This window comes from Eptesicus fuscus, chromosome 2 (genome assembly GCF_027574615.1).
Source record: "Eptesicus fuscus isolate TK198812 chromosome 2, DD_ASM_mEF_20220401, whole genome shotgun sequence".
Classification (NCBI taxonomy): domain Eukaryota; kingdom Metazoa; phylum Chordata; class Mammalia; order Chiroptera; family Vespertilionidae; genus Eptesicus; species Eptesicus fuscus.
The window spans coordinates 88579628-88867985 of NC_072474.1; the positions used below are offsets into that span (position 1 = coordinate 88579628).

General features: G+C 38.0%; 2 protein-coding genes across 6 annotated transcripts; both read left to right on the top strand.

The window, feature by feature from the left end:
* Positions 1-446: 446 nt before the first annotated feature.
* Positions 447-67753, top strand: GABRA4 (gamma-aminobutyric acid type A receptor subunit alpha4). 3 transcript variants are annotated; one of them, XM_054723790.1, is made up of 9 exons: positions 447-475; positions 949-1067; positions 15493-15560; positions 17110-17330; positions 17496-17578; positions 20078-20221; positions 21700-21852; positions 29422-29681; positions 67223-67753. In XM_054723790.1, exons 1-9 carry the CDS (start codon positions 447-449, stop codon positions 67751-67753), a joined length of 1608 nt encoding a protein of 535 aa, XP_054579765.1. The 3 variants fall into 3 exon arrangements, with proteins under 3 accessions (XP_054579765.1, XP_054579770.1, XP_008138497.1); XM_008140275.3 differs by having other exon boundaries at positions 458-543; XM_054723795.1 differs by lacking the exon at positions 21700-21852.
* A 20736-nt stretch (positions 67754-88489) lies between these two features.
* LOC103284939 (cytochrome c oxidase subunit 7B2, mitochondrial) lies at positions 88490-180865 on the top strand. Of its 3 annotated transcripts, XM_028143753.2 has the most exons (4): positions 88490-88608; positions 124764-124819; positions 136352-136435; positions 180449-180865. In XM_028143753.2, the coding sequence occupies exon 4, from the start codon at positions 180506-180508 to the stop codon at positions 180749-180751; it is 246 nt and encodes an 81-aa protein (XP_027999554.1). In that variant the 5' UTR covers positions 88490-88608; positions 124764-124819; positions 136352-136435; positions 180449-180505; the 3' UTR covers positions 180752-180865. The 3 variants fall into 3 exon arrangements, with proteins under 3 accessions (XP_027999554.1, XP_008138496.1, XP_027999553.1); XM_008140274.3 differs by lacking the exon at positions 136352-136435 and having other exon boundaries at positions 88491-88608; XM_028143752.2 differs by lacking the exons at positions 88490-88608; positions 136352-136435 and adding an exon at positions 98150-98168.
* Positions 180866-288358: the final 107493 nt, after the last annotated feature.

Below are 288358 nucleotides of genomic sequence, written 5' to 3' on the forward strand. Positions count from 1 at the left end.
GTCCCCAACAACCTTAGGAGGGAGGAGCTTCCTCGGTTGGATCCAAATCCCAGCGGCAGAGAGGGGGACCGGGAGGGAGAAGTGCAAGCTAAGCAGTCCAGTGGGCAGGGATGCGCTTGGGGTGGGGGCGCGTCCGCCCCTCCTCGAGGCGGGAGACCCTGGCCCTGCGCCCCAGAGTTAAAGGTCGGGAAGAACTTGCTCAGCTTTCCGGCCCGAGCGAAGCACGACCAACCCGGGAGCTTCGGGGGTGCGGGCACGAAAGGGTGCGGAGCGGTATACATCGCTCTCGGTCCACAGTGGGAGCTCCGCGAGGGAAGGAGGGGGCCGAGCGCGGGCCAGTGTGAGCGCGAGGAGTGTGCGCACGCCGAGCAGAGCTCTGCCCTCGCCTCGCACCCTGCCCTGGGCACCCGGAGAGCCTGGAACCGTGATCAGGCTTAAAGTATGGCATGTTGCAAAGATGGTTTCTGCCAAGAAGGTACCCGCGATCGCGACGTCCTTCGGAGTCAGTTTCGCCCTCCTGCACATCCTGTGCCTGGAGGCTTGGTGAGTTCCCGGGGGTCCTGGGGGGCGAGGTGGAAGGTGGCGATGTGGCCTGCTCCCGGACCTCTCCGGCCGGCTGCCCCTCGCAGGGCAAACCGGACCCTCCTCCTGCCTCCGCTGCAAAGTCTGGAGCCAGAGCCAGGCTTTTCTGTGACTGCGTAGACGCGGAGAGCCGGAGGGCCACCGGGTGCAAAGGAAGAGTGGGGGTGCTGAGGTTCCTGTGCGCGCGGTGCGTCTTCCTGACCCTCTCTCTCCATGATCCGTCAGCGTTGCCTGCTTTAGCTTGGGGCGAGCGACTCTTTCCATGGGAGATAAACCTGTTACCCACCTGTTCTGTGGTTCTTAAAATAACCCCCTCCGCCCCCGTTTTTTATTTTTATTATTTTATTTTTATGTTTGCATCCGCAGTGTAAACGAATCCCCAGAACAGAACCCAAAGGAGGAGAAATTGTGCCCGGAAAATTTTACCCGCATCCTGGACAGTTTACTGGATGGTTACGACAACAGGCTGCGTCCTGGATTTGGGGGTATGAACGATTTCAAACGCTCAAGTGTGCCCTGTCTGTCCCTCTCTCGGTCTGCCTGTCTGTCTGTCTGTCTGTGGGGACTATCATTAGGTATGCCTCGCGTGTAACATGGCAACATCAATCTATTTCTCTTCCTCTCCATCCCACCCTGCCCCCTTACACCTCTCCCTCCCTCTCCTCTCTTGAGAAGACCTCTGACGGGGAGGCCGCCCCCAAACACACGGAAGCTTTCCCACGCCCCTGCCCCCTCGGAAGCTTTGCTTCTCCCCCACACTAATTACCTCACGGTACATGACTGCTGGGAGGGGGAGGTTGGAGGGGAAAAGTAAAAAATGGGAACTTGGGGCTCAGCTGCCCCGCTGCCTTGTGCCCTGAGCGTGGGGTTCCCCTGGACCTGGCCATTTGTCTCAGAGCAGGTTGCATTCCAAACAGCTGATCCCATGCCCCTTGTATTCCCACGTGGTGTCAGTCCCCCTGCCAAAACCTCGGCCTTGTTCTACCTAGGACAGGAATCTGGGGCAGGAGGCTGCCTGCTCTGCTGGAGAACCTGGTCCTTTTCTCTTCTACAGTGGGATGCATTTTTTATTCCTTTGGGGAGGGGCCATTTGCTTCTCTCCTAAGACTTTGCAGTCAGAGGTGTTTCCGTTTTATTTCTTCAATAAATATTTATAAAAGGTCGAATAGAGGTGCATCCATAACAATACTGTTGCTCTCCTTCATATTTACAATTCCCTTCGCTTACGTAATAAGGATCTATGTGGCAGGCACTGTGCTAGGTACAAGGTTCACAGAAATCTCAAGGTAACAATTCTTAACTTCAAACTCCCTCTCAGACCAGTTCTGAGAAGACTTCGGACTTCATCAGAAGTGTAGGCCCAGGTCTTCTGACCAACAAGTCCCTGTTTTTTTTCCATCACACTGCGCTTGATACTTCTCAGGAAATGAGTTGAAGATACAGACTTTTCCTTAAGGGAGCTTACATTCTAGTAGTAGCAGTAATAACAATAATGACAACTAATATTGTAGGTATTTATTTAAACTTTCACATATATTTCATAGGCATTACTGTTCAACCCTCACAACAACTGTGAGCGAAAGCTATTACTATTCCCATTTTACAGATGAAGAAATTGAGGCTTGGGAGTTCAGTAGGTGGTCCAAGTTTACATTTAGCAAGTGGCAAATGTGAACCCAGTTCAGGTTGTGTATTTAAAAGACAAACCCATGCAGCTTGGGAGGATATCACATGCTGTGTAACGAGGATCACATAATATGTATTAGCAGCTTGGAGGAATTTCAGCTTCCTGTGGAGGATGTGTAGGAGATAAGATGATGGGGAAATGGAGAGAGTAACAGGGAGCAGAACATTCCTGTGAAAGAGTACAGAATTAGATGTGGTATAGAAGGAGTGTGGTCCCAGGTTACAAAGACCTGTTGGAGAGAAAAAAAAATAGAATTGGATAAAGTAGAACTGGATGAATCTTTGGAGTCCTATTGTTCTTCTTGCTTGACAAAGACATTTATACAGGAACGCAGCATATTAATAATGATAGAGTGGAGTAGGGTCAGGTCTTCTGATCCAAACCACTCTTTTCTGGATTTCATGAGAAGGTTATGGGGAGCCATTGAGGCTATTCATTCAACCTTTATGTGTTGACAGTGGTAAATATGAATGAGGAGGATGAAAGATTCTCCTGGTCCTTTTCACATTGCTTCTCCAGGGGTAGGCTGCTCAGCACTGCGATGGCCTTTAAGCAAATCTGAAAAGAGGCTTTCTTACCAAAGCGAATCATTTGTCAGTGCACAGTCTTTCATAAGTGACTGGGGAATTAACACTTTAGATCCAAAATAATTTTGTGGGGAATGTTTCAGGTAATGTGATAGCATTTAAATCTATATGATACCAATAAAAGAGGACTTGTCTGCTCATAAAGGTTTTAAATTTGACGTTTCAAGTAAAGGGGAGAAAAAGCAGGAGTATTAAATCACATGTTGCTTAAATATTCATTAAAGAATAGATGTACCTGAACATAAATTAACATGAAAATTTGTAATTGAAACTACGGTTTTATTATTAGATGTTGAGAGCTAAAATAATATTTGCCCAGTTGGTTATGATACAAGTTCTAATTGAAAAGGAAGAAGGGATCCACTGTAGATAGGTCCTTTTTACCAACTACCCTCTCCCATAATATTATACGGACAATAACATGAGTGAAAATCAGTCTACGTAGGCCATTGCTGGGTTTTGGTTAGCTGCAGTGCTGCTGAAATATCTCAGAGGCATTATTAGTCATCTTACTTGTCACTGCCAAGTCATCTGCTTTACCCACCTGGAAGTACTTTTTATAGTTTTATGGGAAGGGGTGGAATTCACCTTACTTCAAGTGTTAGCAGTTGATTAATCAGTAAAAATTTACTCTAGCACAATTTTTTTGGCTCTGCTTATAAATATTTGTGGTAAATGTGATTCATTTTTTAGAAGTGGGTCATTCTCTGTAAATGCGTAGTATGCCAAATGTGACAAAGGAATAGTAATTCTCACCTGCAGAAAATGTGTAACCTGTTTACAGGATGTTGTAAATGAAATAGAATTCACTGAAAATAATAGACTTCTTGGAAGCCACAAGTGTGATCCCTTCTTTGACATTTTATACTTTGTGGAAAGTTTGGCATTTTAAAAATAAAATGAAAACAATTCAGGCTTTGGCCGGTATGCTATAAATGTGGATCCACATCCTGGTTCCTTTAATCCTACCTTTGCTCTTTGTGGAGCATTGACTTTATATCTGTTTATACAACTTAGCTGTGTTCCATTTCAAGTAAAGCTAAAAGCAAAGATCTGAATTGAAATCGGATGGTTTGTGATTGCTCAGTAGGCCAGGCAAGGGTTGAAATAGATTTAGAAACTAAATTACATATTTTTAACTCAGCAGCACAGCTTGCAATGGGGGAACTAAAAGGAACTGAAATAGTTCTCTTCTTTTCATCCCTCCAGGATCTCCTCTCCCTGGTTTCCCACATTCTCCAATTGGAGAAGAAAAGGGGGAAAGGTGAGAAGAGAAGGAAGGAGGCATGGTGTGAAAAGCTAGATTAGGACTTCTGATGGGGTGAAGTTTTTTCAATCTCTGACAAATCAGTCTGCTAGCATCCCGAAGTAGCTTCTACCTGCTTAGAAGTGGCATCCAAGCAAACCCTTCCACAGAGGAGCTAGATAAGCATCCCCCTGTGCCATTATCCACTTTCAACACTGTTGTAAGTCTTCTGACAGATGCATAGCTAGGGTCCTGACCATCAGGAGATAGTTCAGGAAGCCAGCCCTTAGCCATTTCCCACTTATGGAAGGCTTACACAAATTTTTCTTCATCTCAGCCTTTTGGTGTACATGATTTGAAATAATAAATGCTTATCCTATATAATAAAAGGCTAATATGCAAATAGACAGAAAGGTGGAACGACCAGTAGCTATGACGCGCACTGACCACAAGGGGGCAGATGCTCAACGCAGAAGCTGCCGCCTGGTGGTCAGTGCGCTCCCACAGGGGGATCGTCGCTCAGCCAGAAGCAGGGCTCACAACTGGGCCTAAGCCAGCAGGCGGACATCCCCTGAGGGGTCCCAGTGCTGCTGCAGAGGCAGGAGAGGCTCCCGCAACATCTGCCATGCTCAGCAGGAGAGGCTCCCGCGACATCCGCTAAGCCAGAAGGCAGACATCCCCTGAGGGGTCCCGGATGGCGAGAGGGTGCAGGCCGGGCTGAGGGACTCCCCCCCCCCCCAGTGCACAATTTTCATGCACCGGGCCTGATATAGTATAATTGCCTTAGAACATCTTTCTCAACCTCTCTGAAATAAGAGGGGAGCATTAGGGTCAGTTTTGCAAGGGTGCTCACTAGCATAATAGGATTTCACATTCATGGAGTCCTCTACAGTTTTGAAAACATTTTCATATAATAATATTAAATAAGATTATCACAATAACACAACAAAATAAACAGGACAGGCATCATTTCTGTTACAAAGGGGGCTGGAGAAAAGTTTCAATGAATTGCCCAAGAGCCCTTGAACTAGTAGAGGACAAGACCACAACCCACACCCCAGTCTTTAAAACCTTAATCAGGCTGCTGCTGTATTGCTTCTTCCATTTCTAAGTCTTTCTTAAATCCTTCTGTTTACCAAGAGTCAGATTTTCATTAACACTTCTTTTTGTTACTATCTAAGTAGGTCATTAAAATAAGCAAAACTACATTTCCCCCAAAGGAATGAAATGAAAACTTTCATTTTAAAGCTTTAATAACATTTTAAAATGAAAAAGCCAACATGGCAAAGTGTATATATACACTTAGGTATATTTTGAATAATTTTCCACATAAATGAAAATGGCCTTACAATGTTTTCAAAGAATCTATATCCCAACTTAAAAATTAAATATATTTTTGTTTATATTCAATTAGCTAGCTTTATTAATTTTCTGTCAACAGAAAAATATTTTTAAAAAATATATAGATGAAAAGAACTCTTCATATCCACAAAGCAGCAGAAAAGTACAGCTTCATTCTCTTCTGATTTGCCATATTCATTCATTCATTCATCCATCCATTCATTCATTCATTCAACCAGTAGATATTTAGAGACTACTATGTTTCAGGAGTAATGTTAGGATGTGAAGATATAATTTTGAATCAGACACAAGCCCTGGTGAAATTAATAGCTAAGTGGTGTAGAGGGATGAAAATAACAGAGAAAAAAACAACAACAAAAATAATGATGATGCTATAGGACAATTCAATAGCAAGCTAAGAATAGAGGATAAATAGGGTGAGGGACCTATTTTGGATACGGTGGTCAGGGAAGTCTTTTAAGCTGAGACCCAAGGGTGCCAGACTTGGAAAGGGTGAGCAAAGGTTGTTTTCATGCAGAAAAGCAACCAAACAAAAAAACAACAACAGAAAATGCGAAAGATCCCAAGGATTCTATGAAATTAGTGTGATTTAGATAGTGAAAGGAATTCAGTGTGCTTTAGCCAGAAAGCAGGAGGAAGAATCTCACAGGACTAGCTTGGAGTGGTATGCTACAGCCATATCAGGCAAGACCTTAAGTATCCTCTTGAAGGAGCTTAGATTATTCTTTTAGTGAACTTGGAAGCCATTGGAGTTTTTGGTTAATATTGAAGGTAATAACATCCCATGACTTAGATTGTAATGTGACATCTCTGGCTACAGAATAAAGGCTTAGATGAAGAAATGGGACAACATTGGAAGCAGGGTGACAAATGAAGCTCTTTTTTTAGTTCTCTCCATTAAGTTAATGGTGGCTTAGAATAAGATAGTAGGTGTAGTAAAAAAGGGTATAAGTGGATAAAAGTGAGGTATATTTTGGAAGTATAATTCAACAAAGAATGGATCTGGATTGCAAATGAGTGTTTAAAAAAAAAAAGAGAGAGAGAAATCAAAATAACTCCTAGAATTTTATTTTGAGAAATTGGGCAAAGAATGGTGTTATTTAAACTGGGAAGGACTGGGGGAGAAACAATAAGTGTGGGGGTAAAATCAAGAGTTGATATTTGTACATGTTAAATTTAGGTTACATATGTAACATCCTGGTGGTTGTACTTGTCTGGATATCAGAGAAGGGTTTTGTCTGGAAATACATGCGAGTCATCAGCGTATAATGCTGTAAGAATAGATATCTCGGTGAGAACATAGAAAACAGCAGAAAAAGAGCCCAGGACCAAGCCTTGAGGAACATTAACAATTGAGGAAATGTAGAAAATGTATGTAGAGTTACCAAAGGAGATCAAAAAAGAGTAGAAGATGATAAAGGCACTAGAAGTGTATGAAGTTATATAATTCAAGGGAATCGAATATATTAAGAAGGAGGGATGATACACCTCTCAAATTTCTCTAAGATATTAAGTAAACGTAGGCCTGGATACATGGAGACATTTTATTTTATTAACTTTTCATCAAATATTCATTAGTCTTATAATATGTGCCAGGCACTGTTCTAGGATGGCACTGGTGTGATACATTAGAGAGCGAAGGGGGTGCAATTTTCTGCCCTCATGAGCTGGAATTCTAGAAACTAAGCAACATAAATAAAATATAGAATATGTCAGGTTGGCAACTGCTTTAAGGTAATATAAAGCAAGTGAGGAGGTTGCAGGTTTAACTATAGTCGTTAGGGAATACTTAAATGAGAAGGTGACATTTGAACAATGATACGAAGTAGGTAAGGGCATAAAGCCACATTTGGGTGGAGTTTTTTGGTTAGAAGAAACTCTAGGTGCAAACACCGAAGGCGTGGAAGTCATTGTGGCTGCAGGAGTGAGAAGGGGCCAGTGTGACATAGGATGATGTTACATAAAGACTTGCAGGCTGGTAAGAACTTTTCTTTGAGTCTTGTCAGTGATTGGAGGGATTCCGGCAGGGGGAAAGACTCCAGGCTAATTTTATTTTACTATTATTTTTATTGATTGGTTTGAGAGAGAGAGGAAGGAAGAGAGAGAAAGAGAGAAACATCAATGTCATGTTCCACTTCTTTATGCATTCGTTGGTTGATTCTTGTATGTGCCCTGAGCGGGGATTAAACCCACCACCTTGGCATATAGAGATGATGCTCTACCTAAATGAGCTACCCAGCCAGGGCCCCCAGGAGAATTTTCTAAGGCTCACCTTGGTTGCTGGATTGAGAACAATCAGGGGTCAGGATCCAAGGCAAATGAAGAGAGGTTTTCACAATAAATTAGGCAAGAGATGATGGGCATTTTGACCAAGTTGGTGGCAGAGAAGTTTGTAAGGTTGTAAGGAATGGCTGGTTTCTGGTTGTATTTTAAAGTCTTAGTCTACTAATGTCAACTAGAATGTAGGATGTGAGAAAAAGGGAGGTATCAACTCTGACTCCAAAGTTTTTGAACTGAACATTTAGAAAAATGGAGTTGCCAAGACTGTGGCAGAAGCAAACTGAGGATGCAGATGAATAATTTGCATGTGGATATGTTAAGTTTGGGATTCCTATTAGATATTAAGTGGAGATGAGCCTGGAATGCAGGGATGATGGGTATGACAATATATATGGAATTTAAAGCCATAACACTAACGGGATTATAAAGGAGTTAAAGGGTGATAGAAAGGAGGTCCACATATTTGATCTCTGAAATCTACAATGTTAGGAGGTGGGAAAAGAGAAGGAATTTATGTCCCAGGAAGACCAAGAAGGAGTGGTCTTTGAGGTAGAAGGAAAACCGTGCAAAGAGAGTGTATATACTGGATGTAAGTTAAAATTCTTTTTTCAAAGAGGAGGCAGAATTGATCGATTATATCTAATCCTCTTGATAGATTAAGAAAGACAACATAGAATTGACCACTAGATTTAGCAATATTTATAACTTTAGTAATTTGGACAAGCTCAGCTTTGGTGATGTGATGGGTATGCAATTCTGGATGGGTTCAAGAGAATGGGAGGTTTTTCTTTGGGCATTTGTACAGGGGAGCAGAAAAACTGGATTGTAAATGGAAGGAGAAATAGAATCAAAAGAGCCTTTTTAAAAATGGGAGAAATAAGATTATTTGTTTAAGTTTGTGGGAATAGTTACTATCAATAGGGAAAAATGAATAATACTGACAAAAAGAATTTTAATGGATCCTGAGCATGAAAACCAAATTACAATTGATGATGGCGTGAATAGAAAGGGAAGAATTAGAGGCAATGAATATAGTTTTTTATTTGGGGTTTGTTATTCCCAGGAGCTTACAAGTGAAAGCGAAGAGGGCAAGTTGCCTTTTTATTAAGATTAGAAATATTGTATTATGTTTGTGTACTACTGGAATAATCTGTTCAAGGATAATTTAATATTAGATTGGATGGAAGGGATAACTGAAAGAATGATGCCCTTGAGAAGACAAGAGACTATAGAACCCAGAACATAATTTACATTCTTATGATCTCAGTATAACAAAAGAAGATATATGGTGCTATTATATATTTGCTTTTTTTTTTTAAGGGAAAGGATATGCAAACTGCTTTTGTTTCCTGAAATAGGCATTGTAAAATCTAAATATAGGTTATTAGTAACTTGGTGGGTGTTTAGATAATACTTCACTTGGTTGTTAGTTTTCTTTTAGATGAAAAGAAAATACATAATTTTACATTTGTTTATCATTCTCTAGGCCTTTTTAATGTATTTATTTTAAAAAGACTTTAGTGCACAGAATTGGATTTTGATGACTAATCATCAGTTCATGACAGATTCTCATTATTGGTCACACATAGCCTTTTTTTTTATTCACCCATCCATCTATTCATTCATTTACCATTATATAATAAACATACCAGTTAAATCATCAAACTGCACAACCTTGGAATCAACTTTTATTCTGGTATGTGGTTTCCCTCATCCTATCTTCCTGTCTTCTCCACCCAAAGTAATCACCATCCTGAGTCCTTTCAAAAATTATTCATAGCTTTTCTTTGAATATTGTTTTAGCTCAACTTTAGTTTTTAATAAATTAAATTTCAAAAATGTAATTGTTTTGAACATGATATATAATCCTTTGATGCTTTTTTCAGTTATACTGCCATAGATCAATCGATCATTTTGACTGCTGTGTGATATTCCCATTGCAAAGGACCTAGTTTATTCATCTGCTCTGTTGGCAAGAGGCATTTTGCTTGTTTCCAAGATTGTATTGCTGTGAATGTTCTGGCCTAAATTTCCTGCTTTAAATGTACAAAAATTTGGGGTTTTTTTTTTTTTGCATATATATTCAGGAATGGATTTTTGTGGATCTTAGTATAAGTGGGAGTTCAACTTGATGAGATAATGCCAAACTGTTTTCTGTGATAGTTTTACAAATGTAAACTCCCATTTACAGTGAATATGAGATTCAGGATCCACAAATCCTTCAGCTCTCCACATATATAAATTTATGTAAAATCTCCATAGAATCCTTGAAATGGTATTTTGTTTTGAAATGATTTCAACTTTTTTTATTTTTAATGTGGTTGAACAGCTTTTCAAATCTTTTTTGCCTACAATAGTTCTCCATCTGTGAATTGCATTTCATCTTTGCCCATATCTTACTGTTCTTTAAAAATGTTTTTCATATTTATTTAATTTCTTTATTTAAAAAGTTGACCTGTACTGTTAGAAGGATCACAGGGATATAGGCAACACTAACCTTTAATGTTACCTCAGTAAAATTCTATAGTTTTCTGCTTTTTCTATGATATCAACTGATATCTTTTGCTTGTTTAATATGCAGGAAGGCTAGTATTTCTGTTTTCTAAATGATGAGCAAAATTAGAGATTGTAAAGAAATATTTCACTCAAGATTCCTTATTGTTGTTGCTGTACTTCTTAAATACTTTTAAGTTTCTTGTTTTTTGGAGATGCATCAATAGTGTTTAGTAAGAGAAACCTTGATGCATAGGTGTGGATGGCTGAAAAACCAGAAATGTCTCCTCCAGTGCATACATGGGGAGGCCATGTGGAGAACAAATATTGACTAGTTTCAACAGCACCAAAAGGCTAGGTCTTTCTCCTGGCGTGACAGCAAATTGGACACTGTTATTGGAAGAGAAACTAAATAGTGATATCCTTTGGCCAGGTCTACATAGCTAACATAATTAACACTGGAAAATCATCTGATAACATTGTTAATTGCCTTCCTACCTTCCAAGCAAGTTAGATCCATTAATAATACCAGAGTATTTCCCTGAATTTGATATTGTAGCTTTGGCTCTTTCAAAGACTGCTCAAAGTCACTTTATTTGCCTTACAGACTACTCACCATATTTTGGGATTAAAAAACATTTCCTAAAGAAGTAGAATTTTTAAAATAGAACATATCTTTGATGTTATACAAATGCATATAAAATTACGAGAAGTCCTACCAAGCCAAAATTATCTGGTTTTTATGTCATTATGCTCTTAGTAAGGTTGATTTGAGCATCCTAAACAGTACTGTTAGCGGAAGCGTCTCTAAGAATCATTCTTAATTGCATAGCTACCATTATTCCCTGAGAACTGATTTATTGGAAACCTATTACATCTAAGGCCTGGGATTAGTTCTGGGAGTGGAAACAAATATAAATAAGATGCAGTTCCTGTTTTTATCGGGAAATATTTTTAGCTTAACTGATGTAACAAATGAATCTCAGTAATTTTTCCTTTGGGGAAGTTTTTACGTCACTACTGGGATGGTATTAGGAACACAATCAAACACATAGTCACTCAGCATCTAGTATGTGCAAAGCACTAGGACAGTTGGGGACTTCAAGGAGGCTTAAGATTTTGTCTTTGCTGTTAATGGGAGAAAGAGAGACTCAAGCTGAGCAAAGGCATAGAAAGAGCTGCAGGAACACAGTTCAGAAGCTACTCAGAAATAAAACTGGAAATGTAGGCATGGCAGTTACATACTAGATATAAAATTATATAACATAATTAATTACTGATTAATTATTTAATGATGTAATTAGTGTAGTGAAGCTAAAACATACTATGGAGATCAATACAAGGGAGTTATAATTCTGACTCTGGCATAGAATATTTAATCTCCCTTAGCTCAGTTTCCATATCCATAAAATTCTCATGATAATATCATCTTTGGGGGTTGGCGAGAAGATTAAATGAAATAGCATATGGGAAGAGCCTTGTCTCTTGCCTTATACATAGTAAGCCTTCAATTCATAGAATTATTATATATCTTTTATTGTCCTTTGGAGAAAACCCATTCACTGTGAGCAGTTCCACACATAACATGCCCCACTCCCCATCCTCTTGGTTATATCTCTAGTCCAGGGCACGATCATTCCTCAGCAGAACTAGGATGACAGCCTCTTATAAGGCTCTCATACTCTTGCCTCCCTAAACTTTGTTGTCCATATAACTGCCTGAGTGATTTTGTAAAAGATACAATTGAGATCATAAAATTTCCTTACTTTGAATCCTTGATGATAAAAGGATACAAATCAAGCTTCTTATCACAACCTGTACCCAGAGACAGAGCTGGGCTACCTATGAGAGGGAGAACACTTGGGGAAAAACATGGGGAAAATGATGAACCTCTGTACTTATTTGCTCAGTCTGCCATAACAAAGTACCACAAACTGAGTAGCTTAAACAATAGCAAGTATTTTTTCACAGTTCTGGAGGCTCGATGTCCAAGATCAAGGTGTTAGCAGGGTTGGTTTCTTTTGAGTCCTCCACCTTTTGCTTATAGATAGCTATCTTGCCTCTGTGTCTTCACATGGTCTTTCTTTTGTGTGTTCCTGTGTTCTAGTCTCCTCGTTTTATAAGGATGCAAGTCACATTAGATTAGGGCCCATCCTACTGACCTTATTTTAATTGAATTCCCTAACTCCAAATATGGTCACATTCTGAGGTACTGGGGGTTAGGACTTTAATATAAATTTGGGAGGACCATAGTTTAGCCCACAACAACCTCTTTATGTGTCTCCCATCAGTCACTGCAATTTCTACAAGTATTTTCCGTGTAGTTTTAAGAACTGTTACTATAACATATATTATAAATATGTTGTTTAAAAGATGCCACTTTCAGAATATGGGCTCAGGGGTAGGTCTCTGTCCACTCACCCTGGTATTTGCTCTGTCTCTGTGGCTTTTATTTCTTCTCATTCTCTTCTTCACTTGCTTTGCTCCAGTTCCATTGGCCTTTTCCTAGTCCCTAAACACACTAAGGTATTTTCTGCCTCTGAGCTTTTCCCCTAGAGTTCTGTGTGCTTGGAATGCAATCATTTCAGCTCTTTCAATGGTTTATGCTGGAAGAGTGGCTAAGAAATCAAGAGTGGCCCTCCCAGTCTCTCACACAATTACCAGCCTCATTTGTTCCCCTTTTGAATGACAGTATTCTTCCACTGAATTTATTTCTTTATTTTACTCTGACTCCTCCAATAACATGTTCACTCCATGAGGCAGGGAACTCATTAGTCTCATGTAGCACAGTCAGCACCAGGGCCCAGCATGGGACCTGGCACACAGCAAATGCTCACTCAAAAAAAATGTTTATTGAATAAGCGTCTCAATGACACCTCCTTTACCCATCATATGTTTTTAGGACCTCACTCAATCTCAAAGATTTTGAATGCCAGATAAAGCAAATGCTGAGTTAATGTCAGAAATACCAAGGTTGAAATTCTGAATGCAAAACCATTTCAAGAATCAGTAAAAAGTGATATATTATGTAATCTTTGAAACTATCCATTAATATCATAGAATCATTATGCTTCAAGTAGAATTAGCATAAACCCACACACCTTGAAATAAATTTATAAGGAAAAATGTCATTGGCTTAATTCCTCCCTCTCCTATACTTCCCCCACTCCCATAGAATACCTACCCTGTACATATTTTCCAGGACCCATACTATCTAAAACAACAGATGCACACTGCCTGTAAACTGGAGTAAAATGAACATCATCACCTAGGAACCTGTTAGAATTGCAAATAGGCCCCGCCTTAGTCCCATTGAATCAGCAATCTGTGTTTTCACAAGGCTTCCAGGGGATTCTGATCCAGTAAAAGTTTGGGAACCACTGCCCTAAGTTGATCTTCAAAGTAACTTTTGATTTTTTTCAAGAATCTTGTCAAACAGTCTAGTTGTCCCAACATACTCAACTTGAATTGTTCTAAGTAACTTATCTCTCCTTGTGCAGACTTACAGTGCAAAACGGTGCTTTTAATACTTTAGTAATTGTCCTTAAGGAACTCCCACCCTTGAACCACTTTGAGTGAAATCTCCATCTTCTAAGGTTCAACACATGTTACCCGCTTCCTGGATACCTATCTCTTCCTGGAACAGTTTGGCTTTAATGAGTTATTACCACTATCTTTTTGTAGTTTCAAATTGCTCATTCAAATAACAATTCAACTAACTTCTCATACTTTCTCTGTTTTCCAAAGGTGTTATTTTAAAAAAATGAAAACTCATGACAGATCAGCTTGATCTATGCCTTTTCTCTGACTGTACTTCCAAAGGATGTATTTTTTTTAGGATACTTATTCAGGAAAGAATTTTCTCATTTTCCTTCAAACTATTTTTCTTTCTATGGCTCAGTCTTCATCCTAAACAGGAAGAAATATTCTGATTCATTTTTATGAGGATAACTTTAGACCTAGGGCATTAAGCTATACCAACTTCTCTTTGTCATTTTTGGAATAAATTTATTCACCCAACCAGTATCCAAGGGGAATAGTCTATTTTGATAACAGATGTTGTTTTTTCAGTATGGAGTACATAGCCCCAGGTCATAGAGTATTATAAATCATCTTTTAAGGAAATGACGTTCAAGAAGACAATTTTTATCTTTGTTAGTAATAAAAAGCTATATTATATATACTAATAACTACTATTGTTATTGAACACATTATGTTCTAGAGACAGGAACAAGTGATTTACATATGTTATTTCAGTTATTAAAACCTTTACCTCCGAGGATACATGGCTTGGGCAAAATCAAACAATTTAAAAGTGTTAGACTCAAATTTGAATTCCAGAATTCTTGGTTTTACACATCATGCTAAATCCAGATTGTGGCAATTTTCCTTTGTCTACAGTCTGTGTCAGCCCATTGTCAAGATGCCAAACACACCCATATACTAGTATTTGTTCCTGCACCAGTCTTCTTTAGGCCTAGGAAAGAATCTCAGGGTGGCCATTATCAGAAGCGAAGAGAAGCTACTACTTAATAAATACTTCTGTGAAAGACTCTCTGTGTTCATAGTCTCATATGAGCAGTTTCATTTGATCCCTATCAACAATCTTGCCTTATATGTATGGTTGCTGCTATGGAGGGGATAAGGAACTTGCCCAAGATCACACAGCTTTTAGGTAGCAGAGCATGAATAGGTCTGACTTACAGGAGAGCTTGTCTTTGATCCCAATTGCCAGTGGATGGTCTGCCTATCGTTACAGGTGACATGAATTATTTTTGTGCCTGTCATTTACCAGTATTCTTAACTCTCTGAAGGTACATTTCTTGCAACGTTTATGCTTTTTCTCCTCCTTTCCTTGTGGCTAAGTTCCCTCTTTTTAAAAGCTCACTTCTTTACTAAAAGGCCAATCAGATGATGGACTATAAAAAAAATTACAAAGACTAAAGCTTTTGTTCTCTGCACTGCCTGTCTTAACGGTGCCTGGGGGTGATATATCTTTGAAGAAACAAGTTTCTGGTAAGTAATTGGTATTTTTTGGTTTTGATTTGTTTTATTTGCCTGTAAGTAAACACTGCTTTCTGGTTTTGTTCTTCTTTTGTCTACATTTTTTTGTAGAGATGCATTATCTCACTGAAAACTTAAGATGTTTGTAAAAACAGGAGATATATCTATATTTACTCTTTGATTATCAAAGCCTACCTTGCCTGTAAAATTGGTAATTATTTCTTCACACTTATTTACTTCATACCCACTAGGTCCTGTTACAGAAGTAAAAACTGACATATATGTCACCAGCTTTGGACCTGTTTCTGATGTTGAAATGGTAGGTAGTTAGAAAATTTAATGTGCTTTTTGAGATTTGAAGAAAAGAAACAGGAAAGAGGGCAATTAATATGTATTTTGCTGTCAATCACACAAAGTTAGAGCTAGAAAGTCAAAGAACAGCCTAATTAGGCTCAGAAGTTTATAAGAAGTAAAACATTGAATTTGCATTTTAGCTCTAACATTGGAGTTTTTGGCTTGGAGTCATTCTCAACAAAGAAAATAACTTTCCTGTTACTGGTCTCCATGACACAACCTTGTATGTAGTATTTTTTTCCCTTAGAAAATTATTGAAGAGGAGAAAATTAGTGATTGCAATTAGTTTTGGTATGAAACTTTATATTGTAGTCCTAATTGCATTTAGTGTTCCATGTTGGCTCAATTGCTCATTCCCCATCCCTACTCACCCCTTCTCTCCCTTGCTTTCTCTCATGTTTAAAGAACTTAGAACACCAAGCACTGGTCAAGATGAATTCATCCATTCAATTGTGCTAATATTAAATATGTTTTGTTTCAAGGTCAAAAACTTTGACCACTTAACTTTTTTTTTTTGACTCTGGGCTCCTGGACTAATTTTAGCCAGTTAACTGCCACATGTCCAAAATGGAAACCATCTCCACATCCCACGATATTTTGAATTTAATTTAAAAAATCAATTTGCAATGAATAGTATAAAAATAAATATATTACTCACAATTTGGATGTTCTTGAACATTTTCAGTTGAAAATTCTCACGAAAAAAATGATTTTAAAGCATCTATAGATGCTTATGGCATACAAAGGGTTAATAAATTTTATGAGCATAAAATTTATTCATATATTTTAATTTGTCTTAAAGACAACCTGACAATTTTATGGTTCATTGTGCAATGATATTTGTTACACAGTCACTAATTTTGCTACCCGGTCTAAAGTAAAGTACAACTATAATTACCTGGTGCTGGCAGTTTTATTATATTTACTAGAGGCCCAATGCATGAAATTCATGCAAGGGGCTCGGCCCTCACAGCCCCAGCTTCATCCAGAAGGATGTTCGGAAAGTTGTTTGGCTGTCTGGTCTAATTAGCATATTATACTTTTATTATTACAGATTATTATTTTTAAAAAAATATTTTTATTGATTTTTTTAGAGAAAGAGAAGGGAGAAGGAGAGAGAGACTCATTGATGGAAGAGTGGAACATTGATAGGTTGCCTCCTTCACACCTCCTACTGGGGATGGAGCCCACAACCTGGGTATGTGCCCTGACTGGGAATTAACCCCCAACCCTTCAGGATAATGCCCAACCAAGTGAGCCACACCAGCCAGAGCTATAGTTATTATTTGTGAATGATTAATATGTATGGTAATTTATCTAATAAATGTATGGATACTAGTATAACATGCTTTAATTGTTGAGAATCTTTTTGTTCCATTGATTTAAGGAAATTTCTGCTGCTATTAATTTAGTTTTTATTTGGATAGTCTTTTATATGAGTGGGAAAGAGGCTAGAATTTAATTCATTTTTTGTATATTTATTTGTAATCATCTGTGATTTGAATATGTCACAGGAATACACAATGGATGTGTTCTTCAGACAGACATGGATTGACAAAAGACTAAAATATGATGGTCCCATTGAAATTTTGAGATTGAACAACATGATGGTAACAAAAGTATGGACTCCTGATACTTTCTTCAGGAATGGAAAGAAATCTGTCTCACATAATATGACAGCCCCAAATAAGCTTTTTAGAATTATGAGAAATGGCACTATTTTATACACAATGAGGTAATCATTTTTTTTCCTTATTCCCTTTTCATCTTTATTCTCCCTCATTCTTTCCCTTCCTGCCTGTCTGCCTCCCTTTCTTCCTTCTTTCTTTCTGTTCTTTTAGGATTCTATAATTTTATTTTTAGAGAAAAAATTGATTCTAATTATATTTTCCCATCATAGACTCACCATAAGTGCGGAGTGTCCCATGAGATTGGTGGATTTCCCCATGGATGGTCATGCATGCCCTTTGAAATTTGGGAGTTGTAAGTTATAATAAAAATGTTGTTAGAGTTAATCGTTATCTCATGTAAGCTGATAGCTATATATTTGCATAGTTTTACATAATCCTATATTTACATTTTTGTCCATGACAACAACTGTACAAAATTTGACTTTTAGGAGACTTGTTTGTTATCTAATATATTTAGGTAAAGAAGTCAAAACAATCATCTTTCCCCGAAAAACCAAAACCTTATTTCTGCAGATATCCTAGGTAGACTGACTGTGTCATATATAATAGATTAATGGTCAGTGTGAAATTTAGGGCCTCTGAACTCCTTATGTTGGTGGTGTAACATAACAAGTTATAAATGATTTTGTTTGTTTTGTTTTGTTCTGTTACAAGCAGAGTCCTTTATGGCAGACTTGAAAGAAAAAGGCCAAAAATGGGTCAGGGCTTTTTGACATGACATAGGTTAGAATAATATAAGCAGCATTGTTAGTTTCAAAGTGGCTGAAGCATGACAAAAAGCATAGCAGGAGGTCAGTAATATAGTGCCTTTGGAGGGTTTAACAAAGGGATGTGGCATTCTTTGACTAACATTTCACAATTTCACTTTAGCTTTTCTATGGAGAATGGATTGTAGAGAGGCCAGAGAGTAAAAGCAGAGAAGATTTGGAGGCTGTTGTTTTAGTATAATCAAAGATTGAGATGGCTTAGAATCAGATGGTACTAGAGGAAAAGGTGTGAGATAGATGGATTTGGGATATATTGTGGAAGTGAAAGCAAGAGGAAGAATAGGAAAGAATATAGGATTCTTTCCCCCTAAGTTCCTGTCTCTGAAATGGTAGCAAAATTTGATTGCCTCTTCTAACGTCTGCCTCGAATATTTGATTTAATCAGAATTTGCCAAAAATAGATGCTGGTTTTTACTATTGCTTCAGATTCTCAGTCGCACTGATTGTGAAACTTGCCTGCTGTATCATTGCTCATTGCTTAACTTAATGAGAATCAGCAGTCACCATTCTTTTTATAACCTCTGGTAAGCACAATAGTCAGTGGGTGAACTTGAAGCTAAAGAGACTCGCTTGCTCCCTGCCCAGTGACTCAATGAGAGAAGATAAAAACAGAAAAATACTTAGACAGATGAGGTGATCTAACTGGGGCCAGAATTAAAATTCATTTGAGCTGTGATAATTTATATTTCACCCAGATAGTTCTTATCTAGGGTTTTATCTTTCCCACCCAATTCCACCACCCTACTCCCCCATCCCCCTCCTGTTCTCATAGAGAGTACTCTACAGAGTGACTTGAACCTAGTTGGTAATCAATAAAGGCATGCGCAAAATAAAGAAATTACTCCTTGGAAGTTGATTTTTTCAGATTTGGAATTAAAAAGAGAGATACAGCTTTTGATTACCTTCACCCATTTCATGCAAACCCCCCCCCCCACACACACACACCTTCAACCTGGCCTCAAATATTAAATCATTAAGAAAAAGATTAGTCTAGCAAGATAGGCTAGCCCAGAGAAGGCTACCTGATTTAAAATATCAGGGGCAGGAACATAGTATTTGGATACACTCCAGGAGATCAATGTTGAGACATGACTATATACCGCTAAATGACAGCACAAGCCTCATAGTTTGTTTTGCAAAGTCAATTTTAAAGATAGTTTCCCTAGGTATCAACTCCTTTTGTAGAATTAAACAATCCCACCGAGGACCTACTGTGCTCTAGCCATTTTAGGAAGGTTTGTGGAGGGAAGTACACAATTTATCTTGGTTCTTTTGAACTTACTTGTGTGTGTGTGCCAGGCTATCTGTTCTGGGCAGACTGGTAAGCAAGCAGCTGGTCTCCATTTACATTGAACATCGAATAATAGAAAATGGGCTTAAATTGCTGCTGGGAGGGATTTGTTGAAGATGGAAGGGAAAATGTCCTGATTGTAAGAGTTTAAAGGTAGTGGAACTGGTTGTGTAATTATATTCCCTGAAGAGCTTTACAAACCGCATAGCCAGACAGCATGGGTATTGCCCAAAGGCAGAGTCTGGAATAGGTGCCTCCTGGAGAGCTCTCCCAACAGTAGGGTTTATTTTGTCTTTGTTGTATTATTACAGGCAGCCTTTCATACGTATCTAATTGGCAGAGTTGGATTAGGACAGAGGAGTTAATATTGGTCAAGCACTGGAAGTGAATTGGAATGGAAAGAAGTAGCAATTTGACTGCTTTTTGGGGGGTTTATTATTTCTGCTTTTCAACTGCTTATTAGTAGGGAAACATATCCAAGTGCACTGATGCAGATATAGCATTATAGTTGCTTTAGTTTTAGTCTCTCCTCCTTCAGTTTCTTTGGCATAAAATAAATATGCAAAAGCTGTTTATTTAATATCTACAGTGTTCTAAATCTTAAACATGTTTAAGTAAGCCATAATGACTATTGTTTTCATTTATTCCATCTTTCTTGAACAAGTGTTTACCATCAATCAGTGCTGAGGAGAAAGGAGTACGGACTCTAATCACATTCTGTGCTCTTATTCAGATGCTTACCCGAAGAGTGAGATGATTTATACCTGGACAAAAGGTCCCGAGAAATCAGTAGAAGTCCCAAAGGAATCTTCCAGCTTAGTTCAATATGACTTGATTGGGCAAACCGTATCAAGTGAAACCATCAAATCCATTACGGGTGAGATGTTTAATGATTTAAGTTAATAGCAATTGAGTTTTGTCCTAGCTTTTTAATGGAAATATCTAGTGTTTTGTTTGTTGTTTTTTTTTGGGGGGGACAACAAAAATATTCTAGGAATAGAGTTGATGCATAAATCATAGTTCAGAGTTTTTAAATTTATATTTATAATTTTAGTTTAAAATAAATTCTGAGTTATTGAGATGTGAGTTGGTTTTCTTATTCAGAAACAAAATTCAGTAATCAATTATATTAACATTATTTTCAACAGAATTTTGAGATAGGAAACCTGACCACTGATTTTTGGACACTGGTTTTTCCTGTTTTATTGATGCTTTCCCAAAATCTTTTTTATCATGCCCAATTTTGTGGTGCTGCTTTCCTTCTCTTTACCAATGTAAAAGCAAAATATAAAGCGTAGTTACAAAATACATTGAGGGTATATGTTAAAGCTGTCACATGGATAGATGGATGATTATTATTGGTGATTCTTGGTCTGTATTTGCTTTTAAAATGTGAATGGAAAGAATCATAGGATTTAGTCTTTATATTTAATGGGAAAAACTGCCTGATTATTGCTTGTTCTAAAACTAGTGCCAGGAAAAGGTATTTTTGAAAACATTTATTTTATAGCCTGCAAGTGGAATTGAAAACAAGTGAGATTTGAGGATTATGAATCATCGGTTTCACAGTTTGAGAATGAGGCTACTGACTCCTAAATCTCTCTTAATATGTTCCTTTTAGATGTAACATTAAAAATTTATCAACTCAAGAAATCTTATGGTTTGTTTTCCTTATTAGCTTTTTAGAGTTTTGTCTAAATGTCAATAAAATATTCCTGGACTTGGGAATGTTATGTATGGCTCTATGTTATCTATGTCTCTTTTTACATATATGTATACATATGTATAACATTGAGAATATAGCTCTTGGGAATGTTATATATGGCTCTGTGTTATCTATGTCTCTTTTTACATGTATAACATTGAGAAATACAGCTCTTTCCGAAAACTAGGGCAATAAGACAGCATACTAGTATGTATATATAAAATGTTTATCTGTGTATTTTAATTATTTTTAAATTTAAGGTTTAGGTGCATGTATTTTCATTTTCCAGTGATTTAAAGTTAGGTCTAAATTTTCTCTCAAAAGGTGATGGAAATGAAATCTAATTGCTTTCATAGTACTAGACCTTTAAAATAGAAAGCACTATAAGAATTTTTTTTAAAGTTATAGCTTACTTTCTTAAATTGCTTAATCACTGTGTAGAACAAAACTGCTTTTCTACGTAATGATATACAATGTCATTTTCCCCCCAGTTAGGAACTGCATATTTCTCCACGTTTGTTTGCTGTGCACAGCAGATCTTTTCTTTTCTTTTTTTGCCTAGAATGCTTTTTGTTAGTCTGAAATATGGTTTGGAAGCCATTGAATAGCTGCAGGACCAATAATACTTTTTTGTTATGTTTTATTTGTAGGTGAATATGTTGTTATGACGGTATACTTCCATCTCAGACGGAAGATGGGTTATTTTATGATTCAGACGTACATTCCATGTATTATGACAGTGATTCTTTCACAAGTTTCATTCTGGATAAATAAGGAATCCGTTCCAGCGAGGACTGTATTTGGTAATTGAAATTCATTTCTTGTGTATTTTTATTCATATTATATTTGCTTATGATTTCATGGGAATAGCTTTTAGATATAATTTCTAAGAAAATATTAAACAGTAATATATCAGACTGTGCTGAGTAAAGAATCATATAAGCTTTCATTTCTTATCTAGCCAATACAAAGTAATAAAGCTTGAGGGGATATAGGCAGTTCATCCCTTTCTTTGGGGTCCATCAGTTTTTCCTTATTGAGAGCAGGCAAGTGAAGAGTGTGAATCTGGATATAGTTTCACTTTTGGTGGTATTCTTGGGCTCCTAGCCTAATGCTATGTAATTGAATTAAAATTATATATAGGTGTTAAAATGAAATGCACTGGGAGCTTAAAATAAAACAAAAGGCATGCCTGAATGAATATGAAAGTCTAGAATCATTTGCCTTTTAATGAAGAGGAACAAAATGCAAATGGTTTAAATGCATTGAGTTGGAAGGTATTATATGCTTAGCTTATTAGCTCATTGTTATCGATCTACATTTTTTTAAAACACAACATATTTGTTTTTAAGGTAGCTTTTATATATTATATTCTAAACTATATGAAGTCCAGAACATCGCAGTTTTAAATTTTATAGCTGTTAAATAAATCTTTTATATATCAGCCATGCTTTTAAATAAAATTAGTTATGATATTTACCTGATTGAATATATTTCTTCATTATTTTTCTGTTGGTTGTGAGTAGTGGAAGCTTCATTCAGTAGTGATATTAGAAGGAAAAAAAATCAGAATTTCTCTGGAATGGAGGAACAGTTCTCACAAGAGATACCAATCTCCCCCTGCCTTTTCTACTTGGTAGAGTCAAAGCCCTAGTGTAATAGCCTTTATCACTGAGAGCTGAAGGGATGCTGGTGAGATGGAGCTAGGGAGGTGTCTGGGAGCTTTTCACCCCACTTCCCCATCCTTGTAGAAAACAAATGATGAGGTGTCATAGTTTCTTCAGTGGACTTGACTGTGGGGGTTTTCCATAGGCACCCCCCACCCACCCACACACCTTTAATCTTAGAAAAGGCATTGAAATCTTACTGGGGAAACTCCCAGAAGGGTTGTTAGGGGCCAGGGCATAACCTTAGGAAGGCAGTGAGCATGTATAATAGCACAAAATACATAGAGTTGTGAGAATCCTACCAAATAATAGACAAATATGCAAATTGACTGTACCTTCACTATGCCCGCAATTGGCTAGGAGGCGCGGGGGGGCGGGACTCGGGGTGGCTAGGGTGGCTGATTGGACCGGTGGGACGCTGAGCTTGCGTCGCCAGCGGTGGCTCAAACTCAGCGTCTGCGCCACGGCTATGCTGCGGCATAGAAGGGGGAGCTCACGTCCCACCGCAGACCATCAAAAGCGGGGGAGTTGGGTGACTGTCCGCTCAGGCACCAGGCCTTTCAGAAGCCTCTGCCGCTTCTGAAAGGCCTGGTGCACCAGCGATCAAAAGCAAAAGCGTGGGAGGTGGGTGCCTGTCCGCTGAGCGGACAGGCACCCAGCTCCCCCCCTAAATGTGCATGATTCAATCATGCACTGGGCCTCTAGTTAAAGAATAACCACACATTGCAAGCGTTGAATACATTTTAACTATTAAAAATAGGTGTGGAGCATTATGCTAAGCGAAATAAGGCAGTCAGAGAAAGATAAATATCACATGATCTCACTCATTTATGGAATATAATGAACAACATAAACTGATGAACAAAAACAGATCCAGAGACAGAGAAGCATCGATCAGACAGTCAAACCTCAGAGGGAGGGAAGGAGAGGGTGGGGGTCAGGGGGAGAGATCAACCAAAGGACTTGTATGCATGCATATAAGCATAACCAATGGACACAGACACCATGGAGGTGAGGGCATGAGTGGTGTCTGTTTCCATTGGTTATGCTTATAACCAATGGACAATAGGAGGATAAGGACACATATGTAAGACCTTAATCTATACAGAAAAATAAGAAAAAAAAGTAAAAAAAATAGGTGTGGAAGAAAGAAAGCAACAAATCTAAGTTTTGGACTACAATAGTAGTCCAAACTGTAATCTGCCACTTATTTTCTCCACCCATAAAATTGTGACAATATATCTCTTCTTCACAGACTAATGAGAATTTAGATTTACATGCAATGCTCATTACATACAGGGTGTATGGAGCCCTTAGAACATCTTAGTTACTCTCTCCCATACTTCTCTTATGTAGGGGAGGTTAATTTTGTTCTGACTTGATTTCCTTGACTTTTAATTGTTTTTAAAGAAAACATCGTTCTATTGTGAATTTACAGGCACTCTGCTAAGTTATCTCATTTATTTCATTTAGTGCTCACACTAACCAGAGAGGCAGCTTGACCTGGTAGGAAGTATGTGAAGCTGATCACCGTATCAGTCCCTTAACTTATCCTAGTATAAATAATATTAATATTTCAGGAACTATCATCATTGAAAATAAAATCACTTGTGCACATATTATTTTCATTTTTTATTGTCCTAAAGAACTTCTAGAACAGAAAAGACGGACCCATTGTTGGTGCTTCTGATGAAGAGGTCATGGTGTCATAGGGCAGACTCTCTGGATCCAGAAGCCTAGGTTCTAACCCACGGTCTACCATGTATTAGCTGTGAACCTTCCATGAGTTACTTCTGCCTGTTTCCTCATGTGTCAAAACAGGATGAAATCCTGAGGGCTGCCATGTGGATTAAATGAGTTAATTTAGATAAAGCACTTGGAACAATGCCTACCTGACAGTAAATATTATTTGAGTATAATTTATTATTATGGCAACCATGCTGCCACCTACCTCATTTGAGAATCACTCCTTGATACTACAATGTGAATGTCCTCTGTATTTCATTGTTATTGTTTGATAGGTTTTGAACGCTTTCTTGGTTGGCTACAAACTGGTAGCCACTATTCTGTCCAGTATATCCCCAAGTAATAAAAACATTCAGTGCGGTGGGGAGTGATAGCATTGTTCACAGCTGCACCCACCCAACACTTCCTCTCCAGAGAAGATCCTGTAAGGAAATTAATTAACATACAGTAAAGATAATGGTAATTCTATTAATAATGATTATAAGATTTGCCATATACTGATGGGGACATCTTATTTCATCTTTATAATAACTCAGTGAGTAGGCTTTATTAATATTTATGAATAATAAAAATGACTCAGAGCAATGAAGAAACTTGTATGAAGTCACCTACTTAAAAGTGATGGACCCAAGACAATATCTCTCTAATTTTGGAAACTCTGCCATTTCTACTCTGACATTCTGCCTTTACAGTGGGTATGTGAAGCTGAGCACCAGATCAGTTGCTTAACTTCTCCTAGTAAAAATAATATTAATATTTCAGGAACTATCATGGGGACTTGTGGAAAATTCCAGAGCTGCTGAGTGGAGATTGTATGGATATGAGCTGAAAATACTTTGTGGGTAGCCTTTTCAATTTAATATGTGACATTTGCCTCTGTCTTGTGCTCATGTGCCAAGATATTTTTTGGTTTTGATTGACCAGCTAAATTATGCCCAACAAGTATGTCTTCAAAAACCTAAGATATGTCAAAATGGTAATAATTAGACTATTCAGGGAGGCTCTGGGATGGTATTTTTCTAAGAAAGTTAAGTTTTAAGTATTTGGGGGGCATTAGCAATCTATTTCATTTGAGAGTTAGGAAAAAAATTCTGGGCTTGTATTTATCTTCCCTTATTTTCCTTTTTGCTCAAGAAGAAAATTTGCTGGGTCAGGTATTCATTAGAGATATTCAAAAACAATAACAACAACAACAAAACAACAACAACACGCAAATAAAACCAATCCGTGTAAATATGAGAAGTAGAGTGAGCTAAATCTCTTCAAAGGCCTTCTATCTCCAAAGTTGTATGCCTTTAAGTTTTCTAATTATTCCAGTATAGTAAAACATTAAGCCTGGATAAATGCCAACTGGCATATCTAAGTCATTACCAGTTCATTTTTCTAGGAGTGAGCTGCCAGAATTTTGCTCTTGTGTATAGCCTTAGCCTACTCGTACACGTCTTCTCCCAGCTCCTGGACCAGCCAATGCAGTGCATATTCAGCATTCTAAAAACAGGGACTGGCATCCATACTTGAATGTGTCAAAAATATTCTATCATTTATTGAAATGTTTTCAAGGGTAAATGCCAGCTAAGCCATTGAAACAGATGCGCTGTCTTTCTAGATACAGCAAAAGCATGGCTTCTGATCTGAAGGGTTGGCTTCTGTTTCATATTCTGTTGGTGTTTATTTAACCAAATGCTTCACCTAAAGCAGGTGGGAGAAGCACATCCCTGCCATGCCAGGAGTTCTTTAAATTTGAACTTCTGGCAGAGAGCACTTTTTAAAATCTAAAGAGATGGACACTTCAAATATTCAATTGTTTATGCCAACTACTATCCTAATTTTACCACCAGTCATATAATATGAACCATTATTTGGAGGGCTCCTCCACAAACTTTAAAATCAAGTTGACTTGAAATAATGAAATAGAATTAGAAAGTGGCCACATATCCAACATTTTTTTTTTTTTGTACTGATGGCCATAGTATCATCTACATCATGAACTTGATGATTTACCCCTTAACAATCAGAAAGTAATTTTTGGATTCATGGCTCAATAATTGCATTAGTATTTGGCTTGCTCAACATTAATAAGGTAATTTCTTCCTACGGCAGCAGGAGAAGAGGAAGAGCACTACTTTGGGTCCTCAGGATAAATTGTTTTATCCCCCCGCCCCCCCCCCCAAAAAAAAATGTTCAAAGCAACATGAGGAATTCTAAGTTGCTTATATTTGATTTTATTGTTTAGGGTATTTTGTTGTTGTTGTTACATTATGATCTCTGTAGAATTTTATGAGTTCTGGGTAGTATTCTTATTAAGCTGTACTCTTCATATTTTTTTTTAAATTTCTTTATTGATTAAGGTGTCACATATTTGTCCTCATCTTCCCATTCCCATCCCACACCCCTCCCCACGGATGCCCCAACCCCCTGTTGAACTTAACCGTTGGATAGGCTCATATGCATGCACACAAGTCCTTTGGTTGATCTCTCCCCCCTCCCCCCAACCTCCCCTATCCTCCCTCTGAGGCCCGATAGTCCGATCGATGCCTCCTTGTTTCTGGTTCTGTTCTTGTTCATCAGTCTATGTTGTTCATCATTTCCCCTAGATGAGCGAGATCATGTGTCACTAGAGATATACTTATAAGAACTGAATGTGAGACGAGCAATAATAGTTATGCTGACAGGCAAATGAATCAGTCTGTAGTGAGTTTCTTTCTGGACCAACAGTTCTTTAGAGACCCAATTTCAATGTCCACCAGTTCCTTATGTGTACATGTCAGCACTGACCCCTCAGCTCTGGATGGTGGACAAATGGTGGTAACGGAGGTCCGACTCCCTCTGGTTTGGTCTCGGCCGGACCCAGGGGCACGGCTTCACCCGGACTCAGGGGCACGTGGCCTCACCCAGACCCAGGGGCGCGTGGCCTCTCCAAGACCCAGGGGAGCGTGGCCTCACCCGGACCTAGGTGTGCGAGGCCTCACCCGGATCCAGGGGCGCGTGGCCTCACTCGGACCCAGGACCCAGCCTCACCCGGATCCAGGGACACATGGCCTCACCTGGACCCGGGGGCGCGTGGCCTCTCCTGTACTCTTCATATTTTATTTCCTACTGCTTTCAGCGTAATTTCTATGATGTTAGAGGAAATATACCTAAGAAAGTTGTTGAATTTTCTAGAACATTTAATGAGCCATTAAACTTAAAGTATTATGAATAAGAAGAAAAACTAATTTTTCTTCAAACTTTGTAGCTAAAATTTTTCAAAGCTAATTTAGGATTTATTCAATGCATCTCCCAGCCAGCATGGAAATGATGCCAATTTTCTGAGATTTAAAAAGGAGGCCTTAACTTCGTAAGGTCTTTTTCTGAAACAAAGTCCAGTAAATTCATAATACTGCATTTTCATAGAGATTTATGTTTGACCAAAAAACACATTTTAAAATCTATTTTATACTAATAAAGTGCTAAAAATATCACAAAATGTTTTTAAAAAGGGAATACAACCAAATTCTCCAATTCCATTCACTGTATAGTTTATGGATTGTTTTAAGATCTATAGTTCATATACTGCACAGTGCTCTAATTTTTCATGTTCTTAAACATTGACAATTCAGAAGGGACTGGAGAGAAAATGGATTGGTGAGGAGCTGAAAAAAAATGAGTTTTTATTTACTGTGCATTTATCATGTGCTTGGCACTATGTAATATGATAAATCCTGGAGCAATATTAGACACGTTCGCTCTCACAGAGGCTACATCCAATAAAGTTGGAACAACTAAGAAACAATACAAGGCAGATATAATTAAATGCTGATCTGAGAAGACAAGATAATTTCTCCCCAAATAAAAATACTATTATTCCCTTATTGTTGTATGAGGCTCATAATCTCTTCAATTTAACATATATAGTTTGGCTCTCTGCAAGGATAGGAATGGATTGGAATATATAGTTTAGATGCCTCTGTCATCATCATCGTTGTCATCATTATCATCATCCCAAAACAACTAGGCATGTCAATTAAGGAGCAATTGTACACAATAAATAGAATGGGTTTAGTAAGTCCCCAGAGAAATTTCCAAGCTTAACTAGATAATATAGGTTAGGTATAAAGATAGACAATGATAAAGAAAGGGACAACTGTACAAATATTCACATCCTTAAATAATTCATTTCTCTGTAGTTCCAGTGGCAAGTGGAATTTTTCCATTGAGAATAGGGACTAACCTTTTTCCATACTGAGGAAAAGGCTCTCCTGGGGGTGATTTGCTTTAGGAGCCTACTGATGGAAGGGAAGTACCTCTATTCTTGTTGCAAATATTTTCCTCCCACCAATAAATTGGTGGGTAGTAGATGTCTAATATTTTTAATACCAAAATGTTCTATAAGTCTATTTTGTCAGGAATATACATCTATTGTTTTATATAAATTGTCTTTCACAACTAGTAAATTTATTATTTTAATTCAATAGGTAATATTCAGTTTTAAATATTATAAGGATCTACAATTTGTGTTTTTCTGGTAGTGAGTCTCAATAGCAGTGGACCATGCCTACCCCAGAAAATGCCTCAATATTCCATGCTACCAATTTGCTACTCCTGGTTGAGAATCAGTGCTTCAATGAGTAGCACTTCCTCGTAGGTGTGTGTGTGGAGTTTCTCAGGCATGTTGGCTCAGATACAATATTACACTGGGTGCCTTATATACTTTTAATCAATATGGCAAACCCAATAGGTAAGTATCAAGTGACTTTTCATAACTTAATCAAAGTCACACTGAGCCAACAATGGAAAAGCCCATTCTAATTCCATTGAACCACTAGGATTAGTCACTTCCATCAAAGATGATCTGATTGAATTATAAAGTTTGTTACCCACCATCCACCCCACCCACCAGATCACTAGGTTTTTGTTTTGTTTGTTTTTGCATAGAAGTAATGGTGAAGTATTTTGTCTCTTTGCTCTTTTGCTTTCAAGGAATAACCACAGTCCTCACCATGACCACACTGAGCATCAGTGCACGGCATTCTTTGCCCAAAGTGTCCTATGCTACTGCCATGGATTGGTTCATAGCTGTCTGCTTTGCTTTTGTATTTTCCGCCCTTATCGAGTTTGCTGCTGTCAATTATTTTACCAATATTCAAATAGAAAAAGCCAAAAAGAAGACATCGAGAGCTCTCCAGGAAATGACAACTGCTCCTTTGCTGAGAGCAATGCACCCTGAAGCACCCCTGCAGGTATTTGACTCAATTTCCTTCAACTTGAGATTTGAGTTTCTTGGTTAAATTTACATTGCTGGATGGGAGGGATGGAGGGGAGGTGGAGGGATGGGTGGGGATGAAAACTTGAAATAACAATGGCAATTGGTAAGACATTTAAAAATCCAGGAAAATATCAAGGGATAATTATAAATTTAAATGTTATAATTGTGATTAATGACTTAAAAATTAAATAGCTTCGGAAGAGCCAGGTGGCGCTGGTTGTTTGAAAGTTCTTTTCAACATTAAAGGTTTTTCAGAGAAAGGGGCGACATCTTGTGTATATTACTCAGAGGAACCTGTGCTTATCTTTGAGTGGGTTGGAAATGTGTTTTGAACAGAGTTCATTGAACAGAGTCAAGCCGCGGTTCCGAACATGTTAGAACTATCCCATAGGGCTGGGAAGGGCCTGTGCCCTTGTATTACCTAAGAAAATAAAACCTAGAGTTGTAGTTGATGTACGTTGAAGATTGAGAAATCTTATTGTAAAGGCACAGAGCCAAAAGGATGTGGAAACCAAACAAGAGCTACTGTAATTCACACTGGACACTCAAGTGATTCTGTGATTAAAAACAAAAAAAACTTAAAGTGACATTTTCCTTATGGACTCCAGTTGTACAAATAGCAGGATCCTCATGAAAATAAAAGCAAACAGAAAGCCCTTCCCCCCCCCTCCCCCCCCCCCCGCCTCTCCTTCCCTTCCCTCTTCACCCTCACCCCCCCTCCTCCCGGGATGTTCCGCTCTCTCTCTTTCACTCTCACTCATTCAGCTTCTTTCTTGAATCAGCAAAGTATCTGTGGTCATTGATACACAGCTTTATTGTAGTTGCCACAAATGATAGTCTAAAACTCCTTTTGTTTGTACGTGCCCAAATCCAAATGTATATAAGTCATCAACTTTATTCTTTGTAGGTAATAACTCATTCTCTTACTTATTCATTCTTTCCCCCCCCCCCCCCCATTCATTTAAAAAATATACATTTAATGCCAATGATGTGCCAGACCCTGTTTATGGTCTGAGGATCAAAAAATATACACTCCCCACCCCCAATAGAATATCCTACACAGAGTTTACATTTAAGTATGTAAGACAAAGAAAAGGAGACATGATATTTTAAAATGATAAACAATAAAGCACTTAGAGTGTTAGATGATAGTAGTGCTGAGACGGTCTGAAAGGAGTTCCGGGGTAGTATGAGGAGGAGGGGATTTCCTTCAGCATACAGGTGATCAGGAAGTAAGTCCTCCAAGGGAAGACGGCAGTTTAACAAATTAGGTTTGGTGTTCACCCTGGCAGGGATTAACTGTTGGGTCCTACAGTTTATAACTCGGCTCCTAGAAGGCCCTGGGTGCAGGTTCTTCTAGAATGGCATGTGACCTGGTAGGAAAATTACTACCATCCCATTGAGACAGTTTGGATAGGTTATTTACAGTTTCCTCTAAAGAAATTCATTTCATCAAGATTTTCAAAATTATTAGAATAGATTTTGGATACTATTTTTAGTTAAAAACCCTGATTATTCTCTTTCCCATTCCCCATAGGTAGCCCTCTCTGCCTTTTACTCTTACTTGCTTTCCTTTGTTGTGTTGAAACCTCGGTAGAATAATTCTATTTACTGTTCCTTATTTATTTATTTATTTATTTATTTATTTATTTATTTATTTATTGTCTAAAGTTCTACATATGTCTCCTTCCCGCTCCCCCTCCCCCCGCCGTCATTCCCACCCTGGGAAAACCCCCACTGCCCCAGTGTCTATGTCCATTGGTTATGCTAATATGCTTGCATGCAAGTCCTCTTATTACTCACTCTCTCACGCCCACCCCCCCCCCCCTGCCATTTGTCTCTGGATCTATTCTTGTTCATCAAATTATGTTGATCAGTATATCCCTCATATGAGTGAGACCACCCTTTTTAAAACATATCAATTCTTGGATATATTTATTTGTTTAATTTACTGTTTCTGTTTTTTAATGAATGATTTATTTTAATTCCACTTTTCTTCAGGTTAATTCTGTTAACTCTTTTTTCCTAGCTTCTTGAGTTTAATTCTTACTTATTTCCATGGCTTTTTATTTAATAATAAAGTTTTCCTTATTACAATGAGATTTCCTTTGCATATAGTTTTGACTGTACTCATAACTTTCTATATTATCATAATTATTTGAGAAATATTCTTCAATTATGTTACTGGTTTTCTCTATAAGCTAAGAATTATTGGGAAGAAAATATTTAAGTTTCCAAAAGTGATTATGTTTGTTTATTTAGCTCCACTGTTTATTTTTAGCTCAAAGATGTTACCTGTATAGATTTGAATGTTATTGATATTTTTGTTACACCCTGAGTTATGCTGAAAGTTTATAAATGTTTAATGGCAATTTGAAAGGAGTTAATTTTAGTTATTAAATCAGTTTTACTTAAAACATCATTATATCACCCTCTTAATTAGCACCTCTTCTTAATCATTCAAATACCAAAAATGATATAAAAAATCCTCTTACTAATATTATGATTATTTACATTTGTTTTGTATTTTAACTATTTTTGTTTTATACACTTTGATACATGACACTCAACATGTAAAGATTTATAACTGCTCCATTTCTATATTAGTCTATGCATTTAATCATAAAATAACTTTTCCCCCTATATAATGCCTTTAGCTTCTAATTATATTTGGTCTGGTTATAATATTTTAAAACATTATTTCTTGATATTAAGTTCTGTAATGTATTTTTATTGCTAAAATTTTCATATTCTTTTGTTTCTCATGTACTTTGGAAGCTATATGTCATAGTTTTATATCACTAGTGGTTAATTTTAAATTTTAGATCAACATATTTCTACTTAAGATTTCTAGTAATGTTGAAATTATAAAGTATACTGACTCTCCCATACAGCTATTAACTCCCTCTTGACCAGTAGTTGCTCATTTCCAAAGATTCTGAATGTACAAACATTTTACATACATAATCTTTTTCTGTTTATAGTGAATTGCTATAGTTCTTTTTTTATTTTTGCAAAGTGATGAGACTCCTTGTATTAGTATTAGAGTAGAATATTATAAATACTTAAAAGTGCCACTTAATCAGAATAAATCTATTCTTCAGAATTTCCAAAAGTGGGAACAAAACCAATAATATTTTATTTGCTGCTTGAAATGTATGTCTTGACTATAGTAATGTCACTGCTGGTAAATTCTTGGCTGAGCACATCCAATTGGCCAGGTCTACTCTGATTTCAGCAACTCCTGTTGACAGCATTGGGTCACGTGCTATGTGCAAATGGCATACTCAAGATCAAGAAGATGAAATTTGTGAAGGGCATAGAGTCTTAGCATTTAAAAGTTGAGAAGACATTTTACAATAAATGTAGTTAAAATATACATCGTATGCTTTATGTCCTCTACAAGTGTACTGTATACGTGTCATGACTTAGATCTCCACAGCAGTTTACTTGGAGAATGTCTGTGTTCTAAAGACAGTGATTAATGGGTTGGCCTACCCAGCCTCCTGACTCCAGATTGCTGCCAGAGCTCAGCTGGCTTTGGAGTGTCAGTTGCCATTGAATGGCTTCAGTATCAAGTTCAACTTTTAAGGTTGAGGATATATTAAAATTGAGGGAGAGAGAAGAAAATAAGAAGATAAATAAGGAGAAGGAAATTAAGAAGGGGGAAGTGTAAAGAGCAAAATTTTAAAACATGTTAGTGTCAATACATTTTCTAGAATCTTATAAGATTTGGAGTTTCAGTAGAGATTCTAATCCGATAGGTGAAATTTGCTTCTTCAAAGATGTGTTTCAACTTGTATGGCTATTTGCTTATTTGAATGATGTGTTTGTTTAAAATGTGCTTAAATTCCTCCTCTGTTATCACCTTCAGAGTCTACATCAGTAGTGGTTTGACCTATTGTTACTATACGGGATCTATAAACTGTTAATGGCTTGGCAGAGGTTTCTAGTGACCATTTCTATTCTTTGGGAATTGAAAAGCTTATGGTTTATTGAATATTCATGAAGCAAGGAAAAAAGGCCGATTGGCAGGATCTAATAGCAGCTCTGGGCAGCTTGAATATGTCTTTGAGCATCTCAAGAGGCAAAAGCAGCTGTTCTGTTTTGACTCAGCATTACTTTGATTCTGCCTTTGACTCTGTCCTTTCAATATTTGAGTTGAGGTCCATTCTTGTGGTTCTGTTCTTCCATACCCTTGCTACTGTCTCACTGATGCAGATGACTTGGACTAAGAGGGTGTTTTGAAAAATAAGTAGCTATAAAATAAAAAGGAAGATTTCTTAATCAAATTATATATTTTTAAAAAATCACTTGAAAATAGTGTGTGGTCCTCATTCAGTTGGAAAGTATGCATTAGCGTACCTACATATTGAATCCTGTGGAAAAAAATTCCTATATAATAAAGTGGTAATATGCAAATTGACCATCACTCCAACACACAAGATGGCCACCCTCATGTGGCCACAAGATGGCTGCCACAAGATGGCCAGCAGGGGAGGGCAGTTGTGGGTGATCAGGCCAGCAGGGGAGGGCAGTTAGCAGTGACCGGGCCTGCAGGGGAGGGCAGTTGGGGGTGACCAGACTGGCAGAGGAGGGCAGTTAGGGGCGACCAGGCTGGCAATAGAGGGCAGTTAGGTGTCGATCAGGCTGGCAGTGTAGTGGTTAGCGGGTGATCTGGCTGGCAGGCAGAAGTGGTTAGGGGCAATCAGGCAGGCAGACAGGCAAGTGGTTGGGAGCCAGCAGTCCTGAATAGTGAGAGGGATGTTCCAGATTGGAGGAGGTGCAGGCTGGGCTGAGGGACAACCCCCACCCCCCCCCCCACCCCCGTGCATGAATTTTGTGGATCGAGCCTCAAGTGATATAATAACTAACATTACTTGAGCTCTTAATTTGTCTTAGGTACTATGTGATATGCTTCAGTATATTACATAATTTCAAGCTCACAGTAACTATTTTACAGATGAAGAAACTGAGGCTTGCAGTTAGATGTTAAGTGATATATTCAGAGATAGTAAACCTTGTGCCACAGCAGCACAGCCAAGGGTTAAGTGAGCCTGAGGAGGGGTGGTGAAGGATTAAAGAAAATAGACAAAGAGACTATAGCTGAGGCTCGGTGGATCTTCCGTGCCTGGATGAGGACACAGAAAAGGATCCAGCTGGCAAGCTGAGGCTTTATTTTATAGTCAGAGAAAAACAAGGTGGTGGTCAACATAGTTACAATGTTCTTGTGAGTTTCACTTGTTTTGGCAGCACTTGCTGCACCTCCCACAGCCCATTAGCTACCTAGGAAGGATCTAGGGAGTGGCCATAAGGTCAAGCTTAATTATGCTAAGGGGGCTCTGCCCTCTAAGCTGGGACTTCTTTGTGGCTCTGCCACAGGTCAATCGGAGGCTTAACCTTTTGCACTTGGGTGTCGAGTGTGACTCGACACGGTTAGCATTAGAATAAAGGAATCGAGAAAAAAGCAAGTGAGTGCAAAGGGTTAACCCTTTAGCCGCTCCCTACAAAACCCAATATTAAATTAAGCTGTGTGTGAGTGCAGAGCTTGGTCTCTGATACTGCATTTTATAGTATTTATGTCTATAAAGAAGATAATAATCTATACTAATAAGAGAGAAATATAGTAATTGACCATCACTCTGCAACGCCCATAGCCAATCAGGAGGGAATATGCAAATGAGCGGGACAAAGATGGCGGCGACCACAGAGCCAGCCAGAGCGGGCGGGACGCTTGGGTCGCCCTTGGCGACGGAGGAAGTCAAGCTTCCTGCCCGCCTGGGCCGGCCGCCAAAGAAGGAGCCTGTGGGCGGTGGCCATGGAGCAGGCTGGAGTGAGCGGGAGGCTTGGGTCACCCCCGGCAATGGAAGAAGCCAAGCTTCCCGCCCGCCCTGGCCAGCCGCTGAAGGAAGGACCTGTGCGGGGCAGCCACAGAGCTGGCCTGAGCGCGTGGGAGGCTTGGGTCGCCTGGGTCGGCCACCGAGGGAAGGGCCTGCAAACAGCCCTCAGCCCCTCACCGAGGCTGGCCATGCCCCCATGGGGTGAGGGTCCCAGCTGGGGGGCATGGCCAGCCTGCAAACAGCCATCTGCCCCTCACCAAGGCTGGCCAGGCACCCCAGCGGGGACCCCCACCCAAAAGGGGGTGTGGCCAGCCTGAAAACAGCCCTCAGCCCCTTACCCAGGCTGGCCAGGCACCCCAGAGGGACCCTCACCCCATGGGGGTGTGGCTGGCCTTCAAACTGCCCCTGCTCCTCACCCAGGCTGGCACCATCCCCAGTGGGGACCCCCCACCCCAGTGGGGCATGGCCAGCCTGCAAATCACCACAGGCTCCTCACCCAGCCCACCCTGCCCCCTAAGAGAACCCCTACCCTGATCCAGGACACCCTTCAGGGCAAACCAGCTGGCCCCCACCCATGCACCAGGCCTCTATCTATACTAATAAAAGGGTAATATGCTAATTAGACTGGGAGACCTTTCAGGAGACCCTCCAGACGTTCTTCTGGACAAAGCCATGGTGGTGGGGCTGAGGTAGAGGTGGTTAGGGTCCAAGAGCGAAAGGCAGTTGTGGGTGAGCAGGTCAGGATTGGACAGCAGTTGTGGGTGATCAGGCTGGTGGGGGGACCATTGGGGGTGATCAGGCCAGCGAAGGGGAGCAGTTGGGGGTGAGCAGGCTGGCAGGGGGGACCAGTTGGGGGCAATCAGGCCATCAGTGGGGGTCAGTTGGGGGTGATCAGGCCAGCAGGAGGGAAGTTGGGGGTGAGCAGGCCAGCAGGGGGGCAGTTGGGGGCAAACAGGCTGGCAGGGGGGCAGTTGGGGTTGATCAGGCTGGCGGGGGAGGGCAGTTGGGGGCGAGCAGGCCTGCGGGGGAGGTAGTTGGGAGCAAGCAGGCTGGCATGCAGAGTGGTTAGGGGCAACCAGGCAGGCAGGCACGTGAGTGGTTAGGAGCCAGCAGTACCGGATTACGAGAGGGATGTCCGACTGCTGGTTTAGGCCTGATTCCACAGGCAGTCGGACATCCCCGAGGGGTCCCAGATTGGAGAGGGTGCAGGCCGGGCTGCGGGACACCCCCCTCCTCCCTCCCCCCCCCCCCGCCTGCACACAAATTTCATGCACTGGGACACTAGTATTCATATAAAATGATCAGCTTAACACAGTCTTTTGTTCATATTTCTATGAATAAATAATAATAGTAAAATACTTTGAATGCTTTATATGTTTCAATAATAAGATCTTTTACAGTATATATATATATATATATATATATATATATATAATTCTTAAAATGTATCACATATGTTCTATTTTTATCCATGTTTAAGCCAGTGAGGATGTTAATAAGTAGGGATGAAGTAGTCTGCCCAAGGTCATCTCTCTGGTAAGTGCCAGGGTTGAGGCAGCAAACTCTATACTTTTAAGCCTCAAGCCTTAATGACTGATTAGAAATGTGGGGTGAGGGAAATGGAGGATGAGATGGATGGTGGTAACATCATTCACTAGGACAAGAAGGGAAGGAGGCACAGTTAATGAAGGAGCTAATTAGTTCAAGTTTAGATAGGTGGAAAGTTCCACAGTAGGACATTTTCTCCTATCCCAGGATAATAATGACTACTTTTTTAAATTACGATTGCATACTTTTCCACTGTTTCCCTTTCCTTCCCCATCTACCTAATGGCTTTGTCTATTTCTTTTTTACTGTAATGATTCTTCATTTTAAAGTGTTCATAGATACTTACAAGAATATTTCTAAAATTAAAGAGCTATTTGCTTTTTAAGAAAAAGACAATATAAAAATCAGGGTTTTTAAGAAAATGACAATGTAAAAATATATGAATAATTCAAGGTACACCTTGGATTCCTTCATTCAAGAGCACTGAGGAGAAGCTCCCTCTTCACTACCCATCCTCCGAAGTAAAACTCTAGCCTTATTTTTCATATTTGCCTCATTCAAGCTGATCTCAAGGATCTCCGGGATAGGGTCTCAAGGATTCACATCTACAAACAGGTTAATAATAAAACCTACCAGAAAAGCTTATAGTGTGAATTAGACTACATTATTCATATAAAGTACAGGGAGCAATGCTTGGTACCCAGTAAGTAATGGCTATGATTATTATTATTATCCTTTATTTCTTTCAGCATCTTCAACATATACAGGTATGTGTTACAAAATTTATCATTTATAATATCCTGAAGTATTTTGCTTGAACTGTTTCATATGATTGCTATATTTGCCTAGCTAGGAGGTGAGCTCTTTAATAAAATTGTTCATGTCTTCATATAGCACAAAACATAGTATGTAATAGATACAGTTGTTTTTATTGATGGATTATAATGAGCCAATTATAGAAATCAGATGATAGGAAGTCTGGTGACTCCAAAACGAATATATTTATCACCAATTTCCAAAAACATTGGTCTTTTAAATAAAAGTAGAGGCCTAGTGCACCGTGCCAGTGGGGTCCCTCGGCGTGGCCTGTGGGGATCGGGCCGAAACCATCATTCCAACATCCCCCGAGGGATGTAGTAGTGCGGGAAGTGGCAGGTGGCTGGGGAGGAGCCCAAGCCTAGGCCGGGCGCTGCTCTGCTCCTGCTTATCCCAGCCCTGCTGTGCCTGCCGCCACTGCTGCTGCTCTGGGTAGGCTTGCTGCCGCTCTGCTGCAGTCTCTGTGTACCCGTCCTAGAGCCATAGCACCCGTCCTAGGGCAATACTGGCGTGCCCATGACCGAGAAGTGGCCATGGGCTCGCACCCAGTCAGTCCCAATGCTGGTCCAGATCCCAGTCCGGTCTGGCTGAGGGTGGAGTGTGCAGGGGGAGTATCCATGGGAGAGGCTTGTGCCGCCACAGCTGCATTTGCCAGCCATGAGCCTGGCGTCTGTCGCCCATTAGTCACCTGAGCTGCGCTCTGCTGGGGGAGTGCACTGACCACCTGGGGGCAGCTCCTGCATTGAGCGTCTTCCCCTGGTGGTCAGTGCGCATCATAGTGACTGGTAGAACAGTTGAATGGTCAAACGGTGGATTAGGCTTTTATATATATAGATTCTTCCTTGCTGGAGTAAATGTAAATATCAGGCAAATGGAAGTAGTGAACTTGAGCTGGGTCACTGTGAGCGTCTAGAACAGCAGATGATCGTTCTTAACCATTCGGAGACACCCATGTCAGCAGGTGGACTTCGCTAGTGGGCAGCAAGAGATAACTGAGGAGGATGTTTTAAAACAAAAGAAAGCAAAACAAAAGGCTGAAGTAAGCCTACAAGTGCAGCTGTGCATTATGAGGAACGTATGGTTGGCTGTCTTTTGGTCATTTTAGTCATATCATTTGCACAGCTATCAGTGACTGCGAATGACATTGATGTTAAATACAATGATTTCCCAGTGGTTGGTAATGTACAAGCTTCATTCCATTCCAAGGGGGGTGTACAAACTAGGTCAGTTTCAGATTTTCATTTCGGTTATTCTCAAAGCTCCTCTTAGAAATGCTGTTTTTAAAATAGTTTAAACAAGTATGCAAAAAACTTTCAGTTTTCCATTTGTCCTTATTTTGTTCATATCTTGACTTAGTTTCAAACCTCTTTCCTTGGCAGTTTGAACAAGGACCTGAAGCAGTACTGTCAATTCACTTGACATTTAGATGTGCTTCTGACAGTAGTTTAATGACATTCTTTAAATCTTATATAAACTGTACCTCCCCAAACCCATACCTTTTTCAGTACAGAGTGTTCTGTAGGTAGTAATGCTCTTTAGGCAATGAGTAATTGTTTAATTGCACAATTATTAAACTGTATGATTTAAGTGACAAGAATATCCGGATTAGGTTTTATCTCCAGCTGTGTTTTTTATCTGTTAGTTTTGTTATGTGTCATGTGCTGATTCATGAGAAAATGTCATGTTGCTAATGTATGAGGATGAATCTCAGCTAGTCATTTACCAAGAGTTTACCAAGCAACTACTGTGCACCAGTCACCATACAAGGCACTGTGGATTCAAAGACAAAAACCTAGGAACTTAGTCTCATGAAGGAGACAGGCCATTAATCGTGTGGGTGACTCTATTTAGTTTACAGATATATGGTCTGAGTTTTGATTCTAGCATGCTTTTAATAGTTTAAACCTATGCTCAAATCTTCACTGCTTCCTTAAACCTCTCTGTTTCAGTACTAATCTATATATCCAACTACACACTGAGAACCCATTATATTTATAGAATACCTATTAAGTGTCAGTACACTTGGAGTACTATGCTCACTTCCTTTGTATATCTGAGAGTAATAGGAAGGTAGATATTTAATAATTAATTTCAAATAATTAAATAATGATAAATATGCAAAATACTGTGAAGAAGCGGTAGAGAGAGTAATAACAAATTATATCAGAAAGAGTTAAGCTGAGTCCTAGCCAGTTTGGCTCAGTAGATAGAGCGTTGGCCTGCGGACTGAAGAGTCCTGGGTTCGATTCTGGTCAGGGGCACATGCCTGGGTTGCGGGCTCCATCCCCAGTAGGGGGTGTGCAGGAGGCAGACGATCCATGATCCTCTCTCATCATTGATGTTTCTCTCTCTCCCTCTCCTTCCTCTCCAAAATCAATAAAAATATATATATTTTTAAAAAAGAGTCAAGCTGAGACTTCAACTTAGTCTTTGAATTGCAAATAAATAAATAAATAAATAAATAAATAAAGGATATCATTCAAAGTGACAAAAGGAGGAGAGGCAATCAATTTTAGTAGCTTATTGAAACAATATTGTGCACATTTTGATAATCATTGATAATAACATCACCTGGGAAGTAAAATGCCAACATTTGCATGATAATCAAAAATTTAGGCTATTTCCTCCTCCAGAAGGGAAGTGCTATGATTTTAATGCTACATTAAGAAAGCTAGATATATTAGCTAGTGTTCAGGGAAGAAGTAAGGCATCTTGTGAACTTATTATAATTTAGTGTAGAGTGTGTGTGTGGTATAGATACAGATTATTAGTAAATTTGTTCATTTATTTTCATGTATTATCGTTTTACAAATATCATGGCAAAAGAATAAACTATGAAGTGTATTTATATAGTACATAGAATTTGGAGAGATAGCATGTTGTCATCATCATTATTATCATCATTAACACCATCATTACTGTCTACTATGTGCCCTTTGTATATAATATGTGTGTGTGTGTGTGTGTGTGTGTGTGTGTGTGTGTGTATAGTACTAGTTACTTTACACATATATACATATGAGTTGTTGCATATACATATATTTATATACACATATAATCCAGGGTTGTATTGTTATCTACATAATTTTATGGTTGATGAAAATGAGCCTTGGTGAAGTATTTTGGACACTTTCAGATCTGTGATGTTGCGTCTCACCTAGAGAAAACAGGTGGGCATAAAGGTATTTCATCTCTGTCCTCAGTTCCCCAGTGTAGCTTTGATCATATAACCCAATATTTGGGGTTTTTTTTTTTCTCTATCTGTTAGAAGATGAATTTAAGCAAGATTATATGTAAATTTTCTTCTAAATTAAAAATCTATATTATTACAAACTCATACACTCTCTATAACTAATGCAAGATTGCTTATACTCTACCATGTGCTTAATTTAATAAAAACTTATTAGAGAGAGGATGGTTCTTTTTTGGGTTCACTGAGTTAGATCAAATTAAATATTCAGCTTATTTTATGTTCACCTATTCAGCAAAAGTCCATACTGTTCCAACAGCCACAAAAGCATTAACTATAATGTACTACCACATTGCAGATAGTATTTTAAACATTTTACATGCATTAACTCATATAATTGTCTAGCAATCCTGTACTATTTTTTTCAGACACAAAGAGACCGAAGTGATTTATCCAAAATCATTCAGCTGCTAAGCAACTGAGCCAAGATTTAAATCCACTAGAGATTACTGTCCCTCAGTTATAACCTATGACCACAACTGCCTACCTTCCACGATGACTATCACCATATACTTACTAACTAACACAGTCCTAGTTTTTCTGAAAATGTGTTGTTTCTCCATTGCAGAAAATGTAAGCTATGCTTTGAAACTTTATCCCATTTATAAATAAGCCCAATCCCTTAGCTACTAGTTCCCTTTACATAGAAGCCCAAGTCAGACAATTAGTTAACACTCTCCTTACCTCTAAATTTGCATAAAATATATATGAATTTTGTCAAGGCTAAAAAAAAAACCATTTGATTTTTAGCACAGCCATTTCAACAAACTTAAGACCAACCCGTAATTTTCCAAATTATATATTTTTTCACATTTTAAGCATTAAAAGAACATTCAAAGCATTATTCTTTTATTTTGGTTTGAAAAACCTATCTTACATGCATTAATATATTAAATTTATACTATTTATTTATAACATATATTCAGTAGAATGTTTTACAGATTGTGGGGAAATTTTTAAAGAAGTTCACGAGAGAGTTTTTGCCCTCAACAAATATATACAATGTGACAGAGTATAGTGATGCAAATGATCAAGAGGAGCAAATATTCTGGAGGAACCAAGGGATTTGTAAAGAAAAATGCTAAACTCTGGGAGGGTTTTTGGGAGAACTCAGCCTGTTCATAGGGCATCTTTTATTGATGGTCAACAAATTGAAGGAGAGTAACAAGGAAATGAGCCAGCTCGTTACTGTTAGTATCATTAGTTGCTTTGTGATATTTATGGACTAGCTTAACGATTATTCTAAAATTGCTATATAATTAACCTTTTGTACTCACATGTCGAGTGTGACTCGACACGGTTAGCATTAGAATAAAGGAATCAAGAAAAAAGCAAGCGAGTGCAAAGGGTTAATAAGCTATTATCATATTGTTGGAATTTTTATTACTTTTCCATTTACTCTGTTACCTCTCCAGCACATCTGGCACAAATTTACTAAGAGCCTAGCATATGCTCAAAGAACCACCTACTGATTGATTTCATTCCTCATACAACTGAAATAGAGGCACAATTGTCTAGGACAGCAATGCGTGGAAGAACCATACATTTTCCCTGGGGAAATTTTATTATCAAAATATTTGTATGGTGTTTCACATTTTTATTAATTTGGTGGTATGTTTTCCATCTATGTTGCCAGAGGTCTTGTCCAGCATCTAGAAGGGTTCAGAAATCTGCAGAAGGGGCTGCGTGTAAATTAATCAAGAGTATAGAGATGAAATATAATTTTGGAAGGCATTTTGGGGAGCCAGAGGAGCTTGACTATAGGAACCAAGTTCTCTTGTCTCTCTGGACCCCTTGCTTTTTATTAACACAAATTGTCCTAAAGCAAGGTAGATATACATAGCAAAGGCAAGGTTTAGTATACAGAATCCATTGTCAGATTGGGGGAACTGCCTACAGCTGTTCAGGTGTTTGGCCAGTAGGAGGCAATAACATGTAGATTAAAATGCCCTCAACTGTCTGGCAGCAAGCAATCATCTATGCAAATATTTAGGTGTGGGGAAATGCCCTTAGCCATTTCCAGCAGGCACTCCTCAAGGTTCCATCAACCTTTTGATGAAACTTCTTGCATTTATGACATGCTAGAATTAGCTTCTGGCACTATGTTAGCAATGTGAATGGTCCACTACTTCTTTTTGGAGTGAAAAAATTTTTTTCAGTTATCTTAAAAAATATACAGCCACCCTGAAACAAATTCTCTTAACGTTTAGCTACATTTCCAGCAAGTTCTTTCCCTTAAGCTACTGAGTAAGATTATTCATTTCTTCTGGTTTGTTTCTCTAAATTTCCAACATTGCTTTTGCTATTTTGAGAGGCTAGTTTTTTTAATATACATCACTTAATCTCCAGCTTTTCCCTTGGCCTCAGATGATGTAAAAGTTTCAAGAAACATCAGTTTGGGTATTATTATTTTACTTAAATGAATTAGAGAACATTATGTATAAAGTGTCTTTGGTAGAAGGAAATTATTATACATTTTGGTCATTTTAGAAAGAGGACACTTTGCACTCAGATTATATGGCATAGTATGTTTTTCTCAATATTTTCTGGTGTTGGATATTCCACAAGCTTCTTACCCTGCCTAGCATCTTTGCTTGAATAATAAATCCTATTCTTTCCCAAGCTCTCTTGTACTGTTGCCTTTATTAGTGAGCCTAAATTTTCACATTTCTGTTATGTAGGATTCTCTTCTGCCTCCCTCAATTTCTCTTTCTTGAACTTGGACTTCAGTTCTTATAATTCTATTATCTTTATATAGGTGACTAGAAGGAGGATTTCTTTATTTTCTCAAGTTTCATGTAGTCCAACAATGTAGTCCAGTGAATTTTTCTTTTCTCTCAAATTCCTTCTCTCTTTTGGAGGTAAGTTGGCTAAAACAAGTTACTTTTACTTACTTTTGGTTTGGCTAATTGGAAACAATTGTGGGTTCCACAGTCAGAGAAGAGGCTGTCACTAGGGGATTCAGAGAAGGGAATAGGAGTGTGAGGATGAAGGTGGCCTGTAGTTTCTCTGTGAGCACTTTCTCTTTTTGCCTCCCTAAAATGTTTTCCAAAGCCCAACCACCTTAATGTGACTATTGTAAAATATTATGTGATGAAAATATTAGATAAAGGGATGAGGTAAAAGGGAAGAAAGACTCCACCAGTTAGCACACCTTTACTTTCTCTTGGCCAGGTCTTTGGCACTTGAGAATTGACATTTTCAAAGAGAACTTGGCAAAAGGTGGTGAGGAGTCTCTATCCAAAGAGCAGAAAGTCAACTCTTCTTGTACAGTATGAGTATACTGTTGTGGCTAGCATGACCAATTATGGGCACTTCTGGACAACTGGGGTTAGAATATTGGAAACTTTAAGACCAATGCTGAACACAGAGCCTGTGGAAAAACTTTCATAAACTTTCATTTCAGCATTGCTGTTTTACTTTTTGAGGCACACACATAGCTTTGGGGTTACTAAAGGAAATCTGTAAAGCTCTTATTCTTGACCCAAAGCCACCAGGCTTCTTTGGAATTTCATATGAAGCCACTACTTATCCCAGTTCTTTCATTGGCTGTGTCTTAGACTCTTAGTTTTGTTGTTTGGGTATCTCTTTCTCCTAATGCAGGTGGGCTACTCCACGAGAGGTGAGAGTCATGCTCAATTTGCTGTCCAGGTTATACCTGGAAATGTCCCCTGGTTTCGTATGGGGACAAACGGATCTAATCGCTACCCTTCTGAGAGCTGGTTTGAATGGAGAAGCCCTGACAAGGGCATCCTGCTTGCAAGAAGAGAAAAGGAGGCCTTCTTATAGCTGGAAAGGTGTTTCCTGGAAAAATTAGCAAGAGCTGTACAGCCATTTAGTAACTGACTAGTTATATTCTTAGAGCAGATCCTAAACCTTAAAAATGTGGAAGCAGTAGTAAGCGGGCAGCATGGGCCGGGCACTTGACCTTCACTGGCTGCTCCTTCCATGAAGAAATAGGCCTGTGTTTGTTTTGAGAAAAGCTCAGTTTTATTAGGTTAAACAGTACTGAAAACACAATTTTTTGCTGGTCAAAACTGGTTAAAAAAACACACACCAGGGCAAAATGGTCTTTTGAACTAAAGATGAGGCCTAGATTTGACTTCAAATTGCCTTTATCAGCTGCTTTCTTTCTTTCTTTCTTTCTTTCTTTCTTTCTTTCTTTCTTTCTTTCTTTCTTTCTTTCTTTCTTTCTTTCTTTTTACAACAAAACAGGTAATTAGTAAAAAATTGTCCCGGTGTTATAGTGATGACTAGCATTCTAAAATTCATTAGTTAGTTTACTTGTTTTCAAGGTAAAGATTTAGGTTGGAGCTGAGAATGTCTCAGCGTTGGAGCTATATTCGGTGTGCCTGCGGCTGATGGGGCATGTCCTCTGTGGGCATCTTCATGCTCTCAGTAGGATTGTTTTGCTAGTTTATTTTATTTTGACTTGAAGCAGTTGAGGCTTGTACAGATGCAGAGCTTAATAGGCCCTCTCCCCTATGCCTAGCTCACTACTGCTTCTTCTGCAAGCAAGAAAGCCACTTTGCTAAAGCCTTAGCCGATCCTGAAAAATGTTAACACGCTTTCTGCTTAATGTTTGCCAACGGGCTGATCTAAAAATGGCACCAAGGAGGTTACCTATTATCCATGAACAAGACTTAAATAGATTATGTTCAATGGGGACTTGATCTGCTGACAGAAAGTTATATTAGTATCCCTGAGCAATTCATAAAAATAGAATGAGATTTGATATGGTGAATCCTATTTGGTTTTTTTTTTGTTAATTAAAAACACACACAAATCTCTCCTTTAGGAGCATTTGATATTTAAGTTTTTTCTCTTATACTTATTTTTCCATGGTGTTTTTTTATGAATTGCATTTTATTTTTCAAAACTCCATAAATCATTTATTTTGCACATTTGCAATGGATAATACCTCCTTGTACAAGGCCACATTTATTTTATCAAATTCATTATATACTTTAAAGCAATGTATTTTGAAGCATCATTGAGATAACATATGGAAAGATTTAAAAATCATCTTGAAGCATGCACAAATTTCCTGTCATCTTCAAATGCCTAACAAATTGTAAATTAGTATTTTTTTTCAATTAGTGTATAATGGATAGGTTGATCTTTTCCTTGTTTTACTGTAACTGCTGAGTTTATGCCTGCTCTCCTTGTACCTATGCAGTTTAGCATTTGTTCTGGACAAAAGTATCTTGTCTTGACCTAATGATGAAGCAAATATAAAATAAGCAGTCTTCTAGCATTGAAAATTTGCTAAAGTATTTAAGTTAAATGTTTCCAATAGTAATCTAGATATATATGACTGTAATAGGTAGGCTATAATAGAGTTAAAGGTTAAAATGACAACCAGTAGGGGATTTCAGAATCTCATAAGACAATTTGAGATAATTATTGGCTAAAATTAACTTCCTGGTTACTCTGCAGTCATTTTGTAGCCATTAAGAGAGACTTGCTACTCAGTATTAAAAATCGTAGCATTGTAAAGGTCCCAAGACATATAATACTGAAGAAAATTGAGAAGTAAAAAGGATCCCAACTCTTCATTGTGCTGCAATGTTTATTACACGGCCCAATTGTTGTGCAATGTAAGACAAATAGATAGGCTTGCTTTGCTCTCAGGAATTTTGTTATCAGATTCTCATGGGGCGGGGAGGCGGGGGGTGGAATCAAGATACAGAAAGATGTAAAATTTGGAGCTGAAACACGTAGGGTGAAATCAGAAATATGAAAGTGAGAAGTATTAAATAAGATGTCCTTCCTGCCATGTCACTTTCTGGGATCTGCTTTGTGTGTTTCCTGAGCACTTCAATTTTTAGGGTATTTTTTGTGAAGCACTAAAGTTTCATCATATATGTTGGCCTGAATGAGAATAGATGCTGGACACGTATGGGAAGAAAGAGATACAACTCCAATTGTCACATTCTGGATAGACCACTGCAGTTGTTTGGAATTGTTGCTAGTATTCTGCTTGATAGACCCGATTTAGCACCGCATAGCACAACCTGATTCATTACAGAGCCGTTCATCTCAAAAATAGCTATATCAAACATGAACATTATATATGTTTATTCCAGGCCAATCTGCCAGCACAGTAGAGTGAGCACAATCATACCCTCTCAGCAATGCAAGCAATGAGATGAAATTTGCTGTTGCTTCTCCCCTAGCTCACCATAATATTCTTCCCTAGTTTGAAAGCTTCCCACCATCTGATTATGGTATTTTCTTGATGGTGTTTTTCCATTGTGTCTTTAATATACTATTTTCTGGCTCAGGTATTCTTATTTGTGATAGTAGTTTGATAGATTTCCAAAGGATAAACAAAGGTGAGTATTTTAATGGTGAAAGTACAAATGTTCAGTGGAGGTTTTAAGGCTGTTTCAGATCAGCTGGATGGGTGCATGGTCTTGGCCAGCTAGGTTCAGTATCAGAACATCATTAAAGAGTGCTGGTAAGATAAAGACATTAGCCAGAACCCTCCTGATATATTGACCATAGGTGATAGATTAAGATGACAAGAGCATAGCTCCAAGTGAGCTATGCTACTCCTTATAACAGCAATTCATTTGGTGCTATGGTTTCCACATACGCATTCCCCATGCTGAGCAGGTATACCTGTAATTAATATAGGAAACTCCCATTTATCCAGGTACTCAAAGAATCAAAAAGCTAAATTAGATAAAAGCAATTTTAGGGTAATGTTATATAGTGTAACTTATCTTAATATGCTACAATACAGTTGTAGTGCTAAGTTGGTTTTTATGATGTCCAAATGCTTTGAAAATTGACAGTGCACACAAAATTTAATCTGAAACTCATTACAAAGTTTAATTTTGGTGTTCTGTTTTTCACAATTCATCAAGTTGACAATAAGAGTTGTTTCATTTCTCTTTTTAGACTGGTCATTTTAACTGTTTCCTTCACAATTGCCCCACCAAGCAGACAAAGAGCCTGTGAAACCTGAATCTCGGGCCTTTGGGGGCATTACTGGATATTGCCAAAAATATGTTGTACCAGAAAACAATTATGAAGCTGGCTGGAGTAAGACACCCCTCCCAGCTCCCCACTTCTCCCACTCCCCACCCTCCGCTCCCCCCACACACAATGGCCATCTACATGCATTTCTTACAATGTGAGGTAGTGTCTATGTTCTCTAACCCTTGATTTGGGCTGTGTTTGTGACCACAGTAGAAGTGGTGCTTTATGACTTCGAGGCTGGCCCACTTGAGACCCCATTCTTGAACCCCAGGCCACATGCAGAGACCTCAGGTAAGGTATTCTACTGGCAGCCCCAGCATCAATGGCCAGGCATGTTAATGAAGATATCTTCAAGGTGACTCCAGCCCCAGCCTCTCTGCCTGAAACTACGTGAGAGACCCTGAATGAGAGCCTCTTGGCTGAGTCCAGTTAACCTCCAATCCCATGAAAGAAATGTTAAAATGATGGCCATTGCTTAAAGCCACTGTCATCCAGGGGGGTTTGTTATGCAGCACTAAATACCTGGAAAACATGTACTTTTAAATGAGGCATACTCAAGTTCAGATACGTACTCAAACTCTTGACACTTGGATGATGTTAGCCAAGATCTTAAATTTTTAAAATTCTCTTTGTTTGTCTTACAGATGTTTAATCTAGAATACTGCAGGTGCTCAATAAACATGTTTCCCTACTTTCCTCCTTGTCTTCGTTCCTCTCCTTCCCTTCCCCTTCTCCTTTCCTTCTTTCCTTCCTTCCTTCCTTCCTTCCTTCCTTCCTTCCTTCCTTCCTTCCTTCCTTCCTTCCTTCTTTTCTTCCTTCCCTCCCTCCCTCCCTCCCTCCCTCCCTCCCTTCCTCCCTCCCTCCCTCCTTCCCTCCCTCCCTCCATCCCTACTTCCCTCCCTCCCTTCCTTTCATCTATCTTTTCATTTCTGGCTTGCTTACTCCTTTCCTTCCTATGTAAATTCAACTGAATGCAGCTGCATTTGTGGTGGACCATTTTAAACTGGAATATGTTAGTGCCAGGTGTAGATATAATTGGACCTTTACTTAGAACGCAAGCAGACAGAAATCAGGATGCATTTTTTTTCTCTCCAGTAAAAACTGCTGAATCATTGGTTCCAAAATCGGCATAAAATATGCTCAGACCTTCCACAGACGGCATGTGTGATGCGATCAAGTGCTTTGGGAATTGGGGTAAACACATTTTTAAAAAAGCAATGTTTCCATCAGTTCACAGTGAACATTATCTGAATTCAGTTGGAGCGAAAAAAAAAAATAAACCCTTAAAAAGCTAGATAAAGAAAATGAAGGCATGAACAACGTGTTATTTGTAGGAATGACATACATTATCTCCTTGGCAACTACAGCGTGGCATTCAATTCGGCAATCTATGTTGTGACATCTTGGATGCCTGAAAGTCACTGTTTCCTATGGAAACAAAGGAAAGAACAACATGAGAAAGAGTTCTAATTTTAGTATGCTGGGAAAGTATTTTAAAACCCAGGGACCAGCAGGCTTCCACAGCTCAACAAGAGCTCAAAATGGCATTACATTTTCATTTATTAGTTATGCAATGCTGTAGCATATGGATTAGATCCTAATTTTCTTTGGCCCTGCTGAGCTTTTTATTCATTCTTTGTGGTCAGATGACTCAAGACCATTATGTGGAACTGTCAATGCACAGGTATTTGGTAACTTTTTCATAAACACCAGGATCTAAAATTATGCAAATTCACTTATTTATTCAGGTGACACATATTGGTCGAGTGCCAAGTTTTTGAGGCCGTGTAAGATCCAATGCCTTACATCTTACAATAATCCTGTCATATCGATGGGATATCATGGCATTTCTTTACTTGAAATGAATTAATAATTTAGCAAGCGTTCATTTAGCCCCGGGCTGGAACGTCCATTCTATTGGGAGCTAAGAAATAGTAGAAATGAACCACATGGCTACATAATACTTGATGGGGCACAGAACAATTCTCATCATGGCTCTTCATTGGTCAATGATTTCAGTGAACATTCTTAAGTATAGTCAACTTGTTTTCATCAACAGCATCCAAGTGAATGGCTCTGAAATATCCTACCTAATAATAGACAAATATGCAAATTGACCACACCTTCGCTACACCCAAGCCACGCCCACCAACCAATCAGGACGAGTATGCAAATTACCCCAACAAAGATGGCGGCTAATTTGCATATCAAGACAGCGTAGAAAGAAGCCAAGAGCTGCAGAAGGGAGCAAAGCTGTGGAGAAGCAAGCAAGCTGGGGGGTGGGGGGGAGGAGAAGAGAGGAGCGGAGGCGGGGCTGGGGGAGAAGGGAAAAGCAGGCGGGCTGGCGGAGAAGGCAGGCCGGGGAGAAGGGAGGAGTGGAGGTGGGGCCAGGGGAGAAGGAAGAAGAGCAGGCGGGCTGGCGGAGAAGGCGGGGCAGGGGACAAGGGAGGAGAGCAGGCAGGGCGGGGTAGAGTGCAGCAGGAAACCCTATTGCAGGATTTTTCCTGCAACGGGAATGCTAGTTTATAATAGTGACTTATGCTCAGTATAATTTCATTTGGTAGGTAATTTGATGAAATCGAATGTCTTAAATGAAGGAAACTCAGATTGCAGTGTGACTGACTGGCGTCTAAAAGTTTTCACCAGAGACACCTGAACAGTTGCAGTGGAACTGCTTATCACAGCAGGAGAATGATATGGCTGGTTTTGTGAGATGTGGCATCAGTGTTGCCAGGATCACCAATAGGGTTACTGGGAATTCTCCCACAATAGTACTGGAGATAGGACTTGAGATTTACTGTGGAGCAGAAACTTGGGTTAAAAAGTTGGGTCTTTCCAAGGCTGATCTGTGCCTCCCATTGATCTCTGTCTCCAAAGCATTGTCTTTAATGTTTATTCTACACCCACTTCCAACCTCATCACAGCAGAAGGTGCAGCATTTATCCATATTTCGGAGGTCTGTTAAAGAATGTCTCCAAGGCAGACTATGAATGTGAATGTCTGCCAGAGTCTCACGGAAGAGCCTTCTAGGCTGACCTTCCAAAGAGTGATTTCTGGTGTTCTTCTAGCGGGGAGGGAGGGGGAGGGAGGGGTGAGGAGGGAGAATAGAAGCCACATGCCTGATGTTATAATTTCAGTATTAAAATTAATGGCCAGGTTTCAATTCCCGAGTTTTCCCCCTATCAGGTCTTATTTTGCTATGTCCTTTCTAAGAGCAGTATTTCAGCTTAAAATTTTCTTGGGTTTGTGGATATATTCATGGGAGATTTAAATAGCATTGCAGCTGTACAGAAAAGCTGTTCTAGTGTGTGCTTTGAAAATCAGCTTTTCAATAACTGATAGCTTTAGAACTATGATTGAGAGGAAAAATCCAGTCCTTGCTAAAGAAGCTCTTTCAGCCACCGGCTATGCGTTTCAAGGAATTTGAAGAAGGAGAATCTCATGTTCCTCATCGCTTTGTTCCTGGGGAGGCAGGTTGGTGCCTTTGCGGCTCATGCCTTTCCCGTGTAGCAGGCAGGGGAAAGAGGAAAGTGAGGTTGATCCAGGAGGTGACTCTCTTATGCTCAGCAGTAATCATTCAGTCATAGTTTAATTTTTTAGGTGATTTTTCCTTTCCTTTTTGAAATTTTAGGCATACTTTTTAAACAGGCGGTGTATGAAATAGGAGAGGGAACACATTTAATTCTGGTTATCAGTTAATATTCTAGGATCAACTCATTAAACAGTCCATTAACTACTATAGTGGCCCAGGAAGTATAATCTGGATAGAGTAAATGACAGTCATCTGGTTTTCAAGTGGATTTAAAAGTGCTGCTTTTGGCTATATAGCTTTGCCAACTACTTATCTCCTGAGACACATTGTGTGAGACTCATTTTTGCTGTGTTGAGCGTATAGGAGGGAATGATTTTGCTGTTGATTCATTTCAAAATGATTTTGTATAGATTGATTATTTGTTCATTTGACTTACTTTATTGAACACTGTATAGAGCTTGGTTCTGTGCTAGTCAGTGAGGGAAGGAGAATAGTAAGACGCTATAGTAGCCCTAAAGAAATATATATTCCTGAGGGGAACTCACACAGTGTGCTATATACTGGGCTAGGAAAAAACATAAACTGTGTGAGGATAAAACCACCTGGATTAGACTGTCTTTTGGGATTTGGAGTGGAGGGATTCTGATGAGGGTAGTAGGGGTGTCAGATTAAATTTCTCAGAGAAAGTCATCGCTAGATACTATTTTAGAGAACATAAAGGGGAGGCAAAGAAGATGGAGGAAAGAAGGCAATTAGAAGAGAAGGTGCAAAGACCCAGAAGCAAGACAGTACAGCTCACACATGTAGAAGTAAGTGAAGACATCTTGGCTATAATCCAGGCATTTTCATTGGCTTTCCCCCAAAACTGTCACCGTTGCAAGGATTTGTGCGCAAGCAATTTAATTTCGAGGTGATCTCAAGAAACTCTGTGAGGGAAGTGGGATAGAAAAGAAGAAAATCCAATAAAGTATGATCAATGACTAGAATTACTAGAGCATGCTTATCATGCGAGAGACTCCCAGAGCATGTGTGGAACATGCCTCAAAACTCTCCCACCGGGTGGGATGGGGCGAGAGATAGAAGAATAGATAGGTTGGGAAAGCACTGAGGTTAGTGGAAAAGAGTAAGACAGAAGGAAGTAAGAATTGCTAACGTTTTGTGGCTTGGAAAGATGGCTGGATAGTGTGCTGGTATGTACAATCTGAAATACAACAGTAGGGAATCTATTTATTTGACTAAATATATTGGGTTCATTGAATATGAGTATACTGGTATTTGTACAAAAATTAGACTTTGGACAGTGGCAAGAATGTGTCATAGGGTAGAAATTTGGGACTTTTCCCCACTTTGTATCAACAGAGCCAAGATCAGTGCCTAACATAAATAGGCACTTAATAAATATTTGTGAAATAATTGAATGAATAAATGTGTGCATAAATGAATAAATAAAAAGTTTGGTATCCCTCTAGTACATCTGAATGGTGTCCTGCTGGACATATGGGTCTACAGGTTGGAAAAAATTTGGGAAGTAGACATTGAATTTATGCTATTGTTGTAAAGATGGTAATTAAAGCCACTGGATAGGTTTACTCACCTGAAGATTCAGAAAACCAAGATGTCCAAGAGTTTAACCCTATGGAAAGATAACATTTAAGATTAAGTAGAGGAGGAGAATCCCACACTGGAGACTGAAATAAAATGAACAGTACTAGATTATGGAATTTATGAGGAACGTTTAAAGAAGGAAGAAGTGATCAATAGTGTTAGATGCTGCACTGACAGTAAGACACAGATTTCAAAAAGAGACTATTGGAATAATCTACAAAGAGTTTCAAGAGAAAGATGGTGTGGGGGGGGGGTAATAAAATAACTGTGGGTTAAAGAATAAATGACAAATGAAGAAGTGGAAACAGTATGTGTAGACAATTTTCCCCAAAATTGGCTGTGATAAAGTAGCAACTAGAAGGGGTCAAAGGTTCAAGAAATTGTTGGAGATGATGTTTGCATTTGCTTCTTTTTTAAAAATATATTTTTATTGATTTCAGAGAGGAAGGAAGAGAGAGAGAAGAGAGAGAGAGAGAGAGAGAGAGACAGATCAATGATGAGAGAGAATCATTGATCAGTTGCCTCCTGCAAGTCCCATGCTGGGGATCGAGCCCACAAGCTGGGCATGTGCTCTGACCAGGAATCGAAGCATGACCTTCTGGTTCATAGGTTGATGCTCAACCACCAAGCCACACTGGCTGGGCTGCATTTGCTTCTTTATAATCTGAGAGAAATTTAAGTACGTAATATGTTGTGAGAGTGCAAACATTCCTTAAATTGCTAATATAATTAAGTAGAACAATATCTACAGGATTCTTGATTTTATTCCTATCTTTAAGCATCCATCAGCCTAGAAGGAAACCTTTTAAATTGGAGCCCTTAATTATCTCTTCTTACAGTTGGCAGATCTAAGCAAGTTAGGTTGCTAGTTCTTAGCATTGCTCCAAGGAATGGAGTTGATTAACTTCACCTAGGGATTAGGAAAGGAAATGAATTTTGAACAGAGCACAAAATGTAGCATTCCCATATATTTCCAACATTTCCTGAGATGGGTAGTTACAGTATTCATTTAACATTTAGTTCTGTTGAAAAAATTACAGAATTTATGGAAACTTATATAGCAATATTTTACCTCATGGGGACTTACCTACTTAGCTGTCTTTGGATATGAAATGATAACAATATAATAATATTCTAGTGTGGATCATTTACTATATTCTAGGCAGTCTGTTAAGCACTTTACAGACACTGCTCCATCAATAATTCTAAGAAGTAGTTATCCTTATTATCTTCATTTACCCAAGACAAATCTGAAGCACAGAGAGGCTAAATCTTGAATCAACCCAATTTCAGAACCTATGGTTCTGATTTTGTTTTGTTTTATTTTTTTTAACTATTAATATACTGCTATACAAGAATGATAATGAAGATAGGTGTTTGGTAGCTGTGGGCTTTAAGACTTGTTTTATAGATTTTTATAGAAGGCACATTTCCCTTGCTTCCAACCAGATATGTGGGTCTCCTAGTTTCAGGTCTGCTTGGCCGAAGCAGTTATCTTGGTGATATACATTAATGTGCTGATGAGCCACTTGCTGTAAACTGCAACTCAGCTACTGGTTCAATTCATGCTACATTTGCAATCTGCCTTTACTGAAGTGCAAAATTGGCTTTCTTGTTTTAAAGTGGTACAACATGCCAAATAGTCTAATACCTTATTTTCTTGCTCAAGTAAGATAATCTAGGCTCAGAGGAATTTTAACATTTCCACTTTGGATGAGCAAGCTGTTTCAGGATGAGAGCCTTGTTCAATGTTGGATGGCTTTGCTAATGCCCCATTGGAAACTGCAGCTTATAGCATGGTGCTACTCCTCAGGACAAGCCCAATTATTTCCTGGAGGGATACCAAAGTGGCTTCAACTATTGGGGGGCTTATCTATTTGACAATGTAAGAGCTACCAATCCGTGTCATGGTAGAATATCAGTTTGTTCTGCTGTACTGTTTTACTGTAGATGGAGTAGATTTGTAATGAATTGTGTTAGCAGGATAATTCAACATGGGCTTTATACCAATTGACTGCGCTTCCATTTGTAAAGAGTAGAGAGGGGATTGATTTTGAAAATATCAGAGCATTGAAAATAGGTGGCTTCAGGAGTCCGGTTCTGCTACATGCACATGTGTACACACATTTACATTATACCTAATTTGGCACATGCATTATTGAACTTCATTAACTTTAATTATTTGTAGATAAGTACATGTTTTAAGAATCATTCTCAAATCAGCAACTAGAGCTAGTGCTTATGTTGATACCTTCCCTGGGTTACAGTTGAAGTTGAAATTGCAGGGTCCTCTGCACCGGGAGGAAAATGTTTCAGGTTCACCATCTATTTGAAGTTAATTTTTACACATCTTTGAAAGTGCTATATTCAAACTTAAGGGAAAGTTTATCAAAGAAAGTTGGGGCACAGTTTCCCTCTTGCAGAAGAACATTATGGAAATATTTTTTTTATTACATAGGAGATGCAGATTTTGGGTGGTGATGTTGATTAATTTCTAAAACAACTTGAATAGGTTTCTTTTTTCAACTAAAAATATTTGCTCAAGTGGATTGTATTTGTTGTTAAGATAAAATTTTCTGTAGAGTAAATCATCTAATGTAGACCTATTTATAACTATTTTTTAGGCCTAAATGTATAAAATACCTAGGATACAAAGTAATTTCTATAAGTACATTGTGACAGCCAATCACCAAAGAAATAAGAATATTAGGAAGAGCGGGAGCAAGAATCCTATATAATAAAAGCCTAACATGCAAATTGTCTCCTCAGGCGGTCATTCCACTGGGAGTTCGACCGCTCACTATGACATGTGCTGACCACCAGGGGGTGGCGTGGAACATAGCAGGTGTCGGAGACTTGGCGCTGGCAGTGGAGGCACTGCCAGCCCCGATGGGCCTCAACAAGAGCGGGACCATGGTGGGATGGTGGAGCAGGTGAGCAGGCGGTGCCAGGCCAAGGCAGTTGCAAGCGGGGGCCCTATCACCCTGCCAATTGCCCCACAGACAGTGACCAGTGGCAGCAGGCACTGAGGAGCTGGGCGGGGGGGGCCCAGCCCTGACCTATTGCCCCACAGATGGGATGGTGGAGCAGGTGAGGGGGCGGTGTCAGGCCAAGGCAGAGTGCCAGGTGGGACTGCAGGGCTGTGAGCCTGGGGGCATGAGCTGGGGCCTGATCCCCACAGGCCACCCCGAGGGACCCCACCCATGCACGAATTCATGCACCGGGCCTCTAGTAATTCATAAAAACTCTAGAGCAATTTTCACTCTCATTAGAAAGGTAGAATTAACCAGAGGAAGGGTTTTTGTTGTTGTTGTTTTGCTTTTGTGAGATAATGTAGCTATAAAGATAATACAGTTTTTAGCTTATAATGAAACTAAGTAAACTTAAATCAAAATCTGAAAATCAAATTGTTCATAAATGTCACTTATCTAATTTGTGTTACTGTGGACATATTTCTGGTACATTCTTTTCTTTCTTTCAAAATATAGCATATATATTTGCTATTGTAGGCAGTTTCCTGAAGTGGTTAGAAGTGTGGGTTTGGGATTCAAATTATGACTAACCCGTAATTATCTTACCTTAGGAGAAATAGGCAACTTTTCTAAGCTTCAGTGTCCCCATTGGAAAAATTAGAATATTAATACTATCTCCTTGGTGGTTGTAATAAATATGGGAGGTTATTTGTGGAAACCATTTAGTGTAGTGCTTGATTTATAGTAAGTGTTCAATAAATTGTAGAGAGGTTGGTATAGATTCAAATGCCTGTCAGGAAATGCCAATATCAGACCTTAGTTATCTTAGTTATCTTAGAGTGGTCCCTGAATGGAAAACATTGCCTTAATCGCCCATTTCAAAAGCCAGTAAGAGTAAGTTGAGAAAAGGCGAATTTGATAACATCTTTAAGAGATCTCAAATTTTAATTGGCAAGGAAGATTATTGGCTTTCCTTATCTTTATCCCACTGAGAAAAATCTTTGTAAATTGTACCCACCACCACAAAACTTTTCTTCCCTTTCCCCATAGTTCTTTCCCCTGGTTATCACCTTCTTGCTCATTCCTAATGTTTCAGCTCTTGTGTCACATTCACAAAGAGATTAAATTTTCCCAGCATTCAGGCTAGGTAATGTACTTCTTAATTCCTCTACTTTTCCTTTATATCATTTATTATTATTATTTTTTATAATTCCTATGAGAAATTTCAAGGACTATTTTTCATCTCTGTACTCCCAATCCCCAGCAAAATAATTCTAAAAGTTGAGCACTTCATACATATTTGTGAATAAATGATTTAGTTGAGTGAATCAATGCATTTAATGGGTCCTCTAGTGCTTATGAGATTAATTGTGGACCTTCTATTACTTCCAACAAGAGGAGAAGCATAGGACTTGAGCTTTTTTCCCCTAAAAAAATCTATTAAAGCTATTGTAAATGTTTAGATTCAGTAGGCAAACATTGTCCAATATTCCAAACTCAGGCTACTTCAGGTAAGGTCCTTGGCTCATCAAAGACTTCCTTCTGCTGCATAGCTATGAATTCACAAAAGGCTGTGGCTGATAATGCTTGGGCTGTGGAATTCCCCCTCCCCCTTCCCCAGCAGAAGTATATACTGAGGATTTGGTGTTGATAAATTATTGCTTTTTAGACAGTACCCCTGTTGCCTTTGCTGATGCAGATAAAACTGTGACTCAGATTACTTGCTATGCCAGCCTCCTATAATGTTGGCATGAATCTACATCTTTCTGGATGGCTATTTGTCATAGCACAATTTCATTATGAACAAATCATATCAAGTCTATATTAAGGAAAAAGCATTGTACAAGCATTTTCTAAGTTTAAATGAGATTTTCTGAATATTTTTGAAACCAAAATAACTCATTTCCATATGATGTGAATGCTTAAAAAAAAAAAAAGAATTTATTTGGCCACCCAAGTTAGGAATTGAAAAACCTAGCAAGATTCCTTTTACAATTTTTATCAGATATCATTACATATATTAACTCTAATTTTAAGAATTGAAAAATATTTTTAATATAAAGTATGAAAAGGTTATAAATTATGTTAATTATACCTTTCCAATATTTGAATAAATACATGCCCTGAAATCCATAATAAATGTACACACATTCACACATAAACACAAACAGTCACAAAGTCATAATCTGGCCCTGGTCGGGTGGCTCGGTTGGTAGGAGTGTCGTCCCTGTACCAAAAGGTTGTGGATTCAATACCTGGTTGGGGTGCTTAAGGGAGGCAACCCATCAACGTCTCTCTCTCTCTCTCTCTCTCTCTCTCTCTCCCCCTTCCTCTTTTTCTAAAAGCAATGAACATATATTCTCAGGTGAGGATTAAAAAAAAAGTCATAATCTGAAGAGAGGCAAAAATATTTAGGGAAAAATAGTGGGTAGTTGAAGTGGAATCTGGAGCTAAATCCAAACTGAAGGTCAAATAAAAGCCCTACTTAACCCTGGCAGGTGTGGCTCAATTGGTTGGTCATAATCCCATGAACCGAAAGGTTGCTGGTTCGATTCCCAGTCAGGGTACTTGCCCTGGTTTTGGACTAGATTCTTTACCCCAGGTAGGGGGTGTGCAGGAGGCAGCCAATCAGTGTTTCTCTCTCTCCCACTGCCTCTCTCTCTAAAAATCAATTTTAAAGAGATCTTAAAAAAAAAAGAAAAGCCCCAGTTAACTGAATTCCTCTGATTTGGGTGGAGATATTGAAAGTGACTCAAGGTCTCCTGGATGGTTTTTATATACAGGCAGCTGAGACAATTTAGGCAGAGGCTGTAGAAGCCCCTACCATTTTTATTAATAAAGGACAACTAAAAATATTACAAACAAATCAATGCTTAATTCTTGCCAAATGCATCTCAGTTTCTCTGCCTTTTATTTTGACTCTACCTAGGATTTGGGGTTATATGAAAAGTATACTCACTCAATGAGGAAGAGAGGGCAGAGCAGACTAGGAATGAAGAGAGTATGTGAAAGGAGAAAGCTGCAAGTTTGTTTAGCTTTTATTTTTCCCTATGAAAAGGTTAGTTAATATACAATATTTAAAAATCTTAAAATTATATGTGTTCTGAATTTATTCTTACTGAAGTTAGATGATTGTCTTAGTCTTCTCAGGCGACCATAGCAAAATAATATAGATTGCATGGCTTAAACAGCCAACATTTATTTTCCCATTGGTTTAGAGGCTAGGAAGTTCTAGACCAAGGTTCCAGCAGGTTTTGGGTTCTGATGAGGGCTCTTTTCCTGGTTTGCAGATGATTGTCTTCTTGCTGTGTCCCTATGTGACTCTGAGAAGTGCTCTTTGATGTCTTTTCCTCTTTCATGAGCACAGCAGTTCCCTCTCAGCAGGGCTCCATCCTCATGACCTCATTTAACCTAATCACGTCCTCCACGGTCTTACCTTTAATACAATCACATCGGGAGTGGGGGAGTATCAGGACTTCAACATATGAATTTTGAAGGGACACAATTCAGTCTATAGCAGTGATTAAAACCTCGTAATATATTAAAAAAAAACAAACAACAACCTTCTTGGACATGTGTTTCTTTCTACATCCCGTTTGATGCCCTTCATGGACTCATTTCCTGCTTCAAATTTATATGTGGAAGAAAGTCGTTTTGATTACAAATAGATAAAAAAGAAAAGAGTGACACTATAATGGCAGACCAATATATTCACAGATACAAATTTTAAAATTTTTCTGTTTATATTTAGAAAGTGTGCTAGCCAAACTGGGTTGCCGAAGTTCTAATTATGAGCCAATGTTCTAGGTGTGTCTTATTAATAGAATGAGGTGTGAATATAGTCCTGTGCTTTGGATGACAACAGTTCTTCCAGTCTGTGTTGTTTCCCTGAGTTCCAGTATCTGGACTTCACTGGTAATTGGAAAAGTCACACAGAGAGACCAGTGACCTGATATAACTGTGTTTAACTCCCAGTGTTTATTCTTTTCTTTTTAAATCCTCACCAGAGGGTATATTTCCATTGATTTTAGGGATATATATTTATCTATATATATCTATATATGAGGGGAAAGAGAGAGAGAAAGAGGGAGAGGGAGAGAGAGAGAGAGAGAGAGAGAGAGAGAGAGAGAGAGAGACAACAATGTGAGAGAGAAACATTGATCTGTCGCCTCCCTTACACACTCCAATTGAGAATTGAACCCTCAACCTAGATATGTGCCCTGCCTGGGAATCAAACCCACAACCTTTATTTTATTTTATTTTATTTTATTTATTTTATTTTATTTTATTTTATTTATTTTATTTTATTTTATTTTTTTTATTTTTTGGTGTATGGGATGACACTCCAACCAACTGAGCCACCTGGCTAGAGCGCAGTGTTTATTCTTACAAACATTTAGAGTGAATACAATGGTGCTTTTCTTTATTGAGCAAGAGAAGAATCATCCAGCTTAGTGTTTGCATTTGGAGAAAGTGAGTGGTGTGTCCTTTGCCCTCTACCCTCTCTAGTGTTATGCTGGCAGCAATAATGAATGTATCTCCTGGAGCAAATCCAGGTCAAGATCGCTTGATCAGATTTAGAACTTCTGCTCTGACTACTGAAGTCTCTGACAAAGAGATTTCCTTTACTGGAGTCACATATTTAATATACAAAGCATGGGGGTGGGCGGGGGAGTGAAGAAGCACTAAGAATCCCTATAACAAAACTAACCACAGAAATCACAGATCTTTAAGAAATCCTAGTATTTTACATTTTCAACTTCTAAATATATAAATAGGAAATGAATGAACTCTTTAAGACCTTGTTCTCTGGTAACTCCCCAATTGAAGACATAAATTTCTTATCCCAGTTCCTGATATTGAAAGTAATATTTTTATAGCTTATGGAAATACAAACATTGAATTAAATGCTAACATTTGGGAGGAAATGAAATACAATAAATAGGAAACTCAGCGTTTTCATTACTACATTTTGTTGTTCAAATGTATGATAGAGTCCCCTGGTAACTGTGTATGAAATATTTAGCATGTTTATTTGAAGGGGGTGTTTTTCATTTCCATATTCTTAAAACACTACTGATAGCCCTCAGTAAATCTCTGCCTTGGAGTCTTGTTTCAGCTGCTCCCCCATACTTGTTTATTTCCTTATGAAATAGGGTGTGTGGCTAGCCCCTCAAGCCCTGTCGAAATGGCCTTGAATACAGAGCTTTACATTATTGGATTTTTTTTTTTTTTTGCATGTGACTCATTGATATTCTAGAAGATAAACCTGTTCATTATTAGCCTTGTTTGTTTTTAATTTAGAGAGTTAAATTACATTTTATTAAACTTCCTTAGCTTCTCAGGCAGGCAATATGAATGGAGCTCGTGTTCTACAAACTTCGTATTAGTCACTTCATCTCATTGTGGCTAGAGTAATAAGTTTAGATGAATTTTCATTTTTGTAGTTCATAATACTTCTTTAGAAACTGTGTCAGATCACTGTCATGATTGACAAATTGCTTGGATTTGCTCCTGTTTGCCTGTTGCTGCTTTAATTTGTTGGTGATGTTTGAATCTGCCACCTCCCTTCTCTGTCCCACCAGTTTCCTTGCTTCGGGCTGTTGTGACTAATGACAAGATGATTTCAAACTAAATCATTTTTTAAAATTCAAATGAAGCCGAGGTACTTTTCTTGTTTGTAACCACTGTGTCTGCTGAATACTGATGGAGCCACTCAAGTCTCTGAACACTCTATGAAACATGACATCACTCTGACTGACACATTAGTTTTTTCAAAACTTGAAAACTGTGTGAATATTATTCCTAGTGAGTCATGTGCCAGGTAACTCGTCAGAATTCTCAATCCTTTTGTGGTTTGTCACCATGGAAAATGACACACTTTTTACATAGTAGACCTTGAGACATTATTCCAAAATAACTTGAGTATTATTTGGCTGTTTGGCAGAGAGCAAAGATTTAAGCCTCAAATCAGTCTAATTTGCTTTCCTTTATATAAGTTCTGATAATAGATGAGTATTGAGAAACTTTTTAAGTATTCTCAGTCACCCTTGGGATTGAGTCAAAATAATTTCCATGCTCTAGGACTGTCTGCAATATTCTAGAAATCTGACCCATAAACAAAGAAATAGTAATCTGGAGGTCAGGTAGAAAGTATTTTTACAGTTTTTCTTTAATTTTCTTAATTTGAAAAATAATCTTGATTCTGTACTATATCCATTCCATTAAAATTTATTTTAAAATGAAGTAGGTGCCTGCTCTGTCCATTAGCATACAATGATTAATAAGATGGTCTTTATACTCTAGAAGTTCACTGGTAATTTTAGAGGTTTGACATTTGTTTTCAGGTGATAATCCTAAGTAGCACACTTCATACTGCTCCCTCCATTTTCATCAAGTCTCTCCATTTTTTGATTATTTTTTTCAGTCACCATAGATTGAGCTCATCTCTTTGACTTGGGATCACTTTTCTCTCCAGACATTTTCTTTACACTTATTTGATAATTATAACTTGTCTAATTATAGATGTCAGAATATAATTTTCAAGTCTTCAAAAACATGGCAAACAAATATTGAATGGACATTAAGTCAAAGTATTGTTCAACTCATTAATTAATGAGAGAACCACTTAAACGATAAAATGGGTTCAAAATCTTTATGAGTAATAACTACAAGTAACTTTAAAAAAATAAATGTTGCCGAAACCGGTTTGGCTCAGTGGATAGAGCATCGGCCTGCAGACTGAAAGGTCCTAGGTTCGATTCCGGTCAAGGGCATGTACCTTGGTTGCGGGCACATCCCCAGTAGGGGGTGTGCAGGAGGCAGCTGATCGATGTTTCTCTCTCATCGATGTTTCTAACTCTCTATCTCTTTCTCTTCCTCTGTAAAAAATCAATAAAATATGTATATTAAAAAAATAATAATAAATAAACGTTACGATGAGGTTGCTATGTTAGATACAGAAGTGGTTAGCATCCTACAGGGCAACAAAATCATAACTTTTGGTGGTCTTTTCTACTGGACAGGAGCCTACAAGTTAATATGTAACTTCATAGTATTTGGCTCAAATCCAATATTAAATAGCAAAATCAAACTCAAGTAAATTCTCCTAGAGACTTAATAATCCTTGCATGGAATTGTTAATTAATGCTCCATAATGACATTGAAAGAACATGCTGTACTCATTTCTGACTTCCAAGTTTCAAATAATTTTTAACAATATAATTGACTTACATATACTTGACTGACTCAAATGACTCAAAAGGAGTAGTTTATTAAGCTTTTAATGCCTCCTCCGCATTTGTGCACGAAGAGGCTGTACAATATGGCAGAACACTTAGTTAAGTAACTCCGTGTATGCCTTCCATTCAGTCATGACCTTTCTGCTTGTATTTTTCCCTACTGTAAATAAGGAACTGGAATAAGTTGATCCCTAAAGAACTCTTGCAGTTTTAAAATGTTGTTATTCTTTAAGAATGGGGTTATAAAGGGCAAAATATATTGGTCCTTTAACTAGTGTGTGGAGTTAGGCAACGGGGTCTACTAATGGTCTTTGATGAATTCTGGACAGGACAGCCTTCTAATTATCCCAGAATGTCTGGGAAACTTCTCCTCACCAGAGTTTTGGGAATACCTCCTTTAGGACCCTTGGTTTAGTTGGTCTACATAAGTTATCTAGTGCCACAACAATGCTGCATAACAAACAACTGCAACACTTAATTAGCATACAATAATTTATTTTTGCTTTCAGTACTATAAGTGAATTAGAAAGTTCTGTTGATCTTGATTAGGATTGGCTGGGCAGTCCATTGTCTCTTAGCTGGGGCAAACTCACCTGTCTAGTGATCAGCTAGCTATTGGCTTCTAGGATAACCTCCCTAGGATGACTGATTCTGCTCTAAAAGATTTCTCCATCAGGCTAGCCCACCTTTGTTCTTGTGATGGTGGCAGTGTTCTGAGAGTGGAGGCAAGCCAGGGCTCTTAAGACTAAGACTTGGAAGTGCACACTATCACTTGACCACACTGTTGGCCAGAGAAAGTCATAAGGAAGCCTGTAGGGAAATGGGCTCCAGATCCTGAAGGTGAGGCGTGGGATACGAAGAGGGAGGATGAATTATTCAAGCAACCATTAGAACATAATTCACAGTTGGGATTTCAGGAAGTTCCAGAAGGATATTGATCTAGAGGAAAAGAAGATGAGATCCTATAAATGTGCTTGTGGGGTGCAGTTAGGTTACTTAGAATTAGTTTCATCTTTGTAGGTCTTACTTTTAAGATTAATTATGCAAGACTAGATCAGTGTATGGAGTTGGTTTATTCATATTATTGAGGCAAATCCCTTCTGAGTACTCTGCCAAATGCTATTTGAATGTTGAGATTTCCCAGTCTGGCTGGTGGGAACAGGCATATTCCCTGGTTTAATGTATGCCAGGTACTGCTTCTAATCCTTTCAGGTGGTTCTTTTTGCAGTCTTTGGTAGTTAATTCTCCCCACCCCCTTAATTTGATCTGTGCTTAGCAAAATACTCAATGGGACTCTTCAGACATTTGGAGTTCTCTCTTTTTCAGCATATGCTTCACTGTTACTTTTTCCTGTGAACGCTAACCACCTTGATTTCCCTAGATTCTCAACTCCATCTCCTCAGTTCAGGGAGTCTGCCAGTTTTTGCCCAGATTCTCTCTTTCTGCACCAAAGCATAGGATTCTCTCAAGGTTATTACTTTTTTTCTTTCAGTGCTTATGATTCTATGTTGTCTAGTGCCCAGTCTCTTAAAAAAACAATGTTTACTTCATATATTTCCTTTTAAGTTTAAATCATTTTTTTTCTTTTTTAAATCCTTACCCAAGGATATGTTCATTGATTTTAGAGAGAGAAGAAGGGGGAGAGAGAGAGAGAGACATTGATGTAAGAGATAAACACCAACCAGTTGCCTCCTATACTTGCCCTGTCTGGAGATCAAACCTGCCTCCTAGGTCTGTGCCTGACCTGGAATCCAACCCGAAACCCTTTTGTGTAGGGAGTGACTCTCCAACCAACTGAGCAACCCGGTTGGGGCTTTGTCCAGTCACTTCATTCAGGAGAGTGAATTCTGTCTCTGTGGCTCCATTTTGGCCAGAAATGGAAGTATCCAATTCTTAAAATTTATTTTTAGGAAAAAGATGGGTTTCTAAAGATTATGGATGACCTAACTTTTGGTGGAAAAGGCAGTAGGAAAATATCAAATTATATGGTATTTGAAACTACATATTTCTCTCTTGCTTGTCCAATGGTTCTTTTATTACTCTCTTCCTTCTCTTCTTGGTATATTTGTTATATATTTTATTGTATCATGTGCATGGGTATTCATGTTATCTTACCAATAATAGTGTAAGCTTTTTAAATGTTGTGGATATACCTTACACTTCTTTATATTCTTCACCATGTGTATTACATTTTAGAATTAAAGGCAATCAATTAATGGTTATCCTTTTCTGTAAAAAAAAAAAAAAAAGGGACTCAAAATCTGAGGACTAACTAAGTGATGTGTACAGTGTGCTTTGTAGAGTAAATGTTCTGGGTAAATTATGGTAATTCATCTTTTAGGTTGATGTCAATTATGGTTTAAATTGTCTCCACTGAAATTAGGTGCCATATGTGAGACAATTTGTCAAGAGTTCAACTGCAACCTACTTAGAAGAATCCTCCAGGCTGACAGGAAGAACACTCTCGAAGCCTCTCAGATCCTGTTATGGCTCTCACCTTGTGAGGCTTATTTTCTTTCTCAGAAAACTTGAAGTCATAATTCACAAATATATAAAATATGGATTGCACACTTTGAACCTGCTTGATGAGGGTGGTATTGAAAAAAGATTATATTTGTAGACCGAGCATTTTTCTGTAAAGTGGATTCTCAATTAATTGTATGTAATATCTGTGAAATTTCTTGTAGGCTGGCTTCTGAATCATACACTTGTGAGCTGTTCTTCCTCTGTCTCTCTTCTATTTCTCAATCTTCTCACCCATCATTTATTTCATGAAATGGTAGGGGAAGAGTATATAGAAAGCAATTACTATTTACCCTTAATATAACTTAGAATAAATGTAATTAAAAAACAAACATCTTTGCAAAACAATCAAACTATAGCTAAGGACAGACATCATTTGGGGAATAATTTGAGCAATTGCTTTTCTTCACTAGTGTGGACAATACATAGTTGGCTATACAGTTATTTATCATGTCTGTCAAAATACAAGGGGCATTAATTTTAATATTTTTCATGCATCTTCATTCAAGTATAGTTTTGTTCAACACAGAATAATTTGATGGAAAATACTGAATTTCATGTTGACTGAAACATTTTTATACATAAATAATTTGAACTTAGATATTTATGGAATGGTGATCCCGTTTATATGTCATTTACTCTAATACAACATTTTACTTAAAATCTATTTTCCTTTGTTTTTGCATTATTGATTGTGGTAAAAATCTAAAATGCATTAGGATTTCTGGATTTATAATGTTGTGTATGATTGCCTATAGAAAACTACTAGTATGAAAATAAATTCCAGGGATTTAGAAATGCAAGCTTTTGGATTTTTTTTTTAAAGAATGTCATGCACATGTGGGTGGTTATTATTATTATTATTCCATGCACAAGAATAAGTAAAGTTCTATAAGTTGTACTGCCATCATCCTCAATCCTTAAAGTCAAGTATAACTCTAGTTTATACTCACAAAAGCCTAATCTTCTTTTTATAGATTTAAATTTTAATTATTTATAGGAATAGATAACATTTTGAAAAAAAATTTTTGATTCAGAATTTCACATATGTACACATTCTTTTTGGTAAGCTGATTATAGCATATTAATAAAGGTCTATTTTATGGAAACAACTAATTCTAATTATTTAATCCATTTATATTTTGTATAAATCTATATAAAATGACATACTAATGTAATTTTGATTATATCTTTTCAGAACACAAATGCCAACCTGAACATGAGGAAAAGAACAAATGTTTTGGTTCAGTCTGAATCTGATGTTGGCATCAGAACCGAGGTAGGAAACCACTCGAGCAGATCTTCCATGATTGTTCAAGCAGCTTCTGAGGCCACATCACGGACTTACTTAGCTTCCAGTCCAAACCCATTCAGCCATGCAAATGCCGCTGAAACTATATCTGCTGCAAGAGCTCTACCATCTGCTTCTTCTACTCCTAGCAGAACTGGGTATGTGCCCCAGCAAACTTCATCAGGACCTGCTTTTACCCACCATGTGTTTGGATCAAGACTGGGGCGAATTAAGACAACAGTTAATACCATAGGGGCTTCTGGGAAGTTGTCAGCCACTCCTCCTCCTTCTGCCCCACCACCTCCTGGATCTGGCACAAGTAAAATAGACAAATATGCCCGCATTCTCTTTCCAGTAACATTTGGGGCATTTAACATGGTCTATTGGGTTGTTTATTTATCCAAGGACACTATGGAGAAGTCAGAAAGTCTATTGTAATTTTTTTTTTGCTATAGAAGTTTCCTAAAATATGATGAACTTGAATGCAGAATGTCTTTTTAAATGTTCTTGAAGATAAACAATTGTTCTTTACTAAAATAAAAATCCTATGTAATTTTCCCATTTAAAAAAATTCGAGACAGTTATTGGAAGAGTTAATTAATTCCTCAGTGAAAAGAAAGTGAGCCAATTTTCATTTCAGAAAAATGATTTAAATAGAATCAATTCAGCATTCAAATTAGACAGAATACAGACCATCTTGGAAAGTTGGGACGAGAGAAATAGAGCTCTTAGAAATATGTGGTGCATATTTATGCACTGAAATTTGAAAACAGACCATGACATTTTTAAATATACACTATGAATATCAACCAACCACCCTAAATTTCCCAGTGGCACTGCCCTTAATCAGAATTGTTTATCGGATATTATATGCAGTGACCTTTGGAGATCCTCTTACCTAGTTTTTACAAGAAAAGGACTTTTTCTGTTAAATTAAACATTTTTAAAAGGAAAATGGAACAAAACAAATACTGACCAATGGAGTGAAACCTCTGCTGCATCAAAAAGAAATACAGAGAGCAGGGAAAATACATTCCCTGTCACATGTTGACCAAACAGGACTTAACAGTTGACTTGGAAATTTGTGCTTTGAGCCAAAGTTTAACTCATTGTATTAATTCTTTTGATAGTAGTTCATTCAGTTATGTATTCCTTCAATGTATGTTTATTCAGAGCCTACTGTGTCCCAGGCATTATGCTAGACATTGTCTCTCTAGGAAAGCTCCTTCACCTTTACCTACAATATTACTTAAATAGAATAGTCAACGCATGCTAATGAACCATAAACTAGCAGAAACCAGTGCATTCTTTAATGGAGAAACATGACCTAGAATCCGAAAACATATTCAAAATATTTGTCTCCTACATTGACAGAGATAACAGGTATATTGCTCACATAGCCACTTTGGAGATAAGTACATATTAGTACTTCAGCAATTGACATCAAAATATAATGAAAATGTGGTACAGATTTTTCTGTACGCGAAAAGCCCTGTGCACCTGAAAGAAGAAATCTGGGCACTGTAAGACCTTATGGATTACCTGTCTGAAATTTGATCAGTATCACCTAATAGAATTTGATCAGAATCACAGAATCATCAGAATTAGGGATTCAACACAAGGACTTTTTAGATGTTTTTCCCAACACAGATTTGGTGAAATGTATTAGCTGGTGAAATGCTAAACTTCTGGGAGGTTTCTGTGTCCATAGTTCTGTATTTCAGGGCAATTTCATGTTCATTTGGAGAGGAAGCTCTGTATAGTTTCATAACTAAGGTGAGATTTTTAGAATTAAAAGAGCAATAACAAAGGAATGGGAGTACAGAAAACATCCTAGCCAAAGGGTAGGATGCCACTGACTCTGTTATGCAATTTATCAGGATGTTCATGTACTGACTTTTCTTTTTCATTAGGTAGGCTTAACAAGTTAATTGAATTTCTGGCAGCTGTCTTATGCTGCTAAATCTAGCTCCAATTTTTTTGTTGTATTGCTTCCAAATTTTTCTTTTATACTACTCTGTCTCCCTGACCCAGGTTTTGTGAATGAATGTGTTCTGCATGTTTGGGGGAACATTTGGAAAGAAATGGCCAGTTTGAAAACAAGATCTCTCTCTCTTTTTTTAGAAAAGAAATGATATTAATTGGTATCAGTTTTTCAGTTATTGCATCGCCTTGGAGTGACTTTGTATGAGACCTGTAACATGTGCAAATGCCAAATATTAATTGTGAGTCATGTTGGAGAATTCCTTATTGGTTATCTCTTTAGATATTTAAAATAATCAACAGTTTGAAGGCTGAAATATGCTTTAGAAATCGCCCAATCTAAACCCCTTATTTACAAATTGAGGCTAGTCATATGAGGCCGAGTAAAATTTGTATAAATGTATATACTTAATAAAGAGTTCTTGTACACAAAACTTATCAAACATTATTTCATGAATGCAAATAGATTTCTAGCCTTGAGGGCAATGCTTGAAATTATAGGAAGCTATGATGGTTCATTTTTCTAATGAAATGACCTTATTTCTTTGGTGAGAAACTTACTCCTTGCTTATCTATTAGTATATTCTTCAGAAGTATTTAATTGGCCTCCTTTTTAAAGAATAAATTCTTCTCCTATAAATTTTATAGAAGGTCAAGGGATAAAAATAAATGATTTTTAGATTTGTAGACCAGAGATCCCAATGAACTCATAGTATTTTTCTTACTTTTGTACATGAAGAACATTTTAAATAAAGTGGCCATATAAAGAGAAAGGGCAGAATTAACCAAGAACTCTAAATTGTTAATTTGAATAATATATTGATCAGAAAGTCTAATCTTTAGTACAAAAAGGAATTATTTAATTTGCAAACAATGTTAATAATAATAATGCATAATTTGTTTTTCCCTAACTGAATTCCATCAAATTAATTCAAGGCTAATTTGTTGTTGTTGTTAATCCCCTGAAGATATTTTTTCCATTGCTTTTTGAGAGAGAATGGAAGGGACGGAGGAAGGGGGAGAAAGAGAAATAGAAATTTCTATGTAAGAGAGACACATGGACTGGTTGCCTCTGAAAGTGCCCCGGTGGGGGCTGGGGAGGTGGGTGTGAGGGTGGGTGGGTGGGAGGTGGGGGGTGGTGGGGAGTGGTGGGGAGTGAACCAGAAACCAAGGTAAGTGCCCTTGACCAGGAATTGAATAAGAGACACTTCATTGTGTAGGCTGGCACTCTAACCACTGAGCACACTGGCCAGGGCAAGGCTAATTTTTCTTGGGGAGGAGTGATAATTGTTTCTATTTTTCTAATAACTCAGAGCTACATTAAATGTAACACTTGTGAAGAACCAGTCACTTTTCACCATTAGAAAATCTCTTTAGTCATGTGAGACTCCAACGTCCTGGCAATTTGTGAAGAATAATAATTATGGCTGAGAATAGTACCCTTGTATGTCTCTATTTTTTATATAAAATTCAGAATTGTTATATTCTAGCTTTCAACACCAAATTAGACAATAAATGCTACATAATCACTTCTACTTTCCTCCAGGCATGATCAGGTACAATATATTTACATGATCAATCCGCAGTTAAAAATGACTTGCATTTGTTCAAGTACAGAATATATGATAATGTGTATTTAAAATTGGACCTCACCGATCTTAAATTAGAGTAGGCAGAGAGTAGAAGCGCCCTCTTTTACAGAAGGAAATGAATCATAGAGAGTTTAGTGACAAAGATAAAAAGCATAAGGCTGGAATGAACTTTAAAAGGTTATTTTTCAATCACCTCTCCTTAGCAGTGCCTGTGTTTCAAGCAATACATAAAACGTGTGGTTTATTTTATCAATGAATTGGTAATTCTGTCTGACCTAGGAAAAAGTCCCTACCCTTCACTCCCCTCTTTCCCAGTATCCCCTCTTCTAGATTTGCACCTAACCTCTACTGGAAAAGTACCAAGCAGAGAAACAGATGACTTGACTCCAGGTTCTGGCTCTGCCTACTCTATTGTGCTTTTAGGTATGTCATTTAAACTCTCTAGGCTTCATTTTCTATCTACAAGAAGAAGGTGAAATTAAAAAATATCTGAGATTTCTTTCCATGTTAATATTCTCTGGTTCTCAGATAGACTAAATACAAGCATATTTTTGGAATAGACACACTCAATACTTTGTGCCATAAATATATATTTATGGGGGAGAAGGAACTGATTTTAGTTCATTGCTTAGTTAATTTTAGCTCGTGACTTGGGCCTTATCTTAATATTAATATTTCCTTATCTTAAAAGAAATAAATCTCTCCATTTAGATTATGTATTTTCTTCCCCGTGGAAGATTGTATTCTAGTAAGACTGAAGAATTTCGGTTATTTCTCTTGTCTGGGTTTTTACTCATCTGAATGAAATGATTTCCATCTGTATTTAATGTTGGGTACTGTGCTGATTTTTAGATGTCCATGGATAAACAAAACTGGTTCCTTTCCTTACAGGTGGTCCCAGTCTGGTAGTGATGACATGTGTGTAGACGAAGAACCATGGAGTGTAATAAGTGCTACAGTAGTATAGAATAGAGCTGAGACTAGGGTAAGATGAGTGAGCACTCACTTGGGCACAAAAATAAATTTGAAACCAGACAAAAGGCTCCTGCTGTCCTCCGCTACCAGTCAAATAAGTAGAGACAAGGTTGAATCTTTGCGGTGCGTTTAATCAGTTAGCCAGCAATCTGAGAGAGTGGCAGGTGTACAGCCTGAAAAGACCACTCTGACATTTCATCTCAAGTCAGCCCCTATCTATATATAGGTAGTTGGAGGAAAAATTCTAAAGTTAGTTCCCAGGGTCTGCCATCTTTCATTTTCCTTGCAAAGACTAGCCCTGGAAAAGATTAGCTCGGAACACTGTCTCCCTTCATATAGGTCCTGTCCTTGATCAGGATTTTCTTTGGAGTGACAGGCTCATCTGGGCTCCGGGGCTGCCTTATCTCCAGGGCCTGTTCTTCCACTTGCAATACACCCTCTAGGTTCCCAAGGGTCTGTAAGAAAACCTCTTCTTCGTACTGAGTAGCTATTAAACAACTGTGATTCTATTACATGCCCCTCTCCTATCAATATGAGGGTACCAAAAACCTCAATAAGCAGTTAAACAATATTTTGAAAGGATATTTAGCCCTGGCCGATGTGGCTCAGTTGGTTGAACATTGTCCCATGCACCAAAATGTCACCAGCTCATTCCTGGTCAGGGCACATGCCCTGGTTGTGGGCTTGATTCCCAGTAGGGGCCGTGCAGGAGACAGCCTATCAATGTTTCTCTTGCACATTGATGTTTCTCTCTCTCCCTAAAAAAAAAATCAGTAAAAACATATTTTTAAAAATATTTAAAAAATCAAAATTCATGGGTGAATCAAATACCCAAATTTTATATAGAAATGGGATCAGTATTAATGATATTTTCTTTTGCAACAGGCTCTAATATTACTTGGCATGGCACTGATATATAGGGAAGAAAAAAGATGCATGCAGTTTTATCACTTAATTGATAGGGATGGCAGGGAAGGCTTCACAGAGATATTACTGGTATTTATAGAATAATTTGGAATCCTAGCCCCTCTGTGTACTCCCACAAATAGACAAACAAATGCACCATTTTAGGACCACCTAAGGCGTGAAAAGAGATGTATAGATTTGGAACTTAGAGGGGAACTCTAACTATAAATAGTTCAGGGTAATGGTGGGGCTGGGGGTGGGGAAGTGAATGCAGGGAAGTGATAGTTGTTGATGTTGGAAGGACCTCCTAGGGCTGGATTAGAGATAGTTTTGTGTAAATCACTAAAAACGTTTGGATCTGATTTCAATTTAGTGGCTATCTATTGAAATTCTTGCTGGATAAGATGACAATGAACATGATATGCTTCCGTGTTAGAAAAATCACCTGCTTGCTGTATGAGCTATGGAATGGTGGGCCATGAGTCTAGAGGCATTACAAGAGTTGAGATGTCTCATTCTTCTTTTCTCTCTCAATTATTATTTGCCATCCATTTTTTAATTTAAAATATCAATGACTTCATTGTTATTTGTAAAAATGATACATGATTGTTAAAAAAAGATATGTATTGCAGAAATTTAAAAACAATCTCAAATCCCACCACCAAAAATTTGTTACTATTTCATGACTATCACTCCAGATATATTTTTTTTGTATAGACGTGTTTGTATAGAAGATTAAAATGGTACATTGAGTAAAAGGCAGAATTTTATAAATTTAGGAGCCCAATATCCCATATATGAAAGTTGTTGCTAAATAATTAAAAACTTAAATTTACCTTTACTTAAATTTAAGATAAAAATACTGGAGTAGCCCTAGCTGGTTTGGCTCAGTGTATAGAGCATCAGCCTGTGGACTGAAGGGTCCAGGGTTTTATTCTGGTCAAGGGCACATGCCCGGGTTTCGAGCTCGGTCCCCAGTAGGGGACGTGCAGGATGCAACCAATCAATGTTTCCCTCTCATCATTGATGTTTCTATCTCTCTTCCTCTTCCTTCTTCTCTGAAATCATTAAAAATATATTTAAAAAATACTGGAGTAAACTGAAGAGATTGTTGAAATATAGTGTTTAATCAAAGCAAGTCATTTTAGGGACACCTTTTATGCCAGATTTCAATCTTTATTTTAAGCAAGTTTTATCCTATTATGTGTCTAAATAATTTTTTCTTTCAGAATGCTAATTATGTTAAATCCCTTTTGTCTCTATAGCTATTTGTAATAATCATATTTGTATTTTTAAATTTGTAGTTCACTTTTGTCACCCATAACCCAAGTGAGTTTTCAGTTGTGTTTATGCTTTGTTGTAACCTCTAATGTGATTTTTCAACTTCATTATGGCTTTACTTTTCTCCATTGCTTTCTTGGTCTGTGCTATTTCATTTTTCCATTTATTTCTGCTGTTTTTATAACATCTTTATTGAAAATTATATATTTTTTGTTTCTCACTAGTAATGAGGTTATGTCTATAATTTATTTGAGACTATAGAGAACTATTTATATACATATTCCTCTGATGAAAAATTTTCTTTGGTATAAACTTTATCTTGTTTTTTCATTGTGTTTTTGCCTCCTTTGCCTATATTCTGGTCTGGTTTCTTTCTATTAATCACTGAATGAAGCCAGCTATTTACTGAATGAACTATGGTGTGGGAAAATGAATCAGATCGGCCCACAACACCAACTTAAATTTCAGGATTTAAGCCCACCTCCTCAGATCTGTTTTATCTATTTTTGACATTCAGGTGATCTATGTTGCTCACAGGGTAGCACGCTCTCAGTTTTACTTTCTCAGTGTTGTTAGTGGTCTAATGATTATTGCCTTTTCTTCCATTTTCTCACTGTAATGCTCATGGTGCAGCAGGCTGCTTCACAACTACCAAAAATAGTGTATTAGCAATTTTTTTCTTTATCCCATATTCTACCATTTGGGAATATATAACTGCAATTCTATGAAGACAGATTCTGTTCTTCTCTTGACTGTTCATGCTTCATCTCATGGCTTCAGTCTTTGGAGGATGTCTAAGACAATGACACTTATTGAAATCTGTATCTTATCCAAGTTATGTGCCAGCCAAGTTCCTTTTTCCTATTAGTGCAAATGGCTCCCTATTTGAAAGCTATTTATCATAGTTTGTTGTCAGTTACTTATACTTTCAGGCATGGTTTTCATTTTGTTTTCCCCAAGTTTTCATTATATTATTGTTGGAGGGATTTCATAGGAGATGAGTGAATTATAAATGCTTTTATTTCACCATTTTAAACTAAATCACCATCTATCATTTGTATTTCATTTGGACCAGGGGTTGACTAGAGTATCTTTTACTGGTATCCTTTATTGACAACCAGAGCTACATGATTTTCCCATCTGTATATCAGGTGTCATTGGAATCAAGTCTTAAAGCAGGATTAAAATAAAGTGATAACACAGTCAATAAGAAACACTTCCCTTTGGGGAAAAGAAAATAAATAATAATTATAGAAAATATATATTATTTTAGTTAACCTTTCACTGAGATATTCTTTTCAGTCTTTTGTATTTGTGAATAATAGTCTGCATTTCATCTTTGCAGATGTTTGCTAATATAGTGGAGCATGTTTGTTGTCATTTTATTGATTACATATACTGTTTCCTAGTTCAAATATACAATAAATCAGAGCTTTCAATCTTTAAGATACATACAAATTATTCTTGAGGTTAGGTTTTATCATTTTAAGGGAGTTTCACTGGAAAATAAATCAAAATCCAATTTTCATGAAAAGTCATATGCTATATGCTATAAGACAATGAATGGCCATAGTAAACAAGAGGTTAAATTTTCAACTGGTTTATTCTCAACAATAAAATTTTCTGAAGAATTTACACTAATAATGTTGAGAACTGAAGAAGGAATTTAAAAAAAGCATTCTATTTGGTTTTTCATTTGGAGTTTTGCACATAGTGAAAAATAAAAGGATATATGCCTACCCTCTGAATAATTTTAAATTGTTTAATTGAAAATGTTCTTTATTACAAAAGTAAAGAAACATAACAATGCTTATTTTGTCATATCATGAAAGCTAAACTTGTTATATTTTGAGCTGTATTATTCTTGCTCAATCAGAATAGCAGATAATAAAGTGTGGAATTTAAAACAGTGAAAAATTTGGTAATCAAGATATTTTTATTTTATAGAAATACTGTTTTGTGTTGTTTCTTTTTATAAAGTACACATTCCTTGATTTTATAGCAATCACAATTAAGCCCCTGAAATTTATGATTTTATTCTGTGTAAGAGTACTACCTTGCTACATTATAGTGAGGACAACATAGTCATTATAATTTTGCTTTTGCAAATTTGTCTTCAAAAGAGGAATATTATCAAATGTCAGTTTAATATTTTTGAATAATTCTTCAGTAAATGATTTTTTTAATGTCTCTTTAAGCAAGCTTCTTTTGGTTCTCAAAGCTAAGCTTATTACTCAGAGTAATAAACTGTCTTTACTTCTTAAAATATAATACATACCTGAGTATAGCACTGTGGAATAATGCCGTTTTTCAATTTCTCACTGGAAAATGAGTATTTAAAATAATAAGGATTTAAATTTACATAAAATTTGTTCATAGATGCTTATATTTTAAAATGTGTTGGAGCTAAACTCTGGAATCATTAAAATTAAACATATATCTAATAAGTTTTTTTTTCTATTTAAATTTAAAACAATAAACAAACTTCTTTGGAATATTTTTGTTTATGAATTTTTTAATAAGTATTCTTCCTTTAAATTGGTCATAGTATCACATGAGACATGATATTTCACCCTGAAACCCTGCTCCTATCCTGAATATCCCTAGTTTTCACTCACCTCTAATTTTCTGAATGACCAATATCACTAGATTATAGTTTTGCCAACTTTTTATGGCTGGAGAAAATCTTTTTGGGTGACATGGATGAAGAAAAGTTATAGGACCCATGAAATGAGTCAAAGTAATACAGTATAGCAATCTGTAACTTAATTCTAACCTGTGAGACTAATGTAAATTTCTGAGAAACTGAATAAGGCTAACTTATAAAAATATGTGAGCTTATGCCTTTTAATATCTAGCTCAGAATATTAGCTATAATTATTTTGAGAAATGAAACCCTTTGAACACTAATGGTCTTTAATGAGTTTATTTTATTATATTTTAAACAATCTATTTCAGAGAGGTAGGGAGAGGAAGAGAGAGATAGAAACATCAATGATGAGAGAATCATTGATTGGCTGCCTCCTGCACACCCCACACTGGGGATTGAGCCCAAACCGTGACCTCCTCCTGGTTCATAGGTCAATGCTCAATCACTGAGCCATGGTGGCCAGGCTTTAATGATTTTTTAAAAAAATTTTATACTATATCATGAAACATTCTGAATGTAATCCTCCTTGTTCTGAAACAATTGTTTTCTGAAGAAAAATTCAGGCTTTTGATTTATATCTTTTAAAAAGAGAAGGAACTGAAGAGAAAAGTAGTTGACTGCAGATTTTTCATAATATGCACACATACACACACATGTTACTATATGAATACATACTAATAAAATACATAATATATGTAGTGTTATTTTTTGTTCACTTTATTGACATGTTATTAAGTGCCCTCCATATTTAATTTTATTCATTCAGTTAAATATAATTCTTGTTATGGACTGAATGTTTATGTCCTGCCAATATGCATATTTTGAAACCCTGTCTCCCCATATGATGGTATTAGGAGATGGGGCCTTTGGGGGATAATTAGAATGAGTTCATGAGGGTGGAGCCCTCATGAATGGGTTTAATGCCCTAAGAGGAGTTATGAGAGATTGCTTCCTTTATCTGCTCTCTGTCACAGGAAGGTACAATGAGAAGGTGACAGTCTGCAACCTGGCACCATGACCTTGGAGTTCTAGCCTCCAGAACGGTGAGACATTTCTGTTGTTTAGGCACCCAGTCTAAAGTATTCTGTCATAGCAGCCCAAACTGACCAAGGCACTTCCCTAATCTAGTGAGAACAGTTCCAATAACATTTCAATATTTAAAGTATGCACACCCTTGATTGTGTAGTGACTTGTGTATGCCTTTAAAGAATTCTGAAGGTCTCATTGATCACCAGGACCTGTTCCCGGCTAAACTGAATACTAATTCCAAAGTGCCTGCCTTTTATTTTCAATATTGATCATAGAAAAGCACAGCTAATGTAAAAAAGGGGGGAAATCAAAATCAAAACTATTCTCAAGTATAAGCTTAAGTAGAGAGGTAGGAAAAATAAGTTAATGGAACATGGAGGGGTATTATGACTTTTCTAAGTGGATTACATCAACTGATTATGCTAGATTCAGTTGTTTTAATCTATGAATAATAATGAATAATTTCTACAAAGCTCATTTTTTTAATATAATAGTTAAAGATTAATTTTTTCTCTGACTAATTGGAAGCAGAAGCTCAAGGCCGGCTGCTTGTTTATGAAAATACACCCTGGGACAGTTCAGAAATTATGCACTTGTTTACAATGGTACCTAATCTGTATTGTCATCCTCTGTGCATTCTGAGAATTAATCTCTCTCATAAGAAATTACATAAAAGTCTTGTTATTATATTCTAGTATGTTTTCTTGATATCTAATATGCACCCACTATCTGAGTTCTTCAATGCTATCCCTCTTTTTTTATTCTGGAGAATGTAAAATAATAACTTTGCTTTGGATTATGTTCTCATTTGAAAGCTCTTCAGGGTAATATTCATCAACTTGGTATTCTAGGCAAACAGATTCATGAATCTGTATCATTAGCATTAAGATAAATGCTAGTCACTGGAATAATTTATTAAATAAGGCCAATATGTCTACTTGTAGAATAATATTGTCACAATGGCCCATGTTCTTTCATCAACTGAAAGCTAAACAGATTGATACATGGGCACTCTTAACAGAGGGTGATATCTCAGTTGGCATGCTTATTCTAACCTTCTGATAACATTTTCATTTATTCTTTACTGCATTTAGCCTACTCTCTCCTTAGAGTAAAAAAATGTAGTATTATGGCAAAACTACTTTCCTCCATAGTTTGTGTTTTTCCTGCCATGGAGAGAAGAGAACAAAAATTCCTTTCTTTTCTACATGCAAACTGAAAGGGTTAAAGACATTGTTCTATTTTTGTGTATATTCAAGTGCATAACTTTCTGATACATTATATACTGATAATAGTCCCCGGTAAATGAGAACAATATATTCTTCACTCATAAGCAAAACTAGGTTAATTGCTTCTTTTAGCAGAAAAGCAAATGTGTGGGGGAAAGCTATTGCTCTTTATTTTAGAAAAGGTTGCATTGTGAATAAACTAAAACCTTCTGGCTACTCTAAGAATAAACTATAGATAGAAATGAAAATGCCCTGTAGAGATTGTGCCAAGTGAACTATTCAAATACATTCCTTAAAGAGCAGATCTAAAAGGCTGGCATTCATTGTATACTTTGCATGATATGTAATCATTGTCCATTACATAATTACTCCTTGCATTTCTGCTCAAGTGGTGGTCTAATTTCTGGCTCCTTGGTCTCATCTTTCCTGCCTTGCCCATTTTACATGCTGATGTCAGACTATTTCTGTTCATTTCACACTTGCCTTAGAGTCTCTACTGAATCTCTATCACCTTTGGGATAAAATGTGAATTCCTTCCTCTGACATTCATGGTCCAACACAACCCAACTCTCAGGTCATCTTCATTTCCTCCTTCCACCTATCCTATGATCTATTCACCCAAGACAACATGAAATTCTCTAAAAGATAATCTGCATGACCATACCTTAGAGACTTTTCAAGATAAGCCTTTGCCTAAATTGCCTTTCTCCTGCTTTGGTCTTGTTGATGATCTCCTGTAAATTACAGCACCAATGTCCCCATTCACTGATGCCATAGATGATTGTCTTTAGTTGAATTAATTCATGGCATTTTCCCATGGTGTGACATCTCTTGTAGTGTCTGTCATATAAAATTATGATCATTTGGTAACATATCTGTTTTTATTTATAAAATTATTATGTTTGGATAAAGGATGAATAAACTATGCTCTCTGATCACAAGTTCAGTTTTATCTTGTAAGTTTAACAAGACTGAAATCAATATGCCTCACTTATATGTGGAATCTAATGAACAAAATAAACTGATGAACAGAACAGATCCAGAGACATGGAAGCATGCAACAAACTGAGGAATCTCAGAGGGGATGGGGGAGGAGGGGAGAGATTAACCAAAGAACTTGTATGCATACTGAATGGACACAGACAATAGTTCAGTGAAGGCCTGGGGAGTGGGGTGGAGAGGGTCAATGGGGGTAAAGGGGGACATCTGTAATACTTCCAACAATAAAGATAAATTTAAAAAATAAGTCAAATCAATATGCCCAATGTCTGATGATAAACTGAGGATTCTAGCATAGTGTTTGGCAATTTGTAGGCTTAGTTTATTAGATAATTTAAAGTTAGCTGATTGCCAAAGAGGATAGTGTGCCAACATCTTTCACATTATTTATATACTAGAGGCCCGATGCATGAAATCCGTACAAGGGGCTTGGCCCTCGCAGCCCTGGCTTCGTCCGGAAAGTCGTCCAGAAGGTCGTTCAGCTGTCCAGTCTAATTATCATGTTACGCTTTTATTATTATAGATTTTGTTAAAACAACATTATTTAACAGAAGTAGGCAAAACAAATTACTTCATATAATTCAAATTTAAGATTGGGTACTATGACCAAAACAACTATTTTTAATGCTTCCAACTGAAGGTATTACCATGGATCTATTATCATAATTCTGACAGTTATTTGATAGCAATTGGAGGGGGATTCAGATATATATATTTCAAAGTTATTATAAAATTATGTGTTTTTGTTGAATTATAATTTTACTGTTCTTTTTTTTTAAAATATATTTTATTGATTTTTTACAGAGAGGAAGCGAGAGGGATAGAGAGTTAGAAACATCGATGAGAGAGAAACATCAACCAGCTGCCTCCTGCACCCCCCCCACCGGGGATGTGCCTGCAACCAATGTACATGCCCTTGACCGGAATCGAACCTGGGACCTTTCAGTCCACAGACCGATGCTCTATCCACTGAGCCAAACCGGTTTCAGCTAATTTTACTGTTCTTGACTATCTTTTCCTTACCTGCCACTTGGTGAGAAAATATATAGAGAGAATTAAAAGGATCAGCTTCATACTCGTATCATGGTTGAAAACTCATTTTCTCTTTATACCCCCGAGAATTTTTGTCATTTAAGCATTCAAATAAATTTATGTGTCTTTGAAAATAATCATGCTTTGAATTACAAAACGTACCTTATTCAGACAATACAAATTGTTTTGAAATAAATGTTCTCATAAGTAATTATATGATAGAATTTGTTCTAGTTCCACTGATTTCAAAAGTAGAACATTTGCATCCCATTGTTGTTCAATGAAAACCTTATTTTAGTAATAGTACTAGAGGCTTGGAGCATGAAATTTGTGCATGGGGCGGGGGAGGTGTCCCTCAGCCCAGTCTGCACCCTCTCACAATCTGGGACTACTGGCTCCCAACCACTTGCCTGCCTGCCTGCCTGATTGCCCCTAACTGCTTCTGCCTGCCAGCCTGATCACTTCCTAACTGCTCCCCAGCCTGATTGACACCTAACTGCTCCCCTGCCAGCCTGATCACCCCTAACTGCCCTCCCCTGCTGACCTGGCAACCCTAACTGCCCTTCCCTGCCGGCCTGGTCGCCCCTAACTCCCCTCCCCTGCAGGCCTGGTCACCCTTCACTGCCCTCCCCTGCAGGCCTGATCGCCCACAACTGCCCACCCCTGCTGGCCATCTTGTTGCGGCCATCTTGTGACCACATGGGCGTGGCCATCTTGTGATCACATGGGGGTGGCCTTCTTGTGGGAGAGTGTGATGGTCAATTTGCATATTACCTCTTTATTATATAGGATATTAGTACATTGTTTATGGCATGCTAACATGTTCCAAACTCCTTCCTGTAGTGTGAGTTTGGAACATGTTAGCATGCCATAAACAATGTACTAATGTAGGAAGAAAGAGAAGTAAAGGGTGAGAAGTAGTGTGAGTTTGGAACATGTTAGCATGCCATTAACAATGTACAATGTAGGAAGAAAAAGAAGTAAAGGGTGAGAAAAATTAGCAACAGTGGTAAGGAGTACTTTGAGAGAATTTCCACAATGGTTTTTAAAGTTGGCCAGGAGTAGAATGAAATGAAATACTTTAAAGAGCAGGGGTACTATTCTACTATTTCTAGATAAATTTTCAAATCCTGTACAATTAAAAGTTAACCTTGGTCTACAGAACATAAGTTTAGATAATGAAGAGAAAAATAATAAGAAGAGTCTTTTTCAATTAGTATAATGTGATGTATATTTAAGCTTGTTGTTGTTCTTATTTCTGACTTGTTTGCATAGAAACATAGATGTTTAGTATCATTCTGCTGTGGAAACGATCAAATTGTTGCTGATTTAGCTACTTGTATTGATTGAATGGTGTTGGTTTCATGGCTATAAAAAAAAGCTAACTAAATCGGCCATTTCTCCTACTTAATTGGCAAGAAATGACTTCTTTAGGATATAAATTGATCTTTAAATTGTAATGTAAGAATAATTTAAAGATAGAGAGGAAGCTGTAAAATAAAAATGAAGGGCAGAAATACTCTGAAGATATAAGGTGTATAAAAGGAAAAATAATACTTTTAATTTAAAAAGTGATTTGTTATATTACTTGCATTAACATGCCTTCCTCTTTGCGAATTCCTTACTACTCCTGGCTATAAACACTTCAAGAACACACATTTGATCTAGTATTTTATTTTACTTACAATGTTTCAACGTTACTCTTATGACTACATGATGTATGTTAGTAATATTGTATGGCTAGAAGATTATATACAAGTGACTCTCATTCAAGAGTCAGAAGTTCTTTAGAAGGAATAAGATTGTCTGGTACTATATAAGTAACTAAATGTACATGATATAGATTTATTTTTATACTAGAGGCCTGGTACACAGATTCATGCACAGGTGGGGTCCTTTGGCCTGGCCAGTGATCGGGGCCAGTTGGGGCCATCTTGCCCAGTCCTGATCAAGGCTGATTTGGGGCCAGCTGACCAGGGTAGGGACCATGGAAGGTTGGCTGTGGGAGCGCATTGACCACCAGGGGGCAGCTCCTGCATTGAGCATCTGCACCCTGGTGGTCATTGTGCATCATAGCAACCAGTCGACCGTTCAGTCGCTAAGGCTTTATATATATATATATATATATATATATATATATATATATATATATATAAATATATATATATATATATATATAAATATATATATATATATATATATATATATATATATATATTTATATATATATAGACTAGAGGCCTGGTGCATGAAATTCGTGTATAAAATTCGTGTCCCTCAGCCCAGCGTGAACCCTCTCCAATCTGGGACCCCACGAGGGATGTCCGACTGCCCGTTTAGGCCCGATCCCAGGATCGGGCAGTCGGACATCCCTCTCACAACCCAGGACTGCTGGCTCCCAACTGCTTGCCTGCCTGTCTTCCTGATTGCCCCTAACCACTTCTGCCTGCCAGCCTGATCACCCCCTAACAACTCCCTTGCCAGCCTGTTTGCCCCTAACTGCCCTCCCCTGCAGGCCTGGTCACTGCTAACTGCCCTCTCCTGCAGGCCTTCTCCCCCCCAACTGCTCTCCCCTGCAGGCTTGGGTCCCCCCCCCAACTGCCTTTCCCTGCAGGCCTGGCCACCCCCAACTTCCCTCCTCTGCCGGCCTGGTCACCCCTAACTGCCCTCCCCTGCAGGTTTGATTGCCCCCAACTGCCCTCCCTTGCAAGCCTGGTCCCTCCCAACTGCCCTCCCCTGCTGGCCATCTTGTGGTGGCCATCTTGTGTCCACATGGGGGCAGCCATCTTGTGTGTTGAAGTGATGGTCAATTTGCATATTACTCTTTTATTAGGTAGTATAATGGTCTTGATTTTACTTTCAAATTTTGTCTTTCTTTATACTGCCATCATATACATCTTGCAACCTAATATGATGAAGCTGAAAATAGTTTTGATGGTTTAATGAATGTTGGCATAAATTATTAGTCAGGCAATCATGCACAATATTGTAAATGGGACACTACAAACTGAGATATGTAAGATGACAGTATAATGCCTCACTTACTATCTCGAGGTAGGTTAGCATAGTGGTGACTCAGGGACTCTAGATTCATATGTCACTTAATAGTGTGTGAGTTTAAGCATATTATTTCATCTCACTGCTGCACAGTTTCCTCATCAGTCACATAAAGATAATTACTTATCTCAGGAGTGGCTTTGATGTTTAAATGAGCTGATTCATGTGAACATGTTTTGAAAAGTACCTGGTATATAGGTAAGTGTGTAATACCTGTTGGATGCTATTCTAGTTTTATATTTCTGTTTAATAAACTTTCCCAAAACTTAGTGGCTTAAAACAACAATTTACAATTACAGTTAAATGCTAGGTGAGGATGGAGTCACAACGATGTTTACACTCACAGACCTGATACCTGGACCATGAGGGCTATAATCATGGTGGCTATTTGAGAATTTCTCTCTTTATGTGGCTACCTTGTGCTTTCTCATAGCGTGGGAATCTCATAAATCACATCTACTGGGCAGCTAGCTTTCCCCAGAGCAAGCATTCCGAGAGATAGAAAGTGGAAGCAGAAAGTCGATTAATGCCCTTCTTCAAACTGGTACAAATATGGACCTTGTGCCATAATTTATAGGTCAAAGTAGTTACAGAGTCCTCTCAGGCTCAAGAAGTGTGGCATAGTCCTTACTTCTCAACTAGGAGTGTCAATGAATTATAGTCATCTTTAATATATTAACATTATTCAGTGGCCTACTTAGTGAATGCTAACATTCATTAAAAACCTCTGTGGAATTTAGATATGTTGGCCCTAGACTCTCCACACTGAGATATTTTTAAAAATGATCTTTGAATAATTAGCTTTATCTAATCAGTACACATGAAAAATAACCCAAGCTATTATTTTCCTGTTACCTGTGACACCAATCCAGAAGAGAGGATACCAAGGAAGAACCATTTTTCCTTCAATAAAATCCATAGAGGATACACATCTTTTTACTTTTAACACATGAAAGAAGACTGTGACAATATCAGGTCACATAAGTGTAAAGTTAGAGGTCATTCAGGTTCCAGGGAAAATAATTACCAGAAGAGAGTGACTTCTTCAACCTTAGCTAAAAATGGCAGCACAATTAAATAAAATGACTCTAAGCTTTGGGATTGTGAAAGTGAGGATATCATATGTTTCTGCTGCTATTACTCTGTCCCCTAATTGTTCCTTTATTTAGGAACTTCATACTAATGGTGGGCTGGCAATTGAGCCAATTAAGTGGCAATTTGAAACAAGTAAACTATCTATATAAAACTCTAATATGCAAATCAACCGAACGGCAGAACGACCAGAACGACTGGTCACTATGATGTGCACTGACCACCAGGGGGCAGATGCTCAAAGCAGGAGCTGCCCCCAGCCTGCAGGCCCCAAACAGCAGCGTTAGAGGGGTAGGGGTAGATGATAAGTGGGTGGTGCCAGGCCAAGGTGGGTGTAAGTGGGGGCTCCCCAATCACCCCATCGGTCCGCCCACAGATCAGCCCTGATCGCCAGCCACGCATAGGGACCCTACCCATGCACGAATTCATGCATTGAGCCTCTAGTGATCTAAATAAATGGAGATGTCAGTTCTGCCAAATAACCTGAAAACTATCAGTTTAAAAGCTAATAAAAAACAAAAAAACTTACTGGGACTCATGAAGTAGAGCCTGTCATAAAATCATGTGTATGGTCAGGCTATAAGATGTGTAGCTTGGTATCATAAAGTAAACACATCTTATAAGTGCTAGTATAGCTAATTATTTTAGACTTGAGATTTTTCTTGATCAAGACATATTTTATGATATTTTCTTCTAAATTCCATTGGTTGTACTATTTTTATCCTATTGAAATATTAGAGTTACAGTGACAGTCATAAAAACATAGCACAATAAAAAAATCAATAATCAAGTGAATTCATTTATTTGCTTGAATTTCTGAAACACCATGAGGTGTGTACATATAATCTCAATGAATATGTATAAAAATTCCCTTTTATACCCCATCCATTTCACTATATTTCAGAGTTACTTCTATATCCATCAGTTTTTTCTTTTCAATTTATGAAATCAAATAAAAACAAATTAATTCTTTAAAAGTAAAATATGTGTTATTATCTTTAATACTAATGTATATTGTGTTAAAGGATAATATTTACAATAAAATTACTCCAAGCACAGTGTAAATTTATATTGGGCAGAGCATAAGGTCATAGTAAAAAAATAAAAATTCTTGAGAAAACTTTGGAATAATGTATCCTTGGTATTGACTATGGTGTAAATGTAATTTATAAATGCATCCAAACTGCAATTGACATATAAGCTACAATTGTCAAAATTCCCAAATATTCTTATATGTAACAACTTGATGAATAAAATTACAAAACTGTTTGTGATAAAATTAGAGATTTGAGTACCAAAAAAAACAACAACAACCCTTCAAACATAATAGCACATGTTTCTTCTCTTTGTTGCTTCTAAATATAATTTTACAAATATTTGATTCTTTAAAATATTTTGTAAATAAATTTAAAAGGTCTACAAAGGTACTGAACTTTTTATAAATAAAACATAAAATATTGTTGCATTGTGTGAACAATCATGTAGAAATTTATAATCCAATAATTCCAAAATTTTTGTGCTAATAAAATTCTGATTTTGGAGCTTTTTCAGATTGCTATTATTGGGAAAAAAAAGCTTGCAATATAAAACAATATTTAAACTAACTGCTACAAAATCAAGAAATAACCTAATGAAATTCAACTGGCATTTGAATGATGTATAATACTTAACTTTGAAATTTTATAATTGTACCTATGAACATATTAACCCATATGAAGACTCTTTTTATGCAGTTCCTATTATAACTGAATTTGTGCCCGGATGGGGTCCCTCTGCCTGCCTGGTGATTGAGGCCCATTGGGGCCCATTGGGGCTGGCCGGCCGGGCGAGGGGAGGGACGTGGGAAGTTGGCTAACCACTGGAGGTTGGTTGCAGGAGTGCACTGACCACCAGGGGGGAGCTCCTGCATTGAGCATCTGCCCCCTGGTGGTCAGTGCGCGTCATAGCTACCGGTCGGTTGTCCAGTTGTAGTGGTTGCTTAGGCATCTATCTATCTATCTATCTATCTATCTATTCATATATAGATAGATAGATAGATATAGATATAGCTATTCACATTCTTAAAGAAATAAAATGAAATGTAAAATGCTTTCCAATGTGCAGCATCTAAATTTGGTAAAATCTTTAGAAGAATCATAAATACTAAAAAACTTGTTAGGAAGTTTTTGTTATATAAATATTTGCTGAAGATTTGTATTCTGAATAGAAACAAAAAGACAGTACTTATAAAAATATTTGGACTAAAAAGTATAGCTATTTCAAAAACAATATTTTTTTTTACTATAAATTTTTGAACTTATTTTCTTAATTTAAAATATTATTATCTACAGTGAAGATTAAATTGAGGTGTTAAAATTTCCCATGAATCAATTATAAAATACGTATTTGAGAAGAGAGAAGACAATTAAAAATTTAAAAATAATAATACCATATTTAAAATGTATTCTTCAGAAAAACATCAGGGATCCAGTTTAATCCTATATAATAAAAGGCTAATATGCAAATTGACCAAACGGCAGAACAACTGGTGAGCACTGACCACCAGGGGGCAGGCTCTCAATGCAGGGTGCAGAAGCCGGGCTCACAGCTGGTGAGTGCAGCAGCGGTGTCGGGAGCCTCTCTTGCCTCTGTGGCAGTGCTAAGGACCCCTCAGCAGACATCCCCTGAGGGGTCCCAGACTGTGAGAGGGTGCAGGCTGGGCTGAGGAACTCCCCTCCCCAAGTGCACGAATGTTGTGCACCAGGCCTCTAGTAGACAATTAAGTCTGGAAACGTAATTGAAATGCATCAACATACACCAATAATTTTCATTCTGTTACTTTTAAAGTTTAAAGGCATTTTTTAAAGTTTCTGTTTGATTATAGTTATTTTTAGAAAGAACTTAATAACAAAATGAATTTTGAAATGCACTTTCTATAAATTCACCAGTATAACTTCGCCAATATAATTTCAATTAACTTTATTGCCCCCTTTCATTTTCAAGGAGCTTAATTCTGACAATATAGTATCATATGGTTACCATAATTAACAACCTGGGATGCTTAGGAGAGGGCACCCCTCAAAGTTCCTTGTGACCCCGTGGGACGAAGATGCAACTGAGAGAAACGCCAGGGAGCTTGCCCGCAGGCTGCTGTGACCCGGAAGGAAAAGATCCCTACAGGAGAGGCCATGCAGTATGTTGAGGAGCAGGAACACTTCTTTTCCGCTTGCTGTCTCTTCGCTGTGGAGGGACATATATGAGAACAACACCCATAACGGCTTCTCTTCTCTCACTTTTTCCGGCGGAGGTGGTGATCAGTTATCCGATTGGTCAATTTGGAAAGCGGAAGTTCGTGTGTGACCCGCCCCTTCCTTTCTGCCTTGGGAGGAGCTGCCAACAGGAAGTGCCGGTGTTCCGCCACCTGGCCGTGCCGTTGAGGGAACTGACCTCTGCGCCATCTTCCCTGGGGTGCTGCCTGTGACGTCGTTGGTAAATCTGTCTAATTCTGGGGTTCTGTCATTTCTAGGCCACAGCTTTAAATGTCGTCTCTCGCTGTTGTGAGTAAATGTTTTTGTTTTCCTGCTGTTTTTCTTCTTTTCAGTTGTATCTCTTAGAAGAAGAGAACGATGTTACCTATCGCACCCTCCTCACTCCCCAACATCTAGGAAAGAGTAGGGTTAAAGAGAAAACGAAAAGAAGAGGAAGTCTGTGTTGTAGACGGTTTTGTGGAGTAAAACTTCTGGCGTGGCTCAAGTGGGAGGTGTTCAACGTGGACAGTTTTGGGCCGAGAACTGACCACCTGTGTTCAGTTGTAGGGGGTTGTTGCAATTCACGGCAATTTTGCACACGGGAGAGTGGCTGCTTTTATGTAATCAAACACATATTTCTCTAAAGGCAAGTGTGCATGCGCTGGGCTGTAAGCAAAGGCGAGTTGAGGGCCTTAGCAAGCCACAGCTGAACAGGAGTGCTGAGAATCCTTAGTAATTCCTTCTAACCAGATAGCTGCGGTCACTGCCCTTGAACTCTGCATCCATGTCTTGTTTTCTAAGTAGCCTGGTCTGAGACAAGGGTTTGGTTATAGTGAGAGTCTTTTCAGATGCCAGCCTTCTCCAGGCCTCAGGGTGTTTCTGCTGTATCCAGCAGTACCTGCAGGAAATACTTAGTGCCAGGCCTACCTAGGTGGGGGCATAGAAAGTCTGCTCAAATTCTGATCCCCTTTCATATTGCTGGACTCCCCCTTGGAATCAGGAGGGGGAACATTGAAGGGACAAATCTAGGAGTCATGGGACTTGTCCATGGGTTTAAAAGTTGCTACTTCTTGATCTGAAGTGCCTCTGAATTGGATAATTCTATATGGTTTGACCATGAGTTTTGTGTTTTTTTTTTTTTTTTGGGGGGGGGGAGTTTGTTAATCCTCACCTGAGGATATGTTTCCATTGCTTTTTAGAGAGAGTGAAAGGAAGAAAGGGAGGAGGAGAGAGAGAGAAACATTTATGTGAGAGAGACCCATGGATTGGTTGCCTTGTGTAGAAGCTCCTACAGGGGCCAGGTATGGAACTCGCAACCCAGGTACTGCCCTTGGCCAGTAATCAAACCCCAGACCCTTTGGAGTACGGGCTGTGGTCTGTCAACGAAGCCACACGGCCAGGGCAGACCCTGACTTCTGATTGCTGAGATTCAAACTGTGACTCTACCCATAGGGGGTTGATGCATATCAAATTAAAAATAATTACGGCCCTTACTGTAAAGAGCATATACCTTCTTAAATTGAGAATGAGATACAATTCAATAAAATCATTGCAAAAACTGTGGGTACAAAATAAAAGGACTTGTGCTTGGAATGCTCTGGTTCTAATGATTTTGCTTAGGAGTTTAAAGTGTTAAGAGTAGTTTAAAACAAGTTTCAGGCTTAATATAGAACAATGGAAGCATGAAACCAAAAGAAAAAAAAGATATACTGGAAGAAAATACAACGTTGTTTTTTTTTAGGATAAAATACAGAATAACTTGACAGAGGTAACATAGAAAATAATTTGAATTCAACTACATACTTATAAGAGAGAAGTGGAAATTTAAGGCAATCTAAGTGCTTTACAACAAAGTATGTTACTAGATTGAAATAGGGGCCCAGCTCCCAAATCTGACTCTTTTTGAAGGAGTCATTTCATTTAAGATTTTGCCTCACTTTTTGATTGGAAACAGGAGACTATTGAGAAGTCACAGAAAAGGGATGATATAAAATACATTAAAACAGCATCTTAAAATTGGGAAAGACAGGAAGATCTGTAGAATACACAAAGAAGTATCATTAGGTGATTTTCAAGGTAATATAGTCACTGTAGATTTTTGTATAGGTATAGCTTATGCCTTGAAGGAACATGCCAAGAATTATGACTCAAGACATGGCTCAGCAAGATGTGGCATATTGAAAGGAGCCAGGCAAGAAAATGCATTAAGAGGAAGCTTGTATGTACTTGATGTGGGTCCGATGGTAGAAAAATTCCTCCATGGAATTATCCATCTCAGGAATTAGAAAAGATTTGTTTAAATAGTAGATGCTTTTAATAGACCCAGAAGTTAATGATTTCATCACTGATGATAGAGAAAATTCTGAAATTTAAGAAATAGAGGAATATATTAGAACAAGCTAATGTCTAAAAAAGATAAAAAGAGAAGCATGTATCCATTTCCAGCAAAAAGCGATATTATTTGGAGAGGAGACCAAATTAATAAGCAGCTTAGGCAGTTAGAAACTCAGTTCTTAAACAGATTAAATAGTAAAAAACTTAAAACGTTCTGAAAGGTGTAGTTGGAGAATAGAAGAAAATAAAAACTAGAGGCATATTTCCAGGAAAAAATACATAACATAAAAATGCTATTCAAAATCTGAATAATTCACTGAGAAAAGACATTGTCTTAAATGAGCACATGGAAGAGGTATTCCTTCTCATTGGGACTCTAGGGGCTCAGGGTTCAGAAGCAATTGTAGCTTCAGTTCAGGAAACCTATTGAGAATGATATTCCAGCCATAGCAAACGGGATAAGAGAGAAACCCTCCCTCAGAGGCAGTTTAGCAATTCCATATCAAGTGTTAGGGGAAGAACCACTGTCCTATGTATAGGATTGAAAATACCTGCTTACTGGAGATAGTAGGGCCTGTTTCGTAAGATGGTCTCATATTCCAGCAGTAACAGAGAGCCAGAAATGGGTTACAGAGGGAATGAAAATGAAGAGGGTTTTATTTATTTATTTAATATATTTTTAAATTTGATCTTTATTGTTCAGGTTATTACAATTGTTCCTCCTTTTCCCCCCCATAGCTCCCCTTCACCCGGTTCCCACCCCACCCTCTTCCCTTACCTCCCCCGCACTGTCCTCATCCATAGGTGTACGATTTTTGTCTAGTCTCTTCCCGCAACCCCCACACCCCTTTCCCCCTGAGAATTATCAGTCCACTCCCTTTCTATGCCCCTGATTCTATTCACCAGTTTATTCTGTTCCTCAGATTTTTAATTCACTTGATTTTTAGATTCACTTGTTGATAGATATGTATTTGTTTTTCATAATTTTTATCTTTACCTTTTTCTTTTTCTTCCTCTTCTTAAATAATACCTTTCAGCATTTCATATAATACTGGTTTGGCGCTGATGAACTCCTTTAGCTCTTTCTTGTCTGTGAAGCTCTTTATCTGACCTTCAATTCTGAATGATAGCTTTGCTGGGTAGAGTAGTCTTGGTTGTAAGTTCTTGCTATTTATCACTTTGAATATTTCTTGCCACTCCTGTCTGGCCTGCATAGTTTCTGTTGAGAAATCAGCTGACAATCATATGGGTGCTCCCTTGTAGGTAATTAACTGTTTTTCTCTTGCTGCTTTTAATATTCTCTCTTTGTCTTTTGCTCTTGGCATTTTAGTTATGATGTGTCTTGGTGTGGTACTCTTTGGATTCCTTTTGTTTGGGGTTCTATGCACTTCCTGGACTTGTAAGTCTATTTCTTTCACCAGGTGGGGGAAGTTTTCAGTCATTATTTCTTCAAATAGGTTTTCAATATCTTGCTCTCTCTCTCTTCTTCTGGCACCCCCATAATTCTGATGTTGGTACGCTTGAAGTTGTCCCAGAGGCTCCTTAAACTACCTTCAAATTTTTTTATTCTTTTTTCTTTTTTCTTTTCTGGTTGAGTGTTTTTCGCTTCTTTGTATTTCAAATCTTTGACTTGATTCTTGCGGATCTCTAGTCTGCTGTTAGGTCTCTGTATAATATTTTTTATTTCAGTCAGTGTATGTTTAATTTCTAGTTGGTCCTTTTTCATATCCTCGAGAGTCTTGCTAAATTTATTGTCCTTTTCTAGGAAATTCTTGAAAAACCTTATAACCGTGGTTTTGAATTCTATATCCAGTTGTTTGCTTTCCTCCATTTCTTTCGTTTGTGATCTTTTTCTTTGTCTCCACATTTTCGCTGCTTCCCTGAGTTGGTAGAGTAGCTTTGTGTGCTAGGTGTCCTATATGGCCCAGTAGCTCAGCCTCCCCAGTTACCTGAGGTGGACACTCTCGGTGCACCCCTTTGTGGACTGTGTGTACAGCCTTGTTCTAGTTAAGTCTTGATTGTTTTGGTATCACTGGGAGGAATTGACCTCCAGGCCAATTGGCTGTGAGGATCAGCTGTGTCTACGCTGGGAGAACTTCTGTGCTGGAGACAGCCTTATGAGACAAGACTCACAAAATTGCAAAAGCCTCTGTGCTCAGCTTGGATGGGGTGGAGTCTCGGGGCTGAGCAGACAGCCTTGGCTTCCCGTCAGCCCTGCCCTATGAGGCCCCTGGGTCTCAGTGTCCCTCGGTAATTGCTGCAAGCACCTCTGAGAAAAAGCTGCCCTCAAGTTCGCCCGCTGCCAGACAGTCCAATTTCTCCCCCAATGAATCTGGATTCCCAGATTCTTGCCCGGAACTGGAGTTCAGCGCAGTCAGGAGCTTCCGTCTCCTTCCCTCTAGAGAAAGCCAGCAGCACACTCAGCAGTCAGTCCTCTCTGTGCGCACTCGCATGCGCGCCTCCAGACCTCTGCCTTTCACGACTCCCCTGAGTTTCCGTGTGCTTTTTTCTTTTCCTGACAGTCCAGATTTCCCCCGTATGAGTCTGAGTCCCCAGTGTCTTGCCCGGAACTGGGGTTCAATGCATTCGGAACTGGGGTTCAGTGCAGTTCGGAGCTTCCGTCTCCCTCCCACTAGAGAAAGCCAGCCAGGCACTCAGCTGCCTGTCCTCTCCGCGCGCATGTCTCCATACCTCAGCGTTTTGCAGCTCCTCTGAGTCTCCGTGTGCTTTTTTCTTTCCTTCTATTTGTAGAATTTCCACTCAGCCAGCTTTCCTGTGGTTCTGGATGATGTCCATTTTATCTTTTAGCTGTAGTTTTGAAATTGTTGTGCGAGGCAGCAGTTTAGGTGTTTACCTATGCCGCCATCTTGGTTTCTCCATGAAGAGGATTTTAAAACATTTTTCATGTACAAATAAAATCTGGTGATTTTTATTATAAATACTTAAACTTTTCTGGAAGAAAGGAATGTCTCAAATGTCATTTTTTGAGAGAGATAGCAGTATGTAAGCTAAGTGCACTTTGCTCCCACGTATGATAAATTAATAGTATCAGAGTTAATGTATTAATAGACATTTTCTGGAATCTCTGACACACAAACTGCAAAGCATTCTGGTAAAACTGAAATCAAGAATATTTTCAGGTCCCCTTCTTCCTTTAGATGCTATTCAATGGTGGCTTCTGAGGACACTGGGTTTTTTTGTTTGTTTGTTTTGTTATAACTATTCTAAGCTCTGGGAATGGCTTGTATTTAAATTTCATGGGTATGGGCCAGTTTTGTTAAGTTTATATATTTACTTAGTATTGTTTTGAACAGTACATCCAAAGCTAAAAAAGTAATAGTTTAAAAACTAAAGTTATATATATTAAAAAGTATATATTGACATATCTTAATTCTTATTTTGTCCCCTGCAGCTTTTACTTATTTAGTTGTTTAATGAACACTTCTATGATACTAGCACTGTCCTATGGACTTTGCAAATGTTAACTCATTTATTTCATGTATTAACCCTATGAGTAAGAATTTACATAATTTCTATTTTATAGATAGGGTTATAAATGAACCCAGGTTTGGCTGCCTGCCACAATAAAAGCCAAACTTCTGAGATAGATGCTGTGAGAAGGAAAGGATTATTCAAGTGCCAGCCATCTGAGAAAATGGGGGACTCTTGTCCCAAAGCCCGTCGTAACATCTCAGTGCAGGCAGGACTTTTTATCAGGAAGGAGAGGGAAAGCAGGACAATGTAATCAGGGGAGTGGGCTGTGGACGTGCAGGCAGTGTTCTTGCTGGTCCTGATATAGATCTTTAACATCAGCCAAGTCTGGAGTCCAAGCTGCCCCAGGCCCAGGACACCCTGTTTCTGCAATACGGTGAAAAAGGCTGTTAGCGTTTTATGGCAGGCATGACTAACCTTTGTCTTAAGGCATACATTCTGTTTTCTGACCCAGGGAGACATTATTTATTATATGTTACTAAGAAGGTTATTTTGTTAGCATAAAGGTTTTGTGTAGGATGTACAGGATGTATAGACTGTGCAGGATGACTTCCCTGCACATGGAGATGGATTTTTATGGTCACCATTCTTGAGTTGGCCATCTGGGCTTTTTTATCCGCTGAATTCTTTTGGGGGCGGGGGGTTTTGATGCCAGGCTGCTTCCTAGGTTCATACAGGAATGGAAACTCCTGAAATTATACTAAAAAAACACAGAACACAAACAACTTTTAGCATGCAAGGTCCAGTTTTGAGGAAAATCAGGTTAGAGTAACAAGCTGGGTTTTACATTTACTAAGATTAACATGGGTAGCTTTTATATATACTAGAGGCCTGGTGCACAGGCCTTTCATGGTTTATTTACTTTTTACATTTAAATCGTTAATTCTTTTTTTGAGTTTATTAATGTCACGGATTATAATATAGATTCAACTTTATCTTTTTTCCAGATTCTTTGAACTCTTTAAAATATAGATAGTAAAAACTTGTTTTTGACATGATATAATTTCTCAATCTCTGAAGGAACTATACCCATTCCAGGCATTGAGAATGCCTTTGATTGAGAGGAAGTAAAAGAAGAAATTCATCAGGATGAGTTTTGGACTTTCACTTAAATTGTCTAATATTAAGGTCTTTGAGCTGTAGTTTACACAAGCATGAGAATTTGGCTATAGACTGTAATTCCTTTGAACTTTAATGGTTTTTTTGTATTTTAACTTTCATGGTGATTTAATTTTTGGACTTTTGTTTTTCCTTGGGAATTTAATAATTTAAAAAGGTTATTTTAAAGTTTGGGATATCTCTGTAATATCAGAATTTTATTATTTGAACTTAAGCCATTTGATTTAATTGTAGGACCTCTGATAGAAATGCTAGATAATATTCTGATCATAACTTCGGATAAATAGAATTTGGAATAAATTTTCAACTTTAGATATAGAATGACTACAAATTTAATTTCATTAATGTGATTTGTTGGAGGATTCCAGGCTGAAAAATCTGAATTGCCAATGGTGGTCCCAGAAGGATAATCAAAGTCATAGGTAAGGTAGCTGACTGATAAAGGTGGGAGCAGGAAAGTTATGATTGGCTGCTGATTCTTTTCTCAGGGGGGAAGCTACTCGCCTCTCTGAGCTGAAGCTTGATAATTAATTCCAATGGTTTTAGGAGAACAGAATGCTGGAGAAAAATGATATGTGGGAAGGATTGTAGAAAACTTCCTCTCTACTTCTGATGTTTCCTTTCTTCTAGAAGATCCATTGTCATAACATGCCTGGCCTCTCACCTAATTTCTACCTGAGTAGTTAAGGGAGTTATATTGATAAATATAAGTGAATTTGAATTGACAAAAATAAACTGGGAGACCTTCTCCCTTAATTTTTGGGATTGAGAGGAGAGGGAGAGAGCCTGGAGTTCTGCTTTTATTGGGGTTGAGCTTGGGGGCCTAGGGTTTTGAGGGCTCACTCAAGGGGTGAGTTTAAAATTTAAGAATGGGACTTTAAAGCTTGAGAAGACCGAAAACAAGCAGCCTAAACTGTCAGTTACCTAAATCAATCAAGATCTGTAAAACAAAGGAAACAGGTGTGGCCTACCTCCTTATTTAGTTCTGTCCTTGGAAATGTGTTTTTTCCAGATAGCCATCTTTGAAGTGGATTATCTTGGCAATCAACTCTTACTTAGATCTGGCACTTGCATTACAAGAAAGGGAAAACCCAGATGTCAGGGCTTACACTATATGTGGTCAGCTGTGTCAAATTTTGATGAGTTAAAGAAAAAGAGGTCCGAGAAGGCCTCATTAATCTTGTGTTTTAAAGTAATACCCAAGGTGGGGTGGTCTATGAAATGGAGAGGCCTGTACTCTTATGTAAATTTGCACATTAAACTAGGTCACCAATTATTGCAGAATTACTTACCAGGTGAGTTGAGCGGGCGCTGTTTAACTTGAGCAGTGTAGACAGGAAGAAGTGTGGGTAGTAATGGCAGAGCAGTGCTGAGTTGGCAGCTATAGCGGCTATCCTGAGGGGTGCTTGAGAAAATTTGAGAGGGCAATAATGGACTGGTTCCTAAACTAGTGTCTTCTGTTACTACTATGGACACATTACTACTCTGTTTCATAACAGAAGCCCAAGTGATGTTTGTCCTTTGAGTGGGGATAAAGTACAAGTGATAGCAATACAACTTTTTCTAATATTTAAGAGGGTGAATGCTAAGCATTCTCCTGTTATAGAGAGAAAGACTCCAAATAAACAGGTGTTGGATTGATCTTTTTGTTATATGGATGAAACTGAGAAGAAATCTGGAGAGTTATCAAGTATTTTTCTGTCTGAAGACTTGAAATAAAATTGGTTGTAGGGGAAGAGGAGAAGGGAGTTGGAACCGTAATTTTACAAAATAGCTGGCAGTTCATGACAGGGCCCACAGCCTGAGTGCCCTGTATTTCCAGACAGTTGCCCCTGTCTTGACCTTGTTTGTTTCTGGTTCTATTGTCTGTGCCCTGGGGTGAGACTAAGGACGAAGGACAATTGGAAAGCAGGCCATGGCCTACAAAATCAGCCCTCAATTGTCATTTTAATGGTTCTACCATTTTACCTTAATTTAATTTCCCTACCTCCAAGAATATATCTTGTTCTGTAAGTTCACAAGCTGACACATCATCCAGAGAGACTATTTATTTTCCCTATCTTCACACAATGGCTGAGATTATTCTTGCATCAGTAATCAAGATATTCTGTCTTTGAGTTGCAAAAAATGCATTTAACTGTACTTGAAAAAGAAAATTGAAATTTGTCTACAGATGATAAAACACATTCCTCTCGTTTCAATTCTGTCTACTCATATCAGCTGAACTGCATTAATAAAAACAGAAGGTGCCTGTTGCTTGATCTTTGCAGAAAATAAATAATTCAGTTGTCCAGAACTGTGTATTAGATGTATTGAGGTTTACTCCTATTTTATAGACCCTTGTCCTTTTAGTCCATTTCTCCTCCCTCCCTTTCTACCTTCTACCTCCTTCCTCCTCTCTCCTCCTCCTCCTCCTCATAGCATGGTACAAAATGAACCAGGAAAAATAGTCCCCAGAGGAAGTTTTTCCCACTAGCTTTAATAGCAGAGCAGTTGTGAATCTTTCAGAAAAATGATCAAATCTCAAGTGTGATTATCTGCTTGTTGTAACCTTTTTACATTACTGGTGTAATTGTTTCAGGAAACAATTCTGTACACTTATTAGTATGCCTAATTCTAGCTTTAATTATTTATTGCATTTATTGGGTATGCAAGTCATGAAATTGCCACTGGGTATATTTTCCAATAGCACAATCGACGCAGTGATACAAGGCATCTAAAAATAAAAGTAGGTTGGTACCTCTGAGAGATTTCCATAAACAAAGGGCGTATTGCAGATTTTTCTTTTTTCCCAACCAGACGATCTCATGGGCATGCTGATTGTGAAACCATAGTCAAATTTATGGAAATGCAAAGGTAAGGACAAAATAAAAGTTCATACTCATGTATACTTAATAAATAATTCTTTTTAGCCAGCCCTGTAACAGGAGGCCAGTGACACAAGTCTAGGCAAATTGTGAAGTAGAAATACTTTATCTTTAGGTACCTCTACTTCCTCTTTGTGGGTGTAATGATATCCTCATCTCTAGAGGCCTCATAGATTTTTCTCTCCCCTCCAAAAGTATTTATTCTTAAGAGAAGGTGAAATTCATTCACATGGAGGTTTAACTGATTAACGTGGTGATAGTACAATAGAATTAACTCTTTGAGACCAAGCAGCCCTAATTATAAGCCCACTTTTAATGATTTTTTCTAGCTCTATGACTTTAAACAATAATTTTTATCTCAGGAAGATGTGGATTTGGTGCAGCCTGAAGCTTATACAAATTTGGGATCCCTTTATAAAAATTTATATATATATAAATTTAGGTAAGGCAGTAACTATTTATAATTACGTATAAAAAGTATAAATACAATAAACTCTTCTAAAATAAATTTGTCTAGAAAAAATTATTTCTGCAATTGTGGTAGGCAGTTAGATAGACATGAGCAGAGCAAAGATAATGGGCCAGGTACAGAAGGTTATCAGGATGGAAAGTCTCTGGTGACAAGGACCTCATCCCAAGGATAATGATCTCAGAGTCCTGGAGCAAAAACATCAGCTTACATTAAATTTAAGCTGGGGATGGAGTCCAAAACCCCTTACCATTACCATTACCTCCCCTTGCCATTACCTTCCTCTCTCCTAAGCTCCAAGGCCCTTTCTTTTGCCTCTGTAACTTGTTTCCTAAGCCCATTTCCCCTACCTCTCACTTCTACTTCTGTGACTTTCTAAATAAATTTTCTCTTTTGAGCCTTGGCTCTACTTCTTTCTTAGCCAGAACTCAAGTACTGAGGTTGCTGAATAAAAGTCAAATCTGACCAGATCGTTATAACACCTGGTGCCATTCTCACCATCGCCAACACAACAACAAATCAAAAATATCGTCCCATAATAGCTTGTGATCTGGGGATAACAATGTCCTATTCTGGTCGTATTTTCCAAAGATTTGGAGGATACTTTGATTTTTCTCTTCTAATGAGTTATTTTCCTAACAATTGAAATTCACATGGGGAAGAAAGGCAAAGATTTGGGGTAAAACAGGCACCATTGAGTAAATCACCTCTTCAAGTGCTCTAAGCTCTGCTTACTATATAAACTGATGGCAGGTCCCCAAAGTAACTCCCATGCAAGGAATGCTTGTCCTTGGGTGCTTCCGTTCTTGTATCCTGGTATCATGGATTATAGAAAAAAACATACATGACAGTAATTTTTAAAATGTTCACTTATACTGTCTACCTATATTAACTCCTTTGACATTCCTGAGAGACTTGTCCCACAAACAGTATAAAAAATGTCAGTGAAGTTTGGTAAACAACTTGTGTGATTCGGCTTTTCATTTCTTTTTAGACTGTATACAGAGTTAGCAAGAGGAAGTCCTTGACTCTACTGGGAGGAAAGGTGTTGACATTGAGACATTCAGAAGGCAGTTCTTTGAAACCATTGGGTTGTATTCATTGTAGTCCTTAGTATTTGCCTCTCTTGAAGGATGCCCAACAATAGCTAAAAATAGATTTAACTGTTAGGGTGAAAGAGTAAGGAAATGAACAAATACGTAAGAGGACCACTGCACAGAGCAGGAACAAAAGAAGCCTACTTACATCTGAGCCTCATTTTCTCTTCACTGCATCAGAATAATATGCCTGCAATTTAATTCGGTTTTACAATGCTCATAATCAAGCTCCACTTTCAGGATGTGTTACCTGGAAAATTTGTGGTCTCTTCAACATGTGCTGAATCCAGTGTCATTCCCTGGTGACACAGGCTGGAGGAGAAGGGGAAGAAACAAGAGTGGGCTCAGAGCTAAACAAACTAATCTATAATGGGATGGCATAGTATTCACTAGTCTATTACATAGATGTCAAAGAGATAGGGAAAATTTAAATTTAATGTACTGGTAAGCTGATGTCTTTGCTCCAGGGCTCTGAGATCAGAAATAAGATTAGGAAACTTTACATACTTGTGTCATTCAAAGTGTATTTGTTTATATTTTTACTTATTTAAGAGAGGAAGGGAGAGGGAGAGAGAGAGCGCGAAACATCAATGATGAGAGGTAATTCATTAATCGGCTGCCTCCTGCATGCCTGCACTGGGGATGGAGCCTGCAACCAGGTCATGTGCCCTGACCTGGAATTGAATCACGACCTCCTGGTTCATAGGTTGACACTCAACCACTGAGCCACGCCAGCTGAGCCAAAGTGTATTCTTTTAGTCACATTGTTCAGTTGACTTTGGGGCATCTTTCTTCTCATCTTGTCTCATTGCTGCTCCCTTTCAGTCCTTTCTGCCTGATCCTTTGCCTTAAATGTTGAAGTGTCCCAAGCCTCTTTTCTTCTTTTGATGTATTCACTTCCTAGTTTACCTTTTAATTACCATCCTTACACTGAAGGTTCCCCAGATTCTATATCTGGCCTGAATCTTTCCCCTGAACTTGAGACCCATATCTAACTGTCTGCCTAGACAAAACATACCCAAACTTCAATTCTTTTTTCCCCTACCAAATCTGTTTCTCCCATAGTTTTCCCCTTCAAATTAATGGTAACATCTAGTTGCTCAGGTCAGAAACTTTTGAATCACCCCTGATGTCACTCTTTATTTCACATCTCACATCAGTAAAACTGTTGGTTGTACACATTTGACATTTATTTGGAATCTTACCACCTCTCTCCATTTGTATTGTTACCACTTTCATTCAAGCCACTACCATCTCTAGCCTGGACTCTGACTTTATCCTCCTACTCCTTGTGTTTACTCTTATCTCCCTTTACCTATATTCACCCATGTAAATATGCCACTATTCTCTGAATAGGAACACTCTGATGATTTTCTGTTATATTCAATATAAAGTCAGAAATCCTTACTGTGACCCAAAGGCCTTACATTACCTGACTGCAGACTAATTAGTTTTCACCTTACTGGCTATTCTCCAGCTGCTGTACCTTAGAGTCTTTGCACTTGCTGTTCCCTCTGTCCAGAATGATCTTCATCCAAATGTCCACATGGTTTGCTCTTTTACTTCATTTAGTCTCTGTTTAAGTGACAGGTTGTCCGATAAAACTTCACAGTTGCCTTCACTGGTCAAGGTAGCACCTTTCCCCAGCTTTATTTTTCTTTATGTCTTATTGCCTACATCTCCCAGTAGAATATAAGATCTATGTGTGAAGCAACATGGTCTGATTTGTCCTCTTTTATATATCCAGAGCCTAAAATGTTCTGGCATAAGGTAGACATTGAGTAAATATCTAGGGAATGAATGAATAAGGCATAATTAATGTTTTAGGAGTTCCACTTACTTTAGAGCAGCATTCTTTCTGTTGGGATAGGTAAAGGGAGTATATCCGTGGTTAAATCCATTGTAATTCCCAGCCAGTTGCCAGACCCAGCTTTTAGCAGCTAATCTGTACTGGAACAGAAGCCAAATCCATGGATTATTAAAACATATCATGTACTAAGGGAGGCCTAGACTTAGGCTACTTTTCTACTTAGACACACAGGGTAGCTAACATAAAGCTTCAGGACACATTTCAGGTTCTGCTTAGTGGGGGCTTAAGTCTGCTGTCCTACTGCCTTCAGCTAGATCTATTATTTCTGGAGTTGGGAGCTAGGCTCAGCTGGCGGTGAGTTAGAAATTTCAAAGCTTAGGTGAATTTCCTAGCATGCAAGCTACTGGCATTTATTTCTTTGTCTAAATCATTTTTTTCTCTAATAAAAGTAATACAGATTGGATTAATGAGGAAACATTGGAAATAACAATAGTAGAAAAAGCAGAAAAGTAATTACAGTAGGTCCTCGGGTTACATTGGAGATCTGTTCCTGTGGCGAGATGTAACTTGATTTTCGCTGTAAGTCGGAACCCGCCTACATAAGCACCTACGTCACTCACATGGAACACATACACAGCAGTAATGAAGTGAAACAGTAAAAAAAAATTAAAAGAAAGATAACAATTCCTGACCTTTACTTGTGGTAAGTAAATAAAAAACATAAAGCACATATGTATATACATTGAAATGATGGAACTTTTTTTAAAAATAAATACTGTGAATGGGAGATAGTAATGTAACTGCGAAACGAGGTAAGTCGAGTCTGACGTAACCTGAGGACTGCCTGTATTCAAAGTTCCACTCCTCAGAAACAAACATTGTTAATATTTTGATGTGTTATCAGTTTTATTGTGCATGTTTTTACAGGATTGGGGTAAGCCAACAATATTTGTGTTCAGAGTCCTTACTAGTATTCCTGTTCTAAAATATAAGGATTTGACTTTCAGCCCTCATTATGACTGCTTCCTAGGAGGCATCCTTTTACATGAAATTGCTAGTAAAATTCACTCTTCCCATGTGCTTGAATGTAATTTGTCCATTTTTGTCAGACCTATGTAGTCTCTTTCTCTTTAAGAGAAGAGAAGCCTGATTCGACACACCAGAGCATATTGGAAACAGAATTCAATCAGTGAAAACAAGAGAGTGTAATACTGCTGTCAGGCTTGGTGGACATGGGGAAGAGTCTACTGCTAAGGTTGTTTGTGACAGAATCTAAGTCCAGGGAGCAGGTGGAAGGTCACTGATAGCACCATGCCAGATCTAACAAGGATGAATGTTAAGTCCTAGACAAAGAGAATACAGAAAATAAAATAAGCAAAACGGGTGATGGAAATGTGGAAACTTTTTATGAGTAGTTTAACTACTGCTACCAAATGCATCTTTCTCTATGGGTTTGTTTAATTAATTAACACATGATCATTGTAGGAACACCAGAAAGTACAGATACATAGCTGTCTACTTACCTTAAAGATTATCTTTTGGTGCTTTGCTTTTTGATTTTGGTGGGGGTGTTGGCAGTGAAACAGCACCAGATGTTAGACCTTGGTTTAACAACTTTGGTACTTCAGTCTGGCTAAGAAAGAATTCAGAGTCAAGACTCAAATATAAGCAAAAGTTTACTTCGAAAATCACAGAAGTTGGAGAAGTGAGATGTGGAAGAAGTGAGCCAGCTGAGCTGCATGGGTTCAGGGAACAAGTTACAGAGGCAAAAGAAGAGCACTTGGAGCTCAGGGCAAAGAAAGGCAAGGATACATGCACCTGGGGGAAGAAGAGAGGGAAAGGCTCTTCATGCCCCAGAGAGAGGGTGTGCTGGGGAAAGAAGGGAGTGGGGAAAGGTGCTGGTGTGGTCTAGAGAAAGCCTTGCTGGATCCTCCATCTTGAGGGTTTTTATTCCTCAGGGGAGAATCTCAATAGAATACTCATCAGCTTTTCTAGTTTGTGGCCTTTCAGGGTTGTGGTCTCTACTGATTGGTGGGCCCCAGTGGAGGGAGTCATTAGTCATCACAGCTGGTCCTGATGTCTGCCATGGCCTGGCTCTGTCTGGTGTTGGCTGCTTGCTGGGCCTGGAGCTGAAACACAACTGAGGCCTATGTTATCTGTAGTTTGATCAAAACTCCATCTCTGTGGTCAATAGACCCAAGGCTTTGTTCCTAAGAACAAAGGTCAGAACTTCATTGTCTTGAGGACTTAATGCTTAAGGGAGTGGTCATGCAAGGGCTTTTATGAGAGTCCTATGAGGCTATTTTCCAGCCTCCTTGCTTCTCCTCTATGGGGGTCTACCACAGGGCTGGCAATATGCCAGGGCAAGAAAGGTCAGGGGAGGATCTAAACTGCATGATCATTGATATAAAAGGTCTAAACCACATGATCAGATATATGCTAGAGGAGGAAAGGTCACCTGGGGTGAGGTCCCACCCTACAATTGTCCATTGATAGGTACCTGGGGCTTTCTGCCCTGGTGACCTTCCATACCTGGCCTATTCTTCTTTCTCTGCTCATACCTGTCTAACTGCCTATTACAGGGGGACTAGGGCAGTGATGGGCAACCTTTTGAGCTTGGTGTGTCGAACTTCACCAAAAAACTGAGCATAACTCGGGTAGTGTGTCACTTTGAGGAAAAAACTAACTCCAAGACTCTAGTCGCAAATGTTTCATCCTCAGGAGCAGCAAATGTTTCATCCTCGGCATGCGGCCACGTGTCGTCAGAAATGGCTACGCGTGTCAGTGCTGACACGCGTGTCATAGGTTCGCCATCACTGGACTAGGGGAAGAGATAGAATTGGGAATTGGAGGAAATATAAACAAGATAAATAGGGAAGATATAGCATTGCCATATAATCATTCATAAAGAAATATAGTAGTCTGTCATCTTTAGAAATGTAGTAACCTATCCCTGTTACTTGACTAGCTATGTGTTACTTTTGTGATTTGAAACAAATCTATTTTTAAAAAGTTACTTATATTCTTAAATTGGTATTAACAAGCTGGAAATAAACCAGGATTTAAATATGCTTATCTATACTAACGAAAGGGTAATATGCTAATAAGACTGGGAGACCTTCCGGATGTCCTTTTGGACAAAGCCATGATGGCGGTGCTGAGGCAGAGGCAGTTAGGGGCAAGCAGGCCAGCCGTTAGGGGTAGGAGTAGTTGGGCGAGCAGGCTGGTGGGGGGTGGGGCAGTTGGGGACTATCAGGCCCGCAGGGGGGGCAGTTGGGCCAATCAGGCCGGCAGGTGGGAGCAGTTGGAGGCAAGCATGCTGGCAGAGGGGGCAGTAGGGGGTGATCAGGCCATCAGGCAGAGTGGTTAGGGCCGATCAGGCAGGCAGGCAGGTGAGCGGTTAGGATCCAGCGGTCCTGGATTGTGAGAGGGATGTATGACTGCCAGTTTAGGCCTGATCCCACAGGGGTCTCAGATTGGAGAGGGTGCAGGCCAGGCTGAGGGACACACCCCTTCCATGCTTCCCTGCCCCCCCCCCCATATGCACGAATTTTATGCACCGGTCCACTAGTTTTCTATAATCCCAGAGGGATTCATTGAAGTCTTGGTGGAATGCATTCTATTACTTGAAAGCACCTCTCTGAGATACCAAAGCCTTTATCTCAAAGGAAAGTACTAAGCTGTGGTGGCACCGGCTAAGGGATACCACTTTACTACTCTTGCTATATGTCTAATGCATAGTATGCAGCATGTGAGTTATTGCTTATCAGGGAAGTTCTGACTGTCACTGTGAAATGTTCTCCAGATGTTTGAGTCATTAAGAATGATGTCAACACAGCAAGTAGGCCTTCCATTTTGGTCATCAATGCCTTTAGCAGGGGTTGGCAGCCTACTGGTTTTGGCCTGATTAATAGCTCCAAATGGAAATGAGCCATGTCCAGGAGGTGGCAAAGAAATCCCTGTACTAGGCCAAGTCCTGCCCTTGTTTTCATTCTCCAAGCTGTCTGCAGGGGGCAGAGGTTTAACTCTTCTGGGGTGAGGTGAATAGGGAAGAGTCAGGTAGAAAGACTGCCTGCTCCTTATGATTTTCAAATAAGATTTGATTATCTTATATTTCTGGGATATTTACTTTGTAAAGTAGTTTTATGTACATGATCTTAGATGAAATCTCTGAGTCCTGGTTGTGTGCAGATGAAAGACATAAGACAACCTTTTTCTGTTTTCTCACTGATATCCATTTGGCTAGTAGAATAAAGGTTTGTTTCTTAAATGAGTGGTTTTTGTTTGTTTGTTTGTTTTATTTTTGGCTGATGCCCTTAGACTAGGAGGACATAATATCTTTCTATGGAAAATGCATGTTAAAATCTATCCCTTCCCTAAAATGCTTCTCAGGAAAAAGTGAACAAAATGAAACAGGAACATTATGCAGTGATGGGATTAACTTCTCCCCTCCTTTGGTTCCCTTCTTTCTTTTTATTTTTATTGTTGACGCTATTACGGATATCCCCATTTTCACCTTCACCCAGAATAGACATTTCTCCAAACAGGACATTCAAACGAGCAATAGAAATATGAAAAATTGCTCAATGTAAGGAGTCATCAATGAGATGCCAATTAAAAACACAATGAGAGCCGAAACCGGTTTGGCTCGGTGAATAGAGCGTCGGTCTGCGGACTGGAGGGTCCCAGGTTCGATTACAGTCAAGGGCATGTACATTGGTTGCGGGCACATCCCCGGTGGGGGGTGTGCAGGAGGCAGCTGGTCCATGTTTCTCTCTCATCGATGTTTCTAGCTCTCTATCCTTCTCCCTTTCTCTCTGTAAAAAATCAATAAAACATATTTAAAAAAAATAAAAATAAAATAAAAAAAACACAATGAGATATCACACCTGCCAGAATGGCTATCATCAATAAATCAACAACAAGCACTAATGAGGATGTGGAGAAAAGGGGAACCCAAGTGTACTACTAGTGAGAAGTGAAGATTGGTGCAGCCACTGTAGAAAGCAGTATGGAGTTTCCTCAAAAAACTAAAAATGGCCCTGGCCAGGTGGCTTAGTTGGTTAGAGCATTGTCCTGTAAACCAAAAGGTTGCAGGTTCAATTTATGGTTATGGCACATCCCTGGATTATGGGCTCAATCCCCAATCTGGATGCATGCAGGAGGCAACTGATCTATGTTTCTCTTGCTTTCTCCCCTGCCCCCTTTCCTCTCTCAAGTAAAAACAAACAAACAAACAAACAAAATGTCCCTGGGTGAAGATAAAAAAAAAATAATAATAAAATAAAAAATGGATATATTCCACTCCTGGGAATATATCCTAAGATTCCCTAAACACCAATTTGAAACAATGTATGTACCCCTATGTTCATAGCAGCGTTATCTACAACAGCCAAGATCTGGGGACACACTCTTCTTTCTTTCATTAGATTTGATTTGTATTTAGTCCTAGATGGGAAGCACATTTAATGACTTAATTATTTCTGCCTCTTGTTAGAATTGTAATGCTAATTGTTAAAAAAAGGGGGGCCATTATATTTCCAGTTTTAGAGAAGAATTCTGCCTAGAGCATAAAATACCTGTTTGTGATTTTTTCCACACCAATTAACAGTTCTGTCCAGTAGGTGGACTCCTTTATGTACACCTAGGGTATTTCTTTTTCCTTTAATCAAATGTTCCTTAAATCTGTGAAAAGATGTTTCCTCATATTGAACTTTTGGTTTCACCTATTTATTATCTGAAAGGCTGAAAATAGATTCTGGGTTACTGCCTGTTCTTATTTGAGAAATAACTTCATAATTAGTTACATTTTTCTTTTCTTTTTGTTGTAGTTTATATCTTGACATTTTCATTTATAAATCAGTGCTCCTTTGAATAGCTAAACTTACCATCTTCATTGAATCCTTTTAAAATAAACTTCATTTTAAAGATATGTGAATAGTTATAATTGCTACAATTATATATTGACCGTAAGGACTAATAACTCTATTTATTGTGAAAATAAATATTTTCATAGTCTTCATGGTCATTTCCTTCATATCGTTCTGGAGTAAATGTTTGTTTATAATGTTTTTTGTTTTTTTTTAACAAGAATCTGGTACATCAGTCATTTTTAAGATGGTCCCTGAAACTTACACTACTTATATTCCCAGGCTGACCTGAAGTTGGTTTTGGTAGTTTCTCTATGGACACGAGACAATTGCAGATCTTTCATTCCTAACTCCTACCTTTCACCCCAGTTCTTTGAAAAGGTCATTTCACATGGCTTATACACACTGAGCTGTTGTTTGCATGGTGAAGTTTCCATTAGTTAATTCAATACATTTATTCCAGCATGAAAAAGAAATCTCTTGACTCGTAAACCCAATTTTTAAAAAGTGTCATTTAGGTAAGCTTTGTGTTCTGTTTTTCTGTGACTGGGCCAATGGGTCAGTGATGATAGCATGTGACTGGAAACCAAATTTCTCTAACAATTTACCGCTTTCTCATATATTACAGGTTCCACTTCCAGTGGAAGATTTAAATGCTGAGATAAGTAGGGTGCTGTGGGGAGTGCAACCTCTTTCCTATGTTATCAAGCCTTATTTTGAAGTATTTATTCTGGACTGTAAATTTGTTAAAGGAAAGGGTTATATATTATTCATATTTGAATTTATCCTACTTTTTTGATATCAGACATGAGGCATAGCTGAACAGAATGTTTTCTATTACTTCAAAATTGAGATAACTAGAATTAGAACATTCTATTAAGCAAAATATTTAAGGACCATTGTAGAACAGAAAATTAAAAAACAAGCAAAAATGAACAGATCAAATGTTTAATACTAGATCAGTTGGTAAATGAGAATTCAGAAAATATTTCAATGCAAAAATAATATGGAAAGATAGCGGACTTTGAAAGGTCCAAATCAGAGAGATTATTTCCTAATTTAAATTAAATGACGAAGATATATACCAATATCAAATCTATGAAATTATTTTAAATAAGCATGAAGAAAATGAATTTTTGGAATTATTAAATCAATTGAAAACTATTATGTTCTTCACATGCTTAAACATTTTCTTCTAGAATTAAAAAATTTAATCCAGATGTGATGTTGATGTAATTATACTCAGGATTGGTACTAGCCTTACCTAGGATTCAGTCTAGAGTATGAAAATATAATGCACATTGATTTATTTTTTAGTCAAAAGTTTAAGATAGAAATTTTATTTCCCACTGCTTATCACAAATAGAACTTGACCCTATTTTATATAAAATTATAACCTTCCAATTAAATTACCCAAGAGCCCATTTAATGAATATTCTTTTCATTAAATGTCTCTTCCCAATTGCAAAATTCATCACAAGTAATGAGGAATAGTACAGGTATGCAGTAATAATGATAGTTGAAGACAGATAAAGGGTTTAAGACCATGGTATAGTAATATTTAAGAAAATGACCAGGGTTTACTATTAAATTCTTACTCTACTCTGCAAGCTACTATATTAAACGACATTCAAAAGTTTGATTTCTAGCCCTAGCCGGTTTGGCTCAATGGATAGAGCATCGGCCTTTGGACTGAAGTGTCCCAGGTTTGATTCTGGTCAAGGGCACATGCCCAGGTTGCGGGCTTGATCCCCAGTGGGGAGCGTGCAGGGGGCAGCCAATCAATGATTCTCTATCAGCATTGATGTTTCTCTCTCTCTCTCTCTCTCTCTCTCTCTCTCTCTCTCTCTCTCTCCCTCTCCCTCCCTCTCTGAAAACAATAATAAAAATAAAAAAAAGATTGATTTCTTTTAGGCTCTACTTAATTTCCTTTGCAAATCTGCATGCTACATTGGAAAAAGCTAAGCTTACAGGATGTTCTGATCAAACTGTACTGTAAAAGCAGAGGAAGTAGTAGCCACAGGCACTATCTTTACCGGGACTTTCCTTGAGCTATTAATGTAAAACTTTAATAATTAAAAGTTTATTTGTAGCCCAGGTTCAGTTGGACCCATTAAAATGGTTTATGGTTTAGGGTAATTTATCAGATATATATATATATAACTATTGGCAAAGTTTATGATGCCATATAGACCATATACAGGTATGGTTGAGTAAAGAAATCAATCTTTGTTACCTCTTTTATCTTTTATCTTTTAGATATGGCAAGAGTAGTGAAGATAAGTTAGGCAAGCTGGGAATCCAAACTTCAGAGTTTAGAAAGAAGAGAGTTTTGGTTGTCAAACAGATCTTTTTTTTTTTTTTAATTCTTTTTCATAAATTATTTATTTATTTATTTATTTATTTATTAAATTACTTTATTGGTTAAGGTATAACATATTTGTCCTCAAACCCCCCCCCCCCCCCATTCCCATCCCAAACCCTTCCACATGCATGCCCCCACCTCCCTGTTGTCCGTGATCACTGGTTAGGCTCATATGCAAGCACACAAGTCCTTTGGTTGATCTTTCTCCCTTATCCCCACCCTCCCCTACCTTCCCTCTGAGGTCTGACAGTCTGATCAATGCTCTTCTTATTCTTCAGTCTATGTTGTTCAGCATTTCCCCTAGATGAGTGAGCTCATGTGATACTAGGAATACACTTATAGGAACCGAAAGTGAGACAAGCAATAATGGTTATGCTGAGAGGCAAATGAATCAGTCTATAGTGAGTTTCTTTCTGTGGCAACAGTTCTTTTGAGTCCCAATTTCTGTGTCCAACAGTTCTTTATATGTACAGAACAGCAATGATATTTCAGTTCTGGATGGTGGACAAATGGTGGTAATGCAGATCTGACCCTCTCTGGTTTGGTCCTGGGCAATCGGCAGTGACGCACATCTGCTGACTGCTAGTATGGCAAGGCATCGTCAGCGTCTTCCATCTCTGGATTGTTTCTCTTCTGTCTTCATGGCTGGAGCACTCCTGTCAATTTTTCTCTGTTGCAGGAATCCACATGGTCTCGGAGTTGTTTTCTGAAAATATACAAACATATTCTCGACCAAAAGTTAATAAAGGAATCTTTTCTATAAATTTGACTTGTGATCCTTTTTCATTTTTTGCCCAAATGATTTTCATTTGGCTTGTTTTGACACCATGTATGTTTTACCTGGGTGTCTTGCTGTTAGCATTACAAATCAAAGTTAATTTTCTAAAGTAAAAATTTTTTAGATGTAATTTATTTGCAGGATATTTTTCCTTACATGATATTCTTCTACTATCCCCCCTTTTTTGGTTTAAATATTAGGAGGCTTTTTGAAATTTTATGCTATAATCTTGATAGCTTTTAAATTTTACTTTTTTGCACTAAAATGTGACTGCTCTAGGTTCATTATATGTTATGCAATTTTACCAATAAAAATTTTATTTAACACTTTAGGAACAGCTTTTTTGTCCAGTACAATTGATTTTTCTGGAATATTCGCTTATTTTGATTGGCCAATTTAAATTAGTCTGAAAACTTGACTACTATTTTACTGTCAAATTTAATACTCTAACAACCATCTTATTTTACCCTGTAAATATTAGTGGAGAGGATTATTTGCCTTCTTGAGTAGGCCCTGAGCATTCCTGGTGCTAGGCTGGATTTAGATATCAAAGACCCCAGTTCCCCACATCATGGGTGCAAGACATCTTCATCAAGTCTTGTTGCAGTGAGAGGGCATTTGCTGTCGGCCAAGTCTCTGTTACCTGGGTCACGATTTGAGCTGGGCATGGGAAGCAAAGTAACCATGGGGGCAGGAGATCTCCCTCAGCAGGTGTGAGGGTTCAGGCCCCTGCAAACTTAGAGGTGTGAAGGTCTGTGCCCCACCTCCAAACAGATCTTTTTTTGTATCTAAAATTCTGGAACCTTCAGTACAATTTTTCTGCATAGCTGTCAATCAGTTGTACTAACCACTTTTTCTGAATTTCTCTTGATCAGTAATGCCCATGATACTAGAAAGAGAGGAGAGAAACTTCCTATACTATAGAAGTGTAATTTCTGTTAAAAGATGTGTCTGATTGCTGTCCCAAACTTTTGAACGACTCCATCTTTTCTAATGTTTTAAATCAAGCATGTATATTTTATGATAGTATTTTATATTTAAAATTTTTTATGACTCTTCTGGTTAGTGAACAAGGACTCAAAGTATCTACTGTTAATAATTTTCTCACCGAGTCCCAAAAATAACAGAAAAATTGGAAGCCCAGTACAAATAATGCAGTTTTCTCTGAACCATTTGTATGTTACTGATTTGATTTTATAAACAAGGACATTCTTCCATATAATCATGATTCTACTATCAAAACCAAAAAATCAACTTTGGTACATCCTGAACATCTCAAATGCTATTCAAATTTTTCCAGTTTTTCCAAATACATTATTTATAGCAAAAGGATCCAGTTCAAAATCACATGTCCCATTTTGTTGTTTTGTTTTTTAATATCTTCAGTCTGGAACATTCCCACAAGGTTTTCTTTGACTTTTATGACCTTGACACTTTTGAAGATTGCAGGTCAGTTACTTTGTACAGTGTTCCTGCAATATGAATTTATATGATGTTTCCTCATGATTATATTCAGATCAGTCATCTTTGTCAGGAAACCACAGAAAGAATGCTTTCTTGTTTTCATTGCATCTTGTCACAATTGTGTGGTGCACAATTTCAGTTTGTTTTATTGCTAGTGATATTCACTTTAATTACTTGATTAAGGTAGTGTCTGCCTGATTTCTTCACTCTAAAGTAACTCTTTTCCCTGGTAATAAATGTTTTGTTGGAGTGTATGGTGGAACTATGTAAATATCCTATTTCTTAGAAATCAGTTGCTTAATTTGTTATTTTTACCTGCATAAGCTCAAGGCTTTCTATTTTATTTTTGTGTTCAAAATTGTTCCCAATTTGCAGCAATAGACCACTTAAGCTGGCTTCTCTGCTCTTTGGATATGTCCCATTATTTGAGTATTTCTGTACTTTATAGCTGTCCTTTCATTTTCCCCCCCAGCTTTATTGAAGTACTAGAGGCCTCATGCACGGATTCATGCATATTGAAAGGAAATTAATTAGAAGGTGGCCCACTGGGCAGGACTGGGCCAGACAGACTGGAAATGCCCTGGGGCCAACCTCCCATGGTCCCTCCCCAATTGGCCATACCTGGGATGGCACCAGGGCTTGAAGGGTGTCTGTGGCGTGAGCGGGTTCCTCTGGCAGGTGGGGTCACTCAGCCTGGCCTGCGGGGACTGGGCTAAAACTGGCAGTCCAACATCCCCCAAGGGGTCCTGGAGTGTGAGAGGGCACTCTGCAAAGTTGCTGTCGCTTGGCAGCTCCTGCGTTGAGCATCTGCCTCCTGGTGGTCATTATGCATCATAGCTACCAGTCGGCCAGTCACTTAGGCTTTTATATATACACTAGCATTCCCGTTGCAGGAAGAATCCTGCAATAGGGCTTCCTGCTGCACTCTACCGTGCCCCGCCTGCTCTCCTCCCTTCTCCACCGCCCCGCTTGCTTGCTTCTCTGCAGCTTTGCTCCCTTCTGCAGCTCTTGGCTGGCTACTTTCTACGCTGTCTTGATATACAAATTAACTGCCATCAGTTAGGTTAATTTGCATACACACCCTGATTGGCTGGTGGTCGTGACTTGGGCGTAGTGAAGGTGTGGTCCATTTGCATATTACTCCTTTATTAGGTAGGACTAGAGTCCCGTTGCAGGAAGATTCCTTCAAGAACAGGGCTTCTGGCTGGCTTCCCTCCTGCCACCACCACCTCTCCCCCCCCCCCGCGCTTCCCCTGCCACCTCTGCCCCTCACCCCCCACCCCACGCTTTTCCTCCCGCCGCCGCCTCCCCACCCTCCACGCTTTCCCTCCCGCAACCACTGCCCTCCTGCGCTTTCTCTCCCACCACCACCTGGTGCTTTCCCTTCCCTCCCGCCATCTCTGCCCCCGACCCCACGCTTTCCCTCCTGCCACTGCTGCCCCATGCTTTCCCTTCTGCTGCTGCCCCGCACTTTTCTGCAGCCTGCTGCCGCCTGCCGCAAACATGCTTCAATTTGGCACAGTATCTACCTTGCCCTTTGTATTTATTTACTTGGTCTTCTTGGACCTGGTAATTATTTGAATTTACTATCCTGGAATTAAACCAGGTATTTTTGTATTTGAATACATTCTACTTTTAATTTTTAACTGTACCTTATTCTCTCATTACAATATATTTTATTTTATATATATTCTCTCTATATATGTAGTATATATTCTTTCTATACATAAATATTATATATGTATAATAGACTCCTAGAGAGCAAACAGTTTATTTTTAAAAAATTAATGAAAATTCACACTAGCTACTAATAGTTATACCAGACTGTAAATAAAATAAATACTAGTTAAATTAGATTATGAGGTAAAGTGATGCAACTATATCAGTGGAATTCACTTTGTGTGTTAAACCTACCAGACCGCTGTACCAATTTTTCAGTAATTTCCGAATCTGCCACTATACCGCTGTACCTAATTTTCGGTACTTTGCCTAGTACATACCGAAAATTAAGTACAGTGGTATAAAAATGCGTCATAAACTAAAAATAACCAAATAATCGTGGTCAAACCTCATGGTTAGCCATTGCAAATGTCTGCCCCCATGTGTTTGAATTGACTTTGTGTGGTTTGATGTGAAAAAATTCTGAAAATTCACAATGAAACGAGCGGCTGATGAACCAAGCACTTCAATAGGAAAGCGAAGTGGGTCTAGGCTTATCACAGTCCAACAGGTGATCGATACTTTGGTTGATTCAGACTCTGAGGAGTCAGAATTTCATCAAGAATACGTTTCCAGTTCAACTGACAAGGACAGTGAGAGCTCGAATGATGAGGAGAATCTTGAACCTTATAGATCTAGAGCTAGATCGATAGTAAGAGAAGGGGGGCGTGTCCCTCAAACAGCTGATGGGGGAGATCTAGGTGGTGATGAAGGTTGAACAAGGAATTTTGTATCACCAAATACAGATCTGAATTTCAATGAGGATGGAAAAGACCCAGTGAACATTCCTCGATCTATCACAGAGGAGATTGAACCGATTGACTTTTTATCCTTGTTTTTGGATGATACTTTCTGGCAAAATTTGACAGAGAAAACCAACCTTCGAGCCCACCAATTGCATGTAGCAAAGCCCAACTCCTACAATGCCAAAAATTTCAAGGATGCCACAGTGGAAGAAATGAAGGCTTTTCTTGGACTGAGGATCTATATGGAATACTTACGTATAAAGCCAAGCTATCAGGATGATTGGACAAATGAGGACTCTGACTCTGTTGGGTTTGCTCCCGGATTTCGGAATGTTGTGACTCGAGACAGATTCTTGGCCCTTTGGAGTTTTTTACACATAATTGATGAGGAAGACACCGATATCGATAAGACAGATAGAATATATAAAGTTAGGCCTTTCTTGGAAAGTCTTCTCCCGAAGTTCCTCCACTTCTATCTGCCAAAGCAACATTTGAGCCTAGATGAGGGGATGATCCTGACAAAAACCCACTTGGCCATCAAGCAGTATATCAAGGATAAGCCCACAAAGTGGGGCATCAAGTCTTTCCTTCTCTGTGAAGGTGAGACTGGCTACATTTTGAATGCAGAAATCTACACTGGTGCTGCATCAATGCCTATAAAAGACTTGGGCACAGTAGAAAATATAGTCGTTTGTCTCCAGACCTCATGTGCAATGGAAAATAAATCTCATGTGCTTGTCCTGGACCGGTTCTACAACTCTGTAACCCTTGCTAAATATGCACTGTCAGAATTACACACAGGAATTGTGGGAACCCTGCAGCAAAACAGGAAGCAGTTTCCTAAGTCGCTGAAAAGTGTAAAAAAACTTGCTAGGGGTGATAGTCGCTATCTATGTCAAGAAAGTGTAACTTGTTTAGTTTGGCAGGATAGAAAGCCCATCACATTTATTTCGAACTACCACGATCCAGCCCAAAATGTAGTAATAAACAGAAGAAATAAAGATGGCAGTGTGCAAGAAATACAGATGCCACAGCTGGTGAAGGACTATAACCCTACCTAATAAAATAGTAATATGCAGCCGAAACCGGTTTGGCTCAGTGGATAGAGCGTCGGCCTGCGGACTGAAGGGTCCCAGGTTCGATTCCGGTCAAGGGCATGTACCTTGGTTGCGGGCACATCCCCAGCAGGGGGTGTGCAGGAGGCAGCTGATCGATGTTTCTCTCTCATCGATGTTTCTAGCTATCTATCCCTCTTCCTTCCTCTCTGTAAAAAATCAATAAAAAAAAAATAGTAATATGCAAATGGACCGCACCTTCGCTATGCCCAAGCCACGCCCAGCAGCCATAGCCACGCCCACCAGCCAATCAGGGTGAGTATGCAAATTACCCAACAAAGATGGAGGTTAATTTGCATACACTGAGGGAGGGAGGAGTGAAGACTGAAGACAACTTAGAAGGAAGAGGGAGGAAAAGCGGAAAGTAAGGTGGCTGCCAGAGGGAAAGCCCGGGCGGGGTGGAGCGGGGCGGGCGGCAGTGGAGTGCAGGTGCAAGCGCGGCGGCCGCAGAGGTGGGGGCAGCAGCAGCGGTAGTGCACGCAGCCGCAGTGGCCGCTTGCAGGATTCTTCCTGCAAATAGGCTACTAGTAAATATATGGGTGGCTGTGACAAAAATGACCAGATAACCCGCCTTCACCGGTCTCATTGTCATTACCACTGGCCCCGGCGACTTTTCATAAAATTTTTTATGTGGGCCAGTTATAATTCTTATATCTTGTATGCTTCAAAGCAGCAAGCTGCTTCAAAAAAGCCAGTTTATTTCACCAGATATATTCAGAAACTGTGCCTGCAACTTATTGGTGGATACAGGACATCAGCCCACCGCCACCCACAAAAGGAACCCTGCCCTCAACGGATGACCCCAGGCAATCATTTTCCAGAGATTCCCCCTTGGACATCGTCTAATCATATCTGTGTTGTGTGCATGGAAAAGCACTCCAGGTACAACAAGCAAAATCCTAGAGTGTCTTACAAAGACCATGCAAGAAGGTGAAGAGCAACATCTGGTGCTCACTTTGCAAGAAGTACCTCTGTGTGAAACAAGGCTCATCCTGCTGGGTGGATTGGCACACAAAGGTGGAATATTGGCGCTAGATGAAATGTAGACCTATTTTCTACAACGTCTCCAAGTTCCATCTTATTCTAACCACTTGTTTGCATGTAACTAACATTTTTCTGTATCATGTTGATTTTTTTTTCTTTAATGCTCAGGAGCCTAGGTATAGGGGACAGTTAGGTTCAGGGCCTCAGGTCTGGTAGGGTTAATAGTATTCCTTCCATCTCTCAGTAAGGCTATATAAAGGAGGAGAAATGCAGAGGAGAAGGGGAAAAAAGCAGCTTCTCTTATTCTTTCTGTTCTTTCCAACTCCAGGATTGGTTTTCCAGGGCCTTTCTTCTGGTCACAGAAACTTTTGTATTGCATACATTCTGAAACTCTTTGTTTTGATCAGTTTTTACTTCTGTAGCTCTCCCACTGGGAAATTGTACTCGCTCTTTGTTTAATTTAGCTGTTACATAAATATGTTGAAGTGCTCCACTATTTCAGTTCCTGCTGTGAAAATATTTTGTAAGCAGCAGTATTAGAACACTTTTTTCTCTCAGCTGTATAGATCATAGGAGTTTGAAAACATCAAGAGAATGCTTATCCAGTATACTGCAGGGCTTAGAAAAGAAGGTGTGCCCACAGTTTACCTCAAGGTAGAAGAACCCCAATTAGGACCTACATTCATGACTCCAAATTGATGTTTAAATTTTAAGTAGAAATTCAGCTTTTGTGATGTTTGTAAACCAAATAAAATGGATTCCACTTGAAATAGTGATGTTCTTCATCTCACACCCCAAATCAACTAAGTACTTATTAAACTTAATATGTGAGATAAGTTTATTCCCCCAAGAGCCACATGAGATAGGTATTGCTATGATCCTCATTTTGTAATAGGGAAATTTGAGGTCTAGTAAGGTTAAGTAACTTGTTGAGAGTTAGATAGGTAGTGATAGTAGTAAGATTTTTGACTCTTGCTGTCAGACTTCTGCTTCTGTACCCTTAACACTAAGCTGCCTGCCTTGTCATCCTGTGCGTATCTTTCCTATTCTGTATGCATCTATCATGCCCATGTATAAGAGCTGGTATAATGTTGACAAAATTTTCAGTCTTCCTACCTCTGATTGCTTGAAATTTAATTTAAAAGTTTCTACCATTATTGCACAGTTATAGCAAACTGTATCTCCATTGTTTGAATTATTCTATTCCTATTCACCATTTCACCTCATCTGTGAAATTCTAAAGTTACCATAGCTATGATTTTCTTCCACTGAACATATCCCTTACTGATGCTTTCCCCTTAAAAACAAACAAACAAAAATACACTTCAGCTATGATGACTTTGGATGAATAAAAAAATTCTGCCTCAAGAATTTTCTAAGAATTAATAACTCTGCCTCAAGACTTTTCCAGTTACTCAAAATATCTTTTCCCCCTAAGAATAGTTAGGTCTTCAACTATTAATTTTGCCCTTTCTACTTAAAGGTGTTTGCTGGAATGAAAAACTGTGCACTTTATACTCAAGGGAAAATTTTCTGTTCAACATTTTTTTTTTAAATCAAAAGCTGTATGCAGTGCTGGATGAGCCACAATGGGAAGAGACTAAAGAATAGAAACTGGACTTTGCAGTTGAAAAGTAGAACATATGAGCAACATGGTGAATAGTTAAGTCCATGTAAGGTGACTTTGAGCAGTGAAAGTCAGTGTCCCAGTACAGTGTGGAGCTGAGGTGAGTATGTGGAGTCAAGCATGTTTGTACCAGGTGATGTTAGTCAATGGCTTTGGAAGGAAACCCGGTTCCTCTGCCTGGCTGTTTCATTCCATAGTGGTCTGTAAAAAATTGGAGGAAGCAGATAACTCAGATTTTAGGACTATTTTTTAATATAACATTTTATATTTTTGATGAACCAGATTTAACTCAATATTTTAAAACTGAAAAGTATGAAGAAGTCCAGCTGGCCTGGCTCAGTGGTTGAGTGTCGATCTATGAAGCAGGAGGTCATGGTTTGATTCCCGGGTCAGGGCACATGCCCTGGTTGTGGGCTCAATCTTCAGTGTGGGGGGAAGGGCAGCATGCAGGAGGCAGCTGATCTCTCTCATCATTGATGTTTCTGTCTCCCTCTCCCTCTCCCTTCTCTCTGAAATCAATAATAAAAAATACTTTTTAAAAACTATGAAGAAAAATATTGTTACCCCGATACCCAGAGAAATCTATTGTAAATATAGTTAATTATGTATTTCTTTGGCTCCATGTATTTAACTGTCTAAACAACTGCTTGTTGCCTCTCTATATTATATAAGTTCAACAAATTATGGGCCAGATTGCTTAGGTAATTTTTAGCTTATCTTTTCTCATTGTGTAACTAAAGAGGCACATAAATCAAAGTAGCCAGTACATGTGACTAGTTTGCCATACATTTAATATTGCTCAAAAACATGCTTTTGTCATGTTTTCTTCTATGATGATTAGCATATTTTGTTATTCTCTCTTACACTATTCTTTCTTCATTTTAAATTAGGAATAAGTATTGAATATTATTAAAAAGAAATCTTGGATTTTTTAAAATGATGAGGTAAACATTTATGATTATTTTTTCTAAAGTGTTATTCTGTTAATTTTATTAAAAATATTTTTATTGATTTCAGAGAGGAAGGGAGAGGGAGAGAGGGATAAAAAACATCGATGATGACAGAGAATCATTGATTGGCTGATGCCTGCACACCCCCCACCCCCACCTGGGCTCAAACCTGCAACCTGGGCATGTTCCCCAACCAGGAATTGTACCATGACCTTCTGGTTCATAGGTCCGCACTCAACCACCAAGACACACTAGCTGGGATATTCAGTCATTTTCTTTAGGATTCAATCCTAGATCTAGGCTTTATAGGTTAAATCTATGAGCTTTAAAAAAAACAACAAACATTTTTTTAAATTTTCATATGAGAAAAGTAAAACATTAACATAAAAACTTTAAAAAGAGAAAATTGACAAAAGAAAAATAAAATATAATCAAATAACTAGATTTCACTCTAATTCTTGGGTTTATAGTTTCACTAGAGGCCCAGTGCACAAAATTCGTGCATGGGTGCGGTCCCTAGGCCTGGCCAGCAATCAAAGCCTCTCCCAGCTGGCCTCCCAGACCAGCTCCTGCACAAACCCATGGGGAGCTCTACTGGCCCCTGTGGTCCTGGCAGCTGCAGCCCAGCTCACCCTGAAGAGGCCACTTGGGTGCGAGGTGGGCTCCTCGCAGGCGCCCAGCACCTGAGTGTGGGGGCTTCCCCGGTGCACAAGCCCTGGCATCCCAGGGGAGTGAGACCAAGCTCAGTGGACACATCTTCATCCCTGTCACCTCTGCCCCCAGGTAGTTGGCGAGAGGTTGCAGTGAGTCACGGATGCCCCCCATCATTCCCTAGACATCAGCACATGTCATAGTGAGCAGTCAAATTCCTGGTCTCCTGGTGGAATGACAGCCTGAGGGGAGAATTTGCATATTAGGCTTTTATTATATAGGATAATTATTTCTTATTAAAATGTTACTAGGGCTTATTTCACTTCACTGTAGAATTTCCCAAGTCATTAATTATTTCTAAATACTTTTTTTTGTTGCTTTTTTTAATATCCTCATCTGAGGATATTTTTTCCATTGATTTTTTTTTTATGGAGAGTGGAAGAGAGAGGGAAAGACAGAAACATACATGTGAGAGAAACACATCGATTGGTTGCCTCCTGCACAGACCTGACCAGGGCCTGGGCTGAGGAGGAGCCTGAAACCAAGGTACATGCTCTTAGTCGGATTTGAACCTGGGACCCTTGCTCTGCAGGCTGACGCTCTGTACACTGAGCCAAACCGACTAAGCCTCTAAATACCTTTTTAAATGGCTTTATAATATTTCATCATAAGAACATTATTATTTTGATGACTTTGTTATTGAATATATAACTTATTTCCAATGTCTTATAAAAATTCTGTAATAAATATCTCTTATGTGTTGACAGATTTTGTTCCTGACACTATCTTCCACTTATTCATTCTTTTCAAAAATATGTTTTGCATGATTACTGTATGTTAAGGCACTTTGCTACCCACTAGCCCCATGGAGCTTATGGTGTAGTACAGTAATATCCAATAGAACTCTTTACAATGATGGACATATATGACCATTAAATGAAGTTAATTTATTTTAACTAATTTAAAATAAATTTAAATAGCCACTTATGGCTAGTGGCTACCATCTTGGATAAAGCTAGTTTAGAATTTATCTACTCATATTCTCAAATCTGCTGGGTATCTTGACTACTGTGTACTGTTAGAAATTTCATATAATCTATACTAAAATGTTCTTTCGTGTATTCTTTGAAGAGAAATACCTTGTATTACGCTATTGCAGAAGTTTTACTAAATTTAATAGTACTTGAAAAATTACAGATGCAATTGGGTGAAAGAAAAACCAAACTGATAGTTCATAATTAAGAAGAACCAAGATTAAACTTAAGATGTCATATGACTATCAATGTTTTCTCTCTTTCCAACCAAACATTTTTTATAAAACTAATTTTTTATCATAAAATAATTTAAGCCCTGGCTAGTGTGGCTCAGTTGGTTGGAGTGTCATCCCAAATACCAAGAGGTTGCTGGTTCAATTCCAGGTCAGGACACATACCTAGGTTTTGGGTTAGATTCCCGGTCTGGGTGTGTTAACGGAAGCAACTGATAGATGTTTATTCCTCATGTCAATCTTTCTATCTCTCTCTCTCTTTCTCTTTCTTCCTCCCTCCCACCCCTCCCCTTCCCCTCTCTCAAAAAATCAATAACCCTTTCCTTGGGCAAGGAATTTTTAAAAATTAATGTATAATACTTAAAAAAAAAAAAAACGCAATATTTTAGGTAACCAGTTAGCTAAAGTAAATGTGAAAAATCTAAAAAGCTATCTGTTGATACCTGTTGATACATATATTGGTATAGATTGTATTATATTTGTTCAAATTATTAACAGGAAGTTTTTAGTTAATTATTATTACTAGTAGTAGTACTTAATTAGTAGTCTAATTTAAAAATAATCATTCTACCTTCTACTCAGTGTATCTTGATGCTTTGTGATTTATGTGATCAAAAATAGTTTTAAGTATCTTAATTTTTTAAGATACATTTACTGTTGTTGAAATAGTAAATGGTATGTTTTTTTAGTTTCCATTTCTGAGAGTTCATTATAGGTGTATAAAAATGTCATTGATTTCTGGTTGTTAATTTTATATCCTGCTACAATGCTAAATTCATTTATTAAACCTACTAGTTTTTTGGTGGAGTAGTTAGGGTTTTCTATGTACAATGTCATGTCATCTGTGAATAATGACAGTTTTACTTCCTCCTTTCTCATTTGAATGACTTATATTTTTTCTTCTTGTCTGATCTCTGTGCCTAGATCTTCCAGTACTGTGTTGAATAAAAATGGTGAAAGCAGGCATTCCTGTCTTGTTCCTGTTCTTAGGGGAAATACTTTAGATTTTTGCCCATTGAGTATGATGTGTACTGTAGGTTTGTCATATATGGCCTTTATTACATTGAAGTATGATCCCTCTATTCCTACTTTGCTGAGAGTTTTTATCAAAAAAGAGTGTTGGATTTTGTTGAATGCTTTTTCTTTGTCTATTGATAATGATCATGTGATTTTTGTCTTTCAATCTGTTTATGTGATGTATCATATTGAATGAATGGAGAAGAAATAGATTTTAAAACATTATAGAAAAACTAGAGGCCCAGTGCATAGATTCATGCACCAGGGATCCCTCAGTCTGGCCTGCGCTCTCTCGCAATCCAGGACCCCTCGGGGGATGTTGGATAGCCAGTTTTGGCCTGATCCCTGCAGGCTAGATTCAGACATGAGGGAGCCCGATCCCTGCAGGCCGGATCCCCACAGGCCCAATCCTGTGTGTTGAGCGTCTGTCCCCTGGTGGTCAGTGTGTGTCATAGCGACTGGTCGGCCCATCATTCAGTCATTTAGACTTTCATTTATGTAGATAGGATGTTCGCTATAGATAAATCTAGATAAAAGCTGAATACTAATCACATTAAGGCATAATATTGTGACAGTGCTTTATTTGCATACAAATTGTAAATGTACGAAAAGATGCAGGGCAGCTTCTTTCCCTGGGTTATACCTAGCTAATGCAGAGACTTGCATGCAGTACATGCTCATTAAATTTAGTTGTATTGAAGAAAAAATAAATTAAAAACCAACCTAAACATGTTATTACAATGAAGTGTTTAAAAATAGGTTATGTTAGGTTCTCAGTAATTAAAATGAGCTGACTTTGATTAATATTAAGTGTTAGCCAGTTTTGAAATACCAACTTTCAAAGGCTTATAAATAGTAAAGAGTCACAACTCTGGCACTAATTTGGTGTACTGGGAGCCTAATAGGGTTATATGTCCTTTACTTAACATTGTGTTTTACCACTTTCTCCTCGTGAGGAGGCTGGTATGAAGGTGACTAGACCTGGCTTCTCTTAACCCCTTTCAATGGTGATTATCTGAGAACTGGGTAGATTACAAGGACCCTTGCCCTAAAAAAAATCTTTAGAGAATAGATCTTTGTTACAAAACAGCTCTAACTCTTTCAATGCAAGGACTAGTATTGTTAGTGAATGACCATCTAGAGCAGCGGTCGCCAACCGGTGTCCCGTGAGGTCCAAAAAGTTGGCGACCGCTGATCTAGGGCAGAAAGAACTGAACGCTTTCTGGCATCTACTGATTCCCACTGCCTCTTAACCACTTTCTCCTAGGAAGGGGAAAAGTAGAGGACCCTAAGGCTGGAATTGGAGGTGACTCCACTTGGCTTCTCATGTCCCATTCAAATCGTGAGCCGTTAGTAAGTCAGCAGATTCAGTTTTCCCTTTGCTCATTAGTATCTCTGTTTCATATTTCTCTGAGGAATCTGGATATAATCTTCTCAGAGAAATGCTATTCTTTTGGTTTTCCTCCTACCTCACTGTCCTCCCTTTTTATCCTGGCTCTTCCATATTTCCTTGGCTTCTAAGTGTTGTATTATCCCACGGCTTGTATTACTTTTCCATTGCAAATTACCACAAATTTAGTTTTTTAAGACATATACTTATTACTTCCTGCTTTCTTTGGATCAGAAGTCTGGGCACAGCTTAACTGGGTCTTCTGTGAGACTGTAGTCACAGTGTCACCTGGTGCTTGGCTGGAGAAGGATTTATTTCCAAACTTACTCAGGTTATTGGCTGAATTTATTTTCTTGAAGGTATAGTAGTGAGGTCTTCATTTTCTTGTTTGTTGGAGGCTGGAGATCTTATAAGATGTCAGCTAGAGACAGCCCTCAATTTCTAGAAGCTGCCCTCAGTTCTTTGCCAAGTGGCTGCTGGCTTCACAAAAGTCAGCTAGTGAAGGGAAAACTTATATAATGTAATAATGTGATCGCACAGTGTAATTCATGTATAACCTGTCACATATTCTATTGGTCAGAAAGAAGTTACAGATCCTGCCTACACAGTAGGGAATGGGATTTATAGGAGGACATGACCACCAGGAGGCTGGGATAATGGAACCACCAAGGAGTCTACCTATCCCAGGGCTAGTCTTTCACCCTATCTCTTCTCTGCACCCAATTCATCTATCTTGTGGATTTAAATACTGTCAATGAATGGAGAGTGCTCAGTTTTGTACTTAAAAGCTTGATCACCATATTTAAATTCCACACTAATACAGTCAGCGCTTACTTTATATTGCTCCTCTTGGGTATGTCTAATGGTTATCTCCAAACTGAGAGAGGTTCATGACTGTTTCCTTGAACTCATGAAGTAGTTCTCTACTGTCCATACATATTAGGTGAACCATGGCCGGAACATTCCCTGTTTGAGCTTGGGCACAGGTAGATGGTGACTCATGGAGGCAGCTGATAGGAAAAAAGGAGTGATCTCAACTACAATGTTTGAGAAAAGTTTATAAATTCATTGTCTACCACTATAGTAAGTCGTTTAGCTATATTCTTTGTCATTCTTTCCTTTCTACTTTAAGTTATTTCTTAAAGTTTATTTAAGCAAGTATCATTTGTAATTTACCTGCATTTCTGGGTAACTTAGCCCACACTTGTCTTTTGCCTTTTTCTATTTTCTTGAATTCTTACAGTAATTTTCTAATTATATTTTAGGATTCTGCATCTTGAACTTTTGGAGGAGAGCATCAGAGCTTCGGAATTTCTACCAGGTAATGAGAAAATATGAAAAAGGCCCATAGTTGCCAGATTATAAGTGTCAGTCTTAGATAACTTTGAGAATCCTTTTTCTTTTCTTTTTTCCTTTGTTTTTTAATGAAAGAAAAACCCTGAAAGTCTGGTAGGATATTTTATAAAAAATGACATTGATGATAAAACAATTTTTAAAAGTTGTATGTAATTTTAAGTGCTTTACTTATTATTCAGAATTAGCCCAACCACAAAAAGAATAAGACAGATGCCAAAATAAGATACTTTCTATCAGCAGAAAATGTTTTACTTGATAGGAAAATGGAATTGTGTTTTGCTGGCAACAATTTTGAAGAGATGAGCTCTTGTTGCAAGTACTATATGCTTTTAAAAAACCCTGCATTTTGGCTAGCTGAAACACCACGTGTTTTAAAATGTCATCCATCATTTCAGTGTTAAGATCGCCCCCTGGTGTGAATACAATCATATCATTTATTTATGAGAAATCATGTTTATGAGAAATCATATGTTTATGAGAAATTAAGACATTGTTTTTAAAACCTCATTTTGCTATTAGGTGGTGACAAGCATCTTTTTTAATGCTAGTTTGATTTGGTCAGTATGATGTGTTACTATCCATAAATATAAATTAATTTTTTTCTTGCCCTTATCCATGGTTATATCTGTAGTCAGTGGTCAGCTTGAAAGTAGAATTTGGGAATATCGAATTTGTAATCTTCTTTAGGTTAATAACCAATAATATATCACTTAGTAAATGTGAAATTACATACTGAGATAAAATTGTATAGGATAATCAAATTCTGTGGTGGTAATCATTTTGTTAAGTAACAAATTGCTGTGAATGGTTTCCTTTTTTGGTTAATTCATGGGCACTTTAATAATTAAACATGGAAATTCAAACATTACATTTTCTTTTTGTAATATTCATGGTGTGAAAAAAATAATCCAAGTTTTGAGATTTTCTTACAACACAGCAGTTCCCCATAGCCTTGGAACTTGAAAATGTAAGCATAATTCATCCCGAATCATAAATAGAGCTCTTATCTAACCCCTAAGTGACCCCACCCCCATTCTCATACAAAACTGGCAGCACAGTACCTACTTTATAACTGTCATTTTTCCTTGCATTTAATTTTTAGTCTTTTGGGAATCATTAAACCATCCTTACAAAGTGAAAGTATGCATAATATTTTAAACTGCACTTCTGTACATTTGGTTATTGCTATTATATTTCCCCTTACTGTCTCTTCTCTAGACTAAATTATCTTTATCATTTTAACTATCATAGAGTTTATGTTCTAAACTTGATAATTTGCATGTTTTTAATACTGAGCTGTTTGCAATTCACTGCTTTTACTTTCATTTTCTTCTCTATTCTCTCTCATTTAATTCTGAGCCCTTAAGCTCAGCACAATATTAAATCCTAACTTATTGAAAGGATATCTTCTAAAATGTAGAAAATAAACAAAAAATAACAGCCATGAACCTACCAAAGTAGACCTGTGTTTGAATAATAGTTTTCATATTTACTAGCACCATGACCCTCTCAGAGCCTCAATCTCTTCTGTAAAATGAAATGCAAATCCTATTTCACAGGATGTTGTTAACTCATCCCTTGTATTAATATGTATTTAACACTTACTATATGCCAGATTTGGGGTTGAGTGCTGCATGAACATTTACTTTTCACAACAATTCTGTGAATTAGGTGCTAGATTTTCTATTTTATTGATAAGCCTTAGAGAGCGTAAGAAACCTGGTAAGTGCAAAAGCCAAGATTTTAATCACGGTCTTTCTGACTTAAAGTGAACCCATCACCACTCTACTATGCATTTGTTTTAATCACACTTACTCATTTCTGCTACTTTGTTGATTTCATTGTTCTTAAGGTCAAATAATCTCCCAATGTGTAAACATAGAGGAAACAGAAATTTTGAAAAAGAGGAGGGTGGATCCTTTAACAGGGATGTTCTTTGTGTCCTTAAACCAGAATGACTTTGGGGCATTTATTCTTCTACACATTTTTTTCAAACCAGGCAGTGCATTAAGAGAACCCTTGTTGCCCTAACTGGTTTGGCTCAGTGGACAGAGCGTCGGCCTGCAGACTCAAGGGTGCCAGGTTCGATTCCAGTCAGGGCATGTACTTTGGTTGCGGGCACATCCCCAGTAGGGGGTGTGCAGGAGGCAGCTGATCCCCAGTAGGGGGTGTGCAGGAGGCAGCTGATCGGTGTGTTTCTCATCGATGTTTCTAACACTCTATCCCTCTCCCTTCCTCTCTGTAAAAAAATCAATAAAATATATTTTTTTAAAAAGAGAGCCCTTGTTATTAGCATGGTTGAGCTGATAACAGCAGTGACAAGGACTATTGGGTTAGTGAACCTTAAGGCACCTTTATGCATAATATAAAGGCAGGATAATAAAATGCTAATTTTAAAAACTGTTACATGCTTCTAACTCACCATTTCTGTTGGTTTTCTCTGGACCTGGGGCTATACTCTGTTCCTGTGTGCCTTGCTATTCTATTTAAGTATCTAATTACCTAAATTGGCTCTGTGAAGCCTTCCTCATTTTTTTTTTTGTGGCTTAAGAGTTTTTCCTGTTTTTTTAGATACCAGATTTTATTCTTTTAATTGCTACAGAGGCCAATGTAATAAGTTTCTCATTTTGTTAATAATTTGTTTTGAAGTCTACTAAGTAACTCACCATGGAAACATGGTATGATTAGGCCTATACTTTGTTTAATAAAATCTGGTGTTTCATATTATTCCCTTGGTCTTTGAAATTTGCTCTAGGGAGTAGACTGTTCAACCATGATGTAAGAGCACATTGAATGGTTCAATGGCCTCATTTTCAATGGCTGAATGACTATGTTCTTGTTGAGGTTGACTCCTGTTTGGGTCAGATGCATAGGCATTAATGCAGACAAGTGTGTGTATTATTATATCTTACTTGGGTAGCACATTACCCCAAACACACACGATCCTTAGGAAGATTGGCTCAGTCATTGAGTCAACGAATGAGTGAAAAAATGGAAGTCATTTTAGTTTTCTACCTTCATTTTAGCCTCACCTGTACACTTTTTCCCCCCGCGCACATGCACACACACATTTCTTGAATGTGCACTTTAACTTAGACTTGTTTAATGTCTGTGGAATCGGCCCCTGATATCGTTTTGGGTTAGGCCCTCATATTTTTCACCTGAAAAATTGGAATAGTCCTTTAATTATATTCTCTCTCCAATGTTATATATCTCCAATGTTATATATCTCCAATAAATTTTCCTAAAGCAAGTCTTACATATATAGTTTTCCTAAAGCATTGACACTAACTTATTTAGTGTCTTTTTGTCAAAATACTTTGGTTCTTGCTCACCTCTCTTCTAATTTGGCTCAGTACCATTATCCTCACCCTTTGGATTCTGTACTTTGCACCACTGAAAAAATTATAAATCCCAGAATGCTTTTTTACTTTCTTTTCCTTCCCATGCCTTTATCAATTAATGCTCTGTGCCACTAACTCCCTTCTGCACTTCTTTGGGGAACTCCATTTTCTCCTTCTAGGACAGTTCTTTCCCATCTAAACTCCCACTCCACAAGCACACACACAGGCTGAGTTAGTGCCTCTTCAGTGGACCAATACAAGACCCTATGCTCAGTCAGCTCTGTTCTAGCAAAGTTCAGTTTAAAGTGGGCAGCTTGATGGCAAATATTATATTACTCTATATATTACTCTATGTATTGCCAGATATATAGAAAATGCTTGGGAAAAGTTTATTTATGAAGCTCATGAAGTGGATGAATGGAATTAGAATTCTCGTGAAGCCCATCTCTCAATTAGGCTTTAAAGCTTATAGATTCAAATGCTTCATTCCTGTCAGCCATTACCGGCCAAGACAGTGAGGCAACCATTAGCTGACAACATATGCTCTCTCATTTACATTGACTCTCTTACATTTACATTGACTCTCCCAGAATTCATATACTCAGTACCCCTCTGTGACAGAGATTTATTGTGGTTCACTCAATATTCATTCTCCTCTCCTTACTTGAGATGTCCAGATATTGCTGCAGGCAAAGAGAGAGGGGGTGAGAGAGAGAGAGAGAGAGAGAGAGAGAGAAAGAGAGAGAGAGAGAGAGAGAGAGGGGGAGAGAGAGAGAGAGAGAGAAAGAGAGAGAGAGAGAGAGAGAGAGAATGATACATGCCCCATATTTTCTCATCCTTCTTGTTGCTATGGGAGACAAAGTCTGTCATAATTTTGTCCAGTGAAATATGAATAGAAATCTGATGGAATTTCTGGAGAGATTTTGCTTTCTTGATATAGATATTGCCTTATCTTCCTTTTGGCCTTTTCTTCTTCATTCCTGAAATTACACATGGTGACTAGAACTGGAGCAGCTACCTTTCAACATTAAAAGGCTAGGATTACTACTGAGACTTTAGCCATGACATCCTTGAACCTCCAAATGGATACCAGTAATTTCCTTCCTTTGGACTTCTCATTACATGAGAAAAATTTACCATGTTGTGTTTAAACCATTGTTATTTGGGTTTTCTGTTGCATCAAGTGACTCAAAACCTAATTGTTACTAATTAGTATTACAGTTAAAATGAATGCATTAGAAGTGTTAAGTTTCTGACCTCTCCAACTATATATTTGTTGACTCAACAACCAGTAGGTCTAAATACCTATAGGAGGTATTTAGAACTACTGTCACCATGTACTTTCCTAGATCCTAAGATATAAGGGCTAGAACACCATTCCTATGCAAATAGCTTACAGTCTCACGGGGGCACAGAAACATTAATTACAATATACAATACAAGATAAGTAATATAAGCAACACAGTAGTGCCTGCAGATAAACATAAGCGTAAGCAGAAGAGAGTATTTGCAACTTGATCAAGCTTTCCTAAAATGTTAATATTTTTGAAATCAGAGAAATGAATCTCTCATCTGGAGTTTCAGGCACCCTGTGTCTTTTCAATGACACAGTGTAGGTGGTCACTTACTTTCATGTGTTAGCCTTGCTGCTCTCACTAATAATTAAAAATGAACATTCTAGGAGACCAGACATAAAATCCACACCTTGAACTGCTGACAGGCTGTCTTTGAAAAGACAAATTGGTGAAAAGTAATCTGTGGAAAAGAGGGGCAAGAAACAACACAGCAAGTTGCCAAGGATTCTACTGACACACAGACTGAAGCAGAAAGCCAAGAGCTATAACAAGGAAGGCAGTAAACAAGAAACTGAAGCTCAGTGGTTGAAAGGCCAGGGTTAGTCGAGAGAGACATCAAAATATCAGCTCGAACAAGCTCACAGTGAGAGAGGGATAGGGAACAAGCCTCCTCAAGAGAGCTCAAAAATAGGCTGCTCTGCTCTGGGACTCTCCACAATGTCTGTGAGGAAAGCCAGAAGCAGACCATAATAAGGACACTATTTATAAAATCATAGAGACTCAAAGGAGTTAAAATAAGAAAATGGTCTCAAAATAAAGCTTAAAATGTATAACCAGTTGATGTTTAAAAAGTCATTAAATGCTCAAAGAACCTGATTCAAAAAGAGGGTCCAGGGACATTGGCATTGATTTTAGTGATTGATCTTGTGATTATTTTGGGAACAGATTTTGAATTAAAAAAAGAAAGAAAGAGGCTCCAAGAAAGGCAAAATCAATGTAGAATAAAATTTCTGGGACTGGACCAAATGCCATTCAGAATTTTTAGGACTTGGGATAAACTACAGAAGGAAATTTGAGCACATTACTATTTTTTCTAACTATGACAGATGAATGAAAGGAAAGCTGCCAATGATTCAAGTTTGAATAATAAGGACTGACTGTCTCCAGTTTACCACATACTTGAGAGAGCTATGAATACCAAAAAGGCATCAAGACATGTTTGTGCAATCACAAAATATTCCATACTTTTACTCTATGCAGGATTAATGGATTAAGATATGCTTTGATGCGTGACCAGTGGGGTCTGATAGAAAGTTAGAGATACTCTTCTGTGGTACAAGTCCAATCTTCTGGATAAAACAAAGAACCACTAACATAGATAACAGGTGTTTTTTGCTTCTATGATGATATTCCATCTATACTCTTCATCTAATGAGGTGTGCTAATCACAATTAAATTTTAGTGGTTTTCTGCACTTTTTTGCATTTTATATATTTTTCTGTCAGATATATTAGATTACATATGATTTAATATATAATAATAAAAGTATACATTATCTAAATTATTTTCAATGTAGGACGTATAGGTAGTTCATTCATTATTTTTTTACTTCGAAAGTGCTACCTCTGAGGCTGGATAAGTATCTTGCATGATGTCAAATGCCATAGAAGAGGGACCTAAATACAATTTAACTTTGTAATTTGATGCTGATCTAGAATGCTTAACTCACCTAAATTTTTCTTGAAACTGTTTTGCTTGTAGTTTTCGGCTGCTTTGCTTCATCTGTGAAACATAGTAATGTACTTTCAAAGAAGATTTTACTTACCAGATTTATTTTCTAGGCATCTAGGATTTAGTAAATATCCATGTTTATCTTATCTGTGTATTCTTTATAATATTTCATTGCCAGTCTTTCAGAATGAGGAGTTCTGACCTTTTATACCTTTCTTCACTTATAAATAATGAAGTGGTTTATTCATATTATTGTTCTCCATACATTACGTTGTTCTTTGGTATTTCTGAAATGTGGCAACAGACAGCATGAGGCAGTATAAGAACACATAAAACAGAATGTTACCAAAAAACCCTTATTAGATATTTAATTGTCATTACTTTTGTAAGAGCCCCCTCTCATCCTGATAATGAATTCTGTTCCCAAAATCATACATTCCTGACTTTTATAAAAAAGTGTATGCTTATAGTGAACTATTAATATTTGATGAATATGACTTTGATGATTGCATTAGATTTTCAAAAGAGATCAAGGACATATAATAATCAAGAAACAGCCGAAACCGGTTTGGCTCAGTGGATAGAGCGTCGGCCTGCGGACTCAAGGGTCCCAGGTTCGATTCCGGTTAAGGGCATGTACCTTGGTTGCTGGCACATCCCCAGTAGGGGGTGTGCAAGAGGCAGCTGATCGATGTTTCTAACTCTCTATCCCTCTCTCTTCCTCTCTGTAAAAAATCAATAAAATATATTTTAAAAAAAATAAAAAAATAATCAAGAAACAGTTATGAATTTGCAAAGGAGTTTGATTTAAGTGGTGAGTTTTTCCCCTAACTTTCTAATATTCTCATAAGTTATATAGGGAGATATTTTTTTTTTCCTGCCAATAGTTAGCATTTATAGAAAAACCATATGGTTTATTTTAGCCTATGTCAGTCTTCTAAATTCTCTTTTATATACTGTCTCAAGACTAATAACTACTATGATAGCAATCAAGTTGTCTTCAATAATTTATATCTATATTTATATGCTTGGATTAGATCTGATTTTTATGTTGCACAGGCTCCCCAGGTGAGACCCATGAATACCAGTATATGAGAATATTAAAAAATATTCAGTAAAATTGTGTAGAGTGACAGTTGTTATGATGAGATGATTTGTAGAAATGTGGTTAAGGTTCTGAGTTGACTTCATATTAAACATAATTGCAAAGTATGTGTTATGAGCTGAATGTTTATGTTTCCCCAAAGTTCATATGTTGAAATCCCGACTTCCAATATGATGATATTAGGAGGTGGGGCTTTTAGGAGGTAATTAAGTTTAGATGAAGTTGTGATGGTGGAGCACCCATAGTGGAATTAGTATTACAAAAATTATAGCTATAAATAATAGAGCGAGAGGACGAGACTAGATCTTTCTGTGAGGACACAACCAGATTGGACACACTGCAAGCCAGGAAGAGAGCTCTCACTAGGAACCAGATTGGCCAGCACTTTGATCTCAGTTTTCTCAAGCTCCAGAACTCTGAAATAAATATCTCTTTCTTAAGCAACCCAGGCTATGATATTTTGTTATAGTTGCCTGAGCAGACTAATTAATGCAGTATGAATTAGAAGCCAGGGACAGTTTGAAAAATTTCAAAAATTTTTTCAAAGTTGGTTGCTAAACTCATATTTTCCTTCAAGTAGCAATAAAGAATGACAACCAAATAACCAATAGTGGGCATTACTAAAAAGATGATCTGTTAGGAAATAGAATGTTTGGAAAACGTAGTGCAGATATTTTTTATAACTAAATTGCAGTGTGAAAAACTTGGTTAAATAGAATGCCTTTTGAACAGTTTTCTAATTATTTGGATCTTTGATCAAAGTTGAGTTGAATTTCCTTTGTGACTCAATCATTGTTGAAAGTTTTCTTCAACTAATGCTATGCTTATCTTCTATGCTTAATATCAATCATTAATAAATATTTTTTGCATTTGGAAACTTATACTCTGAAGCAGATTTCTCACTCTATAGTACTGTAAAGGTATATAAATTGAAAATGTGTAGTTATTTATTTGTAATGGAAATCTCTAATATTGTTTTTGCATGTTTATCATTTGCCACTCTATATCACTAATGGAAATCAGAAATTTCTAGATAACTGGAGTTTCCCACTCATATTTTATTGAAAAAAAAAAGACTATTTCAAATCTCATTTGCTAAAAGTATTTTTCAGTATTTCAAATTATAATGAAGAGATTAAGACTTTCATCACAATATTTATTAGTCTGGAGACAGTATGTAAAAGATAATTTAGGAGATTGACATAGGCTAAAATAAACCATATGATTTTACATATATGTGGAATCTAATGAACAAAATAGACTCAGATACAGAGAACAGACTGGCAGTTGTCAGAGGGAAGGGATTTTAGGGGGTGGGTGGAAAAGATGACAGGATGAAGCAGTACAAATAGGTAGTTGCAGAATAGCCAGAGATGCAGATTGCAGCATGGAGAATATTGTCAATAATCTATAATAATAAAAGCATAATATGCTAATTAGACTGGACAGCCAAACAACCTTCTGGGTGTCATTCCAGACTAAGCTGCGGGGGCCAAGGGAGAGGCAGTTAGGGGTGATCAGGCAGGCAGGCAGAGTGGTTAGGGGCAATCAGGCAGGCAGGCAGGCAGAGTGGTTAGGGGCGATCAGGCAGGCGAGTGGTTAGGAGCCAGCCATCCTAGATTGTGAGAGAGATGTCCGACTGCCAGTTTAGGGATAGGGCCTAAACTGGCAGTCAGACATCTCCCAAGGGGTCCTGCATTGCAACAGGGTGCAGGCCGGGCTGAGGGACCCCTTCCCCCTCATGCATGAATTTTGTACCCGGGCCTCTAGTGTAGAGATTACTGGGTATGGTGCCAGGTGGGTACTTGGGTCTGCAGGGTAACCACTCTGTAGAACATTTCATAATGTTCAGCTATAGAGTGCATGGTTTCTGGCCACTTTGCTGTACATCTGAAACTGGTGCAGAATGGTATTGAATGTAAACTGTGGTTGAGAAAAAAAAGTTGTGTTTGTATATCTCAAAACAGTTATTGCATTTTTTTTATGACTTTGAAAGCAATCCATTTTCATCATAGGATGTTTACAAACTAGAAGAACATTTGGTTTGCTAATTTTGCTACCATAAACAATGTTGCAACAAATAGGTTTGTACTACAGTTGTGTCTGTGTGCAAGTATACCTTAAAGTAGAAATTATGTGCATTTGTAATTTTGATAGATGCTTCCAAATTTTAAGTTATACTATCATACACATTTCCACTAGCAATATATGAAAACACCCATTTCTTTACACATGCTTAAACACAGTGTTTTTAATTTTTTGAATCTTTACCAATCTGTTGAGGGGAAAAAGGGAGATGTTTTCAATATGCTTTTGACTTATTTCTCTTATTATGATTGAGAATATTTTCATGTTTAAGAATTATTCATATTTTCATTTTGAGGAATTACTAATTTATATACTTGCCCATTTTTTCAGGGATTTTTTTGGAAAGATTTGGAGATTTGTACATTGCTTATGATTATTAGTTGCCATTATTTTTTGTGATTTGCTTGTCTTGTGATATTATTCCTATAGGATTTTGCCATTCATTACATTTTTTAAAAGAAATTACTTAAAAAAATATGTGTTTAGTGAACAGTATTGCCTTTAGGTGAAATTATTTTAGAAATTTTTCATGGCTTCCTTTAATAATTTTATGGAGATTCATTCCATATATTAAATCTTTGAGTCATTGAGAATTTATACTATTGAACTGATGAGGTAGAGTCATAATCAAGGGGAAAAAGAATAGGGTTGGAAGAATAATAAGAGTAAAATACTTGTGAAAGAAAGATGCATCAAAGCAATCAAATTGGCAACGTAGTGGCCCTAACATCTTTTATTGAAAAAAATCCATCTTTTTGTGTAAATTTGCAATGCCAGCTTTTTCATATGTAAATATAGGTGTTAAACATTTTTTGCTAAAGAGTTAAAGTGGGTGCATGTTAAGGTAGAAAAAGAGTTCTTCCAGGGATTTGTAAATAGATTATTTATAGATAACATGATATATACTTACTCCATGGTCACCACATGATTATTATGAGATGAGAGATATTGTTATTTCATAATGTTCAACAAAACTGAATTAAGATTCTTGACATATTTTTCGATTTAAAACAAGATGAGTCTTGGCAGTATGTCACACATATGAAAAAGTAAGTATATTCAGAGGGGAAAAAAGTAGTGATGAAATGATCATTTGATGTTCCCCTTATGGTCTGAAAATGTACTTTGTTTTTATTCCTACTTTTTAAGTTTTTTAAAACTAAATATATGGACTAGAATATGGTATTTTTAAAATGTCACATTTGCACTTGAGAAAAATTTGTGTTCTGTGGTTGTTTGGTGAATTATTTTATAAATTTCAATTAGGGCTGGGTGGTTTATAGTGATAGTCAAGTTATTTCTATACTTAAAATTTTCCTGATTAATTTTTCTATTACTGAGAGAAGAGCGTTGAAGTTTCTAATTATAATTGTGGATTTTTAATTTTCTCCTTTCAGCTCTATCAGTCTTCATCTGATACATTTTGAAGTTCTTTTGTTAGCTTCCTGTACATTTAGAATTGTTTCATATTCTCAAAGAATTGATCCCTCTATAATTATGTGATGTTCCTTCTCATATCAGATAATTTTTCTTAGTCTTAAAAGTACTTTGAAATTAAAAAGGTTAGGTTACAACAGCTTCTTCTATTTTCTGTTTTCATGGTATACATTTCTCCAAGTCTAGTTCTTGTGTCATTAAAAATACTGTTGCATATGATCACTCTTGTTGCTTATTGTATTGTGTCCTAATTTATGTCAGTTCACCTATAGGCTGTAAAATGTAAGATCAAATATATTTAAGGTTAGTTTGGGATTTACTGAAAACTTAAAATACTGTTTCTGCCAAATAGAGTTCATGTTTTTTGGTTTTTTTCCTAGAAAAGTAATTTCTATCCAAAGGAATTACTTATGCTAACATTTGAAAGGGACTGACTTCTCTCTAGTGCATCATTCAAAGTGCCTCTCATGACTTTTACCTCATGATTTTCTATTCAGGTTATGTGACACCTTGTTAAAAATAATTAATTGACGCATATTTGAGTTGAATTCAGAACAAAAGAGCATCAACTAAAAAAGCAGGTATGTAACTCAGAGGTGGTTTCTAAGTAAACAAGGTCAGTCAGTATAAGGTTGTGGCTGTAACCTCAGTGCATAAAACCTACTTGAAGAACTTGTTAACATTCAGATTCCCAGGCTTCAACTGTATTATTTATGGTTGACTGTGTGATAGACTGTGTAATATAAATCTTAACTTTTACCTTAGATTGACTACTCTTTGAGATATACTGCTTAACTGTTTTTATGTTTTAGCAGAAACCAAATCATCAGATTAGTTAGAGAATTATTTTATTCTGTACCTAACAGTCTGCCTTGAAGAAATGGTGCCTGTTGGAATGAAGGCAGTTAATAGCAAGATCTGGAATTTGGCCTTGCATATTTTAATCCCTATTTGGGACTAGATTGGGATTTCTTGACACAGCTCTGCTTTACTTTAGCATTTAACCATGGTTAAATTTTTATTTGTTGCTTTTATTGCTTTCTCTACCTCCAGACTATAAATTCCTTGAGATTGAGGTGCTACTCTACTTAGCACAGCTGCTTAATTCACATGTGAAGAACCAATGGAAGGGCTGTGACCCTGAAGTGGTGTCATAAATGGGGTTTTTGATGAATAAAGGTGGATTTGGGAGTTCTCCAAATTACTCTTATTTTATAGTTTTTTTACTTTGAGAAGTAATCATTTAATGTCCATATTATGCATGAAACTCTTGTCACTTGTCAGCCAAATGAAGCTAATATGTTTTTCTAAAGGTTTTGTTTTAAAAAGGGCAAAATTTGAGGTGAGTGGGAACATGTCTAATAAGTGAATCTGAAAACATTTTATTTTAGTTATTTGTTCAAAAATAGTTATTGAATACCTACAATATGTAAAGCACCATATATTATATTAATAGGTAGAAATAATGGTCTCTATGTTTTTGAAACTTACAGTGTTTGTGGAAGAAAGACAGCCAAATGAGTAATTAAAATAAAATGTGTGCGATCCACAATAATGGCATGTCTGAAATGGTTAGCACAGAACCAAGGGTTTGTGTTTGTGGCACAGATAAGACTGAGATGCCATCATTGGTACATTTCGATGAAAACAAAATGTGTGCACTCATTAATCATAGTAATAAGAACATTTCTGTTATTTTGGTTTTCCAATCCACTGAAAGATGCTTAAAGTCTAGGAGTCTGTCTTCGTGCAAAGTATTCTTTACAATTCACTGCAATATTCTGAACATAGTGGACCTTCAATAAAAAATGCTGACAAACATTCTTTCTGCCTTCTCCTGGATGTGCTTAGATTAATGTCAGTTGATTCGATAAAGGTGACTGGATACATACAGGGGCATTGAACAATTGAGAATTGACATCAATTTTTCTCTCTGCTCATTCTCACTTGTCCAGTCATTCTGGATGTTTTCAAACAGTCCATTCCGGTGTGGATGTCAGTTGCAGTTACCCCTTGGAAGGGGCATAACAAGATGCACTGGAAGCCACTGCACAGTACTCCGTAAAAAAAACCTCTCTTTTGCAATTTTGAGTGTTTCAGAAATTTAAATTTCTAATTAGGTCTTTCCTATGTTCTGAGAAATGCGTAGGTTCAAAGAGTTATTCAAATGTCTCATACAAAGCGAGATCTGAAGCTTAGGGGAAAACATGTTTGAAGAGGGTCTGGATAGGGTGACACTCGAACTCTTCTCAATAGCAAAGCTCCAATCTACTGATATGATTAGAGAATCTGGCCTCTTTCAGCTATCCTGGTTTGAGGCTTGCTTTTTTCCCATCTTCTTGTTTTTTTTTTAAATTTCACTGAGCCTGACTCTACAAACCGACTTTAAGCCCTTTGTGCTATTTTTGCTTTAACTTCATCATGTTTCCTTAAGAGGGGAAAGTATTTCAGAAAGTGCTATATACTTTGTGACCTAGGATTGTGCCTTGATTATGTAATTATTCAGAATGTTTAGAGCCCTAGTTAGTGAATTAAAGTTGCCTAGTTAAAGAATGTCAGAAGAAAATGTAGAGTGAAAATGTTGATACTGAGTTTATTCAGCTTGTGGTAATGGATAGGTCATAGACTTAGGGGACTGATGAGGGAAATGTGAACCTAGCCTTGGCTATTTGCATTGTAGTGATACTTAAATCTGCAGTCCCAATTTCCTCATCAACAGAAAGTGGATAATGATTCTACCTGTACCTAAAAGTTTTGTTATAATGGAATAAAATAATTCATGCAAATCACATAGCAGAATGCTTGGCTCTTGGTAAATATTTAAATAAGTGTTGGTTCCTTTCTTATACTTTCTATTGCCCATCCATACACATGCCCAACAAAATAGGCTCTTGCAAAGAATGGTAACATGTTATTCTTTAACCACTTATTCTGTATAATTGAGGTTTAATTGCTTTTCCTCAATCCTCCTTTTTCTTGTCTGGCTCTTCTTTTAACTTCTTACTTATGAGCTGTTGTCTGAGCTGAGGTTGAATCATTCTTTGTCTCCATACACTAAATCTAAAAGGCAAAATGAAGCAAAATCCTGAATCTACCACCCACTTTATTTATTTATTTATTTATTTATTTATTTATTTATTTATTTATTTATTTTTAATTGATTTCAAAGAGGAAGGGAGAGGGAGAGATAGAAACATCAATGATGAGAGAGAATCATTGATCGGCTGCCTCCTGCACGCCCCCTACTGGGGATTAAGCCTGCAACCTGGGCATGTGCCCTTGACCAGAATCGAACCCAGGACCCTTCAGTCCGCAGGCCGATGCTCTATCCACTGAGCCAAACCAGCTAGGGCAGCCACCCACTTTTAAAAGGCTCACAAACAAGCTCCAAGGCCTTCAGAGGAGGATCTCAGTAAGTTGTGACAGAACAGCAACTTCTAGATCTTGTCCATATGCAGCCAATATTACAATGGAAACAACATCATTAAAATGTCCATACTACCCAAAGAAATCTACAGATTCAGTGCAGTCCCTATTAAAATATTGACAGAATATTTCACAGATGTAGAAAAAAATCTCCAAAAGTTTATATGGAGCCAAAAAGACCCCTAATAGTCACATCAATCTTGAGAAAGAAGAACAAAGTTGGAGGGATCACAATACCAGATATCAAGTTATACAAAAAGCCACTGTAATCAAAACAGCCTGGTACTGGTACAAGAACAGGCATATAGATCAACAGAGACCCCAGAAATAAACCCAAGCCATTACACTCAATTAATATTTGACAAATGAGGCAAGAACAAACCAGTACACTGGAGTAAAGACAGTCTCTTTAATAAATGGTGTTGGGAAAATTGGACAGATACATGCAAAAAAAAAAAAAAAATGAAACTAGACCACCAGTTTATACCAGACACAAGAATAAACTCAAAATGGATAAAAGACTAAAAATGTAAGTCATGAAACCATAAAAGTCTTTGAAGAAATCATAGGCAGCAAAATCTCAGACATGTCTCATAGCACTATGTTTATGGATATATCTCCTAGGGCTAAGGAAACTAAGGGGAAAATAAATAACTGGGACTACATCAAATAAATATTTATTTTATAAATAAAAATATAGGATATCTGGTTAAATTTGAATATTAGATAAACAATGAATAAGTTTTTAGTATAAATGTATCCAAAATATTTTATCTAGCAACCCTCTTCTAGAGGGCAACATGGCATTTTTTTCAATGAATCTCTGGCTAAATTTGCCCTTTTTCGCTGGGTGTGTAAGGAATAGAGAGTGAAGAAATTATCAGCATAGTCCAGATCTACTCAGAGGCCTGACTTCAGGGGCTTTGCCAAGATTATCAAGTGCCAGAATCCATAGAATCACAAAAGGAACCTCTACATGACACCTGGGCAGTTTCTTCATTTTAAGAACAAAATGGATGATTTGCTATTTCTCTAAGACTGAACATAATGAAATAGGAAGTTATTTGCCACACATATGATTGCTGATTCAAAACCATGTAAAAGTAATCCTTCCAATGCACATAGGAATGGAAGGTAGAATACTCCAGGTACCTTTTATCTTTGGATAGGCTTCTCTGGAAACCTAATTTTAAGCCCTGCCAGAATTCCCCTCAGGTATAGGACTTCACAGTTTTATAGGACTAAGTTTTTAAGCTCATCAGTCTCTAAAGTTCCACTAATTTTACTACAGATAGTTCTGGGGATAATTTAAGCAAGTCCCATAGCCCTCCAATTTCCTTTTCTAAAACTTCTCTACAGAATAACTCAAGCATGAGACACTTTAAATGTGACAACCTAGTTTTCAGCCTCTCCTGTGGTTAGAAACTCCTGTGGCTTACCTTTGGCGAGCTAACTCAAAGTAGGAATCCCTCAACTGGATTGCGGAACTAGAATTCATTCTTTGTTTCTTGAAAAACATATATGAAATGACAGTAATGTTGGAGGTGGTGATGACCTAACTTATAATTAGAGTTGTGTGTCTCAAAAGGCCATGTATAAAAACCTGGAAACTTATTCATGATTTTCTCAACATCAGCGCTTATATAAGAACAGTGTTCATTTGACATTTTATGGAAGAAGCCATAGAAACTAGCTAAGCAAGTATGATCTTGTCAATTGAAGACACCTTCCAAGATGTGCTCTATACATTCAACCTAAATCCCTTGTCTAGTCCTGTATATCTCCTTTAGACTACTAGATCTACCCAGGTAACATGCAGTCTAAACAACTTATTACAACCCCAACAATTGCACTGGCCCTCAGATTGACACACCTGCCTGGTTTGTTCTATTCACACAAATGGAAACCACCCCAGACTGATCTTTCATTATAGAGGTAACTTCTCTGATGGTTGCTGTCTCTCAAAAGGTGCTCTTAAAGTAGGAATGAACGGTCTCTAAGAAAGGGCTGTCTCTATTGACATTGTGCCTGGAGCTCACTTTTCTGAGAGTAAGTATATCTGTTCTAAGCTCTAAAGTCCTATGCATACAAAAGGATACACGAATTTTATATAAGTCCCTTGATCTTCCTGGCAAAGATGCCAATACTTCTGTGTATTAGTATTAGGTACTTAATTTGGGGCCTCAGTTGTTCCTCAGTCTTCTCACACTTACTAATTTTTAGTGTACTCTGTCAGATGGGGTGGGGAAAATTAGAAATATCATTAAACTAAATTAGTGAGGTGAATCTAACTCTTTGATAATGAATCAATGAATGTTAAAGAAAGCATTTAAGATCTAGTTTGGGTGACTTCACTGCCAAATACTTCATTTGGGTTATGCAATCCCATTGGAGGTTGCCAGTGCCTAATGTATCATATTCTCCTTGGCTTCCTGCAGTGTAGAATGGGAGTAATTGATTTTGAGAATATCTTGCAAAAGTACTTGGTTCAAATAATAGCAAAGTAACTTCAAAGACATCTACTCTGGGGCAGTGTAGACCCCTTATTATATTTTTGGTTAGCATCTGAAGGTCAATGTCTTAGGCAGTCTAGCTGAGAATCTGGAAGATTCTAAGCAAAGTATTTACCATTCTAAAGGACAGAAGAGGAATTCTTACTACAGGTGCTGAAACCTAATTCTGGAAATTAATCAGTCATGTTTCCTTGAATCTTCCTGATACCTACAATATTTGGGGGATTTAAGATACTCTTTGACTCTGTACCCATTTGAACTATGTTATATTATTTCCTCAGTATATACTAAAAGCAGAATTGAAAATAGCTGTTAATTATACTATCTTTTCTTAAAGAGTGTAGTAAAAGGTTGGCGATACACCAATAAGCATCACTAGGTGCAAGTTGGAACTTGCAGGCAGGAGGGTTAGCAATTAGAGAGGGTCCCCTAAACTTTCAGTGACCTTTGGAAAGAAACACTTGGGTGATAGTGCAGCTCTTTGCTCCATGAGTTTGGATCCCAGGAGAGGGACTCCAACACCTATTGTTTTCTTTAGGGCAAATGTGAGAAGAGCCTTTCATGGGAAGAAATGGACAGTTTGGGCTTAGGTACTAGCTATTTAGTTGAGTGTAAGAAAACCTGCTGTCCAGCACCTTGAGATCTTTGAGAGTCCCAGTCTCTTTGGGAGTTTAGTTTTGAAGATAGAGAGCACTTAGTCCTAGAAAATAAACTGCAAAGCAGGCCAGAAGAATTTCCCAAGGTCATTCACTAGATAAATCTATCTAATGTGAAGTAAAAGAGACAAATGGAAATCTGAAGGTCAGTATAGAATCACCTACAAATCTATTAAAAAAAAACATCACTTTTGTTCAAAATCATATTATTTTATTAACATTGGAATTATAAAACATCATATATTTCTGGTACTATTTTCACTCAAAGCCTGAATAATTACTACATAATATTAAGACTTTAGGGATTAGCTGAGGCTAACAGGAATCACCCTCACAAAATGGACTGAAGTCTACAATGGAATTCCACTCTCACTAAGTTTTGGAGAAAAAAAGTCAGAAAAGTGAGAATAGACTAGGGTTTGATTCAGAAGCAAAATAATTAGGTGTTTGATCAACAGAGTATGGGATTGATAAATGGTTTCAAATGATGGTCAGGCATGTGTCCGAAGCTCATCTAGTAGTGTTTACCTCAGCAGACTCCAGGATACTGCTAATGTATTGCCTTCTTTAAACAGATTTATCTCAGGAAGAGTAAAAGGCTTAGTTTGGAAGTTCCAGGATGATATAGAGAACTAGAACAGATATGGGCTGGAAATAATTAGAAGGTATTAGAAGGTGAGATCACCAAAGGCAGGGTATAATATAGATTGGCATGTCTGATTGTCTGACATAGCACAATCTTGAAGTGGTAGTGACAATGAAAAAGAAGCAACAATAAGACAAACATAGCAGTGACAAAATAGTAAATTACCTATGTACATAAATTTTAGTTTTGAAGATTGAGTGACCCAAGTTATTGATAAAAATAGCATTAAAGAGAAAACCAAGATGGCGGCATAGGTAAACACCTAAACTGCTGCCTTGCACAACAATTTCAAAACTACAACTAAAAGACAAAACGGACATCATCCAGAACCACACAGGAAGACTGACTAAGTGGAAATTCTACAACTAGAAGGAAAGAGAGAAGCACACTGAGACTCAGAGGAGCTGCAGGAGGCAGAGGTACTGAGATGCGCGCGCGGAGAGGACTGGCAACTGAGTGCGTGGCTGGCTTTCTCAAGTGGGAGGGAGACAAAAGCTCCTGACAGTGCTGAACTCTAGTTCCAGGCGAGACTCTAGGGAACCAGACTCATTCGGGGAGAAACTGTACTGTCTGGCAGCGGGCAAAACTCGAGGGCGGCTTTCTCTCAGAGGTGCTTGCAGTGATTACTATGGGACACTGAGACACGGGCCAATTAGGGCAGGGCTGAAGGAAAACCAGTGCTGTCTGCTCTGCCCTGAGAATTCCGTCCCATCCTAGCTGAGCACAGAGGCTTTTTGCAAGTCTTCTCCCATAAGGGTGTCTCCAGCACAAGTTCTCCCAGCGTAGACACAGCTGATCCTCACAGCCAATTGGCCTGGAGGTCAATTCCTCCCAGTGATACCAATTAAGGCTTAACTACAACAAGGCTGTGCACACAGTCCACAAAGGGATGCACCAAGAGTGACCACCTCAGGTAACTGGGGAGGCTGAGCCCCTGGGCCCTATAGGACACCTTGCACACAAAGCCACTCTATCAACTCAGGGAAGCAGCCAAAATGCGAGACAAACAGATCACAAATGAAAGAAATGGAGGAAAGCAAATGACTGAATAGAGAGTTCAAAACCACGGTTATAAGGTTTTTCAAGAATTTCCTAGAAAAGGCTAATAAATTTAGTGAGACCCTCGAGGATATGAAAAAGGACCAACTAGAAATTAAATATACACCGACTGAAATAAAAAATATTATACAGAGATCTAACAGCAGACTAGAGGATCGCAAGAATCAAGTCAAAGATTTGAAATACAAAGAAGCAAAAAACACTGAACCAGAAAAGAAAAAAGAATCCAAAAATATGAAGATAGTGTAAGAGCCTCTGGGACAACTTCAAGCATACCAACATCCGAATTATGGGGGTGCCAGAAGAAGAGAGAGAGCAAGAAACTGAAAACCTATTTGAAGAAATAATGACAGAAAACTTCCCCCACCTGGTGAAAGAAATAGACTTACAAGTCCAGGAAGCACAGAGAACCCCAAACAAAAGGAATTCAAAGAGGACCACACCAAGACACATCATAACTAAAATGCCAAGAGCAAAAGACAAAGAGAATATTAAAAGCAGCAAGAGAAAAACAGTTAGTTACCTACAAGGGAGCACCCATAAGACTGTCAGCGGATTTCTCAACAGAAACTATGCAGGCCAGACGGGAGTGGCAAGAAATATTCAAAGTGATGAATAGCAAGAACCTACAACTAAGATTACTCTACCCAGCAAAGCTATCATTCAGAATTGAAGGTCAGATAAAGAGCTGCACAGATAAGAAAAAGCTAAAGGAGTTCATCACCACCAAACCATTATTATATGAAATGCTGAAAGGTATTCTTTAAGAAGAGGAAGAAGAAGAAGAAGGTAAAGATAAAAATTATGAACAACAAATACATATCTATCAACAAGTGAATCTAAAAATCAAGTGAATAAAAAATCTTAGGAACAGAATAAACTGGTGAATATAATAGAATCAGGGGCATAGAAAGGGAGTAGACTGACAATTCTTGGGGGGAAAGGAGTGTGGGGGAAGAGATTGGACAAAAATCGTACACCTATGGATGAGGACAGTGGGGGTATAGGGGAGAGGGTGGGATGGGAACCTGGAGGAGGGGAGCTATGGGGGAAAAAAGAGGAACAATTGTAATCTGAACAATAAAGATTTATTAATAAAAAAAATATAATTCTAAACATTGAAAATGTTATTTATATGAATAAGTGACCTAGGAGTCTGATTCTTCCTGGGCTATTTAGCTGTCTCCCTCCAAATGAAATAAAACCCGTATATTTAGGGTACTATGTGAGAGTCTTTTACAGAGCCTAGCCTTAGGCTAGGGCTTAATAAGCATCTGCCAAGTCAGTTAATAGAATCACAAAAAACACACAGGACACAGAGGAATTGCTTACTCTATTCCTGCCTCAAATTTCTCTGTTTCATTATTATAAGCAGATGTGGTATAAAGATGTGCTTAGATGACAGATATAAAAAATTATAGACATTTCACATAAAGTATACTTGATTTTAAGATGTTATTGTTGAAGCAAGAATATTTTTGCTGTCCTTTTGAAAACGAACTTAAAAAATATTTTTTATGAAAAATGTACAATAACCTTATTTTCTTTAATTACTAAGTGTCAATTTCAGAAAGAGTTTCACATTTTTCATGTTTTTTTTCTTTTTTATGCCTTCTGAAGTTACTACATTTTTTATTGGATTTATGATTTGAATAGATTTAGAGGAAGTAACCATCATATTAATTATTCCTTGGACTAGAGTGTGTTCTTGTTATAAATGAGTAAAGGTATATATTCACCAAGCACCCATAGGAATGCAGGCTTGAAGTGATTGGATCCTACCTTCCAAAGATTGAACGTTTTCTAGGGAGAAAAGCTAGTTAGCCCAGAAAAACAGGATATAAGCAGTATGTGTGGGACTACAGGAAGGAGAGATCACTTCTGGATTTAGGGGATGAATGATATTCAGTGAAGGCATTACAGAGTTATTGACATAAAACCTGAGATTTAAATGATGGAGAGATCTCTACATAAGTAAATGAGAAACAAGTAAACATTTGATTGAAAGGAACAGCATGAATGATCCTTTTAAGTGAGACAAGTAAGCTGTTTTGAGAAATAAGCAGTTACTATGCTTTAACAAATAGGTAGATAAGCCATATGTGGAGATGTAATGAAATCTAAGAGGATAATAATAATAGTAATAAATACAATGAAAATAATGAAACCCATATTGAACACTCACTAGATTTAATATTTTGTGTTTAGTGCTTTGTATTTTGTTACTTAGTCCATTTGGGCTACTATCATAGAAACCCATAGGCTGAGTGACTAATAAACAATAGAAATTTAGTCTCAGATTTCTGGAGGGTAGATGAAGTTCAAGATCAAGGCAGCAGCAGATTAGGTGTGTGGTGGGAGGCCTCTTCCTGATTCATAGGCAGCTGTCTTCACCCTGTGCCCTCCCATGGTGGAAGGGCTTTCATGTTGTATTTAAAATTTCAGCATCTCCCGCACTGGATATGTTTGCTAAACCTGAACTTTCAGAATGCTAGTAGGATACACTTTAATTGAATCTATAAAAGTAATTCCCCAAAGAGTGCACTCTGACCAGTTTACAGAAACCAATTCAGGATTTACAGAGAGAGAGAAAGAGAGAGAGAGAGAGAGAGAGAGAGAGAGAGAGAGAGAGAGAGAGAGAGAGAGAGGGGAGAAGGGAGAGGGGAGAAACACCTCTGAAAATGACAAGTCTTTTCTCAGCTTGGTGTTTAGAGTGCAGATGATGTTCAAAGATTATGACACTATTGATGTTATGAACTAATATGCCCACCAGAAATAGCTCATTATATGGTAATACAGATAACTCAAAATAACTTTTTCATTCTATAAACAATTTCAGCATTCCTTGATAGTAAAAAATTTAAAATCTGTTTTCTGTGTATATGTATTTGTTAATGGTTGTTTTTAACCATCACTAACATAACAAGTTGTAGAGGCACAATATTGATCTGTTATGTTCTATGATTCAAAAGTCTTATTTACTTGTTTGTTTTTGGACTTTTCTATACCTGGGCCTTACCTGGTAGAAATGCAGGTAGACAATTGACTAGTCAAAGAAGAGGCAAGCAACCAAAGAGAAGTAAATGGCCTCAATAATATATACATTAGCTAATCAAACTTCTAATTTTTGAGCGTTAATTGGATTCACAGGCCGTGAAATGGAGTCCTGTAAGTCTTTTCTATCTAAACCTCAACTTAATTTTGCTTTCCAGTAAAAAAAAACTTTGTGAAGTTTAGAAACCACATACTAAGATAAAACACACCAGGGGTGACTTAGGGCCCGAAGCAAAAGTCAGCATGGTGCTTGTTAGAAATGGTAGCCTCCACACCTAAGTCTACAATTCTGAGGACAAATAATTTTGTTCCATGGATCATTCATGGACTTAGGTCAACACAGTTTTTTTGCTTCGCACTAAGATAGATAGAATCATGTTTTCTATGAATTTCTCATGGCTTTCTGTAGTATATCACTAACCTGGGAAATATGAATTTACTATTAGTGCTGCTTTAATTTTTTAAAATTATTTTTTTATTGATTTCAGAGAGGAAGGGAGAGGGAGAGAGAGTTAGAAACATCAATGATGAGAGAGAATCATTGATCGGCTGCCTCCTGCATGCCCCTAACTAGGGATTGAGCCCACAACCCTGCATGTGCCCTTGACCAGAATTGAACCCAGGAACCTTCAGCCCATAGGCCAATGCTCCATTCACTGAGCCAAACTGGCTAGGGCTTGCTTTAATTTTAATATTTCTTTTTTTTGTGACACTTAGTTTTGTTTATTAATTATATATGTAAATATATATATATATACATACATATATGTATATATATATCTATGTATGTATTTTAACATGTGAAGAATCAGTTGTTTTGTTAATCTAGGTCAGGGGTCCTCAAACTTTTTAAACAGGGAGCCAGTTCACTGTCCCTCAGCCGTTGGAGGGCCGGACTGTAGTTTAAAAAAAACTATGAACAAGTTCCTATGCACACTGCACATATCTTATTTTGAAGTAAAAAAACAAAACGGCAAAAACACCTAGGCCGTAGTTTGAGGACGCCTGATCTAGGTGATGCAAAGGATTCTAAGAATTATCGCTTTGGTCAAAACATGCTAGCTAGGAGTACTTCTTAAATTTCTAACTTATTATTTTAAATGTATTACTCTTTAAAATAGCTATTTCACTTTTTATATTTTTAAAACTAAGAAATGACCCCTTATACTAAAAAATAGCATGGAATTAACAAGATAAGTCTTTTTACAGATACATTAACATCATCAAACTCTAAAAGGACAACTTTTGCCTGTATCATCCTGTCACATATAATGTTTTTATTGTCTGTCATAGAAACAAAATTTGTTCTTCAATTTAGTTTTTAAATATTTTGTAATTCCATCATTGCTTGGTTCCATTTATATTGATTTAAATATAATTGGACTGGATATAAATGACAATGATAGCAAACATGTTAAACTGTGGAATTTGGGGCTTTTCTCCTGATACGTTTTCTACAATGCTATTTTAATTTTTCCTTTTTTATTTCTTTTATTTTGCTCATGTTATTTTCTCAATTTGGAAACATTCTCTCCAAGTCTAAGTATCCAGCTCCATTTATTGAAAGTCTTGTTACCTGAAGTCCAAAGCTACAAGGGTGAGGGTGGTGAGTTAATAGCATATGTAATAGTATTGGATGGTATACTTAAAGATTTGTTAGAAGGGTAGCTATCTTAAATGTACTTACTATAATAAAATAACAGGAAAAATAAATAAAAAAGTAATTGGGGATCACAGGCCATAGGCATTAGGACTAAAAGCCATCCATGCCAATTGAGGAGAAGACACTACATGTGGTGGGATTACATGGGTGATCAGGAACTGGGTAAGTAAAAGCCACTAAAACTAGAGTAGACTGAAGCCCCAGGACAGAAAACAGGGAGCACACAGAGTAAGTAGAGCCAAGGAGAGTGTGAGGGTAACTTCAGATTTCATCTCCAGCCTCCTTGCAGATTAATGAAGTCCTGTTGAGCAGGTGCTGACGTCTTCAAATAGCAAGGCTCTGCCAGACAGTGCCTCCTGGGATTCTTATCTCAGATATTGTGTGTGCAACAGAGTCTCTTCAGTATCCCTTCAATACTTGACCAATATTCTCATTGTATTTTTACTTTCTAATTCAGTAAATATTGAATGCCTGCAATGTGCAAGGCTTTCTGCCAGGAAATTTCTTAGGAGTCTTGATTGGTCTTCCATCCCCTCTAAAATCACACAAGAAGATTTTGCAATGATTAGACGATGGAAAAAGACCTCTGACTGTTCTGTCCGTGATATTTGCTAGTATCATCATCTTTATAAGCCCACAGCAGATACTTGAAGTCCAGGAACTTTCTCTACTACCCTACACATGGAGCATGAGTTCTTTGCTAGGATTCAAGTTTCTTAGATGTCTTACCCTGCTACCCATATGCTCTTACATCTGGTCACCTCCCTGGGGACCTACTATGGTCTAGACCAGTGGTCGGCAAACTGTGGCTCGCGAGCCACATGCGGCTCTTTGGCCCCTTGAGTGTGGCTCTTCCACAAAATACCACATGTGGGCGCGCACGTACAGTGCGATTGAAACTTCGTGGCCCATGCGCAGAAGTCGGTTTTCGGCTCTCAAAAGAAATTTCAGTCGTTGTACTGTTGATATTTGGCTCTGTTGACTAATGAGTTTGCCAACCACTGGTCTATACTACTAAATGGACCTATAGACATCTCTTTCTCTAAACAGGCATACCTACCTTACTGCTTTCCACCTCAGGATATCTGACATAATCTCCTCAGCAGTGTTAGGCTTTTTAATAAAGGACAGGCTTCTCCAGCTGCTTCCTATTTCAACCCGGCTGTAAACCCTGAGGGGAAGAAGTACAAAGCCAGATTATCTCAGTAAGAGCGGGAAAGGAAAAGGAGACAACATATCTGAACCTCTCAAAAATGTACTTGCCTGTCTAAAATGGAAAAAAAAAATTTGAATAAGGCTATTTAAATGAGAAAAAATAACTGTAATTATAGTGATACTTAAATTAAATAGAAAATTCTAAACTCAGAAAATTTATTCTTCCAAAATAAGCAAGCACACTAATATTTAGCTACATTTATGCCCCTCACCGTATCACTTATTAGAGGGAAAAATGGAATCAACAATAGTGCTCAGCAATGTGAGAGTGGTTAAACAGGTTGCATCTGTATAGGGATGTACTCACTGGGCACGTGGTCATTAAAATGATGTTGATATTGATATGAGAAGATGTTTACACTATGTATTTAGGTGCAAAATATAGGCTACAAAGAATATGAGTGACAAATTACATACCAAAGTTTTACCAGTGGTTATAACTAAGTAGTCTAATTGGTGGGAGTTCAAGTGTTTTCAGCTTTACTCTTTTTGTTAACTTGAATTTTTAAAATTTTCTCCAAGGTATGTGTATTTCCTTTTAATCATGAAAATAAAACCTAGATCTATTTTGAATTTCAAAAAGATCGAATTGCTTTCATCTACTGAATGTTTACTGTCAGTCCCTTTGGTAGGCTCTTTCATACATTATTTCTATTCTTCTCACAATACTGGAAATAGGTATAAGATGGAGTTTTTTTGTTCTGTTTACTTTCCTTCATTGTTCCTAGAAAATGTCATATTAATCAGATCGGCAGATAGAAGAGTCGTGTTTCCTACTGGGCAGGACTTCTGTGTGGGAACAACTACGTCTCTCCTGGGGAGCCCTCTTCTGCTCTAGCCATGTTGTCAGAGAAGATCCTTTCTACTGAGGCTTTCGTTTTTCCTTTCTTTGTAATACATTAACGTACATAATACTGCTGTAGAATGTGGTAATGGAGTGACAGCAAAAGGACTTTAAGCATGGAGATGAGAAATATGACTTTTAAAAAGTATGTTAGGTATGATCATTGGCAGTAGGTTCCACACCAGTCTATATATATAAAACCCTAATATGCAAATAGACCAAACGGTGGAACAACTACACAACTGGTCGCTGTGATGTGCGCTGACCACTAGGGGGCGTGCACGGAACATGGTGGGTGTTGGCTGTGACGGGATGGTGGAGCAGGTGAGGGGGAGCACCAGACCAAGGCGGGGTGCCGATTGCTGTCATTGGGGCGAGCCTCTGGTGGTTACTGAAAATTCTTTGCTCCCACGTGACGTGGTCCCACCCGGCGCTCATACCTGCTGCCGGTGCTGGAGCCGCCTCTTGCACCCACTGCCGGTGCCCAGCACCGGCCCTGATCGCTCAGCGCCAGCGGGTGCAAGCGGCGGCTGCCAGCCCCAAAAGCCCCTCAGGGCTTCTCCACCTCCTCCTGCTCCTGAAGAGTGATCAGGTCCAGCAGCCGCTGCTCGCACCCACTGACGGCACCAGCCCCGCTTGCACCTGCTGCCTGTGCAGTGCCAGAGCCACTGCTTGCATTTGCTGATGGCACTGAGAGATCGGGGCCGGTGCTAGGCACCAGCAGCGGGTGTGAGCGGCGGCTGCTGGCCCCGATCACCCCTCAGGGCTTCTCCACCTCCCCCTGATCCTGAGGGGCGATTGGGGCAGCAGCCACTGCTTGCACCCGCTGATGGCACCAGCCCCTCTTGCTCCTGCTGCTGGCGCCGGCCCCAATCGCTCTGCGCCGTCAGTGGGTGCCAGTGGGGCTGGCACCATCAGTGTGTGGGAGTGGTGGCAGCAGGAGTGGGGCTGCTGGCAGACAGGGCACCGGGGGCTGCGGTGGGAGGAGCTGGGAGAGGGCACAGAGGATGGGCCAAGACCTGCTTCTGTGCCCACCGCAGCCTCGAGGCCCACAGTTCCTTTCAAGGTGCACGAATTTGTGTACTGGGCCCCTAGGGATGGTGTAACTTCCCTTAACAGGGTATCATCCACTCATTTAATGTATAGGTGAGTGTGTTATGGTGAGGTGCCACCAGCAAAGGAATTTCCTGAGGCCCCCATGGGAGGATGAGGTATTGGGGAAAAGCTTTATTTTTGTAGAATTAAAGCTCTGCGTTTCCAAAATCCTAACTCCCTCTGTCCCACCATGGAAAAAGTCCAGCCTTATCTTGAATAGGGCTAGAATTAAACCACTGCCCTGAGTCTTCGCTCTGTATTAGAGTCCAGTCCAGCATCAGGCTGGCTTAGCGTGTGTTCCCAACTGCAGTCCATTGAGTGTAGGGTCCGCATAGCCCTGTGGCTGCTTAGGTCACATAGCTGGTGAGGGCAGGTCACAGAGCAGGCTAGTGCAAGGAAGCAGGAGCAAGGCAAGAGGAACAAGAGGGAGAGAACTCTTTGTCTCAGGATTATAACTAGGAGCTTAAGCATTTAAGCCTCCAGGATTTTGTACACTTGCAGTGGCTGAACCCCTCTGGCCAATTATCTTTTCCCTAGGTTAGACTGACAGGTAAGCACCTTCCCAGCATCACCCCAACTTCATTGCCATTTTCCTTTTAACCCCTTCCCTCAGTGATCTTCAGGAATGGACTGGTGGTTCCCTGTGGAGCACGAAGGTTCAGCTTCCTGGTGAAGCTGCCCAGAAGAACATGCTTATAATGTCTGCCTCCCCTTTGCTCTCTTTCAATTATTAATATTTGCTATCTAATTATCACAATAACAAGTGAAGCTGTACTGATTCTGAGATCAGAAAGGACAATAACTACATAAGCAATGAGACAAAATAAGTTATACCTTATCTGATGATTTTTAATGCTACTGAAATACATTTTTAAAACTCAGATTAATGAAATAGATTTCAAAAAATTTATTGGGATACTGTTACATTTATTTTTCCTTGCAGTTTGGTGCCAAATTCTTTTCATGTGCATTAAACATATAATATTACTATATAATTATTCTCTTTAATAAACACTTTTAACAAATAAATAAACTTGTGTGAATCGAAAGATAATACTATCAGGATCAAAGTGCTAATAATTGATGATTTTTAACATTTTACAAATAAAATACTGTGTATGGGTAGCTCTTCTAGATAGTGGTCCAGATAAAGCTAAGTAGTCAACACTTATTGCTAAAACACCGGAGTCATGAGAATTATAACCTGTCATGACAGAATTGACCCTCTTATGGCTGAAATAGATCTTGGGGTTGAAGAATTATACTTTAGTTGGTTTTTAATAATACAGAAATAGATCATTCACTTAATTTACATAGTCTCTTTTTCTAAATCTTTTCCATCTTTAATACATAAGGCATAATTTGTATTGTACTTTATGTTTTAGAAAAGAGTATTGTTTCATAATACACAAATTGATTTTTGTCTATGCAGTATTGGTTTTGCTAATATCAGAGTCTTTTACTTTGCCCCTCTCCTATTCCTTGAGGTTATGTTGGGGCTGCTATTTCCAAAGGTAATTGGGTTGTGCAGGAAGATTGTAACATAACTGAGGTCTGGCTGTGACTGGGATTTGCACATAACCCAAGATTAGTGAATTAAAAGCTTTCTATGAAACAGACACTGGGAAATAGAAAATAAGTTTATGCTGTTGTCTCCATTGAGTCCTTTGCTAAAGAAAGGACTCCTACCTTTAGTAAAAAGAATGAGGAAACCACACAGGGATGTAAAGCTGACAAATTCAGAGACTTAACAATGATGTCTGATTACTTGATGTTTGATGTAGGTACCTCTTCTAACCTTTTCAGTTAAGTGAATTGGTTTTCTGTTCGTTTGTTTTTTGGGGAGCTTAAGCTGATTTGAGTTTGGTTCATTTACAAACAAAATGTGAACTGACTTCATGAAATGGTCTCAGCATGTGTGAGTTTTCATTAGCTAGACACTGCTTCAAAGAAAGCTCTAGGTAAATAGGATGACCCACTTTGTAAATGTGATCATTCTCCTTCCTTAGTCAACCAAAGGATCTTTGTCAGCCATTAGTTCTGCCATGACAGGTTATAATTCTCATGACTTAGTGGGTGTTTTACCAATAAGTGTTAGCTTTATTTGTACTGCCATCTAGAAGAGCTACTCACACACAGTATTTGGTTTTATACTCTACTAGAGACCCGGTGCACAAATTCATGCACAGGTGGGGTCTGGCCAGCCTGCCCCTCATGGGGGCCTATCGGAGGTGGGGCCAGCTGGGGAGAGGGGCTGCAGGAGGGATCCAGGGCATGTCCTGCCCATCTTGCTCAGTCCTGATCAGCCAGACCACAGCAGCAAGATAACTTACTGGTCAGAGCATCTGCCCCCTGGTGGTCAGTGCACGTCATAGTGAGCAGTTGAGTGGCCTTAGCATATCGTTAGCATATTACGCTTTGATTGGTTGCATGGATGACTGGACACTTAGCATATTAGGCTTTTATTATATAGGATTATATAGGATATGTTCCCCAACCAGACTGAGAGGCAGGGACTCTGCTGTTCATTGCTGTATCTCATAACCAGCTCAGTAGGTGAGGATGTGATTGCACAGGAAATGAAAGTCATAGACTTAGAGCAAGCATTTTGGCTTTAGTCACAGCTGAGTTTTGTTACTGGATTTACCATATTCTAGCCATGTAACCATGGGTAGCCACTGAATCTAATTAAGCTTATTAAACTCTTTTTTGGGTAGTGTGATTGCATGTAGTGATGTAAGTCAACTTCTTTTAAAAAAATATATATTTTTATTGATTTCAGAGAGGAACGGAGAGGGAGATAGAGAGAGAAATCAATGATGAGAATCATTGATTGGCTGCCTTCTGCACACCCCATACTGGGGATCAAGCCTGCAACCCAGCCATGTGCCCTGACCGGAAACCGAACTGCAACCTCCTGGTTCATAGGTCGATGCTCAACCATTGAGCCATACTGACTGGGCTGTAAACTTCTAAAAACATTCTATGGCATACAAGTTTTAAATGAATTAGTAACACCTGTTTTTTAGTTAATATTTGTGGATTGTTAGGTGAATGACTTCTAGGTTTTTTTTGGTAAAAGTCATTCTCTTGGTCAAAGAGTTATATCAATAAGTATTAACAGCTCTAACTGGTTTGGCTCAGTGGATAGAGCATCGGCCTGTGGACTGAAGGGTCCCAGGTTCGATTCCGGTCAAGGGCATGTACCTTGGTTGTGGGCACATCCCCAGTAGGGGGTGTGCAAGAGGCAGCTGATCGATGTACTCTCTCATCGATGTTTCTAACTCTCTATCCCTCTCCCTTCCTCTCTGTAAAAATCAATAAAAAATATATTTAAAAAAATAAGTATAAACATTTCCAGTATTTATAATGCAAGAGTAACATGTAATATGTGTTTTATGTTGTATTTTTGAATATATGCAGTTATGAAAACTTAGTATAATAAGAACACATGCTTCCTACATTAAATATTGTTATTTGAAAGGAATGGGAGTCTCACAAATGAATAAACCAGGCAGAGGGACTATTGAATTACTACAGTGAAAATTTAGTTCCATTGATTATTCTGCTAGCTAAATTTATAGATGTTAAAAATACTAGCAAATATTTTAATGCTGATGGAGCTAATTGATATATCAAATGATTCAAAGGATCATTAGCTGATGTGATTAAATATGCAAGGTTTAGCTATATTTAAAAATTTAGCTATATTTAAAAATGTTTCTGGAAATGGCTTCATTGCATGCATTAGCATAAAAACACATTTTAAAATTTGAATGTAATAGTAGGAAACTGTTTAAGTAGGTCACTCATAATTTAATTTGATATACAATGTTTATTTTTCTTGTTCTAGTCATCGAACATTTGGGTTGGGTAGTAATGAAACTCAAGATCTGCATGCCTTTACCTGTAACTGCTGTATTACCTGGAGAAAAAACTGGAAGCATAGTGATTTCAGAAACCTATGTTGAAACCTTAATCCCCAATGTGATGGTGCTTGGAGTTGGGGACTTAGGGAGGTAATTACATTTAGATGATGTCATCATGGTGGGGCTTCCCTGATGGGATTAATGTCCTTATAAGAAGAGGAGGAGAGACCAGAGTGAGGACACAGTCAGAGGTATTAGTCTGCAAGCCAAGAAGAAGACTCTCAGCAGAATATGAAACAACCAGCACCTAAGTTCTTGGACTTTCCAGCCCCCAGAACTGTGAGAAATCAGTGTCTTATGATACTGTATTATAGCAGTCCAAGCTAAGACATATACTTTCTTAAAATCTAATGAAACTCTGCATCATCTTCTAAGTCACCAAAATATTTTTTTTTAGACTTTGTTCTTACCTTGCATGAGGATAAATTTCAGGAAGATAACTTCCAAATTAGTGTATTTTGACACATCAAGCAGATATTTCCTGAAATCTCCTGATTTTCAATCATGTAGACATCACATGAGCTACTACATAAACTAGGCAGAGCTACTACATAACCTTCTCTTTCAACCTAGCTGATGGATTTCCTTGTGCATAGGGACAAGTATCTGTCAACAGTAGGATAATTATATTAAAAATACATGTTTTTCACCCTGGCTGGTGTGGCTCAATTGTTAGAGTGTAGGCCTGTGCACCTACAAGTTGCGTGTTAAATTCCCGGTCAAGGGCACATATCTGGGTTGCAGGTGTGACCCCAGCCCTGGTCAGGAAGAGTGCGGGAGGCAACCAATTGATGTCTCTCTCTCATATTCTCCCCTCACCTTGTTTCCTCTCTTCCACTCTCTCTAAAAAACCAATGGAAAACATATTCTCTCTCTCTCTCCCTCTTCCTTTGTTTTTTTTTAACAAACAAAAAAAAGCATGTTTTTACCGTCATGGAGTAATTTTTCCAAAAAATATTATAATTCTTATTGCCAAAAAATGCATTTTTAAAACAGTTTAGTTTCTTTATTTCCATATAGGACTACTTTTTTTTCCCCCATGGCATAAGCTTACTAACATAGAAATGCATCATATTCACTTTGGGGAATGCAGCAATCTTTCTGTATCTTTAGAATGTTAGTATTTAATATGCATCCAATGGAAAGGCATAAATGGTAGTGAGAAATTGGGATGTCAACTTAAAAATAAGGTTGACTAAGATGTTAAAAATACTAGCAAATATTTTTTGGTAATACCTTATTACCATCTGTTATAGATTATTTGTTTTAACATGAAGGTTAAAAGAAGGAAAACAGTATATAATACTTAACTTTTAACTAGCTATCAAGAAAAACCCTGGATATGAGGTATACAGTTCTTGGAGATCCTCTTCTGCTTTGGTACAGTAAATAATGGGTGTGGTTCATGATCTTTACTGAGTTGTTCCTGGTGCAAGGAGAAATCCAACAGCTTAATTACTCCATCTCCAGCTGCTGAAATATATGAATTAGCTGAAGAAAGGAGACAGAAATCCAACAGGCATTATTAATTACTCTTTATCTTTCTTCTCCATAAGCTGTCACCAATTCAGGAAAGGTTAATATTTCTTGATCATCTCCCCTTCTCTACATTTCCATTGCCACTACCTTAAACTCCTAATCCCCGCTGAGTTTACTACAGTGCTCATCTTGCTTCCGGGTATGCCCCTTTTCATGTTGTGGTATACAGTTATCTTTCTATAGCACACACACCTGGTATATCATTAGACTACTCTCCAGCTTGAGATTCTTTAGTAGCCCCTCATGGCCATCAGGATCTAATCCAAAAATCTTAACAGGATATGGTAAAATAAGTCCAAAAAAAAGTTATGTTTTTGCCATCATGACTACTTGCTGTTTTCTATCACATGAAAATTCCTTTAAAAGCATCTTTCTCCTCCCCGCCCTCAGATTTTCTATGCTTCAAGTATGGGTTTGTGTGTCTATAAGGTAATCCTTCACCGCCCTATACTATTTGAGAACCAATAGCATATGCTTTTCAACCTGTCTGTAATTGCCTGTTGTCAGGTTTCTCCAAAGGAGTATAAGCTTTGTGAAGTAAGAAAAGTCTGATTCACCATTCACCTCCAGGGCACAGGAAAAATCCTTATACACAATAAATATATGCTCATATAAATATTCAGTTTAAGTAAATACTCTACTATCTTTTCAAAAATTGCCAATTATTGTCATCTTACCTTTTGACAGGGACCTGGAAATAATGTTGGCCATAGTCCTGCCTAATATTTGAATTTTCCACTATTATCAGGCCTCTTTGAAACACCTCAGATAACAGAGATCTCACAACCTCCCAAGGAATCCTGTTTCCTTATAACTATCATATCATATTTATAATCCTTTTCATGTTAAGTCAAAAATCTACCCGAAAGTTCTAATTTGTCTTCCTTTTGCCCTATTGAACTCCATCTACTGTTCTTACAGACATCGTAAATAATGTAAGGTTTGGGTTTCTGTGTATCTTGCTACAGTAAAAGATTTTACTTTGTATGTGGAGAAAAAGACATTATTCAGGAGCTCCCTATTATACATCCATACCTAATGCAGGGGGCTCGTCATTGCAATATTACCCAATTAGACAAAAGCACTTAAACAACATATTTATCACTGAACAGTAAGATATTATGATAATAAAAGTAGTGCACAGTAATGTGCACTATTCTTTAGGGAAATGTAAAATTATAAAATCTGGGCATTATGCTTTCCTTGATGAAAGATTTAAAGTCACCATAAAATACAGTGACTTTCTGCATTAGAACAAGAACACCAAACTGAATAGAGATGATTCCTTTAACAATATATGATTAAAATGTAAAATTTAGCTCCAGAAAGCCTCATGCTCTGATTTGCAAAATTCAGTCTTATAAAATGTGCTTTTTATAACATACTAGAGACCTGGTACACAGGGTTGTGCACCGGTGGGGTCCCTCTGCCTGGCCTGCAGGGACCGGGCCGAAACCGGCTCTCTGACATCCCCACGGGGGTCCCGGATTGCGAGAGGGTGCAGGCCAGGCCGAGGGTCCTCACTGGTGCATGATCGGGGCCGGGGAGGGACTGCAGGAGGGCTCCAGGGCACGTCCTGCCAGTCTTGCCCAGTCCAGATCTGCTGGACCCCAGCAGCAAGCTAAACTACCTTCGGAGCGTCTACCCCCTGATGGTCAGTGCACGTCATAGCGACTGGTCAAACAGTTGGACACAGCATATTAGGTTTTTATTATATAGGATTGGAAATCATATTTGTACTTCTCTATAAAGAATATAACTTGTCTTTCTTCAGTCATTTTAAATAATGCTAAAGAATCTGGATAGCAAACCATGTATACTTGCAGTTTATTTTTTTAAGTATTAGCATCATATACAATGTCTAGAGTTGAGGTAATTATGTACTTGAGGTAACAAAGTAGAATATTAAAATTTATAGTAACCTAATTTTATTTCAAAAATATGGAAACATCAGTTATCTTTTTTAAAATTAAATAGTACATATGTAGTTATATTTCAAAGTAAAAGTAAGCTGTCTTTTTATATAGAGCCTTATGTTCCAAGTAATGATTTGTTGGTGAAAATGAAAAATTTAAATTTAATTAAATATCTAATATGTTGGTATTATTTCCCTTTTGGAGTCAGGATCAGCCCTAGGAAAAATTGTCCCTTCATCACTCACAAACAGGTTTATAATCAGCTACCATCTTTACCCACCAGCAATAAGATTTGAGGGGACAATATATACAGGCAAATACTGAGCTTTCAGAATGGATGGAAATATGAAAGAGGAGTAGGTTGCATAACATAGAAGAGAAATGAGAAAGAGTGAACTCTATATAGCCATCAACATCAACAAATTATACTTTGTGCATGGACTTAGAGGAAATATACCATAGTTTACTAATGGGAAAAGGTTAAGACAGATATTACCTTCCCTGTAAAGTCAAGTATTTTACTTTGTGCCAACATAGTAAGAATATCCACAAAAGATTTAGAGTGGAAAGTTGGTAATATGCATGAAAATAATAAAATGAGCAGTGCTGAGTATAGTCAGACAGAGAGTTAATACAATTTCTCTGAATTTGAGGAAAAGGTCAGACAAATTGAAAACCCAACACAGTCTTTGATATAATCATTATAGAAGAACCAGGTCTTGAAATAATGAGTCATGAATGTGTTGCTGGCCAAGGCAAGTAAGGAAGATGGCTCTTTGAAAGAGAATCACTTGCAAAAATTGGAAGCACTTCTTGAAGGGAATCATGACTATTTTGAGCTGTTGAAAATATTAAAAGATTGACTGAATCTTTTAACTGAAAAGTAACCACTGAAAGCATAAACTAACCAATTCTTTATCTGACTTTCTAGAAAAAAAAATTGTTAATGGGCTGTCCACGAATTCCTGAAAAACCTGAGCCTGAGAATAGAAATCCAGGTTAGCCCAAATAGAACAACAGAAAGAGGGAGTTAGGAGGGCACATGTATCCAATACTGTAGGATCATGAAATTAAATTTAGTCACTGTTTTGCTGAAACATCTGTTTTCATCTGTTCAGGCTGCTGTAATAAAATACTATACAGTTCTGGGGGCTAAAAGTCTAAAATTTATCTCTCAGAGTTCTGAGATCAGGTACTAGCAAGGTTGGGTGAAGGCCCTCTTCTGGATTGCAGACTGTGGACTTCTCCCATAGTGAAAGGGTCAGGGTTCTCTCTGTAGTCTCTTTTGAAAGGTATTCATCTCATTCAAGAGGGCTCCACCTTCAAGGCTTAAGCACCTCCCAAAGGCTCCATCTCCTAGTACCATTACCTTTGGGGTTAGGATTTCAACATGCATTTTGGGGGAATACAAACACTCAGACCATGACAACATTCCTTTAGATAAGTCTTATGGAAGCAGTCCATACAGTGACTATGATCCCCAGATGTGTTTTGTTTGCCTACACCTTATTTTTAGAAATTAAATCTACTCTTATAAATAAGGAATTTTACATTCATAATCCAGATGTTCAGTTTCTCTTAAAAAATAATTAGATCCAGAAACCCAGCTCATATTCCAACAAGGCAACAGTGCAGTTGTCTCTTGTAGAAAGAAAATTATTTCATTAGTTCACCACGGTTACATTGCCTATATCTTCCTGACACTGAAGCTTAGTGTCATTCTCATTTTTTTAAAAATATATTTTATTGATTTTTTACAGAGTGGAAGGGAGAGGGACAGAAAGCTAGAAATATCGATGAGAGAGAAACATTGATCAGCCGCCTCCTGCACCCCCCCCCACTGGGGATGTGCCCGCAACCAAGGTACATGCCCCCGACCGGAATTGAACCTGGGACCCTTCAGTCCTCAGGCCGACGCTCTATCCACTGAGCCAAACCGGTTTCTGCTCATTTTCATTTTTTTAATCATACTTACACCATGGATTTTCTTCGTAACAGTAGAGAAAGATTTCTCTGTGCCTGGGATGGAAAAAAATAAGTCAGCTTTAAAATAGGTTTTGTATTTCATGTGTTTCAAGAAAATAGAGAGTACATATATTTTTGTTGAAGTGTAAACATTTTCTACCTGATTCTTATGAAAGCCTTCAACCCATTTCCATTTTTTTTTTTAGCTTCTGTGTATATTAAATCTATGCCCTATGCTCTAAACTCAATAATCCAATTAAAAAACCCCTCTTATTTAAAACTAATCACACAAACTTCTTAGGTAATTTGGTTTCCTGGAGTCTCTACTTATGTGAGGTAGGTATCCTGACTACTGTACTGAGTAGGCACTAGCAGTAAATCATCCTGGTGTCTAAGACTGTGCATTTGGACAGTACAATTTGAACATCTGAAACATGCATAAATTGTTGAAAAAAAGAAAGGAATTTCTGTGAGGATGAAGATCAGATACTGGATTGTGATCACTCCACTCAAGCACCTAAACTTGCTGACTGTTCTGTTCCTTGGTATGTCTTTAAGTGAAAACATTTTATTATTTTGAGTATTTTGTATTTAAGCACTTCTGAAATCAGAATTATCTGATAATCAATATATATAATACTTTTAATGTGGCAGTATTTTTTAATCTCTAAATAATTGTTAATAAATTTTAAATAAATTTATACACATATGTGGATGCAACTTTAAATATAAACGGTATTTTAATTGTATGATAGTTTTATCTTTAGTTTATATAATCAAAGCTCTGGTTTTCCACATAAGAAATCATATAGAACATATTCTCCATACCTGCCCTGTACTGGATCTCTTGCCTCTTAATTTCATATGACTTGGCAGGGGTTGGGACATTATTATTTAAGTGCAAACTTATCAAGTCTGTTTAAATAGGGGCTGCATTTGGTTGAATAAGGATCATGTTCATAAACTCTGATAGAAGCAAGATGAGGGGCCTCATTTTGTGCATGAAGATTTAAATGTTGTCCTTTGGAAAATATATTAAAGAAAAATGTTAAGACCACATAGGTCACCATTGGTAAGATCATCTGACATAAAGCCCACACATGTGAAAAAATAGGGAAATGGGAAATGTCTTTCTCTCTATATTTATGAAGTTATTCCCTTTATAGAAAGGGAAATTAAAATAGTCAATTTAAACTATATATACAGGGGTGGGAAAAGTAGGTTTCCCTTTATAGATATCTTTCCCTTTAACTTTTCACTCCCACATTCCCTTGACTTCTCCATTATGGCCCTACAGCTGGATACCTATCATGACTTAAATCTATCAGAATTTATTTACTCAGCAAAGATTTATTGAGAACTTTTATTTGCATGACTAGAGGCACGGTGCATGAAAATTCATGCACTGGAGGAGGGAATCCCACAGCCTGGCCTGTCCCCTTTCACAATCTAGGAGCCCTCAGGGGCGGGAGGCGACCCGGTGATCAGGGGAAGGCGACGCCCCATCACACCTCTGCTGCTGCCACTGCCAGCAATGCAAGCCTCGGCCAGCCCTGGGTGGCTGGGCAGCCGCCATCCGAGGCTTGCCTGCACCTTGAGCCGGCCCTGGGCAGCTATGGAGCTGAGGGGACTAGGGGACTCCAGAGGCAGGTGCACGGAAAGGCTGGGCCTGCCTGGAGGTGGACCCAGCCTTGCCACGTGCCTGCCACCCCAGTGGGGCTGATGGGACTGGGTGCCGCCATCTTGTGGCTGTGGGCACCGCCATCTTTGAGGGCAAGGAGGTCAATTAGCATATTCCCTCCTTATTGGCTGTGGGCACCGCCATCTTTGCAATGACATGAGGGTCAATTAGCATATTCCCTTTTTATTAGATAGGATACTTATGCTAGGAATTGAAATATAAATAAAAGTCCCTATTCTCAATAAGTTTATGATTAAATAGGAAAAAAAATCATAGGGCAGGCCTGGCTAGTATAGCTTAGTATATACAGTTAAAGAGTTAAGAACCCTTTTGTTCTTTTCTGCTGGACACTACCCATTGTCACCTATATTCCTACTCTTAATAAACCTCCTATTAGCCAATTCTCTTTAGACTGCACTAGTTATTATTATCCTTATTTACATGTGATGAAAATGAAGCTAGGAGAATTTGCACCCTGCCCAAGGTTACATAGTTAATTACATAGTTAATTACATAGTTAATTACAGAGCTGAGACCAGAGTCATACTATTCATATGGTTATTTACAGTCTTGCCAAGGTGATTTAAAAGCATATAGACAATAGATGACACTAATGATAAAAGATCAGTAAAGTGCCTTATTGGATGATGGGATTTTTAGGACTCTTATAATTTGCCCTTCTCAACAATTTCTGACCTATAGTTGGAAATTCTGATTTCTCCTGGGTTTTCTTGATTTTTAATCCCTAATACATCCAAAGGTCTGAGAAGGGCATAACAAAGAGCAATTCATCATGTTGGCCAACAAAAATCCATATTTTCTTGGAATAAAGCAGTGAAACTTTGAGTTTCAAACATCTTAGGATATTGAGTCCAAACATTCAGATTTTAGGCATAAAACTAAAAGGAACTAATAGCCTCTGGAACATGCATTCTCAGCCTTATTTGTATTCACACTTCCTTAGTATAGTAGTATCATAACACATCCAGGAACAGTTCAGCTCTCTCCCTGTCCTGGGACCAGAACACAGTAGGAATGATTGACCAATTAAAGCACTATAATCTATACATGGAAGGAAGAGGAGACTGTGTATTTAGTAAAGGCCATTTCTAATGTGCATCTGGAACCTATGCCAGCTCCTTAATGGATACCTTGGCAGCAGGAAAACAGCAGGAAACTATACCACACTCCAGATGCTACCATTTAGGTGGCCCCCTGCTACTGGTTCTGCTGACGAGCGGGTTGAACACATAGAAGCAAGGGCTATTTTTTTAGGGAGCTCTGGCTTATGCTGGCATAGCATCTTTTTTAAAGTTCTTTCTACTCACTTAAAAAGGCTCTGATGGAGAAAGAGCTGAGGCCTTGCTAAGAGAACACTTTCCTTGCTATGTAAGTAACTCGCCTGCCTTCCAAGAAATTTTCTCCTGTTGGATTTGCAGCCAGCTTAAGTGACTAAGGAATTAAGTCAGAGTGGTTTTAAGGGTCAAAAAAAGAAGAGAACCCTAAGCTTTGTTTCTCTATAATGAATTTTAAATGATTTCTTCATATTTACCCTCTTGTTCATTAACTCTCTTTAGTTGTGACTGATTGCCATTAAACCCATTTGCTGGATTTTTAATTTTAATTTTTTTATATTTATAGAAATTCTTTTTGTGGTTTTTTTTTTTCAAATATTCTTAGTCATTCTTTATAATTTCAAGTTCACAGGATATATTTTAAGATTTTTAAAAATATTTTTTGCATGTGCCAGATATATGTACTTGGAGACAGTCTGTGATAATTCCATTATCTGAAGTACTTGTGAGTGGGTGTCTTCTATCACTTCATTTAGTTCTTGCTTGTGGTTTCTTGTTTCCTGTGTGTTTGGTACTTTTGTCTATGAGCTACTCATTGTCCTTAGACTTTTAATTGTGAAAATTCTCTGAAATTTGGGATAAAAGTTTATTCGTCTGGAGGGTATGTGCATTTACTTCCATGAGTCTAGGATCTCTGAATCATATTCTCAGTTTGAAAGTTTTCAGATTATCAAGACAGTATGAAATGGGCTGTAAACCTGCAGGAGGACTAATTTTAAAACATTAATCACCAATTTTAACCAATGTCCTCTAGGTAATTTGAAGGTTTGAAATAGTTTGCTTGTAGTTTCCTGCAGAGATGGTTATTCCTGACCTACCTGTTCCCTGAAGATATAACCCTTTGGCCTCTCAGTCTTAAGAAGATAGACTTCCTGTCTTGGACAGGTTTGGGCTTCGGTTGCTCATCTCCACACAACATGAAACCATGAACACTGAAGTTCAAATTCACATTTTGGGGAAAATATCTCAGAATAACTACTAGCTAAACTCATGTGCTTATTTGACTGGGTTCCTCTATCACTCCACCTCTGCTTTGAGAATATATATACTTTCATGAGTCCTGCCACATTATTACAAATTGAAATCCTAATAAAAAATACGCTGGGAAAAAGATTTGCATTTATCCAGAGCTGCTATTATTTATTTATTTGCTGAGCTAGAATGTCTATCTTTTTTTTTTTTTTTCATGTAATAGCAGCTTTTCTACTTGTACTTCTGCTGATGGAAATATATAAAGCTTTCATCAATAAAAAACACACAGAGACTATATAAACTTTTGGGCACTTGCCAGGATGCAGAGACATAAATTGTCTATCATCAAACTCCTGCCAAATATATGGCTGAGATAATGGCTAGTTGAGAAAGAGATGACTGAGTCTCTCCATGGGTCATGCCAACCACCCACTTCTCTAGATTTGTTTACAATAGCCAAGTTAAGGAAACAACCTGTGTTTGTTGGCAAATCTTACCTTATAATAGACAAATATGCAAATTGACCGCACCTTCGCTACACCCAAGCCACGCCCACCAACCAAGCCACGCCCATCAACCACGCCCACCAGGAAAACGTTGCAGGGAAGCTGGGGTTTGGCGGAGCCCAAGGCCGGGGAAAGCCGCTCGAGGCTTTCCCCGGCCTTGGGCGCCAGCGTGGTGCCTGCTCCGATCGCAGGAGCGAGCCGACCTGGGGGGTCGGCTGGCTCCTGCGGTCGCTGGGACGCTGGGACGCTGGGGTGCTGCGGCGGAGCCCAAGGCCGGGGAAAGCCGCCCTAGGCTTTCCCAGCCTTGATCGGGTAGCAGGGACGCTGGGTGCAGCCGAGCCCAAGGCCACCGCCCAGGGCCAAGCCTGGACCCTGAAAGAAGGCAGAAGGCAGTGGCCACAGCCAAGGCCTGGGTCCCTGGTGCCGGCAGAAAACTGGTGCAGGCAGCCAGGTGAATGAAGGTCTATTGCACGAATCTTCGTGCAAACGGGCTACTAGTTAATACATAAAGAAAATGTATATATCTATCTATATATAATATTTAGTGGCCTATTATTCAGCCATAACAAAGAAAGGAAACCCTGCCATTTAGGACTACATGGACGAATCTGGAAGACATTGTACTAAGTCACACAGAGAAAGATAAGTATTTCATGATCTCATTTATATGTGGGGAAAAAAATTTAAAAACCTTAACTCATAGATATAAAGAGTAGATGGGGGTTTTGCCAGGGACAGGGGATGGGAGAAATGGGGAGATATTAGTCAAAAGGAACACATTTTTAGTTGTAAGTTCTGGTGCTCTAATGTATTGCTTGGTGACTGTAGTTAATACTGTATTGTATACTTGAAATTTACTAAGAGATTAGATCTTAAATCCTCTCACCACACAAACACATAAAAGAGTAACTATGTGAGGTGATAGATGTGTTAAACAACTTTGTTGTGATGATCATTTCACAAAGTACACATATATCAAATCATCACATTGTATATCTTAAACTTACACAATATTACATGTCAATTATACCTCAATAAATCTGCAGGGTGGGGAGAACCCAATGGCATAGGTATTACAGAAACACCATTTAAGGAAACATATGAAGAGAAGATGAACTATGATGGAAACAGTTTGATCAGAGAGGATTTAATAGACTTGAGATTATTTCAGTATAAAAAATTAAAAGAATCCAATGATATATTAAATGTTTCAAGGGAGTTGAAGGTATCAAGAATGATTTCTAAGTTTAATTTGCACAATTACATGAGCAAGAGGTGATATTTACTTGGTGAGGACCAAGTTTGGGAGTGGAAGAACATGGTTGTACACCACTTAGGCCTATTAATTTTGCAGACATCACATTATCTTTTAATTATCTTTTGAATATCTTAGAATTTGAATTATCTTAGGAAAGATGTTAAGGTAATTTAATATATTGTCTTGAAACTAAGAAGAGGGTTTATATGTGAAGATATAATTTGGGAGGTACTAATTGCCCATAATAATTAAGTTTATTATTAAGTATGGCTAAGAATACCTAGAGAAGTGGGGGGAGGGAAGGGAAGAGTATATAAAGTGAAAATAAAAGGAAGCCTGTGCTGAATCATGAAAAACTCCTGCATTAAGGACCTGTTAGACTCGTAATGTAAATATCTGTGTTTTCCGATGGTCTTAGGTGACCCACAGGTTGAGAACCGCTGCTGTAGAGCCTAAGACCATCGGAAAACACAGATATTTACATTACGATTCATCAACAGTAACAAAATTACAGTTATGAAATAGCAACGAAAATAATTTTATGGTTGGGGGTCACCACAACATGAGGAACTGTATTAAAGGGTCGCAGCATTAGAAAGGTTGAGAACCACTGTGTTAGAGGAAGATGAGCTTGTGAAGAAGTAGCCATACAAAGAAAACTTACAGGGATATTGTAAAAGCTAGCAGAAGAAGAGGTATCCAGAGGATGGACGCATCATTGGTGTAATAAGTGATTTAATCTGTCCATTTTAGGGACAGAGGCAATTATTGACCTTTGTAATACCTCCTTATATGGAATGATGGGGTGAAAAGTGGGTGGAGTGCAAGAAGAATAAATGGAAGCTCAGAAAATGCCCTGGGTCAGTATGTAGTTTTTGAAACCGGATTCCTTTTTTCATGGGGTAATGTCCTTCTACACATTCTCATATTGTGTACAATTTACATAATGTAATTGATGTTTTGGCATAAAGTATTATTTTTTTCATTCTATGATTATTTTCTGCAGTTAAATAAATGAATACTTTATGTATGGAATTCCCAGCATCATCTAGCTACTGGGTATATGTTGTAACAGTATTTTTGGACTTACCTAGTATGTCAGCAGTTACCATTTGTAGGCTCTGAGATAACATGTGACAGTGGTTGTAAGGCATACTAATAATATAGCTTAAATCCAGTCCTGATGAAGCATGGCTACTATTAATTTTCCCAGTATTAATGCCAAGATTTTCTGGCTCTTCAATGTAAATTACAAAGTTATAGGTGATACTGCAACATTATGAACTCTGAAGTAAATGTGAGAAATGGCTTCACCTTATATGTTATTAATTCTAAACACAATTAGATTCTATTTTAACTCAGATTATTGAGTCTTCAAAATTGTGCACATTTGTCCTCAAACAAGTCTCTGAGGTTTTTCTGCTATTACACTTAGTAACATTAAAAACAAACTTTTATGACTACAATGTGATGTTCAAGCAAAATGAGAATGCATTATAGAATTGGCAAAAAGCCAGAGGGGTTTTATTCCAATATGATGCTTATATGCCACCATTACATGTGCTGCTGTTATGAATTTGACATTAAAGGAGAGTTTCTTGATTTATATATGATTGAACCTGAAGGTCACCTTTAAAGGCGAAGTGTTTGAAAATTATATTTTAGCCTTGATATTTGGAGAAAAACCCTTCAAAAACCTTTACACCCCCATTTCTTTTCATCTGGTTAAGCCTGTTAAGAACTTAGCTTATTCATTCATTGCTCCAAGAAAGCTCTCATGAGCTCTTTGAATGGGAAAGGTGCCTCTTATTTTTGGTGATGTAGCATCCAGATCATATCTGTTATAACACTTTTCACATTGAAACCTTAAGATTATCTGTCTGTCTCTCCTGCTAATTGAACATTCCTGGATAGAAAACTCTATAGTTTTTAGCAGGCTGCAGTCATATAATAGGATCTCAATTGAATTATACTTAAGCAAAATTCAATTATGCTTAATTGAATTTTTTTTTGAAGCAAGGATCCAGGCACACCTGTCTCCTCTATAGAAGATAGAGAAGCAAGGATGGAGGCATGCCTGTTTCTTTTATAGAAGTTAGAGAAGCAAGGATCCAGGCACACCTGTCTCTTCTATAGAAGTTATAGAAAATAATTGCAATGATATTTAGGGTTTTTTAGAAGATCTTTTCATTATGCAAAAAACTTGAAAGTGTCACTTGCAGTTTTGGAATTAAAATGCAGAGAGAAGAGTGTACCTATACCATCCTTACACAATACTAATTGTTCCTACCACTGACTTCTCCTGGCCAGTGCAACACAGTTATTTAAAACTTTTGAAGGTAGAAACAAAATGGAGATTAACTAGAGAGAATCCAGTCCACTGGTCCCTGTCATTTAATGAGCAAATCTTTGTTTTCTCCATTCCCAATGGTCCTTAAATTGGATCAAAATTTTCTTCCAGTAGAATGGACATCTTTTTCCCCCTTTCAGTACGCATTCCTCCTCCTTCTGGTAACAGCATCCTATTACTCTTAGGAAGCCATCATCTTCCATTCTCAGTCATTGCCCTGACTCTAGAGCAGGACAAAGGTTTCAGGTCCCTCACCTATTTCTAACATAGATCTTTGTGTCTCTGTTTAAACTAACTTGCATTAGAAAAATGCATATGTGAGTTTGGTTCTTCTCCACCTCTCCCTCAATTATGTGAATCCAGGAAGGGAGTATCTGAATCTATGTATATACGCTCTCCTCTCCATCCTTCTGTTTCTACCCAGTTTCTTCCTCAACATGTTTATAATATCATAAGTGGAGAATGGCCAAAAGATTACTAAAAACATTAAATGGCAATTTAAAGTGATGTCTTTCCGATCTTATGACTTACATTTCATGAATGTGAAAAAGTACGTTACCAATATAAAGAAGCCCACAGTTCCATTATCAGCAGTGGTTCTAAGCTGTATAAATTGTATGTGTAATCAAAATCATAGTCTATTTGCATAGAAATCATACTTTTCCAACTAAGAAATGTTCCAATGGTTAAATTATGCTAATTTAGTTTAAGAATGCCTTTTCCATCTATAAAATTTTAGACTCCATTAGATTAAATAAAGTGAAACTAAAGAAGCCTCTTTGAAACCATAATTTTAATTGGAAATCTTAGGATTTCAGCACAAGAATCTGTGTTCTAAATTTCTGTTCATATGTGTTTAGATGGGTAACACTTTTCAGACTTGATTTTCTTCTTTAGCGTTCTTTCCTCAGGAATGTAAAAACTAAAATGAAATGTCAGTTCACCAAAGTAGGCTCTCTGCCCCAAGGTTGGCAAAGTGCATCCTGGCCCTCTTTCTTCTGAGGCATCTGCAAGGGGAAAAATATAGTTTACCAAAGTCAGCCCCTCTGGCCAAAGTCTTTCTCACTCTCAAATAATGAATATAAATCAGAAGGAAAAAAAAGGTAAACCACCAACACCTTCTTAAAAGGTTTTCTAATGTTTCCACAATTTATGAGAGTGAAAAAAAAAAAAAATACTGCATTGAAATACAGAACTGTCTTAGTGAAACAACTTGCAAAGTAATCACAGCTACTACTTCATGGCTGTTAATTGCTCTTCTTAGCAAAAGGAATTTCTCTACAAATGCTCCATAAGTTGCCCAGGTGATGGCAATGACAAAAGACTTACTCATAAAGGTTTTATTTTCAGCTATATTTTCAGCAGAGTTTAGGAAGAGAGGGAGACTCCAAGTTAGAAATGAAAACTCTGAGCTTTCAGAAAAAAAGAACCGAAAAAAAACTATTTGTAGCACTAAATATTTCAATCTGAATTTGGAATTTGGTAAAAATTACCTTCTGGAGTAGACCTTTACTATTCTAATTTCTGGTTGGAAAAAGCAAACAATTTTCATGAAAAAATAGAAACACTTGATATGTGTGTCTTTCAAAATTAAAATACCTTTGATATCTAAAAGTTAATAAACATTTTCATTTTAAACACTGATGCATAAATATATCAGTGGCATACTTAGATTAAAGGCAGAAATTGCTTGTACATTTTCAATGAAGATTTAAATGAAAGTTTCAAATTCTGCAATTAGAGGTCATTGATGCAAATGTAATGACCACTGGAGAATCATTCAATCTTTCTATTCATAGAGTGTTTAATGAATAAAGGCAGATGCGGGGAGGAGCGAAATGTCCGCACAAATATTAGAACAGCAGAAGTTAGAATCACATAATGAAGGCTACCGTTAATTGCTACTATGAGTGTTGTAACCACTCTATACTCCTTGAGTTATATGTTAAAAGTCCCCATAAGGAAGCACTTATTGTGTAAGAAATACATCCTGGAACTATTAAACCACTGGAAATGAGTACAATCATGTAACAGCACTTAGAACAAGGAGACACCCTTTGGTATTCCCCAAAGTGTGTTCTGGAAAATACTAATATGGAGATATGCCCCGGGGTGTGCGTGTCAAGTATGGCATGTTCAACTAATTTTGGAAAGCATTATACACCACTCCTCTCAGAGGATCACTGGGAATGTTAGCTTGAAGAGGTCTGGGAAATATTTCAATAAAGAAATATTTCACATTGTTACCTGCATATTTTGCAAACTGGGATGAAATTGAAGCCCCTTTTTTCCCCCAGGGCACAGTTTCTGATACTTTATTTACTTGTCCATTTGAGGTAGCATTTAAAAAAAAATTATCTTTATAATTGAAAGTTTTACAGATGTCCCCTTTTTCCCACATTGACCCCTTCCACCTCTCACCCCCGCCCAGGCCTTTACCACACGGTTGTTTGTGTCCATGGGGTGAAAAAGTTATTTGGTTAACCTCTTCCCACTCCCTCTCCTTCCTTCCCTCTGAGATTCCACTGTCTGTTCCATGCTTCTATGTCTCTGGATCTATTTTGTTCAACAGTTAATTTTATTTATTAGATTCCACATATATGTGAGATCATGTAATACTTGTCTTTCTTTGACTAACTTATTTCACTTAGCATAATACTCACCAGGTCCCTCCATGCTGTGTCAAAGGGTAAGAGATTCTTCTTTTTGTACAGTTGCATAGTATTCCATGGTGTAAATGTACCACAGCATTTTTATCCACTCATCTACTGATGGGCATTTGGGCTGTTTACATATCTTAGCTATTGTAAATAGTGCTGCTATGAACATAGGGATGCATATATTCTTTCTGATTGGTGTTCAGGATTGTTAGGATATATTTCTAGGAGTGGGATCACTGGGTCAAATGGAGTTCCATTTTTAATTTTTTGAGGAATCTCGATACTGTTTTCCATAGCAGTGTACCAGGGTTCCCTTTTCTCCACATCCTTTCCAGTGCTTATTCTTTGTTGATTTGTTTAAGGTAGCCATGTGGCAGGTGCAAGGTGATACTTCATTGTTCTATCAATTTGCATCTCTTTGATGATTAATGACTTTGAGCATTTTTTCAGTTGTCTCTTGGCCATTGGTATATATCCTCTTTGGAGAAGTGTCTATTTAGGTCCTTGTCCATTTTCTAATTGGATTGTCTTATATATCATGTTCATGGACTGAAATAATTAACATCGTCAAAATGTCCATTCTACCCACAGCAATGTATAGATTTAATGCAATCCCTATTAAAATACCAATGGCATATTTCACAGATCTAGAACAAATACTCCACAAATTCATATGGAACCAAAAATGACTCCAAATAGCCGCAGTAATCTTGAGAAAGAAGAACAAAGTTGGAGGGATCACAATACCGTATATCAAGTTATACTACAAAGCCACTGAAATCAAAACAACCTGGTACTGGTGCAAGAACAGGCATATAGATCATGGAACAGAATAGAGAACCCAGAAATCGACCCAAGCTCAATTAATATTTGACAAAGGAGGCATGAGCATACAGTGTAGTAAAAACAGTCTCTTAAATAAATGATGTTGGGGAAATTGGACAGGTACATGCTAAAAAATGAAACTAGACCATCAACTTACACCATACAGAAGAATAAACTGAAAGTGGATAAAGGACATAAATATAAGTCATGAAACCATAAAAATTCTAGAAGAAGCCATAGGCAGCAAAACCTCAGACATCTCTCATAGCAATATGTTTGGAGATACATCTCCTAGGACAAGGGAAACTAAGGAGAAAATAAACAAATGGGACTACATCAAAATAAAAAGCTTCTGCACAGCCCATCAACAAAATGAAAAGGAGCCCACTGTATTGTATGGGAGAACATATTTGGCAATGATACATTTGATTATGAGTTAAATTTCCAAAATATATAAAGAACTCATAAAACTTAACAAAAGGAAGACAAAGAATCCAATTGAAGCCTCTTTTTAAAGTAACACCCATTAAGACCAAAGAGAACTGGTAAAATAGGCAGATGTTTGGGGAAATACTGATATGAGATCACTTTACAAATGGAATGAGTGTCAAGCTAGTAACACTAAAAGTAACTTATGTATTTCAGCCACTGCAATGGAATAACCTTCTTTTAAAGTTAATATCAGCTTCTGAGAATTTCATTGGCAAGAGGTGGTTTCTCAGAGGCTGTCACCATTGGGTGCCTATGCAAGAGAAATGAGGTCTGGCTGTGCAAAGCCGAGGATTGGATGCAGAAATATGGTGACTGCAGAAATAAGGGACTGGCTCATTTTGAGACCTTAATTGGGTGAACTGTTCAAGTGCAAGTCCTTATCATTTCTCCTTGGAGCATTTGCAGTATCCCCCTGCAGTACCTTTCCCACACTCAAATGCCAGAGCAATATCTAAACCGCAAAGTGTAACTCACATTCCTAATGTCTTTCAATGACTCCATATCGTTTTCTGGATACATTTTTTAAAGTTTCTGGAATTTATCACAGCCATTATCTCTTTCTTTTCCAAAATTTGGTTGGAGAAGATGTAATGCATTTATCCAGATATTTTGACTTGCTGAATTCACTGAAATAGACCCTTCTAGCAGGACCTGACTATGCAACAATCTATGAGCCACTGAGTGCAACAGATTTCCTCATAGTGGATGTTGAAGTATTTTCATGTTACCATCTATTGCAAACATTGAAAATTGGTGACCCTGTTATTTCAGGCAATGTATTAATTTTTAGAAAGAGGGCTGTTGTGGTTACTTTCATGAGGAAATTTGCTGGGCTTACTAAAGTTTAATAGAAAACAAAATAAGAATTATTGCACAATAATGCACTGACTTACAGTGTGACAGGGAGAAAAGCCCGTTTTGTTCTTTTACACATAGCTATCAGAAAGGGGAAAATAGTATAGCTGAAGTCACTTTTGTGACTAAAGGAAATATAATGGATACTTAATGAGTGAAGCACATTAATATAAGAAGGTCCGTATGAAGAACTGCCTGAATGAGCGCTGCGATCATTCCCAGGATGGAGATTGTTGAATACTTTCACCATTCTACACAGGGTGGAAACAGTCTGTTCATTTAGACTGACAGTGCGAAGAATATGAGGGAGAGGACATACCTCTATCCCATCATTCTTCAGGCAACATTTACCATTTGAGGACATCAACTCACAAGGTGTCCACTTTGTTATTTCTCCCTTCTGGTAACACTTCACTGCTGTGATCTGCCTTTTTATTTGTTCAGGTAGCATTTATTTATGTGGCTTTTTAGGCTTAATAAAGTGACATAATACCCAGCCGTAAGCACAAGGCTGCACCATCCATCATTTCAGTGACTCAGGAGATGATGCCAATACATATGAAATTGACCCATTGTTCAGCATTTCCACCAGCAGCATTGCTTCTTGCAGGGTTTCCATATTTCCTGTTACAAAAAGGCTGAAGGCTTAAGTAGTCCTGATGAGACAGTTTGCACTTTGTACACTTCGTCCCTTCTAGAGCAGCAAAGTCTTATGAGAAATACATAAATGAATGGAAGTCAGTGCAGGTTATGTGCATTTTCATTTCAAGAAGATTGTCTTTTTATTGTTTCTGATTTTGTGCTGATAGTCTGAAGCTGTAAAAAGAAGGGTAGAAATAAAAGGAGGTGGAAACGAAGGTGTTAACAATTGAGTTACTTGGCATAGGAGCCTTTGCTTCCAAAGTGCATCATTCACTCTATAGCCAAACACCAGTAACACTAGTGCTTTTACTGTCTGTAAGTGTTGCCAATGTTTCTGTTGACTAGCTTATTCCCACGGGGTCCCTATAACTCTTTCAGGTCACTCAGGTACTGCTTTCTAAATTACCATGGTGGTGAATTCAATTACTGCTGTACTTTTTCAGTGGCCTAAAAGAATAAATGTCTTCCTAAAATGTTTTTCTCTTTGGAAAGGTCTAGAGTGTTAGAGTCGGATAGGACCTCAGAGATTATCTGATTCAGTGTCTCATAAACTTTTCTGATGACAAAACTCTCCTGAGAACTTGTTTTAAAAATACAGATTCTCTGGCTACTTCCTGGATACTCTGTTACAGTAAGTTTGACATGAAGCCCAGGAGTCTATATTCTGTGAACAAAGATGACAGATGACCCAGAGCCAGGCAGGTTTGGGAAAAGCTAAATTAGTCCCACTTTTTTTGTTTGTTTGTTTTATGGGTGAGGAAGCAGATGCCCTGATAGATTAAGCAATTCATCTAAACTATACTGCAAAACATTTTTTTTTAATTGAGATTAGTTTAGGAAAACATGTTGATGGAAACCTTTATGCATCTATCGCAGGAAAAGAGAGAGTGCCATTTCTTAGAGTTTAAGCCTTCTGTATTTTATAGAACAACATTATTTTAAAGATTGAGGGGAAAAGTGACAGAGAACACAGCTTTGTGTACAACAATTGTTCTTAACCAGGGATGAACTTGCTCCCCGGTGACATCTGGCAATGTCTGTAGATACATTTTTAATGTCACAACTGAGGGAGTTAGGTACTACTGGTATGTAATATATAGAAGCAGGGATGCCACTAAATACCCTGAACTAACAGGACATACCACCACAGCAAAGAATTACTTGGACCAAAATGTCAGTAGTGTCCATGGCGAGGCATGTAAAGCCCTAATGCGCACCCTTTCCTCATCCCTCTAGGCTTGTCCCTGAGCATTGCTGGCCTCAGTGGGTGTCATAGCGACCGGTCATTCTGGTCATTATGGTGTTCTGGTCACTATATATATATATATATATATATATGTAGCATTAAGTGCTTTTCATTGTGATAAAATGTGTCTAGCCTAGGTATCATTTTCTCTAAACCTATTGCTGGAGTCCCAGGTTGAAATGTACTTCTCATATCTAGCCTATATCTTCCCCTAGGACAGTGGAACCATTTATTTCCTCATTCTATCATAAGCTTCTCAGGAGTAGGCATGGTATCCTGGCCCCCAGACCAGGCCCTGATACACAGTTGCCACTCAATAAATATACAGTAAACTGAACTGAACCATCCTATCTAATAAAAGAGTAATATGCAAATTGACCATACCTCTGCTACACCCACAAGTCATGCCCACAAGCCAATCAGGAACGAGTATGCAAATTAACCCAACCAAAATGGCTGCAGCCATGGAGAGAGCAGGAGACTTGGGTTGCCCCTGGCAATGGAGGAAGCCAAGCTTTCCACCTTCCCTGGTGGGCCCAGGCCTCTGCTCAAGGCTACAAAGTTTCAATTATAGAAGATAAATAAATCCCAACAAAAATGGTGGCAGCCATGCAGCGAGCAGGAGGCTTGGCTCCACTCAAGGCTACAAAGTTGCAATTGTAGAAGATAATTAAATCCCAGATACCAGGGTCTCCGCTTGGGTCACTGGGGGGTGTGGCCAGCCTGCAAACCACCACAGGCCCCTCGCCCAGGCTGCCCCATGCCCTAAGGGAACCCCCACCCTGATCTGGAACACCCTTCAGGGCAAATCAGCTGGCCCCTACTCGTGCACCAGGCCTCTATCCTATCTAATAAAAGAGTAATATACAGATTGATCATCACTCCAACACACAAGATGGCTTCCCCCATGTGGACACAAGATGGCCGCCACAAGATGTCCATCAAGGGAGGCAGTTGGGAGGGACCAGGTCTGCAAGGGAGGGCAGTTGTGGGTGATCAGGCCAGTAGGGGAGGGCAGTTCGGAGGGACCAGGCCTGCAAGGGAGGGCAGTTGGGGGCAATCAAGCCTGCAGGGGAGGGCAGTTAGGAGTGACCAGGCCTGCAGGGGAGGGCAGTTAGCGGTGATCAAGCCTACAGGGGAGTGAAGTTAGGGGCAAACAGGCTGGTAGGAGAGTAGTTAGGGGGTGATCAGGCTGGCAGGCAGAAGCAGTTAGGGGCAATCAGGAAGGCAGGCAGGCGAGCAGTTGGGAGCCAGCAGTCCTGGATTGTGAGAGGGGTCCCAGATTGGAGAGGGTGCAGGCTGGGCTGAGAGACATACCCCCCCTGTGCACGAATTTCATGCACCGGACCTCTAGTTTTCAAATAAAGGGTCATCTGTGGTAACCACACTAGAGTTGTTTGTTTGTTTCCAGCACTCCGAATTAAATATGCTTTAAAACATGACATAACTGAAAAATGCACCAGATTTAGAATCAAAGGACTTGGTTGAGTTCACATCTTATCTTATCATCTGTTCTTCTATTTGAAGTGCAGGTAAATCCCATTTCACACCATTTTTGCAGATGTGCAAAATCCTGGTGTATATTCAATAAATATTAGTTTCCTTTCTGTATTAACTGCTTTACTTCTTTTTATGGCCTTTAGTGATTTGAAATGATTATTGTTACCAGTGAAACTTCAAATCTATATGAACCTCCTTATCCCAGTTAAATTGAAGTCTAGTATTAGTTATTTTTTGTGAACTGAACTCCAAAATTACTATATAAAATAGATAAGACAATCTCTCCTTTTCATCCTCATAGGTTACTCTACTCCCTTGAACTGTTTATATTCAGAACGTATTTCTTTTCTTTTATTGCCACAGGCATGAGAGGACCTTTACTTTGTTCATATTATCTAAAAAAATCTATCTTCTGCCATCTTTTTGTAGTTTGTTTTCATCAGAAAGCATCTACTTTAAGAAATACTTTCTTTGCCTACATTTTATTATTTCACTGTATGTCCCTTTTTAATGCTTTTGTATAGATATTAGAACCTGTTGCTTCAGTTCTTTTGGTAATAGGCTTAGGGCTCTGCCATAACACAAAATCTATTGTAGAAGGAAGTCATGTGGAGTTCAGCAATACTCTATAATCAGTGGGTTCCTAGCTCTTATGTGTGTATTATAAACAAAATTATATATAAGTATGTAGAAAAGCAACTGAGATATAGCTGATGCTGACAAGGAAAAACCAAAAAGGAATGAAACGCCTGCATTTTGTTTATTATACAATGAAATGGAAACTACACAAAGAGTTCTTAGAGGAAAATTCTAAGTAATGGCCATTTGTCAGTATGAGAAAACTTAGGCTAGATGGAAAAGAAAAGCTGCTCAGATGTGGGAATAGCCAAAGGATGAACTGAGCTACAAACAGATGTGATCAATGTCACTAGAGACAAAGTATCTGAGTTTCAACTTAACATTGTGAGGATGGGACTAATGAAATCAATTTGTCATAAAGTAGCAGGCATGAGTCAGTGACCCACAAGATATCCCTGTTATCACACATTATTCTTTGGTTATGTGCCTCCCTAAAGACTGGAAGCAATGTGTGCCACAGTGCTTTTGTATTGGATTAAGGCTGCACCTTCATACCCTGACCCATCTCACCTTCAACCTATTCTCCGAATTCAATACAAAATTAAAATCTTGGAGACTTTTGGAGGAAAGATTCATGACTAACAGGAAAAACACTGAATATTTGGAACCTCAGAAGAAATGCATTTGGGTTTTGCCCTTTTTGTCACAATCATGAAGACATTTTACCATCTGGGTGGAAATAAAGGAGAACCTTAGGGTCTTGTTTCCTAAGTTGGAAATAAAGTCATTTGAGTTGGCAAATCTTGGTGAACAGTTACAATACTGACCTCAGGCCCTTTTGTATCCATGTTGCTTGCATTTGGGCTACAGTTAGCTTCTGCCATTACTAGAGACAGAACACTGACAGTTTGCACAAAGAAGAGAAATTGATAGAACTCCTTCATATGTTTCTGCTTCTCGACCTCTCTTTCAGTATAACTATTTAAAAAAAACTAATTAGGGCTCTTATGACATGTACATTTAATTTCATGGTTTTTAACTTGTTTTCAGTTTTAGATGTCTATGAGGATACTAATATTTATATTCCACTTTGGTTCAAAGTTATTTCTATGCTTTTGTCAGCTACTGTATATGTAAAGCTAGACCTCTTGCTCTTGAAGACCTTGCAGTTTACTGGAGGAGAATATAAAGATAATTCCTCAAAAGAATGACAAGAAAAGCCACAGGCTGGGAGAAAATACTTGTAAAAGACATGTCTGTTCAAGGACTGCTATGTAGGTTCATTGTTTGTAACAAATGTGCCACTCTGGCACAGGAGGGCAAAGCTATGCATGTGTGGAGTCAGGGTATACATGGGGGATCTCTGTACTTTCCATTCAATTTTGCTATGAACCCAAAACTGCTCTAAAAAATAAAGCCTTTAAAAATAATAAAGTCAGTGAATCATGCTATGAGAGAGGGATTTTAAGAAGAGTAGTAGCGTAGAAAAGCGGTAGCTTATCCTAGGGAGGTTTTGGAGAAAACTTCCCAGAAGGCACGACTTTTAGACTAGGCTTTAAAGTATAAGTAGAATTTTACCTGTAGGAAGGTGCATGGAGGAATTACAGGTACAGAAGGAGATGAAAGGAAGAGAAGGAGGAGGTTAATAGGAAGGGAGAAAAGGAGCAGAAGCAGGACATACTCTGTGAATGGCCTGTAATTCCGAATGAAATTAGTTTGTTGTAAACATAGGCATGTCATTGGACTAGTGGGGCAAGTTGGGAATTTTAGTCATTTTATCAGCCATGCTGATGAGTTTGGAATCTCTCTCTGGAGCAAACCATTGGCTGTTTGCAAAGAGTAGAAAACCTAATACCTATTGTGTGCTTACTTTGTGGTTGTTTTTGTTATGGATTATCACATGTAATCCTCACAGTACCCCTTGAAGTTGAACATTATTGTCTCAGTTTGCCACTGAAGAAACTAAGGCAAAGAGAGGTTAAATAACTGCACCAGCTCACAGCTAATCAGAGGCAGAGCTGAGACTCAAATCCAGACATCATGATGTCAAAACTCACATGACCAGCACACTTGAGAGGTGCTGTGGGAGAAACATTCAGAGAGAGAGTAAATGAATGCAGATCAGATGTCATTGTTCATCATTTGTTTTTCAGGTCTCTACAAGGAAATAGCCCAGCAGCTGCAATCAACTGCAATCCCATTACACCTTCATGATGTTTCCCTTGGCTAGAAATATATTGAGAAGTGTCAAGATTCAAAGTTTTCAGCAAATAAGGGCAAGACAGAGCCACAACAAACACTCTCCAGATTTTCATGACAAATATGGTGACACTATACTAGCCAGTGGCTCCATTTTCTGTGTTGTTGCATGGTTAGTTACAACTACACAGATTGGAGTAGAATGGAACCTGTCCCCTGTTGGCAGAGTCACTCCAAAAGAGTGGAATGATAAGTAACGATCACAGTTACTGTAACACAGAATTGCTCAAAATCAACCTTTCATTTAAGCACTCTGCTGCTGATTTAAATATAGCATAATTTAAAAATTAAAATACATTGAAACCTTTAAATCCATTGGAAGTTGTTATTATAATGCCTGGAAACATGGTTGTAAGAGTGGGTATAGATTATAGGGAATTAGGAATAGCAAATATTTGAAAGAATTAATAAAGCATGTGTGCTTCTGGCTTAATGATTTACACTAGGTACCTTCAGTAGATATACGCACATATGTACCCTACGAATAGTCTGGCAAATCCTGTTGAATCTTTCATAAAACATATTCACGATCTGACCATTTAACATCCTTCATCTTTCTCTCCCTGGTCTGAACCACCACACTCTCCCTGGGATTATTATAAAAACTTTCTATCTGGTCTCCTTGCTTCTACACTTGATGTCCCCCAAAGCCTGCCACACATAATTGTTTTTAAGCACAGTAGCCAGAACGATCATTTAAAAACATGATATCACTCCTTTTCTCAAAACTCAATGACTTTTAAAATTATATATATATACTAGAGGCCCAGTGCACAAATAGTGCATGGCGGGGTGGGAGTGGGGGTGTCCCTTATCCTGGCCTGCACCCTCTCCAATCTGGGACCCCTTGGGGGATGTCCGACTGCCGGTTTCGGGCCAAAACCGGCAGTCGGACATCCCTCTTGCAATCTGGGACCGCTGGCTCCTAACCACTTGCCTGCCTGCTAGCCTGATCGCCCCTAACTGCCTCTGCCTGTTGGCCTGATGCCTCTAAGTGCTCCCCTGCCAGCCTGATCACTCCCTAATTGCTCCCCACTGCTGGCCTGATCACCCCCTAACTGCTCCCCCCTGCCAGCCTGATCGTCCCCTAACTGTTCTCCCCTGCCAGCCTGTTCCCCCCTCCCCCTAACTATTCTCCCCTACCAGCCTGATTGCTTCCTAACTGCTCTCCTCTGCTGGCCTGATCTCTCCCCTAACTGCCTCTGCCTCAGCCCCCTGCCACTGTGGCTTTGTCCAGAAGGATGTCTGGTCTAATTAGCATATTACCCTTTTATTAGTATATACACTGTGTGTATGTATATGTGTGTGTGTGTGTGTGTGTGTGTGTGTGTGTGTGTGTATTAGTGATTTCAGAGAGGAAATGGAGAGAGAGAAACATGAATAATAAAAGAGAATTATTGATCAGCTGCCTCCTACCTGCCTCCCACTAGGGCTCTAGCCAGCATCCCGGGCATGTGCCCTGATGGGGAATCGAACCTTGACCTCCTGATTCATAGGTCATCGCTCTGCCACTGAGTTACACTGGCCGGGCAAAACTCAATTACTTTTATTTCACAGCAGAGTTAAAGCTAACATCCTGAGAAAGGTGCACAGGCCACTTAAAATTCTGTACTGGTCCGTTTCAGTCCTGCATAAAAAATTTTCTGCCACAACCTTTTGCAGCAAGGATTCAGGATCTGGAGAAGGGGCTGCGCATAAATGGATACATTATACAAGAAATATAAATTTAGAATGCATGGGGGAGCCAGGTGGAGGCTTTACTCTCTAGTGGAGTGGTTCCTCAAATCTCTGGACCCATCGCTTTTTATTTACTAGAATATACATTTGCAAAGCAAACACGCATATCAAAGGTAAGGTTTGGTAAACAGTAAAAGATTATCAGGTTAGGGGATTGCCTTGAGCCACTATTGTCTTGACAGAACAATCGGTGCATGGCTTTTAGCCCTTGCTAAAGCCCAAGGTCCATCAGCCTTCTGTGTTCCCTGCTGCACTTTCATGATAGTGTAGACAATGGGTAGCTTCCAGCACTTTTTCATTTGCTTTTTCTTCCGTTTGGAACACACTTTCTCCAGATCCTGTATGACTCACGCTCCCTCACACTTTTCTGGGTTTTGTTCACATATCTTCTTTTCAGAGAAGGCTTTGGCTACCCTTCTAAAAATTGCAACCCTGCCCTGCTTGGTGGCTCAGTTGGTTAACTGTTGTCCCCTGCACTGAAAGGTTGGGGATTTGATTCCCAGCCAGGGCACATACCTAGGTTCAATCCCTAGGGGTGTGTATGGGAGGCAGCTGATCAGTGTTTCTCATACTGATGTTTCTCTCCCTTCATCTCTCTTTCTAAAATCAATAAACATATCCTCTGGTGAGGATTTTTTTTTAAATTGCAACCCCTACTTAAACCAGGCTTTGTCTATCCTGCTTCCTTGCTTTATTTTTCTCCATAGAAATCATCGTCTTCTGGCATAAGATACATTTTGTTTATTGTCTGTGTGAAAAACTCCATAAAAGCATAGGTTCTGGACTGCTTTTTTTTTTATGACTTTATCCCTATAACAAAGCCTGATAGATTAGGCCTTCAGTAATTATTAGATGAATTAATGGGTGCCTTTAAATAATTCAGGACCCCTGTTAGTCTGAAAATGATGAATTTGTTTTCCACTGTAGGTTTGCAATGATTATAGGAGTGCATATTCGTTATCTATTGCTATTTTACAAATTACCCCAAACTTAGTGGCTTAAAACAATAAGCATCAGCTCACAGTTTCTATGACTCAATAACCTGAGGATGACTTAGCTGGAGGTCTCTGGTTCAGGATCTCACACTTCTGCAGTCAAAGCCTCAGACAGGCCTATAATCATCTCAAGGCATAGCTGAGGGAGGATTCCCATCCAGACTTTCTATAGAGCTATTGATTGGCCTTAGGACCTCGCTGGATGTTGTTTGGAAATATCAATTCTTTGTTATGTGGGTCTTTTCATAGGGGAGCTCACAGTGTAGCAGCTGGCATTCCTCAAAGTAAGAGAGGGTATCCAAGAAAGAGCCACAGTCTTTTTATAGCCTAGTCTTGCAAGTAACATTCTATCACCTCCACTACTTAAAGTGTTTTTTTAAAAATATATTTTATTGATTTTTTACAGAGAGTAAGGGAGAGGGATAGAGAGAAACATTGATGAAAGAGAAACATCAATCAGCTACCTCTTGCACACCCCCTGCTGGGAATGTGCCTGTAACCAAGGTACATGCCCTTGACTGGAATTGAACCTGGGACCCTTCAGTCCTCAGGTAAATGTTCTATCCACTGAGCCAAACCAGTTAGGGCGAAGTGAAGATTTTTTTGTTTTGTTTTTCTCACTAGAAGTGAGTCACTAAACCAGAGCCATACAAAAAGGGAGGCTATTATACAAAGGTATAATTACCTGAGGGCAGGGACCGTTGGGAACTACTTTTTAGGTTGCCAACCACAGTTGGCAATGGATATCATCTCTAAATGACTACTGTGTTGTTCCTCAATCTCCAGTATATTTGAATGCTATCATTATTCTCTAGATAAAGGGTATGTTTCTACCCATTTTTAGTCTGTGAAGGTTTCTCTAGGGTCCTTCCTAGGTATAGAATTTGTAGGTCTTAGTGAATACTCATTTTCAGCTTTATCAGTATTGCTAATCATTTCCCATAGTGATTAAATAGTTTACATTCTCACCAAGCAATGACTACCACTTCCTCTTGGGATAATCAAGCTCATTCTTAGAATTTTCAGTCATGTTAATATTTGCTACTTTGATGAATGTGCAGTAGTAGTTTATGCTTCAATTTGTATTTCCCTGATTACTAAAGAGTTTGAACATCCTGTATTAGCTTTTTGTCTTGTTTTGTTTTTCTTTCGTGTGCCTTTTCTGTTCCTTTTTCATTTCTATATTCAGTTCATCTTAGTTGTAGAAGCTTTTTATATATTCTGCATACTAATTGTGTTAGGGGAAAAATCAGAGAAAAGGACCAGTATAAGCAGTATATAATATAGGATTAATTATGGTAATTAGAACTAATACTTAACTAAGTTTACACTTAGAAACCATAGTAATTTACCCCTTGTCAACTTGACATCAGTGTATATTTTTTTCTAACTGTACCTATATTTCCAATGAAGACAACAGCAAAACATGTTTTCACCTAACATAATGCAACTTTTCCTCTTAAAGCTAACTCACTAATTCTCACAAAGTCCTTTTTCCCATGGAAGGGTACCACTCTCAGCTTCTGGTCTAAAGGACCCATTGCTGTGATCCCTAGCTAGTAGAAGCCTGAGACTTGTAGACCAGCAAAGCCCAAAGTCCTGGGAAGAGGAAACAAAAACTTCTCTAGTGCAGCACTAAGGGTAATTGTGGAGCAGCCGCTCCCAGATCCACCTCTTGAATCCCAGTCCTATAAATCCTGGCTCTGGGAAAAATAGCATCATGTATTTGTTGGTTATTTAGAGCATATCCAACATCTGGAAGACACTGCCTCAGATTTGCAAGGTGATGTTATGCAGCTACTGCTGTAACACTTCAAAAGGTCATTATACCATTCTATCTGCAGAGGGAAACATCGTACCTATATTTACAGGAGTCCAGTGACTCCTGTCAACATGAGCACATTAATGTGCTTCATTGCTGTAAAATATGTTTCTTGATCAGAATCTGCTCTGTTTTTTTTTTTTTTTAATATATTTTATTGACTTTTTACAGAGAGGAAAGGAGAGGGACAGAGAGCTAGAAACATCGATGAGAGAGAAACATCGACCAGCTGCCTCTTGCACACCCCCTACCAGGGATGTGCCCGCAACCAATGTACATGCCCTTGACCGGAATCGAACCTGGGACCCTTCAGTCCGCAGACCAATGCTCTATCCACTGAGCCAAACCGGTTTCGGCAGAATCTGCTCTGTTTTATGCTACGGTGTTAAATGAAGCATTTTGCAACTTCATAGATGAAGATATTTATAGAAAAGTCAGAGAGAGAAGGTAAAACTACATTGTTAGAAACTATTCAAAGAACAAGGTGCCACCTTTTCCTTGACGGAAATGGTCCAATGAAATTCACCTGGCACTGATGGCTACCTGCTTCCTTCCCCTCCCCCAAGGAATGCTGCAAATGGAGGTACAGTATTGATCTGACCATTTGGTAGAGTGGGCACTGAACAATGACTAAACAGATTAGTCCTTATGAGTGCATGTCCACCTTGTTGAGCCCACACATAACCTCCATTCCTGCTGTCATGACCATTTTATCTCTGAGCCATGGTGGAGGCTCAGAGTGGCTGAGATAGAATGGGTTATCTTATCCACGTGATAATTAGTACTCCTCTGCTGAGTATCCTTCTAAGTATTTAGATCAGGGGTGGGGAACATCAGGCCTGCGGACCATGGAAGGCCCTCAAAATCATTTGGTCTCAGGGATAATAAGGAGATATCTCTGTGCCAGAGCCTTCACTCATGCCCTTTATTGATTTAACAGATGCACTGTGTGACATATCCAAAGATGTGCTGTAATGAAAATGAAGGGGAGATTGCAAGCCAATTATTAGTAACCATTTTAAAAAGAGATTTCAACTATGAATTCACTCCTTTTAAGAGAAGTTTCTGCTAATTTTGGCAATTGTTAAAATATCATGATAGTTGCTCGTTTGTTACAAGTTTAGAACAGTGCATAGATGTACAACATCATGAAATTTTTCATGTTTTTCTGTAACAGCAGTTGATTTCCTGGGGAGATGACATTAATTTGAGCAGTATCTCTTATTTTCCAATAACCTTTTACATTACAAAAAAATCGGCAACTTCATTTTCTTTCCCTATCTGGAAACCATAGAAACCAATGTGAAATTATAGCTAAGAAGTTCGTCACTGGGCTATCTCAAGCTGATCTCCATGGAAACATTTCACATTTTCCTGAAATGAAAGATCTTCCAATCAGACACACACCCATAACTGATGGGTGACTGATAAATATAACAACAACAAAAAAGTATATGGATGTGTTATTATATAATACATGCAGGACAATTTTAAAACTACCTTATAAATGAGAAAATTTAAGTGGTAAGTATGATGCCAACTACAGAAATAAAGATACAGTTTTGAAAACAATGATCTATCACTTTTTTAAAATATTGTTTTTTCTGGATGTTTACAGTAAAGGCAAGTTCCTAAAATAGTATAGACTTTGAATTCAGGAAGATTTATATTCAGAGTCTAGCTCTACCCCTTTAGCTGCCTCATCTCTCCTATGTTCTTATAAAGTTGAGGGAAATAATACTTGATTTACAGAATTTGCAGATTAAATAAGTTACATGTTTAATAAAATTATAAATTTTTATCTGGAACAATGGATAAATGAGTGATGGAAGTTGGATGATGAGGGTGATTTCAGCCCATTAATGAACCATTAAGGAATAGTACTACTCTAGGTGATAAAGACTAAATATGAATGCCACATTCTCTAATATCGAGTCACTGCTCGATTTAGTTTTGGTATTACATATAAAGGCTAACCCTACTTTAAAACCCAGATCTTGAAATCTTCATTTTCAAAATTGTTCTTTGGACTTTGGGTAATGTAAGAATGGGCTGTAAAATAAGCTGCAAGGTAAAAATCATATTTTCAAAATTATTTTACACATAAAACAGTATTTGTTTAATGTAGTTTTCTGTTCTAAATAGAATATGTACAGCAACATACATTAACCGAGATGTATGCATGACAAATGTCGTGTAAATAGTGTGAGGACATGCCCTTTTGTAAGAGCACAATGAAAGTGATAAAGCACTCAGGAGCATGTAAATTTATAGAGCAGAGGAATAGATGGAATGATCTGCCCTATCTGCATGTTTTATCTTTTTGTTGTCTCTGTTATTCTATATCTATGTCTCAGCCCCCTGTTTCTCTCGCTCTCTTTGTCTCCAAGCCTACGTAGTTAAATTTGATTAAGTTAAATGCATATATGATGTGACTCCACTATATTACCATGGAAACAATATTAACATTAAGCAGCTTTCAAACTTTTCAGCTGAAACACATGCTAAATGATGAATGTATGACAAACTTCACCCTAACTGGTTCAGAATTTACTTTTTCAAAAAATAAGAGAAAGCAGTAAGAACATGCATATTTTCTGGGTTAAGAAGTCATATGTATTCACAAAAGTATTTTAGGCATACGAAATCACATTGGTTATAGAATTTCTCAACTGTTTTTAAGGAAATAATTAAAGATTCATAAGCCATGTGATAATTTATATGTATGTCAGGTATGTTACAGAACTATGTTTAAACTTTCCATTCCTCAGGTTAACATAAGATTGCAGTTATGTCAAATTTCTTTTTAAATCCTCACCCAAGGATATTTTTCTATTGATATTTTAGAGAGGGAAAGACAGAGAAAGACATTGATATGAGAGAAACACATTGACTGGTTCCCTCCTGCACGCAAGGCAAGGAGCCTGCAACTAAGATTGAACCTGGGACCCTTTGGTCCGCAGGCCGACATTCTAGCACTGAGCCAAACAGGCTAGGGCATGTCAAATTTCTGTACTTGGCCACACACCTTTTTCTCAATGAAACACATTGCAATATGTATGAGGGGCATATATTAGAAAAAAACCTTAAGTTCAATTTCTTTTATTACTATTTAACATTTTTAAATTTCAGGTATCTATCTATCTGTCTAAGCCTCAGTGACTGTTTGACCAGTTGACTGTTGGACCTGTCAACTGATCGCTATGATGTGCCCTGACCACCAGGAGGCAGACGCTCAATGCACAGGATTGGGCTCCCTCCAGTCTGGATCAGGCCTGCGGGGATTAGGCCAAAACTGGCTCTCTGACATCCCCCAAAGGAGTCCTGGATTGCGAGGGGGTGCAGGCCAGGCCGAGGGACCCTACTGGTGCACGAATCTGTGCACCAGGCCTCTAGTTAGTTTATAAAAGTATTCAAGAAAAACACAATTAGAGGCATAAGAATTGGAAAGCAGGAGGCATCCATTTGCAGATGATAGAATTATATACAGGGAAAACTGATAGAATTGGTAGGGAAACTACACATGATAAGATGATTTTAGGATGACATCAGATTATAAAATCATAAAACCAACATTCAGTAAGATGATAGGAATGAGACAAAGGGAAAAGAACCACATAGAATAGATATATATGTAAATTTATATTCAACAAGTGTATGTTGGCCTCTATGAACAGATGAAAACACAGTGTTCTTAGATGGGGAGACTCAATGTCATATAGAATTTAATCTTCCCCAAGATAATTTGTAACATTAAAACCTTCCCAAGAAAATACTGAAAAACTATATTCCTTTGGAATTTGGCAAAGTTTATATAAAACTCATTTAGCAGAGCAAATAATAACCACACATGAAAATTACAGAAATAGTGTCAACTCTACATTATTAAAACATTTTCCAGAATCTCTATCTCTTAAAGCATTATGCTGTTGTGAACAAATGTAAGAAAGACTGATATGAAAGAATAGGGAATCAATAAATAGACCTAATTGTATATGAAAACTTAATAACTGATAAAGACAGTATTTAAACTGGAGAAAAAGATGAACTTTTAATAAGTAGTGTTGGGATAACTAGTTAACCATAAGGAAAATAGATAAAATTGTATCAATTTCTAACATTGTTGACAGGATAAATTCCAACTGGTTTAGAGCTCTAAATTTTAAAAAGATTTAGATTATAAAATAAGAAAACATGGGGAAATTTATAATATAAGAAAAATTATTAAAATATTGATAAATTTAACCATATTAAGAATAATTTTTGTATTGAAAAAATTTAATAAGCAAAGTATAAAATACAATGACTAATTGGAAAAGGTGTTTAAAAATTTTCAGTATAAAGAGTTACTATCCCTAATATATAAAAGCCTTCTTAAGGGAGAAAGGTAAAAAGATGAGCAGAGAGTTCACAGAAAAAGAGATGCAAATTGCTCTTATATATATATATAAATATAACTCCATAATAAAAGAAATGTGCTAGTTAAAGCAAAACTAAGATACTCTTTCTCATCAATCAGACTGGGGAAAAGTCCCAAACTGACTATATGTTGACTAGAGGCCTGGTGCACGAAATTCATGCACTGAGGGGAGGGGGGGGTGTCCCTTGGCTCAGCCTGCACCCTCTCCAATCTGGGACCCCTCGGGGGATGTCTGACTGCTGGTTTAGGCCCGATCCCTGTGGGACATGGTCTAAACCGGCAATCAGACATCCCTCTCACAATTCAGGACTGCTGGCTCCCAACCGCTCGCCTGCTTGCCTGCCTGATTGCCCCTAACTGCTTCTGCCTGCCAGCCTGATCACCCCCTAACCACTCCCCTGCCAGCCTGATCACCCCCAACTTCCCTCCCCTGCCAACCTGATCGCCCCCAGCTGCCCTCCCCTGCCGGCCTGGTTGCCTCTAACTGCCCTCCCCTGCAGGCCTGGTCTCCCCCAACTACCTTCCCCTTCAGGCCTGGTCATCCCTAACTGCCCTCTCCAACTGGCCTGATCACCCGCAACTACCCTACCCTGTCAGCCATCTTGTGGCAGCCATCTTGTGACCATATGGGAGTGGCCATTTGTGCGAGGGCATGATGGTCAATTTGCATATTACCTCTTTATTATATAGGATGAAGCTGAGGGAAAACAGGCACTACTGGGCATTGCTATCAGAAATACAAAATGGTAAATCTCCCTGGGAGAGAGTTCAACAACATTCTGCATTTATCCTTCAACCCAGCACCCTCATTTCGGGTAGTCTATCTCAAAATGCAGTGGCAAATACATGAAAACATATATGCAGAATGCTATTCATGCCAACACTTTTGCAATAACAAAATATTGTAAATAGCCAGTTATTAAACTCTTGTCTCAGCCTCAAAACCCACTGGTTGTATTACAGTACTGACCAGAAGTATAGTCTGGGCCTCTATTGACATTTGTTTGACTCCTGACCTGTTAGTCTCTGCCTGCAGGAGGCACTGTTCTGAGACTGGCGCTCTGGATGGAGGAATAAAGGATGCTAGCTAGCTTTTCTGTTTTGCTTCCTCTTCGAGTGTCACAACAGCAACATTTCTCCACTCCAGCAATAAGAATTTTTCCCCCACTGATTTAAATACTGCCTTTATCGTGTACTAAATGCTTTTGTCTGGAGCTTGTCGTATTGATTATACAATGCATATGTAAGAACAAACAACATCTAGAAAAACCTGGACTTTTTAATAAGTGGTGTTGGACTAACTGTTTAACTACAGGAAAAAAGAGATAAAACTGATTTCATTTCTGGCACTCTTCACAGGATTGATTCCAAATTGTTCTGAGATTTACATATTTTAAAAATTAAATCATAGAAGTTGAAGAAAATAGGAGCACTAAGGTATCACAGGAGCAGTAACTATAGAAAGCAACAACCAGCTATGGCAAGGGAAACAAAGGGGGAAAGTTGCAGTATTGAAACTCAGAAACATAAAGAGGGTCAACAGAACTGGTACTGAGACCTCTGAGGAACGGGCACTGCATGGTGGGTGCTGGTATCTGAGTCTGGAGTCCTACAGAACTGGCATCCAGTGAAGGGCAACTAGCAGGCTTGTTATCTGTGATAGCATGATAAGTATTGTTCTTGAGGATCAGAAGAAACCTCTAATATTGAATCAACTACTCCCTTCAGAGGATATTAGGAAATCATCTCAGTATTTGGAAAACTGGAATATATGTAAAAAGGAATCTAGCATTCATCTTGCCTCTTTTGTATGAATTCTAACAAAGGATAAACAAATGGGGATTTGTTTGTTTTTATATTCTAGCTATTAAGTAAAGAAAAATGAGAATTAAAATACAGTCATTCAGATGAAAGAATGGATTTAAACAATAATTAATGACTACTAATATTGTAAAATAAGAAAAAATGAGAAATAATATGTCTACTGGTGGAAGAACATATACCTTCTATGAATTACTATTGCGCCTCCCCCACCCAAAAAAAAAAAAAAAGTTGAATGTAAACCTAACTACCAATAAGGAGATAAGGAGCTAGAGCAATGTTTGGACACAATGGAGCTACAGTAGGCAAAATCAAAACTAGGAAACTCTTTTGAACAAATATCCATTGACCTCTGCAAATAAATGGCAAAGAAAGACATAGAGTGAATGGGAATATATATACAAGGTGTCCCAAAAAATGTATGCACACTTTAACAGCTGATAACTCAACTTTGAAAATGAAATGTATTTCAAGAAATACTGTCTTTATAATTATTCAAAATGCGTGTATACATTATTGGGACATGCTATATATTAAAACATAAAATTTACTGTTATGGATCATCCTTGGATCCCGATTCAAAGAAATGACTAAATACATAAGACACTAGGGAATTTGGACACTGATTGAAAATGTGATGATATTAAATATTGTTTTAGTTGTAATGGCCTGGTTAAAAATAAAAGAATAGTATACACCCTAGGACACCCTAAGAGATACACCCTAAGACATCTTCTAGAATTTGCTTCAAAATAATCCAATGTGGTCCTGGCTGGTTTGGCTCAGTGGGTAGAGTGTCGGCCTGTGGACTGAAGGGTCCCAAGTTCGATTCTGGTCAAGGGCACAGGCCCGGGTTGTGGGCTCGATCCCCAGTCAGGGGCCTGCAGGAGGCAGCCAATCAATGATTCTCTGTCTTTGATGTTTCTGTCTCTCTCTCCCTCTCCTTTCCCCTCTGAAATCAATAAAAATATATTTTTAAAAATCTAGTGTGTGTGTTAGGGTTGGCCTCAGAAGTGAAACCAGAGTGGCCAGTTTTTGAAAATATTCAAAGTTAGAATTTTGTGAGTTCATGGGAGTTCATTTTCTATATTCTATTTTTGTATTTAGATTTTGAAATTTTCCACAATAGAAATAAATACATTTAGGTTATTCATTTGTAGTGTGTTTTTTGATAATCATTGATTAGTAATGATGACAGTGCCTTCATTTGAGTACTATGGTATTTTGATCCCCATAAATGCACTTCAAATGCATTATTTCTTTAAATTTCCCAGTAAACATGTAATATTTGTATGATTATCCTCATTTGTTTGATGTTACAGCCTTTACTCTTTCAACTACTTATCTTTCTGCCATTCCATATAATGAGTGAAATTTGATAAAAATTTCAGTTGCAAGTTTATCAGTGAAGAAGTTCTTTTAATACTGATGGCTAATGATTGTTAAATAATAACACATTATTATTATGTGCCAGGTATTGTTTTAAGGAATTTGTGTGTTATTTCTTTGATACCCTTAACTACCCTGTGAAGTAGGACTTTTATTAACTAAATGTATTTTATTGTGCTTGGAAAGCTTGCATGATTTGAGAGTTTACCTATCTAGACTCTTCTTTTAGACATATGAACTCCTCCTTTGTTACTATTAGAAATGATATGATAATGTATTAAGCAGCCTTATACACGCATTTTTATCTGCTCTTTTGATATTTTTAAGTAAAGTCTTATGTGAGACATTTCCAGGCATAACTATTTTTAAACTTTTGACATATATTATCAAAATGCTTTTTAGAATAATTTTGCCAGCTTCCATCAGTCTATATGGAGTTCAATATACTTTAGTCACATCAATAATCTAATTTTTTAAAAGCAAAATTAAAAACTGAAAATGAAAAATGCCATTAATATTTATTTATACGTTAATTTTCATTTACTTGCTCAATAGCATCAGATATTTTAAACATTTTTTTTAGTGATTTTTAAAGAGAGAGGGAGAGCAATTGAGAGAAACATTGATGTGAAAGTGAATCATCAATCACTTGCCTCCTGCATACCCCCTACTGGGGATCTAGCCTACAGCCAGGGCATGTGCCCTGACCAGGAATTGAACAGGCAACCTTTTGGCACATAAGATAATGCTCAACCAACTGAGCCACACTGGCCAAGGCAAACATCAGATATCTCTATATATAAAAGGAGAATATGCAAAGTGTCCCCTCGGGAGTTCCACAGGGAGACCGGGAGTTCGATCACTCACTACGACGTGCGCTGACTACCAGGGGGCGGCACAAAATAAAGGAAGGCCCCAGCTGGCAGCCACAAGGCCCTGATTGGCCCTGATTGCTGGCCAGTCCCATGCACCAATTTCGTGCACCGGGCCTCTAGGTTTAAAATAAGATCATTTTGTGTGTGAATGTGTGCATATGTATTTTCCCTGACCTACTTGTCCTATTAAGTTGTAAGGTTTTTGTTTTGTTTTATTTTGTTTTCTTTGTATAGCAAAGTGCCAGTTCTTTTAGTCATATATGCTGCAAATGTTTTATTTTATTATTTGCCTTTTAAATTTGTTTAGGATATTTTGACAGGTGAATTTTTTATTTTGATGCGACATTTAATCAATCATTTCCTCTGACCTTTTCCAGTGATCTTTTCTGCTGGGGCAGTCTTTTGGGATCACAACATCAGAGAAGCATTGATGGAGATGTTTATTAGTTGACTTGTTTTTGACACATAATTCTATCCGTTGTCCAAAATGTTCTATTCAACTGATTTCCTTTCACAGCCTTGAATTTACCAAGCTCTTTGCCAACTGGGGTCAGGAAAGACATGTTGTTGTGCCTGCTCTGTAGGCAGTGCAAAGCTGGACCAACTTGTCCAAAGCTGTTTTGTAGTTTACATTGGTGAAAAGTCCTGGCTGTCAGAGAACCTGATCTCAGCAGGGAATTCCTGGCATTGAGCTGAGGAGCATCTCATTATCAGTCTAAGGCTGCCGATCAGTGTGTGACTAGAAACTCACCATTTCCTTACTGAGTGAGCACACACATGGCTTTGATGGAAACAGGTCTTTGGTAGAAAAGACAGAGGAGAAATAATTGAAAAGCATCAATGTTTTTAAAGTAGGATTTAATTTTTGTTGGCATTGTTTCTTTAATGATGGCATAAGAGACATTTAGCAAAATGCTTGGAGAATTTCAATCATGGTCATAGCTTATCTAAACCACTGAAATCCCAACATTTCCTCTCAATATTTAATTCACATAGAGTACATATTTGACTAGATAATTTTCATGACAACAAAATAAGTCATTCCATTAGTACTGCAGAGATGATTTCTCATTTCTGTTTTTACTACTCATAATTAGAGTGAGACTTAAAGCAAGTGTGAATTTTGAAGCCTGGTTTTTGTTAGGAGATCTTATTTTAAGAAGCATTTTGAAACATATTTCCTGATATTTTTAACATTATTTTTTATTTGTAACAAAGTAATACAAGTAAATGCTTTTAAAAACTCAAGCAGTATAGAGAAGTTTAAAATAATTAAAAAAAAAACAATAGTCTCCCATAAACCTCCTTTTCTCTTAAGTCTCTCATTATAATAATTTTATAGCTTTCTAATTGTTTTTCTGTTTTTATTTCTTCTTGTGTCTCTACATCATAAACTTAAATGGGTATTTCTTGATTAATCTATTTCAGTCATTGTCAATGGCTATCTTTATATGATAGATGAGTATTTAATAGTTCCTTTCTTTTACCACCCTATTCCCATTTTGGGGGTTGCAAACCTTTGCAAGTTAGAGTTAAAATTCTTTTTTCAAAAGTTTTTGTCAAGTCTCTGGTAATATATATTTTCACCATAGTAACTTCTTCACATTTTTTATCCTGATCTTCCTTTTGATAAAGGTTTTTCTTCAGTTTCTGGGAATTCTTGATTATCATTTCATATTGAGAATGACTGGCAATGCTGTGTCAAGTAATGGTCCTTGGCTGGAATTCAGTGCCAACAGGAATCCCTAATTTGTGGTATGGTAAAAAAGAAAACTTTATTCAGTGCAAAACAGCTCAATTATGACACAGCACCACTGTGAGGCAGCCCTGGGGCCAGGTAGCTCAGGGGCCAGACTTCTCTCCAGCTACACAGCTTTGCTTTCCTCCTCAATGGTCTGGCCTGCACTATGCTGGTCTGCTCTGTTCTGGGCCAGTCTGCTCTGGCTTACCCCCACTCAGCACCTCAGCCCGGGAAATGCAGTCCTTTATTCTTTGGTTCAAAGGGATAGTGCACTCCCAGAGACTCAGGGGAGCTGGTTTATATGGACAGAAGTTCCTTCCCCTGGTCCCTGATTGGTCTGTCCTCATGCAAATGAAGACTCCAAATCCTTGCAGTTTGATTTGTCCAAAAGGTACTGTCCTGATTGGTCAATATAGAGGGTCAGAGCTGCACAGCTCCAATTGGATGGGAAAAGCCTCAGTCCTATTGGTTGAAATAGGATTACAGAAACTCCTTTATAAAGGCTGGCTCAGATAGCAGAAACAGTGTAGGCAGGCAGTTCAGTTCAGGTTTCTCCCTGAAGTGCAGTTTGGGTGAGAGGCCCCTGTGTAGAAATGGCTGCTAGGCTCTGTTTTAAAACTTAAGCCCAGTTAGCGGTCAAGCCCTTCTTAGTAGGTGTCTTCTTTATCAGGGTTCATAGCTTGGTGTATTGATAGAGCTTATCAACTGGCAGGCTTTAGAATAATTGAGCAGGGAGCACTTCAGTTTCACTAGAAATAAGTCATCCTTCCCCTCACCTGCCTAGGGACTAGAGGTAAATGGAGATTATTTCAGACCTTCATAAATATAACACAGACTTGTATCTGGAAACTCAGCTTCCTCCATTTCTGGTTTCTTAAGTTGTAGGATGCTTGTTCTCCTCTGTTTTCCATATTTCACAAATCTGACGGCTGATTTCTTCCTTTATAGAAGAAATGTGGCTGTGGCTTCAGCAGAGCTAGGATCAGAGCCAGTGTCCAGAGTTTTTGCTCCATGTTGGAATAGTGTTCAGTTGGGCATTTGGCTAGCTTAGTTTGTGTTCCCAGCTGTAGTCCATTAGTCCATTGCATCTGGGGTCCACAGGGCCACCTGGCTTGGAGGAAACACGGACAGTAACAAAGAAACAGGAACAAGAAAGACACACAAGCCACCCAGCTGGCGTGGCTCAGTGGTTGAGCATCGGCCTATGAACCAAGAGGACACGGTTCAATTCGAGGGCACATACCTGGGTTATAGGCTTGATCCCTACTGTGGGGCGTGCAGGAGGCAGCCAATCAATGATTCTCATCATTAATGTTTCTCTCTCTCTCTCCCTCCCCCTTTCTAAAATCAATAAAAATATATTTAAAAACAAAAAGACACACAAGCCAAGAGAATTCCTTTGTTTGGGGGATTATGTATAGCAAAATTTTCACAGGATTGCATTGGCTCCACCCCTTCTAGCCAGTGATCTCTGTTCCCAGGTTTGACTGACAGGCGTTTTCCCTATGTCATCCCAACTTTACTGCCCAGGTGTCCATTTCCTCTTTTCTAGTCCCTTCCCCCAGTCATCCATGGGGACCAGTCTGTGGTTCCCTGGGGAGCATGAAATTGAAGCTGCCGGAATGACATGCCTGTAGTGTCTGACCTCTCTTTTGTTCCCTTTCTTTTATTAATAACTAGCTAATTGCAATGGCATCACATTGTTGTATCCAACATTGATCACAACATTACTTAGTGAGAATTTCCCATGTGAATAATTACTCATAAGTAAATTCTAAATGAAAAATAATTCTTAATTTTATGCTTGAGTATATCATAATAAATTTACTATTTCCTCATGGTTTCAACTTATGATGTTTTGTCCTTTTTCACTGTTAGAAGTAATGCTACAATGGGCATTCTTTACATAAATATTTATTGCCACCTCTGATTATTTCTTTGGGATTTTATTTTAAAAGTAAATATTCTGAATCAGACTTTAAAATATAAAATTCAACAATTTGTTCATAAAAAAAAATGTATCACTGTATGTAAGGGGCTCTTCTCATGAATCACTGTATATAATATAGTATTAATTTTTTAAACGCCAGTATTATAGATAGAAACTGCATCTTGTTTTACTTGATTTTTATTTAATAATTAACTAGGTTGAAGCTTTTAAATTTTATTTATTTGCTTTTGTTTCTTCTTTCATGAATCATCTGCTTGGATCCTTTGCTGATTTTTTTTGCAATCATGATATGTAATGGTTACATTTTAGAATTTTGTAATAAACTGAAATTTGTTCCCTATCCAAAATATTCCTATGCACCATTAGTTTTGTTTTGGAAATGTCCAGTTAAGTTTTCTGTGGATACTGTTATCATCTACATATAGTTACACATGTTGCCAAGATTTTAAAAATAAATCATAAACACAATAGAAGCATAAAAAAAAAAGAAACACATAGCAAGAATTGTAATAGTTATATTTTTAGCACAGGAGAAATAATTGGAAGACAATTGCAAGGAATGCAAAGAAGTGCAGTATCTTGTACAGCACCTGCTGAGAGCCTGTCACCCCATAAATATTTCGTGAATGAATGAGTCAGGGAATTATGAGCAAGCAGAGGACTGCAGACACAGCTGGTGATGAGATCTCCGCCTTCTTTCAGTCTTTTCTGCCATTTGGAAAGTAAATAAGGCAGATCAGGAATTCTCCCTTTGTTTTAGTTTTTCTGTTTTATTGAAAATAATCATATCTACAACACTCCTTCAAAAATGATGTATTTATTAACTTATGCTGTCAAAAATGGTCTAAACTCTTCAGATTAAAGTTAGACAAATACAAGCAGTTCTTACCAAGTCATCACACATCATGTAAAGGTCATCAATTCACATTCCAGGCAGATACAGTTAAAATGTGGGTACAGTGTGAGAATGAAATGACAGTAACTTCTTGATAACAGCCAACCTGAAGCAATAACCACTGCATGTATTTTCTTACTAAGTAAGCCAATATATTTCCCTTTTAGCTTAAGTTAATTTGGTTTTCTGCTTCTTGTTAACAATAGTGTTCTGATGCCTTATATAGCCACTGAGAATATAGCTTCCATCGTCAAGTGAAACGAGCAAAAATAAATCCCTGTCACACATTGTAGGTTATTATAGACAGTGGTAGTAAGTACATAGAAACCCAGCTAAGTAGAGTAATTACTAGTAGTGTAGGTGCATTGAGGTGAGAGAGATACCAGGACACATTAAGAAAATAACATCTGGAGGTTTCTTATCTGGCGTCTATGGAACTTGAAAGTTGTCACTCTGTCTTAACAAGTAAAAACCTATAAAAGCAAAACAATGGAGCCATTGAAAAGATCAGAGATTGCCAGGGACTAGGGGAGAGAGAGATGAATAGGCAGAGCACAGAGGATTATAAGACTTTTCACTGTAACGCTGGCTATAGCTCATTGCCCATTTGTAAAACCCATAGATGTACAACACCAAGAATGAACTCTTAATGCAAACTCTGGACTTTGGGTGTTAGTGATGTATCAATGTGGGTTCATTGATTATAACATATGCCACTCTGATGTGGGATGTTGATAACTAGGGAGGCTATGCATGTGTGAGGTCAATTGGTAAATGGGAACTGTGGTACTTTCTGATCAATTTTGCTATGAAACTAAAACTCTAAATAATAAACCCTATTAAAAATCATTTAGCATACTAGGAATAAGGTATATGAGAAAATGACAGAATTATATATTGAAGTTCTACCATGCAGTGTCCTTGACTGTTGTGATATCATGTTTTGATTTTATCCATAAGTCATTTGGGGATTGATTATAAATTTATGTGTGTGTTTTTTCATCTCAGAGATTCTGTGACTATTGAAAGTCTCACTCAATACATAGAACCACTCAGATATTATCAGTCTGATAATTATATCAACCTCCATCACTACAACTACCACAACTACCACAGCGGCAATCAGCATAGTTTTACATATTTATTTTTATTTCTGTTTGTGCTGATTCCTAATAATCTCTGTGTTCTTTTCTAAATGTTTACCAACTTCATTTTATTTATTTTAAAATTTCTTTTTATTAAGATACAATGACAGATTACACTATGAAGTTTAAGGGGTACTTGTTGACTTGACATATTTATATATGCAATATGATTACCATCGTAGCCTTACACTTCTATCACATCACATAATTATCACTCCTTTGTTGTGGTAGGAACAAGTAAGTTCTTTAACAAGTTTGAAGATTATAATACAGTATTGTTGTCACTATGTTGTGCATTGGATCTTCAGGACCTATTCACCTACCAGTTGCAAGTATGAACCTTAAACATCACCCCAAATCCACCACCTTCTGGCTCCTTTTACGGTAACCACCATCCTACTCTGTTTTTACAAGTCAGCTTTTTTAGATTCCACAAATAAATGATATCATACCATATTTGTCTTTCTGTCTGATTTATCTCACTTAGCGTAATGCCCTCAAGGCGTTTAAGTATTTGAAGCAAGGCAGTGACATCACTTGTTTGATATGTAGAAAAGCCCCTCTTTCGGTAGTGTAAAAAATAGGGTTGATGAGAGTGTGAGCAGAGAAAATGAGACCAGTGAAATGGCTATTGTTATCAGCCAGGTTAAAATCCTGAGGACAGGAACAAAGCAATATCAAAGAGGGGAAAGATTTAAAAAGCACTTAATAGCTGGACTAGGAGGACTTGGTGAGGGGTTGGATGTGAAAGATGAGGGAGCAGGAGGGGACTAAAAAGACAAGATTGGTCTCTTACATATCAAGATCCCAAAGCATAAGCCAATACAGGCCAACATACCAGGAATATTTAAAAATTATAAAGTTGCCGAAACCGGTTTGGCTCAGTGGATAGAGCGTCGGCTTGCGGATTCAAGGGTCCCAGGTTCGATTCTGGTCAAGGGCAGGTGCCTTGGTTGCGGGCACATCCCCAGTGGGGGGTGTGCAAGAGGCAGCTGATCGATGTTTCTCTCTCATCGAAGTTTCTAACTCTCTATCCCTCTCCCTTCCTCTCTGTAAAAAATCAATAAAATATATTTTAAAAAATTATAAAGTTAACAACTCATAAACTAAAACATGTTCTATTTTCTATCCTCAAAAATATAATTCCAGAATGACAGATTAACATAGAATTAATCTATGACTTTTATACATCCATAATGACAGATTAACTATAATCTATGATTTTATATAACTAAAACTCATAACAGTATAGGCAAGTATCAAAGCTAGATAAATTTAATTATTATACTTGTGTTCTTGTTAGCAATTTTTATGAAATCAATAGCTTAAGGGTTTAAAAACTAAATTGTAATTGTACTCAAAGTATATATAATTTAATATATTTCCAATAAAATTATAAATTTAAGTAATCTTAACAAATAACCTTTCATATTTTTAGGAACGATTTTCCTTCAAAAACAATTTAAGTTATCTTTTAAAATTAAGATGCAAAATGAAAATGATAATTAATATCATAATTTAAAATACAATGATAGAATTTAACATCTATCTGGTTTCTAATGTATCCTGTTTCATGCATGTTTCCTCTAGACCTTTAATATAAAAAATTAAAATCAGTATGAATTGTTAATATTGCTAAATGTTCTACAGTGTCCTTTGAGGAGTAGGTAATGCAATACTAATTTTTGAGTACCTCTGGATCTCCAAATTGAAACATGAAGGGGACAAGGAAATGGATGCTTGGAGCTAAAGGGGAATGCTGTTTCATTATTGCAAGAACACATGCTGTCTGAAGGAGCATGTGATGAGTTCAGTAATTTACCTTATTATTTCCCTAAGCATGTCCACAGCTTAAATCCTCTTCTTTTCCATAGCCAAGCCCCTCTCTGAGGTCAGGAGTGACACAATCCCCACACTTTCCCATCATTCAAAGGTAGTTCTCTTTTGTTTCAAAAATAAAGCAAGGTATATAAGGAACATTTTTATGGCGCCTGAAAGGTACTGATCAAAAGAGAAGATATTAGTGATACAGTCCATCTTGTGCCAATCTAAGTGCCAGATTCAGAGTGACAGAGATGCCCACACCTTTCTTAATAGTGTGTGTAGTTAGATGCACATGTGTGCATTCACGTGTGTGTGTGCCTGTGTGTACAATATTGAGGGCTGTCTAAATTGTATGGCTCAGTACAGGGTTTCTCTTGCCTTGGTCAATGATGCTTGGAGGAACAATATTACATTTTTATCTTAAGTGTCTATATTACCATTAACCAGGACAGGGATTATCATAGTAAGAGGAACAGATTTAGGAGAAAATTATAGGTTCAATTGGGGACAAGTTAATTTTGAGATAATGGTGGTATATACAAATTAATAGATTTAATTGAATCAGATATTAAATTTGAATTTAATTTCTGATTCAATTAAATATCTGGGCCTCTGAATATAGAACTGAGTTTGCAATATAGACTTGAGTTGTCATTTTATAGTTTTTAGGAGAAAAAAATGATTCCAAAATTTTACCCTTACCTTCTCTTCCTTGTTTCTCCTGTTTATAGAATGTCAGATTGAACAAGCTGTGACAGTCAATAAGTAAAGTTAATCCGTGGGGTACATGGCAAGCACCAATTGAATGTCTCTCCCATGCCTCCTCCACTCTTACAGGTTGATAACTTGGTCATCTCAACAACTCAGGAGCCTCCTTCTTCTCCCTTTTTGGCACATCTTCTTCCTCTTCCTGCTATTAAGTTAGAATGTAATAATATTAAAAACTCGCTTTAGGTTGCGGAGGTGTATGTGAGTGGAGAGTTTGAGTAAAATAGAGAAGGTGACAGGTTAAGTTTCGAAGTTCCCAACTTAAAAGGGTTATAAGATTTGAGGTTCAGGACCAAAGATAGCATTTGCTAAAAGCTTCTTTGTCCCTGTTGCTTGTTTGTTGTGCATAGATCTTATGAGAAGGCTGATGTAGTTCAGATTAAAGTTTCAGTACTCCTGGATAACCAGCCCATCTGAAATGGGAGAAACCATACCATAATATTAAATGTCAAGATGCTAGATGGTAAAAATCTTATTATTCCTTGCATTACTATTAATTAAATAACACATTCAAATGCTAACATTTGAACTCATATTTAATCAAGAGAAGTTTCCATTCCAGTCAAGGCCCATGTATCAAATATCAACACGAATAAGAGCATCCCCTACATGTAGCTCAGTGCTTCATGTTCCTCACTTAGCAGCATGCTGATGGGATGCAACATTGCCAAACAACTTCAGGGCATATATTTTTATATATGTACATATAAGAATAAGTCCAAGAAGTAAGATCTCTAAATTGACAATAAGTGCTTTTTTACATTTTGTTATTGCCAAATTGTTTTACAAAGAGGTTGAGTCAATTTGTTCCCTTCCACTTTATGAGAATGTTGTATTGATATTAATAAACATTTTTACTTTTGTCGACCTCGAAGATAAAGAGCATTTTTTTGATTATGAGAGAGGTTTATAAATTGGTAAAACTTCTTTATATAACCTACTCATTTTTCTAATGGGTTGTTGAGTTATTCTTTCAATACATAGAAAGGGTTTATATTTTTAAGAAACATAGCCCTATTATTTGTTTATTTGTCATTTTTACTTTTGTATAATATTATTTTTTTGCATTGACATTGAACAGTTTTGGCATATGCAACTTTAACAGTGTTTTTTCTCTGTCCTTTCTTTTTTTATTTTTTTTTAAATTTCTTTATTGATTAAGGTATCACATATTTGTCCTCGTCCCCCCATTTCCATCCCACCCCCCTCCCCACACATGCCCCCACCCTCTCTGTCCTTTCTTGGATGAGTGTCTCAAGAAGTGTCATTTCCCATTCTAAGATAATGAATAGATGTACTCATATTTTTGTCTATTTCCTATGAGATTGTTACCTTTTTTACTTTGATCTCTCTCAAAGATATATTTTTGAAAGGATGATGTTGGGATAAGCTTTATTTGTTTCAAGTGGCTAGCAGTCATTCCATACACTGTAAGAAAAAGAAAATGTATATTTTCCTTATTGAAGTGAAATGCCACATTTGCTGTTTGCTAAATCCCCATATGCATTTGCTTCCATTCTGGGTCTCTCTGTTCTGTTCCTTTGATCTGTCTACCTTCCACACACCAAGAAGGATCAAGGGAATGAAAGTTATGAAATGTAAAAGATGTACATGGCATTAATAAGGTAGAGTTTATATAAATATTCATATCTATACACAAATATACATAAAACCAGCAATGATTCTGTACAGACAGTGTATAGAAGAAAAGAAATGCAAATACCTTAGAAAAATTTGAACTGTGCCCAGCTTCACTCAGAATCAAAGGCATGCCAATTAACATTACAATAACATCTCATTTCTGGTCTACTGTGTTTGGCAAAAATTAAGTGTTTTGATTAACACAGATTCTCTCTTACTGCTAATGGAATGTAAATTGGAACTTTTTCTTTGATTAAACATTTCATAATAACTATCAAGAATAAAACTGTACATATCTTCCAACCCAATAATTTCCTACAGATATACCTCTATACATTAAAAATACATGTACAATGTATAGCATTATTTGTAATATCAAAGAGCAGAAACAAATAGTCAGTGGTAAGGAATTTTTTAACATAATATACATACAATGCAATGTTATTTGCCTTTAAAAAAGTGAGTTAGATATATATTGATAAATAAAACTGCTCAAAAATATCCTATCTAATAAAGAGGGAATATGCTAATTAACCCTCACACCATCGCAAAGATGGTGGTGCCCACAGCCAATAAGGAGGGAATATGCTAATTGACTGCCACACCCTCAAAGATGGTGGCGCCCACAGCCACAAGATGGCGGTGCCCAGTCCCCTCAGCCCCCCAGCCGCCCAGGGTCAGCCCAAGGTGCAGGCAAGCCTTGGATGGCGGCTGCCCAGCCACCCAGGGCCGCCCGAGGCTCAGGTAACCACGGCTGGCTGAGGCTTGTGCTGCCGGCAGTGGCAGCAGTAGAGGTGTGATGGAGTCACCTTTCCCTGATCACTGGGTCGCCTCCCACCTTTGAGGGCTCCCGGACCGTGAGAGCGGCAGGTCATGCACCGGACCTCTAGTACTGTAAATAAGAAAAATAAGGATGTAAGCAAATACTGAAGAGTTTGCAAGCCAGGCTTCCACATATGTTAAAGGGCATAGCTCCTTTATATGAAGAAGGTGTACATATATATGGCTGTGTATGGATATAAAATTTCTGACAGAATGTATATGAAAATGCTAATAGTTGGTGCTTCTGGGTAGTGGTGGGATGGGGTATTTCCAACATAGTTAGCAAAGAATTAATTTATTTAATTCCAAGATGTTTTTATAAGTGAGAGAGAATACTAACAACTTTTTTAAAAAGTGGAAAAATAAACCAGCAAACAGTTTACAGAGAAAAAATTAAGTGCATGGATAAATTTACTACAAAATATCCATTAGCATGACATTCTATTCTTTACCTGTCAGATTAGAAAAGTTTGGCAATACAAAATGTTAGATTTTCTTTATAGTTTGTAATTTGGGATTACTCTATTTCCAATGGCAATTGAATACCTGAAATCCGTGACTTTCTGTCTGCCTCCACCCCCAATCCAGATGGCTTCTCTGACGTCTTTGTTCAGCTCTGGTCCCCAGGAAGCTGCCCTTCCAGAAACTGAATCCCTCAAGCTTTTTTTGCAGTCAAGTTTGACCAAAAGAAGCATTGAGATTATGGGAGGGAAAAATTAGAGATTGAAACAGTTCCTTGTCCTACTTCCCACCCTACATGGTACTGCTTCTATGGCAGGTGCAATGAAAGCATCCACAGTAGGGCTCTGTTCCACATGTCCTTTCTCTCTGGGCTCCAGGAGTACAGGTCTTCCCCGCCCCTCTTGCCCAGAGGTGATAGTGGCTGCCTTTTCTTATGAGTTGCTGGGTCCTCTCTTTCTTTTGTTTGCTAACTTAACTCTTCTAACACTTCTGCAAATATTCCCTCTGGTCATTTATTTATTTAAAACATTAAGACAGGAAGCACACAAATCTGCAAATGAACAAAGTTAGAGGTACAAGAAAAACCATAAAAAGCATTTAGAAAATGAAGTAGAGAATTTAAATTACTAAGCATTTAATGAGGTCACTTGCCAATGCCCTCAATAAATGCAATACTCTAAATTGGCATTCAATACTAGGAGAGCATGGCTGAGCTGGTGGTCTTATTGTGAATTATTTCTGCAGAAGTTTATGGCAGCAGCAATCAACTGAGTTGGTGAATATTGGATTAGAGATGGTTAGTATAGATTACTCTATTTAGCAGTTTCAATCAAAGATTTTTTGTAATATTTATTTCATATAAACTGGACAATCAGTTAACCTAGATGACTAAAATACTACTCAGTTAATTGTTTTTGTTTGGACACAATACATTATGTTTTCTCATCTTTCTGAAATTAAAAACCCATGTATGAGATATAAAGGCAATAGAGGAAATGTTTAAAATATTTTTCTTCAAGATTATTCTTAAACCACAGTCACCAACCTGCTGATTCTTAAATATATCTAGAAAAAGCTTTTGTATAGTCACTCTATAATGTAATTCTCCTAATATTATTTTAAGATAGAATACTTCCCCCCAAATTCTATTACCCTCTATAGAAATTAAAGATCATTATGTATTACCTCTTATTATGAAATATTAATAGCCACCTGGCTTAATGTTTTAATAGAAAGATGTCAATATCTTAAAAATATCAAGCGTCAAAAGAATAATATCTAAATTAGAATTGATAAATAAAACATAAATAAACAAGGTAATGGAACCAGCCAGTGTAAACACTTGCCAGAAAACAACAGTTTAGGTTAATGGAGAGTCTAATATCTTTTGAAATGTCCCCAAGAGGGAAATTTTTGGATAACATCTTACTTTGTTAAATTGCAGCTGAGTCATGTCAACTTTGGTAAGTTTTCAATATGAGATATTAGTTTAGAAATGTAATGTTTTCTGGAATATTAAGCACTAAAAAGAAATTAAAATAAATACTTTTATAATATCTTATGAAATGCAGAGAAAATACTAGATTCTGAAATTTTTTCAGGCATAAGTTAGAAGACTGTAAACATCAATTAATACCTGACTTTTTCAAGCGTTGCTAATTTCAATAACGAGCCATTTCTATTGTTTTTCTAAAATGAGTATTGATGGCAATTAAAATGATCATCAGATTTAGTTGGAAAAAGAAAAAGCATCCACCTTCAGGAGCGAGTCATTTTCCATACTGTTTAACTTGAGCACAGAATCAAATCATTGTATTTCTACCACCCAAGTCACAAACATCATACCATTTTATGAAACCCAAGAGGGCTCAGAATCCATAGGTAGAAACAGAGATGGGAAAATCACTGACTGAAATAATACCGAGGGAGTCAGAGAGCCATGTTCGATGAGAAGGAGAATAACATGTAAATGAAACTGGGGGAAATGTTTTTCTGAATAATAAAAATAATTGGATTATGGCCAATGGTTTGGTGATTCTGTTTTGCCATAGTCTGCCTATCCAGTATACCTAGAAGTGGCATGGCCTATTGTGTCAGGATAAAAAGTTTAACTTTCTATGGGTTATAAGGCTAAAACTGTGGTGGAACCTGATTATTTCTCTGTCTAAAGGCATGGAAAAGAAAGTCATGGTTTCCAGAGAGCACAGGAGGTCTAGATGGGAAAGAGCTTAAGAACCTCTTCTGTGTTTGAAATATGAGAACTGAAACCCAGAACAGAAAGGCTGTGTGGTATAATGGAGAAACTTTTTTTTTTTTTAAACCTTGGGTGGATATTTAAATCTTAACACAGTGCTGATAGTTCTGAGATGCTTCTGAGAAATTCTAGCACTTTATTTCTTACTAGATACTCCTCAAGGAAAAAAGAGAAAGAGAGAGAGAGAGGTGCTGTTTTCAATTTGTCTCCTCTAAGACAGCCAAAATTTTGTCTTTCTAAGTTCTTCTGGGGGTGGGGGTATATGCTATTTTTTAAAAAAAATTTGTAGTACCATTGTAAAAGAAGTTACAATCTAGGACATTATTCATAAGGACAGCTTCATCAACAAATTTTGCTGAAATTATCCTAGAGCAGAACTGCCTGATAAAAATATAATGTCAACCACACACATAGTTTTAAATATTCTGTGGCCATAAATTTTTAAAAGAAAAATTGAAAATAATTGTAATAATAGATTTTAACTCAGTATAACTACATTATTATTTCTTTTTTTAAAATATATTTTATTGATTTTTTACAGAGAGGAAGAGAGAGGGATAGAGAGTTAGAAACATCGATGAGAGAGAAACATCGATCAGCTGCCTCTTGCACAACCCCTACTGGGGATGTGCCCGCAACCAAGGAACATGCCCCTGACCGGAATCGAACCTGGGACCCTTGAGTCCGCAGGCCGACGCTCCATCCACTGAGCCAAACCGGTTTCGGCTATTTCAATATATAATCCATATAAATTTGTCAATGAGAAACTTAAGATTATTATTTTTATAGGATGTGTTTGAAATATAGTATTTTAAAACATTTACAGTACACTTAATTCAGACTGATCACACTTTGTGTGCCTAATAGCTATATGGAACGAATGATGGCTATATTGCATAGCACAGCACAAGAGGGTTCAAGGCAGAGAGGAGGGAGGAAATAGCCTGATCTGGGCAAAGGATGACATTCTCCAGACTGTGAGGATTAGGGGATGTTAGGAATCTCTAGCTCTGTGTGTGCTCTACTCTACAGCACTATTCCAATGGGGGATGACTCCAAAACTCCTGTGGAGGGCCATTAGCCAAGATAATTTGTTATGAACATTTTTTTTTTTGCATTTAATTGTTCTTGAATAAATTCACACATGTTGCATGAGTTTTCACCACTTCAAATAAATAAGCGATTTTCATTAAATTTTTAAATACAGTGATATGTACTTGACATCTTTACTCCAAAACCCACTACTCCTGGCTCAAGCTGATGTGACCTAAATTTAGTCTCTAGTCTCCTGTTAAAATTACCCACACTAACACAAGGAATGCGGAGGGTTACTTAAATCAGAGAAAGATTCATCATAAGAAATTCTCATGAAGAATGTATTTTATACCATGTCTGCTGTGAGTTCAGGAGGTGAAATAGATTGGATCAGGTTTGAATTATATAACCGTGTGAATGTTCAGTGACTGCTTTAGACGTTATGTCTCCAGAAGTCATATTTGGAGAGTCAGACACACCCAAGACTGTTTCCGCCTCGTGTTAGTGTCCAAACCCAGCTCACTGCTCACTGTCACTGCCGTGCAAAGCAGTCAGAGTGATGGCACCAGCTAAGTGGCAATGTGATATAGTGGAATAAGAATGGGCTTTAGAATGAGAATAATTTGGTGTAAATCTTAACTCTGCAAATTTGGTAGGCTACCTTGGGGAAAATCATTTTCCTCTTCTATAAAATGAGGTAATAATAACAGCCATCTCACAGGAATGTTATGAAGCCTCCTCAGTGTACAAAGCATGTGACATTTGTTGTTCTTCACTGAATGTGCTTTGGGACCATGATGGGATTTTAAGGCTACAGGCCATGACTTATCTTCCTTTGTTCATATCTGGCATTGGTAATCAATAGGTTTCAAAGCTAATTAAAGACCTTTCAGCTGGAATGTTATCAAGTTTTACTTTTTTGTGCACTTCAAAGCAAAGAGATAAATTAACTTTCTCTTTGGGTTGATCAAAGTACAAGCTGTATTAGAGACAGGATGAGATACTGAATGACTTCTTTGAGTTGCTTCCAATTCTCCTTTTCTGTGCTACCTGAGTAGAAAGACAAAAATGAAGGGGCTGCCCATGACAATTTTCAGCAGGGATTCATGGGTAGTCGTTGTGTGGTTGTTGTAAAATACAGCCTAGTATTTTATGGCAGCTTCATCCACATTGCCTCTCATCTGTGCATCTGTGAAAAAATAGTGACAACATGGAAAATATTCTAAATCAAACATATGGAGTTCCTGAGACTGCAGCCAAATCATGTCCTTACCAAACTGTTATTGAGAGAAAGTAGAAATTCCAAGGCTGGCTTGGAATGCTAGATGGCTGTGATATACTCAGGTAGCCAATTCCTCAAGTTGATTATTTTTAGAATATCCCCAAAACAGAAATAGCCATGTGAAGCTTTTTTTTCCTGATTTTACCAAATGTCCAAAAAAGAAAACAATTCTCATTTAAATTCATGTATGAGGAACACACGCAGAGCACACACACTTGAGAGAAGATTTGAACATAAATTAAGATGCACAGACTCAAAAGTGAAAGAGGCTTAACATGCAAATTTTAAAACAAAACGATGACATGATGCTATGTCACAATTATTTATCACAGTTGTGTGTGTGTGTGTGTGTGTGTGTGTGTGTTGTTTTTAATGTTGTGCCTCATGAATACACAGAGAGGTGAGAATGGAGTTTGTAAAATGTTGTTAGCACCAGGACCACAATGTTTTGTCATTGGGAGTATGACATATACGTCTGCAGGAGGGCCAGTCACGTAGATTATGATGCAAAGGGCACCCCTTTGAGTTGCACATTGGAGAAACACTCAGTCTAAAAGCATGTTGACATCAAATAGAGGAAGGATAGGAAGCGAAGAAAACTCCTTGGCAAGTGGAATGGGGAAACTGAGACAGATAGCTGAATAGATACCAAGCAATTTACAGCCAGCTTATCTTCCCTAGCCAAGGACAGTTAGGAGCAAATGGTTTACACATTGCAGACCATGATGGGGCAGACCTGCCTCAGTCTGTCCCTTTCCAGTGACAAAAGAAATTTAAATGACTTTTTTTTTTTTTGCGAGGGGACAGTGACAATATCTTTTTTAGTATGACCATATATCCTGTTGTAAATTATATGATTTTCTACATCTGGTACAATGTGCACACTCAGCAATCCTTTCCTAGAGCAATGCTCCTCCAATGTTAGCTGCATTGTAACTACTAGACGTCGAGATTCCTGGACGCTGCCCCATAGGTTCTAATTCAGTAAGTCTGGAGACTGAGAAATTCACTTGGAACTAGTTCTTAGGACCAGGTGATACTCAGATCCTCAAGCAAAAAACATTTTCCTTAGAGTGATAATTGAAGGCATAAATGGATTAAGCAACAGAATTATCTCTACATTTGTACTACTTTCTTTTTACAATCTCAGTGTAAATGGAAATATTTTTTATTTAATACTCTGAGTAAAAAATGACAATGTTATTATTTAATTAGATGTTTTCTATACCTAACCTTAAATATCTAGATATTTGGTATCATGTAGACAATCACTTTGATTACCTTATATTGCACCTTTGTCAGTGTTCAGATGTACTTGTTGGGTGTGAGGTTATATTTCTAATGAAGTTGTTGACATTTTTATTGGTGGAAGTGGAAGTTTTGGGGTGCCATGAGGGAAAAAAAATTCCTGAGGCTCCCCCAGAAGGATGAGGTTCCATCTCTGTGTGTCTTGCGATGGAAAAAGTCCAATCTTGTCTTCAGCAGGGCCAGAATAAAGGCCACAGCCCATGGTTTCTGTTCCATCTTAAAGTCCAGTCCAGTCCAGCATCTGCTAGCTTAGCTTGTGTTCCCAGGTTCAGTCCATTGCATGTGGGGTGCGCACAGCCATGGGCCAGGCAGTGCTTAAGGCCCAGGACTATGGAGAGACAACAGGCAAGTGCACAAGTGAGTGTGGTTCATGAAGCAAGAGAAAACAAGAAAGAGCCAGAGCTTTGTCTGGGGATTGTAACCAGGAGCTTCTTCAAGCTAACCAATTAACTCTCCAAGATTGGTGGGATTCTGATGCAGTCCACCCCCTAGCTAATCCATTGTTCTCCAGAGGAGACTGACAGGCAAGCACCTCCCCTATGTCACCTGACTGTACTGTGCATACACCCATCTCCTGCTTTGTTCAATTCCTTCCCCTGGTGCCGTGGTCGGCAAACTGCGGCTCGCGAGCCACATGCGGCTCTTTGGCCCCTTGAGTATGGCTCTTCCACAAAATACCACGGCTTGGGCGAGTCTATTTTGAAGAAGTGGCATTAGAAGAAGTTTAAGTTTAAAAAATTTGGCTCTCAAAAGAAATTTCAATCGTTGTACTGTTGATATTTGTCTCTGTGACTAATGCGTTTGCCGACCACTGCCCTAGTGATCTGCAGAGAATGGACAGGCTGTTCCCTGGGGAGCGTGAAGCTATAGCTTCCTGGTGAAGCTGCCTGGCCTCCCCTTTGCTCTCTTCCTATTTTTAATAGTGAGCTAATTATGACAGTAACGAAATGATAATTTTAAAATAAGTGAGGCTGACTCAGTTTCTATGCGACCCAAAGATCTGCTTTGAAATATTCTTGATTTATGAGAAGCTGGTCAAGGCTTTATGACATCAGGGAAAGTTTGATTTCAGGATTTGATTATAAGCATTTCCTTACTGTGTAACTTTTATTACTTTTTTAAAGTACTGTGTTTTCCATTATAAACTATCACCTCGTGTCTGTTAAAGATGGTAGGGGCTTTGCAGTCAGGCTATTTCCAGTCATAGACTGATTACTTGAGAGATATAGAAAGCATGGAGAAATTGGCATATAAAACAAACCATTTACCCCCCTAGTTAGAGAGAAATTAACATCTTTTGAAAAATATTTTAATATTTTAAGAAAATGTACCAAATGCTAAAGCACAAATTTTTAAAAAGCAAAATAATCAACAAACAAAAGCAGAGCAATAACAAAATGATTATATTATTCATTACATTGATTGTATTATTTAATATTTCTGCTCAGTTTAATTCAATATAATAATTATAGTTTTGGAAAATATAGATAATCACATAAAACATAATGAAACAGAAAAATTGCACACACATACATAGCAGGATTACTGAATGTGTGGTATTTTGGTCTTTGGGATTCTTTGGTTGATTATGATCAGAAATCCAGTTAGCATTGCTTAAATAAAAACAAAGGATACAAAAAATCTCATAGAGATCCACGAAGGCTGAAAAACTAGGCCTTAGAAAGTCAAGAATTGGGTTAGCTCTAGGTGCCCAGCTTTTGTAGATCTTCACTCTAGTTTCTCTTATTTTATTTTATTTTCACTTATCTATGCTTATTGCTCCTCTTCCCCCCCCCCCCCGCCCATTTTATAACTAATGTCTCAGTCCCCAGTATTCAAATCCCAAATTCCTAGTAAAGAAATCTATGGGGGACCCTGTCTGTGGATTAGATCATCTTGAGTCAAGGTTTCAGTTTTTCAACTATCTCTGGTTTTATAATATCAGTCACATATTATTTGGGAAGATCTCTTCCAGGGATTCTGGCATAGTAGAGTTACAATATGAAGGCTAGATGGATACTAAAAGCAAATGATTTTTTAAAAAACATTCTTAGAGGAAGCCAGATTGGCTGAGCCTTTACACTATAAGTAGAGCTGCTGATTCATATGCTGACAAGAGTACCAGATTATAGAGGAATACTAATGGAAAGTAAATGGCCTGTTGAGAATGGGATTAAAATTTAAACACATAAACTGATGAAATCACAAGTAACAGGAAGCAAAGTACAGAATACATGGCAGGAGCAAATATTTTCTGCAGAGGAGTATTTCGTATAGGAAGAAAGTAGAAAGAACTTCTTAGGAGAAACCAAATATACTCAGTCCACTAGAAAATGCCTTGAGTTTTATGATGGATATCTTACCTTTATACTTCATAGTAATATTGTTACAGCTTTAATAACTCTGTTATAGAATGAATAATTTAAATCCCCCATGTATAAGCTTAGTAATATCATCTAGTTATAAACATATTGTTATCTGCTTTATATTTACTATAGAAATCTTCAAATTTAGAAATATAGAGATTTTTCTATCTGAAAATTAGCTTCAAATTCATGTTATCATTAACCAATTTTTAATGATAGAAGAAATAAATGTTATATTTTGCCATTTGTATTTTTTACAATACAAAATGTAATTATTTAGTTGTAATTAAAAAAAAAAACCTTTTTTATTTAGTTTTAAAATAAGTCGATTTTAACCAATCCTCTATATTGACTGTAATTATAATTTGTACTGGGAACATGTTTTTTCACCAAGTGGAATTTTTTTATCCTAACAGTTCCTTTAGAGTTATTGATTTAGTTAGGAAAATTAAATATTAAAGATCATGGACAATTTTTCCATTTTCAGAAAAACAAAGTGCCCTTTCCTGTTATTTTCCTTAAGCAGCCTGTATACACTTCCTTTCTCATATGTGACAATCTCACCCTCTCATATGATGCCACACATTATTTAGCTATTACACATTCTCATGCATTGGGTGGAGACAGTGAGTAGAGAAAGAGAGAGAAGACTGGAAAGGTAAGTTGAGGTCAAATTTCTTACTGACCCCCCCTCACCCCCCTGCTTTCCTAAGGTTGGAGGCTTTCCTAAGGTTTTGTGATCCTTGAAATGTGTTGTGTCTCACATTTTATTTTATTTTAAAATATTTTAGGTATCATGGCCTCATTCTAAAAATTCTTTAGGTTTTAAATGAGATCTTTAAGGTTGAAGAATCAAATGATGCTGTTGTACTCTGGTGTTTGAAAAAACAACAACAACCATCTTTGCCAGTACAGGGTTAGTGAAGGTTTTTGAGCATGAAATATGAGCAGAGACATGATCCAGAAAGGTAACTTTAGAAAAATTATTAATGCTAGGAGTATAACACAAAAAAAGACAAGTTAGAAAATGGTTGCAGATGGCTAAGAATGAGTTGGTGAGAATCTAAGTCAGGACAATGTCAGTGAGAATTAGAAGGAAGAAAACTCAATGATTCAACAGATATTTATTGAGTGCTCACTGTAAGTCAGGCATTGTTTCATTGAGGATATCGCAGAAAATACACATGTTAGTTTTCATTTACTCAACAAATCCAAATCTGAATCATCAGCAATTCTGGGCCCTAATACCAAAGAGTAAATCGACTGGCTCATCTCCATCCTATCCCCCTACACTAAGGCACTCTAGGCTCTCACCTGGACTCTCCCCTGGTCCCCTAACTGACTTGTTACTTTGACTCTTGCCCTTATCCATACCTCCCATAACTTTTAATGGCTTCCCATCACACTTAACAGCTAAACTCTCTACCTGATCTGGTTCTCTTACTTCTCACACTTGATCTCATACATTCCCTTAGTGGCTGACAACACACTATCTAGCATTATTGACTTTCTTTTTATCAAACATGTTAAGCTTATTCCTACACTAAGGCGTTAGCACTAACTATTTATTCTGCTTGGAATGCTCCTCCCAATTTTGGGTCTGGCTGATGGATTCTTATCATTCAGAACTCAACATAAAAGTAAGCCTTATAAGTACCTCCCCTCATCACCAATCTAGAAAAGCAAGCCAGTCACTCTTTCATATTACCATTTATTTTCACTATTTTTTAATTCATAGTATTAGCCACTATGAGATATTATTTATTTATGTTTCTTGCTTATATCCTTCAATAAGATAAATGCTCCATTATCTGAGGATCATGTCTGTCTCTCTTACTTATTGGCCCATCTGCAATGATAAAATAGATGAGTCACATAGCAGATGTTTAATAAATTTTATTAAAAGAATAAAATGTATTTTAAGAAAATATCTTTGATATTAGATTTTATTTGCATCTTAAAGTAAGGTACTTAATCTTATTAATCTTCAAAAGCCCCAGATGCCAAATAAATTGCCTTTCATATAGCATTCAAAGGATGAGCTCATGGGTATATTAGGATAAATTTAGTATATCCATTAAAATACTGGGATATAGTCTAGACTCAAATTTAAATATTCAAGTCAATCACTCTGTTCCTCTTCTCTTTGTCTCTCTCTACCCTAATGTTAACAATTTGGTACTGAAATGATGATGGCTTTTTACATTTAGTTTTTTATTTTGAGGGTAGGGTTGGATTTCTGTGGTATAGAAACTTTCTTATTTAATACACTCATGATGAAAGATGATAAATCAATTGAAAAATTAATTTAAGGCAGAGTCATAAGAATGATATATAAGTGCTGCTTTAATCAGGTTATGATTCGTATATTAGGACAAACTATCAGGTATAATCTGAGAGTCCCACCAGGAACAATAGTGCATTCCTATCACTTCAGAAATTCCAAGAATTTAAGAGGTTACCTCCTAAGAGCTGAGGACAAAAGCAAGGACTCTTTTTGGGCAGGACCAAGTTAATTACTACAAAAATCATAATTATAGTAATGTGCACATCTGACACCAATGATTCTGGCAATCAACACAATAGATCCTTTGCAATCCTCAAATACAATTCTTGAGGACAAAAATATTGACTTCTCAAATAGAATTATTATATCCATTCTAGAAAATGCCCAATAGAGGGAGAATTCAGGTTGTCATACTTTTAGGAACCTATTAATGTGTTTTATGCTGATGGAGTAAATGAATAAATTGAGGTAATCAACATCTTCTATTGAATTTTCTATTTTTTTTACAATAAGTATGAGTTCCTTGAGTTATAAACATAGATATTAAAGAAAATTATTAAAATACTTAAAAGGTAAATTTTCTGATTTTTTTAAAATATGGATTAGTGAATAGAATTAAGTATATGTGGTTTTCCCTGAAAACTTAATTTTAATTGCATTATAAAGTATCTATATTTACTTCTACTTATTTATTATTATATTACCTCCCAAATATTACAGTACATACTGTTGAACTTGAAAGATCTTCAAAGTTCCTAGTTCAGATTCTCAAATTTTAGATGAGGAAACTAACTGTAAGATGTTAAGCTCAGTGTCAACAAATTCTGTCAGAGTCCTCATTGCAGTTCATCATTCCGGAATTCAGGGCAAGTCTTTTATGTAGAGTGGAAAATGCAAAATTTATGATAATTGTTCTGTCTTCATTGAGAGATAGCATGAGACAGGAGAAATGGCTCCATTTTTGAGTCATGTCTACAATTATGTCTCACTTCTGTTATCACTGGCTAGGTGCCTTCCATCAAATTACCTAACCTCTTTGAACTATACTTTCTTCCAGGTTTGGGGATTATTAAACGAGGTAAATCCTAAAAACACCTAGCATCAAGAGTCTATCTATGCATATTTGCGTTATATGTAGCTTAATTAAAACATGACTAGTAATCTCAGACTTTCTACATTTTTATTTGAACTAGAATATGTGTAGATCTTGTTCATTTGAAATCTGAGCTCTTCTGATTTCCAAATCCAACCATCTGAGTTCATGCTTTGCAGTTCATTGCTTCTTCAACTCTCCCATGGAGACTGTTGTTGCTGCATCATTCAAATTGCTGAAATAAAAGATTTCCATTCTATATAAAAGATTTCCATTTTTAAAAACACTGAGAAAATTTACTGAGGCTTAAAACCTTTCAAACATGTTCAAATACCAAGGCAAGTGTTTCATGTGATATCTAAAATATATTGAGGTAAAAATATGGAAGAGTGACTAAGAAGAAAGATGCTATTATTGTACTGACTTCTCAAATAGAATTACTGTAAAATAACAATCTCTTTTTGTTTTCATTGAAGTACTTCAAAATTTTGGCTGAACACTGGTCTTTCAGTTGAGTGCAATTGTTTAAAGTCACATACTAGTAATTTCATAATTTTAAGATCTCACTTGTTATGTACTTCTCTAAGTCAAGACTGTTTACCAAAACATCTGCTCCATCTGTCTCTCTCCCCATTGCTTTCTTACTTGCACCATGAATTTATGATGTTAAAAACAACTGGGAATTATGTGCAGCAACTATAGCACAAAATTCTAAACATAATCAATATTTGTAAAAAATCAAACTAAGTTATGGGATCATTAATTTAAAGATATAAGTAATGTGGAAGTTATTAAACAAAAAGAAACTCATTTAAAATGGAATCAGGGAGGTTAGAAGAGAGAACTCTCATATACCTCACTCAAGGCACACAACTGATCCCAACAAGGAAGAGATGTACCTTGCATCTCCAACAGAAAGTGATACTACATTACCTCAGCAGAAGGAAGAAAAGATTTCCCCCTTGCAGAGTAAAGGGTCAGCCAATGGGAGGCTGCCATAGCTCAGCCAATGAAAAGTCACTATTCTTTTAACTTTAAGAATGGATTCATTGTTAACAACATTCCCTCCCCAATCCATAAAAAAGCATTTCTTACATTTGTTTCTCTGGACTTCTGTGTAGTTCACCATTAGATAGCATATGCTGAATTGCAATTTTTTGTTGTTCTGGAGTAAACTAATTTTTCTGGACAAATATCCAGCTAGGTATCAAAAGAACATTGGCTTGAGTCCAACAAACATGTTTTGTGTGGTACTCTGCTAGAAACTAACGTGGAAGTGAATGTGACATGGTTCCTTACTCCTAAAATTCTCAAACTAGTGGTGGAAAATTGCATCTGTTCATTTGCTATGAGCAGTTGGGTCTTCTTTACTTAGAGATACGTAATGATTAGGAAACTTCCAATCCTGTGGTGCAAACAATAAAACGTAGATTTTGCAGCTTGCCTAATTACGCGTGACTGAAGCTTACTTAAAGCCAGTGCCTCTGTGTATCATATGATTACTTTCTCTGAAAATATCGTTTCACCTTGACAGAAGAGATTGTTTTGTGAGACACTGGAAGGGAAAGTAAATGCTTCCATAATATACTACCACAGTATGGCATTTTGACACTTAAATTGACATCCCTTTGAGTTATTCAATAAGCTGTCTTGGGAATCAGGTAGATCCTTGAGCAGTGCTACCAAGGACACAAACTACTCAGATCATGGTACTAAAACTTAAGAGAAGGCTTCAACTATGCCCTTTTCCTGATAGAATTTTATTGAAACCAGGCACATCAAAAGATGTTGCCTCTTTTGCTATGTGAAAAAAATAATCAATAAGGGATGGAGGAAGGCACAAGTCAGGTACTCTATGCTTTGATAAAATATGACTGAGATGTGCAACATGACTTTGTTCCACAAAGAAAGCAGCATAATTGAAGGGGCTAAGGTTTTCAAGAGCAATGATCAAAGGAGGGCTTGGGCACATGAAAAAGAGCGTGCTAGGACTGTCACTAATAGATTGCCAGAAGACTAAATTATGGAGCTGGAGCAAAGAGTTGCCAGGCGTATGACAAGGATTCTTGGAAATAGATTTTTTTAAAAGGAAAGATATAGCACTAATTAGAATTTAGCATGAAAGAAAAATAAAAGCATTTTACCAGTAAAAATAAATTGAGATAGAATTTGAGATGGAGGCCACATATCTTGGGACAAAAGTTATAAAGTGATAAAAATGTATTGCTACTGGTGGATAATGACAGGGGGAAAGTGGAATTAGATTTCTAATTATAAAAATCATGTGTTTCTGCAAAGGTCTAGTCAATTTTACTACAGTCAGTACTCTGACTCCACTCAACACATCAACACATAGTCAATTTTGAAATACATTTGGAAGACAAAAAAAGCAATTATTTGGGGTTTGAAATTATAAAGGAAGTCATTTTGAACAATTTTCAAGTCTTTAGCTATTATGGAAAAAAGCTACACTTTAAATAAACAATTGAGTAAAAGCTTCAGTTGCATTGAATGGTTTGTGAATTTTGTACTGTTTAAAACCTAAGTGAGAGACAAGCATTCGACAAGAAATCTTAAATATAATGTTAAGTTCCTGGGGTAACTGAGTGAAAAGAAGGATCCTTTGTTATTGTTTAAGTGTAATTTAAAAGGGAATGAGCTGAGAAATTTTATTTTTAATTAAAAAAAAAACAACAATCCTGGAATCTGGCTTACTCTAAAGAGAATTAAAAAAAATAGTGCTTCTGCAAAAGCAACTTAAAAAATAACTTCAATTTAATGCTTAGCCACATGACATATGGTTACAAACAGTATGCACATTAGGTGATAAGAATATACAATTTCCTTCTCTGCTGTATTTAAGACTGCTCTGGATGGGTGGAAGAATAAAACATCTATGCATTATTGAGATGAGAAAAAAATGGTCTTATACCAGCTCAGCTGAGTATAGAATGAGCAAGTGTTATAAGCAAACAAAATACAAACAGACTCATGGATACAGAGAACTGACAGCTGTGGGGTGGGTGGGTGGGTGTTAGAGGTCTGGGTGAAAAAGGTGAAGGGATTAAGCAAAAATAAAACAAAATCAACTCATAGAACTCACAGACACAGACATCAGTATGGTGATTACCAGAGGCAAAGGAGGGTGGGGGAGGTGGAAGAGGTTAACGGGGGATAAATAGAAGGAGACAACATTTTGGGTGGTGAACACACAATACAATATACAAATGATGTATTATAGAATTGTACACTGGAAACCTATATAATTTTATTAACCAATGTAACTCCAATAAATTCAATAAAAATAATAGAATATTAAACTCATGAGGAAAGGTCATGTCTGATTGGGTTGCTTATTTAAATGCTTAAAATATTTAAATTCCATAATATTTTCAGTATATAGAATATTTTATTCTGAGAAAAAATTCTGCAAAAAATGTTGTTTTGGTATCATTTCCTTTACATCTGTACACAGTGTGTGGTAGATGAGGTTGTTAAAACAGAAGAGGTTTAAACCATGCCCCTTTCCTGATAGAACTTTACTGATGCCAGGTACATAAAAAGATTTGCCTCTTTTGTGATGCCAAACAATAGTCGATAAGGATGGGAGAGGCATAAAAGGAAAAGTCAGCCAGATCTTGAACAGTGTAACTCTCCTTGCTGTTATCTCAGGCCTGCAACCAAGGACCACCAATGGGTGACCCCAAACAAAGTAGAGAGTACAGTCTATTGTCACGGTCTCAAAAACAGGTGATATCCTCATGAACTCTGAAATCAGCACTAAACTCACAGTTTTTGTTTGGTGTAAGCGGCTTATTTGGAACATCTCAGAGAACAGAAGTGGTTCCCAGTCCTGTTCAATCTAACTTTAAAATTAGATTTTAATGTTAATTCATCCATTGAGCTTGTCTAGGAATCCTTATTTATTTCTAACCAATTTGATACCTATATTTACTCCCATTTCTGTGTGTACTAGAGTCTAATTTTTGACCTGCCTCCTTTTCCTGGTAGGAACTCTTTAAATTACATTGTCCCTCAGCGGGATTACTCCCTCCAGGCATTGCCTGCTTTTTTGCTCACATCCAGCCATTAATTATTTTGGTTCCATTAGGTAAGGCCCTGTAAACAGATAGAACTCATCTTAGGGAAAGAGTTATGTATCCTGGACCTCAGGAGCTGTGTGGCTAGGCACTGGGGAAGTCCACTCCTTTCTTTTAAGCTGGTTCCTGATGCACTTAGCCAAGTTGTGCTCGGTATGTTGTTTCAGCTTCTCTGAAAGACTTGGTCTCACATCAGGAAACCGACCAGTAATCACAGAGGTTGCACAAACCCACTGTGGTAGAAAGTGAAGACCAAGGAGCCAGCCCTGGGGACAGTGGGCCCTAAGGGAAATGTTCTGGATTGGGAGACATAATGCCCGAGTCCTGACCATCTCTGATTCCAGCTGCCAGTCTAGAATTGGTCTATAGGCCAGTGTTTCTTAGACTTTATTATGCTTATACATAATCATGGATCTTGTTAAAATGTGGATTCCTTTTCATCAGATAAGGAGTGGAGCTTGCAATTATCCATTTTAAACAGTGCCCACCTGCTGTTTGTGGGCCACACTCTGGGTGGCAAAATTCTAGACTACGTCTGTAAAATCTAAGAGATGGGCTGCAGGGCCTCTAAAATCTCTACGTATGCTTGGATTCTGTATTTTCCCCCCAGAGCTGACGCTTTTGGAACTGTATTTGATCCAGTTTGCATTTCTGAAAAGAGTTATTTCTCTGAAACACCCCAGTGAAAACGGTAGGCAATGAAGGACTCCGGGAATACTCATCTAGATCATTGGAAGGGGAGGCAATTTACTCGTAAGTATGTAATGCCTCACGAAGATATTAATTCTCACGATGTCACCGTTGGAGTATGGTTCAAAGGCACAGTGGCAAATTTAGGTGTTTAAGCTTCTTTCTTCCTTAGTGGTATTCTTTAGCTTTCTGATTACCAATTTCTTTAAGTTCCATTCTCCATATATGATAAAAACTTATGTTCTAGTATAGATAGGATGATATAAATTGATGTTTTATTGATAAATCAGATAGACTCAGAAGTTGCCAAATGGAAGAGCATATGAATTATTATAGAAAAGCTATTGATAATAAGTGAGTGGTTTGAAGAAGGGCTATCATCTCTGATTTTTTATAATGAGATGGACTGATCTTGAGAAGAACTCTGACATAAAGATATCAAAGTTTAAAAATATATGAAAGGCAGAAAGCCAGGGAAAGTTGTGGTGAGTCACAGAATTTTATGTGCAAAAAAGAGTGTAGGATAAGAAAAGCTGGGCATTAGGTACATAGGTAAGTTGCCAAGTTTTAGTAAAAGTAAATGTAAAAACATTTCCGGAAATAAGGGTCTTAGGTTGGGGCTGATGTTGATGTAAGGCACAGGCAAATGAGAAGCACATGGGAAAGTCCAGTGTTGGGAAGAGCTTTTCTTTAAGACCTAGAAATATTTGATGTGCCAATTTAAGTTGTTAGGAGGCAAAACTGACAGCCTCATGTGCCGGAATCTAATTCCAGCATGTCATAAATGCAAGAAGTTTCATCAAAAGGTTGATGGAACTTGGGGCTTATTCAGCAGGGCTGAATACATGTTATTACCTACTGGAATGGCTGAAGGGCATTCCCCCACACCTAAAGATCTGCATATATTATTGCCTGTTACCAGATAGCTGAGGGCTACATGTTATTGCCTCCTGCTGGCCAAACACCTCAACAGCCCAAGGCAGTTCCCCCAATCCAACAATGCCTCTTTATACTAAACCTTGGCCTTTGATATGTATATCTACTTTGCTTTAGGACAATTTGTGTTAATAAAGAGCCAAGGGGTCCTGAGACAGAGAGAACTTGGTTCCTACAGCTAAGCTCCTCTGACTCCCCCATGGATTATAAATTTATATGATATTTCTAGTCTCCTTATTAATTTACAGCAGCCCCTTCTCCAGATATTTTGAACCCTAACAGCAGCAGAGAAAGGCTAAAACTGCGATACTAATGTTTAACTTGTTATTTCTAAAAAGAAAAGAAGTAACAATGATAGCAAATAGGATTAAACATAAAAAAGCTAGTAGAATGTGAGCCTACCATAAAAATGATAATGTGACATCATGCTTTATGCTATTATCAACAACTACAGGCCCAGTGCACAAATTCGTGCACCAGTGTGGTCCCTCGGGCTGGCCTGTGGGATTGGGCTGAAACCGACCGCGGGAGGGCTCCAGGGCATGTCTGGCCTGTCTTGCTCAGTCCCAAACAGCTGGACCACAGCAGCAAGCTCACCTACTGGTTGGAGCGTCTTCCCCCTGGTGATCAGTGCACATCATAATGAGGTGTTGAGCGTCCTTAGCATATCATTAGCATATTGCACTTTGATTGGTTGAATGGCCGACCGGACACTTAGCATATCAGGCTTTTATTATATAAGATTAATAGAAGTTATAAAGGTGAGCTCTTTGTCCTCAGACACATAGTTCTCATACCCCTTGTCTATCTGTTACAGGCACCTCTCACTGACACTTAGTCCCGAGAGTCAGTGGGACAAGGCTGTCCCCAACCACAATCCTTGTCTTGTCATATAAATGAATTTATATGAGAGACCTTGACTGCTTTGTGAAAAGCCGATTTATTAAAGCATGCACCTTTACTGAAAAAGCAAAGCAAAGCAGGCAAACCTGTACATGGGGCTTATGAAGCACAGATGGGCTCTCAGCTAATCTGAAGAGCAAGTTGGGTGGGGGTCTGAGGCATCATATACCTTCCTGTCCATAGACTTCAAAATTCCTCTGCTGACTATTTTGGAACAGATTAATTCTCAAGGTCCCTTTTTTAATTTTGTTGTGACCTTCCCAGAATTCATGAAAAGCACCTGACAACTTTATCCTGCCAGGCCTTGAGATTGCTGGCTTCTCTGCTCAGGGAGTATAATGGCCCTTTTTTCCTTTCCCCTTCCCCTTTCCCCCCCTCCCTTTCTGCATGCTCTCATTAGGGAGGTGTTTTTTTGTTTGTTTGTTTGTTGTTGTTGTTTTTTTGTGTATTTTTTGTTTGTTTGTTTTTGGTGTGTGTGTGTGTGTGTGTGTGTGTGTGTGTGTGTGTGTGTGTGTGTGTGTGGTTTTTTTAAACCACTTCTCTGTATCCTTGTCTGGGGAAGATAATGGCTTGTTAGTTACCAGCTGGCTACAAATTGCACACTGTTTGGCCTTATTTTAACTTTCCTGTCTCAGTTTCCCTATTCCTCTGCCCTGGAATCCTGTAACATATCCACCAGATTGAGGCAGAGAACTGTAATGTCTAGGAGACAGAGAGCATTACATGGAAGTAACCTGAGTGCTTGGTTCACTATGTGAAGGAGAGCAACAAGGAACATACGTGTACTAGTAGAACTGCTACATGATTGGGAAATATTTTTGTACTCTGTTAAACCCTGAAATTCAGTGCTTATTTATTACAGTAGAGATTTATATCAGAAGAGGGGGTGTTACTATAAGAAAACACTAAAATTTGTGACTTGGCTTAGCAGCCTGGTTGTGGGTATCAAATATAGAAGGAAAAGGCTGGAGATTGCTGTTTACCACGACACAAGATTTTATGAAACTGTCACCTAGTGTTTCAAGGAATGGTAGTGGCTGGTACAACAAATTTTGTATTGATCAGTACATACTATTTAAAGCCATTGGCATGGATAAGATCCACTCATGACAGTATATTCTGATTACATATATGAAACAATAAAGAAAAATTAGTACTATCATATGCTTAGACTTGGAAAATGTGGTGTATGAATGTTACAAGAATAAAATGTTACAAACGTAATAGAGAATAAAGAAAAGAAAAATTCTATAGATTTTTGGTAATTCATAGGTAATTAACAGTGAAGGTTTTTAACAAAAAAACTTTAGTCCTCTGTAGACTATTGGCAGCTATTAATTGTTCTTTCTGCTTGTTAATGTACAGATTTACTGAAGGAAAGAAGCAAAAAAAAAAAAAGGGAGAGTAGTATTTTTCTTCTGTAGTTGTAGCTTTCACTATATCACTTAAAATATTATTTAATTATTTATTTTAAATTCTTCACCTGCCTCATTACTGTCCCCTCCCCCTTTTTAAATTTCTTCATTTTGGCCGGATGCCAGACAAAAGACCTCATGAAGGTAATGCTTAGAGCAATATGAATTCCAACTGGTCTCTGTGCATCAGCATAATGTGGTCCTTGAGAAGCTCTGATTAGTATTCTTAAAAGAGCCTCGCCAGCATAAACACCACTGAGTCCTTCAGAGTCTTTATCATCTGCTTCTGCCTTGGCTAGAATGAGTCAAACTTTCAGAGAATATAGTACTGCTGAGTTCAGTTTATATCTAAATTCTTTTTCTTGATCTATTCCTCTAGTTATTGATATACTTTGAGTACAGAAATTATAAAAATGTGAAAGTTTAACACACACACACACACACATATATAATATATATATATATATATATATATATATATATATATATATATATACAAATATATATATATATACACTAGAGGCCCGTGCACGAAATTCATGCACAGGGGGGTGGGGATGTCCCTCAGCCCAGCCTGCACCCTCTCCAATCTGGGACCCCTCGAGGGATGTCCGACTGCCAGTCAGACATCCCTCTCACAATCCAGGACTGCTGGCTCCCAACTGCTCACCTACCTGCCTTCCTGATTGCCCCTAACCACTTTTGCCTGCCAGCCTGATCACCCCCTAACCACTGCGCTGCCAGCCTGATTGATGTCTAACTGCTCCCCTGCCAGCTTGTTTGCCCCCAACTTCCCTCTTCTGCCGACCGGGTCACCCCTAACTGCCCTCCCCTGCAGGCTTGATTGCCCCTAACTGCCCTCCCTTGCAGGCCTGGTCCCTCCCAAATGCCCTCCCCTGCTGTCCATCTTGTGGTGGCCATCTTGTGTCCACATGGGGTCAGGATCTTTGACCACATGGGGGCAGCTATCTTGATCTTGTGTGTTGGAGTGATGATCAATCTGCATATTACATATTAGATAGGATAGAGGCCTGGTGCATGGGTGGGGGCCGGCTGGTTTGCCCTGAAGGGTGTCCCGGATCAGGGTGGGGGTTCCCTTGGACATGGGGTGGCCTGGGTGAAGGGCCTGTGGTGGTTTGCATGCTTGCCATGCCCCCCGACGACCCAAGCAGAGGCCCTGGTATCTGGGATATATTTATCTTCTACGATTGAAACTTTGTAGCCTGGAGCAAAGCCAAGCCTTCTGCTCGCTCCATGGCTGCTGCCATTTCTGTTTGGATTTGTTTCTCTTCTATAATTGAAACTTTGTAGCCTTAAGTGGAGGCCTGGGCCGGCCAGGGCAGGTTGAAAGCTTGGCTTCCTCGGTCACCGGGGGCAACCCTAGCCTGCTCTCTCCAGCTCCGTGGCTGCTGCCATTTTTCTTGGGATTTATCTTCTATAATTGAAACTTTGTATTCTTGAGTGGAGGCCTGGGCCCGCCAGGGTGTGTGGAAAGCTTGGCTTCCTCTATTGCTGGGAAAACCCAAACCTCCCTCCTGCTCTCTGTGGTGGCAGCCATTTGGTTGGGGTTAATTTGCATACTCACACTGATTGACTGGTGGGTGTGGCTTTTGGGTGTAATGGAGTGATGGTTAATTTGCATATTACTCTTTTATTAGGTAGAATAATACAAATATAAAATATATTTTTTCTACTTACCTACCTAACTACTTTTCAATCTATCCAATAAAAATGATGGACAGATCATATATTGGTGTAGATTTTGAAAAGATAAATTTTTGAAGGCCTGGGAGGTAGGTAGAAAGACAGAGAATGACAGAGTCTTATTATGTACCACACAGTTTTCTTTAAGGCTAATAACTCCCAATAATGATGTGGGTGGGTAGATGCTAACTAAGCTGAGGAGGCAGGCTACCAGGAGTGCAGTGCATCAGACTAAACACAAACCGCTCATAAACTGAACAGAAAGCCAAAGCCAGAGAGGGAAATCATGGAGGATTAAAGCAAATGAACAATTGAAGACACAAAGTAAGAGGTTATGTAAAATATAAGTGAAATAGTTTTACAACTGAGGATGAAACTGGACAACCAATGGGTCCAGGTTATCTGTCACTACTTGAGCCAATTAAGCAGTGACAGGGTTGAATCATACATGAGCATTTATTCCAATAATGCTGGCAGTATGGGAGAGCAGCAGGTCATCAATGAAAATCTGCTCTATCCTTCCCTATAAGGCAGCTGCTCATATTGGGTAGAAGGACAAAGATTATACTGGAAAGTAGGAATTATAGGCATTTGGAAGTAGGCAAGGTATAATGGTTACCAGTTATAGGCAATAGGGACTGGTGGGCACCTCAGGGACCAGATTGTTTTAGCAACGAGGTTGTTAATCTTCCGTGATGATAGGCAATTCTCAGATGAATGGACCACATTTCCAGGTTAACTCCCATGTCCCGGGACATACAACTCTCAGCCAGGCTGGAATATGCTTTCTCTACTCAGAACAGAACAGTCATGGTTAACAGAACAGGATTATTATTTCTGCCCCTAACAAGAAAACTTACAAAAGATAATTTAGGTTTATACATAGTACTGGACAGAGAAATCTAATTTTCAAGAGAATAAAATTCAGTTATGCTCACATGGGCACATGGGCATCTTTCTGTGCCAACAGTTTATAGTTACAAAATATGTTTCAGGTGGCCCTCTCTGTGCATTGCTAAGAGGAGGAACATCTTAACTTCAGTGTGGATGAAGTTATCTCCAAGTAATTTTTTCTTAGAATCCTCTTGTTGAAATCTAGCTTTCTTGACCGGATCTCTCAAGTTGCTGTATGTCTTTGTGATTAATTATTGTCAGGCAAGGTTCAGACATTTGAGCTTGAGCTGAAGATGTTGCATTTACAAATGAACTGATCTGGTGTAGTTGAGGTGAAAATTCTTTCCATTGCCAAAGGTCAATACTCAGTCAGACATGTGGTTCCTCTAATTGGTTGCTATATCTAAGACCTAGTGAATTAGAAACCCTTATCAAATCAGTAAGGGTGTCTTTGGTTTTCTTAAGGCAAAAACCCTATGGTCAATTGTTAATCAGTAAACTTAATCTTCAACCCATTTCATCCCATATAAATGAAAATACAAATAAACCAATATGCAGGTACTCTCAATACATATAGCTCACTCCTTCTGCCTTTATTACTCTTCTTAATAATTGAGCTAGACCGTAGGTTAGCCATTAGTCTATTGCCAGTATGTTTTTTTAATGCCTATTGTAATTATTATACTATCATCCTTATGGATTGCTCTTATGATTAACAATTGAATTATAATGATCATTGTCCTAGTTGACCCATAACAACTACTCTGTGCATACAAGCAGAGTTTGATGCATGTGGGGAAGGTCAAAGCCAGTTTATAATTCAACTTGTGAACAATAAGTTCCTGCTAAAATTTTCCTCGTATGGGTGATTTAGGATTTCCATTAGTCAGGGGTGAGCCTGAGAGAAGCAGTACCTGAGTACAAATCTTAGGGACAAACATTCACACAGAGGAGGACTATTAATAGGAGTGCTGTATGCCAGTCCATATCTTCTCCCAACATTGTGGTATGAAAAAATGTAAAATGTGTTCTTTACCAGGAAGATGTATCAACTTTCACCAATTCCAATGCTACATGTAAACTCACTGTAGGGCTGCCACAACCTTGCACTACCACTCCCTTAAACATTAAGCCCTCAGGACAATGAGGTTCTGACCCACATCAAATTGTCGTAGGAAAAAAAGACTCAGGTCTGTTGACCACAGTAACCGAATTTTGGTCAAACTAAAGATAACATCTAAGGCCTCAGTTGTGTTTCTGCTCCAGGCCCAGGAAAGCAGCAAAACCAAATGAAGCTATGCCATGGCTGACATCAGGACCAACTGTGATGACTAATGACCCGCTGCCCTAGTGCTGACCAATCAATAGAGACCACAGTCCTGAAAGGACACACCTGGAAAGCTGATGATTATACTATGGAGATCTTCCCCTTGGACCTCCCCAAGGGTCTCCACCTTTGGAGAGCAAATAAAAACCCTCAAGACAAAGGACTCCGGGGCACTCTCTCTCTGGAGCATGCACACAACTCCCCCCCTTCTTTTCTCAGGATCTCTCTCTCTCTCTCTCTCTCTCTCTCTCTCTCTCTCTCTCTCTCTTCAGTGCCTTTCCTTCACTCCTTCCCCCAGGTGGGTTTTATTTCTTCTTCTTCTTTTTTTTTAGATTTTTTATTGTTTAAAGTATTGCATATAGTATTACATATGTCTCCTTTTCCCCCAATTAACCTCTCCTGGGCTACCCCCACCCACCAGCACATGCCCTCCCCCCCCCCCCCCCCCCCCCCCCCCCCGGCTACTGTCTGTGTCCATTGGTTATGCTTATTTGCATACATACAAGTCCTTTGGTTGATCTGTGACCTTCCCCTCTTGCCTTCCCTCTGGATTTTGATGGTCTGTTCACTGCTTCCCTGTCTCTATTTTTGTTCATCAGTTTATGTTGTCCATAATATTCCACAAATGAGTGAGATCATGTGATATTTAATGTTCTCCAACTGGCTTATTTCGCTTAGCATAATGCTCTCCATGTCCATCCATGCTGTTGCAAATGGTAAAAGTTCTTTCTTTTTTCCCCCCCAATATATTTTATTGATTTTTTTACAGAGAGGAGGGAGAGGGAGAGAGAGTTAGAAACATCAGTGAGAGAGAAACATCTATCAGCTGCCTCCTGCACACCTCCTACTGGGGATGTGCCTGCAACTAAGGTACATGCCCTTGACCGGAATCGAACCTGAGACCCTTGAGTCCACAGGCCGATGCTCTATTCACTGAGCCAAGCTGGCTAGGGCGAGTTCTTTCTTTTTTACAGCAGCATGGTATTTGATTGTGTATATGTACCACTGTTTTTTAACCCACTCATCTGCTGATGGGCACTTAGGCTGTTTCCAAATCTTAGCTATGGTGAATTGTGCTGCTATGAACATAGGGGTCCATGGATCCTTTCTGATTGGTTTTTCTGATTTCCTGGGATATATTCCTAGAAGTGGGATCACTGGGTCAAATGGGAGTTCCATTTTTAGTTTTTTAAGGAAACTCCATACTGTTTTCCACAGTGGCTGCACCAGTCTGCATTCCCACCACCAGTGCATGAAGGTTCCTTTTTCTCCACCTCCTCACCAGCACTTGTCGTTTGTTGATTTGTTGATGATAGCCATTCTGACAGGTGTGAGATGGTATCTCATTGTCATTTTGATTTGCATCTCTCGGATGATTAATTACTTTGAGCATGTTTTCATATGTCTCTTGGCCTTCTGTATGTCCACTTTTGAAAAGTATCTATTTATGTCCGTTGCCCATTTTTTGATTGGTTTTTTTATCTTCCTTTTTTAAGATGTATGAGTTCCCTATAAATTTTGGAGTTTAGGCCCTTATTGGATATAACATTGGCAAATATGTTCTCCCACGCAGTGGGCTTTCTTGTTGTTTTGTTGATGGTTTCTTTTGATGTAGTCCCATTTGTTTATTTTCTCTTTAGCTTCCATTGCCATTGGTATTTTATTGGGGATTGCATTCAGGCACATTTTCTTTGCCTTCTTTCTCATAAGCTCCAAGAACTCTTCTTTGGTCTCTTCAACTTGTTTCTTTAGTTCACACAGTCCAGCCACATCCCTTCTTCCATGGCTTATTTCTTCTACATGTGTGACTTTCTAAATAAAATTTCTCTTGTATTTGAGTCTTGGATCTGAATTATGTCTTATCCAAGCCCAAGGACCAAGGTCTAACATCTGGTGTTGTTCACCATTAACAATAATGAATGGGTTAGACATGGTTCTGGAAGCTTAGCATGGATGAGAGTCACCTGGACAGCTTGTTGAAACACAGATTGCCAGGCCCCATCTCAGAGCGTCTGATTTAGTAGGTCAGGAGTTGCATCAGAGAATCTGCATTTCTAGGCAGGGCCCTGCTGATGCTGGTGCCACTGATCAGGGACCACACTTTGAGAGTCTTCCTTGTGGAGTCTCAGAATCATTTGCAACCCAAAGATCCATGCAATCAGCAGCCAAAATATTTCCCAATCTTAGCATAAAACAATATCCCTACCTGCTAAGCGGAGTAGGAAATAGTCCCAGTATTTCAGAAGAAATTGCTGCTAATTCTGCTAAAATCAGTGTCCATGCTTCTGAAACTCTTTACTGGCTATTTCCTGGAACCTCTAGCATTTCCAAAAGTTGCTACTGGAGTGAAAGACAAGCATTTAAAATTTTATTAACATTAATTTTAATCAGCCTTTCTCTCTTCTTTTAATTCCCCATCTTTGTTATTAGTAATTAATATTGAAGATGCAAGCATACCGATATATGACAGAAAAACCAAATTAATCATTGAAGCTTTCAGCACCACTTACATTGAAATTTTAGTAAAGTTTTTTGAAGCTGTGTAATGTAAATTATGAACCAAATGAACTTGAATTTAGGTAAGGTGCCACTGAAAATAATTTAAAGCTTAAAATACTATGGCCTGGGATGCTGGGGTGCTTTTGCTCTAAAGTTGGGCTTATATTTGAAATGTGACATCCTGTCTTTCTATTCAGAAGTTGGCAGGTATAGAAAAGAGTAAGAAATATAAAAGTTTCTTGTACTTACTGAAGGAGAAAGTAAGCAGGAAGGACTTAGAACTTATACATCTAGGCAGGAAATAAAAATGAAGGGTAATCATGTGAAGAAAAATAATCTGACACAGTTACACAGTGAGGACTGAGAGCTGGATACAGAAATAGACCAATGGACAGTCATAGTCAACCAATTGGAAATGGCTTTTAAATATGCCTTTCCTTTGGAAAACCAAGGCATCGTAAGCTTGTGTAATGAAACTATAGCTTAGCTCAACCTAAGCGTTTTCAAGAGAACCATATTATGTTAAAACTTTCTTATCTGAATGCAGAAAGAGTGTAGTGCCCCTCCTCTCTAAAAAAACAAAAAAAAAACAAAATAAACAAAAACAAAAACAACAAAAAAACCAACTATAAAGAAGAGGAGTCATGATGTCGATTAGGGTGGAAGGTAAAGGTCCTTAATGAATAGCTTTCACAGCCAAGTGTTCTGGGATTTCAGAGTCAAGTACACTACTCTTGTGTATCCCTTAACTGACCCAATGTCCTTGGGAAGGTGTGCTTGGAAGCACTTGTCAAAATTAATCTCAGAAGTACTGGGATGCTAAAGCTCTCCCACTGAAACTTCCATAAATAGATTGGAAATAGAGGATGATGTTGAATTGAGCTTAAGAAAGAAACATAAAAAAATAAACAAATGCTCTCAAACATGAATAAGTCTTAGTTAAAGACAGTCTCATAACTTTTCCTTGACATACTGCTGGTTTTGTACTTCAACTACAGATTGTTTTGATGCGAGGGATTTCTGGTTTCGAATCCCTGAATTTAATGGCTATTAACAAGAAAGAGATTATTTGCTGTCCTATTATCATAGACAATTTAATGTGTTTGACATATACAGGGTGTCCCCAAAAAATATATACACACTTTCTGACAGGTGTGAGATGGTACCATATTATCATTTTGATATGCATCTGTGAGATGATTAGTGATTTTGAGCATGTTTTCATATGTCTCTTGGCCTTCCTTATGTCTTCTTTCGAAAAGTATCTATTTAGGTCCATTGGGTTGTTTATCTTCCTTTTGTTAAGTTGTATGAGTTCCCTGTAAATGTTGGAGATTAAACCCTTATTGGTGATAACATTGGCAAATATGTTCTCCCATGCAGTGGGCATTCTTATTGTTTTGTTAATGGTTTCTTTTGCTGTATAGAAGCTTTTTATTTTGATGTCATCCCATTTGTTTATTTCCTCTTTAGTTTCCATTGCCCTAAGAGCTGTATCGGTGAAGATACTGCTTCGGCATATGTCTCACACCTGTCAGAATGGCTATCATCAACAAATCAACAAATGACAAGTGCTGGCGAGGATGCGGAGAAAAAGGAACCCTCGTGCACTGCTGGTGGGAATGCAGACTGGTGCAGCCGCTGTGGAGAGCAGTATGGAGTTTCCTTAAAAAACTAAAAATGGAACTCCCATTTGACCCAGTAATCCTACTTCTAGGAATATATCCCAAGAAACCAGAAACACCGATCAGAAAGGATATATGCACCCCTATGTTCATAGTGGCACAATTTACCATAGCTAAGATTTGGAAACAGCCTAAGTGCCCATCAGCAAATTAATGGATTAAAAACTGTGGTACATCTACACAATGGAATACTATGCTGCTGTAAAAAAGAAGGAATTCTTACCATTTGCAACAGCATGGATGGACCTGGAGATCATTATGCTAAGTGAAATAAGCCAGTCAGAGAAGGATAAATATCACATGGTCTCACTCATTTGTGTAATATAATGACCAACATAAACTGATGAAAAAAACAGATCCAGAGACAGAGAAACATCAATCATACCATCAAACCTCAGAGGGAAGGTAGGGGAGGGTAGGGGTAAGGTGGAATGATCAACCAAAGGACTTGTATGCATGAATATAAGCCGAACCAATGGACACAGGGTGGTGAGGGCATGAGTGGGGGGGGGGGTGGTTTAGGGGGTCAATGGGGGATAAGGACACATATGTAATACCTTAATAAAGAAAAAGAAAAATAATAAATAAATAAATTAAAAAATATATGTACACACTTTAACAGCTGATAGCTCAATTTTGAAAATGAAATGTGTTTTTAATAAACACTGACTTTATAATTATCCAAACTGTGTGTACATTTTTGGGGAACACCCTATATATACCTTCTCTGAAATATGCTGTAGCAATAAATAGAAACAGCAAACTAAATTAAAGTGAATAATGGAATTTCAGACATACAGCTTTCTGACACTACATCTATTTAACCAGAGAAGCTAATGCAGATTATAATGTCAAGTTCAATGAAATCTGATCTCCATGACAACAGTTGGGCAATCTAAAGGCACTGACATGGTTATGAAACTTTTTGGTTTTACATTCTGGAGTCAGAGTTTAATTAGTTCTCAATCCCAATGGGAATAGAAAAATGTAGGGGGACATAAAAAGAGTCAATATTTACTGACAGTTATAATCTGTCACTTGTATTTCCTGAAGGCTAAACAATAAAACCCTTTCCTGGACCAGAGATTGGGGTTTTGAGCAAAATATTTATCTCTTTTGCTGGTTCCAATAAAATGATGTTATACTTTCTTAATATAATAAAAGATAGCCCTTAGAAAATGTCAAAGAAAATTTCCCTTCTCTTGTTCAGTTAAATTGTGCCATTTTCCCCAATGTACTATAGATCTCAAACTTGCTAATAGAGCTATTTAGTAAGTATGGTATTATATTGGACAGAATACATATAGACTACTCTGTTGTAATCTGTATCATATATTATTTATTTATCACATATATTTTTTTCAATTTGCCTTAACTATGTAGTTTAACTATTAGGCCAGGATCATGAAATATACATAAAGGAAAAAAGGAGATCACCATAATAACTTGCTATCTTTGTATACCTTTCATTCTTCAAGAATAATAGTGTTGCATATAAGGACCTATCCTTGATTATGTCTGTGAAATATTATGTCAAATATTTTTTTTGTGGCTAGCAGACACAAAAATATGATATTTCTACCATATAATGAACCATAACAATCCCAGAGATTTGAGGCAAAGTCATCAGTTGTTTGGTAGATTTTTAGGATTTATAACTTTGGAGATTCCATAACATCTTACTTAAACTTTCACTTTATAAAAATGCACAAGCTATGTTCAAACATGATAATTCTTTTTTTAAAAATATATATTATTAATTTTTTATGGAGAGGAAGGGAGAGAGATAGAGAGTTAGAAACATCTATGAGAGAGAAACATCGATCAGCTGCCTCCTGCACACCTCCCACTGGAGGTGTGCCCACAACCAAGGTACATGACCCTGACCAGAACCAAACCTGGGACCTTTCAGTCCACAGGCCGACGCTCTATCCACTGAGCCAAACCGGTTAGGGCCAAACATGATAATTCTTATCTGCAACTTATAAATTATAATAAATATGATAGGATTACAGAAGAGTCTTAACCTTCTATTAATCTGTAATATTAAGCATGGGATCTCTGGAGGACAAGAATATGTCTTCCACCAGCTTTATAGCAATGATCAATTTTCACTTAGGTCTTGGACACCTGTATCTCCCACCCCTTCCCTTAGATACAATGCTTTTCTTTTATCGTAGTTTCACTGAAAACCATCCAGAAATGTAATAATGATAGGGCTTCTAATAATGGTTCCAGAGGATTAGGTGATTCCCTTCTGCAGAAAACAAACGTAAAATGGACAAAATGATCAACAGAAACATATGAAGATATTGGATGTTAACTAGAGGCATATAAAAAATTAAAAAGTTTAATGAATTACACAGTTCCCATTAAGAAAGGCAGAAGGAATGGCCTTCTTGTCTGGAGCTGCTCCTCACCTCTGCCTTCCTTCCAAATAAATCTAGAAGAACGATACCTTAAAACTAAGAAGCTCTTCTGCTAGATATGCCAATTCTGGATGAAGAGAGAAAACCTTTGTTTAGGCTGGCAGATCTGTCATGAAGTCACAGGGAAAATCTTCAGTTATCTAGCTCAAGATTGCATTCTGGGTTAGGCCAGTCGGCAAGCCACTTTATTGGAGAGAACCAATGAAGTGAAAGAACCAAATAATGAGTGAGAAAACCCATCACTCCTAGACCTTCCCCTATGACAGCTGAACCTTCTTGGGAGAAGAAGACTTTAGAAATCCTAGCAAAATATGAAAGGCTAGGGAGGTGGAGAACAGGCTACAACTTGCATCTCTTAACCCATTGGCAGAGGGCGGAAGTCTTATTGGTTTGAGGTATTTGACCACAACCTCTGCCCATCATATTCAACCTGCTAAAAGTCAAAGACCAAGAAAGTATTACTCAAGCTTCAAGTGAAAAACAACTCATCACACATGGGGACAATGTGATGATTATTCCTCATCAGAAACAATAAAGTCTGGAAGGCAGTAAGGTGACATAGTCAAAGTACTAAAAGAAAAAAATGTTTCCATCAAGATTCTTTTCCAGCAAAACAATCCCTCAAAAACAAAGGCAAAATTAAGGCATTGTCAGAGAAGCTAAACAGATAAGTTTACATTTTTTTAAAAATTGGCAGACATTTGCTATAAAAAAGAGAAGGTTTTAGGGTAAAGAGAAATAACTTCAGTTGGTAACTTGTAGCCACAAGAAGAGGAAATAAGGATAATAAAGACACAAAAATATGAGACCAAAAAATCAAGTAACAAAATGGCAAATGTGAATTGAACCATATCACTAATAACATTAAATACTAGAGGCCCAGTGCACGGATTCGTGCACTGGTGGGGGCATGGCTGTGAGGATTGGAGCGCCGCTTATCCCAGCTGTGGACCTACCCTCTGAGTGCCTGTTCTCACTGTGGGAGCACACTGACCACAAGGGGGCAGCACCTGTGTCGAGTGTCTGCCCTCTGGTGGTCAGTGCATGTCATAGAAACTGGTGGACCAGTCATTCTGGTTTCTCCACCCTTCAGTCCTTGGGCTTTTACATATATAGATGAGTGAATTAAACATTCCAATCAAGTCAAACAATGTTACAATGGATTTTAAAAAATGTTCAATGTACTGATGCTTTTTCCAACAGTCACATTTAACACCTTTCAACCTAACTTCCAAGAACAACTCATTTGAAATATAATATCCAGAATTTACACAGGAAGGTGCCCAAAATTGGTATTATTTAATTTTTTGGATACTGAAGATTCAACTCAGATTTAAGCTTCTAAGCAAAGACAAAAACTAGAACATAGAATAGGATTGGTCGGATCTGACTATCTTTCTCCTCCATTTGCGTGATTTTCTATACATCAAAAAGTAAAAAAATTAAAGAGGTTTACTTGCTTCATCTTCAATTCTTTAGCACCCACCTATTTTTTAACAAGAAAAAATGCAGCAGCTCTTTCCCTTACACCACCCACTATCACTTTTAAGATCTCATTAAATTTAAAAAATAGATGCCTTCATTGAGTGTATAAAATTAGAGTTACTCTGCCCCCGAATCCATTAACCTCTCTAAGAGGGCTCTCTGATGCTGATGTTGATAATGCCTGTTTGGTTTACATGCTGTGCAGAAAATAAATGAAACTGAGAACAGAGAAATGATACAAGCAGAAGAGAAAATTTGACATATGCCTTTTAATCTGTAGCACTGGGATTTCCTGAAAAATAAACATACCACCAGTCATGCCAATTAATCCACACTGTGCCAATCCCAGCTAAAGGCCACCTCAGATGAGGGGAACAGGAGTATGTAGAGCAAACATGGCACATGCCAGAGAGAAGCCTGGGCAGAATGTACAGCTGACGTTGCAACAGCCAATTCAAAAATGCAGCCTGGTTACTGTGAGTGTCTCAGTGTTTGAAATGAGCTATAGAGTACAAAAATGTATTCTAATGTACACTAGGAGATTGCACAGGTTTCAACATTAAAGGACTATAGTAAAGGAATAAAGATAGGTCAGGGGACAGAATCAAAATTCTGATTTAAAGATGTTTATTGCCACTTTTCTTTTAATATATTTGCTTACATGTATTTCACCCCTACTGTGTATGGAGATTATTGGTATGTGAATGAATGCAAGAATCAAGTTTTATCTAAAAGAACTTAAGCCATATTATCTAAGTTTAATAAACATGGTGGAAGAATAAATGAGGTTTTTAGATCTTCTGTTTCTCCCCTAGTCCCAACACACATCCTTTCCCAGCCCCCTGCCTATTTGGTTTCAATTAGCACTTGGTAAAAGAGTGGTTGTACAATCCTATTCTTTTCTCACCCTCCTCCTGTTTACCCAAGGCTGGTGAGAGACTGTTGACATTTTCACTCCTTCCAGAATTATGAATACCTGGAATAGACATACTACCCCTGTCTCAGATGATGGCTAGTGTGATATTCTGGTAGAATTCAAGACTGGGCCAAAACCTCAGTGGATAGAGCGTCGGCCTGCGGACTGAAAGGTCCCAGGTTCGATTCCGGTCAAGGGCATGTACATTGGTTGCGGGCACATCCCCAGTAGGGGTTGTGCAAGAGGCAGCTGATCGATGTTTCTCTATCATCGATGTTTCTAACTCTCTATCCCTCTCTCTTCCTCTCTGTAAAAAAATCAATAAAATATATTTAAAAAAAAAAAAAAAGACTGGGCTCTCTCTAAGTCAGCTGGTACTCATGCTGGATTCCTTATTACATATTTGAATATTACCAGTGGCCAGCAGAGTGTGTCTTTTATACAAACATTCTGGTGTGAATATTAAAATACAAGCATGGACCTTCCTTCCCCTGGCTGCCGGCACCGTCTTTGCTTGGGCCGGAGCCACCTTTCTGCCTTCCCATGCTGCCCAGAGGCCTGGAGCAGCTGGGACAGTGTGGAACACCTGCATTGACACAAGCCTCCTGCCCAGCCCCCTCCTGCTGGTGCCTGTGTATGCAAATTAACCCACCATCTTTGTTGGGTTAATTTGCATACTCACTCCTGATTGGCTGGTAGATGTCACGAAGGTAGAGTCTATTTGCATTTTCTCTTTTATTGGTGTAGAATATTCTTAACTGGTGAAGAGCAAAGAGTTAGTTTCTTTCAAAATTAAAGTGATAAACCAAATCAAAATGGCTTATTATCTTAAAAATTAAGATGAAAGACAGTGTTATCAATTTTGCTGACAGAGGAACCTTTTGTATTAGGCATAGAGTTAAGAGGAAGTTTGAATTGGTATTGCAGCATCAAAGTACACAGTAAGTGCCAAGTAGAAATCCAGAGAGAAAATAGCTCGTTACGTTTTGGTGATTTAGAAGAAAGCCTGTGATAGCATTTTAAATTCAGATGGGTAAGGACTAAAGTGGGCCACAAGCTAGCCTATTGTCCATGAATTGTCTACGGAAAAGCATAGCTTCTCGCTCTGTTAAAAAGAGAAATCAGAAAAGGGAAAAAGAAACACACACCTAAATGTGCTCAGAAATAGAATCTAAGGATATTGAGTGAACATTATACCAAATGTTTCTATCTATTCTGCTAGATGAGAGAAATTTAAAGGGCTTTAGTTCAAAGAAGTAAAGGATTACAAGGACAGCAATTATTCTTTCTACTTTATCATAACAATAAAGAGTTTCTCCTCTTCTAAATTTTTTTGGATTGTTTTTTACTAATACTGAACTACATATGTATTTTGAAATGTCATCAATAATGTGAGAAGCAAAATCATACTAGATTTCAATATACTCTAAGTAGGTTCAATGGACCAATGGTTTGCAAAAGTGCATCAATTTTTTTGGTTGACAGAATATATATGTATAGATTTGATTAATCAGAAAATTCACATTATTTTCTGATCAAGAAATGTAGGTTTATCTATATGTTTTTAATTTTTTCCCAGTCTTATGTAGGGCCTTATACATTCTCTCAGAACATGTGGCTCAATGACATGATGACCTATAAGTATTAAAATTGTGTTCATTTATAGCAAGGTATGGACTGACGTAAGCTATTTTGAGATGATCCTTGAAATAGTAAAATAAATGAGGAGAACAAAAATATTTTTGTTATTTAATAGATAATCTAGATTATTTTCAGAGGATAAGAATAAAGACTGATAATAATATAGCAAGATTCTGCATTGTCAAATATTGTGCAAAAACTATTGTGTTTCAATTTCCATGTTACAGGCAAAGAATGCTAACAGTGTCAGAATAAAAAAGGATAGAAAATAGAAATTTTTTTATAGCATGCTGTGGGTGGCTTCCAATTATTTTCCAATAAAGGTTTTATGTAAATTTTATAAACTCTCTTAGGCATTTCAGCAGATACATTTCTTTCTAAATATTGCAAAGAAATTTTCTTTATATATTGTCTAAAATAATTTAACTTTTTGGCTCTGGCAATTTCAATGGTTCAGGATCCAGAATGGGTTTGTTACATGAAAATAACTTTAGAACAATGAATTTTGCCCCACTCTTTATTTAACTGGCTGGAGTAATTGAAAGACTTCCATTGGTGCTACTAAGAGATTTAAAAAATAGGTACAACAGCTATTCTACATAGGTAGTAGAAGTGATGAGAGAAGATGTTAACCTATACAGTTTTCCAAGACATAAGATTTGTCTAAGAAGGAGCTGCTTGCTGAGGAAAGAGGCTCAGATGTCTTCTCTCACTAAAAAGTCCCCCAGGAATACTTTCCTATATCTAAACTGTCCTAAAATGTTCATGTTTCTCTTTTGCATTAACCCTGACATAATAATAGACAATGTTGGCAAATTTTGCTCATTACACCAAAAAAATTATGGAGGTGGTGAAACTGATCTCTGAAACCCACTTTCCCTTCCCGCCCCCCTTCTAATTACCTAAATGATAAAACAACGATGAACCAAGTATCCAGGGATATTTTTACTTTGATGGGATATCTTAAAGAGCCAAAGCCTTACAGATGTTCAAGGTTAAAATTTGAAAGATATTTTTGCCAAGTACACTTGTTCATGTTCCTCTTATTAGATTACTTAATCCTTTTCTTTCTTCCCACTTGAATACTGATTCTGTGGCTTGCCTTGGGTACTTTCTCCATAATAAAATGGCCTGACATTGCAGAACTATTAAAATAGAGTAGTGACAAAAGAATGGTGAGATTCCTGTTGTGTATTCCAATGATTTCTACCCCTGAAAACTGGAAGATGAATCTCTATAAATAGAGCCATCCACTGGGAGAAATAGATTCATTCAATAAATGTAACCCAACTTATTGATATAAATCGATCTATCCATAGGTATTTCCTGAGTATTTACTGTGTTCCTAATGTTGTATCATTCTTGCCAACAATAGAAGTATGGGACACTATGTCTCAATAATGTAAAGTAACAAATCAGTTTAAAAAATCCATTTTGTGGCATTTAATAAATATGATCAGAAGAAACCTTATGAAAGAGAAAAGAAAAAAATAAAAATTTTACAGTTTGTTCATTGAAAGTTTGAAATACTATGATTTATGGTGAGAATCACTACTAATTGCAGTTGAACTTATTGTAGTGCCATAATCAAAATTAAAAAGTTGTGAGTACAATAGTGATTCTTTATATTGAACAGCTACTTCATACTTTGAAGAGAAATCCTCTCCATCAAAATATAAAGATTTTACTGTATCAAATGAACTTATTCTTTGCATGTTAATTTTATCTAATGTAGGTTTTATTGACAACAACATTATTCACTGGCAATGACATATCTAAACCATTTTAATTTTTAAAAATCACTACAGAAATGTCAGTCTCATAACATGTTGATAGCATTGAAAGCAGTGATTTTAGAAAAATGTCAACAAGTTCAATATATTAAATTTTTTAATTTACAATTTTTATTTATTCATTCATTTTTAATATTTATTGTTGAAAGTATTAATATGTCCCTTTTGTTGTCAATATATTAATTTTTAACTTTTATTCGTGAAAGTGATGCTATACTTTCAAAATTCATCTTCAATGCTTCATCAACAGGAAGTGCCAACAATTTATCCTGAAATTTATTGATAAACTTAATTCAACTTATGATGAAAGCAATTCATTTTGGATTTTATTAATATCTGATAAGTTGTGCTGGGCCAGCTCAGCCAAGGGTTCGGTGAGCCTGAGGTGGGGCAGCAAAGGATTAAAGAAAAGACAGACAAAGAGAATAAGCTGGGTCTAGGTGGATCTCCTGTGCCTGGCTAAGGCCACAGAGAAAGGATCCAGACTGTAAGCTGAGCCTTTATTTTATAGCCAGAGGTAAACAAGGTAGTGGCCACCATAGTTGCAATGTTCCTGTGAGTTTCACTGGTTTTGGCAGCACTTGCTGCACCTCCCACAGCCCATTAGCTTCCCAGGAAGGATCTAGGGGGTGTCATAAGGTCAAGCTTATTTATGCTAAGAGGGCTCTGCCCTCTAAGCTGGGACATGTTTGTGGCTTTGCCAACAGGTCAGTCTGAGGCTTAACCTTATAGCCCCTCTCTACAATAAGTAAATATTCCTTGGATGCAAAATAATTGAAATCCTTATATCAAATTTGTTGATAACTTTTCGCAGATACATATAAATGATCAAGACCACTACCTATCTACTTAGTAATTGTTACTAAATCCTGGGCCACATCATAACACTTTGTAGAAGCTCTCTTCTTTCAAGTCTTTCATTTTTGTTTTTGCCTTTAAGTTGTATCTACCATTGAAAAGCAGGTTACATTCCTCCTTTGCATGAGTGTAAAAAGGTCCTGAAAATAGCAAAAATACCATACAAGTATTAAGTCTGAATGTTCCATTCACAATTTTAAAGTGCTCAGATCTAACTGGTTTCTTGTATTGCACACATAATGGGGTTTTATTCTGCATTACAAATATTTTCAAGAGAGTTTTCTTGTCCTAGCCAGTTTGGCTCACTGGATAGAGCATTGGCCTGGGGACTGAAGGGTCCCAGGTTTGATTCTGGTCAAGGGCATGTACCTTGGTTGCAGGCACATCCCCAGTAGGGGGGTTGCAGGAGGCAGCTGATCGTTGCTTCTCTCTCATCGATGTTTCTAACTCTCTATCCCTCTTCCTTCCTCTCTGTAAACAATCAATAAAAAATATTTCTAAAAAAGAGTTTTCTCGATAGCCATTGTATTTTAATATACGACAATAGTTTATGATCAACTTTCATATTATCTCCCAATAAAGAGAATAATCCTAAATCTGACTCTTCAGTTTTTAGTGACTCACAATTTTTACTACATAACTAAACACATTATGTAGTGCATCTGACAGTTTTTTTTAAATATAAAAATAAAAATATTTCAGTGAAGTAGGGAGAGTGGGGATTAATGTTCTGGTAGCAGCTCCTAAGTCCAGGTAAGCACTCCAGATTGCTTTCTTGCTTTTGTGTCTGTACCACAGAGCATACCCCTACACAGAACTGGAACTTGAACTGAATGTTTTAATATACTTCATGTTTATTATGTTAAAAACATTACTAACAAATAATGAAGTTAAAAATGTCCGTGTGCAAATTGCACATCTACAGAAAGAATTGCCATGCTAAGAATATCTCTGCATTTGGTAAATGCAATGGAAAATTTAAAAGCTGAAAAAAAGTATTTTACTAACTTTATTGCATATCATTAGCTTATTTCTGAGGTTGACGTATAGTGTCGTGAAAAAATGGTACTTGAACTACCTTTGTTGCAGCCCCACTCACTATTTTTTCAAGCAAATGCCTATGAAGTAGTCATGTACTGAATACTCAGCAGTGATGTATACATATACTTTTAGGGTTAGCAGCTCATAGTGCTACTTATCATAAGCTCACAAAATACTAATGGTTACATATTAAACATTCACTTCAGTCAGCTTTTTAATTTAATATGCTTTCTTTTTCACAAGATACCTTTGGTTTTGAACATTTATGTTTAGAATGTTAAAGCTGTTTAAGTTTTTTTGGTTCCATTGTCCCATTAGCCAGTACATTACCTAGGACACACATTTTAATACTTCATCATCAATTATGGGATTTAAAATAATATGAACTTCTTTGATCTTTATTTCTTCACAATCATTTTTGTCACCATAATTTACTTTATGACTGCCACTGTGTTCTGAAAAGGTGTATCTTTTCTTGCAAAAATGAAGCTTGTTTACATCAACAAAATTAAATTGGGATTAAAAACAAAAATAGAAAATTTACTTTCCTAATTCAGCTAATAATATTAAACTGTAAATTTAAAACCAAGATTGATTTAAAATGAAAATGATTCTAAAAGTAAGTTATAAATATAAATGCATGTTTAGATTTTTATCACCTATTTATACACTTTCAGTATAGAGTTGTTAAGCTAAGTAATGGCATACTGTAATGTGGTCTTGCTGAGTATGGCCAGTATGCAGGTCCTACTCTATGGAACTCACGGTGCAGGTTCAGAAACACTAAAACTGTTTAATGAAAAAAGAATGCACTGATCATGTGTTGAGTGTCATGACAATGTCAAGTCACTGTAAACATTTCTAAATACTCTTCTTTTCCATTGTCCCAGCCTGTGGGGGAAAAAAAAAAAAAGGTTCATGGACCAGTCCTGGTACAAGGACTACTATTTCAGTAGAGCCTGCATGGCACCAGTTATGGTTACTAAAGAGGTAAACTCAAGTCCTGGGCCATCTCTCCGGTGCGGACCATGTGTGTGTTCAGAGGAGTAAGAAGTTAACATGAATGAGAGCAACTCTAGAAGGTAGAGAGCCTTGAAATACTAATAGAAGAATTTTACTTGTAGCAGCGGGAACTTGGGAGTCAGCATAGCTTCTTGAGCCGAGGAATAACAGAATAGTCCACATTTTGGCAACCACTGCTCTGGCTGAAGGGTACAACTTCATGCTGATCTTGTGCAACCTACTAATTTTGTAGGTAATTTTATATAGAAAACCATCATGTAGACAATTAGCAACAAAACCAAGACTGGCACTCCCAATCTGAGCAGACTATGTTTATAAAGAAGGTTCTGAAAAAATACCTGAATAAAATATACACAGGAAAGTACTTCTAACCTTGCCATATTTAAAGTTAGGTGACACTGGAATGCCAGTAACAGTTAAATTTATAAGGATGTGGTAGAAGACCTTCACTTGACCCTCCATGAGAAAATTTCTCTGATATTTAATTGTCTTTACAAAATTGCCCTTCATTCAATGACTTGGGCAGTTTCAGGTCACTCCATTCCCAACAGCTATGTTCTAAGCATTAGCCATGAACACTGAAGCATGAAGAAATTAAGCAGCTACAGAAGACATTGGGGAACTATAACAATTCAAGGAATGAAAGTGGTGGTGCAAAGTTGCAATTAGCCTGTTTTTATTCCCTTTAGGATAACGTTTTACTGATGCACATAAACCTGCAAATGCAGAACTGAATTTCAAGTCTCATTTTTATTAAAGTGTAGTTGATATACAATAGTATATTAGTTTCAGGGGTACAGCATAGTGATTTGACATATGTATTCCTTATGATGTAATAACCACAAGTCTAGTAACTATCTGTCACCATACAAAGCTATAATAATATTGACTATTTACCCTATTCATTAGATTTCTGTGAATTTGTTTGTGGAGGATTTAATTCACACTTGTCAGAATGGCTATTATAAAAACAACAACAACAACAACTAATAAAAAGTATTGGCAAGGATGTGAAGAAAAGGGGTACCTTGTGTACTATTTGGATGATTATTAATTGGTATAGCCATTATGAAAAATAGTATAGATGTTCCTCAGAAAATTAAAAATATAACTACAATATGACCCAGCAATTTCACTTATGGGTATTTATTAAAAAATAATAAAAAGACTAATTTGAAAAGATATATACACCCCCATTATTTACAATAGCCAAGATATGGAAGCAACCTACGTGTCCATCAATAGAAAAACGGGTAAAGAAGATGTGATAATATATATACAGTGGGATATTACTTAGTCATAAAAAAGAATGAGATCTTGCCATTTGAAACAATGTGGATGGCCCTAGAGGGTATTTTGTTAAGTGATATAAGTCAGACAGAGAAAGACAAATACTGTATGATTTCACTTATATGTGGAACCTAAAAAACAAAATGAGTAAATAAATAAAATAGAAACAGATGTATAGATACAGAGACCAAACTGATGGTTGCCAGAGGGGGAGGGGATGAGGGGAATGGGTGAAAAAGGTGAAAGAATCATTCTTTTATATTTTACAAAATATTTTTAGCTTATTATGGTAATAATAGTTTGAATTAATTTAAATACATTAATTATTGTAGAAACATACTAAACAATGTAAGAGGCCTATTAAACAACTATTTCCCATTTTTAAATTCAGTATTCATTGCTTTACCACATATGCAAGTTCTTTGGGAAAAGTTAACTTCATCTCCAACATGCGATGTGGGAGAAAAAAAGGACCACTCTTTAGAGGAGATAAAATGGGGCATTGACTGAAGCCTGACAGTCAGTCATCCCACATCACCTTCTGTTAGACAATAGCCAGCATACACATAAACAAAAAGTCACATTCTTTGAGAGAATGAATGAGGAACCTTATTTAATGGCAGAAACAACCTCAGAAGAATGTGGACTGCAGAATAACTGATGGTATATTTGTGGAAATAGTGGTCAGAAAAGCAATTGTCTAGACAGGGGTCCTCAAACTTTTTAAACAGGGGGCCAGTTCACTGTCCCTCAGACCGTTGGAGGGACGGACTATAGTTTACAAAAAAACAACTATGAACAAATTCCTATGCACACTGCACATATCTTATTTTGAAGTAAGAAAACAAAATGGCAAAAATACCCGCATGTGGCCCGCGGGCCGTAGTTTGAGGACGCCTGGAGAATCTGGGAAGGTAAACTCTTTAGTAATTGGGGATCAGTTGTTCTCTCTGCTCATGGATTTTGCATGACAATCCATGTGAAGATAGCCTCTACAATAGTCATTCCACTGGAATTGAAGCCTCCAACAGAAGTTAACTTCACAATAACAGAAACTTTTACTTATATAATTTCTTATTGATCTATTAATTAATTCAGAAATATTGATTGATAATTTACCATATATAAAATATTGTTCATTTACCAGAGTTGTTTCAAAAAGTCTACTCTATGGGACTTTCATTCCACTTGGGTTCCAAAGCAAGAAAAAAGTAAACAAAAATGTAAATAAAATATTTTCACATAGTAACTAAGCAAATCAAAAACCGTTTTATAATAGAAAATGATGGGGATGGAGTAGTGAACCATTCAGTAGGGTGGTTGCAGGTGGCCCAAGGTGATATATTTTAACCAAGAACTGCATGGTGAAGAGGCCGACAAACACCTGAAGAATTTCTTTCCTCTTAGATGGGAACCATAAATTCAAAGGCCTCAAACGGGAAAGAGCTTGCATCTGATTTGTAAAATTTTCCATTCAATCCCCAGAACCTGGAAAATATAAAATATATGTTAAGCATTCATTAAATAATGGTAAAGCAAAGTAATAAATTATTGTTTTTTTTATATTTGGAATGATTAAACAAGAGAGAGATTTTCTATTTGCATAGGACAGTGTACACACCTGAGGAAGTTGGAAGTCATAGATGAACCGTATGCTTTCTTGAGTTTTGTCACAAAATTTAGTCCATAACAGACTGTTTATTAATTCAATTAACTAATATGTTCTTAAAACCACAAGCAGTTTTATTTTATTAATTTCTACTAGAGGCCCAGTGCATGAAAATTCATGCACTGGAGCCGGGGGGGGGGGGGGTGTCCCTCAGCCTGGCCTGCCTCCTCTCACAGTCCGGGAGCACTCAGGGGCGGGAGGTGACCGGTGATCAGGGGAAGGCGACGCCCCCATCATACCTCTGCTGCTGCCACTGCTGGCTGGCAGCGCAAGCAAGGCTGGCCCTGGTTACCTGAGCTTCAGGTGGCCCTGGGCGGCTGGGCAGCTGCCATCCGAGACTTGCCTGCACCTTGGGCTGACCCTGGGTGGCTGGGTGGCTGAGGGGACTGGGGACTCCGGAGGCAGGCATGCAGAGCAGCTGGACCGGCCTGGGAGCAGGCCCAGCCATGCCGTGCACCTGCTGCCCTGGCGGGGCTCCGGGGACTGGGCACCACATTCTTGTGGCTGTGGGTGCCGCCATCTTTGAGGGTCTGACAGTCAATTAGCATATTCCCTCCTTATTGGCTGTGGGTGCTGCCATCTTTTGTGAGGGTGTGATGGTCAATTAGCATATTCCCTCTTTATTATATAGGATTACATATTAGAATTACTAATGTCAAATAAGCATTGTGGAATTTTTATTGCTCTTTAATTAGGCACAAAAATGCTGAATGCTTGACATAAAAGAATGGAAACATGAAAAAGAACATTCATGCAGGGAGAAAACTGAACATGGGAAAGATATGTCACAGAGGCTAGAGGCAATAATTATTTCAATGCATGATGAATACATTTACCACTTAGAGTGCTGTTAAAAACAAATTTACAATAATTCCTAATGATTTATGGAAGATGTTTAACATGAAAAATAAGTAAATGAGAGGTAATGTTGAAAATTAATTGTAAAAATATTGATATTGAAAATGCTCAGGTGTGTTAAACTATTTCCAGGATATTATAATTTCTGAAAAGGCTAATACTGCTTCTCTTATTGCAAACTTTCCATCTGGTTAGGTAGAATTATTTAAAATATTTGAAATCAGTCTCTGGCAAACATTGGGAGTGCTTCTTATCAGAGGATTATGTCTGTCATCCTACAACTATGATACTTTCACATTTATTACTATAGCAAAATCTAAAATTACTTTTGTGCTTTAACTAGCTCTCAGTACATAAATAATAAATATCATAGACTGATTTGCCTGCAACTTGGATTGAACTTGTAGTAGTTTCTTTTCTATTTAAAAGAAAATATGCTATCTTAGCACAGAAATCTAGCTTACTTAAATCATCTCTCCCTAGTGCCTTGTCTTTTTATTGCTTATGTATTTCCTACTTAGAACTGTTGAAAAACTTGTTGAAATTCATGATTCAAATTACTGCCAAGGACCACAATGTTCTTAACCTAGTGTTTGCTTCAGAATTGATGAAAATAATTTTCATTATAACTTAAAATTCTCCTTACATAATACCACATTTGACCTGGAAAAGATATACTCCAATATAGAGACCAAATGGTTTATTAAGTAACTATATAAGAGCCAGGTAATATAGATGGAAGAAATTTTATTGTGTTTTTTTCCACTGGTCTGTAAAATCATAAGAGCAGGCATGATATATACCTTGTTTACAGATTGCTGTTTGATTTTCTTCAATTTCTTTTTTCTTCTTCTTTTGGTTAATCCTCACCTGAGGATATTTATTTATTTATTTATTTATCTTTACTGATTAAGGTATTACATATGTGTCCTTATCCCCCTATTGTCCCCCAACCGCCCCCTCCCTCCCCGCCCCCCCGCTCTTGCCCTCACTCCCCTAGTGTCTGTGTCATGCTTATATGAATGCATACAAGTCCTTTGGTTGATCTCTCCCCCTTCCTCCCACCCTACCCTGTCTTCCCTCTGAGGTTTGAAGATCTTATTGATGATTCTCTGTCTCTGGATCTGTTTTTGTTCATCAGTTTGTGTTGGTCATTATATTCCACAAATGAAAGAGATCATGTGATATTTATCTTTCTCCAACTGACTTATTTTGCTTAGCATAATGCTCTCCAGGTCCATTCATGCTGTTGCAAATGGAAGGAGTTCCTTCCTTTTACAGCAGTGTGGTATTCCATTGTGTAGAGGTTCCACTGTTTTTTATCCACTCATCTGCAGATGGGAACTTAGGCTGTTTCCAAATTTCCAGAGGCCCTTCCAAATTGATAACTTTTCTTCAATAAGCAGGGAAGATGGAAAGCGGTAGAGTTTGCTGGGGTCTATACTATCTAGGGGTATGCCTCAAGCTTTACTAGCATTGGTTGCAGATGTGGTCACATGTACATTACCATGCCAAATCCCAACAGCTTTTAGTTATTACCTGTTTATTAGCAAAGTTCTAGTTTTACCTAGTGGGTCCTCTCCCCAAATATTTCTGAGGTTTTCTGGGGGATTTTTCTTTGTCCTGGATTCAAGCCTCCATGTGGGTTGATTGCTGCCAACTTTTGGGGAACTCAGACATAGTTCTTGACTGTAATTCTTAGTCCCCAAAGTCTAACATGCTAGTTCCTTTTCCTCAAGGGATTCTGGCATGCTACAGATGGCAGGGCTGATAGGTACACCTCCCTCTAATGTTGCGGAGCTACACTCTCTTTAACTCTGGATTTGTCCTTATTGGATCATTCTCATGCTAGTCTGGCATATGTATTCCACTGCAAATTCAAACACACACACACCCACACACACACACACACACACACACACACACACACACACACACAGAATGGAGAGTATTTATATGGCTGTTATAGGAAGGACTCCAGTATCAGCTGGACTTGGTTTCCCTTGAACAATTTAGACTGCTGCTAAGTCCATCTCACTGTCTGTATATTAATATTTCCCACATTTATGGAGATGACTATATATATTCACAAGACAAACCTTAGGTACCTAATAAATATTTAAATATTTTTCAACTAGAGGCCCGGTGCACGAAATTTGTGCACGGGGGTGGGGGGTGTCCTTCAGCCCAGCCTGCACCCTCTCCAATCTGGGGCCCCTCGAGGGATGTCTGACTGCCCGTTTAGGCCCGATCCTACTGGAGAATCGGACATCCCTCTCACAATCCAGGACTGCTGGCTCCCAACTGCTTGCCTGCCTGCCTTCCTGATTGCCCCTAACTGCTTCTGCCTGCCAGCCTGATCACCCCTAACCACTCCCCTGCCAGCCTGATTGATGCCTAACTCCTCCCCTGCCAGCCTGTTTGCCTCAACTGCCATGCCCTGCAGGCCTGGTCACCCCTAACTGCCCTCCCCTGCAGGCCTGGTCCCCCCCAACTGCTATCCACTGCAGGCCTAGGTCCCCCCCAACTGCCCTTCCCTGCATGCCCAGTCACCCCCAACTTCCCTCCTCTGCCATCCTGGTCCCCCACAACTGCTCTCCACTGCAGGCCTGGGTCCCCCCCATCTGCCCTTCCCTGCATGCCCAGTCACCCCCAACTTCCCTCCTCTGCCAGCCTGGTCCCTCCCAACTACCCTCCCCTGCTGGCCATCTTGTGCTGGCCATCTTGTGTCCACATGGGGGCAGGATCTTTGACCACATGGGGGCAGCAATCTTGTGTGTTGGAGTGGTTGTCAATCTGCATATTACTCTTTTATTAGATAGGATAGAGGCCTGGTGCATGGGTGGGAGCCAGCTGGTTTGCCCTGGAGGGTGTCCTGGATCAGGGTGGGGGTTCCCTTGGGGCATGGGGCGGCCTGGGTGAGGTGCCTGTGGTGGTTTGCAGGCCAGCCACACCCTCTGGTGACCCAAGTGGAGGCCCTGGTATCTGGGGTTTATTTATCTTCTACAATTGAAACTTTGTATCCTTGAGCAGAGCCAAGCCTTCTGCTTGCTCCGTGGCAGCAGCCATTTCTGTTGGGGTTTATGTATCTTCTATAATTGAAACTTTGTAGCCTTAAGCAGAGGCCTGGGCAGGCCAGGGTGTGTGGAAAGCTTGGCTTACTCCATTGCTGGGGGCAACCCTAGTCTCTCACTCTTTCCAGCTCTGTGGCTGCCGCCATTTCTGTTTGGATTTGTTTACCTTCTATAATTGAAACTTTGTAGCCTTGAGTGGAGGCCTAGGCCGGCAAGGGCAGGCGGAAAGCTTGGCTTCCTCCATTGCCTGGGAAACCCAAGCCTCCCTTCTGCTCTCTGTGCCTGTAGCCATCTTGGTTGGGTTTATTTGCATATTTGCTCCTGATTGGCTGGTAGGCGTGGCTCGTGGGTGTGGCTTATGTGTGTAGTGGAGTGATGATTAATTTGCATATTACTCTTTTATTAGATAGGATAAATGAATGAACTAAATTTTCTTCAATTATTTCAATGTTATTTTTTAAAATTAGGCCTTTGGCCGAAACCGGTTTGGCTCAGTGGATAGAGCGTCAGCCTGCGGACTCAAGGGTCCCAGGTTCGATTCCAGTCAAGGGCAAGTACCTTGGTTGCGGGCACATCCCCAGTAGGGGGTGTGCAAGAGGCAGCTGATCGATGTTTCTCTCTCATCGATGTTTCTAACTCTCTATCCCTCTCTCTTCCTCTCTGTAAAAAATCAATAAAATATATTAAAAAAAAATTAGGCCGTTGTAGGAATGAACGTAGTCTTATAATTTTTAAAAATATAGTTGTAGCATTCAGAATAAGAAAACATATGTTAAGATCCTATATATTTTCCTATATAAAATTTCTTTATAAGTTTATAATTCATAGATGCAAACAGATTAATGGGGTTGACTGCATTACCTCTTTGCAGAACCAACATATGTATTAGACACAAATTTGGGCAACTGCTTGGTAAAATAGGCTATAACTATGTTCAAACTTTTGTTCTTTGGATATGAACGAGTGGTTCAACATTCATTCTTATGATCCAATCTGGGACAATTAGAGTCTACCTGTCAGGTTTTTGAAAATTTGCATAAAGACAGAGGTGATTGAAACTGAATCATCATATGATTGAACTTGCTAAGATTCCTTAGAGCTGCCTCAGTTTTTGTCATTATGGTGCTTAGATACAATGTTTTTTATTCTGAGTGACTTCCAATATACTTCCAATAAATCTGTTTTGCCTAGGTTAGCCCTTGCCAATGTCTATTATCTGTAAACCAAAGAACAAAAACCATATGGCCCTAAATATAAATAACAATTATAGAAGAGGATGCTTTGTTAATCTGCCAATAAAAATTGGAAGCCATGTCTTAGAATCTAGTGAAGATATCTTGCCTTGATAAAATTAGGTACTCAGGATAATTGGAAATTCAAAGGACTTTGGTGCTAGAAAGTCTATCTGCATTATAGCAGTGGTTTTCTATGTGGGATTTTGTAAATAATGTGAACTATAACTATAAAGATATATGAAAATATAAACTTAACATATAATTATAGATAATATTAAGTTAACCTTTTGCACTCGGATGTCGAGTGTGACTAGACACGGTTAGCATTAGAATAAAGGAATCGAGAAAAAAGCAAGTGAGTGCAAAGGATTACATAAATAAATATTATTTTACTCTTCTATAATTTGGAAATGCTAATACCTGATCACTGGGCTACTGTACGAATTAAATGAAAATGTAGATTGAAAGTCATAGCATAGAGTCAGCATATACAATATTTGTGTAGGAATGGTTGAAGAGAAAGCCAGAAAGACAGACGGGAGCAGCACTTTGGAGAGCCTTATATGCCATAGCAAAAAATTGGAAATTGATTTATTTGGAAACCAGAAGACATTAAAGGACATTGAGCAAGGAAGTGACATGATTGTTGTTGCACTGTTGGAAGATTAATGTGACACTCTGATACAAGATGGACAATTGTGAAATGGTACATGGCAACCTCTCAGGAGAACTTACAATAATCCGAGTGATGGCAATGAGAGCCGAAACTGGGTGAGTGACAGAGGAAACAGAAGAGACTGGAGGTAATTAGGACACATAAAGGTGAAATGAGTTGGTTGTGGGGGTAGGTGATGGAGAAATATATAAATCAGAAATTCTTGAGGTTCCAAGGCTGATGGCTTGGGATAAAAGCAAATATAGTTGAGGATGCTAGAGATATTACATGAAATATAACTAAGCAAAATTTAAAAAATAAACAATAATGACAGAAATTATACTTTGAATATTGACTATAACATTTTTACGTCTTGTAACATCTTAAGCTTCTGAGCCATTATTATTTTGTGTGTTTCTTCATCAGTAATGGGTTATGACTCATTCACCATTTATGTATTAAGCTGATTAAATTAATCAAGAATTGCCTTAAAATAAATAGTTTGGCTTTCCTCAGATCTCCTGTTTTTTTCTATGTAGACAACACCCTTAAATTGTGTCAAACTTTCACTTCAAACTCATCTATAATTGAGCAATTCCTTAGTACCTGAAGTACTACCTGTTATTTCACATTAAGTTTCTTGTTTAATTTGTTTAATCTGTACAAGCCTACTATTTGTGGTAGGCATTATTATTATTTAGTACTTATTTTTGTATTTTTAAAGCTTTATTGTTGAAAGTATTATATATGTCCCCTTTTTTCCCCCATTGACCCCTTCTAGCCCACCCCGTCCCCCTCCCTAGGCCTTCACCACCCTATTGTCCATGTTCATGGGTTATGCATATACTGTATGCATACAAGTTCTTTGGCATCATATTCTTGTTTCAAAAATAATGAGGCTGGCCCTAGCTGGTTTGGCTCAGTGGAAAGAGCATCAGCCTGCAGACTGAAAGGTCCCAGGTTTGATTCCGGTCAAGGGCACTTGCCTGGGTTGAGGGCTTGATTCCTAGTAGGGGGTGTGCAGGAGGCAGATAATCAATGGTTCTCTTTCATCAATGATGTTTGTATCACTCTCTCTCCCTCTCCGTTCCTCTCTGAAATCAATAAAAATATACACCGAGTGGCCAGATTATTATGATCTCTGAACTCATAATAATCTGTCCACTCAGTGTATATTCTATATAATCCTATATAATAAAAGGCTAATATGCAAATTGTCCCCTTGATCAAGAGTTTGACCAGCAGGCAGGCTGGTCAATCGCCCATGTCCCCTCCCACTGGCCAGGCTGGCCGGACCCTACCCATGCATGAATTCATGCACTGGCTTCTAATACACACACACACACACACACACACACACACACACACACACACACACTGAGTGGCCAGATTATTATGAGTTCAGAGGTCATAATAATCTGGCCACTCGGTGTATTTTAAAAAAGAATCAAATCCATTTAGAAAAATAAGGAGGCTGAAGTTCTAAGAGCTGTCCATTACTCAGCCCATGGCTGGACTTACTTCTGGGAATTACCTTCTGTTAGTTTTCCAGCCTCAAGAACAAATCAACAGTGTGGACATGCTTCTTGAGACAAATGAAATTATGGTCCTGAATGATCATTCTCTCTTTCTGAAGCTTAAATTAGCTTTCATTGGAAGATTTACTACCATTGAAAGTATCCAACCAAATGTGTAACAGGCTGTTAAATGTGATTACTTTGAAATAAACACAGTTAAATCATAGGTAGGAGTTCTATAATATATTTTTATGGCAGTGGTTCTTAAACTTCTTTGTGCTATAAAACACTAAGTTACAGAGCTACCAGCTATAATGGTTTCTTAAAGCAGCTGGTTCTTATGGGAAGGGGTATGTGTGGATGACATAAAAATATCTGGAAGTATGTAGCATTGACCTAGTTTATTTTTTTCCCCGATTAAGCTTCTTAGTGTGCAGATGACTTGTCCCCACTTGATTTCTGTAAATAATAAACATAATTTTTATGTGTAAAATCTATCCCCAGCTTCATCCTGAATTTGTAACTACTGTATATTTAATAGTACTTTTTTTTAAAAGGGCTACTTCTTAAAAAGCACTATAGCATCTTTTGAGGTACTTTTAAAAAACACAACAAATGATTCAAATGACAGTCTTCTAAATCATATATTTTAAATATATGTGTTCTAGCTGTGAATTATTTTCTTATTCAGATATCCCTTGCCAACAAAACAAGGCAAATGTGAAAAAAGGGGCTTTAGAGATAAGTTTAGAGATATCTATTAATATCTAAGTACCTGGATGAATTCTAGTATATTTCTGACATTTTTTGCCTCAGTTTCATCATCTGTGAAATTTAGTTTATGAAGATGTAGTCCTCACACATACCAGGTGCTCAGTCAGCCCTTATTCCTTTCTTACTTTAATGCTCTACTGGCCTGTCTCCTTTTCTGAGGGGCCTTCTCAGTTCAAGTTTCTTCCCATCAATCACAGGTGCTACATTCACTCCTGGCCTCTTCCTCTTCCCTCCCCCCAACCAATCTTCTCTTTGCCCACAATAATTCTTATGGAATATTTTGACATCATTTTGTATTTTTTTATTGCAGTATAATTAAAAATATTTTGACATAATTTAAATTCAATTTTTAAGACATTTATGTTCAATATTTTTAGTAATGGTGGAACATCAAGCAAGTGGTAACCTGAAGAAATGAGAGAGACCATTGCAGAATAAGGTAGATCTTCTTGGAAAACAACAACAAAAAATTTGTCAATGGAGGCCAATAACGTTCACTGAATACATTTTTAATAAGGAGAAATAGATGCATACAATTAATAACAACACTTTAAAGTAAAGAACATGGATCATTAGGCATGCAACAATGGTGTTGGTTGATCAGTTGTTCAAGGTAGGATGGAAAAGAGCAACATGTTGATGTGCAAGATTGATGCAGAGAGGATACCATTTAAGCAGTGTCTTGAAGGATGAATAGAACTTTTCTAGTTTGTGGAAGAAAAGAAAATATCTCAATTTCTTAAAAATATGCAACTTTATTCCAACTTGTGTTTCCACTTGGAAACTGGTCTGAGAGTATTCTGCAGTCTTTATATAGAAGTCTTAATTGTCTCCAGTTCATAAAAGCTGATGCTTCACTATCAGCGAATAATATATGAGTCATGGCGCTATTCCTATCTTAAAGACAAATGACTCACCCAGAGAAAAAATAATGTGAAATTAAATTGTTTTGCAATCATTTCATTGCATTTACTTTATTTCTCAGGACTCTTGAAACCGATATATCTCAAAGGGAAATTCATAAAAAATATAGCTAATTTGTTAATCTGCTATGCTTCATATATTCCCATTTAATTTCTTATATTAAAAATAGCATTTAATTTGGAGTTAAAATGATTCAAATTTTAATCAGATGAATAAACAAAAGATATGAAAAATTTTTATATAAAGTGCATTTATTGACAGTCACAATGAATGATAAATGCATAAAAAAGTTATGACATATATTGATATAGAGTAGCAACATGTATAGATTATACTACACATATCATATGAAGAACAATCTCTTTTTTCTAGAAGCTTTTACATATATTTCAGATTGAAAATTCAGTGAATTTCACAATGTGATCAACAGATCAATGACAAGATATAGAGCAATAACATCTATCAGCCCAGAAGCAAACTTCATTCTCCTTTCCAGTCATTAATCTGAACGACAATAACCACTATTATAGTATCAAGACATTTATTACTAGTACTATATTAACTGTGTCTCTTTGGGAAATTTATGTTAAGGAAATAATATTGTATATATTCTTTTGTTTCTAGTTTCTTCCACTCAACATAATGGATGTTGTTGAATGTAAAAGTAATATACACATTATATATATGATTTAGTTAAGTGAATATTCTTCAATGGATATATACTTTTTATTGTTATGGATATATATGGGTTCCCTCTTCCCCATGCTTGACTATTAAGAATGATGGTTCTATTTCCTTTTTTGGTTTAATGGTTAAAAGAGTGAGACCTGAAATCCTATTGTTTAAATTTAAATTCCAATTCCAAAAATATTAACTTAGTGATTTGGGTATTACTTACCTATATTTGCCCCAATTCTTCATCTGTAAACTAGGTAATTATATCTCCCCAATCAGTTTATCTGAGAACTTCTTATTTTAAGGAATGCAAAGACCCTGAAACAGTGCCTGGCACATGGTAAGAACTCAATATATATGTTTATTTTTTATAGCAAAAACTAAAACTATTTCCCCTAAGAACAGGAACAAGACAAGGATGCCCACTCTCACTACTCCTGTTCGACATAGTACTGGAAGTGCTAGCCATAGCGATCAGACAAGAAGAAGAAAGAAAAGGAATCCAAATTGGAAAAGAAGTAAAACTGTCATTATTTGCAGGTGACATCATATTGTACATAGAAAACCCTAAAGACTCCATAAAAAAAACTACTACACTTAATAAATGAATTTGGCAATGTAGCAGGATACAAAATTAACACCCAGAAATCTATGGCTTTTTTATACACTAATAATGATCTCACAGAAAGAGAAACAAACAAACAAACAAAAACAATCCCATTTACCATAGCACACACAAAAATTACGATACCTAGGAATAAACTTAACTAAGGAGATAAAAGGCCTTTACTTGGAAAACTATAAGATATTGAAAAAAGAGATAGAGGAAGACATAAACAAATGGAAGAACATACTATGTTCATGGATTGGTAGAATCAACTTCATTAAAATGTCCATACTACCCAAAGCAATCTATAGGTTTAATGCAATCCCATTAAAATACCAATGGCATATTTCATAGACCTAGTACAAACTCTCCAAAAGTAAATCTGGAATAAAAAAGACGCTGAATAGCCACAGCAATCTTGAGGAAGAAGAACAAAGTTGGAGGGCTCACAATATATCAAGCTATATTACAAAGCCAGTGTTCTCAAAACTGCCTAGTACTGGCACAAGAACAGACATATAGACCAATGGAATAGAACAGAGAACCCAGAAATTGACCCAAGCCGCTATGCTCAATTAATATTTGACAAAGTAGGCAAGACCATACAATGGAGTCAAGACAGGCTCTTCAATAAATGGTATTGAGAAAATTGGACAGATACATGCAAAAAAATGAAACTAGACCACTGACTTACACCATATGCCAAAATAAGTTCAAAATTGATAAAGGACTTAGATGTAAGATGGAAAACCATAAAAATCTTAGAGGAATAAACATGCAGCAAAATATCAGACATATGTCATAGCAATATCTTTACTGATACAGCTCCTAGGGTAATGGAGATTAAGGAGAAAATAAACAAATGGGACTACATCAAAATAAAAAGCTTCTGTGCAGCAAAAGAAACCATCAACAAAACAACAAGAAAGCCCACTGCATGGGAGAACATATTTGCCAATGTTATATCTGATAAGGGACTAATCTCCAAAATTTATAGGGAACTCATACATCTTAACAAAAAGAAGATAAACAATCCAATAAAAAATTGGACAAAGGGCCGAAACCGGTTTGGCTCAGTGGATAGAGCGTCGGCCTGCGGACTCAAGGGTCCCAGGTTCGATTCTGGTCAAGGGCATGTACCTTGGTTGCGGGCACATCCCCAGTAGGGGGTGTGCAAGAGGCAGCTGATCAATGTTTCTCTCTCATCGATGTTTCTGGCTCTCTATCCCTCTCTCTTCCTCTCTGTAAAAAATCAATAAAATATATTAAAAAAAAATTGGACAAAGGACCTAAATAGACACTTTTCAAAAGAGGACATATAGAAGGCCAAGAGACATATGAAAACATGCTCAGTCACTAATCATCTGAGAGATGCAAGTCAAAACAACAATGAGGTACCATCTCACACCTGTCAGAATGGCTATCATCAACAAATCAACAAATGACAAGTGCTGGTGAGGATGTGGAGAAAGAGGAACCGTTGTACATTGCTGGTAGGAATGCAGGCTGGTGCAGCCACTGTGAAGAACAGCATGGAGCTTCTTCAAAAAATTAAAAATGGAACTCTCATTTGACCCAGTAATCCCACTTCTAGGAATATATCCCAGGAAATCAGAAACACCAATCAGAAAGGATATATGCACCCCTATAGCAGCACAATAGCTAAGATTTAGAAACAGCCTAAGTGCCCATCAGCAGATGAGTGGATTAGAAAACTGTGGTACATCTACACAATGGAATCTATGCTGCTGTAAAAAAGAAAGAACTCTTACCATTTGCAACAGCATGGATGGAACTGGAGAGCATTATGCTAAGCCAGTGGTCAGCAAACTCATTAGTCAACAGAGCCAAATATCAGTACAACGATTGAAATTTCTTTTGAGAGCCAAATTTTTTAAACTTAAACTTCTTCTAACACCACTTCAAAATAGACTCACCCAGGCCATGGTATTTTGTGGAAGAGCCACACTCAAGGGGCCAAAGAGCCACATGTGGCTCATGAGCCGCAGTTTGCCGACCACGGTGCTAAGCAAAATAAGCCAGTCGGAGAAAGATAAATATCACCTGACCTCACTCATTTATGGAATATAATGGACAACATAAACTGATGAGCAAAAATAGATCCAGAGACAGAGAAGCATTGAAAAGACTGTCAAACCTCAGAACGAAGGCAGGAGAGTGTGGAAGGTGGGGGTAAGAGATCAACCTTACGACCTGTATGCATGCATATGAGCATAACCAATGGATACAGACACTAGGCGGGTGGGGGCATGTGCTGGTGGATGAGGATGGCTGGGGAAAGGTCAATGGGGGAAAAAGGAGACATATGTAATACTTTAAACAATAAAGAATTTCAAAAAAATAAGTTTGTGGGTAATAAACTTTTTGAATTCTTCAATGTCTAAAAAGTCCTCTTTAGTCAGTGCCAATACATCTGATGGTAGTTTATTTAGATACACTCTTCCAATGAGCATTTTTCTTCAGAATTTTGTTATCTTTTAGTTAATTACCCGGTGTTCTGTCTCAAGCTTTCTCCTCTCAGAGCCCAGTAGCTCTTACCTTAGCATTATCCCAGAATTCTAGTTGCTCAGCTTGGGATCTCTTTCCAATCCATGGGCAAAGGATGTCTCAGTTCTTTGGCTTCTGCTTTGGAGTATGTCCATTCAGCAAGTCCCTTTGACCTCCTGCACTGCTTTGGGTTTAATTTTTTGTTTCTCTTATTATTTCATGGGGGGGGTGGTTGAGAGTGAAAGAGGATAATATCTTGAACAGGAAATAAGATTTTTTGGACATAGTTCTTGACATTTTATTTATTTTATCCCTTACTAGAGGCCCAGTGCATGAAATTTGTGCACAGGTGTGGGGGGCGGGTGTCCCTCAGCCTGGCCTGCACCTTCTTGCAATCTGGGACCGCTGGCTCCTGCCTGTCTTCCTGACTGCCCCTAACCACTCACCTGCCTGCCTGATCACCCCTAACCACTCTGCCTGCCTGCCTGATCTCCCCTAACCACTCTGCCTGCCTGCCTGATCACCCGTAACCGCCTCTGCCTTAGACCCCGCCACCGTGGCTTCGTCGAGAAGGGCATCCAGAATGGTGTCCGGAAGGTCATTTGGCTGTCTGGTCTAATTAGTATATTACACTTTTATTATTATAGATAATGTAATATTGGGAATAATGTGGGTTTTTATTTAGAGAAACTATGTTCACACTCTGGCTCTTCCTCCATAACAGCTGTGTGTCCCCCACAGCCCCAGCAAGTAATAGATCCTTCTTTTGGTTGCAGTATTCTTCTTATCTCTAGTACAGCACGAGTCATCATGGGGTAGTAACAAGTGTACAGAGAAAAACAGTCAATTAATTCAAGGCCAACCATATGTTCTGCTATAAGCTTCGTGGAAATGGGTTGGGGTTGTAGGAAGACAATGCGTAGGGACTTGGCATCTTGCGGCTGGTTTTGATTACCATTAGCCTTAGAAACGTGAGTCCAAGTTTTTAGGCCCAGTTTTTTCTTATTTTTAAAATTAGGGATGGTGTATAAAACAATTAAAATCCCCCCAAAATCCTTGGTAGGTCCCATAGTGTCAGTGTTTCTAAGCTTAAATTGAACAGGCACTATTTATCTAATACTGAGTTAGTATATGTGTGTATATTTTATGTGTGTGCATGTGTGTGTGTTGATATATATATCCTAAAGGAAAATTTACCTTTAGAGAAGAGATAATTTTTTATGTGGAAGTTGAACAGTTCTTTTGGAATGAATTTAGCTTCAATCTATGTTTTTATGCTGACAGACCTGTAGGGAAGTGTGTTTAGGTGGAGAAGGGGGACTGTTGAGGGGTGTTTGAATGAAAGTAGGTTTTGCATATTTATCTGTCATCCTTCTGGCCCTAAGGGAGCCCCAGGCTGCTGCCTAGTGTAAATTCCATGCTGTGCAAGTCCAGAGGCTGTGTCTTTCCTTCCTTTGGTATTCACTCACATTCTGAGAGATTTTCAATTCTGATTTCAGAGAGATTCTATGCAATGAAAAGTTATTATTTATATTTTCAGTCATTCATCTTACTTAAGGAATTATCATGGATTCTTTAATAGGTAATTATAGAAATTTCCCTTGTACATCTTGTACAAAGGAATTAAAAGGTATCTCCTAATTATAAGGGAAAAGAGCATGCAGCACGGTTTTTCTCATATTCCTTTAAAGTTAAAGAATGTGAGCACCTCATATTGTGCTAATGAATTAACTTTGGGTGGTTGCTTCCTTTTTCCTATTCTTGGCCACTTTAGAAATATCTTCATTTAATTCGTATTCTGAACCCACTAATTCTATCAGTAAAGCCTATATTTAATCTTTGATATATTTACAGTGTCCTTCTTCCTTACTATAAACTTCTATAGCATTCATTTATTAAATTTAAAAAAATAGCACACTTATTATGCACTAAACACTGGGCATAGCTGAAAAGACCAAATGTGTTCCTACCCTTGTAGAGCTCAGAGATGGAAATAAAAGGTGAAGAACTAGATTCATATGTACCTAGAGTTACAGATTTTGATTAAGAGCAATGAAGGGCACTTGCTGCTGGGAAAGAGAATAGCCTAGTTGGGGAACTGCTTTGTTGTATAGTCAGGGATCACAGAAGCCTTCTTTGGAGATGATATTTAAAATGAGACCTGGGAGATGAGAAGAGAACAGGAAGGGGAAGAGTTGGGGTAGATTGTTCATTAGGGAGAGATTCTATGACACCTGTAGGGAAGAGCTGTAATGCACCTACTGGTCTATTAGTGCTAATATTTACAGAAACACTATGATAGGTCCAAATAGACCTTTCTTCAATGACTATGACATAAATCTTCTGGGCATTGACTGAAATGGGGGAATGTGAAAAAGCAATAAAGCACAGTTGCTCTACATAGCAAAATGAGATTTCGGAAATTATCTAGGGATAGAAGAGTGAAGATGAAAAAAAAAATAGAGAAGACAATGATGTGAGAAGGGTGAGGTACCTATCAATAAAATAATTCTGGAAGAATTACAGAGAATGACACATGAAGATATTCCTAATGGAGGAGATAGTCAGTAATTTTTCAGGCATGATGATGGTTGGTATTGAATGTATACTTGTTTCTTTGATGTAATTATTCTCTTACATTCAAAAATGTATATACCCTTTGAAATATATCAACTACCTATAAAATCTGTCAAATGCATAAGCCTTAGAGTTGGTGGCTAATTTTTTCGAAAACTGAGAGAAGACAGGGTCAACAAGCATAGGAGCAGGACAATTGCAAGAGCCAGGTCACAATGGAGGCTTTGACTGCCTCAGGGATGGGACCAGGAGCTTAAAGCCCCGTTATCAAGCACACTGTACAATTTAATGGGATGGGAGCTGAAGGACCTTATTCAGATGCTCAAGGAAATGTGAGCCTGGACGATTGGAGAACTGAGAAGATTTAGATCAGCGGTTCTCAGGTGGAAGTGATTTTTTTTTCTTTTTTGTCCTCCAGGGGACATTTGGCAATGTGGACAGATAGTTTCGGTTATCACCAGTTGGGGTGCGGGGAGGGTGTGCTACTGGCATTTAGTGGGTATAGACCAGGGATGCTGCTACACATCCTACACTGAACAGGAAAGCCCAGACCTCCCCTCTTCCCACCTACAACAAAGGCTTGTCTGGCCCAAAATGTCAATGGTGCTGAGATTGAGAAACCCTTTTGGTTATACTTGTTTCCATACTTGTTTTCTAGTCTTGCCAAAAATATTGGTTAAAAAATTTATTCCTAAGGAATTAAATGATCTCTATGTTAGTTCACTCTGTGATACAATTTACTTTCCACAACATCTAAACAGCACCATGCATAAATTTACATTTTAAAAAATTCATGAACTCTCCTTCAAGTCAGAGCCAAAGTTCTAACAGAAATACCAGTTTTGTCCTAGTGCCTGTAGACAAGAGAGCATGGTTATTTAAATGAAACCATCCAACACAGAGAAACCATTTTTTTTTTAATAAAAGCAGTTTTGTTGATGGCATATCCACAAAGTCCATAGGAAATGGCATGAACTAAATTTTTAGAAATGAGATCTGTGAAGAAGGGCATGGGGGGCACATGGCATTTGTGTTATGAAGGAAGCAGTGTGGTGCGTATATTGGATTAGGGAGAAAAATGAAGGGACAGGAATACAGATACTATAGCAGAAGGTTTGGTGAACTTTGATTAGAGTTTTGCTTGTATAAGTGAAGAATCTGGAACAGTGCCGGTGTTCGAATAACATTTCTTGAATAAGTAAGTAAGTAATATGGATATCACTTGATAAATATGACATGCAGCAGTAAGACATATCTAAGATGATTCTAAGGTTTCTGAAATGTGGCTCTAGGTGAATGGCTATAGCTAGCATTCAGATGTGAAAGAGCAGATTGGCAAGAAGAATGGGGAAGATTAGTTCAGTATTGGAGAGGTAGAATTGGAGGTAGAGTTAGAAGTGGAAATTTCTCAAAGTCAGGTTTACATACGTAAGTGTCTGAAGTTCCAGAGCTAGAGCTAGAGCTAGAGCTAGAGCTAGAGCTAGAGCTAGAGCTAGAGCTAGAGCTAGAGCTAGAGCTAGATAGAGATAGAGATAGAGATAGAGATAGAGATAGAGATAGAGATAGAGCTAGAGCTAGAGCTAGAGTTCCAGGTTAGAACTAGAGATTGGGAATCATTTGCAATGTAGATAATGACTTGGATAGGGACTAGATAGCTGTTTTACTGACTCCTCAGCTCACCTAACAGAAACATCAAGTTAACTTGCCGGCGCACTCAAGTGCAATGACAAGACTATTTAAATAACCACTCTTGTTTAGTGTTACCTCAGATGTTTTAAAAAGTATTGAATACAAACAGAAATGATTCTCCTTGGAAGCAGGTGTCTCAGAAGTGCAACAGATTTGTTATGACAATACTGCTGATATTCACATTTTTAGACTTCCTGTTTAGAAATTACCTAGGAATTTTACTGAGCTTCTCTAGGAACATCACCTTTCTGAAAATGCATTTTAAAAACAGCTGATTTTTGAAAAATATAAATAAAATAAAAATAACAACTAATGTTGATTGAGCACCTAATATGTGTAGTGAGCACTGTACTAAGTGCTTAATGAACATTATCATATTTGGTCTTTATAATTACCCAATAAGCTAAGTATATTTAATATTTTTAGTTGAGAAAACAAGCTTAGAGGAATTAAAATAATTTTCCCAAGGCCACACAGGTCTGCCTAACAAACAGTCTTTTGAATAGCTTGAGTATTAATAATTTGATTTTAAAATATAAATATAGTATAATGAAAGCAATTTCATAAGGTATTTCTGGAGAATCACATTCCCACTTAAAAAAAAGAATTCCAAAAGACTCTGAAATGTGTAGTCTATTACAATATTATTTTGAGGAATGATCTGCAGTTAGGTTATGATTTGTTTGGGTAATGTTTGTTTGGTTAATAATTTTAATTATTTTATAGTCACTCATTTTGTTCAAAATGTAGAAAGCAAAACAACACTGACTTATGACTCTCCCAATAACTTGGAAGTTAACCACAAACCACTTCTGTTCTTTAGTTTTCCAGATTTGTTCCTTTTGTCTTTTCTAGATAACATGGTCCTGATGCAAGTGACTTTTTAAAACATCTTTATTGTTGAGGGTATTACAGGTATCCCGTTTTTTCCCCCATTGACCCCCTCCACCCGACAGTGAATGACTTTTTAATCCATTCACACCTTAGAATCTTGCAGAGCACTTCGTATAGAAAAGAATCGCCCTGGCTGGCGTGGCTCAGGGGTTGAGTGTCCCCTTTGAACCAGGAGGTCACGGTTCTATTCCCAGTCAGGGGGACATGCCTGGGTTGCAGGCTTGATCCCCAATGTGGGCCATGCAGGTGGTGGCCAATCAGCGATTTTCATCATTGATGTTTCTGTCTCTCTCTCCCCATTTCTCTTCCTCTCTAAAATAAATAAAAATATATATTTTTAAAAAAGAATCAATTAAAATGTGTCAGGTGGATGAATGAAGTTAACACACACACACATACACACACACACACACACACACACACTCACATGCCAGGAATGAATCTATACATATACATTTGGTATACTCTACTTCCCCATTGTTATTTGTTGGGGTGTCTTCTACATCCTTATCTGTTCCCAGGGGAAGTGGGCTTCTTGGGGTGCCACAGGAACAAGAATTTCTTGAAGCCCCGTCAGGAGTATGAGGTTTCCTGGAAAGCTTTAATGATGATATAACATGAAGGGAGTTTCCCTCCAAGGTCCCGTCCTCCCTCTGTCCTGCCATTTTGTCTTCAGCAGGGCTAGAATCAAAATTTCTGCTCCATGTTTGCACAGTCCAGACAAGCATCAGGTTGGCTTGGCTTGTGTTCCCAGCTGCAGTCCATTGAGTGTAGGGTCTGCATGGCCATGGTCCAGGCACCTGCTAGAGCCACATGGCGGGCTACCATGGATCTTGGGGCAAGCAAATGCAAGGAAGCAGGAATGAAGCAAGAGGAATAAGGGAGAGAGAATTCTTTGTTTCGGGTTTTTAACTAGGGGCTTATCTAATGAACCCTTCTGGATGTTGTGTGCTTGCAGTGGCTCTACCCTGAGCCAATCCATGGTTCCCCAGGCCAGACTGACAGGCAGGTACCTTCCCTACATCACTGGGACTTCACTGTACATCCATCCATCTTCCCCTTTGTTGGACTCTTTCCCCCAGTGAATTGCAGGGAATGGACCTGTGGTTCCCTGGGGAGTGTGAAGTTGCAGCTTCCTGATGAAGCTGCCCAGATGACCATACTTATAATGTCTGGCTTCCGCTTTGCTTTCTTCCTATTTTAATATTAACTAGATAGTTACAACGGTAACTATACCATAAGTAAACATTTAAACATTCACCCAAGAAATTATTTACAAAAGTTAGTAACATAATAAGTATAAAATATTAAAATGAATAGTTTCTAAAATCTGTGATTTCGTTAAAAATTACTGTCACAGAGTATCTTTGGGTGTCAAGCTGTGAATGGGTTGCTTTGTGCTGGGTAAACAAATGACGGAGGGAAAAGGTTCATCTAACTTTTTTTCTGCCTTAAAAAGGGGCAGTTATAATGAAAGAGAAGAAAGAGAGTATTATTTAAAACAAAACAATTCCAAACTCCCCACCTCAAAACAAACAAACAAACAAACAAACAAACACCTATTCCCTCCAGCAACATCCTTTTTGTTGTTAAATTTATGAAAGTAGAGACACTTAATGTACACATTATCTGAAGAGTCAAGCTACATTTTTTTAATTCTTGAAAATATCTGTAGGCCATTTATGAAATGTGCATCATCTTTACTTTTTAGATGATTTTATTCATATTTAAGGATGAAGGTAAACAGATGCTGGGAGCTTACTACTGGGAACTAATCTATTTAACTATTTATTTTTAGTGGATATATTCATTATTAATTATCTTATCTTTCTAATGGGTGAAAGCATGATTAAAAATGTTAGAGTCACCTTTAGTAATTGGGTTGTGCTCTAAAATATTCAACACATAGGATGACTTTTTTTAAAAAAATACTATGGACCCCTATGTAGTCATGTTTCAGAGATTCTATTAACATTCCTGTCTCTGTTTAAGCAAAAGTGAAGTAAATAAATATTAGTGCACATTAGCAAATATATTTGTGATTTTTTTTTACATAACCTTGACCAAAGACCCCATTTATTCTGACTGCTTACATTTAGTGTAATTCAGATAAATATGCTAGTTTATCTTGGAATGAAATATTTATTCTTATTGTTATTCATATTCTTTCATAACTGGAAGAGAGGTTATATGTGTTTTGTAAAAACCATTTAATACATTTGTACAATATTGATTATTGTTGAAAACTCTTCATACAAAGGGTCACAAAGATAATTCAATAAAAAGTATTTATGCTAAATATATGAAAGTAACCAATTATATTACTGCAATGTGGAATCAACAGTATTTTTAGGGTTTAATGCATGGTTATAGCCTAATTGTGAGTCATCAGGGAAACCAGATAGAGAATTACTGGTCAATATCCTTCAAAGGTATAGTTCTGTGTTGCTTTTGTCCCCTCCCCACTCCACTTATATACAATTTAATTGATGATTAGTAAGTGTCATATAGGACAAAACCATAAATGTTTTTACAATGTTCATTCATTTGCCATAAGAAAATTTGATAAACCTCATAATGGAAATATGGGTCTGGATATTTACATATATATATTTCCACTAGAGGCCCGATGCACGAAATTTGTGCAAGGGGCTTGGTCCTGGCATCTGCAGCGGCTTGCCTCGGCCCAAGGCAACTTGGGTCCTCATAACCCTGGCTTCCTCTGGAAGGACGTCTGGTCTAATTAGCATATTACACTTTTATTATTATAGACTAGAGGCCCAATGCACGTAATTGGTGCAAGAGTAGACCTTCCTTCTCCTGGCTGCTGGCACCGGCTTCCCTCAGGCACCCAGGACCCGGGCTTCCCTCGCAGCCCCAGCTTCATCTGGAAGGTCATCCTGAAGGATGTCCAGTCTAATTAGCATATTACACTTGTATTATTATAGATATGTATTGTTATTAGCTTTTTAAATTTTTTTTATTGAATTTATTGTGTAGTTTCTTAAGCACTATTGCTGGTATAATTTTAATGTACTTCCCTTGAGTCAGACAAAACAGAATGTCACTCAAAGTCCATTAACAACTGACTTAAAATATACATGAAATCTGTGGTGCTGCCTGATCAGAATAAAGAAGAAAAAAACAGAGAAGTCCATCTATGTAGTTGAGATGGTAAAATTAAACATTCAGAAGTATTTCATGAATTATTCAAGGGAATGTCATTAGTGTCTTAGAAATAGACAAGAAGATAATGAAATATCTGACAAAAAGCCAAAGAAACGTAAAATGAAATGAGAACGAAGGCTGGATGGATAGGTGGAAAATTTAAATCATATGGACTAATTAGACTAATGTATAACTTGAATACAGGGATGAGACCCGTAAGACCAGCACACTTGTAAATATAGTGTCTGTTTAGTGAGCATACAGGCTCCAGAATTTTCTAGTTTTGTCTAAAGGGTGAGGGTGTGGAAGATAAAAAGAAAGAAAGAAGGAAAGGGGTAGAAAGGAAAGGGAAGAAAAGCAAAGAAAACCCACTTTTTGGGTCCCCACCATAACTTCTTAGGCAATATAAAACCTTGATTTTCAGACATAGAGATCCCAATTTGCTTGAGAAAGTATTAGAGTTTCTTTATTGGGTAAATATCTTTTATCAAAGGTTAACATGATGAAATCAAACAAATAGTATCAATACTTTTATATTATTTTAAGGAAAAAATCTGTATTGTTGATAAATTAAAGTGCTGATACTATTTATTATTACATTACGTTATCTAACCTGTAATTGAAAGTGTTTAAAGAAGAAATACATTTTAGATTGAGACTTTAATTTGAAAATAAGAATATTTTTATACTGTTTGAAAAAAATATGGTAATCATCTTAATAGTTTAGTATTTACTACATTTAGAAGTATTATTAGATGTAAACAAATTACTTAAGAATTTGTGGGATTTGTGTTTGCTAGAAGAGTTTTTGCTACTCTTTCCATTTTATGCACATGAGTTTCAGGTATCCAAGATCCCAGTCAGCCATCCTCAGCATACAAATATGCTTTTAATGATATATTTGAATTACATATTTGGGAAAGCTAAATAGAACCATAAGTTTGGAAAATATTAATCAAAAGCCACCTTTAAAGTGGTTTACTAGATTTACAACTAGATAATAAGATTGTGAATTTACTTTAAAAGTTTAATGGTTAACGTAGGTGGAGAAGTAGGGACCAAAAATACGTTCCTGCCTGAAACACTGGAAACACCAGGCAAACAATATGAACCAACAGCTCTCAAGAAACTGAGCATTATGCAAGGAAGGACAGTGACCACTAAAAGGTGGGAAACCCATGAGGTGTGCCCTTTGATTGCTCAAGGTCACTCCCTCGTTGCTAAGGTCTGAATGGATGTACACCATTTTTGTAAACCATGGATGGAGCCTTCTCTCAATATTCTGATTTTAATTCAGCATGGTAGTTGGCAGGAGACGGATTCCACAATTGCTCACAGTACCTCTGTTGAATAAATGTTATTGACTATGTAGTAGGGATATGGCCATTAGGTTAATTCAATAATGGGTGTTTTCTCTTTATGAAATAGAAATAAGTTTGTTATAAGAATTCATCAATGTAATGAGTACAAAAGATTTCGCTGTGACTTAGAACTTAGTGAGTGTCCGGTAGGTATTGACTATCCTATATAATAAAAGAGAAACATGTAAATTGACCATACCTCTGCTACACTCACCAGCCAATCAGGAGTGAGTATGCAAATTAACTCAACAAAGATGGCAGGTTCATTTGCATACACAGGCACCGGGCAGAGAGCAGAGTGGGAGAGCCAGCGGAGAGTGGAGTGGCTTTGGGAACTTGGCTCCCCAAGCCGCCAGATAGAGAGCAGAGAGGGAGAGCTGGTGGCTTGGAGGACTTTGCAGAGCAGGAGGCCGTGGGATGGAGTCAGAGCAGGAGGGAGCACCAGGAATTCTGGGAATAGTAGTTCTGGTGGCAGATGGATCTCCTAGATACTAGAGCAATGTGAGCCTGGAGCAAGTTACTGTTGTGGTGAGGGATGGAGGGAAAGCAAAGGTGATAGACATAAGTAAAATCAGAGTGTCTAGGAAAAATTAAAGGGAAGATATCCTAATACTTCCAGGAAATCTCCACTAATGAAGCAAGGAAAAAAAAAAAAGCCTCTATTATTCTGTGAGCAACAAACAAAACTGGGTTGGGGTCTCAGACAATTCACTCGTATGATTGCAAAGACAGACAGAAACTCCCGGATTGGAGAGGGCTCCCCTGAGGGCTTCCAGATTGGAGAGGGTGCAGGTCCGGCTGAGGGACCCACCCCCCATGCACGAATCTTCATGCACCGGGCCCCTAGTTAGAAATAATATGGAGGCAACATGCATGTTTGAAAGTCAGTAAATTATGAAGCAGATAAGCAAAATAAAGCCTAGGTATAGAAATTTGGAAAAAAACTCTAACCCACTTGGGGTTCCTTTACTTAATCTATAAAATGGATTTAATAAAATCTCTGACTGGGAATTAAATCATTTGGATATGTTCAGGTCCTTTCCTGGCTTAGGTTTTATTTTACAAAAGAAAACTCAAAATAACAAAATGAAAAATCCTTAGGGATTAGATGGAGACATATTTGGAAAAGCTACACAAAAAAGACATTCACAAGGTGTATCTTTGAGGAGTTGATTCTGTTGATCCTGTTGTGTTGTGATTTGTTACTTGTCTCCCATATAATTCTTCTTGAATTATTTATAAGATATAGTCACAATAGAGGCAGGAAGAGAGAATGAGTCTCACTTTCCTTGTGCATTTTTTCCTTTAAAAAATGAGTTGAAGAGAATTGCTAAACAGTTTGAGTACTGAGGTTGCTGATCCATTCCTGATTCCAATTAACCTTAATTTGTTTAGAGGCTCAGCAACACCAAATGAATCTAACTGGCCAATTAGCAGACCAGCAACATGAGTTCAGCTCACCAAAGACTGTTTATCAGTTGGACACGAAGAGGGCAAAAGTCTGTTAATTCTGTGATAAGTGTCAGGGCATGGCTCTGTCTTGTAGAGCTTCTTAACTTGGGAGATAGTGAATGTACACATTCTGAGATATTGGATGTAGGGATTGCTGAGGAGTGACCTGCACTTCATTTGGGGATTTTATGAGCAAGTACAACTGCAGCTACTTACAATTAAATATTAATAAGACTATTGCATGTACCCATGAGGTTTAGACCAAGATTAATTATTTGCTTCAAATAGTTCTTAGTAAGGACTCAGTGTTCAACAAATGCTAATGAAGATTATTATGTTATTTGTAAACTTTACAAAGTATTTCTTTAGTGCCTATCCATTGCTTTTGCTAAAAGTCTATTCTACCTATAAAGGTAAAAATATAATATATGACATTATTTTGAACCAGGATTTTTGAAACACACATCTACTAACTAACTTAAGGGAGTTGAAGGGAGTATCATTTCCTTCCTGGACAACCATCATCTAACCTCTTGTTTGAAGATGAAATCTTGTAGTCACTACAAGCTGAATGAAATCTATTTTACTGCAATGTTGGTCACTAAATTTGAATTTGTCATGTTCAAAATTATTAATACAAGCATAACAAGTATATTTGCCACACACTGTTGATCCAATGAAAATTATTAAGAAAGTGGACTTTGGTTATCAAGCCAGGAGGGGGAACGGCTGAGGTGTCAACATGAGAAAGGGAAGCAGCAACTAATTTCAGCTCTGATGGTAACCATGAAACACAACCTCAGGCAACTCATTTAATTTCAGGAAGCCTCTAGTTTTGTCATGGTAGTATTAATGTATGCCTACTTCCCAAATGTGTTGTTGGGATTAATTATTTAATGTTTATCAAGTGCTTTGAAGATGCAGACTAAAGGACTAAATGCTAAGTTTATTACTTGGAATAGGTTATATCAGGAAACTGCACTCTTTTTCACCAGGGAGTATTGGTGTGCAGTGAGGACACCTTTGAAGAGAGAGCTGCACAAAAGGTGAAAAAAATGAAGATGAAACAGCCACTTCTCAATGAATCAGAATTTTTTCTTGCCCTTTACATTTGAAGAAATTGTTTGACAGGCAATCATAACAGGGATGTATTGAAGAGTTAAATCTGGAAAATATCTCCAGGGCCAAAGCAGTGTCAACTACATTAATTGCACATAAAGAGTTTGTATTCTAAATAATTCTTTTTTCTCTGATAGCAGACAACAAGAACTTCCTACCACAAATAAAGGCTTATGTGGAATCTACTTTTAAAATAAGAAACTGGGCACATTTCAATTGTTGGTTTGAACGCAGTTTTAAATGAAGAAGCAATTAAAATTTATGATTTCTAAGAGTAGAAGAAACCAAAGGATTTTTCTAGCTAATTATAAAATAAGATCATATCAATCACTTCACTCTTTCATGCCCATTTATTTTCTAAGCATTGAAATGTGCAGTGAACTTACCCTAATTAATAGATCTGAGTATAAACAAAAGCACTCTGTCCTATTGATACCGAATTTTTGGACTGGACCCCGGATTCTTTGTCCCCCGGAATCGAAGAATGAATCCACGGACAGAAAAGTGGTATAGCAAAGATGGAGACTTGTTGAAGATCAAGGGAAGAGTAACACAAAGGGACTCCCAGGTGGGGAGGGAGAGAAGGGTCCTACTGGGTTCTTTTTCCCCAAGGCTTATAAAGGCTGTAGAACTTGATGCCTTGATATCCTCTCTGATTGGTCACTCTTCCCTTAGACTGGTTACTATAGTAACTCCTGGGCTCAAAGGTGGAACTATTGGTCACTATTCCCTTAGACTGGTTACTATAGTAACTCCTGGGCTCAAAGGTGGAACCTCACAGGAGACATGTGAGGTTTACCCCCCTCCTTCCTTCTGAATGAAGGGCTTCCTTCTCTTTATTTTGTAAATGTGACCTTTCTTGGCTACTTCCAGTTCCCTTGTCTTATGGAAATATACCTGTTGCTGCCTCCCTTGTCTTATGGAGATGTAACTGCACCTGGCTTCCTTGTGTTATGGAAATGTACCTTCTCCCAGTCTGCAGCACCATGCTTTCCATGGACCCCAATTCTAAAAAATCCCTAAGCCTATCTATGTGTCCCCCTAAAATTCCTACTTCACTATCAGAAGAATTCTACAGGAGACTTTGCAGAAAGAAAAAGTAAACTTTAGTAATTGTTCATTTGGTTAACATGGGACTAAAGCAGTACTCTGTGTTAGATATCATGAGTCACTGGCCACAAATTGAGTGACCTAAGACCTTCAAAAGTTTTCACTTCTTACACAGATGAGTTCTGGGCTATTACTTAAAGTTCATAGAAATGTGGAAAAATGTTACAATTTTACATTATGCAAATGAAGAAACCAAGGCCCTCATACTGAAAGATTAGACCAAGTTTCCATTGCTAGTTGATAGCAAAACAAATATCCTGATGTGTATATATTTTTCCTCTATACCAAATCCAATACATTACATTCTAAAGGATAAAAATAGCAAAATATGACAACAAATTTACTTATATATCTGTCCAGGTGATGATCTTAGTACAAGGGTAGGTAACACAATGAGGTTTTGCCAAACCATTATTCATAGGAAGTTGGGTACATTTTGTTCTGTGGAAGCTTCCTATACCTAAATCTCAAGAACTAGATGTGAAGATACCTTGTGATGTTTATAGAGTCAAGTGCTGTTTTTAAAGATATTTGGCTCCCAAGTAAGGGCTGAGTTAACCTCAGATATTATCGCAAATATGCTTTGTCATTTGACTACCCTTTCTTTCTTATCACATCGCTCTATCAATCCAACTTTTAGTCCTTGCCTTCTATCAGCCATCTACCAGCTATTCCATACATCCCTCTGTGTTTTCTTCTTCTCTTTCCCTGACACCATTGTAGAATGTGAAGGTTGAACCAATTTTAAATAAAGTTCTTTTTTACTCCTCCTCTTCCTATCTGTTTCTTTTTCTATGATAGTGGTATGAAGTAAAGGATAGACATAAGAAGCAGCAACAAGATGAAAAAGAAAGTGGATGACATTTTAGAAAGGTGAAAGATTTCCATATTCTTTTTCTTGAATTAAGGATCTGTTACTTTAATAAAAAGTGATACATCATTAATCTTTATGAAATTATCTCAACCTGCTAAACTCTTTATATATTATTTAACCCCATAATACTTTATAGTAGGTACTATTTTCTCCCTGAATTACTTGCTCAAGAATGAAAAAAATTTGAAAGCTATAATTTTAAATTATGTCTTTTTGATACTAAAGTATTTGAAATAGGATTCATTGACATGAAGATCGATTAATTGAAAAGGAATGTTAGAAATTCTGGAACAGAGATATACAGAAAGATATATGAACAGTGATCACCAATGACTACCTGCTATCAATCAGTACACACTCCTTTCCTATATGCCCTTAAATAAAGTAAATCTACACTAATAAAAGAGAAACATGCAAATTGACCGTACCTCTGCTATGCCCACAAGCCACGCCCACCAACCAATCAGGAGTGAGTATGCAAATTAACCCAACCAAAATGGCTGCGGCCACAGAGTGAGCAGGAGGCTTGGGTTTCCCTGGCAATGGAGGAAGCCAAGCTTCCAGCCCGCTCTGGCCAGCCCTGGCCTCCGCTCAAAGCTACAAAGTTTCAATTATTAAGATAAATAAATCCCAACAAAAATGGCAGCAGCCACAGAGCTGGAGACAGCAGGAGGCTTGGGTTGCCCCCAGCGATGGAGGAAGCCAAGCTTCCTGGTCAGCCCTGGCCTCCACTCAAGGCTACAAATTTTCAATTATCCTATCTAATAAAAGAGTAATATGCAAACTGACCATCTCTCTAACACACAAAATGGCTGCCCCCATGTGGTCAAAGATTGCTGCCCCCATGTGGATACAAGATGGCCACCACAAGATGGCCAGCAGGGGAGGGCAGTTGGGAGGGACCAGGCCTGCAAGGGAGGGCAGTTGGGGGTGATCAAGCCTGCAGGGGAGGGCAGTTGGGGGGGACCCAGGCCTGCAGGGGAGGGCAGTTGGGGGGGACCCAGGCGTGCAGGGGAGGGCAGTTAGGGGCAATCAGGCTGGCAGGGGAGTGGTTAGTGGGTGATCAGGCTGGCAGACAGAAGCAGTTAGGGGAAATCAGGAGGGCAGGCAGGCAAGCAGTTGGGAGCCACTAGTCCTGGATTATGAGAGGGATGTCCCAGATTGGAGAGGGTGAAGGCTGGGCTGAGGGACACACACCCCCATGCACGAATTTCGTGCACCGGGCCTCTAGTATAAAAATAAAAGAAAATCACACATTTGAAAATCAATAAGATACCTTTCCTTTTTTACTCTTATGACTTCCAAAGCATCCTTTCAGGTACCCTTAAGTATAAATACAAACACACCAAATTCAAATTAAGATACAATTCTAAGTATACTTTGAACCTTAACTGAATTGGACCCTCAACATTTAGTCACTCAGTTTCTCTTTGGATCTTTTTCAATCTTCTAGCTCTACATTGCTCTCCTCCGTGATTGTCCATTTGTGTGCTTGTGTGCTTTTAAATGTTTCCATGCTTATTTTGGGCCTAAAATTTTAATTCATTTCCTCTTTGTCTGAATATACTCCAAGTTCAGAGTTAGAGGGAAGACATATTGACAACTACATGTCTATGGCTTTTGTATTCCTATTTCTTTTTAGCTACAAAGTTGATTCTTGTATATGTATATTTACAAAGTTGATTCTTGTATATGTATATTTCCGTATTTATTTTCCACTGTGAGAAAGAATGAGATTTTTGAAAGTTATGTGGTGAAAGTAAGGTTTAAAATAGACTTTCCTAGCTTTTGGCCTAGAAAAATTTGAGGGGCACCTGAAAATGTTGCCCTCACTTTGTTTTTCCACATTCTTCTTGCTGTTGCATCATTAGGTTTAGAGATTTTGTTTCATACACAATTATGTATTCTTATAAAGGAATATAACAAATGAATATAGTGGAATAATAAAATATTGTTGTAATCATTATTGCCATTATTATCATTATCATCATTATTATATAAACAGCTATGATTTTGAGCACTTTTTTATCATTAAATGTGGTGAATAATAACCCCAAAAGATTATTGTGCTGAGTAAATTATATAATATACTAGAGGCCCAGTGCATGAATTCATGCACCAGTGGGGTCCCTCGGCCTGGCCTGTGCCCTCTCGCAATCCAGGACCCCTCAGGGGATGTTGGAGAGCTGGTTTCGGCCTAATACTGCAGGCCAGGCTGAGGAACCCCACCAGTACATGATTGGGACTGGGGAGAGATGCAGGAGGTTGGCCAGCTGGGGATGGACCACAGGAGTGCTCCAGGTCATGTCTGGCCCATCTTGCTCAGACCTGATCAGCCAGACCCCAGCAGCAAGCTAACCTACTAGTCGGAGCATCTTCCCACTGATGGTCAGTGCATGACATAGTGACTGGTTGACTGTCTGCCCCCTGGTGTTCAGTGAACATCATAGTGAGTGGTTGAGTGGCCTTAGCATATCATAAGCATATTACACTTTGATTGGTTGAACGGCCGATCAGTCGACCAGACACTAGTAGCATATTAGGCTTTTATTATATAGGACGTTCAAATATTTAGTTAACTTAAAATATAATAGAATTATTAACTGGAAGTATTCTTTTCAATACTATGACACAGAGAGGAAATATACCATAGATGGCATAGCTGTCTATTATTCTCTAACTGTAATTGAAAAGTGATTGGATCAACAAATGATTAAAATAACTGTTCTATAAAATATAATAGACACAGCTATGCTATCTATGTTATATTTCTTCTCTGTGTCATATACTATTGACAATAGTACTTCAGTTAATAATCCTAATAATTACAGCAATGGCTTATTATTATTCATATTTTATAGAGTAAATAAAGTTCAAAAAGTTAAAACAATCACAGCTGTTAATTCATAGAACTGGATTCAAATTCAGGTCTCTTTGAAATGGTATAGAAGTTATACTAACATATATTGTAGACTTCACATTTTCACACTTTCCACCAGACTGTTCTGTACTGTCTGTTTGTACTCCAGACATGACATCATTTATTGACTCTACTGTGAGTCATCTTTTATTTTATTTATTTATTTTTATTTTTTTATATGCATTTTTTATTTTTTTTTTTTTAAATTTCTTTATTGATTAAGGTGTCACATATTTGTCCTCATCCCCCCATTCCCATCCCCCATCCCTCCCCACGGATGCCCCAACCCCTTGTTGAACTTAACCGTTGGATAGGCTCATATGCATGCACACAAGTCCTTTGGTTGATCTCTCCCCCCTCCCCAAACCTCCCCTATCCTCCCTCTGAGGCCCGACAGTCCGATCGATGCCTCCTTGTTTCTGGGTCTGTTCTTGTTCATCAGTCTATGTTGTTCATCATTTCCCCTAGATGAGTGAGATCATGTGTTACTAGAAATATACTTATAAGAACCGAATGTGAGACGAGCAATAATAGTTATGCTGACAAGCAAATGAATCAGTCTGTAGTGAGTTTCTTTCTGGACCAACAGTTCTTTTGAGACCCAATTTCAATGTCCACCAGTTCCTTATGTGCACATGTCGGCACTGACTTTTCAGCTCTGGATGGTGCACAAATGGTGGTAATGCAGGTCCGACTCCCTCTGGTTTGGTCTCGCCCGGACCCAGGGGCACGGCTTCACCCGGACTCAGGGGCGCGTGGCCTCACCCGGACCCAGGGGCGCACGGCCTCACCCGGACCCGGGATCCAGCTTCACCCGGATCCAGGGGCGCACGGCCTCACCCGGACCCGGGATCCAGCTTCACCTGGACCCGGACCCAGCCTCACCCGGATCCAGGGGCACACGGCCTCACCCGGACCCGGGATCCAGCTTCACCCGGACCCAGGGGCACATGGCCTCACCCGGACCCGGGATCCAGCTTCACCTGGACCCAGGGGCGCGCGGCCTCGCCCGGACCTGGGGGCATGTGGCCTCACCTGGACCCGGGACCCAGCCTCACCCAGATCCAGGGGCGCACGGCCTCACCCGGACCCGGGATCCAGCTTCACCCGGACCCAGGGGCGCATGGCCTCACCCGGACCCCGGGCGAATGGCCTCTCTTGGCCCACAGGCGCACGGCCTCGCTCAGACCTAGGGGCCCGCGGCCTCACCCGGACCCGGGATCCAGCTACACCCGGACCCAGGGGAGTGGCCTCACCTGGACCCAGGACCCAGCCTCTCCCGGACCCAGGGGCGCACGGCCTCACCCGGACCCGGGATCCAGCTACACCCGGACCCAGGGGCGTGTGGCCTCACCCGGACCCAGGACCCAGCGGGGTTTTGTCTTCTTGATTCCAATTCCTGTCAGTCAATTCCCTCAGCCATTTTCTCAAAGCTCCGGGGTGGCTGCTGCAGAACTCGCTGGGCGGCGGGCTCGGCGAAGCTCCAGTGCGCCCGGTGCACGGCGGCGGGCTGGTCCGAGGTCGCTGCGGCGGCACTCAGGTCTGCAGCGGCGACCAGTCGCCGGGCGAGTGCACCTGGATCCGGGATCCAGCGGGGCCTCGTCTTCCCGATCCCAACTCCCATCGGTCAATTCCCTCTCAGCCATTCCTCCGGCCATTGTTCTGGATGGTTTCTGCTCTGTTTTCCAGTTGTAGTTTCAAGATTGTTGTGGTAGGCAACAACCAGGCGTCTGCCCCATGCCGCCATCTTGGTCCTCCAGAAGATTCTTAAGTAACCTTATAAATGTGGTTCTGAACACTGTGTCGTCCATTAGTTTACCCTCCTTCATCCTCTCTATTCGTGACCTGCCTCGGTGTCTTCACTCTTGGCCGCCTCCCCATAGATCAGCTTCCCCAATCTCCCTAGGTGGTCGCTCCTGACACCCCTCTTTGTGGGCTGAGTGCAAAGTCTCGGTGCTGTTAAGCCTCGATTGCTGTTGGTACCCTGGGAGGACTCAACCTCCAGTCCAATTGGCTGTGAGGATCAGCTGTGTCCATGCAGGGAGACAGCCTCATTCAACTAGACTTGCAAAATTGTAAAAGCCTCTGTGCTCAGCTTGGATGGGGCGGAGTTTCAGGGTGGAGCCTACAGCCTTGGCTTCCCGTCAGCCCCGCCCTATGTGGTTCCTGTGTCTCAGTGTCCCTCTGTACTCCCTGCAAACACCTCTGAGAAAAAAGCGCCCTGGAGTTTTGCCCGCTGCCAAACAGTCTAGTCTCTCCCCCAATGAATCTGGATTCCCAGATTCTCGCCTGGAACTGGGTTTCAGTGTAGTCGGAACTGGGTCTCAGCGCAGTCTGGCGCTTTTGTCTCCTTCCCACCAGGGCAATTCAGCGGCACAGTCAACAGACCATCCTCTGTGTGCATTCCCGTGCGCGCCTTCGGAGCTCTGCCTTTCGCTGCTCCTCTGTGTTTCTGCCCCACAGCCCAGATTCCCCCAGCATGAGCCTGGCTTCCCAGGGTTTCACCCGGAACTGGGTTCAGTGCAGTCGGAGCTGGGGTTCAGCGCAATCTGGAGCTTTTATCTCCTTCCTGCTAGAGAACGCTAGCCAGGCCGTCAGCCGCCCCTTCTTCTCTGGCTCCGTCCTCCCCACATGCGCGCGTGCTCATGTCTCTGCCCATGTCTCCATACCTCAGGCTTTTACGGCTCCTCTGATTTTCCTTGTGGTTTTCTCTTTCCTTCTAGTTGTGAGCATTTCAGTCCGCCAGCTTTCCTGTGGTTCTGGATGATGTCCGTTTTGACTTTTAGTTGTATTTTTGAAATTGTTGTTCCAGGCTGCAGGTTAGGTGTTTAACCTATGCCGCCATCTTGGTTTCTCCGTGAGTCATCTTTTATGTGTACATTCATCTCTTCTTTCAAAGAATAACTTCAGGTTTGTTCTTATTTGACAGAAACCATGCCCTATTCACCATTGTACCTTCAAAGTCCCTAAGTTGTTATCATTAATAGTATTTATAAGTATAATCAACCACTTTAGGGAAATCCAATGGAAGCAGTGAAGATCATCATCTTATAGTAGAAAGAAACCATTATACATTTAGCCAAAATCAAGTTGTGCAGGCAATAATGTGATGATATTAACTGAAGTCACTGTCACTACAAATATCATGCAATATGTTCTGTAATGGTGAATTTCATGTGTCAACTTGCCTGGGCCACAGTGCCCAGATATTTGGTCAAACAGTATGCTCAGTGTGTCTGTGAAGGTGCTAGTGCATGAGATTACCATTTGAATCAGTAGACTGAGTAAAGCTGATTGCCTTCCCCAATGTAGGTGGTTCCTTCTAATCAAGCCTGAATAGGACAAAAGAGGCAGACCCTCCTAAGAGTAGGAAGAAATTACTGACTGACTGAGCTGAGACATGAGTCTTTTCCTGCCTTTGCATTTAAACTGAAAATTTGGCTCCTCTTTGGGTCTTGAGACGCTGGCTTTCAGAATGGAACTTACGCCATTAGCTCTCCTGGTTCTCGAACTTTCAGAGCCACACTGAACCTAACACAGGCTCTCCTGGGTCTTTAGTTTGCCAACTACAGATCTTGGGACTTCGCAGCCTCCATAACTATGGGAACCAATTCCTTATAATAAACATCTTTATAGATGTATCCATCTTTGTCTTTGTATTCTATATAACAACCTATTGCCTCTGTGTCTCTGGAGAACCCTGACTCAGATTCCTTCGACAAACACTAATTAAGCATTAACTCTGCACAATCACTGCCTCAAACACATCTAGGGAGCACGTGCTGTGTGTAGGATTGGTGTTAGGATCTGGGGACACAAACATGTAAAAGCCATCTTCTCTGCTCTGAAAGGATATTATAAAGCAAGTCAAGGCTAGAGAACATGCACCTATAACAGAAGCAACACTCAGTAGCATATGCTGAATGTCAAGTAAGTAAAACCTGCAGTAAATACTCTGAGGATCTTCGGGGGGATATTGCTGGCTTCATGGGTCAGGTGGCCATCCATCCTAGTTTAGCAGGGACAGTTCGGTTTATGCCTGTTGTCTGAGCCCTATTATTTATAGCTCCATTTCACTCTGAACAGTGTTCTAGTTAGACAATAAACTATAAGGTCACCTTACTCACAGATGGAGATTGAAGGAAAGATTTCTTTCAAAGGTGAATTGTGGGCTATGTCATAAAAGAAGCAACAGACATGAAGCACAGATTTGGTATTCTGAAATGCGTCTTTTATCATTTAAAAATTATTTTCAGCTGTTAATTGCTTCAAGCCCACTGTCTGCCTTCATTCTAGCGAGTCCCCTGAAAAAAATAAGACATATTATGCAAAAGGGAACAGGATGTCTCATTGATGCCTCAGCTCTCCCTCCTTCAGAGGATGCAGCGCAAGCTGGGCATCCCTGTGTGGCAGGAGGGCACGTGGCGCCTTAAGCTCCTTCATCATTACAGTTGCTAAAGCAATTACTCGCTGGGAATTCATATTAACCCGAGTAAATTAGGTAAAAAGTCACGTATGTAATGCCCTTTCATTCAAAATAATTGGCTGCTAATTTAAAATTGGCTCACATTTGAAAAAATAATGTAAAAATGTCTTTAGAGATGTATTTGAATGCTTATCAACGCAGATGGACAGGGGGAGCATTTGGGGAATGCTAATATAACATTTAAGTATGTTTTGCATGAGCATCATGTCCAACTTTCCAGAGCCGTCTAAAGATGCAACCCTTGGCAACTAATGCCACAGCCTCTGACAGAACTTGTGTTAGCGTTCAATAAGAGCAGCATTTCATTTTTTAAAAAAGGGGACTTGGTGTGATAGATATATGTACTATGGAGGGAGAGAGGTGTATTGTACTCTTCGTGAATACATTTCTATAAATGAAACATTTAGATTATATGATTTTGGAGTGGCTGGCCACACTGTCACCAAGATGGGGGGGCATCTATTTTTGAATATGAACACTTTGAGAACAAAAGCCACACCATAATCATCTTGGTATCTCTCATATATAATAGAGTGCCTCCTATATGTTAGATAGTTAAAAACTATTTGTTAAATTAACTTGATGGAATTATGTATTTTTAATGATTAAACTATGCACAAAGATATACATAAGTGATAATTGATAATTGATATTTAAAATAGATTCCTGCCCTAGCCGGTTTGGCTCAGTGGATTTAGGGTTGGATTGTGGGCCCAAGGGTCGCAGGTTTGATTCTGGTGCACATACCTTAGTTGCAGACTCCTCCTTGACCCGGGCCTTGGTCAGGAGGCAACCAATTGATGTGTTTCTCTCACATCGATATTTCTCTCTGTCTTCCCCTCTCTCTAAAAATCAATGGAAAAATATCATCAGGATTTTAAAAATAAAAAAATAAAATAGATTCCTAGTAAGTTTCTGTGCATATATTTGACTTTTGAACATTATACTTTTGAGTCATGCTTATCACATGCTTATTTATGATCACCAAGTGCATACCCAGAAGCTAGTTAAGACACCTTGAACAGAATCATTAAAGAATAATTAACGGAGGGTAAGTCATGGGGACATTTTTTAGTATTTTAAAAAGTTTTCCTTACAAGCCCTCAGACAATTGTAATCTTAAATTTTTATGTGCTCCTATTGAGAATATCAAAATTGCTGAATGCTCACAAATACTGCTTGCCCATCAATGCTCAAAAAAACCAATCAGTCTAGAGGCTATACACAGTCTTTTAAATCATGGCATGTTTTAGTAATGAGTGGATTGAGATTCAAAAATCCAAGGTTAAAGTCGTAGTTCTGCTATTCACATACTGTGTGTTCTTGGTAAACTCATGTAACCTCTCTGAATCTTAGTGTGTTTATGTGTAACATGTCCATGAAATAGGGATTGCTCTAAAGATGTCCATATCTTGTACAAAATATGAGTCCAGATAATTCAGGAATCTAGACATTGAATGATTAAACAACAGATAAGTAGAATGTGTTACATCTTTCAGTAATATAGAGTTAAAGAATTTTAAACAGCTGCATTTTTCAAATGTTCAAATAGCAATTCATATTTTAAAGTGCTTAGAAAGATTAAAATGTAATTTTTATAGTAATACTTTTCTAGTTATTAACATTTGTTAATTAGAAATTCAGGAATGTAGAATGATTTCGGCAAGGAATGAATAAGACTTAAATGAAGAAGTTAGAAGCTAAAATATTGGAGTAATTTACTTTTCTATATTATGAAGATTAACTAAATGATAACCATGGATTAACATGAAAATTTTTTTCTCCAGGATGAACCAGAAAGCTGAGTTATCTTTAACAGAATATCAAGAAGAAACCCAGCAGAGAATTGCCAAGTATTCATGCCTCTCTGTGCTGTGATGGCACATTATACAATAGTAACTTTTGGCTTTTTGAGGGGGATAACAAGCCTCTTTTGAATATATGATCAAAATTACTGAGAAGCACATTAATTTGCTTTTGCTAGATTATGCTCTGTAACAAACAACTCCCAGATTTAGGGACTTAACAGAACACAAACATTTATTTTTTTGCTCGAGTGTCATAAAGTCTGTAGGGTTACTATAATCTTGTTCCGGCTGGTGACCAGTGGTAAGTCTTCACCAACATGCCTTTCATTTCAAGACCCAGACAGAAGAGTCTGCCCCGACCTGGTAATTATTATGCTATTCTTATCATGCTATTCTCAGAGCATAGGAAAGTAGCGCAAGAGAGCCTGAGCCAGATGCCAGAATAATTTTAAAGCTCTTAACATGATCAACAGCACATCTACTCACATATCACATTGTCAAAAATACATCATGTGGTCAAGCACCAAATAATGAGGCAGGGACATACACTCTTTCTACATTATTATTTGGAGACTCTTAGGACATTGGGTGGGGTGGGTATTATCATAGTATTATGAGTGGAGTGGTAATAGATATTGGGAATGATAATTCAGTCTACCACCATTTCCACAAAAAAATATAACTGCAAGCATGTATTTAATATTTCCAGGGGTTCTAAGCTGTAAGTTATATCTCCTGGGCAAATAGCCAAATGACAAAATAGTACTTTTCTTGTTTGGCAAATAGTCTTGAAAAAAATTACAGCAGGTAAGACTTTCCAAATGACATGTTCACCTCACAACTTACCAATTTACTGAATTGTTGCATTTATAAACATTTCCACACAAAAAAAGATTGGTTCTTTGAATGAGACATCCACATGTACAGTAGGGAACTGATGTACTCAAAATATTCTCAAGTAACAATGATATCTTCATTGAACCTTAGAAAGTAACTTGTGAATATTTTGTTTATATTGTTGTTCTAGAAAACATAAGAGGATGCTGCAATGATTAGCAAGTTAGTATGATCTAACAGAACTTGAATTAACCCCAGGTCTTAATAATTTCAAAACTTGCAAAACTTTCAGTATATTCTCTCTGAAGAGAGTAATAAATGATTCTATGCAGAACTAGAGAAGAGGTGGACAAGAACAAAAATAAACCAAACCAACAAAATATTTGAAGAATTTGGAAACTCAACAGCAGTGATTCCTATTAATAATGCAGGGTCATAGCTAGAGTTAAAGACTTAACATTTCCCAAAGACAGAGAGTGCCAGGAAGGCACTGGGCAAGACCTCCAACATGGTTTACTCACTCCAGCAGTGATTAAAGTAGGCTTACTATACATTTTTTTTGAAATTATGTATAAAAAAGATACAGATTTGAAGTACAAATAAAGATTACTATGAATTTTCAGAAAACTCCTTTCTTTTATGAAGTCAACAGCTCTCGGAGTTGAACATTTATCTAAAGATGCTGGATTTCTGAAAAGTGAAAAAGAGGACAGAAAATCTTAAAGCATTAGGAGTCACAGGAAATATGGTCAACAATACTTATTGAACATTTGTTTTCCATAAAGCACAATGTGGTACACTATCCAATACAGAAAAGGAGGTAAACATTTGTTCTTAAGGTATTTACCATGTACTTGGGTACGAAATAACTTTAAGATAGCTGAATAACAATACAAGGAATTCAGAAATCAGTAATATGAATTAAGAGAAGATAGAAAAATATTGATGTTTTGAGAAATCTTTAACATGAGATGACTAAAGAAATAAACTACATAGATGTAAATAGGCTTAATTGTGTCCTCATCCTAATTCCTAGTACGTTAGAATGCAGCTGTAGTTGGAGATAGGACCTTTAAAGAGCTAGTGTAGGTAAAATGAGGTCACTTAAGATCCCAATATGACTGCGATCTTAAGAAGAGGAGATTAGGACACAGACAGACATGGAAAACCAGGTAAAAACATCAGAACAAGAGTTCTATATACAAGCCAAGGAGAGAGGCCTCAGAAGAAACTAATTATATTGAGTCTTTGATTTTAGACATCTAATCTCCAGAATTGTGTGGAAACTAATTTCTGTTGTTTAATCCACCTGGTCTTGGTGTTTTGTTATGGCCACCCAAGCAAATGAATGCAGCAGAAAACTGGAAACCTGGGCCAAAGAGACCTGGCGTGAGTGGTCTGCTGACTATTAAGAGACATTGACCTAGAAAGAAGACTTTACGGGGGAGATTAAATGGGAGAGAAAGGGTAGGTGTATTATGTTTACGTCAATTTAGGAGAGCATCTAATGTGAAAACAAGTAAGTTAAATTGCATTAAAATTTAAAATATAGAGGAAGTGAATAATATGAATTGGTTCAATTCATACCAGTATGTATTAAATTGGATGCTTTATTCATTTATTTTAAAATTTTTGTGCTAAAAAACACATTTAAAGCATTCATTTATTTTGGAATCCAGCTTTAGCTAAATTTTCTACATTTTAAAATATGCATCAATAATTGGTATTGTTTTTTAAAAATTCAAATCTTTGCAGTTGTGTAAATTAAGTCATGAAGTGAGTGTGACTGAAGAAAGGTTGCTGGTGAACATGCTACAGAAATGAAATGGGCTTTGCTTAGAATCATTTTGGCAGATTTGGAAAGAATTTTTATTTTGAACTTGTCTTTCCAAATTAGATATTCTAAGTACTGATAAAAATTATTAAAAATAACCCTAACATATTGAGAGACAAAATGGATAAATGGCTAATATTCTTAAGTTATCTTGCAATTATAGGTTAAAATTTTGGCATTTATTTTGACATTACTTTTCTACAATGCAGAGATTACTGAAAGAATTTAAGGTTATTTCCTGATATTAATATTTTAAGGTACCAGATTATTTAAAACTTTACCATTGAATAAAACAATTGTACTTTTTATTTGGATATAATGTTCCATTTTCTTTGACTATTATAACAAAATCAGATAATTATGCATTAAAATGGCATTAAGATATCTAACTTTTCTCTTAGTACAGAAATTTTTTAGCTGTGTAAAAGACAGTTAATTATCCAACTTCCAATAGAAAATCTGCACGAAAAGGTTATTCACACTCTCACAATACAGTTTTTTAAAAGTTTTCTGATGTGGGACAGTAGTAAACGGTAAAGATGGTCAAATATGTGGTGACAGGAGATGATTTGACTTTGGGTGGTAGGTACACATATGCAATATATAGATCATGTGTCATAGAAATCTATACTTGGAGTCTATAGAATCTTATTAAACAACTAGAGGCCCAGTGCACAACATTCATGCACTGGGGTGGGGTCCTTCAGCCCAGCCTGCACCCTCTCCAGTCCGGGACCCCTCAGGGGATATCCTAAGCCGGCAGTTGGACATCCCCCGAAGGGTCCTTAGCGCTGCTGTGGAGGCAGGAAAGGCTCCCGCCACCGCTGCTACGCTCGCCAGCCATGAGCCCGGCTTCTGGCTGAGTGATGCTCCCCCTGTAGGAGAACACTGACCACCAGGGGGCAGCTCCTGCATTGAGCATCTGCCCCCTGGTGGTCAGAGCACGTCAGAGCTACCAATTGTTCTGCTGGTTGGTCGATTTGCATATTAGCCTTTTATTATATAGGATGTCACTTCAATAAAAAAATAAAGTTTTTTAAATCCTGAAATGTATATCATCATAATATGGTAAGCTGCTCAGGAGCTATACCATGATTTATTTGTCCTTACAAGTCTATTCTTGGCTCAAAAAACTGGGAGCTCAATAAAAATGTGTGAGATTAAATTGAATTGAATAGCTTGACATTGCCTGTCCACAGTTCACTCAAGGTTTTTTTACTCAGTAGCAGAGTTGAGCATTTTTTTCATTTTCTGCAAGAGCACCAAGGATGTGTGCAAAGCCTGGGGTCTGTGCTCTATTCTTAAATGTCCTTAGGACTCTAGTCTATTCTTAACTGATGACAAGTTAGAACATTCACTGATCACGTTTCAATGTCAATCTTAAAGATGCTCAGTGTAAGTCTTGAGATATTTTTTGGTCTTGCTCACTTCAGACAGTGTATTTGGGTGTCTCTGTGTCTCCAGCCCCTGATGGTTTGTGTTCATTCCCTCTCTTGGAGCTAAGAGGAGACAGGGAACTATGTGGTTAATGGCAGGAGGCTTGCAAATAGGTATCAGAATGTAGTTTAGGAAAACTGTTAACGAAAATATTCCCACTGAATATTATATATCAGCATAACTATAATGCCTTTTCCTTGAAAAGGTAAATACTTTCACAAAGCATGTTTAATCCTGAGAGACTCATGGCTCAAATCTTTGTATACCTTCTAAAGATACAAACTAATAGGTTAGTAAGAATATTTTTTGAAGAAAAATCCCTAAAAGGTTAAAATTATGTATCTGGGCCAAGTGAATGAAGTACTAATCAATTGATATACAGATTGAAACACTCACAAATTAATATCTAGGAGAAAAATTTAGGTCAAAGAGAAAAAAGTGTGGTTCATGTACAATTTTCAATAAATTATATATAAAAAAAACCATGCTTAAGCATATATTTGATCCAAAGTTAGAGATTTATGCAAACAGCATTGGATTATGCTATATGAAAAATGTGTACTAGATGGCAGTCTAAGTACCCTTTTCATTTATGTCTCAGTCGGGTTTTTGGATTGCAGTTCATGAGTTGGGGAGAAAAGGAAGTATTATTCATTATTTTACCAAATAAATGCTTTTTATTATAACACAAGAGCACAGTGTTTAAATAATTAAAAAAAAACAAGTTGTGATTCAAGTTTAAAATGTCATAATGCATCTATTTTTTACTGACATATAATCTAGAATTGGAACTGTATCTAATGCCAAAATAGCCTTTGAGATACCCTGACACAAGTTCAAGTTGTGCTAGATCCTTAGTGCTCTTTATATAATTCCTCATTGCTGGTCTTCAGTATCTAATGTTAGAGGAAGCAATGATAAACTGAAATTAGAAGCAAAACACGTATTTTAGAAATTTTCAGAGGCTTTCAGGACTCTGAGGATGCAGGTGTTTTAATTAAGTACGTGGATTTATACTGCCTTAGAGCTAGAAACTTGATGTTTATTTTTAAAGTCTTATGTTTATTTTCATTCTATTTTTCCAGATTGGTGCAGACTTTTTTATTCTCACTTTTTAAATGTATTTACCTTCTTTTCCTGAATGTTACATAGGACCAAAATATACTTAACTAAAAACTCA

Coding starts and splice junctions, on each gene's coding strand:
- GABRA4 (XM_008140275.3), top strand. CDS start 458: ATGGTTTCTGCCAAGAAGGTACCCGCGATCGCGACGTCCTTCGGAGTC. Junction 20,222..21,699: donor AACCATCAAATCCATTACGG/GTGAGATGTTTA, acceptor TTTTATTTGTAG/GTGAATATGTTGTTATGACG. Junction 29,682..67,222: donor ACCCTGAAGCACCCCTGCAG/GTATTTGACTCA, acceptor ATATCTTTTCAG/AACACAAATGCCAACCTGAA.
- LOC103284939 (XM_028143753.2), top strand. CDS start 180,506: ATGATGTTTCCCTTGGCTAGAAATATATTGAGAAGTGTCAAGATTCAA.